Raw genomic sequence first — 240,439 nt, forward strand, 5'->3', positions numbered from 1 at the left:
AAAATCTTCCAGCAAACAAAAGTCCAGGACCAGATGGCTTCACAGGTGAATCCTATCAAACATTTAGAAAAGAGCTAACACCCATCCTTTCAAACTCTTCCAAAAAATTGCAGAGGAAGGAACACTCCCAAACTCATTCTATGAGGCCACCATCACCCTGATACCAAAACCAAAGATACTACAAAAAAAGAAAATTACAGACCAATATCACTGATGAATATAGATGCAAAACTCCTCAACAAAATACTAGCAAACAGAATCCAGCAACATATTAAAATGATCATACACCATGATCAAGTGGGATTTATCCCAGGGATGCAAGGATTCTTCAATAAACACAAATCAATCAATGTGATACACCATATTAACAAACTGAAGAAGAAAAACAATACGATCATCTCAATAGATGCAGAAAAAGCTTTTGACAAAATTCAACACCCATTTATGATAAAAACTCTCCAGAAAGTGAGCATAGAAGGAAACTACCTCAGCATAATAAAGGCCATATACGACAAACCCACAGCAAACATCATTCTCAATGGTGAAAAACTGAAAGCATTTCCTCTAAGATCAGGAACAAGATAAGGATATCGACTCTCGCCACTATTATTCAACATAGTTTTGGAAGTCCTAGCCATGGCAATCAGAGAAGCAAAAGAAATAAAAGGAATACAAATTGGAAAAGAAGTAAAACTGTCATTGGGCTTCCCTGGTGGCACAGTGGTTGAGATTCCGCCTGCCGATGCAGGGGACACGGGTTCGTGCCCCAGTCTGGGAAGATCCCACATGCAGCGGAGCGCCTGGGCCCGTGAGCCATGGCTGCTGAGCCTGTGCGTCTGGAGCCTGTGCTCCGCAGCAGGAGAGGCCACAACACTGAGAGGCCCGCGTACTGCAAAAAAAAAACACAAAAAACTGTCACTGTTTGCAGGTGACATGATACTATACATAGAGAATCCTAAAGATGTCACCAGAAAAATACTAGGCTAATCAATGAATTTGGTAAAGTTGCAGGATACAAAATTAATGCACAGAAATCTCTTGCATTCCTATACACTAACAATAAAAGATCAGAAAGAGAAATTAAGGAAACAATCCTATTCACCACTGCAACAAAAAGAATAAAATACCTAGGAATAAACCTACCTAAGGAGGTAAAAACCTGTACTCAGAAAACTATAAGACACTGATGAAAGAAATAAAAGATGACACAAACAGATGGGGAGATATACTATGTTCTCGGATTGGAAGAATCAATATTGTGAAAATGACTATACTACCCAAAGCAATCTACAGATTCAATGCAATCCCTATCAAATTACCAGTGGCATTCTTTACAGAACTAGAACAAAAAATCTTAAAATTTGTATGGAGACACAAAAGACCCCGAATAGCCAAAGCAGTCTTGAGGGAAAAAAACAGAGCTGGAGGAATCAGACTCCCTGACTTCAGACTATACTACAAAGCTACAGTAATCAAGACAATATGGTACTGGCACAAAAACAGAAGTATAGATCAATGGAACAGGATAGAAAGCCCAGAACTAAACCCACGCACCTATGGTCAACTAATCTATGACAAAGGAGGCAAGGATATACAATGGAGAAAAGACAGTCTCTTCAATAAGCGGTGCTGGGAAAACTGGACAGCTACATGTAAAAGAATGAAATTAGAACACTCCCTAACACCATACACAAAAATAAACTCAAAATGGATTAGAGACCTAAATGTAAGACCGGACACTATAAAACTCTTAGAGGAAAACATAGAAAGAACACTCTTTGACATAAATCACAGCAAGATCTTTTTTTGATCCACCTCCTAGAGTAATGGAAATAGGGCTTCCCTGGTGCCGCAGAGCGGCTGGGCCTGTGAGCCATGGCCACTGAGCCTGCGCGTCTGGAGCCTGTGCTTCGCAACGGGAGAGGCCACAACAGTGAGAGGCCCGCGTACAGCACAAAAAAAAAAAAAAAAAAAAACAATCAAAAAATGGGCAGAAGACCTCAATAGACATTTCTCCAAAGAAGACACACAGATGGCCAAGAAGCACATGAAAAGCTGCTCAACATCACTAATTATTAAAGAAATGCAAATCAAAACTACAACGAGGTATCACCTCACACCAGTGAGAATTGGTATCATCAAAAAATCTACAAACAACAAATGCTGGAGACGGTGTGGAGAAAAGGGAACCCTCTTGCACTGTTGGTGGGGATGTAAATTGATACAGCCACTATGGAGAACAGTATGGAGGTTCCTTAAAAAACTAAAAATAGAACTACCATATGATCCAGCAATCCGACTACTGGGCATATACCCAGAGAAAACCACAATTCAAAAAGACACATGCACTCCAATGTTCATTGCAGCACTATTTACAATACCCAGGTCATGGAAGCAACCTAAATGCCCATCAACAGACGAATGGATAAAGAAGATGTGGTACATATATACAATGGAATACTACTTAGCCATAATAATGAACGAAATTGGGTCATTTGTAGAGACGTGGGTGGATCTAGAGACTGTCATACAGAGTGAAGTAAGTCAGAAAGAGAAAAATATCGTATATTAACGCATATATGTGGAACCTAGAAAAATGGTACAGATGAACTGGTATGCAGGGCAGAAATAGAGACAAGATGTAGAGAACACACGTATGGACACCAAGGGGGAAAGTGGCGGGGGTGGTGGTGGTGGTGGTGGTGGGATGAATTGGGAGATTGGGATTGACATGTATACACTAATTAATAAGAACCTGCTGTATAAAAAAATAAATAAAATTAAATTTAAAAAATAAAAGCTTTTGCACAACAAAGGAAACCATAAACAAAACAAAAAGACAACCTACAGAACGGGAGAAGATATTTGCAAACGATGCGACCAGCAAGGGCTTAATTTCCAAAATATACAAACAGCTCATGCAGTTCAACAAAAAAAACACCAACAATCCAGTTGAAAAATGGGCAGAGGAACTAAATAGACATTTCTTCAGAGAAGACATACCGATGGCCAACAGGCAGATGAAAAGACACTTAACATCGCTAATTATTAAGAGAAATGAAACTCAAAACTACAGTGAGGTACCACCTCACACTGGTCAGAATGGCCATCGTTAAGAAGTCCTCAAATAAATGCTGGAGAGGGTGTGGAGAAAAGGGAACCCTCCTACACTGCTGGGGGGAATGTAAGTTGGTGCAGCCACTATGGAAAACAGTATGGAGGTTCCTCAAAAAACTAAAAATAGAGTTGCCATATGATCCAGCAATCCCATTCCTGGGCATATATCTCGACAAAACTATAATTCAAAAAGATACATGCACCCCTATGTTCATAGCAGCACTATTCACAATAGCCAAGACATGGAAACAACCTAAATGTCCATCAACAGATGAATGGATAAAGATGGGGTACAAGGGCTTCCCTGGTGGCGCAGTGGCTGAGAGTCTGCCTGCTGATGCAGGGGACATGGGTTCATGCCCTGGTCTGGGAAGATCCCACATGCCGCGGAGCGGCTGGGCCTGTGAGCCATGGCCGCTGAGCCTGCGCATCCGGAGCCTGTGCTCCGCAACGGGAGAGGCCACAACAGTGAGAGGCCCGCGTACTGCGAAAAAAAAAAAAAAAAAGATGGGGTACATATATACACTGGAATACTACTCAGCCATAAAAAGGAACAAATGATGCCATTTGCAGCAACATGGATGGAACTAGAGATAATAATACTAAGTAAGTCAGAAAGAGACTTATATTCCACTTATATGTGAAATCTAAAATATGACATAAATGAACTTTCATGAAACAGAAACAGACTCACAGACACAGAGAACAGACTTGTGGTTGCCAAGGGGGAGTGGAGCGGGAAAGGGATGGAGTGAGAGGTTGGGGTTAGCAGATGCAAACTATTATATACAGAATGGATAAACAAAAAGGTCCTACTGTATAGCACAGGGAAATATATTCAATATTCTGTGATAAACCATAATGGAAAAGAATATTTAAAAAAAAGAATGTATATATAACTGAATCACTTTGCTCTTCAGCAGAAATTAACATTGTAAATCAACTATACTTCAATAAAAAAATTCACACACACACACACACACAAACCCTGTCCCTAAACGTGTGGGAAGTGGATACTGGCTCTGTGAGCTGGTGGCTTCAACATGTACCCTCTTGGGTGAGGAGAGATCTGTCCAGGAGCAACACATCATTCGTGCGACCTTCAACCTTTAGGCCCCATTCGTCCTCTACCCCACCACCATGCTGTAAGTGGGCCCCGGGAGTCTCTGCAGCCCCTACACACTGCCCAGGGGGTTGGGGTGGTGCAGGAGCCCAGGTTTGTTAAACCAACAAGAACCTTTCTACATATTAGGTTTACTTAAAGTGGGACCATTCCACTGCCTCCCCATCGCCACCTGGCTCCCCTTGCCTGCTACATATGGCCCTAAGCCCTCCTGGATCCGTGCGCCTCCATAGCTATTGGCTTCTCCTGCCAGAGCTTGACTCGTTAAATTTGGCCTGGGGCCCCCAGCCCCACTTGCTCCTCTCCAGCAGCTCCCCACAAATCCTGGTCTTCCCCGCCTCTGGACATTTGCTTGTGCTGGACCCTCTGCTGAGATGTGGCTGGAAGGATACAGGAAGAATGGGAATTTTGTTGATTCCCAGGGCAGGGGCAGCTGAACTGTAAGGGCTGTGGATTTGTCTTGCCAATTCTGAGTCCTGAGTTCCTGGCAAGACACAAAGCCAGGTGAGAAAGCAATGTGAACGAATGATCAAACAATTGAGTGAGTGAATGGACGCTGGGCTTGCAAAAGAGACGGTGGGGGAACTGGTGGTCAAGCCACATTGGTGGGGGGGGGGCAGGAGGGACAGAATCTGGGTGTGGGCTGAACCCCCGTCCTCCCTCCTTTGCCAAGGAGAAAGCCAAAGTCCAGTCCCAGAGCCAGTGTTTATTAGCAAGATGGAACCCAAGGGCAGGTGTGGCCTGGACAGCAGAGAGCTGCCAGGAGCCCCCACCCACCTACCCAACTGCCCCCCAGAGCTATTTACACCCATCATCTGAAGTGGTGGGCAGAAGGGAGCCCTGGGGAGCCCCTGCAAGCCCCAGGCCTCCACCATGACCCCCTCTCCCCTCAGCGCTGCCTGAGCCTGGCCCCTCTGCTTTACTCCCAGCCCCTGCATCACAGCGGCACGGAGAAAGCAAAGAGGAGGTAGAGTGGCCAGGCAGGGAGGGAAGGAGGGGCTGGAGGGGCTGCCCCACCCAGGCAGGGCTCCTCTTCTCCTGTCCCCAATAAATAGAGAATAAATACCCAGGAAAGGGCTGGCCTTGACTGAGTGCCCCTCTCCCAGGCAGGGGCCGGCATCCTGTGCCAGCCCCTTCTTCCCTTCTCTGAGCGCATCTGAGCCCTCAACGCCCACCCCCGGTCTCCAAAGCAGTCCTCGCATCCACATGTATGCCACCAGCACACATGGGCGAGGGTGTACAGTCCGTGCCCCATCCAGGTAGAGCTCGCTCCCTCCCTGTGTCCTGTAGATCCTGGCGGTGGCTGTCGAGCAGGTAGACTCCCAGCTGAGCCTGGGGACTGTGTGGTCCTGGCCCGGCCCGGCCAACTGGCCGGGCCTGGTTAGGTGGGCTCCGTTTTCTGCCGTCTCTGACCAGCATGGGTCTAAGTTTTGGATGATGCTGCCGCTGAGGCAGGCTATTTTACAACCCACCAATAAATACTGTCTTTGCAGGGGCAGGGTGTATATAGAATATAGATATTTTATATATATATATATATTTATCTTTTATATTAAAAGGGACGAGGACTAGGCCGGCCCATCGCAGGGCTCAGACAGCAGGCCTCATGTGTCCGGCGGGTGGTGGCGGCGGTTCCGGGGTTTTTTCTGGTCCTGGGGTTCAGGAGGCCTGGGTGCCCCTGGGGCCTCCCTGGGACTGGGGGGCACATGGCGCCAGTAGCCCTGGCAGTACTGGTGGATGAGGCCCACTTCTGGCTGGGCCAGGAGCTGGGCCAGCTCCTGGTAAGGGGGTGTGGGGGGCCCAGCGCCTGGGGGTGGTGGGACGCTCACAGCTGGGGGTGGGAAGAGGGCAGCATGGACGGCATCCTGGCCCAGTACATGCAGCTGCACTCGTGTGATGACATGCTTGAAGTTGTTCTCGGTGGCTGTACAGGAGTAGAGGCCGCGATCACCAAGCTGCAGGGCACGAAGCAGCAAGCCCTGTTCTGTGCGCAGGAAGCGGTCGTCTGCACGCATCTGTGGGGGCAGGGGCTAGGGCTCAGGGGCTGCAGGACCACCCTGTTGCCCTGGCCAGCTCCCCGATCAGACCACCTCTGGGGCCACCCCATGCAGGGACACCCATGTGGAATTTCCATATACCAAGAAAAACAAGTTTCCATATAACATCTGAATAATAAACACTTCCATTTTAGGAGGAATGACCATAAGGGGATTCTGTACAATTAGAGAATTCTGGAGCATACACACAATTTCTATTTAATGAGAATAAATAGATGTTGGGGCACCCTCATAGAATTTCCATGTAGAAGGGATTCCCTAGAATCCCTTCCATGTAGAAGGGATGGCCTAGAATCCCTTCCATGTAGAAGGGATTTCCACAATAGGAAGGCTACCCCACAGAACTTCCATATGCTGGAACTCATCCACGTGACATTTCCATAGAATGAGGTATACTGCCAATAAAGTACACATATGGAATTCTCATATAAAAAGGCATGCCTACAAGTAGTTTCCATGTAATATGGACACCCCCCAGAGTTTCCATATAACTGGATTCACCCAAATGATCTCCACATAGGGAGGGGAGCTTGGAAGGACTTTCTTAGAATGAGGGCTGCCCCAGTTTGGTTCCTATACCACATTTCACCCACGTAGAATTTCGACTGTACAAGGGACTCTCCCAACCATGGTGAGGACTGTGGGGCACAGGAAATCACCTCTCGGCGCCGGTCACTCGGATCTCGCTGGAACAGCCACTTAACGGTAGCCTGGGGCGAGCGGGGCTGGCACTCAAGGAAGGCTGCGCTCCCTGCCACGCCATACTGCACAGACTCCACGGCATTCTTATTGGCTGTAGAACAAGAGGGTGCCACATGAAAGCAGCACTACCTCTTGGCAGACTGCAGGCTGGCGAGGGGCATATACAAGGATACCCACCCATACAGGCAGGGCTGTGCCATCAGGCATCCACTCCTTGAGAGGGTAGCCAAGGACATCCCTTCTCCAAAACCCCTCACCCCCTCACCCCCAAGGACCATGTGAGAATCCTTCCAGTGGGGGCCCCACGAGCAGCTCTGTGGGCTGCACAGCTCCACACCGAGGAGCACCCAGTGGTGAGACACAGCACTCACCGTTGGAATTGAACCCACGGCACTGCCTGATGGGGTTCCCGTGCCGGACGTCCTGACGGCGGCTCCGCCTGGATGAAGATAGCTCCTGAAGGAGTATTCCCAAGAAAACTTGCCCCCCAAGTCTCTATAGCCCCAAAACTCCAGGGTAGGATGTCTCACCCATAAAGTCCCCCAGGGTAATATCACATCCACCTCTAGACCTCCAGGACAGAGCCCTGGGTCTGGTGGCCAAAATTCCAAGGGTCTCGGGGTTCACACCTCTTAGAGGACGCTGTGTAGCGGGAACAGGCTTGGCCATCCCAGGCACAGTAGGGGTCCCGGGCAAGGCAGCAGTCGGCACAGGCGGCCCCATATGCCTGGCAGCGGTGCAGGCTCAGGTGTGTGACGCCCACGGCTGAGGCCACGTACAGTTGTTGCTGTGGGCAGGGGTAGGAGCTTGTCAGTTCCCTCCCCATAGCCAGCATTCCTTAGGAGCCAGTTGGGCCAGGCTCCTCCCCTTCTTGTTCTGTGCCTCAGTGTCCCCATCTCTTTGCCAAGGGCTTGACCCCAAGGTGAAGCAGCCTCCATCCCTACCCTCAGCCCACCTCGCCAAAACTCACCCTCTTGGAAGAGATGGTCATGGTCTTAATAGATGCTGGGTCCTAGAAGAAGATAGGGATTAGCTTATGACCCTGGGGACCCCCTTCCTGTCCTGACCTGGAGGTCTGAGGTCAGGAGGTGGTAGTGAGGAGGGCCATGGTGAGGAGGACAGGACTGGGTGGTGTCACACCCACCTTGAAGACCTCCACCTCCTCTAGCATGAGCTCCTCCATCTCCTGGTCATCCTTAGGCAGCACAATGACCTTCTGCACTGTCCCGCGGTCTGGAACGGGCCGGGCAGGGCCTCAGTGGGGCTGAGGACACTGGGAAAGGGGCACCAGCCTCAGCCCCTTCCCCCACCAGGGCCCAAACCCCCCAAGGGCAGTGGAGTGGGAGAGCTCTGTGCCAAGGTTGAAGAGTTGCCCCCAGATGAGGGGAAGAGGTCTAAGGGGACTGGCCCTGGACAAGGGGGGAGTCACAGTTAGAGTCTGCCCCTCTGACCCCAGACCCTCATTTTGGGAAGCTGCGAACAGGCTGCAGGAAGTGTTCCCTTATGTTGAGGGCTACTGGAACAGCGGTGGGTGCAGTTTGCATGTGCACACGATAGCATGTGTGTCAGTATTTGGACCCAGGTATCCTGGAGGTGTCTGGCTCTGTCCTCCCTCTTTCCGCCCAAACATGGGTCCCCAGGCACCCAGTGTCCCTGCTCTCCCGGCCACCAGGGATAGGGATGAAAATGGGGTTTTGCCATCCCCATTCTCAGTTATCCTGGTAATAGAAGCCTCCAAAGGATGAAGGTGGCAGAGCTGACATTGACAACCCTGTAATAACCCCCTAGCAGGGCAGGGCCCAGCCCTATGGATCAGTACCCTCCACCCAGTGGGCCCAGTGTGGGAGGGGCCGGGAGCAGCAGTGGGTACCTGTGCCCAGGAAAAGCACCTCATAGCGCCCGTCGGCTGCATCCACCTGGTCCACGGCAACGGTGGTGAGACGGTAAGGAGAGCCTGTGCGGACCACTAGGGGCCGCCGCTGCAGAGGGTAAACGGCCTGGTACATGAGTGGGTGGGTGCGCATGAAGTTGATCACTTCATCAGGATAGTCCTTGGTGGACTTCATGGATGGTGTGAAGGTTCCACCAGGGCACTGCAGGCAGATGATGAGCGTCAGGCCCAGGCTGCCCAGGGCACTCTGGACCCATTAGCTTCAGAAGAGGTCTCTGCTCTGTCTGTCCCCACCAGCTCCACCTGCTCCGCTTCTCAGAACACCCATCTGGGCTTTTGCCCAATACCCAACCTCTCTGCAGGTCCTGTACCAGCTGAGGTCCCAAGGTCTCACATGGTCAAATCCCATGGCCATCTCCCCAGCTTCATGTGCCATGACTTTGTGGCAGCATATGGCAGAGCTGACAATGGCCTTTCTAGGTCCTCATCCCCACCCGCTTGTCTCCTTCCTCTGACTGTTCTTCCAGTGCACCCCTTCCCCAGCTCCACCCCTACTCAGCAGGATGGCAGGCCCAGAGCTCCTTTAACACCCTAGGCATGTGATCAGATCACGAAGCTCTCCTGCTTAGACTCCCGCAGTGGTCCATGTCACACCAAGATCAGGTGAATCGCCTCCCACTACTGCAGGGGCTCCTGCTCACCCCCACCTCCAGCCTGCCTTGAAAACTTCCCTACAACTTTCAGCTTCCAAACAGCCTCCCAGAGGGAGCAGCCTGCCATACCCAGCCACCATCTTTGTTTCAGGATCCTACCTGGATTCTTTCACAGCCCGACACTGTGTGTAAATGGTGGAGTTTTCCTTACAGTGTGTTTTGTTATAACTTCAGCTTTATTGAGGGTGAATGGTGAGTTTATATGTGTGTATGGTCTACCTCCGCCCCCGCCCCCGCCAACTTGGCTGTGAGTGCCACGATGGTGCGGCCCATGTCTGCAAAGGGCCTAACCCAGCACAGTTCTCGTGGAAAGAGAGGAAAGGGAAAGGTGGAGTGAGTGGGGTCCTCACCGTGCCGGGCCGTGGGTAGGGCATCTTCCCTGAGAAGGGCATCCATTGGTAGTTGGGGCCCTCTTTGTGGGCAAAGGGCCCATTGAAGACCATGCGAATGTCAGCCATGGAGTAGACACACACGGCAGAGCCTCGGAACACAGAGCTGCGGGCAAGGCAGGCTGCTGCTGCGGGTGGGGCAGACCCTTGGCCCAGGGTCCCTCCCCAGCCTACCCTCACCCACAGCTCCCCACCAGGATGGGGTCCTCCACAAATCACAGCCTCCAACTCAGCCATACCCTGCCACTGCTGGCCCCAGCCCCAGTCTCACCCCGAGGAGGTAAAGACAGCGTAAATGACTGGGTTCCTCACATCCTGGGTCTGCTGGACAAACACATCCTCTGGGGACAGAAGGAGAGGGGGCTGGGAGGGGTACCTTGGCCACGAGCCCCAAGGCCCTGCCCAGTCCTGGGTGGGGGGCACCAGGCTTCCCCTGACCACCCATCCGGCTGCCATCCCCTGCAGTAGCTATAGGCCCCTGCCCGCCTGCCGGGTGCTCACGGAGCTCGTCAAAGTGGGTCTCGATGCCATCCTCGCCTGGCACAGAGCAGACCAGCCTTGCCTTCAGGAATGTGCTCCACTTGTTGACCAGGCAGCAGTGGCCACCGTCATCGTTCTGGGTGGGGAGGGGCAGGGGCTGGGTCAGATCAGCTCACTCACCTCAAAGACCCTGCCAGAGCAGGGCTGATGGAACCAGGACTGGGCCTGGGGAGGGGGCAGCAAGGGGCCTCATACCAGGCAGATCCGCCCGATGCGGGCATACACGGCGGGGCTCTGCGGTGCCTCCGCGGACCGCTCACGGAAGAAGAAGTAGAGCTTGTCGTCGTTGCGCTCAGCGCTGTCAGGGATGAGCTCAGCGTGGATGAATGAAGGGTCTGCAGGTGTGCAGGCATCAGTGAACCGCACCCTCCTTGGACAAAGCCTCTTTCCCAGGCCAGGTACAAGAAGACCCCCGAGTCTTCCCGGGATAAGAAACTACCCCTGCTCTAGCCAGTCAAGGGCCAAAAATTCTCCCACGAGTGTTTCTTTATGATCTCTGTGCCGCACCCCAGACATGCTGCCCACTGGAGGTGTTGTGGGCTCTGCTCACCGTTGAGCCACCGGGAGTTGTATTGATCCGTGCGCATGGCCGTCTGCTTTCCAAGCGTGCGGAAGATGGCTGCGTCGGTGCCCATGAAGTCGATGTACACACCCGCATAGAGCTCCTCGTCTGTGGGTGGGCCAGTGGGTCAGTCATGGGGACGCCCTTGGCTAAGGCCGGTGCACAGCACACATGACCTCCGGGGCAGGGTCCCATCTCCCCCTCAGGTTCTTCAAGGCGATTGTATCAGTGGGGCGTTGGTGAATGTTTTAACAACTGGCTCTGGGAGGACTGGGATTAGCAGCAGTTGGCTCGGATTAGCAGCCAGAGCCAATTTCTGTGGTGTAAATACTCCCACCATGGCTGATTTCAAGCTACTAACCTGAGGTCACTCACTGAAAGTAGAGTTGGGAAGACCTGCCAAAACCATTGTCTAGTATTTCCACCCCATAGATACGAGAAATGTAGATAATCTCAAGAATATAGATAATAAAATGTAGTAAAATAATTAGCAAGTAATGAGTTTTGAGTATTTTTACCTTTGTTTTTAAAGTAATTTATTTAACTATAAGTGTATATAATTTACTTTCTAATAATAGCTGTGTTTAACAGCTGGCTCACAAAATACCTGAAAATTTAAACAGAAAATTTGACAAACACACTGGCTCCAGCACACCACTCCAAGTCTTCCCTCTAGACTCCCCCAGGGCAGGCCCTGTCTTCCCCCTTCAGACTCCCTGGTCTGGACCCTGCCATCCGGCTAGGACCTTCTTACTCACCAAGAGGGAGAGGATAATGCCCACCCTCTGCCTTTCCCAGGCTTGGAGGTGGCACACTGCCCAGCAGCTGCTGAGAGGCAGATTCGGTTGGGCAGCCAGAAAGTAGGCAGAGTGCAGGGACCTGGGTCAGCAGTGGGCTCGCCCAACCTGGGGGTAGGGGAAGCAGCTGCTTCTGAGGCCCCAGGCAGGACTGCTCCCCAGAGAACATTCTCCCAACTCTCCCAGACACTTGGCCAGACCAGAAACAAACTCCCCTAGCTGGTCTCTGGGCCAGGACTCTCCATTGGTGCTGCCTGTGGGCCTCTCCCAGCCTCCCAGACAATCCGAGAACACGCTATGGGACCACCGCCTCATACCACCCTCAGTACAGACTCCGCTTGTCTTCTCTTCCAGGAAGCCTGCGGCCAGGAGGGTTCTGGCCTTTGCATGGACCACACTATGGATTTCAGGGTAGAATCTGCCCCCTGCGCCCACCGCACCCCCATTCGAGGGGCTGGATGGAGGCTCATATCACCTAGTCTCTGCCCCTCAGCGCACACTGGGGTCTGGTCTGTACCCTTCCCCTTGCCAAGTGGGGCCACATTGCGGGGGTGATGGGGGGGCAGGTTTCAGACACAGCAATTTCACGGTCTCTTCCCTGGGGTAAAGTGTTGGTGCCATGCTCCCTGCTCCAGAGGCAGAGGTCACACCTTTAGGCTTTAGAACCAGGGTGGGGTGGGAGCACTCACTGATGAGGGCTGAGGCTGTGTCCAGCTTGGGATCGTAGGGACACTTGCCCTTTCCTGACTCGAGTTTCTCAGGCTCCAGGTAGAAGATGTAATCCTGCAAGGCAGAGAGGGGCTCAGTATCATCCAAGCCATCCCGCACAGGAAAGGCAAGGGTCATCAGGCTCCCAGGGTGAGAGCGAGCCCCCAGGGAAACCCTGAAGCCACCCTGCTTCACTCCCCAGATCTCATTGGGTTTTAACTCTTGCCAGGTCTCCCAGGGCAGGGCGGTGCTGAGGGTTCCCAGGGAGGTGCTTCCTGGTCTAGATCTCAGATAAGACCTGGGAATCATGTCTCGGAGGACTCTGCTTTGGGGACCATGAGAGGGGCATCAGGTGGGCTTGTAGGGGCTGAAGCCCCTCCATGCCAACTAGTTCAGGAAGACTCTGGCCGGGGCCCCCTTGGGCCACAGAGGCACAACTCTTTGAGCTGTGGCTGCCTGTCTCGGGCCACGAAGGGCAGGGGTACTGGCCAAGGGCCTGGGATCCTGTCCTTTACCATCAGGTCCCACCAGGCCAGAGGGCTCTGAGGTTATTGTGTCGCCGGGTTTTGTGCCCTATCTGTGGTCCTCAGGATAGACTAATAGGCCAGGGCCTTTTCCCTGCCCCTCAGCAGAGCCCCCAGCTCCACATGTCTCCGCAGGGAGCCGGGAGTTGAGGGGTCCAGCCCAGACCACATGGAATTCACAAAGCCCCCCACATGCCTCCCAGCCCATCCCTGAAGATGCTAGGAGGAAGGCTGGTGAAGGCACTGGGACCAGGACGAGCTCATGAGGAGGTTAAGGGAGGAAGAGGAGAGAGGCACAGAGGCAGGAAGGAGGTGGCAGCAGGTGGCAGGGATGGTGATGGGAAGGTGTACACAGGCCTGCTTCCAGTTACACTCTGCACACATGACTTCCTGCACACATGGGGCTGCACACACAGCTCGGCACGCATCACTGCCAACACACGGAACCCACTGTTCACACCCTGGGCACACACAGGCAGAGTCTGAGCGGCCCCACTTCTCAGCACTCCCTGCCACAGACACGCGAGCTCAAGTGACCACTTGCTCTGTCACTCACCGGCAGCCCCTGCCCCCCTGCCCGCCCCTGCCCAGCCCCAGTGCCCCCCAGCCCCGGCCCAGCCCCTCAGCCCTGTCCTGGGTCAAGTCTAGTAGACACACAGCTCTGCCCTTCCCATCCCAGGGGTTAACCCATGCCCCAAGCGAGGCATGGGGCATGGACTCCTAAGAGCTATGTGTCAGGCTGCACACATGTGCCATTTTCCCACGCTGGGTGCTAAGTAAGGTGTGGGTTGGAGAGTGCCCAACGCGTGCCCACGCATGTCTACACACGTGTTCTGAGGGCGGAGGCATGGCTGTCCCCAGGGCTCCTGTCTTTCCCACCTGATGGCTTCATGATTTCTTGTCACACTGAGGCTGACATGAGTCCAACTGGGAATGCCTTCAGAGGCTGAGGGCACTGCAGGGGAAGGGGTAGGAGGGGGGCACAGAGGTGGACGGAAGACCCTGGAGAGGCTGGCCTGGGGTGCAGGCTCCTGGCTGGAAGGCCAGGCCCAGGATGAGTTCGGTTCAGAGGCAGTGCTGCCTGGCAAGAGCCTGAAGGGATGAAGCCCACCTGGCGTGGGGCTGTGGGCGTCGGGTGGAGGGCACCATCGGTGGCTCTGCTGCCTCGGCCTCTGACCACCTGCATCTGGGTCCAGGGAGTGGCCTGAGAAGACGAGGAATACAGGTTAGAGCCAGGGGTGGCAGGGGCTGGGGGAGCGGGCTCGGGCTGCCAGCTTCTCACACCACACATGCCAGGAACACATGGGAGCACCTGAGCCCCCAGAGCACATATATGCACCCCTGTGTGAACACATGCACACAGCTGGGGCACACCTGCACACACCTTAGGTCCAATCGTTCTCACACACTCCCTACAAGGTCACACCAGCTCACACACATGCCCACATGGAAATGGAGGAGGGCAAAAGCGGGCGGGGTGGGGCAGAGCTGAGGAAGGGGCAGCTCTCCCCCAGGCCGTATGGCAGAAGCTGACCCAGGAGTCCAGCCTCCTGATGCTGAGGCCCCCGCCAGGCCCTCTGGCTTGGCTGCAGGGGCACCGTCCACATATGGAGGAAGCGCTCACTACATGCCAGGCACAGTGCTAAGAGCTCTGAGAGCGTTAGCTCACTGCCTCCTCCTCACACCGACCTGTGAGAAAGGCAGCTATTAGCCCCATTTTCAGGAGAGGAAACTGAGGCTCTGAGAGGTGGAAGAAGTCACTCACCCAAGGTCACAGGGCCGGGAAGTGGCAGGGCTGGGGCTCAAGCCCATCCTCCCATCAGAACCCTGGAAGGTAGCTATCAGTGGGGGCAGCACAGGGCCAGGGTGGGCGAGGCTTACCTGGGCACGGCGGCCGCGGTTTACATAAGTGCACATGGGGTTGTAGGCGCCGGTCCCGCACACATACAGGTGTGTTCGGTTCCAGGGCTGGATGAGCCTGACGAAGTTCCCGCACTCACCCTGGGGCCAGAGGGAAAGCCAAGGAGGTGCCCAGATGCCTGCCTGGCCCCAGTGCCTTCCTGGAGTCCCCTGTCCCCCGCCACCACCTCCCCCCACCCCACCTGTGACCCCACGGCACTCACGTTGCCATCCTTGCCTGAGAGCACGCACTCCTCAATGCGCTGTGGGGAGGCTGCCCAGTGGATCTGCCAGAGATGGAGGTCAGAGGGCCCGCTGGAAGGGCCCCCAGCCCTGGGGCGCGCGTCCCTCATCCCCCCAACACATCTGGGCTGGCCCTTACAATGAGGGGCTCGCGGTTGATGTCATGCAGGTCCAGGGACAGCACGTAGTCCTTGCTGCCCACATACATGCGGTCGTGGTCCTCGTCCTTGAGCAGGATTCGGTAATCAGTTGTGTTGAGCAGGAAGTTGAAGAAGTGGGCCGTGCCTGTGGCCTTAAGCTCTGTGGGCAGAGGGCAGAGCAGCAGTGAGGGCTCTTGGAGACCATCCACCCATACCCCCTTTGACAGAGGGGTAGCCCCACCACACGGTCATCTTAAACCCCCAGCTTCCCCTCCAGGGCCTGCTTGGTTCCCTCTCTAGTCCCTGACATTCTGGGAGGAGAAAGTGGGACAGGTGGGCAGGCCAGGTAAGGGGCCACACCCAAAGCCGGGGCCCTGATTCATCGGCAGCCCAGCCAGTCTCTGGGTCCCAGTGAAAGGGCAGCGGGCGTGGGCCAGGGTGCGTGATGGCATCAGAGACTCTCTGCTCAGGTGAGGGGTTAATGTTCCCATGCTCAGGGTGGGGCCAGCTTCCCACAGGGGCCTAAAAGAGTTAATGAGCAGGGGTGTAGGGGGCAGGTGCAACCAGGACAGCTCACAAATGCTGGCACAGAGCCAGGGTGCCCTGTCCTCACCCCAGCTGCCAACAAGACAGAGGGCAAAGCTGGCACACAGCAAGGTCCCCACCTTGTCTGAAGCAGGTTAGCCAGGACACCAGAAAGCGCTGCTGGAGCCAAACTGCCCAACAGACCTTGGGCTTCCCCCAGACCCCACAGGGTTGCTGATGGTGGAATCCTCAGGCCACTCTGAACCATCCAGGAAGTCCTTCCCAGGAAAGAGGCCCTCCCCCTAGCGCTGCAGCATCCCCGGGGCTGGGGACAGGGTCCAGCTGAGTCCTCAGTTTCCCTTCTGCGTGAGTCTGGCAGCCCTGGCCCTCTCACCCTCAGGTTGCTGGGGGAAAGTCCTCCTTTCTGGAGATGAAAGACAGGAGGAAACTAGGCTAGTGATAGGCCAATGACAGAGGACTCCAGGAAACTTGGGAACCTTCCTCTGGGAGAGGGAGTTCCGAGCGGTCCCCTTGGCAAGTCCCTCCTCCACCTACCCCCAGCTAGTTTTAGCTCCGCAGGAGAGAAGAGATTGCAATAAGGGTGATGAATATTCACCAGCACAGGAGGCTTGAGATGGCAGCACACAGAAGAGTATGTACACATGCACATGGCCCAGGTATACACACACGCACATATGTGTCCTACATCAGATGATGCATCCACCAAGGGGAACATACACCTAGCATCTCCCTGCCCCACATCTGGTAACCCATTTCACAGGTGGGGCAATCAAGGGGGAGGTCTGGAGAGGGAGAATCTGAGCCTGGGATCTGAGGTCACTGAGAGCCATAGATGCTGCCTGAAGGTGGAACCAGCAGGTGGCCCCATCCCATTTAGTCAAGGCCGCTGTCTCTGACTGGCCTGGCTGACCTTGACCCCTGCTGTGTGCTGGAGACCCGGGAATGGAGCTGGAGGGGCTGTGCCTGAGAGCAGCTCTGAATGGGAGCTTCAGGATGTGCTGAGATGGGTGTGTGAGGTGGACTGGGAGCCAGGGGAGTCCCACAGCAGACCCAGAGCCCACATCTGAGGGCTGGGCAGGGCAAAGGCCTTGCCCTGCCCAGCCCTGACTATGGCAGCAAGAGAATACAGGTGATGACCTTGGCCCACCACTGGGACGCAGGGACGCCAAGGGATCAAAGGGCCGATCCCTGCCTGGCTACAGCCTCATCGGCGGTGCCTCTGAAGTCCCGGGCAGGGCAGCCCGGGCACCTGTCCTGCACCTGTTGTTGGGCCACTCGGAGTCCCCCGCCTGGCCACCCAGCCATAGTGACAACAGGAAAGTAAACACTCCCCCCCCTCGCCGACCCAGGGCCAGGAAGTGGCCAGAGAGGAAGTGGGGCTGCCAGCGGAGCCCCCCCAGGCTGGGACAGCCCGCCAGGGGTTATTTATACCCTGGCTGGGGGCATGGCCTTGACTGTGCCCTCACCCATCCTGCTAGGCTAGGGGGCATTTGGGGGGCAATGAGGGGAAGGGAGGCGAGGCTGAAGTGGGCACCTTCAGACACAGACACTCAAGGTGGGGGGAGCTCCAAATATCTAGCCCCCGGGATGCAACCAGCCATAATGCCTACCCTCCCATCCCTGCCTAGCCTTGGGTCCCTATAATCCAGACCCTCCCCCTCTACAGTGCTAGGACCCCCAAGTCCAAGTCCCCCTCCCAAGTACAGACAGAGGAGACTCCATTCAGCAGATGAGGAAACTGAGACCTACGTGAGGAGCAGAACAGCCTTGATCTGACGTCCTTCCTCTCAACTCTCCGTGCCTGAGCCCTTTGGTAGAAGTGGGAATGGAGGGAGCCTCTCACTTAGTCATCCAGTACCTATTATGTGCAAAGCCCTGTGCTCATTAACATCCAAATTACAGATGAGAGGCACAGAGCAGGGAAGTGACATGTCAGTGTGCATGGAGCGTGATATTCCCACCCAGGTCCATGGCCTTTTGGGCTAAAGGAGGGGCAGGTGCCGGCAGAGCCAGTCCTGGTGGTGGGGACTGCCTGTTGGGAGGGCCAGGGCCGGAAGGTGACTCGTCCTCCACTGACAGGGCACATGACTCAGGACCCTCGGGACCCTTCCCGGTGGCCACGGGATATGGCGTCAATGGCTCTGTTGTCACAGGATGTGATGTTTTGGTCTCTGTGGAAACTAAGGTGGGTGTAGGGAGCCCCCATAAGGCTGTGTGGGGTAGGAAATGGGTGGGAGCAAGGGTGAGGAATCTTTGGCTCTGGCATGGGCTTCATGACCCCAGTTGCGGTCTTGGAGCGCTCATTTCCCTCATGCCAGATTGTAGTAAAGAATTCAAATAAGGGTCCCCATGACAGCCCTGCACCCCCAGCTCCAGACACGAAGACTGAGGCCCAGGGGAGAGTGGTGCTCACCTTAGGTCACAGGGTGAGGAGTGAAACTGGTGTGCTGTCCCCACCTCCTCACTCTGCCGCAGGGTAGAGGAACAGGGGGCCTTCACTCCTCCAAGAAGCCCAGGTCAGGGCAGATGGTGGTTGAGTAGCCCTGGGCATCCTGCTCTGACACCTGCAGTGTCAGCAGGGCTAGAGCCTACTGGCCCCCAGCCCCACTGAGGAGCAGAGACTTGGGCCAAGGGGACCTGGGGGCCTGAGGGGGCATGGATGTATGTGGGGGAGCTGACATGGACTGAGGTTGCTCCTTACCTCAGGCCAGTCCCCACCTCTGCTCCACTTGCCCCAGGCCCAGCTCTGATAGCAGGAGTGTCGCCCCTCCCCCAGCCCCAGGACAATACAGAGGGAGGGGCTGGGGCACAACCAAAGGCTCTGTGGGTGTCAGGGATTCAAGTCTGTATAAGCTTTGACCTTGGGGAGGGAGGGTGGTGTGCCTGAGTGATGCTCCAGGGAAGAGCTCCCCACCCCCATGCCCTCATCCAGGCTGGGCACAGGTTGGGTGGGGTGACATCCGGGAAGGCTTTTCCCGTCATGGGGAAGGAAGAGCCTTTTCTGGCATCAGACACCTCATTTCCGCAGTCGTTTCCCGCCTCTAGCACTCTCCCATGGCCATTAGACACTTGGGGTCCTGGCCCAGAACGGCCTGGCAAAGGTCCAGAGGCAGGAATTTTCTCAGTGTAAAGGAGGCTTAATCCTGGGGGTCTCTGTTTCCTCCTCTCTGGGAAGCAGCTGATGATGCCTTACTTTAAAGGAGGTGGTGGGCGAGGACAGCACTGAGGAGGCGTGTCTGCAGCCCTCACCCGCAGACCCCGAGTGGGCGGCCCCCGACCCCTGCTGCCCGTCTCTAGGACACCAGGTCTGCTGCCAGTGAGGCAGGGGCTGCTGCAAAAGGGGGGTCTTGGATCAGAGATGGGTATCCCGCCCCCTTGGTTACAGCCCTACAAAGCAGCAGGCCCTGACGGACAGTGTCACCTCTCTGGGCCGTGCTTGGGTACTGGGAGGTGATAGACAGGTCCCGGCAACTCAGCCCTGACCTCTGACTTCATGTGGGCTGGTCCAGCCTTAATCCCTAAGATGAAGAGAAATGAGGCTGGGGGTGAGGGGTGGGGGTGCTGGCCGGGGTCTCTGGTTAGCACTTTATCCCCCTGCCCTTCTGAGGAGGGAAACTGAGGTGGATAAGGAGATGGTAGCAGTGGCAGCAGCAGGAATGGCAGGGTCCCTCCTGGACACCCCCATGGGCTCTAGGGAGGGTTGGCCCCCAGCCCCTTTACCACTCCCTCAAGCTGTGAGGGGCCCCAGAGGAAGGCCCAGGGGCTGGGCTGACCCACTGGCTCTCGGCCTAATCCTCTTTTAATGAGCGGCCAGCCGGAAGGCCTCAGCCCCTGGCCACAGCCTTGTAACCCTGGAGCCCCAGCCAGGCGAGCCGGGGGCAGGGCCTCCCTAAAGCCTTTGCATGCACCTTTCTCCCTGCTCAGCACATCCACCTCACTCATACCTCAATGCCAAGACTCCAACCCTGGCCAGGCCAATCCAGGGCCCCAGCATCTGCCTTGACATACCAGGGTGACATCTGCCTTGTGCTCCCATGGACCCTCTCTTAGGCATTTACCATTTGTTCAGGTCCAGGTCCCACATGGGGCTGGGCAGAAGAGGCTGTCACCTTTGATTCAGGGGCTGGCTCTCCCAGTCCCACCTCCCACCCCACCCCTAGAGATGTTCTAGATGGGAACCCCTAGAAGCCAGACCCAGGGTTTTGCCTGGGGCTTAAGCGGCCTCCTCCCTGGGGGGTAGGCTCCAGGTTCCTTTGGCCCCAAGTCCCTCAAAATCTGTCCTCTTCAATCCCATCTCTGGATCAGGCTGTCCAGATCGGAGACCCAGAAGCCTCCCTAGGAGCCATCCATACTCGCCCCTCTTCCGCCTAGGCAGGTGAGCCAGGTCCGTGCCAACAAAACCAATTACAGCCACTCTCACCCAATTAGCAACTAATTATGGCCTCATAGTCCATTCAACATAATTAACATGTAAATGACTCCACGTGTTTATATTCAATAACGGCTCTGATTGAATTTAATTTAAAAGTCTGAACTGGGGACCCAGTTACCGTATTTCATCACTTAGAGCTGCCACTTCCTGGGAGAGGGACCCAAGGCCAGAGTGAATGGTGGAGGGGCAGGTGCCAAGACACTGGCCCAGCGCTGGAGAGGGTGGAGATGGTTGTAGTCCCTGCCACCCTGACATGCCTATCCCAGGGGTGCGGGGAGGTGGTGAGGTCAGAAGAGCCCCCAGTGGGACCCGCAAGATGGGAAATCCTCTGGAACAAGGGGCCCCTTCTTAAGGGCTACTGTAAACATCGCAGCTGTTCAGTAAACACCAAGCTGGAGCTGAGCTGGAGCAGCCCAGCTGGGCTAAGCTCTGCTGCAGGCTTCCCTCCCATTTTGGGGGCTAAGGGCTGGGGGTTGGGGGTTGGGGGTTGGAGGTTGGGGGTTGGGGCCTGGGGCCTGGGACCGGCAGGCCCAGGCATGCTGTTCCCACGCCCGTTCCGCCCCAGCGCCCACCTGCTCCGCCCAGGAGAAGACAGGCTGGGGGCACAGCTCATCCTGACCTGGGAAAAAGCCAGGTGGGAAGGGGCAGCAGAGTCACTCCCTGGCACACACACCTGGTGGACAGCAAAGGTTCTACATCTCTCCCCACTAAGGATGTCCAGTGACTTTAGACCATTGTGTCCCAGCAGGTAGGGAGCCCTCCAGCCTCGGTGCTTCCATTGATCCCTGACCACCCCCAGGACCACATGGTGCCTGACTGTTCTAGGTCTGGGCTGGTGGCTCAGGGGGCCAGGGTGTCCTACCTGGACCCGAATGGCGTGCATGGCTGCCTAGGAGGACACCTTTGGGCATTCGCAGGCCAGGCAAAGTTCAGAGCTCTTGCCCAGCTTGGAAAAGACACAGTGTGGTCAAGGAGGCTGGCTTGAAGGGGCAAGGCGGTCCCTGAGCCTGGGGTGGGAGGAGGGGGCCTGGGCCAGGCAAGCAGCTCACACTGGAATGTGCCCCAAGAAGTGGGAAGGGGGTGGGAAGAGGGGCTGGTCCTGAGGGGAGGGTGGCACCAATCCATTTCTCAGGTGGGCAGAGTGTATCAGAGCCTCCAGTTCCACAGACCTCGGGGGCCCACCCCTCCTCCCACATTCCAGACCTGGCCCGGAAACCCCTCACTCCTTCCTCCACCACCTCCTCCTCCCTGTGACTGCAAAAGACAACAAACTCTCCATGGCTCATTTACTCTGATAAATCAACCAGACGGACAGGCCAGGATGGGACCAACACGCTGGTGGGTGTCAAGACCCTCCCCCTGCCCTGGGCCCAGCCCCCATCTCTGCCCTCCTCAGACTCCTGGGGTCCCTGTAGCCCCTCCACATCACCCACCCAGAGATTCCCAGGATGCCCCAGACAGTCTTAGCGGCCCCCCCAACATTCAGATGGGGAAACTGAGGCACCGCACAGACAGATGTGTGCTCAGGGTCAGCCTTGAGGGATGTGGTGAGGCTGTGTCAGGACTCCAGGCATGATTTAGCTGGTTGTCAGTCCAGAAAGGCAGCGGGTACTCCACACAGGCCTGGTGCTAGGACTGGAGGATGCTAAGCAAAATGACAGTGTGAGCAGCCTTGAGCAGAGGAGCCTGGAGTGCCACCCTTTCCACCTCAGGTGCTGCAGGAGCCCAGGAGGCCCGCACATTCTAGCTGTTGCTCTACAGTTGTAGTGTAGGACCGACAGGAGCCACCCAGGCTGGTGGACCAGCAGGTCCACACAGTGGACTCTGCCCCTGGAAGGAAATGAGGGCATCAGCACTGAGCCCTAAATGGGAAGAACAAAGCTCTTGGCTGGGTGCAGAGACCTTAGAGGAAAGAGCATGTCCGGGTAGGAAGCCACGGAGGGGTCATGGTAGTGGTGGGAGGAGATGCAGACAAGGGGGGATCAGGGGAAGGAAGGAAGGAAGAAGACTGGGGGAAGGGGGGTGGAGCCAAGGCCTCACGCCCCAAAGGCCTCCTGGTCCCTGGAGGGGCCTGTTGCTTTGGGGCTGTCCCTACCCTGTAGAGATATAGCAGATAGGCAATACTTGCCAGCAGCCCCATTGAGAATGCCACAGGTCAGCCTAGCTGAGCCACCCTCCGCCATGGGCTGGCCTCCTGGAACCTAGGCCAGCAGCCACCGTCCAGACCCCATTCTTTGCCGGGTCAGGATCAGTAAGCAACCCCAGGAGGCCTCCACCCTCTCCCAGGGGCTGCTCAGCAGCCTGGGGGGCGGGGGCCTGCAGGCCTGCCAAGCTCAGGCACCCACGTGAGCTGGGCTTTGGATTCAGATCGGAGCCTTCTGGCATCCAGGCCTCTGGCAAAGGCCCTCTTGCTATTTCTAAGAAAAATGCAGCAGGAATCTTCTCTGCTTCTACAAAGCACCACGGGCTCCCTTGAGGCAGGGCTCAGATTCCCAGGACAGCGCCAGGTCAGGCCAAGAAAACATACTCTCGGGCCAGTCATGTAGATGCCCAAGTGAGCAACCCAGGTCTGGTCACCCCTAGCACAAGCTGTAGGAGCTAGAACAGTGCAGGGTGTGGGGGCGGGGGGGTTGCGGGCTGTGTCACTGCAGCAGATCGTGGGCCCCAACCAGACTGGGACACTCATCTCCAGGAGAGCCCCCTCCATGGCATCCCTTCCCCAAATGCATTATCTTTTTCCCAGTATGTATTTGGTAGCTCTGCCATGAAAAAAAGAGCTCAAGGGCTTCCCTGGTGGCGCAGTGGTTGAGAGTCTGCCTGCCGATGCAGGGGACACGGGTTCGTGCCCCGGTCCGGGAAGATCCCACATGCCATGGAGCGGCTGGGCCCGTGAGCCATGGCCGCTGAGCCCGCGCGTCCGGAGCCTGTGCTCCGCAACGGGAGAGGCCACAACGGTGAGAGGCCCGGGTACCGCAAAAAGAGAAAAGAGCTCAAAAACCACAAGGAGAAAGTGGAAACTCTATATCCTAGCACCAAGAGCAAGACTCCATCTAGCATCTCGCCCTTCCCCAACTGCTGCACCGCACACACCCCGCCTCTGCTCCTGCTCTTCCCGCTCCCGAAATCTCCCTTCCCATTTGTGATATAGCTTCCTCCACAAATCCTGTCCAGACGCCCATGGTAGGCATCCTCCTCCTCCTGACCCCACTCCACCCACAGGGCTCAGGGTCCCTCTTGCAGTCCTTTCCAAACACCAACTGCTTTACCAAAGGTTAGAAATCTAGAGGGAGAGGTGAGGCAGTGAGGACTTCTTGGGCACCCCCAGGATCAGCCCTCAGCCACCCTCACAGTAGCTCTTAGTTTCTGAGACTTCCTTCGCCAGAGCCGTAACTGTATTCACAAAAAGTTAATGCACAAAACATCATGAAGTCAGCACCATTTTTGCCCCCATTTTACAGATGAGGCAGCAGGGACACAGAGGGGCTTCACTACGCAAGGTCTACTCATGGCCAGGATGCAAGCTAGGCAGCTTGAGACCTCAGGATGCTGTTTCCATGGGGCCACTGCTATCCCTACCTTACATGGAGAAACTGGGGGTGGGAGAGCCTAAGCTACTTGTCTAAGATCACACAGCTGACAAGGTAGGATAGAGGTTTGCCTGCCTTCAGGGCCAGCTCTCTCAACCACCACAGCACCACCTCTTCATTCTACCAAATTAAGTGTCCCACTGCCTGCCCTGGGGGAGGAGCTAGAGGTCTCCCAGGAGTCAGAAGCCAAGTACCCACGGCTCTGAAGACACCCTCTGGGCTCCCCACCACCTCTGGAGAGGTCACAGGGTTGGAGGTACACACACACAGGTGCAGACAGCCAGGAGCCCACTCTGAGGCCGCCACCTCCCAAGCCACAGGGTGAAAGATGCCTTTATGGGCCAGGATGAGATTTTTATCTTGGTGGTTTCTCTTTAAATTCTTTACGATTACGAAGCAGTGGGGGCTGCCAAGGAACATGATTTACTCCTTGAGCATGCACCAGCTCCTCACTCCGTGCCAAGGGAAGCTGGAGCCAGGGAGGGAGGGGTGGGCATCGTGCCAGGGAACCAGAGACAAGGCCTGTGCTGCGGAGGCCCAGCCAGTGGCGGTCCCATCTGAAGCTTGGCTGGACCTGGAAGGACCACAGCTGAGAGCCTCAGGCCCTGGCCTGGCTGACCCAGGCTGGGCCTCAGGCAGGCTCTCGGCAAGCACAAGGACCTGCCCCGCTCTCTCCGAGGGCTGATCCTTGGCCAGCTGAGGGGCAGCCAACCAGCACCCAGGATCTCCCAACTCCCAAAGCGGCCATTTCCAAGTCCCCTCTCAGGAGTGAGGCGGCTCCCATTTCCAGGAAAACTGAGATCCGAAACGCAGGGATCTCGGCTCAAGTTCATGCTTTGGGTTTTCCTTCCTCCCTCATCAGGCTCATCCTGGAATACCCACGCCTCCCCAGTTTGCTAGCTCCAAGTCCCCCTGTAGCTGTCAAAGCCACCTACCCAGCTCCCTGGTGCCACCCCTGGCCTCCAAGCTCCTGGGCCTTCTCACCTGTCCCTAGCAATCTGAAGCTCCAAGCCTGTTTGGCTGGCCAGGGAGCCCCCCTGGTGGGCAAGGGAGGGTCCTTAAGCTCCCCAGCCCCACTCCTCACACCATGCAGTCAGGCCAGCTAAGTCGAGGCTTGCTAAAGGCACTTCCAATTCAATCCGTATTCACCCCATACTCACTCCCCCTTGGGTGAAGTAAACAGACTGTGACCTTTCCTAACCTCCAATCTCCTCATTTCCTAATAAGGAGACCTGGCGACTTTGGTTCTCGAATGCTACACGCAAACGATGTAAGTGGTGGCAGTGTTATGGGCCTAATAGCCCCAGAGGCTCAGGAGCTGGGCTGAGGAGGGCTGGTGGGCAGTCACCAGCACCAACCCATTCACCCTCCACCTGCGAAGCATCCTTCCCAAAGAGCAAGCCAGATACGCCCAGACTCTTGAGAAGGTTGAACCCCAGGGCTGCTCTGGTCATAGAAGCCCTTTCCACTCCTGGACCCTGGTTTTCCTTCTCCGAAGGGAGAGAGCTTCCTAGAGGACTCTCATCAGTGGAGGGGCTGGGGAGATGGACAACTGAATTCATAAGAAATAAGCAAACCCAAGTGCTGTTTCTCCAGTGGTAGAGAGCACAAGAAGCCTGACCAGTGCGAACCCAGCCCTTTCCTTGGGAAGTGAGGCTGGGCAGGCTAACGCTGGCACTGCAGGGTCCTGGAGCTCGAGCCCGAGCCCGAGCCCGAGCCCTAGCCCATGGGAGAGGGCTGTGCCTGCATCCCCAACCTGCCCTCCACCCCCAGTCCTGGGACAGGTTCAGACATCAGGCAGAGCCAGGCTCCATCTTAGTCCTGCTCCTGAGTGACCCGGGAAAGCCTCTGGGTCTGATTCCTCACAGGATACCCAGGCAGTCCCCCTCCCCAGGCCTTGGAGGGACTACCACTTGGTTATCATCATGGGTACCTACTGTTACTTCTATTATTTTCATCTTTCCTGACCTCCCCTGGCAAGGTGACCTTCCATTCCATCTCCTTACTCCGGCCTCAGTTTCCCCAGTAGCCCAGCCACCTTATGTCATCACAAGACCGCTTTCCCCCTCCAAACACCTCTTGGCCTCAAGTCCTGGCCAAAGCCAGCCCAGGCAGCAGCAGTGTATTGTGGGGGTGGCTTCCTGGGAAAAAGTAAACATTCCCCAAGCTAAACAAAGGAGCTGGCAGGGCCCTCACACCTCCCTCTGCAGTGGGAGGTGGTACCCCAGGGCTTGGACCATCTCAGGGTGGGGGAAGGGAGAGTTTTTTTTCTCCCAGACTTGGCCAGTGACTCTGGGGTTAAGGGGACCCCAGGCCCAGGCAAGGATAGGTGGTGAAAAGAGGGCCCTGCTGCCCAGGCTCTCTAGTTCTAAGCATCCATGAGCTCTCAAAAAATACCTCTCCTGCTCCTGAAAATCCTCCTCACTTGACCCCTCATTTCTGCATGACCTTGGCTGTGCTGCTGATGGAAGCTCAGGAGATGGGCCATAGGAGTCTCCCCAGTCTGACTGAACACTGGGTCCCTTCTCCCTTAAACCCTCTCTCAGCTTTAGGCCTGGCTGCGGTGCCCAGGCGGATGGGCAGGCAGCAAGCCCAAGCCTGGCCCAGTTCCTGCCTTTGTTCCTTTATCTGCCCTGGGCAGTGTGGCCCCTCATACCAGAACCTCCGGCTTAGAGGGTCTGGCCCGACTAGGCCGGAACTAGCACCTCCCAACTGCAGCGGGACCCAGGCAAGGGAGGGGATGTGCCTAGGGTAAGGGAGGCCCTGAGGCCTGGTATGGCAGCTGCTATATCCATCCAAGGCACAGATGGAGAAACTGAGGCATGAAGCCACAGTGATCACCAGTGTTCCCAAGAGCAGCCCTCTCTATGCCCCTCTTGTATATCCAGGAGGAGAAGCTCCCCCCAGCCCTGGCCACAGCCAGGCCAGGGCCCAGGTTCTGTAGGTCTTTGTCTCTATTCTCACTCCACAAATGATCAGTGAGGGCCTTCTCCTCACTGAGGGCCACATCGTAGGCATGAGTTGCCTGAGACCATCCAGCACGAGGGCGGGAGAGGGGAGCACAGGGCCTGTTGCACAGTAAGTGCTGAGCTCCCAGGAGGCACCGGCCAGCTGGGTGTCCATTGTCTTTTCAGCCACTTTGTCTGTGAGCATCCTATCTTGTTCACTGCACAGTCCTCAGTGCTCAGCACAGGGCCTGGCACGTGGCAGGTACTCAAGAATCTGCTAAACGAAGTGACATCTAAGCATAAATGTAGGACAGGAGATCAAGTAGGAAACAGAAAGGTCATTCAGGACAGGGAAACCTGCCCGTGCAAAAGCACAGAGGCCTGGGGATGGGGTGGCCCCAGGCAGCCTACAGCCCCACCCCAGGCTGCCAGAAGAGTCGCGCCACAGGCTGGCTGCCAGTGAGTTGGGCTTTTAGTCACTGTGGGTGTCAGCTTCAGAGCTAATTGAGGGGGAATCGACCTGACCAATGTGGGCTTCAGGCGTCATCAAGGCCAGAGCACCAGCACTATTTCTGGCCTCTCCTCTGCCTCCTGCCTGACCATGGCCCTGCCCTTGCCTGAGCCTCGGTTTCTCTCTCTGGAAAAAAGGAACAAAAGCCTTTGCCCCTTTGCCCCTGCAGGTCCAAGAAGGTTTAAAAGGAGTGTACAGAGACCCTCCCGATATCTTGTTTCTTCTGCTTCCTCTCATGGGTCTCCAGGGTGATGACAAAAGTAATACCCAGAGTGGATGTCTTGGTTCCAGGATCCCAGGGGTGTGGAAACCAAGTCACCCGCCCTGCCCCTGTCGGGGGAGGGGATGCTCTATTCTCCCTGCTGGCACCATGGGCTTGGAATGGGGTGAGGGGGGACCAGGCCCCTTCAGTATTTATTAATCAGCTCCGAGGACTTCCACCAGGAAAGGGTAGAGATATCAGCAGAATAAGCATCTCACCTTCTTAGGCCTAGGAGAGGAGTTGTCTTTTACAACCCAAACCAATCAACCCTTCTGCCCATTTCTCAGGCCCTGTGCAGGACTCCTTCCAGGCACATCCTCAGAAATTCACTCCCCGCTCCCCCATCAAGTTGCACGGGTAATATGGGGCCAGGAGAGGGGCTCTGCTGGGGGACATGGGAACATGGTGAGGTGGGGGCTGGGCCTCAGCCAAGCCTGAGGAAGGAAAGGTTGGCCCAGCCTTTCACCCTTATAAGTGCACCCAGAAATCTGGTCAGCCAGGGCTGAGTTGGCCCCACCCAGGGCAGGCAGCTGGACCAAGTGACCCTGGGCCAAGGAGGGCCAAGGGTGAGAACTCAGCGGTGACCCCAGGTCCCCCAAGCATGGCTGCTGTCCCTTATCCCAGGCCGAGGGTAGACTCTTGGATCATGCACACCTTTGAGGAAGTGGCTAGTGAGTGAGCCATCGGTATGCCTGGATAGTATGTGTGGCACGCGTGTTTACCTGCCTAGTGGGTTAGCTGCAAAGGTGATGGAGCCAGGGGACTAGCATCTCATTCTGCAGACCCCAACTCATCATTAAAACGTTCCAGTGACTTCAAGCAAAGTGCTCACTGGGGATCTCAGGCCTGTCACAACAGCACGTGCTCTCCCTAAACTCACTGGGTGGTCTAGCCTCTAGTCACAGCCAAGAGCCCCCTCCCCAATTCCTGGGAACCCCTCCCACATGGAGACCCACAGGAAGGTTCCTCAAGCACCCACAGCCCAGCAGAGCAGGTCCTGCTCCTCTAGCTTTCGGAGGCCTCAGTGTCTGCCCGATTGTCTCACCAGGCAGGGCAGGACTAGTGGCAGGGAAGGGCTTCTGCAAACACAAGTTTGAAAGGCAAGACACCTCTGTCACCCCAGTTATCACACAGAGGGAGATGCTCTGCAGACTCAAACCCAGAGGCCACACATTCTGGCTCTAGAAGCGGCCCGGGGACCTCCCTGGCGGTCTAGTGGTTGAGACTCCATGCTTCCACTGCAGGTTCGATCCCTGGTCGGGAACTGAGATCCCTCATGCCATGCAGCCAAAAAAACAAAAAACAAAAAAAAGCAGCAGCCCAGACTCAGGACACTTCTCCAAATATCTAAGTAGTTCAGTCTCCAGCCTTTCCCAGCAAGTCACCACCTCCTTTGTCACCCCCAACACACCCAGTGTGACCCATGTGGCTGCACAATTTGTCCTTTTTTGCTCTGACCTCTCTTCTCTCTCCTGTGCAACAGGGCCAAGTGCTCTGGACAGAGGAGGATGCTGGGGAACAGCAAGGAAGCCTCTTACCTTTAAATGAGAGCCGGACCCGGGGTGTGGCCGGGAGGTAGTCCTGGGTTGGGGTGGCTGGCCAGGCCCCAGTCAGCAGGGAAGCCCAGAGGAGGAGGCCAGCGACAGGCATTGTGGGAGGGGCCTAGGGCCCAGGAATCAGGCAGCTGGCTAGACACCTGGGAGGGGGAGCAAGATTGCAATGTGTGAGGCAGAGTGGGGTATCCTGCCCTACCAACATTTCCCTGTGTAATTCTGCCCAAGGTGCCTCAGTTTCCCTATCTGAATAAATAGGGTGATGGGTGTCTCCTTGCTCACACCCTCAGACTGGGGCCATGAATGCCTCAGTGTGAAAACCTCATATTCTTTCTTGTCCCTAACAATGGGTCTGAAGACCAGCCACTGAGTGCAGCCTAGGGTCACCAGGACTAATAGGGACCACGGGAGACTCAAACCCTCCCCGCATCACAGCTTCCTGACTTCCATTCACAGTGCTCAGCTCAAGGAGGTGATCTTACAGCCCTCTCTAGTTCCCTTGCATCCACCCCCAGCCAAATGGGCTGTTCCTTCCCTCTCCCACTTCAAGGAATGAGGGAAGAGATGGGCCCAGTCCTGCTGGCTCCAGCCAAATCTCTCCTTCTAGTATAGGGAAATCTGAACCTGATTATTGGGGTTGGGAGCATGAGTGGAGGGTGAGTGAGACTCAAAAAGATGGCCTAGAGTGAGAGAGAGACAGCAGCCAGAAAAGGAGAGTCAAAGAACAGTAGGGTCTACTTTTACTGAAATCACAGCAGGAGGGATCCAGGTCAGACATACAGAAGGACTTCCTGCCAGGAAAATTTCCAGCTCTGCCTACAGAGGGCAAAGAAGGGGAGCGAGGACGGCCAGCAGGCCTGGGGCAGGGTCTGAGCCAGCCTCAGTGTCCCCTGCAGAACTCCCATACCCCCAACAGGCCCAAGTTTCCATACAATGTTGTTCAAATATTGTCTCCCCAGGCAGACTGGCTGTTGGGTAAACGCAGCCCAGCACCAGTTGTCTGAACATATTGCTCCCTCCAGGCGAAAACCAGTGCCAACTTCCCAACCGCGCCCCCCCCCACCCAGATGCACTGGGGGTGGGGGCACCAAGAATGACAATGTGAGCCCCATCCCCCAGATCTGTCTGGCCTACTTCCTTCTCCCATGGGAGACAGGACCCCAGGCCCACTTCTAGGACCCTGAGGTGGGGGTGGGGTGTGAGAGGTATCGTGGCCTGTTAATCCCCTGCACTGGCTAACACATACTGAAGCAAGGCCCAGGCTCCACATCTGACTGTCCAACCCCACTCGACAGACCCTGATGCCCTCCCTAGCCCACCTCCCCCGAGACCTTGCCTCTCCTGCCAAGCAAACCATTGGTGGTTCCTCAGACAGGAAGTGCAGCTTCAGGCTGACTGACCCATTCCCCATGTGATGCCCTCTGTGGGAACACCCTCTCCTGAGTGCCTGACACACCTCTCATGTTCCTTCAAAATCCCCATCACAGGTGCTCCCTCCTAGGGAGGATGGCTGAAGGAGGGAGGGGAGAATCAGAACCAGCCCTTCCCCCAGTCTGCTGGGGCACAAAGCTGGTGCTGAGTGAATGGCAGGCCCCCATGAGGCGGGCAGGTGGGAGAAAGGGCTGTGCAGCTACCAGCACCCTGGGGTGCACCTGGGAGGCCCCCACTAACAGTTGTGGATATACACACGTCCACACTTACATGCCCACACTCGTCCTTACAAGCATATGTTTGTTCAAGAACTTGACCTGCTAGTGGGGTGGGGCTCAAGGAAGCTGGGAGACACTGTCCTCGCTTGGGGAGGACAAGATGCAGGCTCTCTCCCTTAGAGAGCTTTGATCCTCTGTATCAGGGGGTTCAGGGTGACTTGCCTCCCGTCCTCCCTGTGACCTCATTTCTCCTACAGCCATTTTCATGGTGACAAGGTCAGGGTCACCAAGGACAGTGTTGGAGTCCCCCAAGGTGTCCAGAAACATGGAGGGCTTTGCTCCACTGGGTCCCTACAGGGACCTCACACAATGCTTTGGCCCTTTAAAAGGGTGAATGCGGGATGTTCAAATCTGTTGGGGCCTCAGGCCCAAGTCTAGGCCCCCTCCTTGGCAGCCTGGGGGATGGAGGAGAGAAGGAGAAGGAAGGAAAAAGAGGAAGAGAAGGACAGAGAGAGGAAAGGGGAGGGCATTTCCACAGTTGCTTCCCCTCTGCCAGCCCCTAGATGCATTCCACTCAGCCCCAGCCCTGGAGAAGCCCCCAGTCTGGCCCAGCCCAGGTGGGTGGACAGAGAAGGAACAGCCACCGCCACCTGGGAGCCCACCAGGAGGAGAGCAAAGAAGGAAGGAAAGAAGGCTGGCGGGAGGGAGCAAGGGAGGGAGGCAGGCGGGAGGGAGGAGGAGAGAGGGAGGAGAGAGGGAGGGACGGAGGAGAGACGTTCGAACAAAGAACCGAGGAGCTGGGGCTGGCAAGGGGTGCAGGGAAGGGGCGGCCAGACGAGGGGGTCTGGAGGCACCTGGGGGTGGGGCAGGGGGCTAGGAGGTCGAATTGTCCAGACTGATCCAGACTGCTCAGGCTTGGGGGGGTTGTGGGGGACAGCCTGCCTCAGGGAAGGAAGGTTGGCTCCTTCGAGCTGAGAACTGCCTGGATGGAAGGGAGGCAGGAGCAGGGGCTGCGGGGGAACATGGTGAAGAAATTATTAACAGCACCCCACCCCCCACCTAGCTGCTCTCATACTCCCCCCCAGCAGGCCAGAGCTCCTTCCTGACTCCTTGGCTTCCCCCTCCCCCAACACCCTATGGACCAGGAAGCAGAGACACACCAGCATAGCTAGGATTGAAACCCCCCCTTTCATGGCCAGGGTTTCCCAGTCAAGGTCACCTGGGCTTGGCTCCATCTTCCCCCTCAAGGTATTCCTGGAGCGGCAGGGGGCTGAGGCTGGGTTCCTGGCCTTCTCTCCCCAACTCCCTGCACTTCTGGGCCTGGCTCCTTCAGAACTGAGGGGCAGCAGCAGGGGTAGGCGTGCCCAGTGTCCTCACCTTCCAGGACACCTTACCCCAAGGGTCCAGGCACACTCCCTATGCAGCCTGGGAAAAGGCCCAGCTCCATCCAACCCCCTGGACTGGAATGAGCCTACCAATCTCTGGGTGCAGTTTCCCTATCTCTCCAACTAGGACAGGGGCTTCTGGGAGACATCTGGATGAATTCAGGAGGACAGGAACCCCCAACCTCCAGAGCGGACACATCGGTGCCTTCAGTTCCCCGCCCCCCCCCCGCAGGTGTTCATGGGCTGGTGTTCACAACTCAGTTACCTCAAGAATTAGAAGTTATTTGTCCAGCCAGGCCTCCAGCCCTAGCTCCAGCTGACCCCTCCTGCCAGTCCTGCCTCATTCCTGGGCCACCTTGACACTCTCTGGTCCCACCTGCTCTAAGCAAGTCCACCTAGCTCCTAGTGTCCCCTGCCCACTTAACCACTGGGGCCCCAGCCTGCCCAGATGGGGGGGCTTGACTGCAGGCTCTCCCAGCTCACTTACTCCCCACATACAGCAGGGCCCCTAATCCAAGCAAGACTCCCTGCTGGAAAGCAAACCCAAACTAGCAGCAGGGGGTCAGGGGACTGGCACAGAGCTGGGAGAAAAGCCTTGGGGCTGGCAGTCCTGCCCTGCTGATCTTGGAGACCCTCCACGTGGGGGCTGCCAGTATAGCGCTTCCCTTCCAGCAGACGATCCCCAGATCCGGACACTGAGGCAGGGCAGGCGTACTTACTGGGGAAGAACGCTGCCTGAGGTGTTTGTGGGAGAGCTCAGCCAGGAGAAGGGGCATGAGGGCTCCCGCTCCAGGAACAAGGTGGTGGAGGTGTATGGGAGTACCCACCCAGGAGCAGCCACCCACCCACCCAGAACCTTTCACAGAAAAAGTTGCTTTGCACACTGGTGACCCCGCAGGCCACATCCTCCACATATCTCTACATCGCTTCGATGCTGAGGGTCGGGGCAGCCCGGCCAGGTATAGGCACCCACTCCAGTCTGGTCACCCCTGCGTCCGCGGGAAGCCCCCTGGTTCTCTGAGCCCCAAGCCCCGGACACTTCCACAGAGTTGCAGTGCCGCGGGTCCCAGAGGGATCGCGGGGTGGCCCGGCTGCCTGACCGCTCCCTCCCGGTTCCCGCCGCACTCACCTCTTCCACGGCGGAGGGGCCTGGGCTCCCGAGCAGCGGCGGCGGCGGCAGCAGAGCGGCTCCCGGTTGAGCCGGTCCGCGCTAGCGGCCCCCCGGGGCCATGGTCCTGCCCGCGCCCTCTCGCCGCTGTGCCTGAGCCCGGGTCGGGGCCGCGGCCCCGGCTTAACGGGTTCTGCGGGCTTCGGGCGCGTCAGCAGTCGAGGCCCCGGGCCCCATCCCGGGCCATGGGAAGGCTCAGGGGCGCTCGGGGCCGCCTCCCCCCGGGTGGGCTGCGGGCGCCCCCTGGCCGGCGCGCCGAGGGCGCATTCCCCGGAGCGGGGCGCGGGCGACGGCGCGCGCTGGGCTTCGGGGAGCTGCGCTCGGCTTGGCTCGGTGGCGCTGTGCTCGCCTGGTCTCTGGACTGGGGCCGGCCGGCCGCGCTGGGCTGCGCTCGGGATTCACCGGACCGCGGCCGTTCGCTCGCTCGCTCGCTTGCTCTGGTCTCGCGGCCGCCGGCGGGACGGGGCGCTCGGAGCCGCGCGGGGAGAGCCGGCAATTGGCCGCCCGTGGGCGACATTTGCATAGCGCGGCCCCGCCCCGCCCGCCCCGCCCGGCCCCACCCCCAGGGCGGGACCCGCCCGGCCGCCGTCCCGCCCCCTCTCCACCTGTCCGCGGGCTGGGCTCGGTGCTCCCAGGCGGTGGGGCAGCCTGCGGCCAGGGAGGCTAATCTGCACCCCGCGCCCCAGCCCTGGCTTCGCAGGCGGCGCCCCCGCCCCGCCCTGGCTTTGTCTATCCGTGGATACACCGCGCACACCGCGCCTGGTGTTTACCCGGGCACTCAACTCCCTGGCGGAAAGGGCAGGCGCGCCCGGGAGCAACGAGCCTGCGCTCACCTGCGCACCCCCTGCCGTGTCCCTCCTTCCCACTCGCTGCCCGCCATGCCTGGCCCGGCGTGAGACCCGCAGCTCAGGGCCCGGGACTGCCCGGGCCGCTCAGCAGGTGGCAGTGCAGCCCCTGGGACGGCTGGCACGGCGGGACCTGCCCGCCGCCTCCAGTCCAAGCCAGGTCAGCCTTACAGCTCCGTTCAACCGCTGTAGAGCTCCCTGAGACGCCCTCAGCAGCCAGTCCTATTTCAAGCCAGTAGCCCCACGGACCCACCCCCTTACAATTCCATACCCCAGTGAAGCCGGATAGGGGTTCCTAAAAGGGACATTTGCTTTCAAATGGCCTCCTGATGAACTGAGGGCCCTGCAACTGATCCGAGGAAGGGACCCTCCACCCAACCTAACCCAACTCCCAAGGCCGTAGCCTCACCAGCCAGGACCACAGCCTCAGCCCGGCCCCGTGCACTTTGCCAAGGTCCCAGTGGGCATAGGCCCTCTTTGTCCTCCTTCTCCTCCCTCTTCTCCTATTCCCTCCCCTTCCTCCTCCTCTCTCCTTTCTATTCTTTCCTCTCTCCTCCTCTGCCCTCCCCTCCTCTTCCCCCTCTTTCCTCTACCCCTATTTTTCCTTGTCTGCTTCCTCCTTCTCTCCTTTCTCCTCCTCTTCCTCTACACTCCTCCTTTTTCTCTTCCTCCTCTTGTTCCCCCTCTCCTCTCTCTTCCTCTCCCTCTTCTCTTCCTGGCTAACAAGACACCCCCCCAAGACATCTCTCACTCTGACCTATTGGCTGGTTGACTGCAAATGTAGGTTGGGGTGGGATGTTAGGGATCCTTCTGAGGGTCTCCTGACCCGGACTTGGACTTGGAGTGCTGGCGCACATGCTCCAAGCAGAGGCTGGCCACTGGATCTAAGGAAACACCAGCCTGCAGGGTTTTTTTGTTTTTTGGCCGCACCGTGTGGCATGCGGGATCTTAGTTCCCTGACCAGGGATTGAACCCGTGCCCCCTGCATTGGGAGTGCAGAGTCTTAACCACTGGACCACCAGGGAAGTCCCTTTGCTCTTTTTTTTTTGGTCGCAGCCTGCAGTAATGGTGGCTGCAGTGACAGTGTCTGCATGTCTCTCGCTGTCATGTCTCATTTAAAAGCACTGTGTTGGGACTTCCCTGGTGGTGCAGTGGCTAAGAGTCCGCCTGCCAACGCAGGAGACACGGGTTCGATCCCTGGTCTGGGAAGATCCCATATGCCGCGGAGCAACTAAGCCCGTGCGCCACAACCACTGAGCCTGCGCTCTAGAGCCCACGAGCCACAACTACTGAAGCCCGCGCATCTGGAGCCTGTGCTCCACAACAAGAGAAGCCACCACAGTGAGAAGCCCGCGCACCACAACGAAGAGTAGCCCCAGCTTGCTACACCTAGAGAAAGCCCACATGCAACAACGAAGACCCAACGCTGCCAAAAAATTGAAAAAATAAAAAAATGAAAATAAAATCACTCTGTCAGTCATTCCTCCTCATCCCTACTTCTCTGTACCAGGGTCACCCCTGAGGTCACCACCGCTGCACCACCATTACCAGTGCAGCATATGACACCATTACTGTGGTTTCCAAAGCCATCAATTCCAATGCCACCCCACAGCCTCCCTGGCCTTCTCAGAGCCTGGCCTCCTCTGTCACCACCACCAGCATGATCATTATCCTGCTCTCTAAAGCAGAACTGTGAGGACTTGCCAAAGACAACTCCAGGGTTCTGGGTTAGGAAGGAAAGAGACTCAATTGATTTGTCCATGGAGCACCTCTCAGACACACAGATTAGGCCCAGCACACAGAGGTCTTTGGTGGCAGGGGGGTGGGAGGAAGGGGACAAGGAGAGGGAGGAGAGCTAGAGCTGGGCTTGGCTACACACAGTGGAGTGATGCCACTTCTCTTCTAATCGGTGTGAGAAGGCTGAGTAATCAATAGAAATCAAAACAATTTTATTATTGCCACAGTGAAGCCACACTGCACCCTTGCCCTGTGTGTGTCATGCTGGGATGAGCATTTTGTAACACTATATGTCATTTTATATATAATATGTATCATTGGGAGGAATACTGTAGAGCCTCCTGTGATTTTGCCTTCAATTGCAGGGGCCCAGAGACCCCTTGAAACCAGCCCCTGATGCGGGGTTGGGAGGCCCTGCATGCCAACAGGGTTTATGGTCTTTTGCCCCCTCCCCAGCACTGCACAATCCCACTGAGAAGCAAGTCCTGCTGTCCCCATTGTACAGATGAGGAAGAGGAGACTGGGAGAAGTGGGTGAGGCCTATAAGCACCAGGCTGTGGTGTGGGAAAGGTGGCATTTTCAGGAGCTATGGGAAGGCTCCAGGAGGGAAGAGCCAGGCCGCAGGGCCCACATGAAGCCAAGGGCCTGCAACTCAGACCGGTGCTGGGGGACTGGCAATGAGTGCTAGAGCCACACGCGGCACTTAGGGAGTTCAATAAATCTTTACTGAATGAATAAGAGGGCAAATCCCTGCAATACCACATCCAAGAGGGTGTGTGAGCCAAGAGCCAAGAGCCCAGGAGCCCAGGAGCCAACTCCGTGCCTACGACCTAGCTCCTCTGGACTGGCTGCCCCCACCTGACACTCTCCCTGCCACCCAGAGTCCTTCAGTCTTTCCCTCTAAAAGCCACTCTGTTGTGCTAGCTCCACCTGAGAACCACCCAGGATGCCCTGTAGGGTTGCCTGAACGGAGGCCAGGCCAGGCTAACAGCTGCCTGGCCTCCATCCCTCCCTCCTCTGCAGACACTTGGACCCCGTGCATACTTCTTTTCCAGCTCCCCCATGGCCCACCCTGGTACCAGTCTGGACACGCAAGGTGGTAGGGAGTTCAGAGATGGTTACGCCAGGTCAGGTTCCCCCACTGACCCAGCCTCTGGAGCAGCCCCCTCTCCCTTCCCAGATGGGGATAGGCCCTTGAGGTGATATCCTGGCTGTGTAGCCTTGGGCTCATGGCTCAGCTTCCCAGAGCTTCTGAGGTGCCACAAAGCCCAACAATGGGGGTTACACCTGGGAAGGAATTGGCCCCCTTTGTCCCAGCCCCCGCCCTGGGTGATGGTGCTGCGGTGGGCAGGAAAGCTTTGAAGGTCTTCTCCCCCAAACACCTCCAGCCCTTCCACCTGGCCCAGACTTTGTTTCTGGCAGTGCTCATGCCTGTTTCGTTTCCTTCTGGCTCTTCCAGCCTGTGCTGCTGGGGACTGAAGTGCAGCCCTGGGCCTCCTGCTGCCTGTCGATCCTCTGTCTACACTATTTGTCTTTATCTGGCCTCCCCTGTGGGGACAAGGCAGCCTGCTGTACTGGGTAACCTTGAGAGAAAACCTGCCCTCCTGGCCTCTGCATCTGGAAGGATGGACGAGGAAGGTCTGGGCCTCAGGGACCGGCCATGCCCCCTTGATAAAGGTGGCGACTAAACCAGCGCTCTCTCCTCTGGCCCGGTCTCTGGGGAACCTGTTTCCCGGGCCTAGCAGGCTGAGCAAGCCTCGGCCCGCCCAGCCCCAGCGCTGCTGGCTCAGATTTCCCCGCTTTCTGGTTTTCTCATCTCCTCTGCCCCAGGCGCTGCCTGCTTTCTGGCCCAGCCCCCACCCATCCGGAACTGGATCCCACAGAGGGGGTGTTGGAAAGGGGGCCCGGGAGGGGGCGCAGGGAGGTGCTCAGCCATACCAGGAAGGGGCGGGCCGTGAGGAGTCACCCACGGCCAGGGTGCAGGATGGGGTTCAGCTCAACCTTCCCCTGCCCAGCCTGCCCCAGGAACTGGCTCTGAGCCCATCAAAAGCTGGAATGACCCGCCTCCCTGGCTGCTCCCCAAAGCTGCCTCTAGGCCTTTTCTGCTGTTGTCCCCTCTACGGGGAATGCTCTTCCCGAATTCAGTGCCAGTGTAAACCCTGTGTTTCCTCTAGCCCAGAGCCCTCGGCCACCTCCTCCAACCCCAAACACTGTCCCTTTCTGCACAAAGGACCAGCATCCCTTCTTGAGGCTGCTTCATCCTCCCTTTCCACACCAGAGCCCTGCAGGCATCCCAAGCCTCTCTGAGGAGCTCTGCCCTCTCTTTCATCTCTGGGTCTTTGCACATGCTGTTCCCCTGTTCCTGGAATGCCTTTCCTATTTCCTTCTAGATTCAGCAGGCTTCTAGGAAGATATTACCTCCCAGAAAGCCAATCCTAGTGGCTGGGTCAGGAGTGTCCTTGGGCCCCTGCGGGTCCTGCATCCCCATGCAGACATTAACAGACCCAGGCCTCTCTGCGTTCTCCTGGCTGGGTCCCACGTAGACCCATCAGCAACTGCTTCTCGTGTGCATTCAGACTGAATAAGAGAGGGAGCCACGGGCTCTGAGTTGCCACATACTCCCTCATCCCATATTTGTATTACTGTGTGTGTGTGTGTGTGTTTGTATATGTTGAGGGAGGTGGGGGTCGGGTGGGCCCAAGCTTGGCTGGCTGCCAAGTGACCCATGACCGTCAGCCAGCCTGAGCATATCCTGTTTAGACAGAGGCCAGACAGCCATCCCTCACTCACTTGGGCCTGTCCTGCCCCTGCTGGGGAGCCCAGGTCTCAGGCCTAGAGCTCAAACCTTACCTGCTCCAGAGAGGCCTCCTTACTAATAATTGGGATGGGGATTTTGCATTTCCTCTGCCCCCATGGTACAGACCTTTTTTCTGGGTGCCTGGGCCCTGGGTCATTTATGGTTGGGCAGCCCCAGCCACTGGCTAGGGGTGGGGGATGTGGAGCTTGGCTGAAAAGACCTTGGATCTGGAGCCCACCTGGGAGGAACCACCACCCACTCTTCGGCTTTGCTCAACTCAGTTGGGACAGCCCCATCCTTCCAGCTGCTCTGGCCAAAAAGTCTTTGAATAAGCCTGGACTCTCGTGGACTCTCTCTCACATCTACATCTAAACCATCAGTAAATACTTTCAACTTCACCTTCAAAATATGCAAAATATCAGGTGACAATTTCCTACCTTCTCCCTGGCCACCAGCTCTGCAGCCGCTGTCTCTGCAGCTTCCACCTCCACAGCCAACCTTGTCTCTCACTTGACAAGTATGGGAGACTCCTTACTGGGCTCCCAGCTTCTGCTAGCCAGCCAGGATCCAGAGGGACCCTGTTAAGATGGAAGCCAGGGCATATCTCTTTCTTATATAAGATTTTTAAAAATATTTATTTTTATTTATTATCATTTATTTTTGGCTGCTTTGGGTCTTATTGCTGCGTGCGGGCTTTCTCTAGTTGTGGCGAGCGGGGGCTACTGTTCGTTGTGGTGCGCGGACTTTTCATTGCAGTGGCTTCTCTTGCTGCAGAGCACAGGCTCTAGGCACGCGGGCTTCAGTAGTTGCAGCACCCAGGCTCAGTAGTTGTGGCTTGTGGGCTCTAGAGCGCAGGCTCAGTAGTTGCGGTGCACGGGCTTAGTTACTCCGCGGTGTGTGAGATCTTCCCGGACCAGGGATCGAACCCATGAACCCTGCATTGGCAGGCGGATTCTTAACCACTGCCCCACCAGGGAAGCCCCATGTCTCTTTCTTGTCCAAAGTTCTCAGTGGCTCCGACTTCGTTGAGAGTCAAAGCCAAGTCCTTGCAGTGGCTGTCTCCCCAGCCTGCTCCCATCTCTGACTCATGTTCTCCTGTTCTTGGCCACAGCCTCCTCCCTCTTCCTCCCACATGAGGCACTTCAGCCTCAGGGCCCCTGCAATGACTGTTCCCTTTGCCTGGATGCCCTTCCCGTAGGCACCTCTATGACTTCTCCTTCACCTCCTTCAGGTTTTTGCTCAGATAGTACCTTCTTAGTAATATCTACCACCACTACCCCAGCACTCTTGACTTTCCCTTCCTTTCCTCTCTTTTTCTATACGACATCTTTTGCTCCTTTTTCTGCTTGTTATTTATGGTCCATTTCCTTACCCCGGCTAGACTATCAGCATCAAGAGGGCAGGAACTGTTTTGTCTGTTTGCTGCTTCTCCAGCACCCAGAATAGAGACTGGTATATACCAGTCTCACTGAATGAGAGAGGGGCTCAACCCAGGGCATCTCTGTACTCTGATCAGGGACTGGGAGCTGCTTTCTACCCTGGTCTTTGGGTCTCTGCTCACACTCCCTGGAGCTGAGGACAGGGCAGGGATGGGTACCCATATGCTGTTTCCTCCTCTATGGAAGAGCTGGCCTGAGTAGACAGTGTCTCAAGCTACAGCCCCAGAGGCTCAAGGTAGACTCTGCCTTGACTTGAAAGGCAGGGAAGCTCCATCTGTGAGCCCCCCAGGGGCAGGCATAGTCCCTTAGGCAGAGGTGTGTCTCAGAGCTAGGGGAGACCCAGGCAGCCCCCCAACAAAGCTGACTGCACCGGGCTCTGATCCTGTGGGGTTTCTGGCTGCCTCCCAGGCCCACATCTGCTGCACACACCCCTTCCATGTGTCTGTGTGGCCACAGTCCTGGGAGAGGGGGGCCCAAGGAGGGTCCTGCAGCCAGGCCTGCAAGCTGGGATCTGGACTTACTTAGTTCCAAATGACTGGGGAATGTCTCTTCCGTGACAGCCACAGCATGGCCTCCCCTGGTCCCTCATTCCCAGCAGGGAAGTGGGGCCCAGATGAAGGCAGCCCCCCGGAAGGGGGAGGGGCAGGTGGGCAGACCATGGGTACCCTGCCATCCTGGCCCTCTTCCCTAAGCCTGGCTTCAGGTCTTCCCTGAGGTAGGGCTACAATATGAGGTCACTGTCCATACCCTCAGACCAGAGATCTAAGGCCAGAGCATCCCATCTCGGTCTCCATCCCCCGTGAGCCAGGAAATGGAGGATCTTGGCCAGCACCATTGCCTATTTCGGGCTGTAAGGCATCTGTGGCACAGCAGCACTGGGACTGGCCAAGGAGGAATGCTCCTTGCAGAGAATCTCTCCTTTACAGCTCATAGCCTCGTGCCTTAGGGGAGTGTCAGGTAGCAGGGTTAACGCCAGGCAGTGGAGAGCTGGGCCTGCCCTGGCCAACCTGGTGTCCTAAGCACTCCATCCAGAATGATGAGCCTCTTTGCTCCGTGTATGTGGTTGGCAGGGCAATGACGCCGAGCCCACACTCCCTATCCTGGGATAGGGTGCCATCCTGTCCTGTGAGGGCTTGATTTCCAAACATAATTGGGTAGAGTGGACACCTTGGCCTTACCTGGTCTCTGGACCTGCATCCAGGAATTGGGGGCTCCACTTGTGCTATCTGTGGAGTCTTAGGGAGGATGAGGGCCTCTGGCTCACCTTGGCCAAAACACTACTGTGTACCCATTTCATAGAAAGGAATACTGAGACCTCAAAGGAGCAGGGGCCTGGGCAACCTTTTCTGGGGATTCCAGACTAGGGCTGCCTTGAATATTGGGGTGTAGCCTCTGATTGAGGAAGGACTAGGACTGGCCTGAGGGTAATGAGGCCAGTATAGTCTGATTTAAGATTTTAAAGGATTCCTCTGGCTCCTAGGGGGCCAGAAAGGAAGCTATGAGCCTCCAAGAGAGAGGGGACAGAGACCTGGCTACATTACTAGGGGTGCTGCTGGGTATCCTCAACTCAGCCAGGGTCCCCTCACCTTTCCCTTGAGCCTATGTATCAGATCTGACCCGGGATTTGGGAATGGGGAAAGAGACTTCCTTCCTGGCCTCATACACCCTCCACATGTGGTCTGGCTGGCCAGCCTCCCTGCCCCCGCTCCCCTGAAACAGTGGTTTAAGCTTTAATCCGAGGACAAGTTTCTGCAAAGCTCATGTTTGCTGCCGGAAGGAGCAGGGACCAGCTGAGATGGAGGGATAAGGTGGGAGGGGGATTTGGAGGAAGGGAGGGGGCAGGGAGAGATCAGAAATCCACACTCCACCCTCTGCCCTGCCTGTCTCCTGCTCCTCCAGACTAACTTGGAGGGGCCTTGTTCTTGCCACCCAGAGGGATGCATTCATGTGTCCACAGCCTGCCTGAGTACCTACTGTGTGCCACCTCTATCAGTCACATCCACTCAGCTCACAGGGAAGGGTCTCTGGGACCCCAAGCTGCACCCCTTGGCCAGCCCAGCCCTGGACAGGTCCTGACTCCCCAGGACACTGGTCAGGGGCACAGAGGGGCACTACCTCCTCAAAAGGAGGCTGTTGCCGTCCCCCTCCCTAGTTTCTGGTCTCCTCACAATCCCTGAGGGAAAACTGCGGCCTGCAGCATGCCCCCGCCCCTTGTCCTCTCGTGGAGTACCCCTTTTCCTGTCCTCTAGCCCAAGTTGCCCCAACTTCTTTCCACCCCACTCCTCACTGCAGCCCTCCCACACCACCCTCCACCGCGAGGCCGCCTTCTCCTCACTCTTCTCTCTGTGCACCCAGCCCCTGCCTGGGGCGCCCACCACTCTGGACTCACTGCAGCTTCCCCACCAGCTGAGTAGCCCCAACAATCAGCACCTCCCAGCCAAGAATATCTGTACCCTAGCCTGAGAAGAATCTTACCCTTGGGGTGGCCCAAATATGGCATCGTGGGCAGCAACTCAAAGTCCTGAGTCAATACCAAGCCTCGGGAAGCCCACATTTCCCAGCCAGGGTCTGGCTGGGCCCAGGCTAGGCTATGGGGCCCCATTCCCCAGGAAGGGGCCAGGCAGGGCTGCTGGGGCCCAGCCTCTGGTTAACATGGTGTCCCTTGCTGCAGGTTTAGTCACCCAGAGGGGGGACCCAGTCCTGGGTGTTGGCTTGCTCCTGTCTCAGGCTCTGCGGTCTTGGGGACACAAGGTGGTCCAGTCCAGGCCTCCATCATCCTGGGGCCTTCAGTTGGGGAAGGCTTCCTGGAGGAGGAGGTAAGGGCTGAGTTCGGGGTGGGGACACAAAGCATGAGAGCCCCCCCCCGACCCCAGCCAGAGTTTGGGGTTAATTCTGTATTGAATTCCCCCAAGCAATGTCCCTCCTCATCTGCTGCCCTGGACCGGGTGTTTCCTCACAATGGGACTTGTTGTGGAGGATACCTTGGGGCTTCCAGCTGTCCAGGAAGGGTCAGTTCCCACTCCCTCTGTCACTTGTTGATCAAAGGCACAACTCCTACCCCCACTTCCTCATCAGATAAGACTGTACACCCTGTGAGTCCTGGGCTCTGGAAAACTCACTCCTACCCATCTGCTCTTCCAACGGGGCCACCGGACGAGATCTCCACAGTGTCCCATGCCAGTGACCCCTCGCCCCCTACCAGGCCAGACCTCAGACAAATATGCCACTTGGCAAATGGGGAGAATGAGGGCCCTGAGAGGGTCCCATGGAAAGTCTGAGTCAGAAGCAGCAGAGCCCAGTTTGCCTGCACTGCTCAATCAGTCAGAGGGGTCTCTACAGGGAGGGGTCTCCCAGGCAAACCTCAGTGCCTGGAAGCCAGGTCCCTAAGCCCTAGCCAGGTGGCTCCTTGGGTCACTCCAAGGTTCCTGGAGGGCCACTGCCCCATCACACCTAGTACCACGTTGCTCTCAAGCCCTTGCCCAGGCTGTTCTCCCACCAGGAATGTCTTTCCCATCTCCCCAGGGAGGTTCTCCTGGTCCTTCTGGCCTGATTTCAATGTTGTCTCTCCCCAAAAGCCTCCCCTGATTGCCCAGCTAGTCTCTGTCCTCTGAGCTTCTAGGAAAGAACCTCTCTACCTGTGTCTTGGTCAAATGTCATTTATTCATTCATTCTGCAGACATCATGTGTGGCCAGCCCTGTGCCAATCGTTAGGTCACAGAGGCTGACATCTCCACACATCTCACACTCAATCTGGACCGTGAACTTCAGAGGGCCTGGTGGAGTCTCCTCTGAGCTAAGGGTGCAGAGCTGGTTCTGGAAGGATGGGCAAAACGGGTGAGACTGCCACTGAGCCCCTGCTTACTGGGTGAGTAAGCCCTCAATCCCACCCCCCATGCTGATTCGATACCCTGGTGTGGCCTGAAATTTTAACAAAATTGTCTCTAAGGAGTGGTAGGCTAAGCTTATAGGCCTGGGGCTGAGGGAAAGGGGTCACCTCAGAAGACCTTAATGGCATAGAGTTTGGGGGATCAAGTCCCTGCAGGGCTCAGGCCCACCCTTGACCCTACATCTTGGAGAGGCCCCATGAGGGCTGGCAGATGGACTAGAGAAGCATGAGTCCCACAGAAGTGTGGAGACCAGTGTGCAGCCTGGGCAGTGACAGAAGCCCTGCAGCTCCGGCCTTGCTCTCTAAGCAGCCACTAGAGCTCCTGTGGACATGGGAACATGGGCAGATGCAGGCAGGGCCACTGAACTCTTTGATCTCACTATGCCTCACTCTACCTACCCAAACATCAGGACCAGCAAGGCTGGGGCTGCAGTATGAGTGCACACATGTGTGGGAAGGTCCCCACTGGCCCCATCAAGGACCCTCTGACTCCAAGCCTAGCGTCCTGAGGGTCTTACCCACCCTTGGCCCATGTGCATTCATTTGCTTATTCTCTGGAGACCAGTTTCCTCATCTGTAAAATGAGAGCAAGTCCCTCATCTCAGGGTGCTGGGAGGATGAAATAAGCCACTAAGAGCAGGTAGCTGGGAGCAGCATCTTGTATATAGGGCACACTCTGCCCATGTCATCTGCGTTATAACTCATTGTTTCTCCCCAGTGGATGACAGAGAAACCCAGGGGCATGAGGGCTTACCTGAATTGCTGTGCCACAGGCTGGGGCCCCAGGAGAAAGTAGGCACCCTTCTCATCTAGCAGAAGGGTCCACTCAGGATGGGGCAGCCTTGAACCCCATATCCAGCCACTGCCTCAGCTCCTCAGGCATCCAGGACCTGTAGGGCAGCACACAGGATTGCCCCCACTGGAGCCTCCACCAGTAAAGACAACCTTACTGTCCTCCCTGGGAGAGGCCAGCATGCAAGTTGTCATGGGAATGTGGTGCTAGCAAAGCAGGCCACCTGGACTCCCAGGCCACACACCTGCTTCCCTCCTTATATCAGCCAGCCCGACTCTGGGCCTGACCCCAATGTCCAACCCACAGTTCCTCCCAACATTTATGAGCCAGGAGCTATTGGAGTTGGCAAGGTGATGAGGCCCCAGATCAGCAGCCAGGGGGTACCCTAGCAAGTGTGTGTACTCAGAGGGCTAGGAGGGTGACTCAGGGAAGCCTGCATAGAGGAGGTGACACTGTCACTGGGTCTTAAATAACCAGTCAGAGATCTCCCAGCTTGATGGTTGAAGGAACAACTTGGGCAAGAGCCTGGAGGCATAACCTGTCAAGGTGTGTCCTAGAGGCCAGATCATGGGGCTGTCTTGAACGGGACTCAGTGTCAGAGTCTACTAGAGGTATGCATGGGCCACGGGCAGGGGCCAGGGCCAGGGGTAGGGGGTAGGAGAAGTGGCACAGGAGTTCCATTTTGACTGACACAAGAGCCAAGAGGGCCCGAGCTGAGCTCAGCAGAGGCAGAGCGAGGGCAGATGTGGAACCCGAAACAGTCCTTGGGGAGGTGTCAGTCAGAGGAAAAGGCCCAGTGAGGGGACAGCAGGTGGCCCAGACAGCTGGTGAGCTAGTCAGAAGGGGAAGCAGAGGTGCAAGGAACCAGGCCAACCCTTCACAAGGAGCTGGGCTTGGGGGCTCCTATTTTTTAAAATTAATTAATTAATTAGTTAATTATTTTTTGGCTGTGTTGGGTCTTCGTTGTTGCGCGTGGGCTTTCTCGAGTTGCGGCGAGCAGGGGCTACTCTTTGTTGCAGTGCATGGGCTTCTCGCTGTGGTGGCTTCTCTTGTTGTGGAACACGGGCTCTAGGCACGTGGGCTTCAGTAGCTGTGGCATGCGGGCTCAGTAGTTGTGGCTCGCAGGCTCTAGAGCACAGGCTCAGTAGTTGTGGTGCACAGGCTTAGTGACTCCGTGGCATGTGGGATCTTCCTGGACCAGGGCTCGAACCCATGTCCCCTGCATTGGCAGGCAGATTCTCAACCACTCTGCCACCAGGGAAGCCCTGGGGGCTCCTGTTGACTCCCGGCCTGCAGACCTTTCTGCCCCTGAGCATAGTCTATTGGTAGATTGTGAGTTATCCTCCCCAGAGAGCTAGGATGCCTCCTCTGGAGAAGATGCTGCTTTCATTAGGGATGGGCAGCTGGGAGGTTTTGAGATTTCCAGGAGGGCACAAGGCCATAGGTTGTGTCCCTATCATACCTTCCACACTCCTCAGCTTCCTAGTGTCCATCTCTATACACCTGACTGCCACTCAAGCACACCCCCAGATGTCGCTTGGGCTGGGGCAGGGTCCACCTGTTTCCAAGGAGGTCTCGGCTACTCCTGTCCTGGTACTCTTGTTCACAAATTGTGAAACTGAAGCCCAGAGGAAGAGTGCCTTGCCCAGCATGCCAAGGGGCTGAGGGCTTCAGCCCTCCATGGTGTCCATTGGCCTTCCTCCCAGGTCCCCATAAATGAGAATTCCCAGCAGAGAGTGGGCTCAGACTGCCTTCCAGAGCCCTCAAACCCTCTCCACCCTCCTTGCTTTGTCCCCTCCTCGGGGGCCCCAAGCTTAGCTGAGCTTCCCTATACAGGGCGCTGCTCCTGGAGGGTTCCAGGCTGCCTGCTTTTCCCTGTAAAGACCCTCCACCCTGCCCCCTTGCCTGATTCCTGTGGGCTCAAGTCCCTGACCACTGCTCTGCCAGCCCTGCCTGGGGACTCCAGGGATGGGGCCCGATGGGTTGTGGCTCCTCCAAGGGCTGTTCCAGGAAGTAAATGTGCTGAACCAGGTCCAATGAGAGACGGGGAAGTGTGGGGAGAGGGGGCCCAGTGGGGTTGCAGGGCAGGAATCGCAGGAAGACAGACGCCCAGCCTCCATCTCCACCAGGGGTTGCCTGTGTTCTTGGTGTCAGACAAGGCTCTCGGCTGCCCAGCCCCCACCAGGTGTGGGGCTTCCGGCAGCTCAGAGGTCCCTTTGTCCCTTATCTTTTCTGCCTCCTAGGTGGCAGTATCCAGATAAGCATCCCATTTGGGGCTGAAATTCCAGCCCGGCTGCCCACTTCCCCACCTGGGGGTCTGAGACCTGCCAGCTGCACACTTTCCCCAGGACCCACCCAGAGTGTACAGTCTACCCAGGATGCCCCAGCTGCACATTTTCCCCAGGACCCCCTCCCCCATCTGCACGCTTGGACCTGCACCCACACCACTTGGCCGGGTGGATCCGTGCCCCCCTCCCACACTCACTGTGGGCCATTTTGAGGCTCCTCCCCTTCCCCCATTTCCACCCTTCATAGCTGGGGGTGTAGAGGTTTGCGGAGGAGCCCCTGACCTACGAGGGGGAGCCTGAAGCTGAAGAGCTGACCCCTGTGTGATCCCAAAGACCCCCAGGCAACCCCCAGACACATATACATCCCAGAGCTTCCTGGACCACCCTCTCAGGGACTCTTGTCTCCATCTCCCAGCCCCACTCAGCTTCTCTTCTTCCCCGTCTCCCCCCTCCCCCTTCATTAAGCCTCCTAAACCCGCCAGCTCCCTGAAGCAGGAAATTGCATTCTGCCAAGATTAAATGGACTTGAACGCCCTGCCTCTGCCCGAGCGGGAGGGGAGCTGAAAGGAGCCAAGTTTGCTGGGGCGGGGGTGGCGGGGGGGTGCCCCAGGACACCGAATCCCAGGTTGGGGAGGGGGATCCAAAAGGGTGGGGGTATTTCAGGATGGGGTGGGGGCTTCCTGAAGGGCAGAGGGGAGAGGACAGGGACTGCAGGGAGGCAGGGGGCCGGGGTGCTGGCCTCTCGCCGCGGCGGTGGGAATGAGACCACGCGGAGAGAGGCAGCCACTCTAGGGGGGTGGGGCCGCGTCCCGATTAGGTAGGGGGAAGGGGTGGGTAATAGAACAGGGGCAGGGGGAGGGGTGGGAGGCATGGTGATTGCGAGGTGAGAGGGGATGCCTGTCAGGTTGAGATCCGACCTACAGGAAATGGAAAATGAACGTTGGGGGATGCTCTTACTGCTTTACGCAGAGTGAGGGTCACCCTCCCCCTGGCTCAAGGTCATAGCAAGGATACAGTCAGGCTGGTTAGGGACCCCTGCGTACCCTCGGTCCGCCGGGGAGTGACAGTCCTACAGGCACGCAGGACCCCACAGCCCCTGCCCCTGCACTGTCTGGAAGTCCCCTATCAGGAGACAGAGAGCACTGATAGTCCATCACGGGAAAGATTCATGAAGGTTGATGTGCCCTCTGCCCCGTGGCCCTAGGTAGCAGGGGAAGTGGAGGGTCTGAAGCCTTCTGAGGGGTGCCAGGCACAGAGTGCCCAGATCCTATGTCTGCAGCAGCCCCACACCCCGTAGATGGGGCACTATCATCCCCATTTCTCAGGTGAGAGCTCCGAGGCCCAGAGAGCCTGCTCCTCCCAGGTCACAGGGCTCTGCCCACCAAGGCCAATGCCAGATAAGAGGGGCAGGGGGGAGGAGTCATGCCAGTCCCCTCTTTCCCCAGGTAGGCAGGGACAGGGACAGCTGGACTGAGTGTGGACCTCACATGGGCAGTTCCCACCCAGGGGCCGGGCCCAGCCCAGCCCAGCCCAGCCCAGCCCAGCTCTGCATCTGGGTCACACCTTCAGCGCCTGATCAAGCCACGTGAGCTGGAGGACCAGGAAGAACAGCTGGTCCAAACTGGTCAGGCATTAACCCTGGGACCACTCACCCCACAGTCATGACCACGGGCAGCAATACTTACTGAGCACCCACTGTGTGCCAGCCTGTCCTTGGCATCGGGACAGTGGTGGACACTGGGAAGGCCAGCCTAGCTCGACTGGCGTGGTGGCAGGGAATGGAGGGCCATGGGCAGAGGCCCTTCGTGTACCAGGAAGAGACGAGAGGTTGTCTGGGGAGGGCCCGGGAGAGCTTCAGCCTGGCTGAACATGGGCAGGCAGTGGTTAGCCATGGGGCTGAGGGGTGGGAGGTCCCTGTGGTCATCAAGCAGGACTGGGACAAAGGCAGCTGTGGGACTCTTGTGAGCTCCAGAGCAGGGCTGGGGGCACTGCCTCCCCACCACCACCACTACCCCCAGCCCCACCCCACTCAGGGCTGTTTGTTCAGATGTTGGTGCCTGTTTCAGGCAACCTGAGCTGGGCAGATGGTTTCCCAGGAAGGAGGCTGGCTCCTGGCTCCATTCTGGCGGCTGGTGAAAAATGGGCTTCACCTGTCCAGATGTGGGGGAACTGATCCCTGTGTCGCTGGGAGGTGGGGCAGGTGTATGCCTAGCTAATGCCTCAGGGGTCACCCTGGCAGGCCCCGGGGGAGGCAAACCAGTCCCTGGGAATGGGGTGCCTGCTGGGAAGGAAGACAGCTGAGTCCAGATAAGGCCAAGGGGACAAGTAACCCCCCCCACACCAGTCTGCTCCCCAGTGTTCCTGGCTAGAATGTCCCTGGTCACTTCCTGGTTGGGTTTTCAGTCTCCAGTCAGATCAGTGGAGCCAGCTGCCCAGGAGATCTGAGTTGGCCTGTCCTTCAAGTCAGTGACAGGCAGTGACCAGAGGCCCTGCCACTGCCTCATCCTGTCTTCACGTCCCCAGGTTATCCATTATGAACAAGAGGTGCCCCCTGCACTCCTCTCTGATCTCCCCTCTCAACACCCTCCCCTGAGACCTCTCTCAGGGAAAGCCAGTCAAGACAGCTCCAGCTCTGAGGGGTTCTTCCCGGGTCCTGATGTGCCTCCTCCTCTGGCCTGCAGTTTGGAGGCCCTGGGACCCAGCCAGCTCAGCCCAGGGACCTCTCCTCAAAGAAGATAGCCTAGTCCCTCCTCCTTGGGATCCCATGTGTCCTGCATCCCTTATCACAGGTCCAACCACTGGATCGGCTCTGTCCTCCTTACCCATGGGACTGTGAGCTCTGGGAGGATGAAGACCACATCTGTCTCAGTCACACTTGGTCCCCAGGTCCTGGAAGCACTGGGTAACAGCTCAGTCAACCGACTGACCACAAAGCACAGGTACATTTCCAATGCTTTAAGGCAAAATCATTCATTGCCTCACACACACAACAACTCCATGTGCCCCTCTCTTTCCCAGGCCCCAATGTGGCAGGGTGGATGAGCATTAGCATTAGTATGGTTTCTGCCTGCCCAGAGCTCAGACTCTTCTTGGAGGACAGGGCTGGGACTGAGAAAATAGGAGCCATGCCCCTGGGCCCCACAGAATCCTAAGATGAATGGCTTGTCAGAGCAACAGGAGACCAGGTGGGCTGGGAAGTTGGGTTTCAGGGGTGCTTCCTGTAGGGGCTCCATGGAGCCCCTACAGGAAAGTGGGTGGGTTGGGAGGGCTTCCTAAGCTTCTAGTCTCCAGCTTGCTCAGCCAGCAGTGGGGACCAGCCTCCATGACACCCAGTGCCCCCCATACTTCCAGCTCTGATCTGCTCCCTGCCCCTGTGGCTGGGTCGCCTAAGCAGCTGACAGGACAATTCATATCCTCCACTTCTTAGCAACCAACCCTATAGATAGCCAGACAGCCTTAGCTCCACGCAGAGGGAACTGGACTCCACTACCCTCACAGGAGGTCTATTCAACCACCCTTTGCTGTTGACCAGGCCTGCCCAGCCTGGCCTGGGCTGAGAGCCCCGCCCTGGCCTTCCAAGTATATGTTCCCATCCCAGTGCCCCTCCCCAGCTATGCTGTGCCCTGAGTTAGGCATTGCCCCCGTCCTCACCGTCCAGCTCCCAGGGCTGTGCAGATCGTGAGCTGTGGGATTTCAGATAGGTCTGCTCTCTGAAGCTTTGGGGTCTCCTGCTCTAGTTCAGGGATGCTTACCCCGTGGCTGGCAGGTGGCTGGCAGGAGAACGAGGGCATGCAGCCTGGGTTGGGGCTGGCATATCCCACAGGCTATAAATAGTTGCTGGCACTTCCTCAGCTTCTCTTTTAAATGCCCCCTGGGGAGTCAGGCTTCTAGGCCCCGATTCCTGGTTCTAAAGCCCCAGGGACCCCTTTCCACTGAGGCAGGGCAATTTGGCGTCTCTTCATATTCAGGCATCGGGATGGTCCAGGGATACCACCCATGGAGTGTGAGGCCTGTTCCCTGCCTGATGTGAGTACACAGGATGTGGGGGAGAGGGTGCTGCCTCTGACCCTAGAGAAGGTGCCCAGAAACTAGGCCATCAGGTGTCCCAGGATGGGGTGGTCTCTATTCCCATGCCACGGACACCCATCCTGCCTTGCCCTGCTGTTCCCCCGTCACCTGCACCCCTCCTCTGACTCCGGATGGGGGCTCCAGTGCTGCACAAGCCTGCCAGGACCAGCAGGCCTTCTTGGAGGGTCTGCCCAGCTGGACAGTCCTCTAGCTGATGCCAAGCCCCCATGAGCAGCTCGCACTGAGTGTGGCTCGCTGGACGCATGCTGCTCACAAGAGAAACCTCGGGCAGTGCTGCTCCTCAGTACTTCAGCTGCAGGCTCTCAAGTGTGCAGGCCCTGACGGAGCTGTAGTGTGGTTCAGTATCAGTTCCCTAATACTAGGAAGCTCTTCAGGAGCCTAGGAGCCACAGATGGCTGGGAGAGAGAGGGGTCTAGCCTCCTCTGGGTCCCATAACCCTGGGAGGGGGTCACAGGCTGTAGAGAGAAGGTGCCTTGGTGATAAGCAGAGAGACTGCAGGTGTCCACCAGCTGAGCGTGGAGCAGGGTGCCCCACCTGTGACATCCCTACTCTCACCTAGGGCTTGGGCTGGGTTCCCTCCTCCCCAGCCTAGCCTGGGGCTTCCCTGGTCTGGGAGCCTGGAAGGAGCAGAGACTGAAAGAAAAGTGGGCAGGTGGGGGTAGGGTGGCCACAACACTCCTCTATCCTCTTCCTCCCCAACCCCTGCCCCATCACCTCCTTCCCAGAAGTCTCTGGTTTAACCCCTCCTCCCCACCGCTCTCCCATCAGCTGACAGGAGAACAGAAAAGAGTTAACCATACTTGCTATGGAGAACCCTGTGGCTTTGTCTAGGCCAATGGAGCCTACAGGGCTGGTGGGAATAGTAAGTCATGAAAAGTGTCAAATATAGACTTTATTATCCTGCACGTGGGGGGCCACAGACCCAGGTGTTCAGGCGCTTGTGGACTCTGTAGGGTCTTGTGGGTCCTTGGTGGGAAGGGCATGAGTGACCCCCACCCACAGGTGGCATGGACCCTGGGGCTGGGGCTACTATTTAATAGAGGAGATTGGGAAGGGCAATGCTAACCCAGACAAACCTTCCCTGCCTGGGGTGAGGGAGGAGCAGGAGGGAGCAGGCCCTCAGGCAGCGTGAGCCTCAACCTGGGGGTGTTCTCTGTAGTCTCCCAAGGTTGGACTGCCCATCTATGGCCTCAGAAGGGCTGTTGCTATAGGGTCTCGGCCCTTGAGCTCAAGGGACAGGTAAGCTGGAAGTGACTTCCCTTTGACTTTGGCACCCACCTGCTGGCCCTGCAGTGCTTGGCTTTGGCACTCCACACCCATCCTGGGGGAGAAGGGCCCCTCTACCCAACTGACTGATGGAGTAGGAGAACAGGCATAGAGAGAGAACAGGGAAGGTGGGGAGGGCGCCCTTGCTGCAGGACTCTCCCCAGCTTCTCCTTCCTCAAAACCTCTTCTTTGGGGGAAGCTCTGCCTGTGGGGCACAAACCTGCTACAGAGACAAGTCAAAGAATGAAGGAATTACATGCACACGAGTCATGATGGGGCAGTGCGTGGGGCTTGGGGTCCCATCCTCCCCTATACCCAGTCTACTCTGATCAGGGGGGCATCCACCTGTCTGTCCTGGGCTGTTGACTCCTCTTCTCCCAGCCAGGAGGCAGGCCAGGGCAGGGAGGGGATGCTGGGCCTCGTGAATTTACAATGACCAGACTAATGAAGCGGGTTCCTGGAGAAAGAGGACACTAGTGGGGAGGGGGAGGGAGAGGTACTGGACAGTGTCTGCATCCCTCTCCCTCCATCCTTCTCAGATGCCCTCTCCCCAAATCTGCCCAGCACGGGGTTCCACTAAGCTAAGCTCCTTAGCACCAGGACACAGCATAAACAACATCTGTCCCCTATTGTCCTGGGGTCTGGGCCCTGGTGTGTTGAAATCCTCACATGAGCCCTGGAGACACAGCAGGGAGGTCTGGGAGGGTCCCTGCTGACTCTCTCTGCTCCAGCATAGCCATAGAGGCTGTACCCTCAATCAGCCCTCCCAGGTGTGCTGGCCTCTGCCTGCCCAGCCATGCAAAGCCCTCATATTCCCACCGTGGACCTGGATCTGGACAGGGAATGGGGAAGAGGCTGCCCTATTCTCTGGGGTCTAGTCTGCATGGAGGAATCAGGGAGGAGTGGGGCCCAAGTCTTCCCACCAGCCTCTGACCCTCCACCTCTGACTGGTGGCTGTGGGCCCCCCTCCCTTCTAAGACTCAGAGAAGAAAAGAGAAGAATGAGGTGTCTGAGGATGAGGATTCAGGGGTGGAAATTACCTCAACTGAATTTTAAAAACCCCTGGCTAGTTGCCATGGTAACAAAAAAGGTGCATCCCATTGCCATGGCAACAGGCAAACACCGAGGTTTGCTGCTGGGATTGGGGATTTGGGAGGTGGCCGGAGGGGGTAGGTGGAGGAGGCTGAGCCTGGGCTGGAGCAATTTGGGGGGGGGGTTTGCTATCCAGCCTGGGATCACCTACCCCCACACTTCCAGAAGGCCAGGCTGGGTGCCTTCTCCTGGCAGTGGGGTCAGAGGAGAAAATATTGTCAGGAATAATCCCCTAACCCCTACCACCCACTCCTTTCTCAAATGTCTCCGGCCTATAGGAGCCCTGAGTGGGATCTTGAGCCTGCTTAACCAAGCTCTTAACTGAGCACAGCCTTGGGCTTGGAGACCATCCAAGTCTGCACCTGACCTCAGGGAGTGGCAGTCTGGGAATCACCATCACAGTCACTGGTCCCCAAGAAAGAAAAGTGTATGGCCCGGAATTAGTTCCATGGGGTCTGGAGGACAACTATGTAGTATACCCTGAGGACAGCTATACACACCTGGAGGGTTGCTCTGTACACCTGGAAGATGACAAAACATACGTGGAGGATGGCTTCTCAAGGTGACAGTCCTCTCCTCCAAGAGCCTATAGCCTCCAGGACTCCAGACCTATCACCAGAAACTTGGTTTAATGTAAGGGTTCAGGGAGGGACAGAAAGGCTCCTGTTCTGTCACCACTGAGGACACTCTCATTAACCCCAGGACAGCCTGGCAACCAGAAGCACAAATCCCATTCAGTAGTTCCTGGTGTGGGCTCAGGACTGACCTCTGCAGCCATTGGGTCCCAACTGACCCTCTCACACCACAGGCTCCATGCAAGGGGCTGGGCATTCAGGTTTACTGGCCCCATGGCCTGACATCCTACCATCAGAGTCGGTCTCTGGGGTTCCCAGTGACACCAGAAGATGCTTGTTAGATACACCTGGGAGCATCTTGGCTCCTGGAGTCTCAGGCTTTTCCATTAATGCATTAGTGTAGCCAAGTTCAGAGATTATATGGGCTGCCAGTGGCCTTGGAGACCTGGCTCTGTGTGTGTGTGTGTGTGCACGTGCAGGTCAGCAGGGGAGGCGGGGTTGTCTACCATCCCAGTCTGTCAGCCTCAAGCAGGCTTGTTACATTCTAGATTCCCAGACCCACGCCCAGAATTCCCTTCTGCTGAGAGCATGGCACAAGAGTTCTGAGGAGACACGGGAGCATCAGGGAGGCTATGTAGCCCCATGTGACTACCTGGGGTGGGTGGAGAGACGAGTGAGTCTGTCTAGGGGAAAAGCACCTCTCAGGCAGGTAAGAAATGCCTCCCGCCGCTGGAGAAGCAAGAACCCAAGGCACTCTGATGACTCTTGCCTCTCCTCACAGCTGCCTTGGCCTGGTCTTCCAGGAGGCTGGGTACTACTGGGTGAAAGAGAGGCATGCCTTCCCTCGCTCCCCGAGCCCAACTGCCCCTCTCGCAGGTAGGAAAGCTGAGCCCAGAAAGGGTCTACATCTGCAGAAGCTGCTCCACTCAGCCCTGGGAGGGGAGATCCAGCTCAGGACTGCCCCCTCAAGATCCTGCCTCCCCACTAGCCCAGCTGGCCCAGGTTAAGGAATTCCGAGGTCTGGACGGTCGAAGCTAAACACAAAACCACCCTGGCAAAGGCTCCAGGCACCCCGCCACCCACATCCACCCTGCTCAGCCAGTCTGCCGGAAGGAAGCGCCTGACTGGGGTCAGATGGGGCGATTATCACTCAGCACTGAGAAGGCGGCTAGAACTGCCATGGCAGGAGTTATGACTGGTGGGGAGAGGGCACCGACCCAGACTCCTGTGGGGGGCGGCAGCCTGGGTGCACCCAGGCCACACCTCTCACTTACACACATGTTGGGCACACACACAGGGACCACAGGAACAATGGAGCTGGCTGGTGGGGACTTTGGGACCTCTTGCCGCCATACACTTTCCCCGAGGTGGCTGTACTCTCTTCAGAGTAGGGACTCTCAGGCTGCCCCCAGGTGCGTGGGGCGGCCCTGCCTGCTTCAGGCTCCATCCCTCTCCTCGCCCCGCACCCCCCAGCCAAGTGGGGTGCAGTCGCTGCAGCCCCAGGCCAGTATCTGACGTTCCAGGAGCTCCTGGAGCCACATGCAAGAGGTCAAACCCTGCTGGTTCACCTGGGACTCTGCCCCACACCAAAAGGAGCCTGGCCTTTCTTTCAGAGGGCTCAGCCAGGCGGCACCCAGCTCCCAGGAGGGACAGAGATCTGGGGCCCACTAGGCAGGAGCCATAGAGTGAGGGAAATAGGGACTCCTCCCCCAGGCTTCCTTAGGCGGCCCCCGCCCCCTCATTGCCAGCCCTGAGCCCCGCTTGGCAGCCTTGTGAGGGTTACACACTGTAGGCAGGTTTGGAATTCATGGGTGACCCCTTGGATCACCTGGGCCCCACCCCTTTAGCCAGGAATGCCCAGAGTCTACTGGACTTACCATTAATGGTGTTCATTCATTCCCTCTTCAACTTCAGGGCTTCTTTGAATACCTGAACTCAGACTGCCCCTAAGTATGGCTCTAACCCTACCCTGGCTACAGCAGTTGTCCACACTGAAGAAGGAATTAAATGGGTTCCAAGTATGGCGTGTACCCTCCCCCACCTCCCCCCATACAAGACCCGCCAGGGTTGGGGAGAGCGACCTTGTTTAGTGTGACACCTTGGAGGAAACTCCCCTCCGCACCCCCTGCTCCAGCCACAGCGCAGCCCAGCCCCCTCATTAGTATGGAGCTCAGGAGGCCTACCCAGTCAGGCCTGCCCCCGCCCAGAACCGGACTCCTAGCTCTGCCCCCAGACACTCAAGTCCTGAGATTTTGACCCTACCTCTCCCTCTAGCTCCCGCGACAAAGGTTTGGGCTGGGAGCTGGCAGATCCTACTTATCTTGTCATAAATATTTATCAGGCTCTAGGGGCCAGAGCCTGCAGCTGACTTGGAGGTGGGGGGCTCGGGGCAGATGCTTCAGGAGGATCTCAAAGCCCTTTCCTAATGAGGGTGCTGGGAGGGGAGAGTGCCACCTGGGCCTTGGGCTCCTGGGGGAGGGGGTGGACAGATGGACAGCGGGACAGAGTCAGAGGGAGCCTGGGGGGACTTGGGCATGCTCCAGCAACCAGACCTCCCCTTGCACCCCAGGAATGTGGGGGAGGAGGAGTCAGAAGAAGCCAAGGCTACCAGAATCATGGCAGCCTTCTTCCTGGACTGTCCTCTGGCAGAATATCCTTGAGAGCTGCGCTCCCCACACACATCAGCCCCCCAGACTATGCTCCCCACACAGTCCTCCCAGAACTGTGCCCCTTCCCAGTCCGTGCTCCCAGCTACATGGTCCTTCCAGAGCTGTGCTCCCTCCCACACACTGTCCACAAGGAGCTGTGCCCCCATGTAAACCTCTCCCCACCATCCCTCCTGACCCCACACCTTCCTCCTAGAGCTGTGCCCCAAATGCTACTCCATACTCTCCGGCCTCCAGAGCTGTGCTCTCCACACATTCAGGAGCCCCCCGTCACCCACCACGAGCCCCCACTCCTGGTCAAGAGGGACTCCTGACCACAGCTGCTGGGAAGCCCTCTGGCAAGCAGAGCAGACCCCATCCCGGGGGTCCCGGCAGCACCTAAATTCCAGCTCTCCCCTGAGCCACGGGCGCAACCCCCATCCCACCCCACCTCCCTCATTGGCATGCTGGTGGGGCCCACAGGTGGAATCAAAGCATCTGCTCAGAGCCGAGCTGCACAGCGGGGAGCAGGAGCCTTTGTCTCCCCAGCCCTGGGGGAGGAGGGGAGCTGGGGCCGAGAGGACACATTTTGGGGTCCAGAGCCTCCTCCTCACTGCCACAGGCAGGCACAGCTGCAGATAAGGGGGGCAGCCTGAGCCAGTGAGCACCCCCAGTAGATAATGAGCGGCTGGGGGGAAGGGACAGCCTCAGGCACAGCCTGTGGGGGGAAGGCTGCCTCCCAAAGCTCAGTGCGCTCATTAGTGGAAGCCTGGGAGGGGAGGCAGTTAAGTGGGTCAGTCTCCCTCCCCCAGCCTGCCTGACAGGTGTGGGTGGGAGGGAGAACCGTCAGCCCATTGTACCCCATTGAAGTCGGTCCTACTCTGAGTCCCCTGCCCCTCCAACCCACCTCCCAGAGCCCACTTTCCCTCTCTGAGACCCCCAGGTGGCCTCCTCCCCTTCCGGAGCCCCTCCCCTTTCCTGCACTGCCCTCCCCCGCACCAGGTGCTGGCCCCTCAGTCAGCCTCCCCAAGGCATCCTCCAGACTGAGCCACACCTGGGAGAAATTGAAATCTTAGACTCTTCCCCTACCCCCACCGATGAAGCAGACATCCCTGTCCTGGACACGAAAGGCAGTAAAACACGGCTCTACTGGGGCCGGCGGGCGGAGGGCTGTGCCAGAACAAGCATCCAGATTTTGGGGCGGGAGCCAGGCAGGGCGAGGTTTGGGCTCCAGGCCAGGGCTTCGCTGCCCTCCTACCCCCTCAGCCAGTTGTCCTTAGGCACTTCCCCTTGGGTCTCCAGCTTCCCTCTTTGCCCCCGCTTCAGTTATGAAGATAATTGTCCTGGCAGATCTATCACAGGAGTAAGGTGGGCGGAGGAGGGATGGATGGGGGTGCACCACAGAGGCAGGGTCTTCTCCCTGCAGGGTGGGGAGGTTCAAAGAGACAGGGTCTGTTGCCTGGCTCCCCCCTCCCAACACAGGATAGAGCCAGATGAGCACAGGATGGGCAGCCTGGCTGCCGGTTGCCCCCCACCCAGCCCCCCTGCCTCTCCAGCCTTTGGCTGGGCCCCTCCCTGATCAAGGACCTTCTAGGGCTTCCTATTTCCTGTCAAGGCCACCTTCTTCAGGCTCTGAGAAACCTCTGGACCGCCCAGCTGGTCTCAGGGCAGAGGGTATGTATGGTACTCTGTCAGCCACCTTTGATGTTGCCGGGACACAGTTCTGGGAGGGGCTGAGTGACTGTCCTGGTTCCGCCAAGCCCCACCCCAGCCTGAGGCCCGAGGGGTCGTTATACAGTCATGAATCTCCATCTGACTTCACAAGGGTTAATCTCAGGGTGCCACCCCCTCCCACCACGTGTGCACAAATTCCAGGAACGCTTTCCATTAAGAACGCTGAGCAGATTTCATTTACATTAATAAGAACCAGAAAAATCTGAGAAGGGGGAGGACAGCGGTGTGTGGTTGCCGCTCACGTTCTGTATCTGAGTCTGGTAGAGCCTGAGGGGCTCAGGCTGGGGCTCCTAGTCTTAGAGGAGAGGCCCAGCCCAGTCAGTGCTGGGGCACCCAGTCCTAAGGGAGAAGCCATCCAGTTCTAGGAGATCCCAGTCTGAGGGAGGAGGCAGAGCCCAGCCGATTCTGGGCACTCCTAGCCTGAGGGGGTGATCCTAGGGTCTGCCGGCCTGAGGGGATGGCAGAGCCCAGGCTTGGGTGGGAGAGGACACCAACCCACAGAGATGCCTAGGGCAGGGACAGACAGAGCCCTGGGCTTCCGCGAGCTGTGGATGAACCCTGTCAGTCAGGGTTTGCGGTAGCCCTTCTCTGAGCCTCAGTTTGCCAGTCTGTTGGAGAAGGCCGCTCAGTCCCCTCCCCACTAAGTGTGGCTGTAAGTAATAGAAGGGAAGGTTTAGAGCTTTTAGCTATTTCAGGAGCACTGTGTCCCCTTCCTCAGCCTCCTCTCCCCCTTCAGCTCTGCATTTCGACACTAGAGCTGAGCGGAGGACTCTGTTCAGTAAGCTCAGGAACCTGTTTAGGGTGGAAACCCCCAAGATCCACCTACCTGTGAAGGGGAAGCCGCAGAATGACTGTGCGTGTGTGCGTGCGTGTGCACGCGCACGGGGGGTACCTCTGTTCTGCCAGTCTGAGCCCTGCCCCACTGCGGCCTGTGAGCTCCCACCTCCTTCCCAGCTGCCAGACCAAGTTTCCTTCCTTCAAGGGTAGCAAGAGTCTGATTCCCGCCCCCTTGGGCCAGAGCAGGCTATAAGTGTGTGCAGGGGTGAGCTTTCATGACTGGACCTGGCCTGCCCATGTACAGGTGGTTGGGAAGAGGTGTGTGTGAGCTTGCATGCTTCACGCATGGGAGGGGTGGGTGCGGGAGGTTGGGGTCTGCAGGCATCTGTGTGTCCTACCCACACACATGTCAAGGGTGCCGGAGAAGCACTCCTGACTCTGCTGGATGACTATCCAGGCCTGTGCATGCATGTGCATGTGTACTCTCTCATGCTTGTGCATGCAGTGGGCCACCCCTCAGCCCAGCCTAGGATTTGGGGAGAAAGGAGAAGCCCCTGCCCAGGTGCCCCCCAGGATTTGGGCCCAGCCTTGCTTTGCTCCAGGCTGGAGTTCTGGAGCGGGTGACCTGAGACACTCGGCTGTGCTTAACCCCACCCCTGCACAGCAGGCTGGGGCTCCCATATCTTCCTCCTCTTCCAACCCCCTTTCCCCCAATCCTGCCTGAGCAAGGGGATGGTATGGGGACACTTAATTGCATCCAAGAATCATTCTCAAAGAGCTCCTGTCCAGCAGCCGAACTCGGGGTGCTGGTGCCTGCCTGGAGCGGGAGCCAGGCCTGGTGGGCCAGGCTCTGTGGGGTTGCTCAGTCTGGCAGGAAAGCCGGCAGGGGTTCCAGGCCAGGCCTCCGGGCCCCTCCTCTCTCCCTGGCCTGCTGCGCCTGGCCTCCCAGCTCAGCATGCAGAATTCACCGGCTGCTCCTTGGCTGTCTTATCTCCTCGGCGGCCAGGGGGGTGGAGTGGAACCGACTCCCCCAGACCTGGTGGGCCGCCCCCACTCTATGTTATCTTGCCCCACAGCCTCCTCCCACCCCTTGCAGCCGCTGCAGACCTTTCCTGCTCCTCTTCCTGGCATCCTCTAGGCCTTGCTTTGTCTGCAGTTGTCTTTTTTCCTGCCTCTCCCTGTCTGTCTTCTCTCTCCAGGGTAGTGGTGGGCGGGTGAGGGTGGTGGTCATCCCCAAGACAGAGCTCCTCCATCTCTACCGGGTCCCTTTGGCTGGTCCAGATGTCAGCTGGGCAGAGGTACCTGAGTCAGAACCTAGGCTCAGCACTTGCCAGCCTGGTAATTTCCAGCAACTGCTCTGCTTTGAGCCTGTTTCCTCTTTAAAATGGATGAAAATGATTCAGGGACTAAAAGTGGTTCAGAGACTGCAAGGGCCCTGCCCCTGGCTATGCCTCCTGCTGGAAAGTTCCCCCCTCCTTCCACCTTTTGGGAGGCTGGTTGAGGGCATGTAGGCATCCCCTGCCTCCACCTGAGAGCCCTGGGCAAGCTCAGCCCAAACTTCCTATGGCTGTAGAGACAGAGGCTCTGGATCCAGTGTGGGCTCTGCCAAGGGAGTATTTCTGTGGGTCAATAATCAGGCAAATGGGTAAAGAGAGTGTGAGAGGCAGAAATGCATTTTATCGACCACAGAAATTATTTACCTGGGTTGAAAAGAATTGCTAAGAGACTGAAGCACTTACTGTGCACAGGGCTAGCCTGACCCTTTGTCCCACAGCTGGGCAACAACTTCCCCTTCTAGCCAGTGGTGATCCCTGGGGGTAAGGGACCTGTCAAGAACCTGCTGGGGAACTTCCCTGGTGGCCCAGTGGTAAAGAATCTGCGTTACAGTGCAGGGGACACGGGTTCGAGCCCTGGTCAGGGAGCTAAGATCCCACATGCCACGGGGCAACTAAGCCCGCGCACCATAACTACTGAGCTTGCGCGCCTCAACGAGACAGCCCGCATGCCGCAACTACAGAGCCCATACGCTTTGGAGCCTGCGCGCGCCACAACTAGAGAAGAGAAAACCCGCACAGCGCAACTAGAGAGAAGCCCGCGTGCCTCAACGAAGATCCTGCGTGCTGCAACTAAGACCCGTCGCAGCCAAAAATAAATAAAAAATAAATCTTAAAAAAAAAAAAAAAAAAAAAGAACCTGCAGGGCCCCAAACTTGTTGCCTACCCCGCTTCACACAGAGCTTCGAGGCCCGAGTTCTAGCCAGGTCCCCTTGAATCTCAGAGACCTGGAAGAGGTCCTAGGATCCTCCAGCACCCCAGGACTTGGTGAGATACGCTCCCAACAAGAGCACCTAAACAAGTCCAGCCCATAAATGATGAAGTGCTGCCACCTGGTGGCCACCAGTAGCACAGCCCTTCTTCAGGGTCCAGTCTCCAGGGCAATCTACCCCCCATCTCCCCCATCCCACCTGTCCCTGAGGGCATTCATCCTTCGGGAATCAGGATGGCCGATGGCTGGACTCCAGGCGCCCTTGAGACCTCCAGCCAAACTGTGCATGCCTGGGGAGCTTAGCTCAGGCCTGGCTGCTCATCTGGGCTTTGAAACTCTTCTGATGCATGGCCACGACATCTGCTCCTGGACGGCCCTCAAAGCCCTGCACATTGCAGCAGCTGTCCCAGCAAAGGGCAGGCTGGACTTGGGATCCCTGGAGGCTCCCTCTAGGTCAGCAAGAGACCCTTCCAAATTCAGAATTTCGGTTTCCCTGATTGGGAACTTTGCACTGCTCTCACAGCACCCGTCGGCCATGGCTGGAACAGCAGTCCTATGGTCAGGGTAGAGCAGGGCACGACATGGCACAATCCCTGGGCTTGGGGTTGGAGTAGCACCTGACAGGCCAGTGGGGGATGCCTGGGCCCTTGGGCTTCAGCCTCAGGTCCTCAGGGAGTAATAGTCATTTAGCACTGCTGGCAGGATCTCCCAAATACGGTCCTCCATGAGAGATCTGAGCCAAAGGTACAGCCTGTCAAACTTTAAGAAATTGGTCCATGGGTTCAGATGCAAGATGAAGGCTGCAGTCACCTGGCTAGGTATGCTGGTGACAGGTATAGCTGTGGAAGAGGCTTAAAGTGGGAGAGGGAGCCGCCAGCTTCTCTGAGGATCTGATCAGAGGATGGACACTAAATTCATGTTTATAGGAAAGCCCATGCCAGTGCAGACAGCAGATGCTGTGGTCCAGAGCTGTCTTCATGGGAGCCTTGAGCAGCTGAATATGACAACTATCAGCACCAAGTAGGGCTGGGACCGATTCAAGTGCCCTTCCTGGTGTGGGGAAGTCAGAGGTTCAAGATGGCTGATGGAGGCCTGGCTCTCCTGCCAGGGCTCAGCTGTGGCTTCCCCAAGGAAGAGGCTTACACTCACCTGCCCTTTGATGAGCTGGCTATACGTGATTAAGAGCTTCCCAGATATCATGATGTGTGGCCTCACCTGTGTGAGGTGACCATTCACAAAATATGACCATTCACAAAAGCCATGGAGGTCTAGCTTTAAGAACAAGTTCCCCCTCCCTGACTAAACGCCAAACAGGGAGCCCAAGCACTCAGTTCAGCTAGATGGGCAGCATGGGTACCCCATCACCACATCTGGTCCCGGGAACAGCCTCAGACTCAGGCACACTTCCTGCTCTTGTCAAGCATGGTGTTGCTGGCCAAATGATGACAAGGACTGGATGACACCACTCAGAATGGAAAACCCTGCAACGTCCCTGACCACCTCCTCAGCAGCTGAGATGACAGTGGAGAAGTAGAGTTCTTCAGGGGAGAGAGATGGCCTCTCAGCTCCTCCACCTCAGCAAAGAGGTCGCCTGTATTGTGGCCAAAAGCAGGAAGGCTCTTCCTCACAGAGCAGTAACATGCCTACCTCCCGCAGGTCTAGGATATAGTCTGTGAAAAGTGAAGAAGCCCAAGTGCTTGCACTCACTTAGGCCTATACAAAGTAAGGAAGTGGAAAAGCCAACTCAGTTATGATCGAGTTTTCATGAAGAATTTTCACACACTTCCTTCATCACCCCAAGAATAAAGAGACACAGACGCACATTTTTCAAGGTATTTCTTTTGTAAAGGAGCCAGATTTGGCAACTAGACTGAAAATCTTCCAAAATTCTGTACAAATGTGTAATATACAAATATACACAAGGCTTTTGCCGAGAAAAGACAGCACAACAAATGACAGAGGTGGCTTTGGTGTTACATACCACCCTAGGGCATCTCAACACCCCCTAGGAATGCAAGGGGCTGATGGATCACAACATAGGCTACACGTGTAAAACACACTACAATTACACTATGTACACTGAAGTATAAAAGACCCACTGTCCCCTTGGCCAGCTCACAAGCCCTCTGGCAGGAAGGCAGGTCATTCACCAGATAACCCATACTAGGGGAACTCCTTTAAGTGGGAGAACCTTGCAGAATGAAGTGGTTTGCCCTAAAAACTATTAACAGCACAAGGCATGCCCTTAAACAGAAAGGTGGTCAGAGTGAATTCATGAGATGGAGCACCCCTTGTGCTCTCTGGAGCTCCTTGTCATCTCCCTCTCCCTCTCTCTTTCTCTCTCTCTCTCTCTCTCTCTCTCACTCTCTCGCTCTCTCTCTCACTCTCTCGCTCTCTCTCTCTCATCCTCTCTGAGTCTCACTCCATCTCAGTGAACCGGGCAAACATGGCCTTCCGGACAGCATCTTTGTAGGAATCTGCACCAGACAGTCCGTATGCGCTGCCTTTGGCTCCTAGGCCAGCTCCTTTTAGCCGGACTTGAGCCTGGGGGGGATAAAACTGCTGTCAGCAGCTGGCAGGTAGGGTGTGGACGGCTCCCTCTCTTCCTTATCTAACCCACTCCCTACTGAGCTGGACCACCCTCTGGAAGACAGGAGAGGAAGTTTTAAATGAAGACATGGATTTCTATATTGGAGACCTGGAGTAGGTTTAAGGACTGAAGGGATCAAATAGGTAAGAGAGACAGGCAGATAGAACCCTACCCTCCCCTACTCCTATGCCTGTTCAGCAAGCATTGTAAGGGCCCCAAAGCACAGAGCATTGCACTGAAGCCCAGAGAAGGTCTGGTAATTTTGGGCACAGATCACAGCAGGACAGCTTGAAGTCAGCAGAACTCGCTTGCACAAATCAACAGTAAGAGTCTGACCTAAGCTATGTTGCTGGGTCAGAGAGGGAGCAATCACTGGCGGTGCTTTTGTCTAGAAGGCCAGTGGTTGAGGGCCTCTGCTCCTGAGCTCTGAGTAAAGGATTTCTTATCATGGATGGAAATCCTACTAAATTATAATTTGTTTTATACATAAGCAAAATCACTTAGAAATTAAAGCACAGTACCTTTCTAAAAATCCAATCTAACCTACACGGGTCTGAATTGGCATTAAGTTAGGGTTTGTTTATAACAAAGGACATAGAAAGACACAGCCCTTAGGAGAAGGTAGGTTTTACCCAAAGATGCCAAAAGACCAGAAAAATCAAGTAGGGTGCCACATCCATTCCTTCCAACTGACATCTTAAAAGGAGCGTGAAATATGGGAGGGCTGCAGAGAAGACAACTCCCACTGGGTCCTAGGTCCTCTGGGTGCTTCAATCTCATTTCTGGGATAAGCCTGCAAGCCACTGCTTACCTCAATGGGGGCTGTGATGCCTTGACACTTTCTTCCCAAACCCGAGCCTTCCCGCCAACCCATGGCCTGCAGCATCTTGTTGCCAATGTTACTGTGGTCAATGCCATCTTTGGTGGGCTGCTCGTAATTCCTGCCAGTGGCAAACACACAGTTACTTAAAAAGCCAGAGCCCCGGCTCACAAAGTGGAAAATGTGCACAACACATACACAGTGCCAGCATCAAACTGCTTCTTGCGCTTAGGTTCTGGAGGTTCTGGAATGCCGTACTTCTCCCGTCTTTCTGCAGCTCGATCCCGGTATTTCATCTATGTGGGAAAACAAACATGGTTAGAGATATTCAGACTTCAATCTGTAGCAGTCTCATGCACCCACACTTCAAGATTATCACCTCAAGTGCTTTCTTCATCTGGAGCTTGGCCTTTTAGAGTGCTCTCAAATACCACATGCCCTGTCTCCCTCGCTGCACTCAGTCATATCCAAAATGGCAGGTTTGTAGAGATGAACTGTGTATGGAACCTGGGGTAGAACTATGTTTCCAACAACCAGTTTTATTTAACGAGTCACCTCTTGTCAAGCTCTTCAACCAGCCTGCTGGGCGTGGGCACAGCTTGCCAAGGTCCTCGAGGGAGAGGAGGGCAGAGCTGCTGTACCCCCTCAGCATTTGGACAGGCCCACCTCCAGGGAGACAGAGCCAAGGAGACTTCCAGAGACCTGTTCTACAGTCCCTGGGGAGACGGCACCATAAACAGTGGAAAAAAACAGGAAAGCAAACGCCCTAACTACAGATACTATCTTGGGGTGAGAAATTTCAAGTAACTTGCTCACTGGTTCATCTCTAACCCATAGGCCTCTATTTGTATTTAAAACCCTGCCCAGCTGGCTCTCAACCTGCCTCATCAACTACCAAATGACTGCCCATTAGTGGCCCCACAAGCTTCTCCTGCCCACTGCTTCCTTCCACATCACCTGCAATCATCTTGTGTCCTGCTGTTCCCTGGGCCTCATTTTAAGCTCCTCTCATTGTTCACAAAGGCTTCCCTGGCCAGGCCAAATGAGCTCACTCTCCCCTTGCTAAAATCCAGCATATTCACCAACTTGTGAGCAGCCTTGAGCACCCTCATTAAGGGTCAGTACAGGGCTCACAAAGCACAGAGTTGGGTCCAGTCTACATGAGCCACAATGGCCAGGTGACAGGTATGTGGCAAATCCTACCCTGCCCCTGGGACCTGAAACAAGTGCTACAAATAAAAGCCAAAGGCAGTTACCCCAAGACACTCTAGCAGCACAATGACCCCCATTCACCTCTCTCTCCCTCAGCTCCAAGGCTTCCAGCTCCTGCTCGCTCAGCCTGGATCGTCGGTAGATGTCCATGTTTTGCTATACGAGAGATTTTACAGACAGTAAGAATTCACACCTAGCTAATTTGAGATATCACGACATTATCAGTTATCTATTATATTCTTTTTTTTTTTTTTTTTTTGCGGTACGCGGGCCTCTCCCGTTGTGGAGCACAGGCTCCAGACGCGCAGGCTCAGTAGCCATGGCTCACAGGCCCAGCCGCTCCACGGCATGTGGGATCTTCCCGGACCAGGGCACGAACCTGTGTCCCCTGCATCGGCAGGTGGACTCTCAACCACCGCGCCACCAGGGAAGCCCCAGTATCTATTATATTCTAAGAGTCAAAGCCCAACTCACTACACTACAGCATGAAAGCCAGAGCCCGGTGCATATGGAGCTGCCACAGTCCTTTCCACTCTATAATCTAGAACATACTATAATCAGGAGCAGCCTTCTAAAAGGCAATCATTTAATACAGGTATTTACTGAAACTTCACTACCGTCAGGGCACTCACAGCATCTTGCTGCCTCCCCTCCCTGCCTCAGATCAGCTCAGAGAAGCATGGCCACCTTGTGTAGGTCTGAGAGCTGCTGGTGCCTGACCAGGGCGTCTCTGTTTGGGAACTGGCGCCGGCAGAGCAGGCAGGCCATCTTCTTCCAGTCGGCCAGCTTTTCTTCTTCACTCTCAAGTCTCTCCACCAGCTCCTCTTCATTGTCACTGTCACCACTGTAAGCAGCAACCAGACCCCTCTAAGGACAAAAGGAGGGTGGGTCATTGGAAATGTACAACAGGAAGATAGCAATGGCTAAAAGTAATGCCTAATCCAAGCTGTGAGAGTACGCCCATTACCCGTACTGAGTGGAGCAGCCAGGTCCTCCAGTGCTGGGCTCGAGAGCCTCCTGGCACCAACCCTCTTGGGGCCCCAAGAAGAGTTCCTGGATGGCTGTTCTCAAACTACTGACCATGTTTGAAAACCCCAAATACAACAGATCAGAGTAACGGCCCACCCACATTAGTATCTACCAATAAAATGTTTTTTTCTTGCCTTAATTTCCTCTTTCCAGTCTGTTAAAACTCTCTATTTACAAATGCAATAAAACTCAATTAACTGAGCTCAGGAATTTGGGCTTCATTCCCTGCTCCATCTCTCCAGCTCTCACACAGGGAAAGCAAAGCCCTGAACATGGATTCTATATGCAGAAGCTGCTCCAAATACCCACTGACAGGGACCAATTAAGTAGAAATCACATTAGCCAAGATGGAGCCGAGTTTCAAAGTGAGACACAAAGCACAGATATGGTCTTTAAACTCTGGTGGTACTTCCTTACTTTGAGGGGATTCTCCTCGTCTCCATTTCGCACCAATTCGGGGATGAGCTGCTGCCTTTCTGCTAAGGCTCCCTGGGAAACAGAGAACAAGTCATAAGCCTCAAATTTTACCTAAGTTCCCCTCATGAAGTAAGGCCATTCCTGCTACTGTTACCTTCTTCTCAAAGAGAGCAAAGCCAGCATCTGCTGCAGCAGATTCTCTCCTTTCTTCTTCCCTCAAAGAATTGACAGGTTGAAAGCTGTTTTTAAAATTTTCTTTCTGCTTGTTTAAACTCTTAGCCCAGCGTTCCATGTCTTTGGCAATCTAAAGTCAAACAACAATCACAAAAAATACACTTAGGTAGAGGAACTTAGAAAACAGTCTCCTATGCCATGAAAACAAGCCATTATTGTAACAAACTGTAACAAAACCCCTTTTGCCCTTACCTTTATGAGATACTATATACAACCAAAGTCATTAAAGGTCTCAAAAGTCAATGTATTTTAAATTCCCTAAATAGTTTTTATGGATGGCCTCTATCAGCTTCCCGTTGAAGTTACCTGTATAAACGACTTTTCCTCCCTGGACTGAAGCTGGGACTCATGCAGGCTCCTGCACTATGCAGGCTGATTAATGACTCTTTTCTTCTTGTTGCTCCATCAGAGGGAACTCTTCAGTGAATTCTTCTAACCGCAGAAAGGCACAGGAAACCCCATACAGCCTTATACAACCTAAATCTCAGGGACCTCCCTGGTGGTCCAGTGGCTAAGACTCTGTGCTCCCAATGCAGGGGGCTCGGGTTCTATCCCTGGTCAGGGAACTAGATCCCTCATATGCCGCAACTAATGACCCTGCATGCGGCAATGAAGATCCCGCGTACCGCAACTAAGACACGAGACAGCCAAATAAATAAATATTAAAAAAAAAAAAAAGTCTTTGAGTCTTTCAGGATTTTTTTCCCCTAAGTACATAGGCAACTGACAGACAACATATGGTAACACTAAAAAATTGCAAAATGCTCTACAAACTTGATATAAATAAGATGTGTGGCCCCATTTTAAAGAATCCAAATAAAGCAGATATAAATGCCTCGCCCCCCTGCCCCCCCCCAAAAAAAACATAAAAATTAAGCCCAATATCCCAGAGAGAAAGATGGGTCTGCTGGCTGGGTCATGATCTTACCTGCTGTGCTGTTTTGCTCTTGGGTTTCTCCTTCTTTTCCTTCCCCTCTTTTGCAGGAGGTAGGCCCGTCTGCTGGTGGGAGTTAGACTCTGCAGCCAGCACGTAAGTCTCCTTCTCTCCATCCCAGTACAGGTACTGCTGGGTTAAGGAATTGTAGTAGTACTGGGGAAAAAAATACCATTAATGCAGATTTCTGCTGTGTTGAACCATTAACTTAAAGGAGTATTTTGTCAAAAACCTGCATCAAAGTTGTTTTGTCAAAAAACCTAAATATAAAAACAAAGCATGTTGCAGACTAGTAATATTTTCCGCGTAGAGAAGAGGTGCTGTACACCTTGGTGTAGGTGAGGATGATGAACCAGCCAAGAGGTGTGAAACCTCTTGGGCAAAAGTAGAGTGTAGTTTCTTTTTAAGAGTCTAGTTCCCATTAATTTAATCCCTGGGCCTGGAGGGCACCCAAAGAGAAACGCATCTGACTCCTTTCCATAGACAGACCATTTACACAAACCAAGTGGCCAGAACAGGTGGTTCAGGAGGAGCTTTTTCTCATACGTCCTCCATGACAACCACCTAACATCTCATTGTTGGGTTCAACCATACAGAACCCTGCCTGTGGACACCCAGGCAACCAAACAGGTTTGTAAGAGGCTAGCTCAGGAGCCTGGAAGGAGGTGACACGTGAAGGACCTTGATCTGAAATTTGTGGGGAGAACCACAACAGAGAATAGGTAGCAGTTATCTCTCCTCTTCTCTATTCTTCAATCACTCACTCTACCTGCTCAACAGGGACCCAGGAGAGACTGCTTGTTTTATCTCTTCCAGGGAAGGTGGTGCGGGTCAGACACAGGAGCCACAACTTCTATGGCCACCAAGAAGAATGGCCTGGGAAAGGTTAGACTTCACAAGCAAGAGCAGTGGAAGAACCATGCACAGGCTCAGCCTGCTTGGCACGTCCCACACAGCTTCACACCTGACTCTCAGAAACCACAAGCTCTCAATGCCAAGTTCCTGTTAAAAGCACTTATTTTTACTGTTCTATATATACATACAGCTCCTGGTCATAAATAGCTGTTTATTTTTGGAGTGTTAATGTTGCTTTTCCTCTTTAAAAGTTATACACACCACCAAAAATAAAATATCACTCCACACACCTGCTAATTTCTACTCTCAAAAATACAAAGGGTTGCTAAGTAAAAGAAGCCAGACACAAAAGGTCACATATCTGATTCCATTTACACAAAATGTCTAAAATAGGCAAATCCATAGAGACAGAAAGCAGACAGCAGTTGCTGGGGTGGGACGGGATTAGGAAGTGACTGCTTAATATATAGGGCATAGGGTCTCTTTTCAGGTTGATGAAAAGGTTCTATAATTAGATAGTGATGATGGTTGCACAACACTGTGAATATACCACTGAACTGAACACTCTAAATGGTTAAAATGGTGAATTTTATGTTACGTGAATTTTATCTCAATTAAAAAAAAGAATATATAGTAAGAAAAAAATCACAATTAAAAGTTCTATCTAGGTCTTTACATGAAGGTTAACAGTCACCTATAATTTTTTTTTTTTTTTTTTTTTTTCTTTTTGCGGTATGCGGGCCTCTCACTGTTGTGGCCTCTCCCGTTGCGGAGCACAGGCTCCGGATGCGCAGGCCCAGCGGCCATGGCTCACGGGCCCAGCCGCTCCGCGGCATATGGGATCCTCCCAGACCGGGGCATGAACCCGTATCCCCTGCATCGGCAGGCAGACTCTCAACCACTGCGCCACCAGGGAGGCCCACCTATAAATTTTAACTTGACAAAATAATCCATGGTTTAGGAGTAAGAATAGTGGCTACGGGTGGGGTTACTGACCAAACAGCAACAAGCACCAGAGAATGTCCAGCGTGTTAGGAATGCTCTCGTTCTTATCTCAGTGCTGGTATATGTATGAACGCATATACATGTAAACATTCAAAGAACTGCAAGAACTGCACGTCAGTTTCATGCATTTTTCCATATGTACATTATACCTCAAAACATGTATTTTAACCCTTAAATTACCTGCGAGTTGGGGTCATAGTACAGCCCTGTTGTCGGATCATAGTAATATCCTGAAGATTCATCATACTGGTAAGTGGACGTGTCAGGCACTGCTGCAAAAAACAAAATCCAGCATACAGTCATTCCAGGTAAGAAACTGGCTTTACTTCAAATTCTAAGCCACTGAGATGCAGCAGGCCTTAATGGTCTTCTCTCACATCCCCAAGTGTCCCTCTGACACCCACAAAGGGAGAGGAACTCTTATTAAACAAAGACGACAACTAGGACCTTCCAACTATCAACAGCCCCATGAGGTTTGGCTTACCATATTTGGTACCAGGAACTACACCAGTGGGGGAAGCGGCTGGGGCCTGTGTACTTGTGCTAGTGCTAGGCTGTGCTTCCTCAGTCTGGAAAGAACAGCAGCTTCAATATAGTTTCAACTGTAAAGTCTCTCAGAACTAAATCACTGCAATCATCCAGCAGGAAGGGCCCCCTGACAGACCCACTGTAGCAATGATCTAAGGCAATCCTTGAGCAAAACACATGTTGACAACTTTCTTCCTAGAGGTCAAGTTGAAGCATGCATAGTATAAATACACCCTGTTTGGAATCTTGCACTTAAAATACATACACAAAATTATTTTATTATCTAATAATATTTGACAGAGAAGTGAGACTGGAATGTGTATGATTCAATCCTAGCTCATACAGCAGGAAAAGACAATACTAGTATGGCAACACAAAGCTTCCCCAACAGTCACCAGTTCTGTATCTAAAATGACAGGATTACCGGAGAGCCGGGTGGATTGGAGGTCTGATTATATAGCTGGGGACTCTGAGATACTACAGCCGCTGAGGTGGTGGTCACCGCTGTGCCTGATAATAAACACAGGAGTTAGAAGAGCCAACGCACTGAACTCTAAGCCAAACATCCTTATCTGTAATGCCCAACCTAACATCTTTGTATATGTCAGTTCTTAACAACCTAATTCCCAGTAAGTACTCTTGAACCTACGATATTTTCATTTTTATAATCCTACTAGAATGTGACACACAAAGTCAAACATTCTGTATGATGGCTAAGAAGAAGGAAGAGAAGAAAGTCTCCATATCTGCTCTGGGGTTGAGAATAGATTTAACTGCCACACCTTTATAATTCTAGAACAAAAACTGAAGCATAAGCTTTTAGAGTGACCCTTCTGATTAATGTCTGGACACCAGACTGTAGGGCCACACCGTATCTGCTTACCTGACCCTACATGGTCACCCATGATTCCTAACAACACAGACAGGGAAAATATTGAATTCCAAGAATGAACACACTTCACATGGTCTCTAAGAGCTTCTTATCAGCTCCTGATGTACACAAGCAATCCCAATATTCCCCTAAGACCTTAGGCACATGGTGACAACCCTGAATGTGTCCTATCCCCTAGTTTTGCAGGAAAATGGCCCTCACAGATTTATTTGGGTCTAGTGAGAACATCTAGTTCTATCTCAATTGTATTTGCTTAAACAAAAATAAAGGGAATATGAAGTTTATTACCTGATGCAGATGATACATCAGATTCCAATCCTCCAGCCTGTTGCTGATAAAACTGTTGGTAATCCTGTGAGTACTGTAGAAGAGTCCACCATTAAAGCTGCTATTCTCAGACACACTCTGGAGACCAGAAGTTGGATGCTGGTCAAATCTACCTACCTGAGCATACTGGGCGTAGCCATCTTGGCCTGGCTGCAGGTAACTGTAGTCAACATTGCCTCCTTCGCCACTCTGAGACTACAAAATATCAAAAGAAGAGGAAACACAGACATCAAGTTTTTAAAATGTCCTTGGAGAGCTTCTAAGGCAAGCACTGCTGGAGAGGTTACTTCTGTGAATCTGGGCAACACCACCACACTACTTTGAGCAAAAAGATCCTCCATCTTACCTGGGTGGAAGACCACTGAGCGGCAGCAATGGCTGTACTAGCCACGGAGAAAGCACTGACCCGGTTACCATCTGGGAGGACCAAGTCTCTGAAACCACAATGATCCAATCATGTGATTCTATCTCAGTATGCCTCCAATCACTAACGCCACACTACCCAGAAAACAGCAATTCACTCCAGCCTTTGTTGGAAGGTCTCTAATGACAGCAAGGCCACATTTCAGATGAGGAAGGGTTCCCATGGGCAAAGCCCTAAGTGGGCAAGTGTCCCTGTAGTATTTCTATTCTCCTTTGTACCCTTCCATCTAATAAGGTGTCTGCTGGATGAGCAATGATACCAGAAAGGGGAAATTTATGTCGCTAGAATGAAGCTCTATATACATGAAGCTGCATGTTGTTCTGGAAGTAAAGAATTATATCCAGATGGGTTTGCACCATCCTGAAGCAGTTTGCATAGCACTTATTCTCAACCCATCTGCCATGTCTCTCTTTGTCCTGCTCTGAAGTTTTCTGGCAACTGGTTATTGAGACAGGAGGGAATAAGCTCTAAGAAGACAACTGTATCCTTCCCAGCCAACCAGGAAGGATAGTGTCTCAATGTAGAGAACATGGGCTTTGAGTGCAGTTAGCAAAGCATCCCTGGACAAGCACGCAGATGCAGCGGTTTGAAGTAAGGACAATGAAGCCACTCACTTTCTGGCACTTTTTGCAAAATCAACCCCAATAGTTTTGCCATCAATTTTCAAAGGAGGATGGAGACTCTGTAGTATCTGAAGCAGCTGAGAAGCATCCTGAAGGAGAATGTGAAGAAAAACAATTCTGTCACGTAATTGAAAATCTCTACTACCTAGCCCAGTCAAAGAAATATTAAAAAAAGAATAGCAATTCATTCTTATTTGTGGATATGAAATCATGAGAAAAAAATTAGCCCTCTTTCCTCCAGGACATGAAGGTATCCAGTATTATTAAAAGAGTAAATGCTAAAACAGTCTAAAGCAAAGCATGATGGAAGGACGAAACTATGGCTCAACCTTCAGTTATCTACAGGTATATATGGTATTTTTACCACTTACTGAAGTCATCAGCCTGTAATTTAGCACTGTAATAACTGTCATTTCTTAAGTCTTGAACTTTGGGCTCCAGGAGCCTTACACACAGTATCACAATTAGATGAACCACATCTGCCTCTTAAATTTCAGTTTCTTTTAAAAGGAAAGATTCAATGAACATCTCACCATTGCAGAAGACAGCTGCACAAACGCGAAGCCTCTGTTCTGCTGGGTCTGTTTGTCTTTTATGAGGCGAATGTTATTGACAGCTAAGGATGCGTAGGGAGACAGCGCTGTCATGATGGAATCCACCACAGTGTGTGGAGCTATGTTTCGAAGTATGATTGCTGCAGGTGAATGAGACAAATGACAGATACATGCATTCCCACCATCAGTGCTTTTCAAGGCAGGTTCAAGTACAAACAAACAAATCCATTTTGGGAGGTTTCTAGCATATTTGACCTTGAATGCAGGGGGATTGGGGGTGCTGACCCCACCCCCATTCCAGCCACGCAGTCAAAAATCTGTAGATAACTTTATAGTCAGCCCTATGTACTGGTAGTTCCACATCCCCAGATTCAACCAGAGGACAGTGTACTACAATAGCATTCATTGAAAAAGCCCACATTGTTCAAACCCATGTTGTTCAAGGGTCAACTGCATATCTTTCACACTTTGACATGGAGAAGATTCTAAAAACCAATCTTCTATGAGGCAACCTGAAGCTACTGCTCCTCATTAAAAAATGGCAGGATGGGACTTCCCTGGTGGCGCAGTGGTTAAGAATCCGCCTGCCAAGGCAGGGGGCACGGGTCGAGCCCTGGTCCGGGAAGATTCCACATGCCGCGGAGCAACTAAGCCCATGCACCACAACTACTGAGCCTCCGCTCTAGAGCCCGCGAGCCACAAATGCTGAGCCTGCGTGCCAAAACTACTGAAGCCTGCATGCCTAGAGCCCGTGTTCTGCAGCAGGAGAGGCCACCGCAATAAGAAGCCTGCTCACCGCAACTAGAGAAAGCCCGTGCGCAGCAACGAAGACCCAGCGCCAGCCAAAAACAAATAAATAAAATAAATGCAAAATAAATAAATAAATAAAATAAAATAAAATAAAAAAGGGTAGGAGAACAAAAACATCAAATGGAGGTCAATTTCCAACATAAAGGCCAAAAGATTACACTTGAACTTACTATCACAGTAGTAATCCACAGACTGAACTGATTCTGTGGTTCCAGGGGGCACTTCCTGTTCAGAGTCTACAAGAAAGGAAAGAAAGAGGAAGAATCAGTAACTGAAGACAAACAAACAACAAACCAATATAAAATATACATTGAAATACCAAAGTTTTAATTTTAAGTAAATGTAGCAGTTATTTTTTCTTTTTTAACTATTTGTGGCTATAGTAAAACCTCATTAATTTTGACATGAATTTTAAATGGGGAATGCAAAAATTGGGCCAGTGGAGGACTGACATTACCTCTATACTAAAGAAAAGCAGATGCAGAATGTAAACAAGGCGAGCAGACTTAATTTTGGAACATAAAAGAACTATTTGTACTCTCACAATCATCAGCAGGATCTACCTAACCTAAGGTAAGAAGGTTTAAGGAAAATATATAGGTTACTTGTTTAAATGCCCTACAACCTGTACTTCTCCTTAGGTTCACAGACAATCCAATTAGTCAGGGTTTAATACATATTCCCAAACAGCTGAATCTGGGCTTACCAAACTTGTCTGCTCCACATCGGAAGCATTTTAGTCTTTTCCTGAAATTGTTAAGGCAGCACTGGAAAAAAAAAGTTTTATCTTGGTTATTTCTCACAGTAGGCCGGGCTTACTAGTAACAATGTGGGTTAGAGCAAGAGGGCCATGGGCAAGTCCCAGTGAGGAACAACAACAAAAAAAAGCAGAAAGTGATACCATGTATCCAAGATAAAGGGATATTAACCTAAAAATTTAGAATGCTTTTACTATGTGAATTCTCCCAAGAAAAACAAATTTTGATGTATTCTGAAGTAGAATTCCATTTTTATCAAGCTGGGGAAAAGTTTTAGTTCACCCCAAAATCTTACAGCAAGCCACTGGCAAAGTTCTCCCTTATAACAGAAGAGCACCATAAGGACTTCCCTGGTGGCGCAATGGTTAAGAATCCGCCTGCCAATGCAGGGGACATGGGTTTGAGCCTTGGTCCGGGAAGATCCCACATGTCACGGAGCAACTAAGCCCGTGTGCCACAACTACTGAGCCTGTGCTGTAGAGCTCGCGAGCTACAACTAACTACTGAAGCCCATGTGTCTAGAGCCCATGCTCTGCAACAAGAGAAGGCACCATGATGAGAAGCCCGCGCACTGCAATGAAGAGCAGCCCCCATGCACAGCAACAAAGACCCAATGCAGTCAAATAATAATAGAAAAAAAAAAAAAGAGAGAAATTGCCAAAAGTTGAGAGCTCTAGAATTCAAGAAACCATAAAGTGAAATAAACTTAAAATCTTAATTGAAACACTGGGCTTAGAACCAGGATCTTAAACAAAATCTCTCATGTTTGAGGGATTCTGTCCTCTAATACCTACTCAGGAGGACCCAAGAAAGAAAGTACGAAAATCACCTTATGATAAAAGCTGGTGATTGTGTACTTATTCGTTTCCTTGTTTGGACAGTCAAACAAACAAATAGAAAACAACAAAACCCCAAAAGAGTTTTGTCTATTTGGGAAGAACGCATGCTTACCTTGTTACAAAGCCAATCTTCAAACTTAGGTCTGGGATTGCTATAATGCATTGCAATATGCTTTCCTTGAATCACCAGCTTTTTCTGTAAAAAAAGAAGTAATTAGTTATTCCCATTGTGAGGAACATGTGTCCATTTTCCCAGGGCAGAGCACACTTCGGAAAAATCAGTGCTCTGGAATTAAATGGACAACATACGGGGAGGACCAACCACCGCCACCTATACTCTGCCCATCCAATCCTTCAGATAGGCAGTAAGAGAATGGGATGCGGAGTAAAGGTAAACGGAGTCAGGGAGTGCTGAGAAAGCTGCCACACACTAAACGCTGACATGCACCAGGCCGTGTCTCCAGCAGAGACAGAAGTCCTAACATTCATCATTGACAGGCTGCCTGAGAGTGACAGTCTATTTCAAAAAGCAGAAGACACAACTCTCCCAGTTCTGAGGTTGTCTCCTACTTTAGCCCTTAGCATGGTGTCCTTGGGCTTCGCTTCACTTTTTCCCCAGTCCCCCATCCTTACGCAAAGTGAAAGCCTTTACATTTCCCCTTCCCTCAAATTCCTGCTTCAGGATGTGTCCTCTGGGGGACGATGGGAGGGGAACTCATTTTTAAAGGGAATCTGGTTACAATTTTCTCAGGAGGAACTAGTCTGAATGCCATCGACTCTAAAACAGCTAAATGAGATTTCTTCCTGCCAAGTGCAACCACGTGATGTCCTGACATGTGTTTTTCACTGAAATAGATGGTACTCTCCTTCAAGATGAGTAACCAGGAGGCCAATGAAGTTTCTTCAGGGGGTTAGGAAAAGATTGTAAATGTTCATATACCACCTCATCCTTCAAGTCAACCATGTGACTAAAAAGGACTTAATTTTCAAAGGTCAAAACTCCAAGCTGAATCAGTCTACCAAGAGTATACCCAGCACCTGCCCCCAAAGAGCCTTCATTTAACAGGCACATATTTTCTTTTTCTTTTTTGGGGGGGGAGGGGAAGGGGGCAGGATGTTCTGACACTGTCAAAACAGATTTAAGTAGGAGGTTAGATATCCAAATTTTTTTTAAAGGAGTCTAACCCCTCTAAACATACATACTGTTGAGTAATTTGGTTCTTGCAAATCCTGGAAGAGTTAAGACATGCTGTGAATGTTGTCTCTGCAATATCTAAAGACAAGACTGCATGTCTGGCCAAGAGGGAAAGAGCTGAAGGCCATCCACTCACTGTGTTGTAAAGAAGCAAAAATAAAGAAGCTGGGAGATATGTCAACAGATCATCCCACTAGGAGGGATGTGTGCTGGGGGAGACTCCAAACTATCACTGAGTCCCTAATCCTACTGGCCTTTTATTTCTGGAGTGAATTTGAACTGTAATGAAATATTACACATTAACATAGCTTTGTATACATTAAAATTGTGGAGATTTTTAAGTGTCTTACAGGTTTTAATTTCCTAGGAGTTTTAAACTCCCAAGCAAGTCATTCTGATACATCTACCATATTAAAAGATGCTGTCATGTAAAGAAAGCAGATTCACATGAAGCTTGTGTATGTCCTGAATTTTATTAGGATGGTGTCCATGGTATGAAATGAATGAAGATCTACCATTATAAGATCAGGCTGTCACCTCTGGGTTAAGGAAATGAGAGGCTTAAAAATCTAACAAGTCAATCAAAATGATACCCTCATTAGTGAGTCTTATTATAAATGATAATAAATCATCAAAGAATATAACTCGTATTTATGAGTGACAAATCATAAAATGCTGCAGAGAAACAACATAATGAGTTAAGCAGACTTCCCAGAATGCACTTGGTTAAGGCATTCAATACTGTGCTTTGGAGTTCTGGCAAAAAAACGTTATTTAAGTGCCAAGCACTGAACATTATCTTGACAAACTGTAGAACACTTCAGTTAATGCTTCTTAAAGAATCATCAATGATTTGCTTCGAACAGACTATAAAAGGCATTCTCAGGGAGATTAGAATGTTAATGCCACTCTTAACTAGATCAGACAGCAGCAGGACACCAGCTCCCAGGCTAATCTCATCAGACTTATTGTTCAGAAATTCCACTAGGTCCTTATATAGTCCTTGAAGACCCATGTGAGCAGTTACGCCTCCAGGAGGCTTGCAGTCTCCAAGCGAAATAAAAAATTACTTACAAAATGCCTGTAGCAGACTTCAATTATATTCTTTTCACTGTCAAATCGAGAGTTGGATAATCTAAGATTACTCTCAATGGACATAATAGGAATATAATCAGGTAAGGAAAAGGGGAATATTAAAGATGTCTTGATAACTACCAGACAAATATTCAGTGGTTAACAAGGCCCTGCCAGGTAGCCATGTTTAAAGGCAGAGCAAATTCTGCAATGTAGTGCTTGGTACTGTATTTATTCTAGTAACAGCAATTTTAATATATACAAAGCTTTTCTTTTTTTAAAGTCACTCCTTTGGAACAAACCACTCCTTCAACCTTTTTTTTTTTAAATTGTACAGACTTGTTCCATTTTCATGAATATCTAGACTTGGTGAGTGAAGCAACCTGATTGGCTTCCATCCAGCTGGTAGCATCTTGCAAGTGATAAAACTCCACGAAGGCGAAACCACGGCTTACACCTAGAGACAGCATTCAGATATAGACGGGATACTCGTGTTAGTCAGTTCCTTTATAACAGGTGAATCTCTCTCCCACTGCTTCAACACTGCGTGACAAAGCCAATTGGGAAGCAGCTTTACAAATGTGACTTGACTTGGGGATCTTCTTGATACTTTGCCATGGCAAGGAACCAAGCCGCCTGAACTAAATGCCACTCGATTTGATTCCACGCTTAAAAAGTAACCATGCAACCGACTACAAACAGTCAAACAAGGAGTTTATAAATCACTACTTACCGAAGGGAAAAAAAAGCCCCTAAAAACAAAGTTTTTAAAAAGGTCCTCAGATGCTTTCTAACATCGTTTTCAAACAGTCACATTCCTTAGCCATGGCAAACCTTTCATTCTGAATTCATGTGCTTGAAGACTGGGGATATCAGGATGTTCTTTAGGGACTGAGGTGGGAATGGGGAAGAGAACCAGAACAGCAGGAACTAAGCAAGCTCTCACCTGTTTTCCTCTTCATCAGCCTCACGTCCGCAGGCTGAGGGCCTTCAAAGGATTCCATCATTTCTCGAATCTGCACAGACAGGGTTTTACACATTTATAGTTAAAGCTTTAGCCACAAACTATTCCACACTAAAGAGAGGTCAAAGGCTAGGGATTACATTAACTGCCTAATTTAGCCAAGCTTTTAACTTCTATCATCAAAATGTAATTATTCTAAAAATGGAATAAAAGAAGGAACACTTCTCATAGAAACTGATGTACTGTAACAGCTTTGAAGGCATTCTTTATATGCTGACTGGGAATTTCCTCAGGCACAATTATTTATGTTGTGATACACAGTCTTGCTCATGGTATGCTGTCCCTCAAGCCTCCCTCCTTTAGTCTAATCTTGTTGTTCTTTGTACTAAAGGACCAGAGAGAAAGATGAGATTTAATAAATGCAGAAGATATGTCACTGTCTTCTGAAGTACGCAACCAAGTATCAATGCCAAAAAATGAGGAACTCCCTTAAGATAAATATTTTTTGCACAATATCTTAAAGAAATACCTTCCTTACATTTACATTAATGGTGAAAATTAACAAAGCTCATAACGTTCTTCAGCTCCTAGTAAATCAAAGTAAACATTAATTTGGCCTGAAGAAAGACTTCTGGCTGGTAGGTTTGTTATTGATGTCAGATCAAACCCTTACAGCAAAAGGCAAAATACATTAATAAATACATTAGTCTCTTTATCAATCATACCAGGCAGCGATACTCCCAGGGAGAAAACCAGGGCCAAATTTGTGAAAAAGAGATTCTTAGTGGCCTCCACTTTCCATAATTACGTGTAAAGGCTGCCGGATTATATACAGTCAGTCCTCATTATTTGGGGATTCAGCACTTGTGGATTTGCCTACGCATTAAAATTCGTTACCTCCAAATCAATACTTGTAGTGCTTTCATGGCCATTTGCAGACGTGTGCAGAGTAGTAAAAAATTTGAGTCACCTGATGTATGTGTTCCCGGCAGAGGTGATGCTCTGCCTTGTTTCAGTTTTCATACTGTAAACAAGTGTCCTACTCATAATCTGTTTAATGCCAAGTTTTTCACATTTTTGTACTTTTTGTTGGTGATTTCACTGTTTAAAATGGCTCTCCAAGTGCAGTGCTGAAGTGCTGTCTAGTGTTCCTAATGCAAGAAGGAAGGCTGTGATGTCCCTTACAGGGAAAATATATTAGAAAACTTCATTCAGACATAAGTTACAGTGCTATTGGCTGTGAGTTCAATGCTAATGAATCAACAGTATATATTAAATAAGGCACCTCTAAACAGAAATACACGGTCATATATTGATCTGTTAATGAAAATCTTGTGACCAGAGGCTCACATGAACCTAACTTTGTATTTCCCCTAAAAGCATGGTTCCGTACCCCAAGTGCCTTTATAGACTGCGACTACCACAAATATAAGGAAAATCGACTATTTTTTCACAAAGAGTATGTATGAGAAGTGCTACACTGAGCCAGAGCCAACCACCTGACTCAAGTTCATGCTTGGTAACACAGTAAGTAAAAAATCAGTCACCAGAGTAACTAAAAACAGTTTCTATAAAAGTAGCAATACAGTAACATACATAGTAACATAATTAACTAAAGACAGTTACTCTAAGAGTTCATATGTCAGTGGGGGACTAAAATAAAATGACAATACTGAAAGTGATAAACTGAAATTCAGGAGAAGATTAAATACTATAATTTTAAACTGTTTTAAAGATCCCAATAAGCAAATTTTCTACAAATACTGCACAAAATTTGGCAACCTCAGAAAGTCTACTTTGAAAACCTGCCTTCTTAAGGTAAGCACTTCTAGTTCTCTGAGAAGCCTGAAATAAATAAGCATTTCAATCTTGTTTCATTACCAGAAGGGAGTGCCCCCAGAGTCAGCTAAGGCATTGCTCTCCCCATGCCACCCACTTCTTCTGCACGCTCCCAGGGCCACAGGCCTAAAAGACTCAAGGGGACAGTATGATCAACAAGTAAACTTTCCTCGACTTGACTCCTGCAAGATTTCTTGTTATCCCCTCCTCCCCTACTCCACATGCTCATGGCTGCTGCTACCTGAGCTCAGCTCTGCTGTCTTTCAACCCCCTACCATTCTAACCTACATAGCTTTTGTTACCAGGTAAAAACCTCAGTAGCTTTCTTTTATACTTAGCTGGGCTTTCAAAGACTCCATCACTGGCCCCCAAAGCACCTTCCCATCCACCTCTCTCCTGCCAGAAGCCTTTGATTTCAGTCAAATCAAGCTGATTTGGGCCAGTCCACATCTTATCCTCAGTTCTCCACCAGACCAAAACATTTCTATCCCCCAAGAATCAGCTCCACTAAAATCTCCCTGGAGCTCTTCCTTGCCCTCGACCAGTTAACTCAGCTCCCTTAAAGAATCCTCCAGAGTTACTCCACAGAACCACTTTCAACAGGACCTCTTCCAACGCCTATCCCTTTCTACTCTGCATTGTCTTCATTATCTGCTGACCTCAGCTATTCATCCTTAAGCTTTTATGAGGCAGGATCCATGGTTCTGCATCACTATAGCATAGCAGTACAGAGTGTAGCAAGTGTGCTGTGGATCACAAATACCCACTATTAATTCTAACATCCCATCTCACATTTGTCACTTCCAATGTTTAGAAGACCAAGGCTGTGTGAACTCAGTACTTATCTTTAGCTCTAAAATTCACTAAACATTAGTCAGAATATTACTCTGAATACTCCAAGACAATAGATACTGGCATAATGCATGTTTTATAAATGTATTTCAAAACATCACATTCATTTCACAAACAACATTGGCTGAGCAGCCTCCTGCATTCAAGGGTTGGGGATACACTTAAGAAATTCCAGCTGGTAGGTCAAGAAAGGCTTCAGGGACTTCCCTGGTGGTTCAGTGGTTAAGACTCCATAGCTATTAGAAAGAAAGAAAGGAAGGAAGGAAGGAAGGAAGGAAGGGAGAAAGAAAGAAAGGAAGGAAGGAAGGAAGGAAGGAAGGAAGGAAGAAAGAAGGAAAGGCTTCAAGGAGAAAAAAAGGGCACACTGGTAGAACAATGGACATGTCCAAAATGGCCTGCAGCAGAAGCAAGTGGTGGATGTGGCTGGAAGGAATGCGTGTGGGTCAGAGATACCACTGGAAATCAGGCAGTGCCCAGTACACCAAGGCCGTAGTTGACCAGTCTGAGAAGTGGGGAGCCAGGCTTTTCTACAGGCTTTTCAAAAGTTTCAAATGGATAATATAATTTCCATTGAATCAAAGGATGGCCAAATCATAAAATGTTCTTACAGATACATCCTCACTAAGTAAGTAACCAATTCAATAAAAACGTACTGGCTACCTTCTAATAGCTATTACTGAAGGAATAAGAACTGCTCCCTGTAGTTCTTCTGAAAACTCTACATTGAGCTTCAAAGCCTAAATACAAATGATAATCTATCTGTGAACCAAGTTGAGAGAACTCCACCCTAATTACAGAAATGTATTTCACTAGATATTAGCTTGAGATATAGTAACACAAGAAAATAATGGTAGAAGCTCAAAGTTCACTGTGCCTATTGGATTGCTCATTAGAACTGTTGGTTCTCCTTACATCGCTCTCCGTGATGGTGATGGGAAGGCCGCGAAGCATGATGGTCTTGCTCTCCCTCTCATCACTGATGTCATGCCTATAGTCATGCTCGCCATAGTCACCATCTGAATGGTAGCCATCTTCGGATCGGTCACTGTTCCTTCTTTCACGTTCTCTCTGATTTACAATAAAGAAAATTGTAATTCAAACCACACTGGGCTTATTTATACCCTTTGATCCAGTCTCTCCGCTTGTAGTAATTTATCTTTAGGAATAGAGATAATACAAGAACTCCATGATGATGTTCACTGCAGTGTCTTCTAAAACAGCATAAAACAAAAACAAAAACAAGAACAGAAACCCCCAAACCTGGCAACAATCATTTAGTTCAGGAAGAATGGTTTAACAACTCACCAAACAGTGTAACAACACACAATGAAACACTATTACCTGTTAAAATAAGATGATTATATGCATAAGAAAAAAAAACAGTGCAAAATTATGTGGGCTGCACAATTACTGCTAAACAAAGCTAATGCATATGGAAAGAAATGTGAAAAAAGCTATGCTACAATGTTAAACTACAACTTTTAGAAACACCATCTGAGGCAAAGGGATGGTATATAATTATGCCCCAATTGTCTCATCTTTAAAATGAGAATAACACCTACCTTATAAGGTTGTAGTGAGACCTGAATGAGTTCATGTAAGTCAAGTGCTCAAAAGAGTGCCTGGTGCATAGTGAGCCCTAAGTAAACCCTGGCCAGTATTTCTATGACTACAGGGCTCAGTCTGTCTTTGAGGGTTATAGTCGACTCAAATTTCAGAATAATAAAGAGTTTGAATATAATACTCCTCTTGAGAGATTTCCACACTTGGTATACTTATTTCAAGAATCTTGGAGGTTCTGTGCATATAATTCATAATTCTAACAACTCTATAAACAGTTGTTGGCCACTCACCTCTGGACTGTCATAGTCTCGGTAGTCATCATATCTATCACCCCTCCGATCATCACTAGATCTTTTGTAATCTGAGTCCCTCCTCCTGCTTCTGGATTCACGCTCATCACGATCATCCCTGTCTATGATGGACCCGTATCTTCCACTGCGTTCTGTTCTACTCACTCTGCCACGGAAAATAATTTTCATTTACTCTTCAGTAAATCACATTTTGTCCCTTTAGAAAACATGGTTGAAAAAACACACAACCCACATCTCAGTTCATAAGATATCCAACTAGTTCAGTGTATCCCTTAAAATTTATCACCAAATTCCAATTTACAAAGACAATAACTGGGAAAACAGCTATATCCTTAAGTACAAAGGTAGTTTTCAGGAATTCATACTAAATGTAAAAATATAGCTATCAAATGTATGGGTTTAATATTTTTGAGAGAGTCAGGCTGCCCAAGTTCATCCTGCATTTTCCCAAGCCTGTGGCCTACACATCACTCCTTTCATCCCTGATTTCAGATCTTAGTGATCAATCTAGACTGGAAGAATGTAATTATAGTTGTTCCCGCCAGGGACTGGTTCCAGGACCTGCTGCAGATACCAAAGCCCATGGATGCTCAAGTCCCACAGTTAGCCCTCTGGTATACACAGTTCTGCATCTGCAGATTCAACCAGCCACGGATCATGTAGTACTGTATTTATTGAAGAAAATCTGCCTATAAGTGGACCTGCAAAATTCAAATCCATGTTGTTCAGGGGTCAACTGTATTAGCATTTCACTCAATTACAAAGGGGGACATGTCCTGATTCATCCACTCTGAAGGGTATCTCATTACTGAGAAATGGACCAACAAACTGGATAACCTGTCTTTTTTCCCCATTAGGCAGTTAACCAAGTTCATTTGTTAGATATAACAAGCACCATCAGAGAACATTATTTCCTATAACATCTGATCGATTTTGACTGATTGGCTGTGTTGGGTCTTCATTGCTGTGCGCGGGTTTTCTCTAGTTGCGGTGAGCGGAGGCCACTTCTTGCTGCGGTGCGAGGGCCTTTCACTGCAGTGGCTTCTCTTGTTGCAGAGCACGGGCTCCAGGTGCATGGGCTTCAGTAGTTGTGGCTCACGGGCTCTAGAGCACAGGCTCAGCAGCTGTACACGGGCCTAGTTGCTCCACAGCATGTGGGATCTTCCCGAACCAGGGCTCGAACCCGTGTCCCCTGCATTGGTGGGCAGACTCCTAACCGCTGCAGCACCAGGGAAACCCGATTTATTTTTGATTACTGAGCAGCACTGGGCTTCACAGGAAAACCTAATGACAAAAGGCTTAAACCCATTTGACCACAGATATAAACAGTTCTTTCATAAATTGTTTACCAGGTTCATAAAACTACTATGTAAGGACAAGACAAAGAGAAAGCTTATAAGCGCCTCATTTAGAGTATACAAATTTCATAAAAAGAAACAAATGAAACAAGTAGTCTAGGACTATTTCAAAATGTTAAGTATGTAGATGAGAGACCCTAAAACGGTAAATGTTAATTTATTTGGAACCAGACTACTGACAAAGCATTAAAACAATGATATCATGTGACATGAACACTTCATGAGTCCCAGTGCGCCATCAATTTGATCTATCACTGCGACTGGACTCAATATTAAGGAGGCAGCTGGATGAATAAATAAAGGTTGTATGTTTAAATCAAATGGTTTGAGTCGGAGAATCCACAGATGACACAGGAGTCAAATGCTCTCATCTTAATTCTTTATTAATTTTTTAGCGGTTTTTCTTTCTTCTTCTTTTTTTTTAAAAATGTAACCCATGGTCCAAAGCTTCTCAGCTCTCTAAATCTGGATCATCTTGTCATGGAGGTGACAATAACGAGAACTGGCATTCACTGATTGCTTTCTATAGCCCAGGTACTGTGCAAAGTGACAGACAGTATGATCTCCTAGCTTCTTCCAGAGGCTGTTTGTTATCCACACCAGGAACCCTCATGACTTACTATTCCACCCAGCCCTCCTTTGCCTAATTCTTTCTTACCCTTCAGGCTTCACCTTAGAGAATACTTTCTCCAGGAAGCTTTCCTGGCCGTTTCCAAGAAAACACATGTTCCTAAGTGTTCTAACAGCACCCTCAACTTCTTTTACCATAGCACAGTTCACACAGTATTTTAATTATCTCATTAAACTGTGTGCTTGTGAGAGCAGGTATCATGAAAGTGCTCACAGCAATGCCGGATACAAAACAGACACTCAAATATTTGTCTGATAAACAATTTTTAACGAATAGCTCAGTCCCCATTGAAATGCTGAGATCAAAGGCATGTAACAGTAATAACTTACCGTTTGTCTGAACCCATTGTCCTGCTGAAGATCTAGCACACTGCTCCAAAAGGTTCAAATTTTGTTTTTCCTAGGAGACAAAAGAGATAGGTTGCTGCAAATCTGAGAGATCACGTAAGTCAACTGTTCCATAGCTGTTATACTACTGAGACTGGAATTTCATTAAACCATTAACAGTGATTATCTAAAGTTGGGGGGGTGGGGAGGGAAGTGGGGACCAACTGTCAACATTAAAATCAAGCTAACATTTTGCTAACAGTGAACATAGCAGGAAGGCGAAGCACAGTGAAAAATATTAGATTCCACATTCAATAATAAACCCATAAAAGGATACGAGCAGAAGGTTCCTTCCCTGCTCCTGCTGTAGGATTACAAAGCAAAAAGGGCACAGCTGCAATCAGCTCCCTGTGTTCTGAATCAAAGCAACTCCATTGGGATAGCTGACCATTAAAACATTAATCAAAGTGTCTGTATTAATACAAGGAGCGAAACGAAATTCAAAAATTACTTATGAAAAGCTTAAAACCTTTCAGAAGCCCGATGCTGAGTTGATTGAAAATCTACTCCATTTAAAACGCAACGGCTGATCCAAAGCTATGTCAAACAAGGGTAAACCTCCACACAACTTAATTCCTAGGTAACAATAATCGTCACAGGTTCTTGAGGTGGCCAGCCTGGCTCAGCTGCGCACCGGCGGTGATAAAACGTCACAGAGCTAGACTGCGTTCGATGCGTGCGCGGTCCGAGAAACTACTTACAGCTGTCCCTGGCGCCTGTTCTAGGCAGGCGCTCAACGAACATTTACTGAATTAACAAATGGAAGAGAACCATCCGGGAGAAACCAGGCCCTAGGCAGAATCTCTGATGCCTCCCCTCATCGCCTGGGCAGTTGCCCGGACCCACCTCCGCGGGGTGTCGCGGCCGAGATGGCGGCGCCACGGCCTGCGCGACCAACTCAGGCGTCCGGCTTTCTCTTCCTGCCTGCACACCCGCCTCCCGACCCCCAAGAGGTTCCCAGCCCGCAGATCAGCCTTCACCGAACAGCTTTCCGGAGAGGGCTGATTCAGGTCAAGCTGAGGGGCGATGGCGGCTAGAGACTGTCAGGGCGCCCCTGAGAAGTACCCGAGGGACAAACGACGGCTTCATGCTCAGCCGGGCTGGGCAGTCGGAAACACGTCCCGACAGGGGCACACTCAGAGCCCGAAAGAAGAGGGCCTCGAGCTGGGCGGGAGAACGCTCTCTGAAAGCTGACAGCGCTAGCGGCGAGGAGGGGCGCGGCTCTCCAATGCCTCCGGTAGCCCTTCGAGAGATCCGGCTGGAGCTGATCGATCGCCGCCCGCGGCTGACAGGGAGGCTCTACAGGGCCTGCTCCAACAGAAAGAACCGCGGGTCATTACGGGCGGCCGCCGCACTTACCCCCAGGAAGGACGGAAGTAGCAGCAGTAGCGGTTTTGTGCCAGGGGATTCCAACGGGGTACGGCCGCCTCACAAAATGGCGCCTCCGTCAACGGCCGTCTCCTACCCACAGTACCTCGCGCCTGTCCCCTCCCCCCACCACACGCTTCCTATGGAGGTGTCCAATCCGCGAAGGTGTCTGACTGCGCGAGGGCTGCTGGGGAGTGTGGTCGCTAGGGCAACCTGTCACTTAACTACGCCCTGTGTCAATTTCCTGCGTATTTCCCTTTCTTCAAAACCCAGGCCTAATCTCCAGTCTGCCTTTTGCAGATACGGATCAGAGCTTTTAACTTTATTAGGCATAGTAATTATTTGCTTTGCTACAAGGGCCTTAGAGAGTACAGTTTTCTTTCACCGACGTGGTGTAAACCATCACGTTTATAATCTAGCTTTAAGAGAAGGAATGTAGGTCGATCGCCTATTGCATATTGAATGCTAGATTAGATTATTGGGCTACATGCTTTACAAATTTCTATTTTCATTTTCATAACCTATGAGGTGGTTATTACATCCATTTTGCAAGTAAGGAAATTGAGGTTTATGGAAATTAAGAGGATTTAAAAAAAATATTTGGTTGCATTGGTTCTTAGTTGTGGCAGGCAGACTCCATAGTTGTGGCACGCAGGCCCCTTAGTTGTGGCATGTGGGCTCCTTAGTTGTGGCATGAGAACTCTTAGTTGCGGCACGCATGTGAGATCTAGTTCCCTGACCAGGGATTGAACCTGGGCCCCCTGCATTGGGCCCATGGAGTGGAGTCTTAACGCCACCAGGAAGTCCTTCCAGGGTTAATTTAACAGTTACTACTTGGCCGTCTAATAGAATCTCAAAATTAACACAGCCAAAAACCAACCTTGTCTCCTTCACAGCCTTCCCCACCCCATAGTTAGCAATCCCCTGCTTCCAGTTACTCAGGACAAAAACCTTGGAGTCATCCATGACTCCTTTTTCCTTGCACTCAATCTATCAGCAAATCCTGTTGACTCTACCTCTAAACTATATCTTGGATCACTTCTAGCTGGCTCAACTGCCATTCACTTAGTTAAAGCTATTATCACTGTCCTTGTTTTAGAGAGACAGTAGGTCACACTAAAATGTCACACTATAGATTCCAAACTATAGTGGTGGAACTGGGATTTGAACTAGTAAGTTTGAGTCCACGCCCTCATTCACTGGAATGTACACTCCAGAAGGGGAGGGACTTTTGTCTGTTTAGTTCACTACTATATCCCCAGTGCCTCTACTTCTGCCAGGCACTTGGTATGCACTCAGTAAATATTTGTTGAATGAACAAATGAATCCACTACCAAAGCTAAAAGTGCAACATTTGTGGCAGAAAGAACCAGGGATCCTTCAGCAATTCAGAGAGATATTTTGGACCCTCACTCATCCGTCAAATGGTGGTATTTCTATGTATCCAGTTAGCATAGCTTGCCCACTGGCATTATTTATAGATATAGATTTAGTGGAACTTATTTTTCAGGTCATATATAAAGATTGAATAATTAGACCATGACAAGGCAGAGGAAGATATTAGATGTGGAAAACCACACTTATACTCTTTTCTTTCTGGATAAAAAGAAATCTTTTAAGAGTAAGTAGAGGGCTTCCCTGGTGGCGCAGTGGTTGAGAGTCCGCCTGCCGATGCAGGGGACACGGGTTCGTGCCCCGATCCCGGAAGATCCCACATGCCGCGGAGCGGCTGGGCCCGCGAGCCATGGCCGCGGAGCCTGTGTGTCCGGAGCCTGTGCTCCGCAACGGGAGAGGCCACAGCAGTGAGAGGCCCGCGTACAGTAAAAAAAAAAAAAAAAAAAAAGAGTAAGTAGAAGGGGGACTTCCCTGGTGGTCCAGTGGTAAAGAATCCACCTTCCAATGCAGGGGATGTGGGTTCGTTCCCTGGTCAGGGAACTAAGATCCCACATGCCACAGGGTAACTAAGCCCACACGCTGCAACTACTGAGCTCGAGCGCCTCAACTAGAGCCCGCGTGCCGCGAACTACGTAGAGCCCACGTGCCCTGGAGCCCACACGCCAGAACTAGAGACAGAAAACCACGCGCCACAACGAAAGATCCCACGTGCCGAAACTAAGACCCAACGGCAGCCAAAACATAAATTAATAAAATAAAAATAAAGAAAAAAAAAGAATAAGTAGAAGGGCGTCAAAGAGATTTCAAACCAGAAGCTTCAAATATACTGGAAAATCTTTTCCTTGGAAAAGCATCTTTAAACATTTTCTAACTATGGCTTATCCTTCTACGTCGAGGGCATTAAGTGACTGACACTGGAAACTCTTTGGATAATTAAAAACATGACAATAGATGGAAAGGTAGGAATCTCTGGATTTTAGAATAATGGGTAACTTTTCTCTCTCTCCTCTCCTCATCTCTATTTCTATCTTCCTACCTATCTACCTACCTACCTATGTCTGTTCGGGCTGCTATAACAAAATACCACAGACTGGGTAGCTTGTAAACAACAGAAAATTTTTTCTTACAGTTCCGGAGGCTGCAAAGTCCAAGATCAAGGTGCCAGCATGGCTGGGTGAGAGCCCTCTTCCAGGCTGCAAACTTCTTGTTGTATATTCACATGGTGAAAGGGTCTAGGGAGTTCTGTGGGATCTCTCTTATAAGAGCACTAATCCCAGTTATGACAGCTCTGTCTTCATGACCTTATTACTTCCCAAAGGCTTCACCTACTAATACCATCACCTTTGGGGTTTAGGTGTTGGTGGTGGTTGGGGGGGAAGACAAGCATTCAGACCATAGACTACCTACACACACATATTTGTCTACATTTTCATATGTATGTATGTATCTGTATATAATATCCAACTTATGGGGGAGTGTATATATATGTATATATATACACACATATGTATGTAAAACTTTTATCATCAGAATAAAGTAAATGTATGTGACCCTCGGAACTCCAATATTAGTTTAATGATATTTAAAACTTAAATATAGATGGGTCATTGCAAACCCTGCAATGGATAATGCAGATGCCGAGAACCCAGAACTTGCTAGACTTAATGGTCACTAGAAGTCTGCTCATTTCCAAAGCAGTTAAACAAGCACTTCTGAGCATCCCTGAGGTGCCTGCTGGGCTGGCTTGTCACCAGCCATAAAAGCTATATAGCTGTTCATAAATGGTACAAAATCATTCTTAAATACTTGAAGGAGGTGTCTAGAAAAAAAGATGGATTCCACCAGAGCGAAATGCCATCCTCAAAATTCTCTGGTAGCTGACCTTCTTTGTGAACACTGCCCTGTTGAGTTCCAGAGCTGTGCCCCCAAAGGCCTGTCTGGCAGTTGATGTGAGTCTGGAAAAGTTTAACAGTCCTGGCTAATTAAGGAAAACAAAGACAACAGAATGAGTTGGTTTTTTGTTTTAAAGAAAGCCACAGATGTTCAATATAGAATAGAAGACAGTCCTTTAAGTTTGCCTTTACTACTTTTTTTTTTTTTTTTTTTTTTTGCGTATGCAGGTCTCTCACTGTTGCGGCCTCTCCCGTTGGCTCCGGACGCGCAGGCTCAGCGGCCATGGCTCACGGGCCCAGCTGCTCCGCGGCATGTGGGATCTTCCTGGAACGGGGCATGAACTTGTGTCCTCTGCATCGGCAGGCGGACTCTCAACCACTGCGCCACCAGGGAAGCCCTGCCTTTACTACTTTTTTGATGGAAAAAAAAAAAAAGTTCTCTTAATGAAACGATCTTAGGTCTTTTTCTTAATTTCTCACTACTTGACAAAAGAAAAAAAACTAGTTCACATGTTTTGGCCCCAGGCTGGGAACTACTGCTTTAGAATTAGTAAAAAGGCTCATGTGGGTGGGGGGGGAAGACTTAACGTGAGAACTCTTGCCTATACCAAGAAACCAAAATAATTAATTTTGTCAGAGATGGGCTTAAACTGAGAGAGATATGCAATCAAAATTTAATTCAACAAGTATTTACCATAGACCTATGAGTTCAGCACTATTCACTCATTTATTGGGTGCCAACTGTGTTAGGCCCTGGGCCAGGCCCTAGGGATATAGTAATGAAGAAAATTACCCAAGATCTCTGCCCTTATGTAGCTGGCATTCTGATCAGAGGCCTCAGGGAACCTCCTAGGGACATCTTAGGGTGACACACGTTTCACACCCATTCCGAGTTTCATACAATATCCAAAGTACTGCTTTAAAAATGTATGAAATACTTTAGACCTTATTTCCAACCATAAAATCTCCACTAAAGTGGCAAAATAAAACCAGGAGACAAACCAAACCAAAACTAGACAGTGGCCTAGTCTGGAGGCCTGAGTTTAAACACATCAGAGAAGATGCTGCTGCCACCAAATGAGAATTAAGTCCATGTCATACCATCCCAGTAGCATGCTATACTTATCCCTTGCATCTCTCATCATATCAGAAATTGTGCAACCTCCATCTTCCCCAGAGGACTGAGTCCCATGGTCACAGAGACCCACACTGATCTTGCTATAAGCCCCAGTAACAAGTAAAGTAGGCTTTCAAAACATTCAATGACCACTTAATAACTTGATGATGCTACTGCTGGGCAGCCAGTAACCTGGGTCAACCAAGTAGCCTCTACAGGATCTTCAATACTGAAGCACTGGATGTGTTTCACAGCTCTGGTTAGGCCGAACAGGGTGACACAAAGTTAGGAGGAAAACCTAGTCTGACCAGTTCAGGACAAACTTGGAAACTTCGAAAAAATGTTTTGACCTATTCAGTGAAGGTCAGACAGAGAGTAATTGGACATACCATAGATGCACCTGCAGACCATCAGTCAGACCAGAAGGGCTCTTGGAGTACATCTGTCTGGGGCTGAAAGATCCAAATAGCCCATCTTCCAAAATGCTGCACTAGTGATAGCAAGGCCCAGAACTGGGGACTTTTGATCCCTAAGCCAATGTACTCCTGTTTGTTTTCCTTTTTCGGAAGGGTAAAAAGATCTATTAAAGATTGAGAAAGGGATTATATTTGGACACAGCATGGCAAACAATTTAAATTCACATTTACCATTCCCGTTGCTAGAAATGTTTTCTCCTTGGTATACTCGCACCTCTCCTTACCTCTCCCACCCCTCACTGCTCATCCTCTCCAAAATGCCAATACCCCCACTCAATTTTTACAAAACCCTCCTTCGTCCTGCCTTATGCATCCAGACTATGTCGTTAGACCAAGGGTTGGGAAAAACCACAACCCCTGGGCCAATTCTGGCCTGTGGCCTGTTTTTGTAAATAAAGTTTTATTGGACCACAGCCAAAACCACTTGTTTGTGTATTGCCTGTGGCTGCTTTCTTACTACAAAAGAGCTGAGTAGTTGCAACAGAGATCATATGACCTATAATATGAAGTCTAAAATATTGACTCTCTGGCTCTTTACAGAAAAGTTTACAAACCCCTACCTTATACAATCAAGATGTTCTTTGAAACATGCAGTTCTAAGAAACATTTTTCCCCTGAGATACCTGAAAAGTGCAATTCTTAGTACCATATGTTCCCTTGAGAAATTATTTTTTAGTTTTAATAGGTGCATAGGATATAGTAGGATGTAGTAGTCCTTTTAACTACAACGAAAACAAACTCACTTTTGAAGCAAATTCTGTGAAATGGTATGAGTGATATGGTGGGCAATAAAGATTTGAAAGAGGGCAGACATCTCTTTGGAGAGTTCTAGCCATGGAGGAAAGGAAAAGCTGGGGCAGTGGCTGCAGAGAAGTGGTAATTCTTATTAAGCCAACTTGCTGTGGTGACCACAATGTGTGAAGCAGTGAACACCCAGCAGACACTCAGAAAAAGAGCTGTCACAACACTGCCTCCCCCCGTCCCCCAACAAAGTCAGAAGAGGACTTCTGAAGGTCTAATGACTAGTAAACCAACATATGGAAATATGTTCAGCCTTAGCAGTTACAATAATGTGTGATGCTATTTTCACTAATTAGATTAGGAAAATAATTTTTAAAAATCTGACAGTATTCATACAAGCCAGAGTTCAATGGTCACTGCAACCAGTCCACTCACACTGATAGCAGGCACTGTTCCAGGGCTCACTACAGCTCTTGTTGCCATTTCAGCGTCACCTCAAATGGACCCACACCAAGGGACTCTCTTCCTCCTACCATTAGCCCCACCCCCCCACCCATGGGAGAAAAATTTAACCACCAAAAGAAGTCACATTGAAAAAAAGTTTATTTAAAAAAGTTCTAGCAGCAAGAACAGTAACAAAACAAAAGGAGAGACGGACAAACAAAACAAGAAGGAGGCTGTGTCCTGTGGGACTTGTCTCCACTCTTTAATCGAGTTCTTTATACCGAGCAAACATGACTCTTCGCACAGCGTCTCGGTAAGTCTCATTGGACTGTCTCTTGCTGGTTCTTCCTGGAGCTCCCACATTGGGACCCCTCATCCGGCTTTCAGTCTGTAAAACAAAGACAAACAATGAAGTGGGCTCTGTGAATTAATTAGCCTCAGGGCTGGTCTTTGACTATAAGCATTTCTGGACTAGTAAGGAGCAGGATATAGGAGAATTTTTAAAGAATGCTTAATTAATAAACAAATACTCAAGATGAATAAGGAGGGTGGCGATGCCATGATTTCAGGATACAGGATTCAACACCAGAAATGTGAGAAGCCCATCTCCTGTATGTGGCATTTTCAGACAGGGACTAAGACAACACAAAATGGAGAGGGTTCCCTCTTATCACCTTTTCTATCTTCTCTTCTTTACCTTAAACATGAGGGGTGAGGCCCTTCATGGGACCCAGGACTAACTTCATGCTCCTCAAATTTTAGCCATCAAAGACCTCTAACAACAATTCCTCTCTGAGATGCCTTTGTACCTTTTATTGCTGGTTTCCTGGTTCTTTTCACCAAATGATTCTTCAATCTCAAACTGCCTGATTCCCACACTGCCCCATGTCTTACTCTGTGTAAGAGTGAAATCAGCCCCATTCCAAATTCTCTCTCCCCTTCCCATCGCCAATCAAACAGCAAAGAGCCTAGCATGCCTAGCTACAATCCAGTATCAAGACTGACAGGGTTCGGGGCTTCCCTGGTGGCACAGTGGTTGAGAATCTGCCTGCTAATGCAGGGGACACGGGTTCGAGCCCTGGTCTGGGAGGATCCCACATGCCGCGGAGCAACTAGGCCTGTGAGCCACACTACTGAGCCTGTGTGTCTGGAGCCTGTGCTCCGCAACAAGAGAGGCCGCGATAGTGAGAGGCCCGCGCACCGCGATGAAGAGTGGCCCCCGCTTGCCACAACTAGAGAAAGCCCTCGCACAGAAATGAAGACCCAACACAGCAAAAATAAATTAATAAACTCCTACCCCCAACATCTTCTTTAAAAAAAAAAAAAAGACTGACAGGCTTCTCACCTCTCACGTTCTTTGCCAGCAGTGGTGAAAGCCCAGCTAATAGGCAAGGACATAGCTCTGGGCCACAGAATGAGAGGAAACTAAGTATATGCCAGGTTCATGCCACCCCTAACAAGATGCAAACCATTTCACCTCCTCTGTTGAAGCCAATCCAGGATGGCCATATCCAAGGCCTGCCCCCTTCCTCCAGCCAGTGGCCTGTTGGACACAGCCTCCTTTGCTGCTATTGTCGATGCCTTCTTTACCAACAGGCTTACGATCACTGCAAAAGAAGCATACATACTTAGACACCAGCACTTTCAAAGTGACATGCTTGTGAGCCCAATAAAAACCTCTGTCCTCTTGATTCAGATTTGCCTCCTCTTAAGAATATTAAACAGTATCTTTGAGTGCCTGCTATCTAAGAAACCGGCTTTGTCCTGGGGGTACAGAGATGACCAAGACCTGACTCTGTTCATGGGGAAGGATGTGAGAAGGATAATATGTCAACAGATGCTTACAGCACACTGAAGAGCTCAGCCATGGATGTAGCAACAGTATATACCTACTATGGAAATACAAACAGGGAACACAAACCTGAAGGGGCATCACCAAAAATGAGGAATTCTAACAGGAGGGTATACCTGAACTGGGTCTTAAAAATGAGGAGCCTGTGAGCTAGAAAAAGCATGGGAGGAAAGGAGGACACAAGCAAGGAGAAGTGAAAGAATACAATTTGCCCAGAAGAAGAGTAGCAGGAATCGACAAAAGGCTGCTTGAGCCAGATTGTGAAAAGCCTTGAACATCATGCTAAATCATGACTCTGTACTTCATACTTCAGGCAAAGAATCTCTAGAACCCAGGCCTCCCTTTAGGCAAGGTATATGTTCACAAAAAGGCTAGTTTTAGGAGATTTCTGTTTATAAAGGTCATTTTGGTGGTAGGGTAGAAAGACTGAAGAGCAAAGATGGAGACTAAGCAGTCCAGTTTGGAGGTGAGCTAGGAATTGGGGCAAGGCTTAATTATGGATGTGGCCACTAACGATACAGAGGATAAAGGAGGAAGATTGGGACAGACCAGGTAGACCATGATGCGATGATATTACTACTCTGAAATAGGAATACAGCAGGTTTAGCAGGACTGGACTAGAGAATAATGTGGAATATAATATTGAGTAATTGTTTAGTGTGAGGAGGCTGAGAAGTGGCCAAGAGGATATGCCCAGAAGGGAAACAGAAATAATGATTTTGAGCTCAGAAAACAGAAATGACTTGAGATGGAGCCATAGGACTTGTTAGCCTGTGAGTGGTGGCTAAAGCCTTGGGTACCGTAGGCAGTCCAAGTCAAGAGGATGGAGGAGCAAGAATAAAGGAAAACTGAGGGCAGAGTCCTGGAGAATATCTGGAATAACCCAGAAAAGGAAGAGGAGCAGGAGAGAAGACTTAGAAGGAGGAGAACCAGTAGAATGTGATGTGATGGGTGCTGAGAATAGAGAGGCATCTCTTTCTACACCCAGCTACACCCAACTGACTCAGGGCTAAGGTGCTCTTCCTCCTCCTGGCTGACTCCTTCAGTTTTGTCATCGTTCAGTGTATTTCAAATTGCAGAGAATGACCCAATGGGATGCTACATTGATTAAGTGGTCCCAACTTAGCACTTCTTACAAATGAGAACAGAATAGACTAAAATAAAAATGTCAGTGTTTATTGCACAGTAAGGAAGTATTTTTCATGAAGATTTCTTCTTCAGTTATTTACACACATACACATATTCTGGGCCATGATTCAAAATAATCTCTTATTGAGGGCTGTGAACAAATAAGTTGGAATGCCAGAGCCCCAGACCCCATCTAGACTTCTTAGGGGCCTTTCTCCATCAATCATCTCCCCTTTCCCCACAGGCATACTCTACCTTGGCTACTAGTTCTTTTGCTTACTAATGTAGAGACTTGTTCAAGTTTCACTAGATCAATATCCTGCTTAAAATCATTTCATAACCTCCCACTGCCCTAAGACAAAGTCTTAGCAAGGCGTTCAAGGAGCATGAACTTCACAAACTGGACTGTGTCTGCTGAGCCAGCCTCATCTCCTTGTCACTCAACCACTTATCTTCAGTGTTCAGCCCATCAAGCTACTTACAACTTCTCAAATGCATCATGACCTCTCTCTCTTTCATCCAAGAAGCACGCAGTTCCCTCCAATTGAAATGCCCTCCCCTTTTCCACCGGATTTCTGTGTCTGCCCTACAAGACAAAGTATCACCTAAGCCTTCCTATTCTCTGTTCAGACAGTCAAGGATAATATGTGTCTTGTCCACATGAATATTCCTTGCCCTTGGTGCAGTATCTGTACACAGTGGGCTATCAGCAAATTCTGTATAACTCTGGACTCACAACTTGGGAGCTCTCTGACCAGAAACAAGCACAGGAAGCTAGAGATCATATATTTCTATCAGCAGCCAACCACTTATTCAGCACCTAATGTGTGAGAATGGAGGTTCCCTAGAGAAAAAAGTCCAAGAGTGTGACATTCTTATCAGGCTAATACAGAGGTACAGCATTACTGATGAGGAGAGAAAGGGTTCTCAACTATAGCCATTCCAGCCCTGGTTTTGAGCAGTTAAGCAGCCAGTGAGTCTTACACGCAAACATACATATTCCCTGTGTTAAGACAGGTGGTAAAAAGGCTGGGGTGAACTTCATGCTCAAGAGTTCAGACAGAACCTGCTCCCGATAACCTCACTCCCCGAGAGAGAAAAAGGCAGCATGTTGGAGAAAGTGATGGTTTCATCATTAGGCTTGAGACCTAGGCTGAGTGAAGAGTTTCTAGCTTACCTGTCAGTTTCCCTGGAGTATTTAATTCGCTTCCTTTCTGGAGAATCAAAAGATTGGAGCTTTTCCCTGCGATCATTTCCTCTTTCTTTAAACCTTCCCTGTTGGTAAGCAGAAGAACAGATCTGAGACTCCCATCTGAGTGGGTGGGAGAGTGCGAAAGCTTCACTTTATTCCCGATATTTCTTCTAATGTGAAGGGATTCAACTGGTAACTCCTGGAATCTCTCATTCCTTTAAACATTCTTCTTGAGAAAGTAGTAGCTTCTCTAACTGGTAAATTTGGGAAGAAGAGGCTATCTTTTCCTCTTCTGAGGAGGAGGTGCTCTCCAATACGCCTCCACAGGTGGATTCTTAACTGTCACATAAAACCTGTCATGGGCTGGTGAAGCCTGTAGCTGGGTAAGTGAGTCTGCCTAATTGGTCTAGATAGCAAGTCCATTTGGCTCTCACTCTAAGCTACTTCCTCCAACTTGGCCTTTAACAGTAAAAGATGCTATTTTAGCAGCCCTATCCAACACTCCTTCATTGATTTTAAAAGCTGGGCAAGAAAGAGGAATGTTATTTCACCTACCCAAAGACCCTAACACCACCTTTTAAAAAACCAACTTTATTAAGGTATAATTTATAAACTATAAAATGCATCCACTTTAATGTAGTTTGATGAGTTTCAAGAAATGTATACACCATCTTTTGGGGCTTCTTCGTTCTTTATCTTCAGCACAGCCTACAAATGCTACACCAGAAAGCAAAAAGAGCTGGGGGTCAAGGGAGTAACAAGTCACCGAATCTTACCTCCCGTTCTCTCCTCTCCAGATAGGCTAGCTCCTGCTCAGACTGTTTTATCTTCCGATGGATTTCCAGGTTTTGCTGAGAAAAGAGGGAGTTCTATGAGTGTAGGTCTAAAAAAAGTGGTCCTAGAAATGCTCTAGGCCTTTCCTGATAGCTGCTTTAGGACTGTAGCTCCTTTCACTGACCAACTCTCCTAAGTGATCACTGCACCACGCAAGCAACAATCCCTAACTGGTCTTGCGTTAGCCTCACCAATGGGAACCCAGGTTCTAACACTGGCTTGTCACACAGATTAGTTACATGTTGTGGCACAAGACAGAATTTTATCCTACTTCTCTCCAAAGTGTAGAAGACACAAATCTGGTTTATATCTCTTTACCTAAGGTAAAAATGGGAGAGGGGAATCTGACTACACCAGTGAAGAAAACCAAATGCCCACATGCTCGGCCTACCACCACTACCATCTGCCATCCTCAGACACTATTCTCTGTGGGCACTATTCAAGCCCACAGAGAAACAGGAAAAGGAACTCCAAGGTCACAAAAGAACAGATTGCTCTGAGAGTCCTGTACTCCTTGAGGGTCCTACACTCCTGAAGCATGGCTCCCTCTGGCATACATAAGAAACTTAAGGTGTCCAGAGAAGCTCTTGTACAGAGAGGGGATTCTTTGCATTGGATTACTGCAAGGAAAGGAAAAGTGCTATAGTCCACGTTCCACTGTCCCAGGGCTAGTTCAGTTTGTGGATTCATCAGACCTCTGGCTCCTCTTTCCTGACAACTTTTTAATCTCTTTAGAAATTTACTAGCACTTTCATAAGAGAGCTGAATTTTAAATGTTTTGTCTGATGACTCAGAATTCCAGAAGGTCAAAGGAACCTGGGAGGTAGTCTGTTGCAGGGGTTGTCAGAAGGAGCCTCTCAGAATCCTAGAAACTTTGCAGAGCCTCAACAGAGGCAGCTGGAAGAAGAGGTGTACCTATCATCAAAGCAGAGCTTCTCAGCTTTTAGCTACATAAGACTTTGGGTTTTATATTAAGAGAAAGTCTAAATCTAATCCCTTCATGTGCTCTAGCAACATCTGCTAGAAAAGGAGTGTGAAAGAAATTACTTTATACTGAGAACACGAGTCCATCTAGGGGCTTTACCTGTCCAGAATTTGGCTCCTTGGCCAGTACATATAAATGAGAAGACTGCAAGGGAGGACCAATGTATGTCAGTTTAACACCCCAAGAATAGTTGTTGTGCCATGGCTTATAGCAGTAACTCACTACATGAAGAGATGGCAGAATGTGACTCACCCTTGGGGAAAACCGCACACTGTCAGAGCTAGATGGAACCAGGCGAAGCCACCAAGTATCAAAGAAGAAAAGGGCCTTATATGAAGTCCAACTGTTAGGTTAATGGTAGAGCTAAGATGAGAAACTCAGCACATGAGTTTCCTTTTCCACGACCCCTTCTCCTCCTGTCTTCAGCACAGCTTCCATGTTTGGTGCCCCAGCCATAGCCATGATGCTTGCCTTGGGTCTACACCCTGAAGTTTTTTGAAGGTGGGCACCGTCTTAATGCAGAGCAACTCATGAACAAAAGGTGGAGGAACAACTCATTTTTGTCTTTTTTTTTTTTTTTTTGGCCACACTTTATGGCATGTGGCATCTTAGTTGCCCAACCAGGGATCGAACCTGCGGCCCCTGCAGTGGAAGGCGAAGTCTTAACCACTGGACCACAGGGAAGTCCCAGCAACTCATTTTTGAATTAAACTGATTTAATTAGAGGAGTTGGGGAAGATACAGGCTGAGGAGGACAGCATAAGCTTCTTTAGTCACAGTGATAAAGAGTCAAAAGTTTGAAAGGTCAGGGCCCTTCCCCTAATACCTTGTGCAGGTCTGAAAGCTGCTGGTGTTTGCTCAGAACTTCTTTATTGGGAAACTGCCTTCTGCAGAGCAGACAAGCCAGTTTATTCCAGTCAGTGAGTTTGTCTTCTTCATTCTCCTTCTTGGTCAGCTCCTCCCGCTGCTGGGGCTGTGCTGTGCGGGGCTGTGGAGGAGGGGTCTGCTCCTCCTCCTCTTCCTCCTCATAGTCACTGTCTCCTCCATATTCACCCAGGAGGCCGATCAGTGGGTTTACCACTTTAGGCTGGTAGGAGAAGGCCAGGGATTAACACAAACTCAACCTATATTTTGGGCCTGTTTTCTGGATATTCTGATACGGGCATCTCATTTCTTTTAGCTTGAATAATGAACTGGGTTCAAAGTAGGCCCACTGACCATGTTGCTCATTTCCCAGATGGAAGCAACATGGCTCGAGCTTGACTTTTCTCCTTGTCCACTGAGATAAGCCAGAAAGTTTCCCTTAGAAGTGACTCTAGCAACAGAACAGTGATGAGAAGGAAGAGAAAGGGAAACTGACAGAGACCACATGGAGAGTTTAAAAGTTGTAAGTTACTTTTGAAGAGGCAGAGATAGCAACCACCTCCAAGTCACTGTAACCCACAGAGAAAAGGAAAGATAACTTTCATCAAGGCTACATCCTAGAGCAAAAGAGATTTAGGAGATGGACTAAAAGCAACTGAAGGATAAACACCCAGGTAGACAGATCCAGTTCCTGAGTAAGGTAAAGACAAAGGCATGGTTAGGACAGATGTTATAGTGAACTGAATCAATAATGTAGAGCAGGCAAAAAGTATTCATCAGTAGCTTATAGGACATGTTAAATAATGATGCATGATCATTGGCATATGATCAATCAAAATAAAAACAGAGGGTCTCTACTGTTATACATTTATATTTAATAGAAATAACTTGTGATTAGATTGACACTATCACTTAAAGGCATCTAAAAAATGGGTACCAATGTTAGCATTGTTCACTCTGGCAGGCAAACTATAAAAATGACCATGCATGCACTCGACATCTAAGAGATTCTCATGCAGCACCAAAAGGTAGGAAACATCGGGGCCAGGAAAATGGGTTTCCTTGGTCACTTAGAAGAGAAGAATTAACAAGACCAAGATTCTAACTTAAAAAGGGCCAGTCTGGTGGGAATGTCACAAGGCAGAGGGAAAGAGGACAGATAACTGCCTCTGATTCTCCATCAATACCCCTATTAGCAGACAGGAAAATTTACCTCATGCTTATACTCAAGAAGAGTCCTTGTCTGTGAGACACAGAGAGCTAAAGGACCAACACCAAAGTGAGGCATCAACCTTTGAACTTCCTTTCCCATTCGGAACCAGCCCCAGCCCTAGCCCAGTGCATCAGCTTAGCCTTACTGGTGGAGGACTCTCTTCCTTCTTCACAGTGGGAGGCAGAGGCTTCTTAAAGACATCTTCTGGGGGAGCTGTCCCCTCACTGGCATTTTCCTGAAACTGATAAAAATCCGAGATAATTTTTATATGATACTTATAAAAGCTGGGTTTAGAGTTAACCCTGTTGAAATGAGTCTGATTTTCCAAACCTCTTAATTTGTGAAATATCTGTAATGTTACTATAATGATTCCAAAATTAAAAAACATCACATTTAGTATATATTGAGTGATTACTATATGTCAGGCACCAGATGATACATTTATATACATTATCTCCTTCAGCCTTTACTATAATCCTTCTAAATAGGCATTAATATGCTCATTTTACAAATGACTGAGAATATGGTTAGAAAGAATAAGTGGCAAAAGCAGAATCCAAGTATTAAGCCAGGGGCTTCCCTGGTGGCGCAGTGGTGGAGCAATGCAGGGGACATGGGTTTGATCCGTGGTCCGGGAAGATCCCACATGCCGTGGAGCAACTAAGCCCGTGCACCACAACTACTGAGCCCATGCTCTAGAGCCCGTGAGCCACAACTACTGAGCCTGCGTGCTGCAACTACTGAAGCCTGCGTGCCCGTGCTCCACAAGAGAAGCCACCGCAATGAGAAGCCTGCGCACTGCAACGAAGAGTAGCCCCCACTCGCCACAACTAGAGAAAGCCCGCACGCAGCAATGAAGACCCAACACAGATTGAAATAAATAAATATATAAAGAAAACAAAAAAAACCCACATACTAAGCCAGTATAACTTTAAAGTCTAAGCTTTCAGTGGTCATCATTTTGTAATGTATAGAAATTTTGAATCACTATGTTGTGCACTAAAACTAACATAGTGTTGTAGGGAAACAAAAGAAAAACAAAACACCCAAACAAACAAACAAACAAACTCAAAGAAAAAGAGATCAGATTTGTAGTTACCAGAGGCAGGGTGGGAGTAGGGGTGGGGAAATTGGATGAAGGTGGTCAAAAGGTAAGAACTTCCAATTATAAGATACATAAATACTAGAGATAGAGTATACAACATGATTAATGTAATGAACAGTGCTGTATGTTATATATGAAAGCTGTTAAGAGGATAAATCTGAAGAGTTCTCATCACAAGGAAAAAAAATTTTTTTCCTTTTATTTTGTTTCTTTATGAGACAATGGATGTTCACTAAACTTACTGTGGTAATCATTTCATTATGGATGTAAGTCAAATCATTATGCTGTATACCTTAAACTTATACAGTGCTGTATGTTAATTATATCTCAATAAAATTAGAAGAAAAAAAGTTCTCAGACAGATTCTTTCTCTATATATATGTATCTGCATAAACACTAGTAGTATTAGAAGGGGGGGAAAAAGACAATTTATGAACTAAGCCACAGGCCAATTCATCCATTTGCATTAATGCATAACTGGTGTCAGGGTGAATCAATATAATTCTTTGGAAAATAATTTGATTTTATGTCAGGAAATGTAAAAATGTTCATCATCTTTGTTCTGAAAATTTATCCTAAGGAAGTAATTTAAAAAAGAAAAAATAAAATGCTAAATGCTGTATATTATAACAGAATAAGATTAGAAAGAGGAGACAAACAATGTAGGAATGATGAAGAAAACAAGGTCACAGTTTTACTATGAATTTTTACCATACAGGCATGGAAGTAATAAAGAGTATTATACAAAACTGAAAAAATACTTATGATCAAATATAAAGTGAATAAAGAATAGAAAATGGTATCCCCTGCTACAATAACACCTATAGAAATGTGTATACGGAGTCAAGCACTGAAAAGGGATGTAGGAAAGTGAAACTGTGTGGAGCTGAGGTATTGGGGTTTGAGCTGAGCCGCTTTGTTCCACCATCCACAGTTTCTGTATTTAGAAAAGAGAGTGACCACAGGCTGTAAGAGGCTAGTGGACTGCCTGCTTTTTTAGTAACTCTACACCTCAAACCCAGACCTCGTCTGTCTATGACTCTTTTCTTTTAATCTGTAATTATGTGGTGAAAAGGGAGCAGATTCACAAGTCCTCTTACCCTTGTCACTCCTCGGTCTTTTTTCTCCTTGCTTTCTCTTTTAGACGTTTCCTTCCTGCTGCTTGACTTTCCTTGACTGGTGGGTTTCTTTTCCTTGATGTCTTCTTCCTCAGGTGACCCAGGGTCCTGGGGCACATAGACTTCTTGCTGCAATACAGTTGGAAACAGTTAAAGTCTACAGAACGTTTCACTTTCCCAGTAATTCCAGATCTAAGGAGCACAGTTCCCTTCTGAGGGAAAGAACAGCTCTCTCTCTCAAGCCTAAGAAGAGACCATATCAAACAATCGAAAACTCCACTTCAGGGGCCAGGATGTAGCCAGACCACTCACTGTCCATTTTTCCAAAAACAGCACTGTTCTTGCCTGTAATGCCACAAGGCATTGATTTTCTATATGTACAACAGTTAACGTGAAGATTATCATCTTTAAAATCCACCTAAATAAATATAACTCAATATAAAACCTGGACTTTTTAAAACAAGAAGTAGACATGAGGTACACACAGGACAACAGTAGAGCAGCTGCCTTGAATGGAGAAATATTCAGCTTATATAGATTTAAACTTTTACACTTTTCATGTAATGAGCAACCAGAGAATACAGGGAATAAAACCTTCAAAGTAACAAATCACATGTACTTTTCTCAAAAGAATCACTGACAAAATAACAAAGCCAAAAACTCACCTGGGTATTGGGGTCATAATAAGTTCCTGCCAAGGGGTCATAATAGTAGCCAGTAGCAGAATCATATATGTAGCAGTCAGATGAAGCTAGAGGGAATAAAACCAGAGCCAGTGTTAGTCCCTGTCCAATGAAGTCCTTGCTGGGGACTCATCAAGAACAATCTAAGAACGAGGCTGGCCAACCCAAAACGGTACAGAACCTGTAGATGGTGCTCTCTGAGACAGAACGCCTAGTCAATTGCATCTCTTGCCAACTTTGTGACCATAAAGATTTCAATTAATGAGTAGTCAAGCCAAAAAGAACAATAGAAATAAGACAAAGGTCACTCACACTGTTGTCCTTGTCGATTTGTATCTGAAGACCAGTCTGAATTTCTGCCACCTCCCCGCCTATCTCGGAAATATTTTTTACCCTATCACAGAAAGACAAGTTAAAATTATGGAACTTCTGATAGCCATTTACCTTAACAATCACCCACTAGAGAACATTTAAGATCACTCTTTCAGTCACTTGAGGATTTTAATAGAGCACCCCCCAACTGCTGAAGCCTACCTGATAGTAGTGCATGTGGTCAGAATGGTCCCCAGAATCATTTCTGCAACAAACAATACAACATGTCTTGAGCCTGCTACCAAAAGCCACTTGAGGAGTGCCCAACCCTAAAGATTTGCTGAGAAACTCTTTTCCCCCTTTTGTATGGAAAGGAACCAACCCAGACAGTAAGCAAGTCTGGGGACAGAGACTCCCAAGGGGAGGGGCAGTGGGACTCCTACAAAGCTATTGGCTGGAGCAAAACAGCAATTGAGTTGAGGGTGCCAGAGCAAGATCTGCCTGATCCCTGTAAGCCTGCCTCTCTGATGCAGCCATTTCCCAGTTACCACTCCTGGGTCAAGATGAATGAAGGAGTAAAGAAGAATAGGATTTCCCAGCACTATGGGGGTATGAACAAAGTCAAGACAGCATTTTCTTAGGTTTCCAAGGGGCAAGGATATATTGCGATTTTTTTCCTGCACATCCAAGACTGTACCATCACCTGGGACCCAAAGATACCAGAGAATCAAGAGGGAAAAAAACCAAAGTACCTAGTACTGCTATTTAAAGGGAAAAACAAAAACCTAGAGTCACAACAAGGCAAGCTTCAGAAAAAGAAAACATACGCACGTACCTGAAGCAACTCATACTGGGAAAGCACCACGTTTTACTATCTGTCTCTCCAGCCAGGAATAAGAGTTTCCTCCCAAAAACCTGAGTGGGGGTAGCACCCCTCTGCTTTACCTTCGTTTTCCAGTGGCCAGGTTTACAGCTACCATCTTCCCATCAATGCTAAATGGTGGATCAAGGTTCTGCAAGATCTTCACTACGCGAAGAGCTTCCTGGGGAACCAAAGACTCATTTGAACCCAAAGAGAGAAAAGGACATGTCCCTTGAAAGAAAACTGAACATGGATTTTCCTTCTCAAAAGAAAAATTTCTAAACATTATGTTCTGGTCATAACCTTAATACTAAGAGCACACTGGCAAAAACAGGCAACTCTTAATGAAGGGTTGATCAGAATAATGGTCAGAGTAGACATCAGTTCTTGGTATAAATTTCAGAAATTCAAATCCTCTTCTTCTAGTCTGCAACTGTCACTGCATCAGATACAGTTTACAAAGTCTCTTGTGATTTCTGAGCGTGAAATCTAAGAAATATCAATGATTTTCATTGCTATCCTCACATTACTTCCATAGAAAAGGGCCCCACAACTAAAAATTCAAGCCATAAGAAATCTATTAAAGCAACACTTTGAGGAAAAAGAGGAAATGTTCTGTTTCCATCAAACATAAAACTGCCTGTGGCCAGGCAAAATGATTTTAAGAAATCAGAAAATTCACTAAAATCTTGAAAAGGTTTAGTCCTCAGATTTTCCACAAGTGACTAAGCTGTCACTTTAACTGGAAACTGTAAATGCCACAAGACAAAAGTGGATCTAGAAAACCACTCAGAGTTCCAACTTTCAAGGGCAGTCATTTCACCTGAATGAACCCCAAGAAAAGAGTAAGAGGGGTTATGGTACCAAGTAGCAAACGAGAATTCCAAGGTTAAAGTCCTTCAAACCTTCTGGAGGTTTCTATAGCCAGCCATCCCTAGGCTGTTCTGAGGTGGTAGGAGGTGAGGGATCCAGGGGGTGGTGGTGGTGGTGACGGATAACGACGACTCACCGCATGGGAGTCAAGGTCAATAAAGCCATAGGTGTGGCCCATGGGGCCTGTTCTGTTCTTGATGATACGGACGTTAGCAGTAGTAAGGCGGACGTAGGGCTCCAGCACTTCCACTATCACCTCAGGTGGAGTGGAACGATAGATGCGTTTTAGCATGATTGCTGAACAAACCAAGCACAAACGGGAGAGGAGAAAGGAAAGAGAGAGAAAGATTTACATTTTTGAAGTCCTCAGAGCCTGAGTGTGTGTGTGTGCGTGTGTGTGTGTGTATATATGTATATATATATATATTTTTTACTGCAGATGACTGCAGATGTTACCCTGCTCTACAAAGGCTGGTTCTATAACAAAATGCTAGTCAAATACTTCATATTTTTCTTCACCAATACTTAGAAATCTAAAGTTATACTTTGCTGCATCTGAATAGCAACTTGCTATTTGGAGGATACAGATTACTTCAGTGAGGCCGGGAAAAGCAAGAGCCTCTTCAATCAGGCTGAGCAGTTTTACTAGGGTGTAAGAAGCTGCTGGTCCAGAGCCACAACGCAAGCAATCTATGTTTCAACCACGGTGGTCACGGTCTGGTACATGCCCCAACAAACCACTTACTTTTGCTTTCCCCATCCTGGCGTGTCTCCCCAGACCATGGCTCCTTCTCTCGGTCTCTTCGGAAGGTGAGCCCTTCCCTCCGTGAAGGAGGGAGATACCTTTCTGCTTCTCTCTTTTGATGTCCCAAGCGTGGTTCTTGTCCTTCTTCCCGCTTCTTGGGTTCAGATTCCTTATCAGCTGACCTTGGTTGGCTGGGTTGTTTTTCTGACGGTACTGGTATGGATGTTTTCTGAGGCTGAGGGTAGGTTATTAATTCTTGCTTGGCCTCTGTCACTAGAGGAACAGAACAGAAAGAGAATCTCCAACAGGTTTTATCCCCTCAAACACTGTGATTCCTCCTTACCTGCTCCCAAATACTCATACTGGAATGCTTTTATTTTGTTTTGTTTGGCTGTACCACGTGGCATGTGAGATCTTAGTTCCCCGACGAGGGACTGAACCTTGGCCACAGCAGTGAAAGCACCAAGTCCTAACCACTGGACCACCAGGGAATTCCCTGGAATAGTTTTAAAAGTCAAAGAAATACCTACAAAAAGTCCTCTGCCAGACTTTAAGCATGGCTAATAAGACAGCATATAAAACAGTTAACAGAAGAAACTACCCAGTATTTAAAAAATTTAATCTTACAAGTTTTCTATCACTTCCCCAACATTTAAATCCTTCATGAGACCCTGAACTTTACTATTATAACCAGTGATAGAACAGATCTGGGGACAAAATTACCAAAGATATGGCCCTTGCTAGAAGTTTGCTAGAAACGCTTATCTCAGACGTGTATGGCTAGGGGCCTTGCTTCTTCCAGTGTTACGGTACTAAGATAGCTGCTCAAATTCTGTAAGACCAGACACCCTATTCTCCGGCAAAGCTAAGAAGAGACCTACCTGCACACAGCTCATTTATATGCAAATCATGACAATGGGCAAATGTCCTTCAAAATATAAATGATTCATTTCAAATCTCTACAGCAGGATAATTTGTCCAGTTAATTGGAGGTATTTCTGCAATTCATTCATTCTTAGAGGAAGTCATGAGGCTCAAAGAGACATTCTATGGGAGCAGTGTAGAGATTACCTAACAGCAGTGACAGGCGACCAGTGAATACTTGCTATGTATGTTTCCATGTTAAAGGTGTTTCAGCCATCTTAGTGGTATGGTGCTCAAGGGTTTTTATAAACCATCTGTTCATTTGTTAGAGTAGACTGAGAAAGAAGTCTTTCTTGAGGGAAAAAGTACAATTTTGCCTAACTGAAGTAATTCAACAAGCTAAAAATCTCCAACCTGTCCATGGGGAAGTTATTTACTCACCTTCCCACATGCTGGTTTGGTCTCTAGAGCATGTAGAGTCTTCCCCAAAGATTTTCAGAACACCTGCTTCACAGCCCTCACTAGAGAGTAGAATCTCCACTATAGGCCAAAAGCCCAGCTAAGGAATTCTTTGTAGGCATGCTAAGTTCTAACCTTGGAACAAACAGATCTTTCAGAAGACTAACATGATCCCAGCACTGAAGTGTATTTTATGGTCATGCACTAGCTTTCCTTACAGAATAATATCAGAAAGAGGCACATAACAGTCATTGTTATAGGACTATTGTTACGGATGCCTTTGACAGACTCTTCAAGGTTGTTTACCTACAGGTTCTCAGGAGAAATTAACTTTAAAACCAAGTTACTGAGAAGCTGTTAGGTTTATTACTCTATAAAAATAACATAAACCCTCAATCCTGATTATTGTCTCTTGTTTATATTTTTACTGTTACTTTAACAAATGTTTTTGTGTTGAAGAGCCTCAAATGTTTAGAACGTAAATGAGAAAATAATAACAATAGCAAATTATTCCCAATAACTTCAAGCTTTACAGATCATCTTGTATTTAGGGATGATCACTCTTTGAAGCCAAGGAAAGCATGAAATTTGTTTTGCTCAGTGCACAAAATAAAAACTACCACCTCCATCTCTACGACCACTCACCTTCCCTTGGGCACTTGCAGAATGAACATGAAGATCGGTGTCCACCAGTGCTGGCCTTACACTACAAGGGAAAGGAAAAGAATTCAAATTGACCCCCCAAATTTTTTTTTAAAATCTTACTTATATCCAACACAGCAACAACTGCCGAAAAATGAAAGAAATAAGCCATATCCCAGATCACCTTAAAACCTAATCAGTCTGATGTCTTCCACTCATCAGAGCTGACATAGACTCTGATGAGCTGCTGTTTGAGAGCTGCCTCTAACAGGGTATATGGACCTCGGAGCAGCCCCAAATGCTTTTGCTCTGGACAAGGATTTCTACAGGCAGTAAAGTTGACTAAGAAAACTGGACTACTAAGTGGTTTATAGGATATACTGCCCTAGATCTGTTACCACTCAGTCTGCATCCAAAATTTGATCCTGAACTGGTTATGACAACCCTATTCAGGCTTGGCTGGAACTGAGAAGAATCCAGTGATCAATTCCTTTCTCAAACACTGATTTTAAAAAGGGCACGGAAGGAGGAGGAAGATCCATAAGTAGTGTCTCTGGCAGCTATTCTGAGGATGTTAAAAGGAAAAGTTACATTCACTACCCTAGAACAAGGGAAGAGACACTTTGCATTGTGAATGTAGTTCTTCTTATCTGAACCTATGAACAAAAAGGCAAGTCTATCATTGCCCAGCCCCAAACACAGCCCCAAACCTGAACTTTTGCCACTGAGCTCAGAGTGTTAGAAGGGCAGAGTTGACTGGTAAGAAACCAAAAGAGCAGGAACCATGAAAAGGATTCTGTATGAGTAGGGCCTTGTAGGTTGAGTAAAAGATTACCAAATGGAGGAGGAGAGAATAATAATAAAAGCAGCAGCAGCTAATGATTAAACAGCACACAGCATGTACTGGGCTTACTTTACTTTACATGTGGTCATTTACTGATCCAGACAACTATTATCTCCCCAATTTGTAGATAATGAAACTGAGGCCTGGAGAGGTTAAGTCACTTGAGCAAGGTGATTAAAGTCAATTACTTTATTGTTCCCTTCTCTGTAAGCAGAACATACACACAGCCCTGCCCACTGTCAAGTGACTGTGGTGCCTCCCTGTAGGGTGAGTGACTTCACTGTCAGCCTTGCCACATGTCTTGTTTTGGTCAATGGAGCATGAGTGAACGTGATCTACACAGGTCTGGCAGAAGCTTTAAGAGCCAATGCTTGTGTAGATGAGCATCCTGTTCTTTCCCTTGGCCAGGAGTCCCGATGCGGGACTAACTCCTTCCACCTGGGTCCCAGACTGAGCGGCCCTGAAGCCGAACTGCAGCAACTGCCCACAGCCCCTGGACATGTAATGTGAGTGAAGAATATGTTTGTCAATGTAAGTCACGAGGATTTGAGGGCTATTTGTTATTACAGTTGGCCCTCCATATCCACAGGTTCCACATCTGCAGATTAACCAACTACAGATCAAATATATTTGGGAAAAAAAAATTCCAGAAAGTCCCAAAAAACAAAACTTGAATTTGCCACATGCAGGCAGCTATTTACATAGCATTTACATTGTATTATCTACTATAAGTAATCTAGAGATGATTTAAAGTACATGAGAGGATGTGCCTAGGTTATGTGCAAATACTGCATCATTTTATACAAGAGACTTGAGCATCTGTGGATTTTGATATCAGCAGGGGGTCTTGGAATTAATCCCCCACAGATACCACTGGATGACTGTACAGCAGAGCTGTAAGTGGGGGAATCAGGATCCTAACCTGAGTAGGTATAATTTAAATACCATAAAATTCATCAGTTTTAAGTGTCCAATTCAATGATTTCTAGCATATCTATAATACAATCATCACCATAATCTAACTTTAGAACATATTCTTCATCCCAAAAAGAAACCTGGTGGAGTCATCTCCCATTCTCACCCCCAGTCCTATAGAATTAATCTTTTGTGTCTGGCATAGTTTTTTCCCAGTTCATTCATGTTGTAGCACCTATCAATACTTCATTCCTTTTTACTGCTAAATAGCATTCCATTTTATGGCTATACCACATTTTGTTTATCCATTCATCAGTTGGTGGGCATTTGGGTTGTTTCTACTTTTTGGTTATTATGAGTAATACTGCTATGAATTTTTTAAAAAGTCAGTGCATTTCACATCAGGCCAAAGATCACATATGCAGGGTTGGCACCTCAAGTCTTCCAGAAAAGCACAGAAATTATAAAGTACCTCTGAAACAGCTGAACAAGTGGCCTGCCACTTTAGGGAACAATTTAACCAAGCTATTTTGTTCTTTCAAGCAATAGCCTTGGCAACAGCTATATAATTCTGATGTCAGATATTAACATTTTTTTCTGCTGGTTAACAGAAAATAGAGTTCAAAACTTTCCCTTTAATGCTAGCTCCCTCCGTCTCTGATTATAAAATAAACAATACGTGTGCATTATAGCTAATAATGGAAAGTTTAAGAGACAGGGGAAAATCACTCATAATTCTAAGACGTAGAGACAATCACTATTAAAATGCAAAATGTTCTCAAAATTCTAATGGCCTTTTTTGCAGAAATGGAAAAGCAGATCCTCAAATGTATATGAAATTGCAAGGGACCCTGAGCAGCCAAAACAATTTTGAAAAAGAAGAACAAAATCAAAGGACTCACACTTCCCAACTGCAAAACTTACTAAAGAGTTACAGTAACCAAAACAGTGTGGTGGGCTTCCCTGGTGGCACAGTGGTTAAGAAGCTGCCTGCCGGGCTTCCCTGGTGGTGCAGTGGTTGAGAGTCCGCCTGCCGATGTAGGGGACACGGGTTCATGCCCCGGTCCGGGAAGATCCCACATGCCACGGAGCGGCTAGGCCCATGAGCCATGGCCGCTAAGCCTGCGCGTCCGGAGCCTGTGCTCCGCAACGGGAGAGGCCACAACAGTGAGAGACCTGCGTACCGCAAAAAAAAACAAAAACAAAAACAAAAAAGAATCTGCCTGCCAATGCGGGGGATGCAGGTTCGAGCCCTGGTCTGGGAAGATCCCACATGCCGTGGAGCAGCTGAGCCCGTGTGCCACAACTACTGAGCTCTCACGATCCACAACTACTGAGCCCTCATGAGCCACAACTACTGAGCCCACATGCTGCAACTGTTGAGGCCTGCGTGCCTAGAGCCTGTGTGCCGCAACAGGTGAAGCCACCGCACCACAGCGAAGAGTGCCCCTGCTCGCCGCAACTGGAGAGGGCCCATGCACAGCAACGAAGACCCAACGCAGCCAAAAAAACAAAAACAAAAATGAAAACCAGTGTGGTACTGGCATAAGGATAAAAATATAGATCAACAGAATAAAACTGAGAGTCTACAGAAATAAACCTATACATCTATGGTCAAATGATTTCCAACAAGAGTACCAAAACCATTCAACGGGGAAATAATAGTTAATAGTTAATTCAACAAATGGTGCTGGGAAAACTGAATATCCACATTCCAAAGAATGAAACTGGACCCTTACTTCATACCCGGAACAAAAATTAACTCAAAATAGACTAAAGATTTAAATATAAAAGCCAAAACTATAAATTTCTTAGAAGAAAACATATGGGTAAGTCTTCAAGACCTTGGCTTTGGCAATGGTTTCATGACACCAAAGGACAAGCAATAAAAGAAAAAAAATAGGGGCTTCCCTGGTGGCGCAATGGTTAAGAATCCACCTGCCAATGCAGGAGACACACGTTTGAGCCCTGGTCCAGGAAGATCCCACATGCCGTGGAGCACCTAAGCCCGTGCACCACAACTACTGAGCCTGCGCTCTAGAGCCCGCAAGACACAACTACTGAAGCCCGCGCTCTGTAACAAGAGAAGCCACCGCAATGAGAAGTCCGCGCACCCCAATGAAGAGCAGCCCCCGCTCACTGCAACTAGAGAAAGCCCGTGCACAGCAACGAAGACCCAACACAGCCCCAAATAAATAAATATATAAATAAATTTTTTAAAAAAAGAAAAAAAATAGATGAATTGGGCTTTATCAAAATTAAAACCCTGTGTATCAAAGGACACTATCAAGCAAGTTAAAGACAACACACAGAATGGGAGAAAATATTTGCAAATCACATATCTGATAAGGGATAAACATCTAGAATATATAAAGAACTCTTACAACTTTTTCTTTCTTTTTTTTTTTTTGGCCACACCGCACAGCTTGTGGGATCTTAGTTCCCCAACCAAGGATTGCCACTGCAGTCAAAGCACCAAGTCCTAACCACTGGACCACCAGGGAATTCCCAAGAACTCTTACAACTTAACAAGAAGACAGAGGGGAGGGATATATTGGAAGATTGGGATTGATATACACACACTACTATATGTAAAAGAGATTAACTAATAAGGACCTATACTGTATATAGCACAGGGAACTCTACTCAATACTCTGTAATGGCCTCTATGGGAAAAGAATCTAAAAAAAGAGTGGATATAAATATAACTGATTCACTTTCCTGTACACCTGAAACTAACACAACACTGTAAATCAACTGTACTCCAAAAAAAAAAAAAAAAGACAACCTAATCAAAAATGGACTTGAATGAACGTTTTTCCAAAGAAGATATACTAGTGGCTACAAACACAAGAAAAGATGCTCAACATTATTAGGGGAATGCAAATCATCCTCATACTATTTCACACCCGCTGGTGGTTGTGAAACAGTTTGATGGCTACTATCAAAAAAAAAAAAAAAAAAAAAGGAATATAACAAATGTTGGCAAGGATGTGGAGAAATTGGAACCCTCAGACAATGTTGGAGGGAATGCAAAATGGTGCAGCTGCTGTCTGTGGAAAACAGTTTATTGGTTCCTCAAAGAGTTAAAAAATGAAAAGTACCATATGACCCAACAATTCTACTCCTGGGCAGTTCCAAAAGAACTGAAAACAGGTTTTCAAACAAAAACTTGCACGTGAATATTCATAGCAGTCTTATTCTCAATAACCAAGAAGTAGAAACAACTCAAATGTCCATCAACTGATAAACAGATAAACAAGATGTGGTATATCCATATAATATTATTCAGCCATAAAAATAAATGAAGTACTGATACACACTATAACATGAATGAACCTTGAAAACATGCTAAGTGAAAGAAGGCAGACACAAAAGGTCACATAATATATGGTTCTACTTACATGAAATGTTCAGAATAGGCACATTCATAGAGGTAAAAAACAGAATATTAATAGTGGTTTCCAGAAACTGAGGGAAAGGGAAATGGGGAGAGGCTGTTTCATACATATGGGGCTTCCTTTTAGGGTGATGAAAAAGTTCTAGAATTAGATAGTGTTGATGATTGCACTTCACTGTGAATGTATTTAAGGCTACTGAATTATATGCTTTAAAATGGTTAAAATGGTAAATTTAATGTTATGTGTATTTCATCACCTTTTAAAAAATAGTTAAATGTTTTCCTAAATTGACAGCTTAAGGTACTACATCCATGAACTATGAATACTTTGGTCAATGACAATCACAGCTATCCAAACTGTATTCCAAAATGTAAAGCTAAAGCTTTTACTTAATTTTATCAAGTTCTACAACACTTTTAATGAATCTTGGTTCAGAAACTTTATATAGATTTTTCAAACTTATTTTTGAAACTAAATAGTAGCAATGAAAAATGACAAAATATATTTTCATGCTCATTTGCAATCAAACTGCACTTCTAAAAAGAGTATAAAAATTAAAAAATAAAAAAATTTTAAAAATAAAAAGAGTATAGCCCAAAATCTTTATATATGCCATTCAAGAACAATATGAGGGAGATGCATGAGGGAAGGGATGTGGGAACAGATGTATATGTATGACTGATTCACTTTGTTATAAAGCAGAAACTAATAAAAAAATTAAAAAAAGAACAATATGAAGTTGAACAGAGGAAAAATACCATGGTACCTAAAGTTCTATATCCTTGGAAACCCCTGAATATCCAAAAAAAATGTGTACCTCTCACAGAACCAGCCTCTTTATATACATCATTCCAAACACTAATAAATCCTCTTTACCCCAGGAAGGGTAACTTGGGAGAGGTTATAAGTCAAAGGACTGTTTTTCTTTCAGTTCGTAACCAACAGAAAGCATGGCATATGTCCTTGGGAAAAGGTCTCCAACGACAGGCCCAGAACCCTCTATGGCCACAGGCAGTAGCTGGGAAGCAGAAATTATAGATGATCTTGCCCTGACCTCCAGTTCATCTGAAGTGAACCAAGGAAGAAGAGCTTTGCCCTTGGCAATGCATACTACACCAGGCAGCATTCCTGTAGACATGGAGGAGCTGTGATGCTGGATCATTACTTCTAAGGAGAGGAATTCTTGGCACTTACCCGTTTGCAGTACCAAAAATCCAGGCTTGGTACATACTCAAGGGTGACCTCTTTGTCATGGATCGTTAGAGTTCCCTGTAAAGACAAAGACAGAAGCCATCAACATTAACCTTTGGAGAAACAAAGAGACAGGAAAGCACAGAGAGCCTTTCCAGTCCCTAAGTTGAAACATTTTACAAAGAGTGGGCTTATTCATTGGCAAAAAGAAATGGCTGTTATAAGCCACAGACTTGGGACAGTGTGGCAGAGTAAGCTTAAGCTTAGGGAAAGGGAATGGGAGAAGGTGAAATCAGTCTTCAGCCTTGGCTCCTGTGGGTTGGGGTGCTGTCTTTGGGCAGGTTAGGTCCAGTCTACTCCTCCAGAGGTCATGTAGTCCCAGCACGTCCCCCACCTGGCTAGGGAGCTAGCACACTGTCAAGAAGCAAACTTTTTCCTTCTGAAGCACAGAGGCACAGGAGCCCTCTCAATTATCTTCTTTTCCATGGCTAACTCAAACCCCCTTGGTGAGGTAGTAAGGGCTCTTAACTTTGGTGCCTGAAAACTTTTTTTTGCAATACTGCTGCATGGCAAAAGCACCAAAAGAAAGAGGTACAACACCGAAGACAGGAAGAAAAGAGGAATGTGAAAGCTTCACGGCAGGTCACATCCTGAGAGCAGGAAACTGAATGGCTGGTGGCGGCAGCAGTGGTGGTGGTGGCGGTGGTGGCAGCAGCATCACTGTGGCTTGGAGCCTTCAGAGTGAGCTGGCCATGAGAACTGAGGAGCAACCATTGGCAAATAAGCACTTTGGGAAAGCCTGGCACCAGAACAGGTGGGAAAAGGGGTTCAACAAGCCTGCAGTTACAGAGCTCCTTTGCCTCTGCATTTTGGACAAGACACGAATTCTTTCACATCAAGAAAAAAATAAATTTTGTTTAATAAACACTGGACAGCAGATATGTGTTAGAGCAGAGGAAAAAAAAATCTCTGCCTACTGACAAGGGACCCTCACCCACACTTGCAAGTGAACTAACCGAGGATGCGACTCTGGAACTAGCCCCTGCGCTGTGTTCATTCTCCGCCCTCTAGGGTCCTCTGTGTCTCCTCAGACAGGGCTCTGAGTTATACAAGGCATTTCTTTGCAATTGGACCTCAGTTTCTTGCTTGAATCCATACATCTGTCAAATAATGCTTTACCTCTCTGCTTTTCACACCAAAAGAGTCAAGAGAAATACATAGAATAAAATTATTGTCTTGTGAAAACAAAACAAAACAAAAAAAAAACCTGCCCACCTACCTAAGTCCTAGAATTTGGTCTCTGAGAAACTGTTTCATGGTTTGTTCTCAAGGCTAGAGGACAATGATAATAAAAATTTGCTAACATTTTTTAAGTGCTTACTCAGAGCCAGAAACTGTTAAGCATGTTATCTCATTTAACCCCTAAATGATCCCATGATCATTATATCCATTTTACAGATGACGAAACATGCTCAGAGAGGCAAGGTTACCCAGCTGGTGAAAGGGAGAGGCAGATTCACTTCTGGGGCTGTAGATAAGGGACTGCCTGCTGCATTTGGCAACTCCTGCTCACTCTTAGGGATAGGTAATCTGCTCTAGGAGCCAATCCAGGAAAGAGAAAAAGCTCTGCAGACAGGGAGGGTCAGGGGATTATCACTCTGCCAAGCTCTACCTATACAGGAGGTTGGTCAAGATGATACCCTTTCACCCAGAGGCAGTATATCATGTCATTTAAGAATATGGACTCTGGGTCAGGTTCCCTAAACTTGCATCCTGCCTCCACTCCATGACCTTCAGCAAGGTCCTTAACTTCTCTGAGCTTCAGTTTCCTCATTTGTAAAGTAGGAATAACAGTACCTACTTCATAAGGTGGTTATGAAGATTAAGTAAATTAATACATGTCAAGTGCTTAGCATGGGATATAGTTAGGGCTCAATACCTGTATTTCGAGTCCTAAGTGCTAGAAAAGGACTAGTCACTCATTCATCAGATTAGTTACTCACTTCATCTTACTTGCTTGTCAGGTGATAATACTTCACACCCCATTTCAATCTACTGAAAGACTAAGCTTTCATAAGGGAATGGTCACTGCATGTCAGAACCTGTATCTTTTTTTTTTTTTTTCTTTTTTTTTTTTTTTTTTTCTTTTTGCGGTATGCGGGCCTCTCACTGTTGTGGCCTCTCCCATTGCGGAGCACAGGCTCCGGATGCGCAGGCCCAGCGGCCATGGCTCACGGGCCCAGCCGCTCCGCGGCATATGGGATCCTCCCAGACCGGGGCACGAACCCGTATCCCCTGCATCGGCAGGCGGACTCTCAACCACTGCGCCACCAGGGAGGCCCTGGAACCTGTATCTTTATGACAGCACTTAGCATAAGTTTTCAAATGCTGGGCCAAATCTGATCAACCAGGCTAAATCTTGCTGGTCTTTTATTATCAGTACCAAACTCAGTACTTGGTACAGAAAAGGAGCTTAATAAGCAGTTATGGAATGAAAAAAAGACTGAATGGATCCAACTATCCCTGGAAGACTGGAGTGCTTTAGCACACAGTGGCCCTAGAGGAAGGTACTGCTGTCATGTACACCTGTACACCCAGTCCATAAAACATGTGGGTTACCATTTGAACAGTGAACAGTGCCATCAGAAAACAAGGCACTACTGTGAATTGCAGTCAATTGCAAATTCTGATTGCACCACTTGGAGGCATCAGTAGACTCAGGAATTCCTAAGGCAAGGAGCACGTTATACTTATCAGATAACAAATATGATGTTCCAGAAGCCGTTGATGACTTTCTGTAGAGGCTAGGGAACTCGCCCTGCTAGGAGTACTCACAGCATACCAATTTGAGAAGATTACCTTCAATTCATGTGTTACAAAGGCATGCATGGTTTTTTTTTTTGGCAGCACCACGAGGCTTTCAGGATCCTAGTTCCCGGACCAGGGATTGAACCCGTACCCCCTGCAACAGAAGTGCAGAGTCCTAACCACTGATTTCTTATTCCTCAGAGCCCCCTACAACTAAGGCTGCCCTTTCTTTTCAATCTGCACATGGTTAGACATGAGGCTACCAGACACCACTGCTAAAGAATACAAAATAGTTGTTAAACCCATCACTATTGAAGAACAGAGCCAACTGATTTTTTATAAATTTATTTATTTATTTATTTATGGCCGCATGGGGTGTTCTCATTGAGGTGGCCTCTCTTGTTGTGGAGCACGGGCTCTAGGCATGCGGGTTTCAGTAGCTGTGGCTCAAAGGCTCTAGAGAGCAGGCTCAGTAGTTGTGGCGCACGGGCTTAGCTGCTCTGAGGCATGTGGGATCCTCCCAGACCAGGGCTCAAACCCATGTCTCCTGCATTGGCAGGAGGATTCTTAACCACTGTGCCACCAGGGAAGCCCAGGAGCCAACTGTTTTAATAAAAATAAACAGACACGGGACTTCCCTGGTGGTCCAATGGTTAAGAATCTGCCTTCCAATGCAGGGGACACAGGTTTGATCCCTGGTGGGGGAACTAAAATCCGACTGCCTCGGGGCAACTAAGCCCACACCCTGCAACTACTGAGCCCATGCACCACAACTAGAAAGAAGCCCACGCTCCGCAATGAGGAGCCTGTGTGCTGCAGTGGAGAATCCCATGTACTGCAACTAAGACCCGATGCAGCTCAAGACAAATCAATACATAAATGTTTTTTAAAAAAATTCTAAGAAAAAAAGAATAAACAGACACAAAAAACTCAAATGAGAACAATCAGGTTGATTTATGATTTGATTCCCCAGGTGTTATCATACAGAGGCTGCCCAGATGTACCAAGCACAGGCATGACTTATATTGTACTCCTCCCCATTCCTGCCAGGTTTTTTGTTCAGATTTCATAGAGTAAAGATATGCCAGTGTCTCCTAGGGAAACAACCTGTGGGGAGTTGGATTAATAAGTGGGTAGGATGATTTTGTAACTTTCTGGTTGACCACTTTTAATTGTCTATTACCTACTACCTTCACACACTAGAATTTTTATTCATCATTTGAATTATTGGGTTATTTATTAAGCCACTTGAAGCAAAGGTACCATGAAGACAAGTCTGATTAACCACATCTGGCTTCTAAAGATGTATCACCATATATCTGAAGGTAAAACCAAAGACACCCCCTTTCTCAGTCGTGTTAGATTAGGCGTAAATTAGATTAAAACCTGCTAGAATCCTCCCAAGCCCAAAGCTCTCACTTGACAAAGTCACATATATGCGTCCCTAAGTATATTTCAAAGGGTCTTAACGTGAAGAAGCTGCAAGCAGCAAGAGATAATCACACTCCTGAACAGCAAAGCAAGTCCTTACTCTCCACCTCAGGGACACTAGAGAGTAGCATATTCTGGGTCTGAGGGGTGCTAAATTCAACATTCACATTTCCATTTCCCTTTTCATCTGCTGCTCTTGGAGACTTCGTAACTCCATTTTGTGACTGTTAACCTGTGAAAAAGACTTGGGTCAGAGAATTGAGACTCTATCGTAACTTCCAGCTGGTTTATAACCAAGCCCAAGGATTCTTAAGGTACTGGGGAGGTACAAGAGAAAATGGAAAGGAAAGAATGTTTCTGGCCAGCAGCTTTGCATCTTTTCTGAAGATCTCCCACAAGCAGAGTCACAGTTATACTCTGTATTGAGAATATGATTGCTGTGTGACATAAAAGATCACCCCAGGGCTTCCCTGGTGGCACAGTAGTTGAGAGTCCGCCTGCCGATGCAGGGGACACGGGTTCATGCCCTGGTCCGGGAAGATCCCCCACATGCCGCAGAGCGGCTGGGCCCGTGAGCCATGGCCGCTGAGCCTGCGTGTCCGGAGCCTGTGCTCCACAATGGGAGAGGCCACAACAGTGAAAGGCCCGTGTACAGCAAAAAAAAAAAAAAAAAAAAATCACCCCATTCAAGTATGGAGACAGACAGGATCAAAGGCAGGGGGAAAGTATGTGAGCCTTGTGAATACAACTCACACTGAAAAATGAGCAAGCCCTCTTTGCAGATTTGTGCTTCTTCCAAATACAGGATGGGAGAATCAAGTTACTGGTGGTTGAGAACTAGTACTGTCTATCAGAGATAGTAATCTTTATTCACAAAGCAATTACAGTTTATAAAGGCATTCTTCACAAATGTCATCTTGATAAATCCTCACAATAGGACATATATAATACCTATTTCCACATGGGAAAGTATGGCTGAGATACATGAGCACCCTGCCCAAGATTATAGAGCTAGTTAGCAACTTATATGGGACTGAATGTCAGGTTTTCTTTTCACCATGTTGCTTTTCTTTGTTTTTAAACTTCCAGGGTGTCAGCCAACTCATAATACTTGCCACACCAAAGAGGTGGCTTCTCTACTGAAGCCCGCGTGCCGCAACTAGTGAGCCCACATGCTGCAACTACACGTGCGCCTAGAATCCATGCTACACAAGAGAAGCCACCGCAATGAGAAGCCTGCGCACCACAATGAAGAGTAGGTCCTGCTCGCCACAACCCAGAGAAAGTCTGCATGCAGCAACAAAGACCCAATGCAGCCCCCCCGCCCAAAAAAAGAGGTGGTTTCTGATGAAAAGGTGCACAAGGTAAGTCTAAAGAAATTTACAGGCAATGGCCCCACAGGGAGTTTTTAGAGAGACTGCCATACAGACTCTTTCTTGATAGCATTGCCAGTCTTCCAAATGGCCTGCTCAAGGTGCTCTTTATGTTCTTAAAGCACCTACAATTACTTTAGGTGCTGTGTCTAAGACAAAGAGGGCTGCTAGTAAGTACACTACTAGGAATTTCAACACCAACAACAATCAAATAGACCTGCTGAAAGAGTAAAGCAAGAGGAACACAATAACAGGTTTAAAACAGACGTATCTCTTGGTAACTGTGGGAGACTGGTTCCAGGACCCCCACGGATACCAAAATCCAAGGATGCTGAAGTCTCATCTAAAATGGTGTAGTAGGGCTTCCCTGGTGGCGCAGTGGTTAAGAATCCGCCTGACAATGCAGGAGACAGGGGTTCAAGACCTAGTCCAGGAAGATCCCACATGCCGCAGAGCAACTAAGCCCGTGAGCCACAACTACTGAGCTTGCGCTCTAGAGCCCGCGAACCACAACTACTGAAGCCCCTGCGCCTAGAGCCCATTCTCCACAACGAGAAGCCACAGCAATAAGCCCGTGCACCACAAGAAGAGTAGCCCCCGCTCACTGCAACTAGAGAAAAACCCGTGTGCAGCAATGAAGACCCAATGTAGCCAAAAATAAATAAATAAAATAAATTTATATAAAAAATAAAATAAAACAAAATAAAATGGTGTAGTATAGCTGGCCTTCTGTATCTGCAGATGCAGAACCTGTGCATATGGAGGGCTGACCATAGTCATTCCCCTCAGTATAAAAGGGTAGTTTTGGGCTTCCCTGGTGGCGCAGTGGTTGAGAGTCCGCCTGCCAATGCAGGGGACATGGGTTCGTGCCCCGGTCTGGGAAGATCCCACATGCCGTGGAGTGGCTGGGCCCGTGAGCCATGGCTGCTGAGCCTGCGCGTCCGGAGCCTGTGCTCCGCAACAGGAGAGGCCACAACAGTGAGAGGCCCGCTTACCGGGGAAAAAAAAAAAAAGGGTAGTTTTTATAGAACTCTTTTGCAAAGCAGCTAGGCTCATTCCTTCTGGTACGAGGATATGTTACAGTTCGAACATCTTGTAAAACTCAGTATCCCCAAAGGCCAAAACCAGAAAGAGACAGAAAGAGAAAAGGAAAGGAAGGAAGGAGGGAAGTAGAGGCCAAAAATCCTGAAGGAAGTACACAGAATGCTCTGTGACACCTCTAGCTTGGTCCACTGACTGCCATGTACCCTCTGCTTAGAATGGCCTTTCACCCAACAGAAGCTGAGTTGCCCTCTGAGCAACCAGGAGGTGAGGCCCTGATGGAAACTCCACCAGAAACAGAATAGCACTTGAGGGTCCAATTAATACTGAGGAGCAAAAATAGAACTACCATATGACTCAGCAATCCCACTACTGGGCATATACCCTTAGAAAACCACAATTCAACAAGAGTCATGTACCACAATGTTCACTGCAGCTCTATTTACAAGAGCCAGGACATGGAAGCAACTTAAGTGTCCACTGACAGATGAATGGATAAAGAAGATGTGACACATATATACAATGGAATATTACTTACCCATAAAAAGAAATGAAATTGAGTTATTTGTAGGGAGGTGGATGGACCTAGAGTCTGTCATACAGAGTGAAGTAAGTCAGAAAGAGAAAAACAAATACTGTATGCTAACATGTATATATGGAACCAAAAAGAAAAAAATTGGTTATGAAGAACCTAGGGGCAGGACAGGAATAAAGACACAGATGTAGAGAATGGACGTGAGGACATGGGGAGGGGGGAAGGGTAAGCTGGGACGAAATGAAAGAGTGGCATGGACATATATACACTACCAAATGTAAAATAGCTAGTGGGAAGCTGCCACATAGCACAGGGAGATCAGCACAGGGAGATCAGCTCGCTGCCCTGTGACCACCTAGAGGGGTGGGGTAGGGAGGGTGGGAGGGAGATGCAAGAGGGAGGAGATATAAGGATATATGTATATGTATAGCTGATTCACATGTAAAGCAATTATACTCCAATAAAGATGTTTAAAAAAAAAAAAGATTAAGGAGCAAGGAGACACTGCCCTCTGGGTGGCTACTTATCTTGATATCTTTTCTCCTCCAGACAAAAGCACAACAAACATGTTTTCTAAAATACTCCTTGATAACACTGTTTACTGCCTGACCAGCTTATCTGTCATTTCCCAAGAGGACACAACCCACCTCTTGCTAAAACTAAAACCTTATTTGTACGCTTTGAAGCAGTATGACTGACCTGTGTTTCACTGGGCTCTACTCACCAGGCTCAGAGTTGGTGGAAGTAAGGTCTCTGTTCCAGAAACACAACACAGGCGCTGACGACACAGGCATCTGGTGCTGAGAATATATTCCACCCACTCCACCAGCATTCCCTGCCATTCTTTTGTGTATTTTAAAGTAAGATCCCAGAAAATGCCTCTATCATTGTGAAAGAAAATCAGTGATCTGCAGTCTTGGAGATGATTTCATTAACTTAGGTCCTGGAAGACTTAGTATGGATAGACTCATCTACCAAGGGATCTATGAGAGACTTCTATTCTAAGAGTCATTTGAGTCAAAAACAAAGAGGCAAAATATAAACAAACAAATAAAGAAATAATCAAAACAGCCAAAAGTCTTTTCGTTCCTTGTGAGAAGATGAGGTCCTGTTACAGAGACTGAGACTGCCAGGCAGATGGGGCACTCAGCAAATTCCTTCACCACAAATATCTTACCATAAAGAAACAATTTACAAGCTCCAGTTAACAGTGCTTAGAATAATCAAACAACTGTGAACCACTAAAATGCAAATATTTTTGAAACTTTCAGTTTGTTATAATTTTGTATGTTTTAGAACAATGTTTCAGCCAATGTTTATAAAGACCTCAGTTTAGTTATGATTTCCCTGATTATTCAATTATTTATTTCCAAATAAGGATATCATCTAGTTCTTAGTGGAAGTAGAAAATTAGGTTTGAACATATCTTACTGATATCCTCAGAATTCCTTTCAGAATTCAGGTTTCTATAACCTCCATTCTATTCTTTCATATTCTAAGATGACTATTGTTCTAGATCCCCTGGCTCTTTTCTTCTGGGAAAAGTGGACCCTAAATTCAACATATACTCATGCTTCATTGTCTAGGTCTCTAAACTGAGTCACTGTAGGGGAAGAAAAAGGAAGTTGCTAAAATCAATGTGGAAAATATACAGCTTCTTATTTTGCTTTGTTTGCTGAATAATGTTCAAACCATTTCTCTCTCATTTCTTTTTCTTACAGAGCTGACGACTGGAGGTAGCAGGAGCAGCCAAGAGAGCAGATGAGGCCCACAAGTCCTAAGACACTGCACAGGCCACACGGCTGAGCCTACCACAAAGGCTGCACAATATTCCCCAGGCATCCCCCAAAGAACCAGCAGCTCTTCTTCTGGCCTCACCATTGAAAAGAGATTATTCCTCCTGGCTCTTTATCTACTACCTCCCACCCAAGAATCTTAGCTCTCTTGAAGGTGGTCTCTATTAGCCTCTCTGGCTTCAGTGTCCTGGGCTCAGACACTTCAGAGAACCCTGCTAACATACTTTCTGCAGAAACAGGGCCTTGAAAAGATGAATAAAATACAAAGCTGCCAGACTTCTGAACACTCACTGTTCAACTGCCATTTTAGCTGAAGTAACCACCCACCATTCTTTATTTCTTAGTCAAAAAGCTATAGACCCGATGCCACTCTGACAGAAGCTACAAGACTAACAATGGAAGTTTCAAGTCAGAAAAGGTCCACTGGAACAAGTTGGATCCCTAACTCTTTTAATTAATTAATCAATTAATTTTTGGCTGTGTTGGGTCTTCATTGCTGCTCCCAGGCTTTCTCTAGTTGCGGTGAGCAGGGGCTACTCTTCGTTGCGGTGTGTGGGCTTCTCATTGCGGTGGCTTCTCCTGTTGCAGAGCATGGGCTCTAGGTGTACGGGCTTCAGTAGTTGTGGCACATGGGCTTAGCTGCTCCGCGGCATGTGGGATATTCCCAGACCAGGGTTTGAAGCCGTGTCCCCTGCATTGGCAGGTGGATTCTTAACCACTGCACCACCAGGGAAGTCCTCCTAACTCTTAGATCTACTCATTCTCACATGCAAATAACAGAATTATCAAACTTCAGCCCCTAATAAAAGCAAGGGATGGCTTTTCACATGGAAGATGTGCCCACATTAAATTAGTCCATACTGAGGAAGCAACATCTGCTGAGCTGTAATATCATGGCTGCCATTGCAACAGATACATATAGAGAATGAGGGAATGATCTCTGCACAGGGCAGAAATCTCTGGTAATCCAGGAGTTTGGGAGAAGACAAAGCCAGCAGGTCTCTAACACTATCCCAGCTAGAGGTACTATCAAGTGCTACAAAGGCACAGCCTCTGGCCATGAAGAAACCTTCCTGGTCAGACCTTTATGCCTTGGAGATATAACAGAGACTTAACCCTTGGATGCCTTGAAACACTCTCAAGACCTAAGATACACCATCCAGTGTATTAAAAGGCATCCCTTATATTTGTTTGAAGACCACCAAAATAACAAAGATAAGTGATCATATAATTGAACATTTCTCCTCTTTATAAGAAAAACTGGGGAAAAAAACACATTAAAAAGGGGAGAGTTGGGCTTCCCTGGTGGCGCAGTGGTTGAGAGTCCACCTGCCGATGCAGGGGACACAAGTTCGTGCCCCGGTCTGGGAAGATCCCACATGCCACGGAGCAGCTGGGCCCGTGAGCCACGGCCGCTGAGCCTGCGCGTCCGGAGCCTGTGCTCCGCAACGGGAGAGGCCACAACAGTGAGAGGCCCGCGTACCGCAAAAAAACCAAAACAAACAAACAAACAAAAAACAAAAAAAAGGGGGGAGCCTTGAGCATTGTCAGGAAGCATCCTGAGGTTTCTAGCACACAGAATAGCAGGCACGTCTAGATTTTTTAGGAAAGTTCCAACTTCATGTTTTGTCCTATCAAAAGGCTATGTGGGGCTTCCCTGGTGGCGCAGTGGCTGAGAGTCCGCCTGCCAATGCAGGGGACACAGGTTCGTGCCCCGGTCCGGGAAGATCCCCCACATGTCGTGGAGCGGCTGGGCCCGTGAGCCACAGCCGCTGAGCCTGCGTGTCTGGAGCCTGTGCTCCGCAATGGGAGAGGCCACAACAGTGAGAGGCCCACATACAGCAAAAAAAAAAAAAAAAAAAAAAAGGCTATGTGTCAGGCAATGCAAACCAATTTGACGTTAAGATGGTTAACGTTACAACACAGCTGGCTCCTCTCCAAAAGATTTCAGTTCAATACACTAAGATTATTTCTTCTTGTGGAAAGACTTCTAGAGTTTTATCGATTAAAAAATGCCTTTACCCTTTCCCTACCGCCTCCTCATCCCCCAAAATCAGTAGCCAGAACAGGCTATGTATTCATTATTCAAGAACAACTATTTTCTCACAGCAGACTAGGCATGGGGGGGGGTTCAGTGGTGAACAAAACCTAGCAATGCTCTCATGAAGATTATTTTTTAAAGCACTAGGACAACAAACAAGTACAGTTTTAAATAAATAAACAGCACATATCTCTATCTGAAATTCTTATCAGGAGAAATACAGAATGGAAAGTATTCTTTAATATTGTCAGAAGTGAAGAGGGACAAAAGGAGAGTGAGAAAGTTTATGCTAAGAGGTCAACTGTGTGACACAGTTCACCAGGTATAAAGTGCACTGTGAGCAGCACATACAATGGACAAAGCTGGATGTGACCCAGAGAAGAGAAAATGATAAACCACACTTAAGAAAAGTGAGAGAGGCTGGCTTCCCTGGTGGTGCAGTGGTCAGGAGTCTGCCTGCCAATGCAGGAGAAACGGGTTCAAGCCCTGGTCTGGGAAGATCCCACATGCCCCAGAGCAACTAAGCCTGTGTGCCACAACTACTGAGCCTGAACTCTAGAGTCTGTGAGCCACAACTACTGAAGCCCACGCACCTAGAGCCCGTGCTCCGCAACAAGAGAAGCCACCACAATGAGAAGTCCGTGCACTGCAACGAAGAGTAGCCCCCGCTCGCTGCAACTAGAGAAAGCCCGCAAGCAGCAATGAAGACCCAACACAGCCAAAAATAAAATTTTTAAATTTATATTTTAAAAAAAGTGAGAGAGGGACTTCCCTGGTGGTCCAGTGGTAAAGAATCCGCCTTCCAACACAGGGGATGTGGGTTAGATCCCTGGTCAGGGAACTAAGATCCCACATGCTGCGGGGCAACTAGGCCCGCACGCCACAACTACTGAGCTCGTGCGCGTCAACAAGAGAGCCTGCGTGCCACAAACTACAGAGCCCACATTGCTCTGGAGTCCACGCACCCTGGAGCTTCTGCGCCACAACTAGAGAAGAGAAAACCCGCATGCCACAGCTAGAAAGAAGCCCGCGCGCTGCAACAAAAGATCCCACATGCCTCAACTAAGACCCGACACAGCCAAAAATAAGTAATACATAAATCTTAAAAAAAAAAAGAAAGAAAGGAGAGTAAGAGAGCCAGAAATAAATAAGATCAAGATATATTCTTTTTCTTGCTAAGATGGGCCTGGCAGAAATGCTAGTGCCTTCAGGAATGGGGCATTCTACTTCTGCCCTCTGTAAATCTTACAGTTTACATATAATAAGTTGTAGAATAACTCATACAGAAAAACTACATCCAAAGCTGCCTAGGTAAAATATGGTCTTTATCATACTATAACTTCTCTAGCTTCTGAATCTATTGATCTTTTACTCAAATTTTAGACACTGACATCAACACTGGTCTATTCCACATCATAAGCTTTAGCTACTAGTCGTAAGTCTATGTGACATTTTAAAAAATACAAAAACAGAAGCATACATTTTAATTATATTTTATTTATATAGTTTATTATTGTTTAGTATATTTATTATTATTATCAGGATAACTAAAGTTTGAAGAAATAAGTTCCATAACCTAAAAGAATTTGGAATCTGGTTCTTAGCCTGGAAAATTAAGAGACTACAAGTAGTCTCCCAATGCCTATTTGCTTCCTTTTTCTTGGAAGCAAACCCTTGATTTTTAACTGGGTACATGGCTGCCTGAAATAAAGAAGTCTTCCAGCCCTCCCTGCAGTTAAGTGAAGCCATAAATTCTAATATACTGGACATAAGCAGAAATAGTACTTGCAAAGTTCAGGAACTATTCTTAAAGGGAGAACCATGTCCATTTTCATCCCTTCTTTTCCACTGGTCGGCAAGTCAAAGTGATGGCTGACACCACACCATCACCTTGGACAAGCAGGTAGAAGTCACAAGCTGAGGATGATAGGGTTACACAACTAAAAGAGCCTGGGTCCCTGATGATCATACCACCATAAGAAAACCTGGATGGCTTAGACTTCATTTAAGGTAAAGAGAAATAAATCACCTCATTTTAAGCCACTGTTATTTCTAGCGTTTTGTCACTCACCAAATCTAATCCTAACTGATATAGATGCTTTTGGAAATTATTGGTGATAGGCAGAGGTAGGTATTTTGCCATAAAGACTATGAAATAAAAAGAAAGCTGTAAATTAGTTAAATAGTGAAACGAAAGATACAAAAAATGACAGTGAAAAAACTGCATGTTTATTCTGCCAGGCACCAATCCTGTATCTCTATCAGTTACCTAAAGGTCCTGCTGTCACTTCACACTCAACAACCATTTTGTCCCTCCCTTCCAAACGCCTTCCTTTTCCAAATGTTTTATTTCTGTTCAAGGTACTACCGTTCTTCTGACCTCTGAGTGGCCTCTGAGTCTGCCCTCCCTCTTGCCCCTCTGTCCAATATCCAGTGCTACCAAACCTCAGAGAGTCTTCTTTCAAACCTGACTTCTTCATTACATACCTGCTCCCAGCCCCTAGTGGAAGCCACTGTCTCCTCACATCTCAATTTCTGCTCCAGATTCTAAAAGACCTTTTCCTCTTCAGTTTCACCCCTCTAGTCAAGTCTATATACTACCGCAAGAAGAGTTTCCCTATAGTGTCATTTTGACTTTGTTACATTCTTGTGGTTCCCTCATGTTTAAAGACTAAATGTAAGGCCCTTGACAACCTATTTTGCACTTTCCAAGCTATTCCTTTCACTACTTCCTGGAGTATGAGGACAAGAATCAAACAGAAACTTGGAAATTAGAACAAACAAGATGTGGCAACCTCTGTTAGAACAGAAATAGTATATTACTATCTGCTATCAAAGATAATAAGGTAGAAGCCTAATAGAAGTACCAGAATCTGGCAAGTCAAGAGGCTACTCAGGTTGGGAGGACAAGAGACTTCTACATTATGCAGAAACTAAAAAGATCACTAAAGGCTTATGAAGAAGGAATAGAGTCAGAAACTACTCTTAAGTTGTATTAATATCCAGAAACAAATATTTCTTTAGCACACCATGTGTTGCCAGTTACAGGTCTAAACCATTTAGGCAGGGAAGGAAATAAAAGTGAAAAAAAGAAACAGTCCCTGCCCTCTTGGATCTTTAAATCCAGAGACGTCTATTTCTGGTAACAACTGCTTTACTGTACACAGATCTTTGTTAGTCATGACCTGGGCACTTTGTCTGGTTTAGCTATTTACTCCTTTATTCCATATTTCTCAGGGTTCCAGTGCTATCTTGAAACTACCTAAGCAAACACCTGACAACACAGAGTCCTGTTCCTCCCAAGCACTCAAAAGAGCCTCAAGGGCTTCCCTGGTGGCGCAGTGGTTGAGAGTCTGCCTGCCAATGCAGGGGACACGGATGATCCCACATGCCGCAGAGTGGCTGGGCCCATGAGCCATGGCTGCTGAGCCTGCGCGTTCGAAGCCTGTGCTCCGCAACGGGAGAGGCCACAACAGTGAGTGGCCCACGTACAGCAAAAAAAAAGAGCCACAAGAAGCATTTTCCTAGGCAAGGTGCTCAAACTAATGTTCTCTGATCTTAAAGAGGTCCAGCTGAGCTTAGAAACCAGATAGGAACAAACACAAACATTTTTCTGAGCTGGCACTCCTCCAGTTTATAGGGAACCAAACATATCCTGCACTGCTCTGGATTCACAGTGCACAAGAATTACATCGAAGAAGAAGAAAGAAAAAGACCTTTATATCTTTAAAATACCTCAGGAGGGGCTTCCCTGGTGGTGCAGTGGTTGGGAATCCGTTTGCCAGTGCAGGGGACAAGGGTTTGGGCCCTGGTCCGGGAAGATCCCACATGCCGTGGAGCAACTAAGCCCGTGAGCCACAACAACTGAGCCTGCACTCTGGAGCCCGGGAGCCACAACTACTGAGCCCACGTGCCACAACTACTGAAGCTCGTGTGCCTAGAGCACATGCTCTGCAACAAGAGAAGCCACTGCAATGAGAAGACTGTGCACTGCAATGAAGAGTAGCCCAGACCGTGCAGCTATGAAGACCCAGCACAGCCAAAAATAAATAAATAAAATAAATAGATTTATTTAAAAAAAAAACACCTCAGGAATTAGACAACCTGAGCATTATCAGATGCATAGGCAGAAATAATAAATGTGCCATTTAACAGTTGACTATGAGAAGGAGAACCTATAAGGAATGGAAAGAAGAAAACTAGCTGTTCAACCATCAACTGCAAATCCTGGATATGCTCAAAACGCAAATAACAAAGGCTGATCTATGTCCAGGGCAACAAGTGCACTGAGGCATCTGGCTGAAAATAACAGAACAAAACAACATGAAACAAGACAAAAAACCCAACAACAACAACAAAACAATCCACAGTCCAAGGGAGAATACAAGATGGCAGCATGAATGCCCAAAGGCATCCAAAACAGAACTGAAACCTGGCCATTGGAACTGTGAGTATTCCACGTTTTCAATAACACACCACTCCAATATGGGGCCTAATCCGTTTGGAGAAAGCTCTTGAAAAAAATACCTGAAAACTTTAGCATTTCCACTCCTAGACATACATCCAAGAGAACTGAAAATGTATGTTTACACAAAAATTTGTACATGAATATTCATAGTAGCATTATTCATAATAGCCCAAAGTGGAAACAACGCAAATGTCTATCAACTTACTAACGGATAAAGAAAATGTGTTACAACCATACAATGGAATATTCAATTATAAAAAGAAATGAAGTACTAATTCTTACTATAACATGAATGAACTTTGAAAGCTTTATGCTAACTGAAAGAAGTCAGTCACAAAAAACTGTATGATCCCATTTATATGAAACATCTCAAACAGGCAAATCTATAGAGACAGAAGGTAGATTAGGGGACTTCCCTGGCAGTCCAGTGTTTAAGACTCCATGATTCCACTTCAGGGGGCGTGGGTACGATCCCTGGTCTGGGAACTAAGATCCCGCATGCCATGCACAGCACGGCCGAAAAAAGAAAAAAAGAAAGTAGATTAGTGGACGTTAGAAGCACGAAACGGGGGAAGGTGAAAGGAAATGGGAGCAACTGCTAATGGGTGCAGGTTTCTTTTGGGGTGATGAAAATGTTCAAGAATTAGATAGTGGTGATGGCTGCATAACTCTGTGAATATATTATACTAAATGCCACTTAAACTGTACACTTTAAAACGGTGAATTTTAAGATATGTGGACTATATGTTTTTTTTTTTTTTTTTTTTTTTTTTTTGCTTTACGCGGGCCTCTCACTGTTGTGGCCTCTCCCGTTGCGGAGCACAGGCTCCGGACGCGCAGGCTCAGCGGCCATGGCTCACAGGCCCAGCCGCTCCGCGGCATGTGGGATCCTCCCAGACCGGGGCACGAACCCGCGTCCCCTGCATCGGCAGGCGGACTCTCAACCACTGCGCCACCAGGGAGGCCCTATATCTTAATTAAAACAAACAAAACAAAACAAAGCTTTCAGGGCTGTAAGACTATTGCCAGAACAAAGACATTCAGTTATTTCATTCCTCTCTCTTTGCCATACCCTGGCCCACTTAACCTGTCCCCACCCCACAGCCTCTCACTGAGTACTCTGCCCCCAGCTTTTTCTCCTCTAACTGTGCATACCACTGCCACACTCATCCTCCTTAGCACACCTCAATTCTTGCCCAAAGCTCTGGTTCCCAATGACCATATATAACTGAAAATTAGAGAGCTCTAACTAGAAGGGAACATCCGTTTTCCCAACAAAAAGATGGCCAAAAGGCAATTTGACCAACCTTTTTTTTTTTTTTAATTTATTTATTTTTGGCTGCATTGGGTCTTTATTTTTGGCTGTAAAAGGCAATTTGACCAACTTTTTTTTTTTTTTAAATAAATTTACTTATTTTTGGCTGCATTGGGTCTTCATTGCTGTGTGCGGGCTTTCTCTAGTTGCGGCAAGCGGGGGCTACTCTTGGTTGCGGTGTGCGGGCTTTTTGTCGTGGTGGCTTCTCTTGTTGTGGAGCACGGGCCCCAGGTGCACGGGCTTCAGTAGTTGTGGCACGTGGGCTCAGGAGTTGTGGCTCGCGGGTTCTAGAGTGCAGGCTCAGTAGTTGTGGCGCATGGGATTAGTTGCTCCGTGGCATGTGGGATCTTCCCAGACCAGGGCTTGAACCCATGTCCCCTGTGTTAGCAGGCAGGTTCCCAACCACTGCGCCACCAGGGAAGCCCAATTTGACCAACCTTGAATGAATAAACTTTAGGGATATGAAACAACCAAATGTCTACTTAATTTATTAATTAGTTTTATATATTTAAATTATAAAACAACATGGTCTGAATTACAACTGTACCCCCAATACCTATACACTGGCAGGCATATAAACACACCAAGGAGCTCAGCAGCTACTGAATGACTGTATCTAGGCAGCAATCAATGAAGTTTAAACTACTAGGTGACAGATTGAGGATACACTCAAAATCCAAGTCCACCAATGGGTATATGTTAACAGGAATGAGTGTACCTATTCACCAAGAGAAGTAACAACTATGAAATAGCCCCAAATGGAAAAAAAAAACTCCAAAACCCAACCCTCCATGTTCTTTGACACTGGAACCAATAATAAATTGTGGTATGTTCTTTTTTTTTCTTTAAATATTTGTTTGTTTATTTATTTATTTAATTTTTGGCTACACTGGGTCTTAGTTGCAGCAGGCAGGATCTTTGTTGTGGCATGCAGGATTCTCCGCTGTGGCATGCGGGCTCAGTAGGTGCAGTGCAAGGGCTCTCTAGTTGTGACACGCAGGCTCCAGAGCACATGGGCTCTGTAGTTGTGGTGCACAGGCTCTCTAGTTGTGGCCCGAGTGCTCAGTAGTTATGGCACACGAGCTTAGTTGCCCTGTGGCATGTGGGATCTTAGTTCCCCGACCAGAGATTGAAACCGTGTCCCCTGCATTCGAAAGGGGATTCTTAACCACTGGACTGCCAGGGAAATCCCTATGGTATGTTCTTATACTGAAAGACCGTACAACAATGAAAATGAATACATCCCACTTAAACACAAAATGAATTTTAAAAACAATACTCAGTATAAAAGTCAGGTAGAAGAATACATCATGTGTGATTCCATATACATAAGGATCAAAAGCAAGTCAAAGGGCTCTACAGAATGACAACTTAGGACAGTGACCACCTCTGGGAAGGGGAGAAAGATTAATGACCAGGAGAGGCTTCTTCATATGGAGCAGCTTCCTGTTTTTTAACCTGGGCTGCAGTTACATAGGTTCTTGGACAGAACGTTTGTGTCCACCCCCCTACCCTAATTCATATGTTGAAGCTGTAATCCCCATTGTGATGGTATTTGGAGGTAGGATGTAAATTAGGTCATGAGGTTAGAGCCTTCATGAATGAGATTAGTACTCTAAGAGACAAATAAGAGAGAATCTCTCTCTACCATGTGAGGATACACAACAAGGCAGCAATCTGCAAACCAGGAAGAGGGCTCAGGGAAACATACTGGCTGGCAACTTGATCTTGGACTTTCCAGCCTCCAAAACTGTGGCAAATTTCTACTTTTTTTTTTTTTTTTTTGGTGGTACGCGGGGCTCTCACTGTTGTGGTCTCTCCCGTTGCGGAGCACAGGCTCTGGACGTGCAGGCTCAGCGGCCACGGCTCACAGGCCCAGCCGCTCCGCGGCATGTGGGATCTTCCCGGACCGGGGCATGAATCCGTGTCCCCTGCATCGGCAGGCGGACTTTCAACCACTGCGCCGCCAGGGAAGCCCGAAATTTCTACTATTTAAGTACCGTAACCAGTCTATGATATTTTGTTATAGTACCCAAACTAAGACAATAGGTGTATTCAACTTGTGACAATTCACTGAATAGTATGCTTATGATCTCTGCTCTTTACTGTAAGTATGTGATACTTCAAAAAGAAAAGAAGAGAGAGGGAGAAGAAATAATGATTTAGCGACAGTACCCCTTCCATTTGTACACTTCTATTTTATTCAAGCTTTTTACATGCTGCAGTTTTAATCACCAACAGAGCCATTTCAGGTCATCTAGCAGTTCTCTAGAGCACATCACTCATTCATTCATTCATTTATTTATGGCTGCGTTGGGTCTTTGTTGTTGCGCGCTGGCATTCTCTAGTCGTGGCAAGCGGGGGCTACTCTTCGATGCGGTGCATGGGTTTCTCATCGTGGTGGCTTCTTTTTGTTGTGGAGCAGCGCTCTAGGCACACGGGCTTCAGTAGTTGTGGCTTGCGGGCTCTAGAGCACAGGCTCAGTAGTTGTGGTGCACAGGCTTAGCTGCTCCGTGGCATGTGGGATCTTCCCGGACCAGGGCTTGAACCCGTGTCCCCTGCATTGGCAGGCGGATTTGTAACCACTGCGCCACCAGGGAAGTCCGAGCACATCATTTTTAAAAAATTTATTTTATTGAAGTTTAGTTGATTTACAATGTTGTGTTAATTTCTGCTGTACAGCAAAGTGATTCCATTATACATATATATACATTCTTTTTCATATTCTTTGCCATTATGACTTATCAAGGATATTGAATGCTGAGTTCCCTGTGCTATACAGTAGGACCTTGTTGTTTATCCATTCTGTACATAACAGTTTGCATTTGCTAAGCCCAAACTCCCAGTCCATCCCTCCCTCTCCCACTCCCCTTCCCCCTTGGAAACCACAAGTCTGTCCTCTATGTCTGTGAGTCGGTTTCTGTTTCAAAAATAAGTTCATTTGGGCTTCCCTGGTGGCGCAGTGGTTGAGAGTCCACCTGCCGATAAGGGGACACGGGTTCGTGCCCCAGTCCGGGAAGATCCCACATGCCGTGGAGTGGCTAGGCCCGTGAGCCATGGCTGCTGAGCCTGCACGTCCAGAGCCTGTGCTCCGCAACGGGAGAGGCCACAACAGTGAGAGCCCCGCGTACCGCAAAAAAAAAAAAAAAAGTTCATTTGTGTCATATTTTAGATTCCACGTAGAAGTGATATCATATGGTATTTGTCTTTGTCTTTCTGACTTAGTATGATAATCTCTAGGTCCATCCATGTAGCTGCAAATGGCATTATTTCATTCTTTTTTTTATGGCTGAGTAGTATTTCATTATATATATGTACCACATCTTCTTTATCCATTCTTCTGTCAATGGACACTTATTTAGGTTGTTTCCATGTCTTGACTATTGTGAATAGTGCTGCTACGAACATAGCGGTGCATGTATCTTTTTGAATTATAGTTTTATCCAGATATATGCCCGGGTGTAGGATTACTGGATCATATAGCAACTCTAGTTTTTGAGGAACCTGTATACTGTTTTCCATTGTGGCTACACCAATTTACATTCCCACCAACTGTGTAGGAGGGTTCCCTTTTCTCCACACCCTCTCCAGCATTTGTTATTTGTAGATTTTTTAATGATGGCCATTCTGACCAGTGTGAGGTAGTACCTCATTGTAGTTTTGATTTTCATTTCTCTAATAATTAGTGATGTTGAGCATCTTTTCATGTGCCTGTTAGCCATCTGTATGTCTTTTTTGGAGAAATGTCTATTTAGGTCTTCTGCCCACAAAATGTGGTATATCTTAAGCAAATCTGATGGCAATTAAAATGATGTGCTCTAAAAAGGGAACCATTTGTACAACCTAAGCCCAAGACACACAGATCATGCTGTTTGGAGTTGCTGATAATGCTAATAAATGCTTTATGTAGCAAGTCTTCACTTCAATCAAAACGTGTTGGGAGACTCCCCTGGTGGTCCAGTGGGTAAGACTCTGCACTCCCAGTGCAGGGGTCCCAGGTTTGATCCCTAGTTGGGGAACTAGATCCTGCATGTGTGCTGCAACTAAGAGTTCACATGCCACAACTAAGGAGCCCGCCTGCCGCAACTAAGACCCAGCACAACCAAATTAAAAAGAGAGAGAGAGAGAGAGAGAAACAGAAACCGACTCACAGACACAGAGAACAGACTTGTGGTTGCCAAGGGGGAAGAGGGGTGGTGGAGTGACAGATTGGGAGTTTGGGATTAGCAGGTGCAAACTATTATATATAGAATGGATAAATGACAAGGTCGTACTGTACAGCACAGGGAACTCTATTCAATATCCTGTGATAAACCATAATGGCAAAGAATATGAAAAAGAATGTATATATATGTATAATGGAACAGCAGAAATTAACACAACATTGTAAATCAACTAAACTTCAATAAAATAAATTTTAAGAAGATATACCACATTTTGAATCTGTGAATAATGTTATTGTGGGGAAGTTTATTATCTGTGAATAATGTTATTGTGGGGAAGGAGTACTTTTTGGCATGAAACTACAATAGTCAATTGTTTGAATGGTTCTGTAAGTGAATTTGAATACTTGTTTTATTAAATATGTTATCCAACTTTTTATTTTTGAGATTATAACCCTGGAATAATCACCAAAACTGTGTTAAATTTCTTTGCCTGCTTAAAAAAAAAAAAGAATTCTCTTTTGTGAGGGATAAAGTTTCGGGAAACCCCATGTCATATTCAGGTAATATACCTATTTTCAACCTTTCAAAAAGTCTAATACATATCCCTTAAGACTAGACAGGGTAACTAAGATGTCCTATTTTTTTCACTTTTAGCTGAATATTCATCAGGAACCAACAATTTACAAAAGAAATACAAATAACTAGTAATCAAATGTAAAAACATTCTATTTCACTAATAACCTAAGACAGAAAATTAAATCACTCCCTTCTTTGCTATACGGGCAACATTTTTTTTTAAATTATGAAATATTACAAACACACAGAAAGTTAGAGAACACAATAACACACATCCACGTACCACCACTCAATAAAAATATTTTGTTATTAACACTTGGCACCCGTTGGGATGCAGGGAAGACAGGTACTCTCAAACACTGTTGGTAAAAAATAAATCGGGAAATTTCTGGATGGCAATTTGACTATATTTATTAAGTCATAAAATATGCTTACCTCTTAATCTGGCAAGTCTACCTGGAGGAATTAACTTAAAGAAGTAATTAAGGATGTATGACTATTTAGCTACAAGGAGATTGATCATAGCATTCTTTAATAAAATAAAGAAATAATCTCAAAATATCAAGTGAAGAACTCATTAAATCATGGTAATCTATACTATGGAGCATTACAGAGCCATTAAAAGTGATATGATAAAAATGTATTTAATGACAAGGAAATATGCCCACAATACTTGAAGAGAAAAGGTTATAAAATCATGTGTACAAGATTATTCTACTTTGTAAATACAAAGGTTATGGATGATATGTACATAGGAAAATTTGGAAGGGCACATATCAAAATAACAGCAATAATCTATTCAATGTTTATAGACTATTTCATCCAAAAATAGAAGAATACACATTCTTCTCAAGCTCAGATGGAACATTCACTAACACAGACAACATTCTGGGCCAAAAAACACACCTTATCACATTTAAAATAGAAATTATAGGGCTTCCCTGGTGGCACAGTGGTTGAGAGCCCGCCTGCCGATGCAGGGGACACAGGTTCGTGCCCCAGTCCAGGAAGATCCCACATGCCGCAGAGCGTCTGGGCCCGTGAACCATGGCCACTGAGCTTGCACGTCTGGAGCCTGTGCTCCGCAACGGGAGAGGCCACAACAGTGAGAGGCCCACGTACTGCAAAAAAAAAATAATAATAAAATAAAATAAAATAAAATAGAAATTATAAAATGTATGTTCTCAGACCACAACATAATAAAACTAGAAATCAATAACAGAAAGACAGCTGTAAAATCGCCAAATACTTGGAGATTAAACAACACATTTCTAAATAACACATGGATCAAAGAAGAAATTTCTCAAGAGAACTTTTTTTTAAAATCTGAAACTAAATGAAGCTGAAAACACAACTTGTTGAAATTTGTGGGATGCAGGGAAAGCAGTGCTCAGAAAGGAAATTTATAGCACTGAATGCACATAATAGAAAAAATGAAGATCTAAACTCAATAATCTAAACCTCTACCTTAGAAAACTATAAAAAGAAGAGTAAGTTAAATCCAAAAAAAAGCAAAAGAAATGATAAAAATAAGCACAGAAATCAATGATACCGAAAACAGAGAATTCATAGAGAAATATCAATGAAACTAAAAGTTAGGTTTTTTGTTTTTTTTTTTTGCGGTATGCGGGCCTCTCACTGTTGTGGCCTCTCCCGTTGCGGAGCACAGGCTCCGGATGCGCAGGCTCAGCGGCCATGGCTCACGGGCCCAGCCGCTCCGCGGCATATGGGATCCTCCCGGACCGGGGCACGAACCTGTATCCCCTGCATTGGCAGGCGGACTCTCAACCACTGCGCCACCAGGGAGGCCTAAAAGTTAGGTTTTTAAAAATATCAATAAAATGGATAAACATCTAACCAGGCTAACTATAAAAAAGAAAGATACAAATTACTAATAGCAAAAATGAAATAGGGGCCATCGGTACTGATTTCATGGACAATAAAAGGATAACAAGGGAATATTATGAACAATTCCATGCCCACAAATTTGATAACCCTGATGAATAGGAGCAATTCTTAGAAAAACACAACCTGTTAAAACTCACACAAGAAGAAAAAGACAATCTGTATAGGCCTCTATCTATTAATGAAATTGGATCAATAATAATCTTCCAAAACTGAAAGCACCAGGCCCCGATGAGTCCACTGATGAAGCCTACCAAACACTTAAGGAATTAATACTAATTTTCTACAGTCTCTTCCAGAAGACAGAAGTAGAGGACACATTTCCTAACTCATTCTATGAGGCAGACATCACCCTAATACTAAAACCAGACAAAGATATTACATGAAAAGAACCAATATCTCCCATGAAGGTAGATGTAAAAATCCTCAACAAAGTATTAGCAAAGCAAATCCAACAATGTATGAAAAGAATTATATGCCATAACCAACTGGAATTTATTCCAGGTATGCAATGCAAGGTTGATTCAACTTCGAAAAATCAACTAATATAATCCATCACATCAACAGGCTAAAAAAAAAAAAGAATTACAAGGTCATATCAATAGAAGCAGAAAAAGCATTTACAAAATCCAACAGCCATTCATGATAAAAACTCTCAGCAAACTAGAATAGATGGGAACCTCTTCTACTTGCTAAAGAACAATGGGGGTGGAGGGGGGTGGGGCAGAACCCTAGAGCTGGCAAATAAGCTTATGAAAAGATGCTCACGTTCTATGTCATTAGAGAAGTACAAATTAAAATGAGATACCATTACATAGCTATTAGAATGTCCAAAATACTGAATACTGACATCAAATGCTGGTGAGGATGTGGAGCAATAGTAATTCTCATTCACTGCTGGTGGGAATGCAAAATGCTACAGCCACTTTGGAAGACAGTTTTGCAGTTTCTTACAAAACTAAACATACTCTTACCATGAAATCCAGGAATTGCACTCCTCAGTATTACCCAAATAAATGGAAAACTTATGCCCATACAAAAACCTACACATGGATGTATCCTATAGCAGCTTTATTCATAACTGCCAAAACTCAGAAGCAACTAAGTTGCCCTTTAGGTGAATGAATAAACAAACTGTGGTACATTCAGACAATAAAGTATTATTCAGAGCTTTAAAAAAAAAAAAGAGCTATCAAAACACAAAAAGACATGGAGGAAACTTAAATCCATATTACTAAGTGAAAGAAGACAATTACTAGCAAGTGCATACTACTATGTGAAAGAAACCAATCTGCAAAAAGCTACATACTGTATGATTCCAACTACATGAGATTCTGGAACAAACTATGGAGACAGTAAAAAGAAAATGGTTGCTAGGGGTTTGCAACCCAGCAACCATTGAGGAAAGGATGAACAGATAAAGCACAGAGGGTTTTTAGGGCAATGAAACAACTCTGCATGTACTATAATGGTTGATATATGTCATTATCAATTTGTCCAAACTCACAAATCTACAACACCAAGAGTGAACCCTCATGTAAACTATGGACTTTGAGTTGATAATGATGTATCAATGTTGTTTCACTGATTGTAATAAGTGTACCACAGTGGATGGTGAAGGAGGCTGTGGGTGTGCTGTTGGAGGTGGGATGCTCAATTTTTTTGTGAGCCTAAAACTGCTCTAAAAAACAAAGTCTATTTAAAAGGAGAAAAGAAAAAGTCCATTAATTTATTTTTTTTTAAAAAGCAATATAGGGCTCCCCTAGTGGCACTGTGGTTAAGAATCCGCCTGCCAATGCAGGGGACACAGGTTCGAGCCCTGGTCCAGGAAGATCCCACATGCCGCAGAGCAACTAAGCCCGTACGCCACAACTACTGAGCCTGCGTGCCTAGAGCCCGTACTCCCCAACAAGAGAAGCCACCACAATAAGAAGCCTGCACACCGCAACGAAAAGTGGCCCCTACTCGCCGCAACTAAAGAAAGCCCACGTGCAGCGACGAAGACCCAATGCAGCCAAAAATAAATAAATAAAAAGCAATATAGAGATCACTGGAGATACTAACCCTTTTCTTTTAACCTGTGTTTTCTACTTTTTCTACAGTAAAATGAGTAACAACCACACAGAAGTGTGGGTGAGGTGGTGAAGAACCACCCTAACTAACTTCGGGAAACAGTATTTTGACTATATACTCTCAGGCTAAAGACAAAAAGAACTGTACCCAAATACTGGATTCTAGTTTTTCACAGGGGGATGAATTAACAATCTGAAACTACTTTATGTATACTCTGGGATTGAGCAAATAAGTAAACATATTGTGGATAATGAAAGCCAGGATTTTTACTATTAGCAGAAAGAATTACAAATAAGGAATGAGGTAAAGCTAGAATGAACTCTGTGATATTGGATTGGAATTGGAATTTATAACATCATGAAATCATGGTTTTTAATATATATACACAGATAGATATAAAAATGCGTATGTGTGTATACACCATATTTTTTAGTTCTATTCACTACATAAAATAAGGGAGATGGGATGGTTCATCCTTATAGTAGAATTCTAACAAATGTGTAAGAAATGATGGAAATAGAAAATTGCCCTTAGACAAAAACCCACAGTAGTAACTTTACATGCAAAAGCTATCAACAGATGCTAAAATTATTAAGTGAGAAAGGCATGCTGAGAAATAGGATATTTATAATCTCAAAGTATGCCCCCACAAAATACTTATTAATTATAATTAATTAGTAAGTTAATTATACCTAAAATAGTAACTTTACAGTGGTGAAACCTGACAAACACCACCTTAACCAAGTGGTCTAAGTTAATATCACTAGTAACAGGACAAAACCATGTGCTACCTGATGATATATAAGGAAAGACACACATCACTCCTGGGGTATTCTTGCCAAAAAATGCATAACCTGAATTTAATCACAAGGAAACAGACAAATTCAAACAGAGAAATGTCCTACAAAATAACTGCCAGTACTTTTCTAAAGTGTCGAGGCCATGAAAGACAAAGAAAGACTGAGGAGTGTCACAGAGAATAAAAGGAGATATCACAACTCAATACAACATATGATCCTGGCTTGCATACTAAACCAGAGAAACGACATTTGCAGACAACTGGCAAAATCTGAAAAGTTATGTATATTAGATAATATTATATCTATGTTAACTTAATGATTATGAAATGTTGAAGAGTATTGGTATTCTTTCCACTACTTTGTACCCCCTTGAAAGACTGAGATTATTTCAAAATGTAAAGTTTTAAAAATTAAAAAATTTTAAACAGTCTCACCCCACTAGACCATAAGAAGACATGTCCATTTTTCATTAATAAATGTATACCACTTAGTCCGAGGTCTTACACATAGAAGTGCTCAGTATTCACCATGTTAACAAAAGTTAAAATGAGTTGTTTCTGATATATCCAACATGATTCCAGACAGACCAACCAGTTTTGCACAGGAGGGTATGTCCCATTTACAGTAAAATGCTATTATATTAAGATAAAATATACGCATTTTTACTTTGAGTTGAAACTCTATAACTAGTTCAACATGCTGGCTCCAGTTATAAGGCTCTGTGAAAGCTTCTTCCAAAATAAAGCCAAATGAAAAGATATTCATTTGGTTTCCAATATTTGATACACTATAACCAAGGGCTATGAAAATCAGCACCCATATTTTAAATACTCCCTGGAAAACTGATATGTGAAATACAATCTGTTTAGGGAATTCTCAACTTGTTTCCCTAGCAACTGCTATCAAATGTGCATGATCTGCTGACCCTCAAGCCCCATATCCAGCTGGTATGTCTGCTGGATAACAGAATATCTTAGTCATTTCTCAGACTGATTTTAAAAATCACCTTTGGGGGGGAGTTCTCTGGTGGCCTAGTGGTTAGGAGTTGGAGCTTTCACTGCCAAGCCCAGGTTCAATCCCTGGTAAGGGAACTAAGATCCTGCAAGGTGCGTGGCATGGCCAAAACAAAAAACCAAAAAAAAACCCCACCAAAACCCAAAACCCTTTGGTTCTTTAAAGAACTTATTCTGGGCAATATATCAAGTTGGTCTCATTCTGAAGCTCCTACCCCAAGGGCACAGGTTAGACTTGTGACTGGCAGTCTGGAGGGTGGGCAGGAGCCATGTCTGCACTCTATCACTACACTCTTAACCCCACCCACCATTCCCCATTCTGTTAGGACCAGGAGGAAGGTAAAGAGAAAGGTGATTCATTAAAAGTCAACCCATGGCAAGTTGGGTCATCCTCTCTATGGCTAACCATAACTCCCGTCCCCTTATACCAGGGTTTCTCAAACTTGGCACTGTTTAAATTTTGGGCCAGATAATTCACTACAGGGGCTGTCCTGTGTGTTGTAGGATGTTTAGCAGCATCCCTGGCCTCTACTCACTAGTGCCAGTAGTGACAACCGAAAATGTCTCCGGATATTGCCAAATGTCCAGTGGTTGGGGAGGGGAGAAAAGGATATCCAAACTGCCTTCCCCCCGCCCTCTCCCCACTGTTAAGAACCACTGTATTACAAAAAACCATCAGGCCAGTGGATGTAAACTTGCTTCGCCTTTCCCCTGGCCGCTGTTGCTTCTTGGTCTAATGCTAGCTAGCACACAAGTCCTTCTTTGTGTATCAGGCATCCAAATGCCAGCTCTCTCATGGGGGAAAACATTTGTTGGGTTTTTTTTAAGCCCCACAAAAACCTTACAGTGTGCAGGAGTGGGAGATTTGAATCTGGTCCTATTTCCCATCCTCCAACCCCAACCCCCAACCTCAGCTCTGCCCAGCAGGGGACCGACCCTCTTGGGAGCGCTGACAAGATAGCTTAAGCCCTCATCACTTTACAAAGCATCCACTCAACCCACCAGAAATTTACTTACTTTCCCCAACCAAAGAGTATCTCCAACCACCAAGGGAGGGGGTATGATGGGAAGACAAGTTAAATGATGCCTCTTCAAGAGAAGGAATCATTCAAAAATCTCTGCATTTGTTAAGACTCCCCCTCCCGGGTTTCTCTCCTGGCCCTTGCATCCCTCCACAAGGTGATTTAGCATCCTGAGCGAGGAACTGAGGCCTGAATCGCTTGGCATCCCCCAGCTTCCGTAGGGCCATGGCTGTATGTGCTGTCGCTGTGTTTCTGTTTTTGTTTTTTTGTTTTTTTTAACTGGGTTTGGGGTTTGATTTTTATTTCTCTGGGGGCTTTATTTTTCTTGGCAAATACTAAAGATCTCGTCAGTGTAATTTCTGTGGTTTCTATTCAGCTTGGGTTTCATGTTTTAAAATAAACAAATTAAAAAAAAAAAAACACTAATGTGGTAAAATGTTAACATTTGGGGAATGTGGGTGCAAAGCGCATAGGAAGTCTTTGTACTGTTTTTACAACTTTTAAGTCTGAAATCACTTTATGGTTGCACGACTTGGTAAATTTACTAAAAATCACTGAATTATATACTTAAAATGGGTGAATCTTATGATACTTAAATTATCGTAATAATTTTTTTTCTTTAAAAAAAAAACCTCTGTGTCCCTCTGGTACTAGAGGTCAAAGATGACAGCTACAGTGTCAATACTGCTGAAAAGGGACTTCCCTGGTGTCACAGTGGTTGAGAATCTGCCTGTCAATTCAGGGGACATGGGTTCGATCCCTGGTCTGGGAAGATCCCACATACCGTGGAGCAACTAAGCCCATGCGCCAGAACTACTGAGCCTGCACTCTAGAGCCCACGTGCCACAACTACTGAAGCCCTCACTCTTAAGAGTCTGTGCTCTGTAACAAGAGAAGCCACCGCAATGAGAAGCCAGCGCACCACAACAAAGAGTAGCCCCACTCGCGCAGCAACGAAGACCCAATGCAGCCTCCCCCCAAAAAAAGAATTAAAAAAAAATACTGCCGAAAAGAAGCCTCTGAGAAAGATACAGGGAGGGAACCTCCCTCAGCAGTGATTTGGTCTCCTCTACCCACATTCCAGTTTTGAGCTTTGGTTAACAATTCCAGGAAACCAGGAAAGATCCATGTTGGTACCTACAAAGCATTCGGTTACAGGAATGTTGTCTCTGTTAAAAAAAAAAAAAAAAAAAAAAAAGCCCAAGGATTTCCCAGCGGCACTTTCATTTTAAATCTATCAATACTTCAAAATAGTCCTTTCCTTTATTTCTTTTTTTCCTTCTTTTTTTTCTTTTTTTTTGGCTGCGCCACGAGGCTTGTGGGATCTTAGCTCCCCAACCAGGGATCAAACCCAGGTCCTCAGCAATGAAATCGCTGAGTCCTAACCAACTAGATGGCCAGGGAATTCCCCTTTCCTTTCTTTCTTTCTTTCCTTTTTTTTTTTTTTTTTCCTGCGGTACGCGCACCTCTCACTGTTGTGGCCTCTCCCGTTGCGGAGCACAGGCTCCAGACGCGCAGGCTCAGCGGCCATGGCTCACGGGCCCAGCCGCTCCGCGGCATGTGGGATCTTCCTGGACCGGGGCACAGACCCGTGTCCCCTGCATTGGCAGGCGGACTCTCAACCACTGTGCCACCAGGGAAGCCCCCCTTTCCTTTATTTCTAACTGTGTGGATACTAAAACAGAAAGCCCACTCTGTACTGAGCTACTACTGTGCAACTACTGAGCAACTACTGTGCACAAGCTACGTGGCCACTTCAAATGTGGCTTGTTACCAATATCATCCATCACCTTTCAGACATTTAGTTTAAATGTTCTTCTGTGGCATGTAGATACCATTAACAAAGAAATTCTTCAGACATTTTACGATCAAAGCTTTAAATCTCTAGCTTCCAGACAAACTGACATACCACCTTCTTTTCTGTAAGTGAATCTGTACTTTATTTTAGACCCGAATTCATTCCCGTCAGGCTGGGATCCTGAACTAAATTCCATGCTAAGTTTAAACACTTTTTTTAAAACTCGAGATACAGTTCACATGCCATAAAATTCACTCTTTTATAGTACTCTGTACAATTCAGTGGGTTTTAGTATATTCACAAGGTTGGTCAACCATCATCACCAACTAATACTAGAACATTTTTACCACCTCAGAAAGAGGCCCTATTACCTATTAGCAGTCACTCACTATTCCCTCTTGCTTTCCCCCTCTCTATAAGAACCTGGTAACCAATTATCTACTTTCTGTGATAGACCTCTTTTTCTCTTTATATTTTCCTTTGGAAACAGCGTTCATACAGATTAAATAGATTAAATACAAATTTCACTTGGTCACAGATTTTGGTAAAATATGTATCATTAGTATACAACATCAGCATTACTAATCTCACCATGAGAGATTAAAGATAGTTATTTTTTAATATATTTATTTATTTATTTTTGGCCGCGTCGGGTGTTCATTGCTGCGCACGGGCTTTCTGTAGCTGTGGCAAGCAGGGGCTATTCTTCGTTGTGGTGCCGGCTTCTCATTGTGGTTGCTTCTCTTGTTGCGGAGCACAGACTCTAGGCACATGGGCTTCAGTAGCTGTGGCACGCGGGCTTGGTAGTTGTGGCTCGCGGACTCTAGGGTGCAGGCTCAGTAGCTGTGGCGCACGGGCTTAGTTGCTCCACGGCATGTGGGATCTTCCTGGATCAGGGCTTGAACCCATTTTCCCCTGCATTGGCAGGTGGATTCTTTTTTTTTTTTTTTTTTTGCGGTACGCGGGCCTCTCACTGCTGTGGCTTCTCCCGTTGCGGAGCACAGGCTCAGCGGCCATGGCTCACGGGCCCAGCCACTCCACGGCACGTGGGATCTTCCCGGACTGGGGCACGAACCCGTGTCCCCTGCATCGGCAGGCGGACTCTCAACCACTGAGCCACCAGGGAAGCCCGCAGGCGGATTCTTAACCACTGTGCCACTAGGGAAGTCCCAAAGATAATTATTAATCTAGATAAGCTTATCCATGATTATCAAAGTCATACCATCAATACTCTTAACAAGAAATATGTACATATTATATATAATACATATTACATAGACACGTATTTATGTATCTAGCTCACATACAAATGAGCTAGAGGGTGGAATGACAACATCTGAACAATTAGCCCTGTGGAGAACAGGACACAAAGACACATGATAACCTCCAAGTTCAACTTGAATGGAGAAGACACCCAATAAACATTCAATGCCACCTGTGGCCTAAGTGAATTCTGTGACAGAACTACCAGCAATGCTAGATTCAGAAACAAGGCTCTCCATCGTATGAGTGCTGGAATGGCCATGATCGTCTGCCCTCACATGCCTGGATGCCTGTGCACTCATCCCTCAGACACTGTCAAGACAGGTGCTACCCAGCCTCTTTCACTTTCAGTCCAGACACCCCAAGTTTCATGGGAGAGACGCTGTGCAACAGCACCACATGAAATGGCTGTCAAAGATCTAGCTGCCACCCAAAGCACTGCCTCCACTTTTCAGGCATCTCTGAGTCCCAAGAGGTAGATAAGCAGCCAAGAAAAAGGAAGGCAACCAAATAGAGTCCAGTGTTATAGAATCACCCTGTACTACTGAGTATATACCATATGCTAGCTGCCATACCAAGCACTTCACATACATTACATACTTTAATCTCACAATTGCTCTGAGGTAGGTACTGTGATTATCCCTCCATTTTATAGATGAGGAAACTGAGCTTCAGAAGTTACAAGAGCTAGGAACTGATGAAGCTGGAATCTTAAACCTGTCTGTGCTCCTAACACTATACTGTCTGGAGGTATACAAAGTCATAAACTAAAGTTATAACCAAGACCACAAAGGGAACTGTGCCTTTGTATAACCCCTGAACTAGTTAATTAGAATTATACAAATTCTGCTTGTTTTTTTTCAATAACTGTCTGTAATCAAGTTCCAAAATTAGCACTTTGCACAATCTCATTTTTATAAAAAGTCAAACATTAACTAAAAATACAAGCTGGGGGCCTCCCTGGTGGCACACTGGTTAAGAATCCACCTGCCAATGCAGGGGACACGGGTTCGAGACCTGGTCTGGGAAGACTGCACATGTTGCAGAGCAACTAAGTCCGTGCACCACAACTACTGAGCCTGTGCTCTAGAGCTCGCAAGCCACAACTACTGAGCCTGAGTGCTGCAACTGCTGAAGCATGCATGCCTAGAGCCCGTGCTCCGCAACAAGAGAAGCCACTGCAATGAGAAGCCCACGCACCGCAACGAAGAGTAGCCCCGGCTCGCTGCAACTAAAGAAAGCCCACGTGCAGCAACAAAGACCCAACGCAGCCAAAAATAAATAAATAAATAAATAAATTTAAAAAAATACAAGCCGAAAGAAATATGGCAACAACAAAGCACAAGGTTAAAATATACAGGCACATGCCCAATTTAGAACAAATTAGGAACTAAATTTCTTCCATCCACAGAAATGAACCATGTGTAACAAAAATAATCATAAACCTCATCATAGGAGACACATTGGAAATTTCCCCTAAAACTGCCAAATGATAAATGTTTACTTTTCAAATTCAAGAAAACTAAACTGACTCCAGTTTAGAGTACCTTCTACAATTATTGGAAAAATACTGAGATAGGCAACGCCAGTGGCTAGTTACCAGAGTTTAGGGTTTTAAGGTCACAGGCTAGGTTCCCAGCGTGGTCTAACCATACTCCATGCCCCACATGTGGTATGTCTCTTGCACTTCCCCTTGAGAAAATTTAAGATTTGATCACTGAGGCAGGGGAAACACCTAGAGAGACCTGATAATCAGTCCCAACCAACAGGCTAAATAAGAAGTATTGTTGATGTAAAAATAATCCCCTGGACACTGCCACCAAATCCTTTTTTAACCATATACTCCATGAAGCCAAAACTGGAGCTGCTATAATTTAGGACTTTCTTGTCCAGTCAGATTAGAAGTTGTGTGTTAATAACAAATAAACACTCAATGTTCACTGCGTGCCAGGCCCAGTTCTAATCACCTTACATGCATTAACTCTTTAATCCCTAGAAGTATGAGAAGACATTGAGACACAGAGATGTTATGTTATGCCACTTGCCCAAGTTACATAGTAGAAGGTTACAGAGCTGAGAAGCAACCCCGAGTAGTCTGCCTCCAGAGTCCATGTATTTACCTACTGAGCTAGTTGGATGGAGATCAGAGTCCATATATTTAACTACTATGATATATTGCCTGGTGCCCAGCCAAGACTCAATCACCAGACAGATAACCAAACTGCATAATCAGATCATCAATCCTTAAAAGCATTTGTTAAAAATATTTTATTTATTTATTTATTTGGTTGGTTGTGCCGGGTCTTAGTTGCAGCAGGCGGGCTCCTTAGTTGTGGCATGCAAACTCTTAGTTGCAGCATGCATGTGGGATCTAGTTCCCTGACCCAGCATTGAATCTGGGCCCCCAGCACTGGGAGCTCAGAGTCTCAACCACTGCGACACCACGGAAGTCCCCCTTAAAATCATTTTTAATTCTCCAGAATACCCCAACTCTCCGGAGAGTGAGAATCTTCAATAATTGTTGATTTACACACATTTTAGAATTCATTTTCCTTTCTGTTTCCCACCAATACCTCTACTGAGGGCACTCAGGAGAGGGTACTGAAATTGAAATTTCCAAAAAGAATGGCATGACTCAAGCCACAAGTTATACAGCTGAGCTCTGGCCAGGATGCCACATTCTCTTCAGTGAAGTAGTTTTAGGGTGAGGGTTTAGGCAATGCCACAGCCTTGCAGGAATTTATAAAGATTATTATTTTTTGTTACTTGGAAAGCACACAATTCAAGTACTGAAATGTTTCATACAATATTGCTAACAACTTAAATAAAATTCCAAGAAACTGAGTCTCAGCTCATTTTTTCCATCATGGCCTCAACAAAGTCTTCCCATCCCCCAAAACATAAGCGTTCCCTATTCATCTCATTTTAATCACAAGGACAGATCCCATTTAAGATTTGGCTTCCTTCACATACCTTCAGAAATACCCTGGCCATCCTGTTATCTTCAAAAACTCAAACTCTCTTAAGTTTGTTGACACAAAAAAACATTATTTCATTAAACTTCATGTATTCTACAGTCTTCATCCCACATACTAGAAAAAGCCAGTGTCTGAAGGAATTTTCATGTTAGGTGATAACAGCATCCTTTTCCCTTGCACTTTATAAAGTCAGGCTGATTCTGTCATGTAGCCAAGTCATCTTTAGATAAAGAAGGTCACTGATGCTAATAAAGTTAAGTAAAAACTACAGAGAAATGAATTATTCTCCCAGAGCCCTTTTATAAGGGCACTTTAGTGACTATTTGGTCAAACAGAAATAGGCAACAAACATCATACCTGCAAATTTGAGAAAATAAAATCCTGCAGACCAAATGACAACAGTTTGAGAGAACTAGCACAACTGGGCAACCACTGAGAGATATTCTAACACAATGCTTCTTACTCCCTCCCCAAGTCCCAGTGCAATGGCACACAAAGAGAAAGGAGATAATAGTCATTCTCAATCCTCAGGGACTTGGACAAGAAAGAAAGCCAAGGGTATATGACACTGCTAGAAATACCTTTCCCAGGAAGGGATAGAATAAAAGGTTCTGCATCTCACAGTGTTTGCTGGCTTTCTACTTCTCCTAGACAGAGATGGTGAAGGTATGAGCTGACAGACCTCTGTAGGAAATTACTTTCCCAGACAGACAGCTGCTGGCTAAGTGATGCCCTGATGAGTCCCCTTGGCCACCATGCTCAGTACTGCTGCAGAGCATCCTACTAGTTTGATGTCTCCATTAAGGCACTGGGAAAGGGCTAGAGGGGCCTTAGTTATCATCCTGAACAACCTCATTATGCACACATGCCCCACAATATCTGACAAAGCAAGCTGGCAGAAGCCTCCTTTATTCCCTTCCCCAGACTTATAAGTATCAGTCAATGATAAATAAAAGACACTTCACATCAAGAGTCAGGATAGTGAAGAGTTAGAAAAATCTCAACCCAAAGCATTTCATAGAACCCTCCTCAGAAGCATATACACAGACTACTCAAAGGTGCCCTGTAGATGGTGACTCAGAATTCATACTAATTTGGTCTATAAGTAAAACTTGGAAGGAAGGAGAATGGGTGAACAGACATCTTCCACAAACACTTGCACCTTACTCCAAGGAGTAAGGACTTCTTCCCTCACATTCTTATGTCTCTCATAAGATTTTAAACTGCTGTGTTATTGGGAGCTTGATCCACATCCATTTCCTTAAGGAAAATCCAGATATAAAAATTTTTTTCCCGGAATTATGATTGGAAATTACTTGACATGAAGAAGAGGAAGAGGAGGAGGAGGAGACGACTGTCTAATTTCAAATGCTTACTAGGTATCAGATGCTATGCTAAGTGTTCTGTATACATTATGCACCAAGAGTCACTACTCAAATTCTATGTTATTCTTCACGAAGTTTCCCTAACCACCTCATCTAAAACTGCCCTCATATGCATTCTCTCAATACCCTGCTTCATTATCTTTATAGCACTTAGCATTATCATATATATATATATATATATATATATATTTTTTTTTTTTTTTTTTTTTTTTGCGGTACGCGGGCCTCTCACTGTTGTGGCCTCTCTTGTTGCGGAGCACAGCCTCCGGACGCGCAGGTTCAGTGGCCATGGCTCACGGGCCCAGCCGTTCCGCGGCATGTGGGATCTTCCCGGACCAGGGCACGAACCCGTGTCCCCTGCATCGGCAGGCGGACTCTCAGCCACTGCGCCACCAGGGAAGCCCTATCATATATTATTTTAAATTTGTCTAATTGCTTATGCTCTGACTTCTATCACTAAAACGGAAGTTATATAATCTGTCTCATTTACTGCAGCATCTCCAGCATCCAGAAAGGTGCCTAGTACACAGCAGGCACTCGTGAACGCACGATCTCGTTTAATCCACTCCAGGGTCCCATGAGGTACTGGTAACAGAGGGAACTGAGGCCAAGGGAGGTTAAGAAATTTGCCAGAGACAACCCAGCTAGGAAGTAACATCTGACTATAGAACCTACACTCCTCTTTTCTATGCTATACTACCTAATTACAAAAATCCCCCTGAATATTCCATTCTCAAAATTTTTCTCATCAGAATGATTTGTACACATCTGAGCTGTGGTAAAGGTTATTAGAAGAATACTGACTGGGTCATGAAGTCTATGCAGTTCAGCGAGAGGATTCTATTGCATGGCAGTGTTAGCAGTGTGACCTCTGTCCCATGGCTAGGGGAAGAATAAAAATCTAGGAAATGGGTTTGACTGAATAAGGATATGGTGATGTCTTATTAACAAATAACTCCAGTGAATACTGAAAATGTTATTGGACAGAATTTGGAGTTTATCTGAGAGAACACTCTATGGAATCCATGAGTACCACATAATCTCTGTCACCTTTCTTAGTATGAGATTATAAGGTCCTAGAAGACAGAGGCTATCTCGTACTTGCTCTCCTGCACAGAGTGACATATGCAAGAGCATGGTTACCCATCAAAACATTCTATTTCACATCTAGAAAAATTCTGGCCTTGCTCCTGCTTTATTCTGGTGTCCCATTCACTGGGCAAAGGTCATTCATGAGGGATCTGGGAGTCCTAAGAGTGTTCAAAGAATGGGTGGGAAGGGTAAGGGGAGATATGTCTATAGGCCACACCCCCTTGACACTGCTTGTGTAAATGAACATTTTTCTAGATGTACCTCTAACAGAAATCCAGCATAAGGATAATCTTTATTTTTAAAGAAGGCTGCCCTAGTTCTATTTGACATTACTCTTTAGGAGGCTGGATACTTTAGATAGGATTTTTGGGGGGATAGAAGGAAGAGGCAGTTAAGACACAATATGGTTATTTTTAAGATTAAATAGCTCTGATAAAAAGCAATATCCCTCTAGGAAAAACATACAGTTGGGAGAATGGCACTAAAGAAATGGCATCTCCCATGACTCCCCATTTATGTTTCTACCACTCACAATATTCTTTAGTACAGTGGCAAAGGATTTAAAGATTACTCACTGATAAAAACAAGATGCTTATGAATTAAATGAATGTTCTCAAATTAGGACAGATTGTTAGAATGGAATCAACCATAAGCATACAGACTAGGACTTTTATTCCTCTCTCCAAATATTGGCAGATAGCATTTTCTGACACATAATTAGTATCTGTTAAATGACAGACTCAATGATGGACACTGAACAAATCAGGCAACAAGAACTCTGTCAAGGGGATATGGTCCTAATGCAGTCATTTTCTCAGGATCTAACAGTATTTATACTACTAACAATAGGAAAGGATACATCAAGTTTCCTCTGATTACTTCTTGACCCCAGAGGATTTAGAGCATGTCATCTCCATTGCCATAAAGGGGGAACATGGTCAAAGAGGGAAAAAGTTAAGTGTGATGAGCCATGCTGAATGGAACAAAGCTGATGAAAGGGCATTAGGCTATGAAAGAGGAACAGTTCTCATGCAATACTACTCTTCTCTGGCAGAGCCTTCTTTTAAGATTCTGGGTGCATCGCAATCACAATGTTAAGCACAGGCAGTGGGCACATAAAAATCAAACTGTATCACTAAGCTTCTTTCTCCCACTTTACAGATGGAGGAACTAACACACCACAAAGAAAGCAACTTTTCCCAAGGAAACACGATGACAAGGATTCTATCCATTTCATAATTCCTCCCAAAACTACCAGGCAGCGTTCAATTAAAGACCCAGATGACAGTTCTAGGTGGCAAGCTAAATACATCTAGGTGTTTCAAACATAAGGTAAGTACAGATTCAGATTCACCAGCTCTGACTATATGCAGCTAAGAACTTGAGTACGAAACCCCAATTTTCAAAGAACAATGATGAATGCAAAAGACCCCAACAATCAACAACTAACTCTCTTCTCCCCATTGGACCTCCTCCAAAAGTAGCACATGCAGGCAGGACCTGAGTGCCATAGGAGTTGCCATCAGTGGTCTTCACCCTAGGTCTGGGTGTAAGTACTGACCTAGAATTCCTGTGCCAGGAAGTTCCTTCAGATCACAGACAGGCAAGGATCATTCTTTGCATCTGGATCCCAAGCTCAGTCACATCCCAAAGGGAAGCACTCCAGACCTGTCATTTTTTTCCATCTACTGTCCTTGGAATATGGTGGAACTACAACTGAATGCTATTTTTTAAAATACACTCTGTGCCCATTAACTCTTCTAGAGAAACCTTCCCAGCTTCTTTTAAAGTTTCTCCTGGTTGGAATGTGGTATGCTCCAAATACAGATTTCTGGTACCTTTCCAAAGTTAAATCACTTGAAGCCCTCCCTCCCCATACATAAAAAATATATCCTTCCAGCATCATTTGACCGAAGTATAAAGCAACCTGGTTGGCCTCCATGCATCCGATGGCATCTTCCAAGAGTGAAAACTCCACGCAGACATAGCCATAGTCGTAACCTGGGGACAGCATTTAAATACAGACGGGAGTGGTGTTAGTGCCTTGAAAACACAAAAGACACACTTAAATCCCCTGTTTCTGAACCCCTTAAACACAAGCCCTCCCCATAGCCCCCCCCTCCCCTGTACTAGGCAAAGCTGCTACCCCAAACAGAAAAAAGTACTGAAGGAAAGTCTGGATGTTTCTGGACTTAGAAAGTCATTCCAAAATGGTCTTTTCTATTAACCAAGAAGATTCTTTGCCCTCTTTAGTACTGATGATCTGGTGAGGGTGCCCCAGAATTGGGTAATCCCACAGAAAGTTCAAAGGGGGACCCGAAACATTTTAACCACAGGCTGAGTCTTCTGGAAAAACAAGGTCAACAAGAACAGGAAATTATCTGGAAAAAAAAAATGTATCCCAAGAGAGGAAGGAGAAGCAATTATCTCAGAGCTATGCTAATAGTCACCACTTATCAAGCAGAAACCACCTTCAAAGACAGAAGTGCTGACAGACTGAGGCAACTATATACCACAGGAAGCTTCTGGTTGGCAGGGGACAGACCATATCAGGTCTCCTCTTTTTTTTTCCTTGTTTCAACTCAAGTCATAAGCCAGCTAAAATCTTTATGAAAGGAAGAAGGTGTAAAAGCATAAGTAAGTACAAATGGCTGGGTCCAAAACTGTGCTTATGCACAAAGTTGGGGTAGGCTGGGGGAGAGACAGGAATTGTTAGCAATCAGTACATGTTCAAGAATTGTATGTACCATCAGAGCACAAAACACCCTTCACCATTTTCCTGAGCAAGTGTCATCTGTGACTCTCGTGACCCATGAGATGGGAAGTCATGGGATTTACAAGCTGATAAACTCTAACACTAACCCCATCCTATAATTTCCTTGATACTGCCACCATTTGACTACAAAAATATACTTATTAAAGCAATGCTCCACAAGTGGCTTCCATGTTTCCTCCACTCCACTGTCTCACGGGATAAAGAAGTTCATCTTTAGGAGTGACACTGTGCAGATGGAACACCAAGAAAAAGATGTGATTTGTTCAAATAAGAAATAAAACTCAGGGGCTTCCCTGGTGGTGCAGTGGTTAAGAATCCACCTGCCAATGCAGGGAACACGGGTTCGATCCCTGGCCCGGGAAGATCCCACATGCCGCGGAGCAGCTAAGCCCGTGTGCCAAAACTACTGAGCCTGAGCTCTAGAGCCCGTGCTCTGCAACAAGAGAAGCCACGACAATGAGAAGCCTGCGCACCGCAATGAAGAGTAGCCCCCGCTTGCCACAACTAGAGAAAGCCCCGTGTGCAGCAATGAAGACCCAACACAGCCAAAAAATTTTTTAAAAACACAAATAAATAAATTTATTTTTTTTAAAAAAGAAATAAAACTCAGGGAAAGAGAAACCACACAAAACCTAGGTCAATTTTGAGCACAAAGTATATATAATAATAGAAAACTGGTATCATTGAATCAAGGTAATAAAGGCCAAAAAAAGAAAAAAAAAAAAAAAAAGGAACAGGAAAACAACAACAAAAAAGCTAGGGCAAGAGAAAATGTAACTTAAAAACAGACCAAACTTGGTGAAATGGGTTGGATCCCTTGTCACATGGAATGAATGGCCTGAAGTGTTTTATTATGATATACGTAAGGCTTTAGATCTGTTACATACTCCAAGTTCATTATGAAATGTTACAATGGTATAATTTGATTCTTCCTTTGAATTTTAGGAAATGACCAGGAAGAAAAGAAAGCTACTAGAAATCTCAGCACCCCCTTACGTGGACAGAGACTTTCTACCTGATTTCACAACTTTGACCAACACAGATTAGAACTAACCCCTGGAATCTCTATTTAAACTTACCACAACAAAATCAGTCTTCTCTGATTAGTAACTATTTGGAGAAATGAAACTACTTTAGAGAAACAGTATATGCATTCGTATATACCCTATTAACAGTAGAAATTGTTTTGTTACATATTTCCTTTCAAGTGGATTTCTTGATTCAACTCAGTGAACATCTCATACATAAAACATTCTGCATTTTGTAAAGGGCTCTGAGTGTTCTTGGGAAACACTGCAGAAGAGCAGAAGCAACTAAGGTGCCTTTTATCACCAAGTATCTACTGTAAACATTCAAATGTATGTCCACAATCAGAAAGGGGCAGCCACGTAACAAGCAGATATACTCTCAAGTGTGTTGATTACCTCTACAGAACATCGTCAAAGGAGCGTCCAGGTGTATGGAAAGCAAACCCTCTCCGTAGCTGCCAAAATGAAAAACACAGGGAACCAACACCAAATTGGCAAAGCCCTGAGTTTCCTTTCTGTTCTTAAAGAAGTAACTATTGCGGCCCAGAGGAGCACACAGAATCTATGTGCAGAAAAAGAAAGGATTCATGGCAACATTCATACTTTGCGAACAGACTTTGATACTAATGTCACTGCAAAGGAAAAGATACTAGAGGAGACATAACGAGCATCTAGAGGAGAAATAATGAGCATCTAATAGCATCTCTATACAGTCCTGAGATACTATATGTTGACAATGTACTTCAGATATAATATTTAAATTTATAAGCCCAACATTCAACTTCTTCTGCCTGAAACTTTATCAAACAAAAACAGAAATTCAAAGTTTAGGGAATTCCCTGGTGGTCCAGTGGTTATGACTCGGTGCTCTCACTGCTGGTGTCCAGGTTTGATCCCTGGTCAGGGAACTAAGATGCCGCAAACCATGCAGTGTGGCCAGAAAAAGCAAAAAATTTTAACTATAATACCTAAAACTTTAAAAATAAATAAATAAAAATTAAAAAGGACCCAATCTTGATCCAAAGCATTTCGTGTGTCCAAGACTCAGAGTTGTACTATAAGGATTTTCATAAACTGCCAAAATGGGTGATGATACCAAGTAATATTTACAAAGCACCTGTAGGTGCAAGACTGTATTCTAAATATTTTACATATAGTTAATCCTCACATGACTATCCTATAAGGTAAATATTATTAACTTCATTTTACCCATCATGGGGAAGCAGTCAAAGAACGAACAAGTAATTTGTTCAAAATCACCTCAATGGTAAGTAGCAATACCTGGCTTCAAACCCAGTCAGTCCAGATTCAAATTGATGCTATTAACCACAACACTGTATAAATTAATCTGATTTCCAACCTCCACAGAGCCCAATTACAGAAAGGATCCCACATGCCTAAGCACAGATAAGACTATGTCTATAGTTAAGAAATACTGAAATTGGAGCACAACAGTTATTTTTATTCTAAAATATCTATAGCAGAACCATTGTGAGTGGGCCTGACTGTGCAAGTTAGAAAGCATTCACTTTCATGGATTGAATATACTGGCTATCAAAATTCTTCTGAAAAGACAGAAACCCAAAAGTCTTGTTGTAAATGATGGCTATAAAAATTACAATATGATAAGATACTTGATATAGTATATTGAATATAGTATATTTTTAAAACTTTAAAATTGAGAACAATTATATAAAATGTGTATAGGAAAAAGGACTAGAATTAAATACAATGAAGTTGCATCTAATTCAGAGGTCAGAGACAAAAGTCAGCATATGAGATGAAAACCATGCATTTTCAATATCATACTTGAACACCCCAAGGTGAAGAACAACATACCATCTCTCAACATAGGTTAAGTCCAACACTGCCAGTTTTTCCTCCAGCGTCGCAACAGATCACTTTTCTTTTGGCTGACACCAGATGAAGAGGTTGGCTTGCATTTAAGGGCCATAATGTATGAAAAATATATCACTTTAAATAACAGAATCACAGCCAGCATAGTGAATGCTCATACTCAGAGAAAACTGGAGAGACCACCTGAAGTCACAGCCGAGTCACACCCCCACCTCTCATGCTCACTCCATGAGAGGGAAAATGGGGTGTGGGGTAGGGGAGAGGAGTTGAGCAAGCACAGGTGAATATACAGAAATCTGAAAATGATGTAATGTGACACAACTGTAAACAAAAATGATTACAGTGGTTGTATTGAGATAATTGGAATTTTTTTCCTTTAGTTCTCAAATGTAATTTTATAATTCACAGAAAAAGTTCTAGTAGACACAGAAGATGTTCCACTCAGAGACCTAAATGTTCTGAAGACTGCCAACCAACCTTGCATTCAGAATTGCTAGGAACCATCTGGAATCATCAAGATGGTAAACTCAGTGTTAACAGTCCCACAGACAGATTCTCACCTAAAAAGAGTAATAAAAAAGTCTCTTTTATTACCTTTTTCTTCCATCATCACATGCTGGGAAGAAACCTGGTGGGCTGATGGGTCTTTGTGGCTTATTTGTATGACTATTAAAAAGCATATCTTACTCCATTTTCTAACCTAAATGTATAGATTTCTCATAGAAATGTGAATGCTCCTTATACTTTTTTTTGCAGTTGAGAAGGATGAGAACAAGGCAAAGGAAGGAAATCTATAAAGGTAATATTAAATTTTCAATTCTTCTCCATCTTCATTAACCATGTGGTTGCCTGTTCCCCCAAAAAGTATCTGTGATAATAGCTAACCAGGTGCTTAGAGGGAAACAAGGTACAGAAAACAAAGCCCTGATAAATAATATCCAATCCCAGAACTAATTCTTTATCTCTGTCCCTAGAAAAGCTGACTCAGTGATGCTGACAAACATGGCCCTTGATCATTCAAGCCAACTGTTAGTCTACACCAAGCCCAGTTTTCATAACAGTTATACACCAAGATTTTTATTTAAGCAAATGAGATGAGCAGCCCTATATTCAAACTGACCAAGAAAAACCCAACTGAACATAAACAAGTCCAGTTGAATTTCCCATTAGGAGAGTACTGGTTGACTTTGAAAAAGGCCAGAATATACATACCAACTATGAAATGTAAAAAAGAATCAGGATTTTAAAGGACATAGGCAGAGGGAAAAATTAATTTTTTAAATTTTATTGGGTATCTTTGAGGAAAAAGAAAACACAGGGATTTTTTCCCTTTAAACAAGGAGTAATATTTCTGTGGAAACAAAGCATTATGAATATAAAAAGCACCATGAAAAATATTAATAGAGATTCAAGAGGGCTTAGTTCTATTGGTCTTGTTTTCCTAATTCCATTTCACTGGGAATATAGGTGTTTGGAAGAAAAGTAAAATATTATCAGGTTAGAGATTTTAACAAAAGTCAAACAGAACTGATCCAGGTATCTGAATTCCCATCAATGGAAATAACATGACAAAGGAGGCCTGTGTGAAAGATTTCCAACAGGTACTTTGCTATGTTAAAACCTCAAATGAGTATGTACCTGCAGCTTTCATTAGGAAAACTAGGAAAATATCTGACTTACATGTCAAAATACCATCTGGAAAGAATGAAATTGGCCTGTATGAAATCATCACTTTGACATATTATAAGCACTTTCAATTCTCTCTCCTTCAACTATGCATATAAGGATTGCTGGTTTATAATAAAACAGATGAAACTATGAAGATATGCACTGATGATTACTTGCTAAATTTTTGAAAACTGCGTATGGTTCTATTTTATCTAGCTTTCCATCTGCACCAGCTGGTTATTTTTTTTGGTTTGTATTTTCAAGTAGTTTTCAAAATCCAAAATTAATCATAGGGTCACTTCACCCTGATGATGGTTCTCGGGCCCAGATTAACATTTGTTAGGAAATTCTCACCCTTATTCAACTCATTTCAATTCCACTGACATTTACAATGCTATGTGAGCACAAAGGAGGGGAGTGTCCTAGCCCTCAGAGAGCTGAGTCTAATGGAAGAGTTATGACAAGTAGATAAGCATAGACCATCTCAAAATGCTATGTAAGTCAAAAAAGGGAACATTTATTTTTTTTCTGAACTATAATTAACAAATAATATTGTATTACTTTTAGGACACAACATGATGATTTGATATATGTATATACGGCAAAATGATTACCACAATAAGTTTAGTTAACATCCATCACCATACATAGTTACGATTTGTTTTCCTTGTGATGGGAACTTTAAAGATCAACTCTTACTGAACCTTCAAATATCCAATACAGTACTGTTAACTACAGTCACAACCCTGTATATTAAATCCCCAGGACTTTTTAAAAATCTGTGAACAACTACTCTTTTTAGAGCCAATGATCTAGTTCAATTTTTGTTCACTTGAAAACAAACAAAAAAACCTACAGATCAACCATCAGGAATAAGATCTGAGTTTTTCTCCCCAGCTAAGAACACTCCAACCTGACAGGAAAGATGGTACAGTAGTGGCAAACGGATCACCCAAGAGAGGAGTAGCATCAATGCTGAAGAAAACTGCCCATGCAGAGAGATGATCCCAGAACAACAGAGGTCCCAGACTAAGTGGGGGAGGGGGATATTTTCATTTCTGTACACCCAACACTAGCATAATACCCGGCACGCAGTGGCGCTCAGTCAATGCCACATCATTTGTAATGAGTATCTTCACTGGAGCCACACACAAGAAAGTAACTTCTACAGTTATGTACATAGGCAAGAAGCTACAGCTAATTCACCATGTGCCCTCAGGCAAGCCACTTCTCTCTGGGCTTGGGTTATCTCATATGCCAAGTAGCAATGATGGTAACTCCTTTGCAGGGTGGTTTCAGGGGTACATGAGACAATACATTTCAGTACCCCTGTGCTTCTATTACAAAGCGCTCTCAGGGACTAAAGATGAGACAGCTGCCCCTGTGCTGCTGCTAACTTACTGACAGCACTTGTCCTCCATACAGCCATTTTAAAATATGGGACTATTCTTTTTTTTTTAATTTATTTTATTGAAATATAGTTGATTTACAATGTTCAGTTAATTTCTGCTGTACAGCAAAGTGATTCAGTTATACATACATATACATTCTTTTTCATATTCTTTTCCATATGGTTTATTACAGGATATTGAATATAGTTCCCTGTGCTATACAGTAGGACCATGTTATTTATCCATTCTATATACAATAGTTTGCACATGCTAATCCCAACTCCCAGTCCATCCCTCCCCACCCGCCTTGGCAACCACAAGTCTGTTCTCTACATCTGTGTGTCTGTTTCTGTTTCATAGATAGGTTCGTTTGTGTCATATTTTAGATTCCACATATAAGTGATATCATATGGTATTTGTCTTTTTTTTTTTTTACAACTTTATTGGAGTATAATTGCTTCACAATGGTGTGTTAGTTTCTGCTTTATAACAAAGTGAATCAGTTATACATATACATCTGTTCCCATATCCCTTCCCGCTTGCGTCTCCCTCCCTTCCACTCTCCCTATCCCACCCCTCCAGGCGGTCACAAAGCACCGAGCTGATCTCCCTGTGCTATGCGGCTGCTTCCCACTAGCTATCTACCTTACGTTTGGTAGTGTATATATGTCCATGCCTCTCTCTCGCTTTGTCACAGCTTACCCTTCCCCCTCCCCATATCCTCAAGTCCATTCTCAAGTAGGTCTGTGTCTTTATTCCTGTTTTACCCCTAGGTTCTTCATGACATTTTTTTTTCTTAAATTCCATATATATGTGTTAGCATACAGTATTTGTCTTTCTCTTTCTGACTTACTTCACTCTGTATGACAGACTCTAGGTCTATCCACCTCATTACAAATAGCTCAATTTCGTTTCTTTTTTTTTTTTTTTTTTTCTTTGCGGTACGCGGGCCTCTCACTGTTGTGGCCTCTCCTGTCGCGGAGCACAGGCTCCGGATGCACAGGCTCAGCGGCCATGGCTCATGGGCCCAGCCGCTCCGCGGCATATGGGATCCTCCCAGACCAGGGCACAAACCCGTATCCCCTGCATCGGCAGGTGGACTCTCAACCACTGCGCCACCAGGGAGGCCCTCAATTTCGTTTCTTTTTATGGCTGAGTAATATTCCATTGTATATATGTGCACAACTTCTTTATCCATTCATCTGATGATGGACACTTAGGTTGTTTCCATCTCCGGGCTATTGTAAATAGAGCTTCAATGAACATTTTGTTTGGTACATGACTCTTTTTGAATTATGGTTTTCTCAGGGTATATGCCCAGTAGTGGGATTGCTGGGTCATATGGTAGTTCTATTTGTAGTTTTTTAAGGAACCTCCATACTGTTCTCCATAGCGGCTGTACCAATTCACATTCCCACCAGTAGTGCAAGAGGGTTCCCTTTTCTCCACACCCTCTCCAGCATTTATTGTTTCTACATTTCTTGATGATGGCCATTCTGACTGGTGTGAGATGATATCTCATTGTAGTTTTGATTTGCATTTCTCTAATGATTAATGATGTTGAGCATTCTTTCACGTGTTTGTTGGCAGTCTGTATATCTTCTTTGGAGAAATGTCTATTTAGGTCTTCTGCCCATTTTTGGATTGGGTTTGTTTTTTTGCTATTGAGCTGCATGAGCTGCTTATAAATTTTGGAGATTAATCCATTGTCAGTTGCTTCATTTGCAAATATTTTCTCCCATTCTGAGCATTGTCTTTTGGTCTTGTTTATGGTTTCCTTTGCTGTGCAAAAGCTTTGAAGTTTCATTAGGTCCCATTTGTTTAGATTTCCATTTCTCTAGGAGGCGGGTCAAAAAGGATCTTGCTGTGATTTATGTCATAGAGTGTTCTGCCTATGTTTTCCTCTAAGAGTTTGATAGTTTCTGACCTTACATTTAGGTCTTTAATCCATTTTGAACTTATTTTTGTGTATGGTGTTAGGGAGTGATCTAATCTCATACTTTTACATGCCCCTGTCCAGTTTTCCCAGCACCACTTATTGAAGAGGCTGTACAGGACTATTCTTGATTAAGATTTACCAAAACCTTTCATCAGATATGCTTGTACATTGTCAAACATATTCACTGTCTGATAAACAAGGTGAGCACTTTCTAGGACTTGATATTAATCTGAAAGCTAAAATGAAAAATTTTCTAAAAAATACAGAATTTTAAATTACTTACAATTATACAAACAGAACACTCTACTCCCTCAACATAACACCACTGCATAGTTTTAGAAATTAAAATTAAGTATGTCAGAATTTTTGACAAAAATTTCTTGAGAGGGGGCTTCCCTGGTGGCGCAGTGGTTGAGAGTCCACCTGCCGATGCAGGAGACACGGGTTCATGCCCCGGTCCGGGAAGATCCCACATGCCGCGGAGTGGCTGGGCCCGTGAGTCATGGCTGCTAAGCCTGCACGTCCGGAGCCTGTGCTCCGCAACGGGAGAGGCCACAACAGTGAGAGGCCCGCGTACCACAAAAAAAAAAAAAAAAATTTTCTTGACAGGATCTACTCATCCAATATTTTATTTCCAAAGTTAGCACATACATGTTAACTAATGTTAGCTAATACTTTCAGGTTGAAGAAACATATCCCAATACTTACACAAATATTATTTAACCACCAATTCACACATAACCTCACACATTGCAACCAGGAATTTTTGTAGCTTGGCTAATATTTTCTTCTTTGATTTAAAGACAAGCAAAGGCAGGAAATCATTTAATTTGTGACAAAAATTCAATTGCTCGGTTATTAGGAAAAAACTAATGAAGCTTAAGCTTCATTTATTAAGCAATGATTTTCCTACCCTGTCAGGGACATTTGATTCATTTTTTTAAATGATGTTGTCTAAACAAGGTCCTACTGTATAGCACAGGGGACTATATTCAATACCTTTGATAAACCATCATGGAAAAGAATATAAAGAAAGAATGTCTAAATGTATATAACTGAGTCACTGTGCTGTACAGCAGAGACTGGCACAACACTGTAAATCAACTATACTTCAATTTAAAAATAAATAAATAAAATGAAAATCAAAATGATCTTATCTAGTCACTTTCCCTCACCAGAGAGCTATGAAGTACTATTCCACAGCTCCCACCCCAACTCCTGTACCATGGGATTTTCTAACATGTATCTGACAATTGTGACAACCAACATTCATTCCTGATAAATGCAAAAGCACTGGTGGGCATTCAAATAAACACGAAAGGAATTTTTTGTTTTGTTTTACTTTGTTTTTCCTGTTCTCCCTGCCCCTAAAACAACTGAATGAACCATGAAAGATATAAACCAAGCCAATGAATATCTTTTTTTTCTCTTTCCAGTCCAAATCTAGTTTTTAAAATCGTGGTCAAAACAAAAACAAGGGCTTCCCTGGTGGCACAGTGGTTGAGAGTCCGCCTGCCGATGCAGGTGACACGGGTTTATGCCCCAGTCTGGGAAGATCCCGCATGCCACGGAGCGGCTGGGCCCGTGAGCCATGGCTGCTCAGCCTGCACGTCCAGAGCCTGTGCTCCGCAACAGGAGAGGCCACAACGGTGAGAGGCCCACGAACCGCCAAAAAAAAAAAAAAAAAAAAAACAGTAGGCCCCACAAAACCAAAAGAGGCAATACCACAACAAAACTAACATTCTTTCAACAGAGCCAGGACTAAGCTCTACCATTTCCCCTATCCTGGTTCCTAAGGTACATTTTGAGGTGGTTTAGAAGTCACGTTTCAGACCACTCTAAACATCTCAAAGTGCTCCAGATCATTTAAAAACTCCCCTGAAGGCAAAGCAGCCCTCTTTTAGTAAGGAGAAATAGTAGAGAAACTTCCCCAATACTGAGACTGAAATAACCAAGACCTTCGAGGTCTCCAAAGGTCTCCTATGTAGAAAACAGCTTCTCTCTGAGAATTTACAAATTCTTACAACCCAACTACATTTTTAGAGGTTGAAAATATTCTTTTTAAAAAATATACATTGGGGGCTTCCCTGGTGGCACAGTGGTTAAGAATCTGCCTTCCAATGCAGGGGACACGGGTTCGAGCCCTGGCCCAGGAAGATCCCACATGCCACGGTGTAATTAAGCCTGTGCGCCACAACTACTGAGCCCGCATGCCACAGCTACTGAGGCCTGCACGCCTAGAGCCCATGCTCCCAACGGGAGAAGCCACTGCAATGGGAAGCTCTTGCACCGCAACGAAGAGTGGTCCCCACTCGCCGTAACCAGAGAAATCCCGTGGACAGCAACGAAGACCCAACGCAACCAAAAATACAAATAAAAATAAAAATAAAATAAAAATAAAAGAAAGAGAGTCTTTCATAGACAGCATATAGTTGGATCATGTTTATATAAAAAAAATGCATTGGAACAGAGGTACAATGAGCCTTCCAGAAAGCACACAAAAAAGGTCCATCTGTATGCATTTTTCTCTACTTCTTGTCTGATCATTTTCTATAATACCCATGAAAAGTCTTGATTTATTTTACTTCTCTGAAACTCAGGGGACATCACTTTATTTGCTGATCTCTCTGACCAGTGATTACCTTCAAGCATTCACCTAGGTGTTATTCTCTTTTAATCCTGTTGCCTCTAAAAGTTGTCAACCAGTTTTCAAGAAGGCTTATTTTTTAAAATTGAGATGTAATTCACGTACCATAAAATGCAGTGGTACATTCACAAAGTAGTATAATTCAGTAGTGTACAATTCAGTAGTATATTCACAAAGTAGTGTAACCAGTACCACCAAATAGTTCCTAAGAGTCTTGTATTTAAATTAGATAGAAGACCTAAGTGATAACCTAAGTAAGAAACATGGAAGTAGGGAAAAATTGCTTTAATTTACATTCTGAGGGTAGAGAATGTAAGCTAGAAAGGGTGAGTACAAATCAGATGTTCTGCAAGGGGAAAGTTAAAGGAAGAAGCCAATGTACTTTAAATCCCATAAATAGTTTTTATGGATGGCCTCTATCTGCTTCCCATTGAAGGTAACTGTATAAATGACTTTTCCTCCCTGGATTGAAGCTGGGACTCAAGCAGGCTCCTGCACTATTCAGGCTGATTAATGACTTTTTTCTTCTTGCTACTCCATCAGAGGGAACTCTTCAGTGAATTCTTCTAACTACCAAAAGGCACAGGAAGCCCCATACAGCTTTATACAAACTAAGATCCAGCCAAAGCCACCTAAGCATTTGACCAAAAAGACAAGTGAGGACTATAGAAGCCAGAAGCAATTCTACCTAAAGAACAGTGAGGAACTCAGAAAGGCAGTGAACTGACACAGGGCTATAAACAGAGTTCAAACACCTTATGCATTTCAGAGAGGCAAATTCCATCTCAGCCAAATAGTTCTAGGGAAGAGAATATAACCTGCCAATTAAGGCATCTGCTCATCACTGTCATGCTATACTGTCACCTGTCTGTTCTACCTACAGATGTCCTGTGTGGTTTAGATAGAGACCTCCAATGCTACATAGTCTACCAACCAAAAACTGCCAAGCTGGTGGTCCTTGCTTCTGAATAAAGTGATGCCTTGGGTTGCAAAGGATGTCCCATTCTCAGATCCAGATTAAGACTCTACACCCAGGACTTCCCTCGTGGCGCAGTGGTTAAGAATCTGCCTGCCAAAGCAGGAGACACAGGTTTGAGTCCTGGTACAGGAAGATTCCACATGCTGCAGAGCAACTAAGCTCGTGCACCACAACTACTGAGCCTGCGCTCTAGAGCCCGTGAGCCACAACTACTGACCTGCGTGCCTAGAGCCCGTGCTCCGCAACAAGAGAAGCCACTGCAATGAGAAGCTCTAGAGCCCGTGAGCCACAACTACTGACCTGCGTGCCTAGAGCCTGTGCTCCGCAACAAGAGAAGCCACTGCAATGAGAAGCCCATGCACCACAACAAAGAGTAGCCCCTGATCGCCGCAACTACAGAAAGCCAGCGCACAGCAATGAAGACCCAACACAGCCATAAATAAATAATCAATCAATCAATCAACTAATTAATACCATATTAAAAAAAAAAGACTCGACACCCAAAAGCCCCAAGGAAAGGTAGCATGCAGGGAACCCAATAAAAAAGTCAATAAAAATATTGAAACTTCCCTACCAGGGCTGCAAACTACCACTAACCATCCTTGCTAAATTAAGGGGTTTTAATAAGGAAGCTTAAATTGAAGAATAAACCAGCTCTCAGAATAGAAAATGAGTTTCATCTTAAGTGTTAGGAAAGTTAACTACCCCAAAGAAAAAGATTAAGTAAAACCAGAAATTCTAAAGTCTTGCTTTCCAAAACAGTACTGGGATTCTACTTTAAAGTCAGCAACAAACCCTCAAAAGTACCCAGCCCTGACCAAGCCCTGAAAACATACTTATATCCTCTTAGGCTACCCCTCCCCTTACTAGCTGACAGACCTAAACTCAAACTTCCCTTAGTCACTAAACCTTAGTGCCTTACTGCTCCTATGAAGTCTACAGGGACCTCAAGCTATCATTCCCAATAGTCCAGTGAGTCCCTATTCTGCAGTACCACACCACCTAATGAGGTTCAGAATACATCATCATCAGAGACAACTCGCTCATGTCTCTGCTCATGGTACTTAGCCAAGTTGTCCATTTCCAGAGTCTACACCAAGGTAATCTCTCAGGAGAGGTAATCCCTTAAAGTGAGGGTAAGAGTCACAAAACATCCATATTCTCTAACAAAACCTTCTACTCAAAGTCTTTGGGGTGGGAAACGTTAAAAATGAAATAAACAAGACCAATCCCCAGGTAATGCCAAGGATGACTAAAATTAACCCTAGTTCCAGCACCTCTCCCCAGTTCACCTGATCCCTCTAGGACCGCATCACAGGATTCTTCTCCAGGTGTACTGTTCTCCACTCAGCCATAGAGTCCATCCACTGCCTCCATAAGACCCACCCAGCCCTAAAAAGTGCCTCCTGGCTTCCCAGACATTCTTATTTTTAAAACTCAGCCACCTTTCCTTAAGGGTCATCTGTAAACACCCTCCCCAAATGTGGTACCAAACCCAGTAAGTCTCCTGGCTGAAAACATCTTCTGTAGTTTTAGAGATGTGACAAGTAAGTGTGATATTTTCTGATTTGTCAGTTTTCCCCTAAGAACTAAAAGTTTTACTTGTCTATTCTGTAAGTGCCAGAAAAAAAAAGCAAAAATGTGTATCTGCATTTTCCAACTATAATTTATTTTTTCTAAATGATGTTGAGCTACTCCATCTGGAATACCATAAACTATGCATGTTTTGTATCATCCGTGTCAACCCATTTCACAGTGGATTTCTGCCCCTAAACTGAAAGATCCTCTCAGAGTTTTTTCTTTTCTTAAGGAAGGCACTTCTGTTTTATCAACACAGAGGTAAAAACTCAAACCATTTCAATTGTGAAAAATGAAAGGATATGAGCCTGTTCCCTTAATAAATGCAGAGAGCCTCTGACACTTTCAATATACCCAAAATGCTAGGGTACGAGACCAAGTGACTCAGTTGCTGCAAATGCTTACTTCCTAAGAAGAAATTTCCTTCACAGGGTCACAAAAACCGTGTCCACTCACTATATGAACACTGACAGAATCAAAGCAAGATATTGCTTCTTCCTACTAACACCACCCTATTAACCTTCTAACTTTCTGACACTACTTAATGAAGCAATACTAAAACAATTCTGTAGCACTTCAGTTTACTGTAGGAGAGTTACTTTCTATGTCTGAGACTTATTAGGAAACATAATCCGTAAGCTATATTGTTTTTACTTAAATGATACAAATTCCTTTGGGAAAAAAATCACAGCAAGCTTTATACTGTCAGTATTCAAGTCCATCTAAAAATCAACAGCAGTTCTGTCTGCATTCAAATATCAGAGAAACACTGTGAGAATGAGAACACCTACAACCATTCCAAGAACTCTGGAGGAAGTATGCTACATAAACAGAAAGAAGAACTAAGAACATTAAATAACATCAACACTACTCCAGTTCCTGCCCCAGCTCTGTACAGCAGAACTGATATCAGGTAGGCAAGGCCTTGCCATGGGCTCCTAAGGCACATATGCATTAGGCTTTTCTACTTACAGAAGGTCCACTTGCTTACTGTCTATTTTAAATGGTGCAAAAAAGTTCCAGAATAAAGACTACAAACAAATAATCTAATGCAATCATTCTCACAATTCAGGGTGCATCAAAAATCGCATGGAGGGACTTCCCTGGTGGCACAGTGGTTAAGACTCCACACTCCCAATGCAGGAGGCCCTGGTCTGATCCCTGATCGGGGAACCAGATCCCACGTGCATGCTGCAACTAAGAGTGCACATGCCACAACTAAGGAGCCTGCCTGCCGCATCTAAGACCCGGCACAACCAAATAAATAAATAAATACATAAAATAAACATTAAAAAAAATCGCATGGAGGGCTTGTTAAAGCAGAGATTGGTAGGCCCCACCCCCAGAGTTCCTGATTCAGAAGGTCTAGAAAGGAATCTGAAAATATGTATTTCTAACAAGTTAGAGGTAGTACTGACACTGCTGGTCCAGGATCCACTCTGAGAACCACTGCTCTATAGTTTGTTGACAGAAATAGTTCATTGTAGTCTTTATCTTGCAAGATTTCTGCTGATTGTTTAAAAATAGGATACATCAGGTTTATGTCAGTTTTTCACATTTTTATTGGAAATAATTTCCAAGTTACAAAAAAAAGTTGCAAGAACAGTACAAAGAACACACTCATATGCCCATTACCAGTTTCATCTATTGATACATGTTGTCATATCTACTCCCTTCCTTCTCCATATTCATCAAATTTTTTTTCTAAACCCCATGAAAAAACTGCATACATCATGGTCCTTTACTTCTAAAAATTTCACTGTGTATTTCCTAAGAATAAGGATGTTCTCTTACATAACCACAGTAGTTACCAACTTCAGTGAATTTAACATTGATACACCACTGCCACAATCAATATATAAAACAGTTCCATTATGCCCCCCATTCCCTTATGCTTCCATTTTACAGTCAACTCCTCCCCCAATACCTTGGCAACCACTATCTTCTATTACTATAATCTTGCTTTTTCCAGAATGTCAAATAAATAGGATCATACAGTATGCAGTATTTTTTAAAATTATAATCAAATACAGAAAACATAAAATGCACCATTTTAAAGTGTACAATTCAGTGACATTAAGTACATTCACCGTGTTATGCAACCATCACCACTATCTAGTTCCAGAAGAACATTTTTATCACCCCAAAAGGAAACCCCATACCCATTAAGCAGTCACTCCCCTTTTCCCTCTTCTCCAGCCCCTAACAACCACCTAACTACCCAATCCATTTTCTGTCTCTACAGATATGCCTATTCTGGATATTTCATATAAATGCAATCAGACAATATGTGGTCTTTTGTGCCTGGTTCTTTCACTGAGCATAATGTTTTCAAGGTTCATTCAAGTTGTAGCATGTATCAGTACTTTATTTCTTTTCAGGGCCATATGTAGCCTTTTGAGTCTGGTTTCTTTCACTTAGCATAATGCCTTTGAGATTCATCCATGTTGTTACATGCACACACATAGTTTCATCATTTTTGCTGCTGACTAGTATTCCACTGTATGTTATACCAGAGTTTGTTTGCTCAGTCACCAAAAGACATTTCATTCCTGATACTTTCCCCAGGAATATAATCATGTAAGTCAAGGTACTTTTACAACTAATAGGGTTATTATATATTTGCACACGGCAATAGAAAAACTCAAACGTACAAAATACGTGTAGGTTCACAGTCCCTTATCTGCAATTCCAAAATCCAAATATCCCCTAAATACCAAGTTTTTGGTAAATTTTCAGTGAAGTCATTTGGAGACAAATCTTGATCTATATACTACACTTAGTCTCTTTACAGTCATCTTCTTAGTGAGAATATTCATTTTGCTGCAGAAGTATTACATCTGATACACATCCCACTGGGAGAAATAATTCATGTATGAGCTATGTACCACATTACCTTTCTATATTCAAAAAAATTCATAAATTCATCTGACCCCACAGATTTTGGATAGAAGTTGTGGCCGTGTACTTACACAGCTCTAAATGAGACAAAAATTAAACTGATATTACTTGAGTCAGTGAAGAGGCATTAATGTTTTCTCTGTTACAGACTAGCTCCCCAATACATCAACTAAAAGGATGAACTCTACCCCACAATCCCCCTCTTATGATCAACATCCATCCTACATGGTCTCTGCAGGTTATCCTAGCCTAAAAAATTGACTGCCATTTATAAAAGACACCATTTCTACTAAAATTCACGCAAAACCTTTGAACAAGTAAATGTTAAAGTTCTCATAACATCTGATTGTTTCAAGGTATGTTCTTCAGCAGATACATAAGAGTGCCCGGCTGTGAAACCTAAACTACCCTTTAATACACCTCACCTGAAAGGAGACCACAGCTGCTCTCCATATACATTACTCCACATACACGACATTATTCATTCCAGGCATGCTGGGAACCCATCAGGGCCTGGCAGAGTGTCAAGAACTGGGTAAACAGGAGGGAACAAGACAGACGAGGCTCCTGCTATCATGGAGCTAACTCTCTAGTGAGAGGAATAAGACACACAAATCCACTGAGAAAAATATCAAAGTGATAAATCCTATGATGACAAACCAAGATACAATAAAAAATGACTGAGGAGTGATTTTAGATTGGATGGTGAGGCAAGGCCTCTGAGAGTTGAAACTGAAGCCAAGAACTAAACCCCAAAAGACAAGTGAGGATCAGTGGGAAGAGCAGTGCAAAGGCCCTGAGAGAGAAAGAAGTCTTTATTCGCCAAGGACTAGAGAAAGGCTCAGTGTGGCTAGAGTATAATAAGAAAGGTGGAGAGCAGTATGGGATGAGGTCAGACAAACAGCCAAGGGCAAACTCATGCAGGACTGTGTAAGTCAAAACAAGAAGTTGGGAATTTCTTCCAACTGAGATGGAAAGGTGTTAAAGGGTGTTAGGCAGGGGAATAACATGATCTGACTGATAATTTAAAAAGTTCATTCTACTTGCCACACAGTGATGTAATATGGATAACATGGGACTGGTAATCCAATCCATTCATTTTAAAAGGTATATATATACATACATACATATATATATATATATATATACATACACATATGTATGTGCATATATTTTTATTACACTATCACTCATATATTAAAATGCCAAGAAAAGTGCATTTCCTGAAAGCTGATTTTTTTTTTTTAAACCACTGTCCTGTCTTGAACAATTTCACATGTGTATCAATATCTCTGGTGTGCCAGCTACAATTTTAATAGCTACCACAGCCAGGAAATTTAAGAACTCCCTCTGTGAACCATGTAAGTTAATGTAGGTTTTACTCTGCTAATAAATCTGACAATACACAAAGAAAGTCAATGACTACTAAAGAAATGGAAGAATTGCAATTGCTGCTATTTAAACATCAAGACATGCTTTTTCCTAAAAATACCAATACTTAACGAAAGCACAGTTCATGAAACAACATAAAAGCTGAAATTATTGCCCTATGAGTCAAAAAGCAACGGCAGCCTATAAATTCTATTTTTAATTCCCAAAGTTAATAGTAAATCAAGAAAGTCTGTATGAGACACATGCCCCTCCCTGCCAAAAAAGTGGTGTGCAAGAACAACATAACTACTCTTAGTCATGTTTCCACAAATTTAGAGTTGACATATTTAAAACAAAGAAACAATAGCTTTCTGAGAAATAATGCTTCTGAGTTTGTTGTCAAATTACAGAAAAAAAATTTCTGTACTTAAACACCAGATTATTTCAAGCACAAAAATTTATTTTTGTGGATAGTTTTCCTCTGTAGAACCAATCGAAAGAAGCTATCTAGTTAATGCAAAAATTTTATTCCATGGTAAACTGTTTAAAAGTAAACTATCTACTCAAAAATATGGCTTACTCTTACTTGAAGAGTTCTTTAACATGAATTACTGAAATTCTAAGTTTTGTGAAAAGACTAATGCTCTACTTCTTCAATTTAAAATTCTGCAAAATAGATCACTTAAATATTACCTTTATTTTTAAACCATTTCATATGTGTAGTCCTAAAAATATTGGTCCAATACCCTGAGTGCATGGCATTTCACTTTTGATTACTTTTTCTGTAATAAGATTTGAAGAAACTGACCAAACCTGGTACTCTAAAATACTAGGAGGATATTCTGAAAATCTAATCTGCAGTTCAGACCACAGAACAGAGGTCAAAAAGAAAGCTCTTCTGGATCTATTCATGGGTTTCAACAAAATAGCTGTTGCAGGAGACTGTTCGCAGAATAAGACTAAAATTTCAAGAAATCACTAATTTGTACAATTTCTCTGGAAAGTTGAAAATTCCACGCTGAAGAAATGAAATGTAAAATTTTACATATAGTAAGATAATTAAAATCTTACCAGGCTCAAATGTAAACATTCCACCACCATGAAGAACATAAGCAGTAAGTTTAATGATTTAATTATATAAAATATATTTGGGGACAAATGCTACAACACTCACTTTATATCTCACAGGCACTCAGAAGAACTGGAACATGCATCCTTATTGCCCATGTGTGGACAAACATCCACAAAGAACCACAGCTAACACTAAAGCTGGCTGTTCTTTGAAGGCATCAACAGGAGACTTCTGAAAATCTTAACTAGGGTTTCTTAAAAAAATTTTGAGTAGCACAAGATGCAGAGATCTGACAAAGACTCTTCCTAACCCAAGGCTGCATGCAAGTCATGAAACTCACCTGTGTTATACTCCTTCAACTGCAAGTCCTTTACAGGCATGCCATCAGGAGTCCGAAAGGCATTAAGAATCTGCAAGAATATGGTATGTACAGTAATGATACACATCATAATCAAATATTGAATATTATATTTCCCCTAGTGGCTTTTATTCTACATAATTTAAGGCTATGATTACTTTACAAAGGCAAAATTGAGCCATACACACTCCAGGCATTCAAAAACTGCTGAATAAGTAGAACATAATTATTTAAAAATTCTCAAGTACAGGGCTTCCCTGGTGGCACAGTGGTTGAGAGTCCGCCTGCCGATGCAGGGGACACGGGTCCGTGCCCCGGTCTGGGAGGATCCCACATGCCGTGGAGCGGCTGGGCCCGTGAGCCATGGCCGCTGAGCGGGCGCGTCCGGAGCCTGTGCTCCACAGCGGGAGAGGCCACAACAGTGAGAGGCCCGCATACCACCAAAAAAAAAAAAAAAAAAAATTCTCAAGTACATAAAAAAAGCAGAAGAGCATAACCTCAAGAACTCAAGCTCTGAAATCAGACTGCCTGTATTCCAAGCCTCTCCTGCTCATGTGCTGTGTAACCTTTCAGCATCCGGATTCTCATCTTTCAAACATAAGATGATGCACTGAGCTCTTTCCAGTCCAGGGCCATGGTACCTGAACTCCCTCAGCCTGGTCAGTTCTTCTCCCCATTTTCAAATGGACTGTTCTCTCACTTGCATTCAGGCCTGGGCTCAAATGTCACTTCCTCAGTGATGTCTTCCCTAACTACCCAATCTAAAATAGCCTATACCCCAATGATGCTCTAAACCCTTACTTTAGTTTCCTTCAGGGCATTCATCACTGCTTGATTTTTTTTTTTTTTTTGCTTATTTTTTTATTATCCATGGAAGCAGTGACTTCATAATGTGCACTGCTATATCATTCAGTGCCTAGAACACTGCCTGGAATACAACAGTGCTTAATATTTGGAATGAATGAACAAAGAGTACGTGTTTCATAGGATGTTGTGATAATTAAATGAACTAATGCTTGTAAACATCACACAATGCCTAATACAGAGTAAAGCACTGTCTGCTCTGGTTGTTGTATATTCTGACCAAACTCTTCCTTAAGGTCATCCATAGTTTAGTCACCAAGTCCTTTACCACTGAGGAGTTAGGCAGCTCCCAGTTTTTACTACTGTCAATAAACTGCATCTTTATGTATCTTTATGTAACTGCATCTTGGATCATCCCCTAAAGGATGATTATCAGGTCTAAGGACAGCAATCATTTGTCATAATTTTCTTTTTTTTTTAACAAACCTCACCTCAGTTGAGTACATGTGTAACTGGTGAAAAATGAATCAGCTCTATGGATTATACCAAAGCCAATTTCCTGGTTTGGCTACTGTACTACAGTAATACAAGATGTTGACACTGGGGGACGGGCGGGAGAAAGCTGGGTGAAGGATAACCAAGATTTCCCTGAATATTTCTTTACACTTTCCTGGGAATCTACAATTTTTCAAAATAAAAAGTTAAAAAAAAAATTTTAATTGATGAAAAGAAAGGAAAAGGAAAAAAGAAAAAAAGGCTTACCTCTTCTTTTGCTGCATTTTCAGGCACCCCATTTAATCGAATAAGCTTGCTTGGTTTCTCCTCACTTGGGCCAGTCCTATAATCTTGATCCTTGAATCCAGAATAAAAAATTATTTTAGAAACAAATACATGTTAATGCGCAAAATGAAACAACATGAAATACAGGTACTCAGGATCAAAAATCAAAATGACTTACATCATATGAAGATGTAAAAAATTATAATTGTCTCTATTTTTCTGAGTTCCAAAATTTGATTTCTTTCTTTCTTTCTTTTTTTTTTTTTGTGGGATCTTAGTTCCCCGACCAGGGATTGAGCCCGGGCCCCAGCAGTGAAAGCACTGAGTCCTAACCACTGGACTGCTAGGGAATTCCCCCAAAATTTGATTTCAAATCATTAGAATACAAGTGTGCTAAGATCCATGGTCATTGAGGGAACTTTAAAATAGTAAAGCAGAAAATTAAGAGAAACAACACTGAATACGACTTTTATAAACAGGAAAAAAATCACCTAGATTCTCAAAACTAAAATTTTCTTTTCCTGAATGAGAAAACAGCAAATAAATAAATAAAACCAGATGTCACTTATCAAAGATGTCATCTATAAACAAATTCCAGAACAGTCAAAAGGTGTCATCTGACAATATAACTTGACAGTACAATTCAGAGAAATCTGCATTTTCCATATTCACAAAAGTCTCAGCTCTAACTGATTCTCTTTCATTTCAACAGTTATAAAAAGGGTTTAACTTTTGGGAAAAAAAGTCTCCTATAACTACGTGACCACACCTCCCAGTTATGCCTACTCTCCTGGCATAATTACAAATAGTGTCCTCTTTTACTCTTGAAAATGTCCTGACTTGGACAATAAATTATATGGCTATCCGCCTCTAACATTCTCAAAATCCATTATCTGGTTAGCATGTCTTAGAATTACTGTCCAAAACAACAGAAACTTCAATAGAGATGGGTAATACCTATTTTAAAAGATAATATTTTCAATGTCCAACTGCAAACATAATTCTCCTCGCTTAGATTATATATATATTAGATTATACATACAGAAATTCAACATTTAAGTCAATTAAGTTAGCTTCAATAGAATACATGTAACATTAACATCACCTCCTCATAACTAGGTATTCTCTATCTCTATATCCTAGGTATTCTCTAAATGAGTTTAAATAAGAAAATGAACCCTAAACAGCCACAGGCCTGACTATGTAAGAGTTGAGAGAACCAACTCCCAAAGACAAATACTTTCAAACTAAATTATCCCAAAGCATTTCGATCAGTACCATCAAGCAAAATAATGAAGAGACACACATCAAAAATATGATCTGAACTGAGGGCCCTTTCTCTAGAGATGTACATTGAATACAAATCTTGCTTTTTAATGGATGTACAAAGTTAAGACCTAGGACTAATGGTCCTGGACTCTACACTTCACCCTTCAGAAAAGTCTTATGAAAAAGCAAAATTCAAAAAAGCAATCCACTCCATTAACATACCTGAAGGTCCCGTTGGGCATCTTGGGAAGTTTTGCCCTCTGGAAAAGACTTGCTCTGGCCATAGCCAAATATCTGGCTTCCTGGAAGCCTGTGATCCACATCACGGTACTCCATGCTTCTGTAATCAGTGTCTTGCCGGCCAAGGAAGTCCAGACCACCTTCTTCTTTAAACATACCAGCATCCGAACTCTGTTGTTCACCTCCAGAAAGCTGTGACTTGTTCTGGTCTTGAAGTGGACTTTGGCTGGTCTGAAAGTCTGGTGGAGACTCATGTTCAAAAGCTACACCTTGTGTTTCTCCTTCTCTTGTTTCTGAATGCTCAAATTCTCCCTTCTGAATGGCAAAAGCAGGCCTTTCTGTTGTATGGTCATGTGCAGATTCTTCTCTCTTGTTCACATTCATACCAGAATGTTCTCTATCTTGTGTAGAGGGCTGAATGTAATCCAAAATAATTGGATCCACAGAGGGCATCTCTCTATCTTTAAATTCCATACAAGGTCCCACCTCTCTGCTCCTAAAATCCTGATCAGTCCTGGACCGGTGTCTACCTCTGAAATCTGAATGTGGTGTATCCCTGTCCCTAAAGTCTAGATCACTAGTACCTGAACCTCGGCCTCTGAAGTCCATCTGTGTTCCGTCTTTGTCCCTGAAGTCCAAATCAGATACATCTCTATTCCTAAAATCAGAACGGGACTGATCTCTGGCCCTGAAATCCAAATCTGATAAATCCCTTCCCCTAAAATCTGCATGGGATCCATCCCGGCCTCTAAAATCTAAATCATAAGTGCCCCGGCCCCTGAAGTCAGGTGGAGGAGCATCCCTACCTCTAAAGTCAACAGTATGAGCATCCCTGTCTCTGTAGTTCATGTGAGGTGTCTCCCTACCTCTATAATCCATAGAAGTACCATCCCCAGCCCTATAGTCCATAGGTGGTCCTTCTCTATCGCGAAAATCCCCAGAATGTATGTCCCTACTTCTGAAGTCCAACTGTGATGAATCTCTGCTCTGGAAATCAGAAGATGAAAAATCTCCCCCCCTGAAATCATGTCCAGGTCCCTCCCCTCCTCGATAGTCACCATGCTGTCCGTCTCTAGCTCCATAGCTGAAAGAATGCTCCTCTACATTTGCAAAGGGAGGCCCCGAATGCCCCTGGAAATCAAAGGGAAGTGAATCTCTGCCAGGAAAGTTGCCAGAGTGTCTCTCTTGAGCATGACTCTTAAGGGGAGGAGGAGGATAATCCCTGTTCCACCCGGGAGCAAACCTTTCTTCTTGGCTCCCACTGTAGAAACAAAGACAGTGTTATTCATATTGTCCAGAGAGTTTGAAATCTACACACCAGCATATTCTTCTCTAATCTCAGCACATTCTTCTGTAAACATTTTTTTTTGGCAGAGTTCTGTAACAAGGTCCTAGATCTGCAGAAAACAGCAATGTTTTGCTATTTTAAGACGAAGTGGCGTAGTAAACTTTTATATTCCCATTTCAGAACACGAGGAAAGTCAACACAAGGTTTTCAACATGACTGCTGCAGAAAAAGCTTTCACCCAGTCCTGCAACAGGGAAAATCCGCAACACCAGATAAGCTAGCAATGGTGACACTCTACAAAAATTTCCATTTCCTATAGCCAGGGAACTTAGAATTCCAAGATCAGCATGATGATTCCTATACATCAGAAAAATCAATGCACTGTAAATTTTATACAGTAGGTTTCAGGAGGTGTCTTTCTCATTGGTGCATACAGGAGTAACATTCCAAAATATTTGATTACAGCCACAGTATGGACACCACCCAGTCAGAATGGATGCAGGCCCAAAATGAAGAAACACTGGCTGTAAATCACTAGGAGTACACCAGTGTTCACCAGCTGAGCATCAGTCCTGGCTGCATCTAAATCCTAGTTCTACAGTGGTTTTGCCTAGAATTGCTCTCACCTGAGTCCTATTATTGTAACTACTCAAGGGTATCTCAGAAGGCAGCATGAATCATGCCACAAAGCATGTGTTAAGTCGACTAAACCAAGCAACAGCATCCAGGAGCTTAATACTGAAAGGGACCTAGAGAGAGCATTAGGTCTTCAAGCATTATCACCAGGTCCCAAAAAAAGAAGCTGATTTTCTAGATTCTAATGCCTCATCTAATTTTTTATGGTAATACAATATATTTTAAAATAAACATAGTATTAAATTCACATTCTCAGTTTACAGAACTCAAGAGATAAATGAGACTTGGCCCAATCTTTCATACTACCTAACTTCCTCACTTTGTCTTAAGCTCCAGACCATTTTATATGTTTTGACTTTGGTAAAAGATTAGGGAATTTAAATAGGCAGTTAGGTACCTAGGATACTGAGCTTGAAGGGGAGGGGAGAGAAGGGCATGAAAAAGGAAAACATGAAATGATCTGAATGGTTACCTGCTTTTTAGCAGTAAAACAAAAGTATTAAGAGATCAAGTCCAACTCAATTCTCTCCTTCCAGAATATACAGGTTCTATTACATGACCCTTCTGAACTCAGACTACACTGCTATAGAAAGATTCAACAGACAACTGCTTCTGGGTTACTCAGTGCAAGAGAAACAGTTACGATGCCAAACCCTTTCCAAAAAGTAATAGGAATTTAACAATAGTAACCTAAACAGTTGAATGATGCATATTTAATGGATTTTCAGAACATGGTAACTTCCATTAGCTCCTATTAACATTAGTTATATCTATGGGGTTCATCATAAGAAAAGCAACTTTAAATGTTCTTCATAAAAAATACAATATAACACTAAAATTAAGACATTACCACTAATTCTGGTGTCACCCATATTTAAAATCATTCAAATCCCAATAGTTAGGGACTTCACTGGTGGCGCAGTGATTAAGAATCTGCCTGCCAATGCAGGGGACACGGGTTCGAGCCCTCTTCCAGGAAGGTCCCACATGCCGTGGAGCAACTAAGCCCGTGCACCATAACTATTGAGCCTGCGCTCTAGAGCCTGCGAGCCACAAAAACTAAGCCCACGCGCCGCAACTACTAAAGCCCACGCGCCTAAAGCCCGTGCTCCGCAACAAGAGACGCCACTGCAATGAGAAGCCCGTGCACCGCGACAAAGAGCAGCCCCCACTCGCCGCAACTAGAGAAAGCCTGTGTGCAGCAACAAAGACCCAACACACTCAAAAAATTAATAAATTAATTTTAAAAAATCCCAATAGTTAGCTTGCAGGAAGACTTAAGCCTCAGCAGACACTCACAGGCTGAGTGCTGAGGTATCTAAATCTACATGTTCTCTGACCAAAACACATCCAACAGTGTCTTTGAATACTACCCTAAGGATTACCTTACCCTCTTAAGTGGAGAAGATCAAAGAGATCTAGAGTAACCACTGTACTAGGGTTCTTAGAACTGTATTTTATGTAGACTATTCAAGAAACACTTCTATTAGTATAAAATAGCAGTGGCTATGAATATCATTTTCAACCAAATTTTAAAAAATTTTAAGAAGATGAGTTGTTAAAATAAATACAAAATTATTTTCCTGCAAGATACCTTTTTCACCCAAATTAGTCCCCCCAAAAGTTATGCTATATAAACTATGTCTCTTTCTGGTCAAAGATCTTAAAAAATAGCATGTAATGACTTATATGTAAACTAAAATTAAGGTGGGGAAATACAATTTTAAATAATAAATTCAAAGAGAAAATGTTCTGAAAAAAATTTTTAAGTGATGCAATAGAGCTAAAGTTACCTAACATTCCTGAAGGCTTACAGGAAACAGCCTTACTTACAAATAATTATCCATAAATATAAGTAAAGAGGAGAGATTTTTAAATGCTAAAGTACAAACTCACTAATCTAGACTAGGGATCTGCAAACTTTTTCCATAAAGAGTCAGACAGTAATTACATTAGGCTTTGCAGTTTCTGTCAGAACTATTCAACTCTGCCATTGCAGCACGAAAGCAACCACAGACAATTTGTAAATGAATGAGCAGGGCTATGTTCCAATAAAACAAAAACAAGCTGCAGGCTGTACAGCTTGTTGTTGTTGACCACTGATCCAGACCTTAATATCTTGAAAGGAAAAACATAAGCAGCATCACCACCACTGCTTTAATTTAAAGACTGCTAAGCAGAAAGTAAAGACCCCTTTATTCATGAAACTAGTTTTACTAAATATTATATGGATTTTAAAAAAACTTAGTTCTCTCCCTAAATTTTTCATTGGAACCCCAAGCTTCAAAATAATAAAACATCTGTTGAATTTGCATAAGAAGATCCTGCAGACTGCCAATCAAAAAGAAAATTTACTAGTAACAGAAGTTTCAATTAGAACATAAATTTTTTTTTTGCCACACCACGTGGCTTGTGGGATTTTAGTTCCCTGACCAGGGACTGAACCCAGCCCCTTGGCAGTAAGAGCATGAAGTCCTAACCACTGGACCACCAGGGAACTCCCTGGAGCATAAATATTTTTTAATGTATAGCTTAAAGGTCAGATTTCTTTGCCATATACCAACTAAAGCCATAACAATCATATTCCAATTGTAAACATAATGCAAAAGTTTTTAAATACCATCATCAGTGTTTATTATACTGGCTATAAAAAATTAACTCCCCACAAAACTAAAATATAATACATTTACAACTGAACGGTACCACCGTCTCCACTTATCTTTGTACCTAGTAACCCTTAAAATTGAAATGCAGCTTAGAAAATTGCATCGAGTAATTTTTCTTTCTCAGAACTATTTTTGGTAGCTGAAACACAATGTGTCACAGGAAAGACAGAGCTCTGGATTCTAGACATAAATTACTGAATTTAATGAAACATTTACATACATTTATAAATATTTATGTACATTTTTTACTAGCTTTCCTTATTAATCAAATATGTATTACTTTGCTAAAAGAGACAAAAAATATTTTTAGAAATTGGGGGATTTTGTTAATGCTTTTAAAAATGCTAAAACACAAAACACTTGGCACGGTGGGTATTTAGTCTCACAATCACTTTAGAAATGAGTAGAAAATTTTTAAATAGTTTCTATTTTTAAAAAATCGAGCTATTTCTAGAAAATATCCCTCTTTATGGTAGGCCAAAAATATTATACTGTATCATTAAAATACTGACATTTCAATATTCAAATTTAAAGACTTACCGAAAAGGTCCTGTTCTGTTAGCAGATCGAGAATCCCCCCACATCTCTATGTCACGAGGGTCCAATAAGTAGATCCTTGCTACCAAACTCTGGTTATCACGGTACCTGTACAAAACAAACCACAAAAAATGAGTACATTGGAACATGAAGTAAAGACTAAACCAATCTCCTCCTGTTTGGCTTATCAGGGACCACATCAGCAGGTATACTTTTGGAAGTCACTTTTAAACATTTACATATTAATTTATAGCAAGAAAAATACATTTTAAATTTAAAATGTGCACTCTAGGGCACCATCAACTTCTCAATGTACTAAGAATGCTTCATAATATATTTACTAATTTTTCTGGCACCCATTCTATCTTCCTTTTTGGAAACAGCACCTTAGCATAAACACCACTCTCAGTCTGTGTGGCTGATTCTACTCTATTCAGCCTGGCCGACCATAATAGTCTATTACTGGGACTTCCCTGGCTGCCCAGTGGTTAAGACTCCAAGCTTCCAACGCAGGGGGCACAAGTTCAATCCCTGGTCGGGGAACTAAGATCCCACATGCCAAGCAGAGCAGCCAAAAAATAAATTAAAATTAAAAAAAAAAAAGAATAGTCTATTACCTCACCACAGTGATTGCTTTGAAGATGGGCATGTAACCTAAGGCTGAGAAGTCATCACAGGACCTGTGCTCCGGCTACTAAAAAAGAGGCAAACTTTTTTTTTTTTTTTTTGGCCATACCACGAGGCCTGTGGGAGCCTAGTTCCCTGACTGAACCTGGGCCCAGGCAGTGAAAGAGCCAAGTCCTAACCACTGGACCACCAGGGAATTCCCCAAGAGGCCAACTTTTATGACCTTGGATTTGGCAATGGTTTCTTACTCTGACAACAAAAGAAAAAATAGACTTCATCAAAATTGAAAACTTTTGTGAATCCAAGTACACTATCAAGAGAGTGAAAACACAACCCATGTCAGCAAAACAGCGGACTATAAAATTCCAAAGCCTCATTCCTCCACAGAAACATCAAAAAACAAGCAGTCTGAACCAACTCTGTTGTAGCTTTAGAAAACAGTCAAAGCTTTACAACAACCAAGTGAACACTCAATCAAGAAAAAGTCATCCTCGGGACTTCCCTGGTGGTCCAGTGGTTAAGATCCCGCGCTCCCAACGCAGGGGGCCTGGGTTCGATCAGCGGGACTAGATGCCGAATGCCGCAACAAAGATCCCACGTGCCACAATAAAGATCCCACAGGCCGCAACTAAGACCAGGCGCAGCCAAATAAATAAATAAATAAATAAATAAATAAATATTTTTTTAAAAGAATAAAAAATGAAAAAGTCATCCTCAAAATAATAGGAAAGTTTTGTGGTGTTTTTACTGATCCTTGCCCCACCCCCACCCCAGCATGGCAGTGGTTCTTGTCTTGAAGGCAGCCCAGTTTTCAGCTCCCTCCCTAAACCCAAGGGAAACCTGATTTGTAAACTATTGTGTAGATCTGTTCTAATCTGTATGGGGGCTATCTGAAGGACTGATTCAAGGTACTGGCCTCTGTTTTACCTAACTCAGAACTCCGGGGGGAAAAGCGGCAGGCACTGCTAATAAAAGCTACAAAGCAGACTACAGACTCACAGATATGGAGAGGATGGGGTGAAAACACTTTGGGAAGTTAGGACATTCCAAGGCACCATGTATATGAGAAAATTTAGAACACCACAAGCATACCCAGACACATGATCAGACAAAACCTGAGAAGACTCTAAGCTTTCACCTCAGGCTGATCTCTAGGTTCAGAGCAAGCCTAGCTAAGTGTTGAAGGAATGGCCCCAGCACAGAACCAATCTGCAAAAACAAAGAGAGGTGGGTTTTTCTTTCTCTTATTTTTGTTGGTGTGTTCATTTTTGTTGTATTTGTTTGAGCTCCTAGCATTCAAGGAAATCTTGGTTAACCCATTAGATGAACAAAGGCTAAAAGAACAGGTGTCAGTGATCACACTTAAGGAATACAGCCTTTGCAAAAATGGTATAGGAAAAGAATTCTATATCTAGCAAAACTCTCCTTCAAAAATGAGAAACAGGGACTTCCCTGGCAGTCCAGTGGTTAAGACTCTGCGCTTCCACTGCAGGGGGCACGGATTCAATCCCTGGTCAGAGAACTAAGATCCCACATGCCACTCGGCGTGGAAAAAAAAAAAAATTAGTAAGAAATTAAGACATTTCCTGATAAGCAAAAGCTGAGGGAATTTGTTACCAGTAGATGGGCCCTGCAAGAAATGCTAAAAGTTCTTCAGGTTGAAATGAAAGAAAGTTAAACAGTAACTTGAAGCCATATGAAGAAATAAAGATCTTCAGTAAAGATTAAAAAAGCAAGAGCAATTATAAAAGCTAGTATTATTGTAACTTCAATTTTTAACTCCAGTTTTTACTTTCTACATGATTTAAAAGACAAATGCATAAAACACAATTATTAATCTAGGTTAATGGGACACAGTTTATAAAGATGTTATCTGTGACTTCAGTAACAGAGGGAAGGGGGACTTCCCTGGTGGCGCAGTGGTTAAGAATCTGCCTGCCAATGCAGGGGACATGGGCTCAAGACTGGTCCGGGAAGATCCCACATGCCGCAGAGCAACTAAGCCAGTGTGCCACAACTACTGAGCCCACGCACCTAGAGCCCGTACTGCACAACAAGAGAAGCCACCACAATGAGAAGCCTGCTCACCGCAACCAAGAGTAGTCCCCACTTGCTGCAACTACAGAAAGCCCGCGTGCAGCAACAAAGACCCAACGCAGCCAAAAATAAATAAATAAATGAATAAATTTATTAAAAAATTATTAATCTAGGTTAATAGGACACAATTTATAAAGATGTTATCTGTGACATCAATAACAGAAGGAAGGGGGACTTCCCTGGTGGTGCAGTGGTTAAGAATCCACCTGCCAGTGCAGGGGACACGGGTTCGAGCCCTGGTCCGGGAAGATCCCACATGCCGCGGAGCAACTGACTCCGTGCACCACAGCTACTGAGCCTGTGCGCCACCAACTACTGAAGCCCATGCACCTGGAGCCTGTGCTCCGCAGCAAGAGAGGCCACCGCAGTGAGAGGCCTGCACACCGCAACGAGGAGTAGCTCCCGCTCACTGCAACTAGAGAAAGCCTGCGTGCAGCAACAGACCCAATGCAGCCAAACATACATACATACATAAATAAATAAATAGAAGCAATGGGATAATATATTAAAAAAAAAAAGACAGAGGGAAGGAAAGGAACAGTATAGAAGCACAGTTTTTGTATGCTATTGAACTTAAGTTGGTATAAATTCAAATTAAATTGTTATAACTATATGATGTTAAATGTAATTCCCATGGTAACCACAAAGATAATATCTTTAGAATATACACATATGAAAATGAGAAGGCAATCAAAACATTTCACTATAAAAAAATCAACTAAACACTAAATAAGGCAATAATGGAAGAAATGAAGGGAAAAAAAGCTATAAGGAATATAGATTACAAATAGCAAAATGGCAGAAGTTCCTCCTTATTAGTAATCACTTTAAATATAAAGTTTTAAAATCTTCTTTTCAAAAGACAAGATTGGCATAATAGATTAAGAAACATAATCCAACTATACGCTGTCTACAACAGACTTGCTGTAGATCCAAAGACACAAATAGGTTGAAAGTGAAAAGACAGAAAAAAATATTCCATGCAAATAGTAACCAAATGAGATCTGTGGTGGCTATACTAGTATCAGACAAAACAGACTTTAAATCAAAAAAGGTACAAAAGACAAAGGACATTATATATTAATTTAAAGGTTAAAAAATCACAAGAAGATAAATCATAAACATTATACACCTAATAACAGACCCTCAAAATATATGAAGCCAAAACTGAAAAAAACTGAAGGGAGAAGTAGACAGTTCTATAACAGTTGGAAAGTTCAAACCTCACTTTGAATAATGAATTGATCAACCAGACAGTATATAAGTAAGGAAATAGAGAACTGAGCACAATAAACCAAATACATCTAATTGACACATACAGAACACTCCACCCAACAACAGCAGAATCACATCTTGTCAAGTGCACATGGGGTATTCTTCAGGATGGACCATTTGTTGGGCCACAAACAAGCCTCAATAGATTTTACAAGATAAATAACCATACAAAGTATCCTCTCTAACCAAAACAGGATAAAGTTAGACATCAATAACATAAGGAAAAATTCTACAGTTTTCCATAGTTTTCCTTCTACATAAACTAGAATTCACAAAATTTTAAATGCATATTACTTCTGACTTTCTAGTTCCTCTTCTAGGAATTCATTCTCTAGAAACTTACAATGTGAGGTGACATGTTTACAAAGGTACATAGTGCAGCACTGTTTGTAATAGCAAAAGATTATAAAATTTAAATTACATCAACAGAATATATTTGTACTACTGAAATACTATGCAACTCTCAAAAAATGAAACAGCTATGTTAATTTATATAGGATAAACTACTATATATTAAGTTTAAAACTATGTGCAAAATAGAAAAGAACACATACCACAAAGTTAGGGAACTCACATTTCCTGATTCTAAAACTTAACTACAAGCAACCTATATGTCCATTGACACATGAATGGATAAAGAAGATGTAGTATATACATATACAATGGAATACTACTCAGCCATAAAAAAGAACAAGATAATGCCATTTGCAGCAACATTTAGATTATCATTCTAAGTGAGGTAAGCCAGAAAGAGAAAGACAAACATCATATGATATCGCTACTATGTGGAATCTTAAAAAAATGATATAAATGATATAAATGAACTTATTTACAAAACAGAAAGTGACTCACAGACATAGAAAACAAACTTATTGTTACCAGTGGGGAAGTGGGGTGCAGGGAGGGATAAATTAGGAGGTTGGGATTAACATATACACAATACTATATATAAAATAGATGACCAACAAGGACCTACTGTATAGCACAGGGAACTATACTCAGTATTTTTTAATAACCTATAAGGGAAAAGAATCTGAAAAGGAATATGTGTGTGTGTGTGCATATACGAAAAACTGAATCACTGTGCTGTATACCTGAAATGAACACGATATCGTAAATCAACTATACTTCAATTAAAAAAAAAGAAAACAAAGCTACAGTTATCAAGACAGTGTGGCACTGACATAAGGATAAACAAAGATCAATATAACAGAATTGAGAGTCCAGAAATAAACCCTCACATTTAGGATCAAGTGTATTAGACAAGAGTTCTAAGACAATTCAATGAAGAAAGAACAGTCTTTTCAACAAATGGTACTGGGACAAGTGGATGTCACATGCATAAGAATAAAGTTGAACCCCTACTTCATGTCATGTATAAAAATTAACACAAGGGCTTCCCTGGTGGCGCAGTGGTTGAGAGTCCGCCTGCCGATGCAGGGGACACAGGTTCGTGCCCTGTCCGGGAAGATCCCACATGCCGTGGAGCGGCTGGGCCCGTGAGCCATGGCCATTGAGCCTGTGCATCCGGAGCCTGTGCTCCGCAACGGGAGAGGCCACAACAGTGAGAGGCCAGCGTATCGCCAAAAAAAAAAAAAAAAAAAATTAACACAAATGGATCAAAGACCTAAATGTTTTAAGAGGTAAAACTATAAAATTCTTAGAACAGGCATAAATCTTCATGACCTTAGATTAAGAAATGGCTTCGTGGATAAGATGAATACCAAAAGCACAAGCAACAAAAGGAAAAATAAAATAGATCAATTGGGGCTTCCCTGGTGGCGCGGTGGTTGAGAGTCCACCTGCCGATGCAGGTGACAAGGGTTTGTGCCCCGGTCCAGGAAGATCCCACATGCCGTGGAGTGGCTAGGCCCGTGAGCCATGGCTGCTGAGCCTGCGCGTCCAGAGCCTGTGCTCCGCAACGGGAGAGGCCACAACAGTGAGAGCCCCACGTACCGCAAAAAAAAAAAAATAAAATAAAATAAAATAAAATAAAAAGATCAATTGGATACCATCAAAATTTAAAATTTTGTGCTTTAAAGGACACCATCAAGAAAGTGAAGACAGCCCACAGAATGGGAGAAAACTTGTGTAAATCATATTTGATAAGGGATCTGTATCTAGAATACATAAAGAACTATTTTATAACTCAATAGCAAAATGACAACCCAATTTTTAAAATGGGCAAAGGCTATGAAAAGACATTTCTCCAAAGATGATACTTTTAAAAGCCCAATAAGCACAGGAAAAATGCTCAACATTACCCATAAGGGAAATGTACACCAAAACCATAGTAAGGGGAGTTCCCTGGTGGTCCAGTGGTTAGGACTCGGCACTTTCAATAAGCCAAAAAACCAAAACCAAAACAAAACAAACAAAAAAACCACAGTAAGATACCACTTCATATCCACTAGGGTGTCTCTAATAAAAAGTTGACAAGAATCTGGAGAAATTAGAACCCTCATATACTGCTGGTGGAAATGGGGCCAAAGATATGTATAAACATCTAGTGGTTCCCTCCAAAATTTTCCTCAGAATAGCTGGAATTCTTCAGACAGTTTAATCCAGCAAAGCAAATGATTAAAGGTCTTGGGGCTGAAATGATGTTAAACTATCCTTAAACTTTAAATGGTGGCGCAGTGGTTGAGAATCCGCCTGCCAATGCAGGGGATTCGAGCCCTGATCCGGGAAGATCCCACATGCCGCGGAGCAACTAAGCCCATGTGCCACAACTACTGAGCCTGCGCTCTAGAGCCCGTGAGCCACAACTACTGAGCCCACGTGCCACAACTACTGAGTCTGTGCTCTAGAACCTGCGAGCCACAACTACTGAAGTCTGTGCACCTAGAGTCTGTGCTCCAAAACAAGAGAAGCCGCCCGGGCACGGCAAGGAAGAGTAGCCCCCTCTCACTGCTACTAGAGAGAGCCCCGCGTGCAGCAATGAAGACCCAATGCAGCCAAAAATAAAATAAGATAAATAAAAAAATAAAAAGTTCACACACACACACACACAAAAAAAAAGAATGCAAAATTGTACAACCACTTTAGAAACTGGCCTGAGAAACATTACCCTATGACCCAGCAATTCCACTTCTAAAGTATTTGCCTAAGATAAATGAAAATAAAAGACCTCTACAAAAATGTTCACAACAGCTTTATTCATAATAGCTTTTAAAAAAAAATGGAGGGGCTTCCCTGGTGGCGCAGTGGTTGAGAGTCCGCCTGCCGATGCAGGGGACACGGGTTCGCACCCCGGTCCGGGAAGATCCCACATGCCGCGGAGCAGCTGAGCCCGTGAGCCATGGCCGCTGAGCCTGCGCGTCCAGAGCCTGCGCTCCGCAATGGAAGAGGCCACAACAGTGAGAGGCCCGCGTACCGCAAAAAAAAAAAAAAAAAAAAGGAAACAACCCAAATATCCTTCAGTGGGGGATGAGATAAACACTGGTGTCCTAAAGGGTATCCTCCTTGGGGCAGTGTACTTCAGTTAGACTGCAAATGCAAAGGTGACTTTTTGGTAAAGTGGGAGAAGGGTTAGTAAGAAAGAGGAAGTGGAAAAGGAGAATCAACAAGACCCATTTAAAAAAAATAATTTAAGTTTACCACTTTAACCATCTTTAAGTATACAGTTACGAGGGATTAAGTACATTCACAGTGTTTTGCAAATATCATCCCCATCCATCCACAAAACTTTTTTCATCTTGCAAAACAGAAATTCTGTACCCATTAAACAGTACTCCCCACTCTCCTCTTAACCTAGTCCTTGGCAACCACCGTTCCACTTTGTCTTTATGATTTTGACTACTCTAAGTACCTCTTAATACTAGTGGAATCATACAATATTTGTTCTTTCTGGCTTATTTCATTTACCATAATGTCTTCAAGGTTCATACATATTCCAGCATCTATCAGAATTTCATGCCTTTTTAAGGCTGAATAATATTCTATTGTGTGTACATTTTACCTGTTCATCCACTTATGGACACTTGTGTTACTCCCATCATTTGAATAATGTGAATAATGAACAAGTGTGTACAAATATCTCTTTGAGATCAGTTCTTTTGGATATATATACCCAGAAGTAGAATTGCTGGATCATATGGTAATTCTATTTTTAATTTTTTGAGGAACCACCATACTGTTTTCCACAGCAGCTACACCATTTTACATTTCCACAAATAGTGCATAATGGTTTTGTTATGGACTGAACTGTGCCCCCTCCAATTCATATGCTGAAGCCCTAACTCCCAATGTGACTGTATTTGGAAATAGGGCCTTTGAGGAAGTAATTAAGGTTGAAAGAGGCCATAAGGGAGGGGCCCCAATCCAACAGGACTGGCATCAGTGGAAGAGACACCAGGAATGCATGCACAGGGAAAAGGCCATGTGAGGACATGGACAGAAGATGGCCTTCTGCAAGCCAAGGAGAGAGGCCTCATCAAAACCCCAAACTGCTGACACCTTGAACTTAGACTTCAGCCTCCAAACTGTGAGAAAATAATTTTCTGTTGTTTAAGCCACCTAGTCTGCGGTATTTTGCTATGGCAGCCCTAGCAGAATAATACAAATTCCAACTTATCCACATCCTCACCAACACTTGTTATACTGTTTTTCTGTTTTGTTTTTTAATAACAGCCTTCCTAATGGGTATGAAGTGGTATCTCACTGTGGTTTTGATTTGCATTTCCCTAATCAATAATGATGTTGAAAATCTTTTCATGTGCTTATTGGCCATTAAGTATATCCTTTTTGGGAGAAATGTCTATTCAAGTCCTTTGCCCATTTTTTGATTCAGGTTTTTTGTTGTTGTTGTTGAGTTTAGGAGTTTTCTATATATTCTGGATATTAATCCCTTGTCAGACATGTGATTTGAAAATATTTTCTCCCATTTTGTGAGTTGCCTTTTTACTCTGTTCATAGTGTTCACTGACCACAAAAGTTCTTAATTTTGATGAAGTCCAATTTGTCTATTTTTTTCTTTTGTTGACTGTGCCCTTGGTGTCATATCCTCTAAACGATCATTGCCAAATCTAACGCATAAAGCTTTCTCCCTATGTTTTCTTCTAAGAGTTTTAAGAGTTTTCGTTCTTACACCCAGGAGCAAGATTCATTCTTTTTTTGTTTGTTTTAATATTTATTTACTTATTTAAGCTGCACCAGGTCTTAGTTGCAGCATGTGGGATCTTCATTATGGCATGCAGGATCTTTAGTTGCAGCATGTGGGATCTTTCAGTTGTGGCACACAGACTCCTTAGTTGCGGCAGGCATGCAAGGATCGAATCTGGGCCCCCCACATTGGGAGCACGGAGTCTTACCCACTGGACCACGAGAGAAGTCCCAGGATCATTCTTTTTTTTTTTTTTTTTTTTTTTTTCTTTTTGCGGTATGCGGGCCTCTCACTATTGTGGCCTCTCCCGTTGTGGAGCACAGGCTCCGGATGCGCAGGCTCAGCGGCCATGGCTCACGGGCCCAGCCGCTCCGCGGCATATGGGATCCTCCCAGACCGGGGCACGAACCCGTATCCCCTGCATCGGCAGGCGGACTCTCAACCACTGCGCCACCAGGGAGGCCCCCCAGATCATTCTTAAGAAGAGTATTTATGGAAGGCAAGTTCTGCATATTGATTCCTTTAAAAATATACATGCCCATAGTCTCTCTGGGATGTTTTTGTGTACCCATAGATTAAAGATTGTAGTCTGAAGAATCTACCCTTACCTTGCTCTATCACTTAACTCATTTTTTGACCTATATTACCACTCTGCTGACTACTTCCTTTTTGTTTGTAAACATACTCAAGTCTCTCTCATGCAAAACACACACCCACACACTCAATACAAAACCTTTAAATATTAGTTCAATATATAAATGAATGTCCACCAAATGCTGCTAATCCCCTAGCCTCTATTCTGTTCCCCAGCATGGTTCTTGATGCTGTCTCTTGGTGCTACGGACTAAACTGAATGTTTGTGTTACCCCAAAATTCATGTGTTGAAGTCCTAATCCCCAATGTGACTGTATTTGAAGATGGGGCCTTTAGGAGGTAATTAGGTCATGAGGGTAGAGCCCTTAGGAATGGGGTTGATGCTCTTATAAGAAGGGACAAAAGAGGACTTCTCTGGTGGTGCAGTGGTTAAGAATCCACCTGCCAACGCAGGGGACACGGGTTCGAGCCCTGGTCCAGAAAGATTCCACATGCTGCGGAGCAACTAAGCCCGTGCGCCACAACTCCTGAACCTGCGCTCTAGAGCCCGCAAGCCACAACTACTGAAGCCCGCGCGCCTAGGGCCCGTGCTCCGCAACAAGAGAAGCCACCGCAACAAGAAGCCCATGCACCGCAACAAAGAGTAGCTCCCACTTGCTGCAACTAGAGAAAAGCCCGCATGCAGCAATGAAGACCCAATGCAGCCACAAATAAATAAATAAATAAATAATTTTATTTTTTTTAAAAAGGGACAAAAGAGAGATGCTCTCTCTCTCTCCCTACCATGTGAGCATACAGCGAGAAGGCAGCTGTCTGCAAATCAGGAGGATCTCACCAGGAACCATATTGTCTGGCACCTTAATCTTAAAACTTCCCCACCGGCACTTCCCTGGTGGCGCAGTGGTTAAGAATCCACCTGCCAATGCAGGGGACACGGGTTCAAGCCCTGGTCCAGAAAGATCCCACATGCCGCAGAGCAACTAAGCCCGTGTGCCACAACTACTGAGTCTGCGATCTAGAGTCCACAAGCCACGACTACTGAAGCCCTCGCGCCTAGAGCCCATGCTCTGCAACAAGAGAAGCCACCACAAATAAGAAGCCCATGCACCTCAACAAAGAGTAGCCCCCACTCGCCACAACTAGAGAAAGCCCGCGCACAGCAACGAAGACCCAATGCAGCCAAAAAAAACCCCCAAAAACAAAAAACTTCCCTGGCTCCAGAACTATGAGAAATTTGTATTGTTTAAGTCACCCAGTCTAGAGTATTTTGTTAGAGCAGCCCAAACTAAGACACTGGGCAATCTTACCCATTCCCAATTTAACCACTATCCCTACCATCTCTATGATGATAATTTCCACATCTCCATCCCCAGCTTAGACTTCCCTATAAAGTCCAAATGCCTGCCAGAAATGGCCACTTAGCTATCCCATAGGAATCTCAAGCTCATGTACAAATGAGACTTTACTACTATAGGGAGACATTTAAATACTTCATTAGAGCTGCTTTTTCTTGTGAATAGAAATTTCCCAGATTTTAAATATTATATCTTGGTCCCTTACACCAGCAAATTACAGTCAGGTTCCTAGTTTAAAAGTGAGTTTTATAAGAAAGCACAGTGTGGTGGTGAAGGGACAAGAGTGTAGTCTCTGGACATACTCTGCTGGGGTTCACAGTTAGATTGCTTGAAGGCAAATCTTGGCTCTGCACAATGTAGCTCCTTAAGCAAGTTATTTAACTTAATGCCTCAGTTTACTTCTCTCTAAAAATCAGGATAAAAATAATGTCTACTTCATAGTTATCAGGATAAAATGACAATGTAAATTCACTAGAACAGTGCCTCATAAATAAACGCTCAGTAAATGTTATTACTCTTTTTAAGAGTTTATTTCAAAAATCATTGGGATTTGGAATGTTCCCATTGATGCAGTCTGGTTTGGCTAAATGACTGACATTAAAGTTTGATTTGCCAATTAAATTATATGGCAGACATTTTCCATAAATTAAATCTGCAGTTCTAAGGTTTTGTCAACTATATATTTAAAGCACATATGCAGTATATATATTATGCCAGAAAATACATCCTTTGCAGCCATTTATGACAGAAGTGTTAAGATGCCAACATAGAAATGTACAAGGTGGTAAACAATTTTTTTGAAATTTTAGGGGTTAAAATTACTTTAATCCTTTTAGGTGGTTCAAGAGTAAAAGGGTTTCAAGACCATTGGCCTAATGAATATGTTTTAGAGTCAGACTGCCTGCGTTTGAATCAAAACTCCAGCTTCTGGGAATTCCCTGGTGGTCCAGTGGTTAGGACCCCATGCTTCCACTGCAGGGGGCATGGGTTCCATCCCTGGTTGGGGAACTAAGATCCCGCATGCCACGCAGCGTGGCCAAGAGAAAAAGAAAAAAAAAAAAAGGAAGACAAAACTTTAGCTTTCTTTTTTTTTTTTTAATTTATTTTTGGCTGCTTTGGGTCTTCATTGCTGCGCATGGGCTTTCTCTAGTTGTGGTGCGTGGAGGCTACTCTTTGTTGCAGTGCGCAGGTTTCTTATCGTGGTGGCTTCTCTTGTTGCAGAGCACAGGCTCTAGGCACGCGAGCTTCAGTGGCTTGAGGGCTCTAGAGCGCAGGCTCAGTAGTTGTGGTGCATGGGCTTAGGTGCTCCACAGCATGTGGGATCCTCCCGGACCAGGGCTCGAACCCGTGTCCCTTGCATTGGCAGGAGGATTCTTAACCACTGCACCACCAGGGAAGCCCAAAACTTCAGCTTTCTATGTACCCTTGGTAAGTTATATTTAACTTCTATATGCCTCAAAGCTCTCCTCCTACACAAGGGGGAATAATAATGGTACCTACCTCATATGATTACTGTAAGGAGTAAATGAGATCATGCATCAGAAGCAATTGCATTGATAGCAACATTATTCATAATAGCCAAAAACTGAAAAGAATCCAAATGTCAATCCACAGGTAGATGGATAAACAAATGTGATATGCTCGTAAAAAGGAATGCAACATGGATAAATCTCAAAAAATATTACAAGTGAAAGAAGCCAGACATTCCAATTATATGAAATTTCTAGAAAACATAAAACTACAGAGGCAGAAGGCAGATCAGTGGATGCTAGGACTTGCAGTTAAGAGTGGGAAGTGGAGATTAACAACAAACAGGAACTAGGGAATGTTTTGAGGTGTTGGAAATATTCTAAATCTGAATAGTGGTGATGACTGCATCAAACTGAACTGTTACAATAAGTGAATTTTATGATATGTAAATTACGCCTCCAAAAAAAGTTTTGAAAAATTTTAAAGCAACAATGTATTAAATATTATTACTACTGCTACTATGGTCAGGTGTTTAAAATGACAATAACATTAAGCTGGAAAGGACCTTTCTGAGTATGTCTATTCCTACTCTCTGAAACAAGAGTAATAAAGGCAGGCATAGCTGAGTACTGACTCTGCCACAGTTGCGCATTTTACGTGGGTTCTCTCACTTAATCATCACAGGTCCTCCATGGGGTAAGTTCTGTTACAATCCCCACTTTACAGACTATGAAACTGAGGCTCAAATAGGTTGAGAGACTTGCCCCAAAACAATATAAATATGAGGAAAAGCCAAAATGCAAACTCAAGACCATCTGATTCCAAAGCCCATCCTAAAATTCGTATAGAATTTCATAGGTCTCTGAATAGCCTTGAAAAAGAACATAGTTGGAGGACCCTCACTTCCCAATTTAAAAACTTACTATAGGGCTTCCCTGGTGGGGCAGTGGTTGAGAGTCCGCCTGCCGATGCAGGGGACGCGGGTTCGTGACCCGGTCTGGGAAGATCCCACATGCCGCGGAGCGGCTGGGCCCGTGAGCCACGGCCGCTGAGCCTGCGCGTCCGGAGCCTGTGCTCCACAACGGGAGAGGCCACAACAGTGAGAGGGCCGCGTACCGCAAAAAAAAAAAAACAAAAACAAAAAAACAAAAAAACAAAGAACACTATCAACAGAGTAAAAAGGCAATTCACAAATGGGAGAAAATATCTGCAATACACATATCTGATAAGGGATTAACATCCAGAATATACAGAAAACTAAAACTCAACAACAAAAGACAACCTGACTCAAAAATGAGCAAAGGACTTGAATACACATTTCTTCAAAGAAGACATACAAATGGTCAATAAACACATAAAAAGACTCTCAACATCATTAGCAATTAGGGAAATGCAACTCAAAACCACCAGATACCCCTTCACACCCATTAAGATGGTTATTAAACAAAACAAAAATAAACGAACAAACAAACCAACCTAACAGAGGCTGGTGAGGATGTGGAGAAATCAGAAAGAACCCTCTGCGTTGCTGGTGGGCATGTAAAATGGTGTAGCCACTGTGTAAAACATATGGCAGGTCCTCAAAATAAAAACAAAATTATCATGTGATCCAACAATTCCAATTCTGGGTATAAACCCAAAAGAAATGAAAACAGGGACTCGAGTAGATACGTGTACCCGCCCCCATGTTCATTCCTGCATTACTCACAACAGTCAAAAGGTGGAAACAACCCAATGCCCACCAAAGGATGAAAAGATAAACATAATATAGTGTATATATATGTGTATATATATATATATAATGGAATACTATTCAGCCTCAAAAAGGAATGAAATTCTGATAGATGCTATAACATGGATGAACCTTGGAGACATTCTGCTACGTAAAATAAGCCAGTCATGAAAGGACAAATATTGTATAATTTCTGATTCTATTTATATAAGTACCTAGGACAAGCAAATTCATAGAGATGGAAAGTAGAATGGTGGGTACCAGGGGTTGAGGGAGGGGAGAATAGGAAGTTATTGTTTAATGGGTACAGAGGTTCAGTTTGAGAAGACAAAAAAGTTCTGAAGCTGGATGGTAATGATGGTTGCACAACAGTGTGAAGGTACCTAATACCACTGAAGTGTACACATTAAAATGGTTAAAGAGAGAGAGAGAGAGAGAGAGAGAGAGAGAGAGAGAGAGAGAGAGAGACTACTTCACACCCATTTGGGTGGTTACTGAAAAAAAAACAAAAACAAAAAAACAGAAAATAAGTGTTGGGATGTGGAGAAATTGGAACCCTTGTGCATTACTGGTGGGAACAATGCAGCTGCTGTGGAAGACAGTATGGTGGTTCTTCAAAAAGCTAAACACAGAATTACCATATGATCCACTTCTGGGTATATACCCAAAGATACTGAAAGCAGGGACATGAAGAGAGACTTGTATACCCATGTTCACATCAGCATTATTCACAACAGCCAAAAGGTGAAAACCCAACTGTCTAGCAAGAGAATAATTAAACAAAATGTGGTCTATACACACCAACTGAGTATTGTTCAGCCTTAAAAGGGAATGAAGATGTCAATTACATCTCAGTTTTTTTAAAAATCTTTAATTAAAAAGGAAAGAATGGGGACCTCCCTGGTGGCGCAGTGGTTGAGAATCCGCCTGCCAAAGCAGGGGACACGGGTTCGAGCCCTGGTCCGGGAAGATCCCACATGCCGCGGAGCAAGCCCATGCGCCACAACTACTGAGCCTGTGCTCTAGAGCCCGTGAGCCACAACTACTGAGCCTCCGTGCCACAGCTGCTGAGCCTGCGCGCCTAGAGCCCGTGCTCTGCGGCAGGAGAGGCACCGCGATGAGAAGCCCGTGCAGCGCAACGAAAAGTAGCCCCCACTCGCCTCAGCTAGAGAGACCGCACGCAGCAACGAAGACCCAATGCAGCCAAAAATAAATAAATAAATTTTTTTAAAAAAAGGAAAGAATGAAGTTTGGACACATGCTATGATGTGAAAACATTTTTACCTGAAATAAGTCAGACAAGAAAGCATAAATATTGTATGATTCCACTTATATGGGTTACCCAGAACAGGTAAATAAACAGAGACAGAATACAGATTAGATGTTACCAGGGGCTAGAGGGAGGGGGCAATAGGAGTTACTTGCTTAATGGTTAGGGTTTCTGTTTGAGGTGATGAAAAAGTTTTAGAAATAGATAATGGTTATGGTTTCATTACATTGTGAATGTAATTCATGCACTGAATTTTATGTAAATTTTACATATAAAAATGGCTTAAATGGCAAATTTTGTTACAATGTATGTAACAAAATATATTCATCACAACTTTGTAAAAAAAAAAAAAAGTAACGTAATATACGAAAAAACACTGAATTAAGCACCTTAAATGGGTGAACTGTATGGTGTGTGAATTATATCTCAACAAAGCTATTTCTTAAAAAGGTAACCATGGCTAAGATTTAGTGAACACTTTCCACACACCAGGCACTGTTCTAAAAGGATTACATAAACCTCAAAACAACCTACCGAGGTGGCTACATTTCTTAACCTCATTTCACATATGAGGAAATTGAAGTTAAGTAATTTGTCCAATGTCACTCAGGTAGTGGAAGAGTCAGGGGTTCAAACCCTACCAGATTTTAGAGCTCCTACAGTTACCCACTCTGCTCTACTGAGTCCTACAGTGTGATAGGAAGGTTATTAAAGGCACCCAATAGATGCCCCGTTAACTAAGTGAATGAGATGAACAACTACTGTGGAATTCTAGCAGGAAAATAAATTCTAAGCACTTGGAATGTAGCCAGAAGAGTTCATGATTTATCATCTTTAAAATTTCAGAATTTTCCAATAGCGGGAATTTCCCGGTGGTGCAGTGGTTAAGAATCCGCCTGCCAATGCAGGGAACACGGGTTCAAGCCCAGGTTTGGGAAGATCCTACATGCCACGGAGCAACTAAGCCCGTGCGCCACAACTACTGAGCCCGCGCCCAGAGCCTGTGCTCTGCAACAAGAGAAGGGACAACAATGAGAAGCCCGCATACCACAACAGAGTAGCCCCCACTCGCCGCAACTAAAGAAAGCCTGCATGCAGCAACGAAGACCCAACGCAGTCTAAAATAAATAAATTAAATAATTAAAAATTTTTTTTCAAAAAAAAGAATTTTCCAATAGCTTTAATGTTAATACAACTCTGAGTTAGATTATTAACACACCATTTCATACATTTAAACACTGGCAGAAGAGTATAACCTTGCCCATGTATCTTCAATAAGACTGGAGAGTTCACTTAGTAACCTCTCCATTGACAATTCTCCTCTGAAAGGCTACAAAAAACTAGGCTCCTAAAGGCAACAAAAGTAAACCCAATTCTAGTAACAGAATTCTATAAAGAAGGGTGCTACAAATGTCCAGAAACAGAGACCTAGTACCTATTCTATAGGTTAGGTACCTAGTTAGACGCCTGTTAACCAGGCAAGGTTCAGGTCCAACTTTTGTATGTTTCACCAGAATGCTAACATACCACTGTCAGTCCTACCCTCACGTATCAGTTCTTGATACCTCTCCTATAGTCCTCACAAGTTTGCTGATGTTGACATTATTAAACCATTCACATTGGCGGCACTACTCAACAGGAAGTTGAAAACTAACAAACCTAGGGCACAATCCAGAGTTCAGAAATGAATCAGGTGACCAGGCGCATCTAAGTCTACTGAACTCCACCTAGATCCCCGCAACTCTGACCTTCAGAAGCAAACCTGGAATATGCAAAAAATACAAGTACTCTTACAGTTTATGTACCCTACAAAACAAGGCCCTTTGTTTTATTAAAAAATGCACGCCCAGAGTTGAGCCCATAAGCACAACATCAATTCTAAAATTAAGAGAAAAACACAGATTTACAACGCCGAAAGGAATCAAAAGAGCGAATACGAGGAAACTTCCCTCTCCTCCTACATGCTCCCAACGGGTGCAGGACCCACCAGACCACTCCCCCGGCTCCAGGTTCTACAGCCTCGAGTGCCGGGCTTCGAACTCTTGCGCCCTGTGGCCCGGCTGAGCCCACTCGGGTCTGTCCAGGTCTGAGAGTGAGGCTACGTGCTAAGCACAAAAAAAGCTCTCTCTTGAACGATGCCTCAGAACTGTATCAGAATCTTTAAAAAGCCGGAAAAAAGGAGGAAGAAAGGACCGACGGCCTGGAGCTCCTCAGACCAGGAGCACCGAACCGCAACCACGCGCCAGCTACAAACACCGCAGCCGGCCGCCCCGAGACTGGACCGGTAATTCCACCGCCGCGCCGGGCCCCGCCTCGGGCCCGCGACCATTCTGGGTCGTTCCTCCCGTGGGCGGCGCCTCCCTCACCACACCGCCACTTGGCTCTCTTCCTGAGCGAGGCCGCGGCCGCCCCGCGACACCGAAGCCGCAGCTTCTACCCCGCGCGGGCCCGAAACGTCCAGAGCGGCCTGGCAGGCCGGCTCTTTTTCCCCCAGGCTCCGGCACGCCTCTCTACGGCCCCAAGCCCTTACCGAGGCAGCGCGGCCTCCGCGGCCCGCTCCTCCTAATCCTCAGCCGCTGCCACCGACCCAGCGCCGCGGAAACCGGAACTTCCTCCGCGCCGAGCCGCTGCCTTCACAAAGGCGCCGCCGCCTTTAGCGCTCTGCCCGCCGGGAGATGGAGTACCGCGGCCGGTCGCACCGAATCCACTCCCGGCGTACCCCGCGCGGGGGGCGGAGGGCGGGGCGGGGGTGGGGGCTTGCCTGCGCGGGCGGGACGTAAGGGCACGGTCTCGTCGGCGTCCAATGGGAGGGCGCCCTTCCCTCCCCCCTCCCCTCCGTCCGCCTGGGCTGCTGGGGGTTGTGGTTTGGCCTCTGGCCCACGGGTTCTAGTTCTTTTTCGATCTTTGGAGTTGAGCGAGGCGTGCATTTTCTTGGTGGCTTGGCCTTCTCGAGTTTTGCTCCCCGCCAGAGCGCACATATGGCCCCGGCCTGCGTAGCTTGAAAACGACTTATTTTCCGTTAATGTGAAGGAAATGGAAGGGAGGCGTCTCCGGCCTAAGACTTCCGAGGCAGGGGCTTCTGGCCCACACAAGAGCCTGTTTTCCGACCCTCCCATAGGATAGGGAAGCAGTAGTCACAGAGGCTCGTCTCCTTTTCCTTCTGATGGGTTTCCAAGTTAGGTATTACCGACTCAGGAATACCAGGTGGGTGTCATCTGTGTTAAAGGTTTAATAGCCCTACCTACGAAGGAAAATCTACTCAGTTTACACAGAGCCTTGCTAGCTCGGGCAATACATCTGGCCAAGAGTGACTTGTGCGAGGTCACAGAGGAACTGGAAAGTATCTGCAAATCAGCAATCTAGTGGAAAATGGGGCAGCACAACTTTCAGTTTGCAGCTCACGTCCAGAATCTCTTTACAGCTAATGTTCTTCAAATGGCCAGTTCCAAGCTTCCAGGTGGATTGTCTACATTGTTGAAATGCTTGCTGGTTCCAGCTACTTGGTATCGCCCCTCAGGGAACCTGATTTTATAGCCTGAATTCAACATCATGGAATCGAAGAAGTCTGCCGCAAGAAAAGCCTATAAATCATTCTAAAATAAAGCAAGACTTATCTGTAGAGAAAAGAGATTGTTGAGTTAAGTAGTCTTTCAAGTTACCTTCCCACTTTTCAGACATCTTGTCTGGAAGTCATTCAAGAACTGCATGAAGCTCTTGCTGTGTGCCAGGCACTGTATCAGGTGCTGGGGCCACAGGAACCTGAACAAAGCTGATAAAACTTTGCTGCTCTGGGGACTTACCTGGTGGTCCAATGGCTAAGACTCTGCCCTAGCAATGCAGGGGACCCAGGTTTGATCCCTGGTCAGGGAACTAGACCCCACATGCATGCCGCAACTAAGAGTTTGCGTGTCGCAACTAAAAAGATCCCGCATGCCGCAACAAAGATCCCGCGTGCCACAACTAAGACCCGACACAGCAAAATAAATAAATAAATATTTTTAAAAAACAAAAGCAAAACTTTGCTGCTTTGGTGGAGATGGGAGTGGGGGTGGTTACTGAAGACAGACAACAAACTAAACAAGATATACAATCTCTGCTGAAATGAGTTTGGTTTCTGTAAGGAGGGAGATGGAAAGCTGTCGGAGGGCTCTAAACAGAATAATATCATGGCTTCCATGTAACCGAGATCCCTCTGGCTGCTGTGTAGAGAATAGACTGAAGGTAGGAAGGGCAGAAGCAGGCCAGCTGATTAAGAGACTGTTGCAGTAATAAAACCACAGAAGGATAATACTTGTACCTATGTGGCCACAGTGGAAACAGGAAACATGGACTGGGATGAGGGGAAAGAGGGAAAAATGTCAGAGGAGCAATTCTGGTAGAAAGAGCAGGAGCTCAGTTTTGGGTAGGTTGTTTTTGATGCCTAGTAGACAAGATGTGGAGTTGGCAGTTGGCTACATGAATCTGGAGTTCAAGGTAAAGGTCAGGGTTAGAGATGCAAATCAGGGAGGTATCAACATATCGCTGGTGCTGCTATTTAATGACATGGGCCTGGATGAGATGACCTAGGGAATGAAGGAGTGAGAATAGACCAGAGAGCAGAGTTCCAGCCCTGAGGCCTGGGGCACACCAGCACTGAGGTTTCAGGGAAGAGGAGGAACACCTACACAGAGCTCTGGGTACTTTGACTTTGCTTCCCAAACTGGGCCATTGTTGGTGGTTCTTTCCCTTATCGGATAGTACTTTGTCCTCTAAGGAGGTAAACATATGAAAGAACTAATTATTTTTGCCTTATGCCCAAGCTCCTTGGGCAATAATAATTGCTACCCTTTATCACAACTCTTTGCCTGGCCTTGTGCTGACACTCATTATCTCATTTAATCTTCACAATAACTGTATGATATCCCCTTTTGTAGTTATGGAACCAAAGCCCAGAAAGATGAACTTGCTGAAGCTGGAGAGTAGAGGGTGGGGGGATTCCAACCCAGGTCAGTCCTACTCCAAGGCTCATGCTCCTGCCTACTTTCCCCTTTTCCTTATGGTGATTATTGAGTTTTCAGAGGAAGCATCTAGAATTTTTTTTAACTTACATTGGCCCATAGTACTTGTAAGTTTGTTTATATTGCCTAAGACCAGGAATATGAGTATTTAGAATAGCTGACCCAGAACAGCACCCTCACCCGGAATGGGGAGCACAACGTTCAGTTGCAGAGGTAGCTTGACTCACTTTCAGCCCCTAAATTCTCACACGGGAGAACCCAGCAAAGAGGAAGACTGTTGTGCTGCCTGTTGTTCTTTGTGGCCTTGGTCACACTTGGGGCCATGACTCTTCAGCATCGAAAGTAGGGACTTGATCAAATGTTAAAATGAGAGACAGGAACCAGGAGAGAGACAGATACTACAAGGGCCACAGAGGAAATTTTCCAGCAGAGCAGGAAAAGCATCTGCCTTACCAGGAACTGCAAAGTAATAAAGACAGGAAGGAAAACCTCTTCAAAATTTCCAGGGAAGAACTGACTATTCTTTTTTTTAAATTAATTAATTTATTTTATTTATTTATTTTTGGCTGCGCTGGGTCTTCGTTGCTGTGCGCGGGCTTTCTCTAGTTGCGGTGAGCAGGGGCTACTCTTCATTGGGGCACGTGGGCTTCTCATTGTCGTGGCTTCTTGTTGTGGAGCACGGGCTCTAGGCGCGCAGGCTTCAGTAGTTGTGGCACGTGGGCTCAGTAGTTGTGGCTTGCAGGCTCTAGAGCTCAGGCTCAGTAGTTGTGGTGCACGGGCTTAGTTGCTCCGCGGCATGTGGGATCTTCCCGGACCGGGCTCGAACCCGTGTCCCCTGCATTGGCAGGCGGATTCTTAACCCCTGCGCCACCAGGGAAGCCTGACTATTCTTATTATTAGCTCAGAATACTTCATATTATATAATCTTGTATTTGTAGGAGGGAGAAACTGCTGAAGATCCTGAAAGAGTCATTAAAGAATTTGCCCTGAGTCACACCAGCAAGATAGCAACAGGGCTGTCAACAGATCCCAGCCTCAGGATACAATCAGGTCTTTTCACTTCAGCTACATTTTCACAGCACCTCAGGTTCTGAAATGTCCACTCAAGCTATGAAAGAAAAGACATCTGGGGAAGAACAGAGGTCTTACTACCTTTGCTCCAGTTCCAGCTAGTCCTCACCACTGCTATTGTGGAGATGACATGCTGGGTCCATGAAAATCATGGGCCTAGACAAAACAGAAAGCTGAGGTTTTGAGGAGCCCCTGACCTGGAGGTGCACAGTAGCCTGTTGTTTGTGGCAAAGCCCAAGGCTTGAAGCAGCGTCATACAGGGCAGCAGAGCCATCACAGAATTGACATGTATTATTATTCCAAAAGACCTAGATTTATTTCCTGGTAATTCTATCAGTAAAAAGTGACCTTTAGGAAGGGTTGTCCCAGTATTCAAATATAGGTCAAGAGGTTGATTTAAGCAGAGTTTTAAATCACAACCTTAAAATGTTTCGTAAGTAGCCACAACGGTTTGCTCTGAGAGAGTGTCCTAGGCTCAAGAGTTAGCCAGAAGCCCATGGGGTAAATGGCCACTTGCTTGGCTAAGGAGATGCAATACTTCCAAATGACAGTGGTGCTATCTGGTAGAGGTGATGTGCTTGAAAGCAAGAGTGGGACTCAGATAAGCCCTGAGGTCACGTGGAGACTGTTGAGGAGATTGGTTAGGTATGTTAAAAAACTTTAAATTTGTCTTCTATGGGGATCAATTCTATGGGCTGCAGCTTCTGGTTAATGGAATGTAGCCAGGATATTTCTGTATCAACCAGAGAATATGAGACCTTCTTGGCTTGAACTCTCATAATGTAATATGGCAGGATTAATGAGAGGAAAACTATATAAATGATATTTACTCTAAGGGTGGGAGCCTGTCCTCCTGAGCTAGTAAGGAGAGAAAATACTGTGTGACCTGTGGAGACTAGGAGAGACTCCTCCTCTCTCCTTCCCAGGGGAAAAGATAGTTAAGGAATTGGGCATTTTCTCACATGTTCTTAACTATCAATAAAAGGGAGGAGAAAGCTCCCCTTAAACTATGTGCAAAGGTCTAAGCCCTGTGCAAAGCCATCTCTGGTAAAAGGCCACAGCTTTGTCACAATGTCAGTCACAGTCCAGTGTTGTGGAGGTAGGCTCCAAGTGGCAGCTGTCTGAGACTATGAGAAAAGCCCAGGGGCAGAGCTCTCCCTCAGTTCCAGTGTAGGACTGAGATGGAGACAGAACACAGCATTGGGGTGTTTGGAGCAGCAGAGAGAATCAAAGGAGTGACTTCATACTTTTTCCTTCATCCCTGAACTGTTGGGTGAATTAACCATGAGGCTATTAAGTGATTTAATTGCTTCAGAGAAATATGAGCAGTATTGCTGTTAATCCTTAATTTTATTTCATTAAACTACTCTCCAAAAGTAAAATTGTTGATTTTATGTTTTCCTGTTTTTTTCTATGGGTGGTATCCAGGCATTCATCTTTTTTTTTTAAAGTTCCCCAGGTCATTCTATGTGCAGAGTTGAGAACTACCATTCTAGAGATTCATACTGATATATTAAAACGTGGCTAAAAGGATGTTCTGGGACTTCCCTGGTGGTACAGTGGTTAAGAATCCACCTGCCAATGCAGGGGACACAGGTTTGAGCCCTGGTCCAGGAAGATCCCACATGCCGTGGAGCAATTAAGCTTGTGCGCCACAACTCCTGAAATCCGTGTGCCTAGAGCCTGTGCTCCGCAACAAGAGAAGCCACTGCAATGAGAAGCCCACTCACCGCAACTAGAGAAAGCCCGCACACAGCAACGAAGACCCAATGCAGCCAAAACTAAATAAATTTATTTAAAATATATATATATATAAAAAATAAAAGGGTGTTCCTTTAGCAGCAGCTGGTGTGCCTACATCCTTTACAGTCAGTGTGGCCGGGTCCACTAATGACATTTATCCAGACCCCAAACTTGCACTGTCCTTCCACAATTAGTGGAGGAAACAATGCCATAGTCTCTTTCTTTCGCTTTAAATAAACCTCTTGTTGGCTCGGGCGGAGGAGCTGGGGAGTCTGGGCCTGCGGTCCACCCTAGGCTTTGGGTTTGGGGAGGTGCCTGAGTTTGGCCGGGACCCTGGAAAAGGCGGTCCGGGATGATGCCACCGCTGACCCGGGTCAGGCCCCGCCCAGGTCTCTGCCGGGACCTGGCGCCCCGCCCCACCTCGCGGCGGCCGTGCACTGCGAACTACATTTCCCATAATGCACACCGAGGGCGGGCAGGGCCAGGCCCAGCAACTGGAGCCGGGCCTCCGCCACCAGAGGCTGGCGAGTGCTGTCTTCGTGAGACGGCAGCCGGGCAAGGGGCTGTGGGAGGGAGCGGTGGCCTGCGCTGTGGCCATGTCTGTGTCTGCAGGGGGCCATGGTCCCTCGAACCTGAACCATCAGTCCGGGCCCGGCCGGACACCCGTGACCTCCCGGGGGTCCGGCAGAGGGCAGTGACCGGCAATCTCTGTGCTTCCTGACCCCTTCCCCTCCCCGAGAAACAGGTGAGTCCGACTGCCAACCCACGTGGCTTGGGGGCGCCGAGAGACTGGAGAGCTGTCATCTTTGAAGGGAGGGGCTTGAAGACTGGGGGCCCCTGCAGTCTACGCTGCCATTTGCGGTAGAAGGACTGGGTCTCTCTGGGACCGCTTCGCCGGTTCCCAGCTGGGAAATACAAAAGGCGAGGCCTGGAACTCTTCCTTCGGCTGGAAGGGCAAAGTCCTGTAGCCCCAACGCACACACATTCGGCCCAGCAGAGTGCTCTCAAAGACTGTCAGAGGTTGACTGTGGGGTGAGCAGGAAGCTCCTGAAAGTGTCTTGAGGCTTGGGACTTTGCCTTCAAGGGTGCCCTGGCTCAGATAACCAAACTGCCTCTTGCACCTGTTGAGCCACACTTTCTGGGCTCGAGTTTGCTGGGGAGGGTGAGCAGCCTTTGTTAGAGAGGGGAGTGACCACTAGCAGTGACAAGTACCAAGCTATACTCTCAGCATGGAGTAGGCATCCTGCTGAAGCAGTTACAGCACAGCCTCACTTGGACCCACTGCCACACATCCATGCATCCTGGCACCATCCTCCCAGATAGCCCACTCCCCAAAGGGTCAAGGCAGGATAGGGCACTATCTAAGCAGGAAGAGGGAGCAAGAGTGGTAGGGACCCAGTAGGGAGGGGTTCTTGCAAGGCCCTTCCTGCCTCCAGGCCAGGCACCTAGAGGAGGGAGGCATACCAGAAAGGCTGATTGAGCTAACTTGTTTGGTGACATTGCTCAAAGGCACAGCAGAGCACTTCTAGGGAAAATAGCAAGCCCTGGAGGCTTCTAGAGAGGCTGCCTGAGAAGGGGCCCCAAGGGAGTATCTGGGACCGGTTCCAAGAGACCTCTCTTGCTTAACTGCTTCAGGCCCAGCCACCCAAGAGCTTCAGCCACACAGGTTATGGCTTCAGTGGGGTTTGGGGTGGGTTTTGCTATGAGTCATTCACCCTCCCTGCCTAGTTTCCAGTGTAAATGTCCAGAGAACTGTTTGCTTCACCAGGGCTTTTGGCTGGACCCCGATACTGGCCTTGGAGATATTGAGGTACTACATGATTTCAGGTGGTTGGAGAACTGTTTGGAAGGAGATGTCCACTAGCCCCAGCCAGCTGGCCCTGCCCTCACAGCATGCAGATACCATGTTGGGTAGTACTCAGCCATGCTGGGCGCAGTTACCTAAATCCCACTGGGATCAGTGGGTAGTGGGCCCTCAGAGGTAAGCTGCTGTAGACCTTGTTTTGGTCTTTGAGCCAGAGGCGCAAGGCCACAGAGCAGGGGCATGTGGTAGAAAGGAGTTCAGCTTGGGAGAGACTGCTGGGAGCAGCAGGGAACCAATGGTCTGTCCTGCAACTTCAGGATGAATAGCCAGTTAGCCTGGAGGAACTCCCAGCCCTAGGCCCAAAGGAATCTCTTTTTCCCAGCATCACAAATGGGTCATTTCAGGCCAGAGGCCACCTGGCTTCATGAGGTCAGAAGCACGTCCTGTTCACTAAGGGCCTGGCTCAGGATGAGCAAACTCGCAAAGGACTGATTTACATGGCAGAGATTACTGGATCTGTGTATAAGTGCAGGTACACATGGTCTGAATAAGAATAATCATGATACGCTAAAGACAACTGAGTGTATATGTACCTACTCTGTGCCAGGGTAACCAAATTACATGGATTATCTCATTTAATCCTTCCACAACCTAATGAATCAGTGCTGTCATCATCCTCATTTCATAGGTGAGAAAGCTGAGATTTATAAAACCAAGCCAGGTTAATACAGGTCCCTCTGACTCCAGAGCCATTGTTACTGAACACTGAACTGCTACCAAGGACAAGTCTTCCCTAGAGGCAGGAGTCTCCCAAGGCTACATTGGAGCTGGGTGTTCTCTGAGGATCTTTCATCTTCTCCCTTCCAAAGTTATTTATCTGACAAATGTTAATTAAAGTCCTCCTGCTTATGGAGCTGACATTCTGAAATTTGCGACAGCTCACAGGGTTACCTTCAATGTAGAAAAATAAAGCAGGGCAAGGGAGATAAGAATCCAGGATATTCCAGGAAGGCCTCTCTGATAAGGTAACACTTGAGCAGCAACCTGAAGGAAGTGACAGAGTGAGTCATGTAGATATTTGGCCAAGTAGTGGAATAGGTGAGGTGGGGGGCAGGGGGAAAAGTAGGGAGATGTGGTCCAGGCAGAAAGTTCAGCAAGAGCAAAGTTCTGAAGTGAAGGAATACTCAGGATTTACATTTACAGTATACTCAAGGAAAGCCATAATGTCAGTGTGGCTGGGTTGAAGCAAAGCAAGTAGGGGAAAGAACAGGAGATGAGGCTGAAGAAGTAATTTGGGGGGTGGGGTGCAGCGCGTGTAGACAGAGAGGTTCTTGTGCACCACTGTGAGGAAATTGGCTTTCTCACTGGGTGAGGTGTGACCGTTACAGACTAGTGAGCAAAGGGACTACATGACTTGACTTCTGTCTCAAGCAGATCACTTTGAGTGCCGTGAGAAGGATAGACTACAGGGACAAGGACAGAAGTGGGGAGACTGGTTAAAAGACTGTTGCAATGCTGGAGAGGGTGTGGAGAAAAGGGAACCCTCTTGTACTGTTGGTGGGAATGTAAATTGATACAGCCACTATGGAGAACAGTATGGAGGTTCCTTAAAAACCTAAAAATAGAACTACCATATGACCCAGCAATCCCACTACTGGGCATATACCCTGAGAAAACCATAATTCAAAAAGAGTCATGTACCACAGTGTTCATTGCAGCACTGTTTACAATAGCCAGGACCTAAGTGTCCATCGACAGATGAATGGATAAAGATGTGGCACATATATACAATGGAATATTACTCAGTCATAAAAAGAAACAAAATTGAGTTATTTGTAGTGAGGTGGATGGACCTAGAGTCTGTCAAACAGAGTGAAGTAAGTCAGAAAGAGAAAAACAGATACCATATGCTAACACATATATGTGGAATCTAAAAAAAAAATGGTCCTGATGAACCTAGGGGCAGGACAGGAATAAAGACACAGACGTAGAGAATGGACTTGAGGACACGGGGAGGGGGAAGGGTAAGCTAGGATGAAGTGAGAGAGTGGCATTGACATATATACACTACCAAATGTAAAATAGATAGCTAGTGGGAAGCAGCCACGTGGCACAGGGAGATCAGCTCGCTGCTTTGTGACCACCTAGAGGGGTGGGATAGGGAGGGTGGGAGGGAGATGCAAGAGGGAGGGGATGTGGGGATATTTGTATACGTATAGCTGATTCACTTTGTTACGCAGCAGAAACTAACACAACATTGTAAAGCAATTATACTCCAATAAAGATGTTAAAAAAAAAAAAAAAGACTTGCAACAATCTGCTAGAGAGATAATGTTGACTGGGACCAATGTGGTAGTGGTGGAGGTGATGAGAAGTGGTCAGATTCTGAATATGGGTATTTCCCCATGGAACATCAGTAATCTGTTCCATGAAAGTTGGACATTCTGTCTGGAATCACTAACTTAGTATCTGTTTCCCACTTTTTTTTTGTCATTTAACTTTTTATTTTTTTTAACATTTTATTGAAGTATAGTTGATTTATGTGTTTCCCCATTATTTCAAATGGGAAAAAGTATAATGCTTCCTTCATCAACCCCAAATCCCCAATTTTCTAAAATGGCACTAAAACACAAGGAAAATACATACCTAATATATGCCAAATAAATTATAATGTTAGGATACAAAATGCTTAAAACATTTCCTCCTGATCAAACAGTGTTGCTTTGATACAGCATCATGGCCTCTTTCAGTACCTGCAGATAGCCATGATGCAAGTAAACCCCTTTTGTTGGCACTCAGTGATCTTCTATCAGTTCTATTTGAAATGTAATTTGAGGCTTTAAATGTACATTCCTTTATTAAAAAATATAGATCGTGTTGATAATAGTTTTTTTCTATGTAAACATAAGCTCAATCAGTACAAGTTTGTTGTATTAGTTATCTATTGCTGTGTAACAAGTTATCCCAAAACTTAACAGCTCAAAACAATAATAAATATTTATTATCTCATACAGTTCCTGAGGGTCAGGAATTTGGGAGCATCTTAGCTGGATGGTTCAGGCCCAGTGTCTCTCATGAGGTTGCAGTCATTCAAAGGCATGACTGGGGCTAGATGATTTGCTTCCAGGACTGCTCGCTCACATGACTAGCACATTGGTACTGGCTGTTCTCAGGTTTCAGTTTCTTACCATGAGCTCCTCTCTTTAGGGCTGCTTGAGTGTCCTCACAACTGATGGCTGATGGTTGCACCTAGAGAGAGTGATCCAAGAGAACAAAGCAGAAGCCACAATGTCTTTTATGACCTAGCCTCAGAAGTCACACATTGTCATTTTCACATTATCCTGTTGGTGACATAGATTAGTTCTGCTCAGTGTGGGATGGGAGTATATAGACTTGAATGCTGGGAGTTGAGGATTACTGAGGACTATTTTGAAGGCTGGCTACCACAGCTGTGTATTAAAAACCAAGAGGCATTCTATGTGGCAAAGGTTAATGAGAGACATTTTGCTGGGTGTACCTGTATTCTGAAGTAAAGCTGACAAGATTTGCTGGTGGTTTGGTATATGAGGTACGGGAAGAAGAGAGGCATAAGGGATGCCTCCAAGATTTTTTGCTAAATAACTGGAAGTATCAAATTGTCTTTCACTGAGATGGAGAAAACTCTCGGAGGAACAACTTTTTAAGGGGATGATCAGGAACTCAGTTTTGATATAACTTTGAGATACTATAAGATATCCAAGGGCAAACATCAAGTAAACAGTTAAATGTGTGTGCCTCTGGAAGTCAGAAGAGAGATTAGGGCTGTGAATAAAATTTGGAATCATTAATTTATCAGTGAAATTTAAAACCATGAGACTGAATAAGGTCACCAAGGGATCGAATGAAGACAGAAAAGAGATCCAAGACCTGAAATCTTGGTCCCTCAACAGTAAGAAGAACTGTAAAGAGGACCTAGAAGGTGTTGTCCATGAGGTAGGAGAACCATGAAAGGAGAGTGATGTGCCAGAAGCCAAGAGAAGAAAGTGTTTTGAGAGAGAGGATATAATCATTGTGGCTGCTGAGTGAAGTTAGATGATCCTGGAGGTCATCTGGAGACCTTGAGGGAGCAGTGTTACTGGAGTAATAGTTGGAATGGATTCAAATGTGAATGGGAAAAGTGGAGAGACACCTGAGCGCTCCACATTTCCCAGTCCCTCTGGCCACATGACTAGTTCTGGCCAATCTGGACTTTGAAGTATTTAAGAGTTGGTACATGACCCTCCAGCCCTGTCTTCCATTGCCAGGTGATGACAGAGCTATAAGATGCTAGTAGCCTGGATTCTTGAATCACTGCCCGGAAGGGAGCTGCTCTGAATTGCTACTAAACCCACAGTACGTGAGCAAAAAATAAGCCTTTAGTGCTTGCTTCGGCAGCACATATACTAAAATTGGAACGATACAGAGAAGATTAGTGTGGCCCCTGTGCAAGGATGACACGCAAATTCCTGAAGCTTTCCATATTTTTTGGTTCAGGCGGTAGTGCGAGTGACGGGGCGCAATGCGGGGCAGCAGATGAAGCTTCGCTCTCCCGCTGCTCACCTCCTGCTGTGCGGTCCACTTCCTAACAGCCCACGTCCCAGATAGAGGTCCGCAGCCTGGGAGTTGGGGACCCCTGCTGTATATAATGGAGTCAGCCTGTCAGATTAGGAACTTGTAAATATATTAATACATATTATCCTTTAGAGATTATTTAAAATGCTTGCAGAATCTGTGAAGGTGGTCAAAAGGTACAAACTTCCAGTTATAAAATAAATAAATCCTGAGGATGTAATGTACAGCATGGTGACTATAATTAATAATGCTTGTATATTTGAAAGTTGCTAAGAGAGTAGGTATTAAAAGTTCTCATCACAAGAAAAAAATTTTGTAACTACGTGTGGTGATGGATGTTAACAAGACATGGTGGTGACCATTTTGCAATATATACAAATACTGAATCATTATGTTGTAGACCTGAAACTAATATAATGTTATACATAGATTATTTCTCAATAAAAAAATGCTTGCAATAAAAAAAAAAAAGCCTTTAGGGAATTCCCTGGCAGTCCAGTGGTTAGGACTCTGCACTTCCATTGCCTGCGGCCCAAGTTCAATCCCACAAGCCATGTGATATGGCCAAAACAAACAAAAAAAGCCTTTATGTGTAAAGCCTCTACCATTTTGGCACTCATTTGTTACACAGCATAGCCTAGCTTACGTGACTAATTAAACTCCAAGTACTGTTTACTGTTTTGAGGTTTGTTTGTTTGTTTTATAAAGGACAGCAAAAAAAAAAAAAAAAAAAAAAAGGTTGGTACCTAGAGGGGAATGTAGAGTTAAGGGGAGGTTTGTTTTAAGGTTTTAATTGAAATAAAACAAACATAAAGTTCACAAATCATAAGTACAGCTCAATGAATTATAACAGAATAAACACATCTAAGGGAAGGTGTTTTGAAAATGGAAGAAACATCAGTATATTGGTGATGGATAGGGGAGAAGGGGACACTGATGATCCGAGAGAGAGAGGGACAGCTGCTGAAGCCATATGCTTGGATGGGTGAGAGGGGCTGGAGTGGAGGCATTAGTGGAGCCCAGACAGCTCATCTTTAGTAAGAAGGAGGAAGGCAGAGTCTGACAGGTGAGGTGAGGTGGTAGTGGGAATCTTGGAAGTTCTCTTTTGCTGACTTCCGTGTCCTCAGTGAAATAGAAGGTAAGGTTATCACTGATAGTGCTGAGGGTGAGCACTGGAGAAAATGATGGAAGCTTGAGAAGAGAGAAGATGTGAAGCTATCCACTAGGGGAGTGGGAAAGTGAGTACACATAGAAATGTAGGGCATTCCCATTTAAAGTAATTGTTCTGGACCCTCTCCTCAGAAAAAAGCACATACCAATCCAGGCCTCCATCCAAGGAGCCAGGTCCAGAAGCCCTGGCCACAACCCCGGGACTGGCAGTAGCAGCTTGCCCTCCGCCTGTATATGGACAGACTCATCTCTCTGGGGTCACTCTCTCTTTACATAGCAATGCAGACCCCACCTGGGCTTTTAGGTTAGCTTGTAAAATAATGGTCTCCAAGGTTCTCGTGTGGCCTGTGTCTTCTTGCTCAAGATCTGGACATGCCCTAGTTTCCTTAGCACCCACTGCCCTGGGCTCCGTGGTGTTGTGGTGGCTGTTTTGGCCTGTTTTGGATTGCCCCTCTTGGTCTCAGTCTCAGAGGAGACCTTTCTGGATGCCTCCCCAGGTTCCTGTTGAGGGCATGCAGCTTCTTAATTACTCTTCATCAGAAAAGGTGGACCACACCTTGGTCTTCTGGGCTCTGACCCTCGCTGGGAACCATCACTCTTGATTGTCCTGATGGACAGGATTGGTGGCCTAGAAAATCCCAAAAGGTAGATGTTCTCCCAAATAATCTTCCTTTGAAGATTATTCAAAGTGCACTCTGTGTGGGGTGATGCTGTTGACCAGTGGTACCCAACCCCCACTTAACCCTGTGGTGCTCCGGGCCCAGTGGGGGCGTGGCCATCAGGCCAGTCTCTGGCCCTGCCTCCCTGTCTGTCTGTTTTGCACATTGAACTGCTTTACAAGATTAATTTGAAGAAAGAATTCCACAGCTTACAACAAAGATGACAGAAGAGCTTGAAAATCAGTTCTTTGGGTACACTTGCAGGAGCTGCCTCCTAGGAACTTGTGGTCAGAGAGAGTTCTTAGACACAGGTAAGCGGGGCCCACACAAATGCTAGTGCTGGTGACACTGTTTGAAATCACTCTTCTCATGAACGTTTTTGAGCACCTACTTCATGCCAGGCTCAGGGTGGAGTCATTTGCCCAAGGCTACAGAGCTAGTAAGGGACAAGCCTCAGTTATTCCCTGTGGACTCTGCTCCAGGAGGGCAGGGACAGAGTCTGCTTTGCTCACACTAACACCAGTCCCCACGAGGCCCCTGGCCTGCCTGCAGTGCCTTCCTCATGAGTCTCTGACTAGTCTTCACTGCCCTTCTAGCCCATCCAGCCAAATTTCTCTTCCCTAAAGGGTTAGTGCCTCAGATGGAACCCCTCTCCTATGGATTGTTTGTTGCCTGCCAAATGAAGACCTTCATTCATCCTGTCGTTAAGGGACCTTAGAGGCTGATCCCAAGAGAGCCACCCAACTTCGTTATCCCTGACATCCACTCTTGGCCACCTCCACCTGGCCCTGAGGCTGCGGAAGGACTGGGAGATCAGGCTGAGTTTGTCCTTAGTGTCCATCAAATGGGCACTGAGAACTGACATGTCCATAGTTGTTTTTAACTGGAAAGGCGAGCCCTGGTGCCAAATTCAAAAGGTACAGAATGCAAGGAGAAAAACAAGGCTTAGGCCTGTTTACTCTGACTCACTTCGTTCATAGTAAATGTCTAAATATCAAAAAGAACTTATTTGTCAACTCAGTTTTGAATGGAGAAATGTTCATGGGAGGACGTACAGTGGAAGATATCAGGATACAGAATGGTTTCAATTCCCAGCTCCAGTGCTTCTTTCCTGTTGTGACATTGGGCAATGTACTTACACTCTCTCAGCTTCAGTTTCTTCATATATAAAGCTTGTCTGACAAGAGTGCCTGCCTCAGAGAAGAGTGATCAGGATTACATAAAAATCCACATAGGGACTGGGACTTCCCTGGAACTTCCAGGGGTAAAGAATATGCCTTCCAATGCAGGGGATGCGGGTTCGATCCCTGGTCAGGGAACTAAGATCCCACATGCTGCGGGGCAACTAAGCCCACGTGCCACAACTAGAGAGAGAAAAAAACCCTGCACACCACAACTAGAGAGAAGCTTGAGTGCCGCAGCTAGGACCCGACACAGGGACTTCCCTGGTGGCGCAGTGGTTAAGAATCCACCTGCCAATGCAGGGGACACGGGTTTGATCCCTGGTCCAGGAAGATCCTGAAGATCGCAGAGCAACTAAGCCCGTGTGCCACAACTACTGAGCCTGCGCTCTGGAGCCCGTGCTCTGCAATGAGAAGCCACCGCAATGAGAAGCCCACGCACCACAACGAAGCTTAGCCCCCACTCACCGCAACTAGAGAAAGCCCGCAAGCAGCAACGAAGACCCAACACAGCCAAAAAAAAAAAAAAAAGTATATTTATTTATTTATTTTGGTTGCACCGGGTCTTAGTTGCATCAGGCAGGATCTTCATTGCAGCATGCAGGATCTTTAGTTGTGGCATGAGGGATCTTTAGTTGCAGCATGCTGCTCTTAGTTTTGGCATGCGGATCTAGTTTCCTGACCAGGGATAGAACCGGGCCCCCTGTATTGGGAGCACAGAGTCTTAACCACTGGACCACCAGGCAAGTCCCCCATGCATTCTTTTATAATCAGAAAGAGAACAGCACGCTTCTTTAGAGGGGAATATTCAGAACCCATTCCCCAGAGGTTTGAGTTAGCTGGGTCCTGGTGAGGGATACTTTCCTGTACTTAACCACTCTTAATTATGCCAGTGACTCCTGCCACTAGCACCTTCCCCCTTACCCTCAATTATGCCTTTGTTTGCCCCACAGGAGAGCCCAAGGGATGGCTGCTGACATGCAGAGGAAGAGAAGCAACGAAGGCCCTGATGGCACGTTGGCTCCTTCTGATGGGCAGAGTGTGGAGAGAGCTGAGAGCCCCACACCAGGACTGGCCCAGGGAATGGAGCCAGGTACGGGCAGGGTGCGCAGCCCCAGCTAGCTTACAGCTAGAGCAGCCTCCAGGGCAATCGGGATTCCCAACCACTCTTTCACTGTCACTCATTCATGCATGTGTTCACTCACTTGTTAGCTATTTGTCATGTGCTGGGGATACTGCAGGGATCCAGGCTCAGCGTGCATCTGGCCTTCCTCTCCACTTCATGTTGTGCCACTTGTCCTGTGCTGTCTTGCCACCAGTGTGGGCTCTCCTCCTATTTCCTGTGTCCACAGGTACCTCCCTGGCTCCTTCTCTCTCCCTCAGCTCTCAACTTAAATGTCACCTCCTCACAAGAGAGGCCTGCTCTGACCATGCTCTGCACAGAGCACTAGTTATTTTATAGTCTTATTTGTGTCTGTATGTATTGCCCATCTCTCTTGTCCACAAGATTTTGAGCTCTTTGAGCACAGAGCTGTTGTATCCCCAACGCCTGGTACAGTGCTGAACTCATAATAGAGACCCAAAACATATCTCTTGAACTCTTCTGTCCAAAAAAAAATCAGTAAAGGAAAACTGACATGGTCCCTGCCTTGGGGGAGCCACAGGCTAGTGAGAGCATTCCAGTGGAGGGGGTTAGGAACCATGGGTCCCCGCGCAGGGTCAGGGAGCCTTCTCCCAGGGAGAGAGATTTGCTGAGCACAGGAGGTATTCCAGGCACAGGGCGAGGTGCTGGGCACACAGCAGTGAAAAACCAGGTTCCTGCCCATGAGGGGGAACCCCACTGCAGTAGGGGAGAAGGGCAATAACTGATAAGTGCCCCAAGAGAAGTTAAGGAGGGGATATGATAGAGTGCCTGGGTTTGGGGGTCAGATGACAGGGACAACTAACATCTTTGCTGTGAGCTGAAGTGTGACAGGGAGCTGGCATGCAAGGAGGTGGGAGTGCCTTCCAGGCAGAGGGAACAGGAGATGCAGAGGCCCTGAGGTAGGCGGGGGATATCCAAAGAGCAGATGCACGAAGCGCTGTGAGATGAAAGTGAGAGGGGCAGGCAGATACTGGCTACCACCGCAGCCTTGAGGGGTTGGGGTCTTATTCCCAGGGTGAGGGGAGGAGGCTGGTGGGCTGTAAGTCACAGCAAAGCATGACTTGTAGCCAGAAGGAGCAGTGGCTTGCCTCATGAGGACAAGCAGAGTACTGTATTGGGCCCCTTGCTGGTGAGGTGGTCTGCCAGAAGCTACCGCTCTAAACACCAGTGCTTTTGGCTGGCAGGTGCCGGACAGGAGGGTGCCATGTTCGTCCATGCCCGTTCCTACGAGGACCTGACTGAATCAGAGAATGGGGTGGCTTCTGGGGAGAGCTCCAAGGAGGGTGCTGGCGGTCCCCCACCTCTGCCTACAGACATGCGCCAGATCAGCCAGGACTTCAGTGAGCTGAGTACCCAGCTGACGGGTGTCGCCCGAGACCTGCAGGAGGAGATGCTTCCAGGAAGCTCTGAGGACTGGCCGGAGTCCCCAGGGGCAGCAGGGCGACCAGCCACAGAGCCCTCAAGGGAGGGCACTGGTGAAGGGGATGAGGAGGAGACTGCTGAGGCATGGCGCCTGCACCAGAAGCATGTCTTCGTGCTGAGCGAGGCGGGGAAGCCTGTGTACTCCCGCTATGGGTCAGAGGAGGCACTTTCCAGCACCATGGGTGTCATGGTGGCCCTGGTGTCCTTTCTGGAGGCTGACAAGAATGCCATCCGTTCCATCCACGCAGGTGAGCCACCAGGAGGTGGGTGCCGGGAGGTCTCCCTGGCCAGGAGAGACCATACCAGGTTTCGGACTCCCAGGGACTAGAGGGCTGGGATGTGCTGTGTGACCAAGGGTAGTCCCTCCGCCTCACCGAGCCCCAGGTCCTCATTTGAACACGGGAAAACAGCATTGACTCCTTCATAGGGCTGTTGTGAGGGCCAAAGGTGGCTCGCGTGTGGGCTTTGCCCTTGGAGAAGGTGAGAAGCTGGGGGAGGTGGCCCAAAAAATCCCAGATCTTGAGCCCCACCCAGCTTTTGCCACTTAGCCCAAGAATGTGTGTCTTTCTGAAGTGCTTCCTGCGTTTTAGCTGGTCCCAGTCTGTGAAACAAGCGGCAGGAAAGGGGAAAGGGGTGGGGGGGAAGGGGGCCCATGGGCATCTGTTTTTCTTTCATCCTGAAGCCCCCTCTGTGTGCACAGTTCTGAGGGGAGGTGGAGAGATTGTGGAAGGCTGCGTGGGAAAAGCGGGGCTCTGAGGGTGCTAGGGCAGGCCAATCAGGGAGGGCTTTCCGGAGAAGGGCTGAAGCTGACACCACCCCTATCCATCCGCCCCATCAGATGGCTACAAGGTAGTATTCGTGCGCCGGAGCCCACTGGTGCTGGTGGCGGTGGCCCGCACGCGGCAGTCGGCACAGGAACTGGCGCAAGAGTTGCTCTACATCTACTACCAGATCCTGAGCCTTCTTACGGGCGCGCAGCTGAGCCACATCTTCCAGCAGAAGCAGAACTATGACCTGCGGCGCCTGCTCTCGGGCTCTGAGCGCATCACGGACAACCTGCTGCAGCTCATGGCGCGAGACCCCAGTTTCCTGATGGGGGCGGCGCGCTGCCTGCCCCTGGCGGCGGCCGTGCGCGACGTCGTGAGTGCCAGCCTGCAGCAGGCGCGCTCCCGCAGCCTCGTCTTCTCCATTCTGCTGGCGCGCAACCAGCTCGTGGCGCTTGTGCGCCGCAAGGACCAATTCCTGCACCCCATCGACCTGCACCTGCTCTTCAACCTCATAAGTTCCTCCTCGTCCTTCCGCGAGGGCGAGGCCTGGACGCCCGTGTGCCTGCCCAAATTCAACGCAGCCGGCTTCTTCCACGCACACATCTCTTACCTGGAGCCTGACACGGATCTCTGCCTGCTGCTCGTCTCCACCGACCGTGAGGACTTCTTTGCAGTGTCTGACTGCCGCCGCCGCTTTCAGGAGCGCCTGCGGAAGCGCGGAGCACACCTGGCGCTGCGGGAGGCACTGCGCACACCTTACTACAGTGTTGCCCAAGTGGGCATCCCTGACCTGCGCCACTTCCTCTATAAGTCAAAGAGCTCGGGACTCTTCACCAGGTGAGGGAGGGCCTTGGGGACACTGCTTGAGGGAGACAAGGGCGTGGGAGCGGGGCGGCCGGTTGGGCCTGAGCTCTGATGCAGTCTTGAAGCTGACGACCCCTCTGGGAATGGACCGACCTGCTGTGTCTGTTTGACTCTGACACCAGGGACCCAAACCCCCTATCACCCTACTCCCCATCAGCATACACCTCTCTACTTCAGTCATTTCCCATAAAGCCTTGAAATACCCAATACACCCAGGGAAGGAAGCTGGAACAGAGGTCTCCTCTGTTTGGTCAGTTTGGTCCAGCCCAGGATGCAAAACTCCTCCACTTCCTCCTCCAGCAGAGGGGCTGGGGCCAGATGAGGCATCTTCTATCCTCCTTTTACCCCTTTTTGGTCCAGAGGTTTCCTGGCTCACTTTTCCTCCATCTCAGACCTGTCACTCTGTCTAGGACACCTAAACCCAGATTGGCTTCTCCAAGGGAGGGTCACCAAAGATGCCATGAACTTGGGGGAGAGGGGAGAACAGGGCTTCAGTCTGGGTGGGCCCAGCTTTGTCCTGGGGAGTCTTCAGTGGTGAGGAGACAATGCCTTGTCCTGGGGTGGGGGGGGCATTTGGAGGGTAGGACACATGGTGGAGTCTCCCTGGCTAGGAATAGGTGTTTCTGGATCTCCAGAGAAGCCAGTGGAAGTCATTCCTTTGCGAACCTACTCCCCCATCTCCAGCCCTGAGATCGAGGCCCCGTACACCAGTGAAGAGGAGCAGGAGCGGCTGCTGGGCCTCTACCAGTACCTGCACAGCCGCGCCCACAATGCCTCCCGCCCACTCAAGACTATCTACTACACGGGCCCTAACGAGAACCTCCTGGCTTGGGTAAGGCAGCCCTGGGATGCGCTGGGCTTCATCGGGGTCCTGGGCAAGGGCCACGAGGGTTGTCTAATCTGGATGACCACCCTGTGCCCCCTTCCTCCAGGTGACAGGCGCCTTTGAGCTCTACATGTGCTACAGCCCCCTGGGGACCAAGGCGTCGGCCGTCAGTGCCATCCATAAACTGATGCGCTGGATCCGCAAAGAAGAAGACCGCCTCTTCATCCTCACGCCCCTCACGTACTGATGAGAATGTGTGTGGGCTCAGCCCTCCTAGGCACACCAGGCTGTGGAAGCCATGGGAGCTTCCAGGTGGGGCTGGCCTCTGGCCCAGGCAGCAGGCAGGGACTGTGGGTTGGTGTGTGCATTAAAGTGCTTTGGGGAAGACACCTGTGGGCCTTGTCCTTGGTTCCTTCACTCTCACTCACATACAGACGCTGGATCCTCCTCCCTAGGCCCTGCCCATGCTTCCCCATGCACAGCATCACATGTGCTCAGAGTCGGCCCCTGGGCTAGGGCTGTTTTCATTCAGCTGAAGTCCTGCCACATGTAAAGTGTTCTCTAGCACCCCACTGGCCTTCCCCACCACAACCAACCTCCCGTGACGCCCCACCCCACACTCAGTCTGAGCCCCTGGTGCCTCCCCTGTCACTCCTAGGAGGGATTCCCAGCTGCATGGCCTGAAGGACCACCCAACCGCCCGGGAGCCCTGACTGTGGCTCTGCTTAGTGGACTGCTGTAGTTCAGCAGGGGCTGAGCTGAGTAAGACAGGGACAGTCAAGTGGAGAGAGTCTGAGCCCAGGCATGGGTGGGAGCCCTTGGTGAGGTGGCCCAGTGTTCAGCACAAATTCAGAGTCCAGCCTCGCTATAGCTGTAGGCCTCTGGGGAAACTATTCCAGCTTAGGGTTCCTCATGAAGGCTGTCCACCTCAGCTCCCCTACCTCCAGCCAGCACATTCCTCAGGATGGCCCCCAGGAGTGAGCCAGAAGACCTGAAAGAAGACCCAGCTGACCTCTGGGGCAAGAGTGGACCCTGCCCTAAGAAGGGCTGATGCCCTTTTCAGTCACCCTGTTCCCTGGCATGGCCCAGCCTACATGGGTCACCATGAACATCCCAGGAGGCTCAGCAGTGAAGGCCCAGCCCCATTCACTCTACCATGAGACCTTCTTAGGACAGAGCCCAAGGCACAGTGCAGAAAGCCTCTACCTTCCTGCTGTGGGCTCTCCCAGTTATGCCACAACTGAACCATCTCATTGGCCAGGGAAACAGAAGACCTAGGAAGTGTTTGGGAGAATAGTCTCCATGGAATATGGTCTTCAGACTATAGAGTGAATCACCTTCATGCAGTCTCTGAGTGCTGGACCAAGATACTCTGCCACTAAAACCAACCCATGCTGGAGAATGTGTCTTGGTAGGTGGCATAGGCCAAGGATGCACTGGAATGAGTCACTTGCTGTCCCAGGAAATGGCAGCACAGCCCCTGCCCTTGGCCCCACCCCAGATCACATTAGAATGGGTATGGCCAGCAGGCCACCTGCCCAGACCCCAAAGCCCCTATGGAGCAGCCACAGGCTTGGTGGGTGCTGCTCACACTGCCCACATGCCCTGGGTCTCTTTTCTGTCTGCTTGCTGTTTCTGTTCCTTCCCTGAATCCTGGAAAGGGCACCAAACCACCGACTCTGGGGCAAGGGTGATGCCAGGCTAGCTGTCTCTGACTGCTACCAGTGTTCTTCTGGTCAGCGGTCAGCCTCCAGGTGTCCCTGCTGGCTACCCTGATCCCTGTAGGGCTTCCAGCTTCTTGCCGTTCAGCACCTATTCTGGGTGGGGGTGGGAAGAGATAGTCACAATTAGATAAGTGTGTATACCTAGGACAGTAGGCACCTAGGAGTGCGGGGTTTACCTGTTTGGGGAGCAAGGAAGGGACAACAGGCAAACAGGAAAGGTGTTCCTAGTGGGGCAACGAGCATGTGTAAAGGGATGAACCTGGTATGAAACCTGTTATGGTAAAGAACCTTGTCCGACTGGGTAACAGTGAAGCTGGAGGAGTCTTTAAAGCCTAGGGTTCTCAAACTCCAGGTAGAAGTCTGGCAGTGGGGAGCCACAGAATGTTTTTTGTTTTTTGGGGTTTTTTTGCGGTACGCAGGCCTCTCACTGTTGTGGCCTCTCCTGTTGCGGAGCACAGGCTCCGGATGCACAGGCTCAGCAGCCATGGCTCACGGGCCCAGCCGCTCCGCGGCATGTGGGATCTTCCCGGACCGGGGCACAAACCCGCGTCCCCTGCATCGGCAGGCGGACTCCCAACCACCGTGCCACCAGGGAAGCCCCACAAAATGTTTTAAAGCTGCAGAGTGACATGGTCATATTGTGGTTACAGAGGTCCCCCTGCTGTCACTAGGATGATCTCTTTGCGTTGGAGAAAGAGGCTGGCACTAGTTCTCTGGAGTAGTGTTCAGAGGGGAGTGAGAGCCCAAAGAGGGCAAAGTGGCTAGCACTCCTTCAAGGTGACAAATGCAAGGGCAGTGGGGTAGGTCCTTAGCTGAACGTGGGCCAGGCCTTGTGAATTCACCTTGAGAAAGCGCTTGTATTCGGCACTGCAAGGCTCCATTAGCTGACTTCCCCCACATGGCTTGCCTGCCCCCCTCCCACAGACCAAGTGGATGAGGAGGGAGGAAAGGGCACTCTGTGGATGCCTGCTGTCAAAGACCAAGGCTACCTCAGAGGAGATGCCAGCCTGGGGGCAGCCAACAGCTTGGCCACATGATGGCAGCAGAGAACCAACTGTTGACTGCTGCACACCCACCCCCAAAACAGGTGAATGGGGAGGACCCCTCAAGTTTCCTCCCAGCCCCTAGAAGTCTCTCCCAATGTCCTGAGGCAGAATAGGGGTCACAAGAACCCATGTCTCAGCTCCGGGCAGGGAATGTTTCATATCAGTTTTGCCCTGCATGACTATCTTCCTGGAACACAGGAATGGTGCCATAATTTCTGATGTGTGTTTATTCATTTCCGGGTCAATTCTGGTTAGCAAAGGGAGTGCCTTTTATGTTGCCTCAGGCACGGTATACTCCCAGCACTGGGTGTGGCCGCCCCCCCCCCCCCCCCCCGCCCCGTGCTGTTTCCACCCTGTCACCAGATGCTCATTAAGCTCCAGCCTGGAGGGATAGGGGAGTCCAGCATTAGGAATGGGGGATGGGGGGAGTCAGGTATCCAGAGTAAACTGTGCTGGGGTAGGAGTAGCACAGGGTCTGTGGGACCCACAGAATGGACTTGTCACCGCCTGGATCAGGTAGGCTTCCTGGAGGAGATGCCACCTAAGTTGCAAGAGAAGGAAGGGAAAAGCGTGCTCCTGGAAGGAAGAACAAGGAGTATGGGCTGGATGGTGAGTAGAAGAGATAACTCGTAGAATCAGGCTGAATCCTGTTGGGCTGAGGGCTCCTCTCCCCACCCCCACCCATTACCCTCCAAAGCTCTGGGACTCACAGTTCACAGGTCCCTCAGACCTCAGCCATGGGCCACCCTGTGATGCTTTCCCTCCCTCCAGGGTCCAGGCCCACCTGGCTGAAGGGGATGTCAGGCTAAGGATATCCCCCAGGGCCCCCCTCTAGTGTTGCGGGGAGCCAGTTACCAAGGAGCAGATGCTGAGAGATGGCAAGAGCAGACCTGAGTTGACTCCCCTACCCCTGCCCCGCACATATCACAGCCTGGAGAGAGAACTCTGGGTAACCACCTAGTGAGAACTACACCCTCATTTCAGAGACTGAGAGGCTGAGGCCCAGCATGGCTTACAGAGCAGGTTAGAGGTGCCCTGAGAGCCAAAGCCCGTGTTTCCCTCATATCAGGGAGGCCCTGGAGCAGAGCCAGGAATGAAGGCCAACCTTTTGTGTTTTATTGTCCCCATCCTACAGCTGCCACCTACTGCGGCAGCAGTGGACAGACCAGAGCTAGGGATGGGCCTCCACATAAGTTGCTTCTCCTCTGACTCTAAAGTCCAGCCAACAGGGCTGGCCCCATCTTATAAATCCCACCTGCCCTGGGCAGGCGGGATGCAATGCACCATCCTGACACCATCCTGTCACTGTCAGCCCAGGGCAGGCCCACAGAGGGATAGTCCCTGCCCACAGAGGCTAGTGCCACTCCTGGGGTCTCTCCACACCTCCCCTCTGGTTCTCCACACATTCCTGGCCTCTGTTCCCCACACGGTGGGTCCCCCAGGCCCTGCCCAGAACGAGTGTCTGAGGATGTTGCTGTATCCTGGCGCTAAGAGAAGAAATAGGCCAGGTGGTCCTCAAATGCGCTGGGGCAACACGCCCTCTCACTTCGCCCAGTCGGTCGTGGGGGGCGGGACGGGACAGCTCAGATCTACTTAACCTCTCTCCAGGCCACTCCACGCACACCCACCCGCAGGCCACTGAGAAAAAGGGGACCAAGTATAGTTGTAGGACCCAGGCTTCCGAGGGCCAGGAAAGTCGAACAGGCAGAAGGGCTGGGCTAGGCCAGGCATAGAGCAGGCCCCGCCCACAGGCCCCGCCCCCACACCCTGGCCCCGCCCGCCCCGCCCCTGGCACTCAGACAGACTTTGCTCCAAGCACCGGCTGGGAACGGCAGCTGGGGCAACAGGTGGGGCGGCCTCTCTGCGTGTGTCCGCGCCCGCGCCAGGTGCTCAGACCCGAGGGCAGGAGAAGGCGGTGGGCATCTCAGGAGTCCCGGTGGGGTCGGTGCCCCAGGGCTCCCAGGACCTGCGCTCGACGCTTGTCCGAACCCAGACTTCTCATCGGCTCCCAGCCAGGCTTAGGCCTGCAGGAACCTCCGCGGGGCCCCATTTGGGCCTCGATGGAGCTCCACCCACCGCCATTGCAGCCCTTCCTGTTACTACTGCTGCTGCTGCTGCTGCTGCCGCCGCTGCTACCGGCGGTGCCCGAGACGGGAGGGTCCTGGCAGTGCCCGCGCATCCCCTATGCTGCCTCCCGCGACTTTGACGTGGAGTACTTGGTGCCCAGCTTCTCGGCCGGCCGGCCGGTACAGGCTGTGGCAACCTACGAGGGCGGCAGGGAAGGGAGTGCCGTCTTCGTGGCCACACGCAATCGCCTGCATGTGCTTGGGCCTGATCTGCAGCCAGTTGAGAGCCTGGCCACCGGCCCTGCTGGGGCCCCTGACTGCCAGACGTGTGCGGCCTGTGGCCCAGGCTCCCACGGCCCGCCGGGAGACACGGATGCGCAGGTTCTGGTGCTGGAACCGGTGCTGCCCGCACTGATCAGTTGTGGCTCCAGCCTTCAGGGACGCTGTTTCCTGCATGAGCTAGAGCCCCGCGGGACAGCCCTGCACCTGGCTCCACCAGTCTGCCTTTTCTCGGCGCACCACAATCATCCGGAGGACTGTCCCGACTGTGTGGCCAGCCCGCTGGGCACCCTCGTAACCGTGGTTGATCAGGGCCATGCCTCCTACTTCTACGTGGCATCCTCACTGGACTCGGCGGTGGCCGCCAGCTTCAGCCCACGCTCAGTGTCCATCCGGCGCCTCAAGGCCGACGCCTCAGGATTTGCACCAGGCTTTGCAGCACTGTCAGTGGTGCCTGAGCACCTGGCTTCCTACCGCATCGAATACGTGTACAGTTTTCGTGCAGGAGCCTTCGTCTATTTCCTGACTGTGCAGCCAGCCAACGTGGTAGACGCTCCTGGCGCCTTACACACGCGCCTGGCACGGCTCAGCGCTGTCGAGACTGACCTGGGAGACTACCGCGAGCTGGTCCTCGACTGCCGTTTTGCACCTAAACGCCGGCGGCGCGCGGCCCGTGAGGGCGCGCAGCCCTACCCAGTGCTGCGGGCGGCCCACACTGCTCCAGTGGGCGGGCGACTGGCCACTGAGCTGAGCATCGCTGAGGGCCAGGAAGTGCTATTCGGGGTCTTCTCGGCTAGCAGAGACAGCAGCCCAGGTGTGGATCCCAACTCTGTCGTCTGTGCGTTCCCTGTAGACTTGCTGGACACTCTCATCGAGCAGGGTGTGGAGCGCTGTTGTGAGCCTCCTGTCCACCCTGGCCTCCAGCGAGGCCTCGACTTCTTCCAGTTGCCCAGTTTTTGCCCTGACCCGGTGAGCAGAAAGAAAGGGCCCTCACTTGTGAGCAGTGTGCACATGCTTCTCTTCCAGCACTGAGAGGGTCTGGGATGGGGAGGGCAGGCAGGGAGAAGTTTTCTCTTCCACCCGATTTCTTAGGGGGTGGTGTGAGGGAATCAGCCAAACAAAGGCCACACTGGAAGCTCATCTCCCAGCCAGGCTAGACCCCGTTGCTACACCATTTTGCTCCTTAAACCCTCTCACTTACCGTGGCCCCTTGCTTTTTTAGGTAATTTCCCTTGTTATGTGAAAATTGGATTACATCATAACTGTCTCTCTACCAGGCACACTTCCAAACTCTGGGTACAATAATGCTTGTCCCTTCCTACCTGCCCACCACATACCTGTCCCCCTTAGGGACACACAAAAAAACAGCGCCCTCCCCGCCACAGGCAGATACTCACAAATTCACCCAGACTCACATCTACTCACCAACATGTTTTCGCTTTCCCCGTGGGAATACTTGTTTTGCTCTGCTTTCTCAAGAGGGTGGGGCAGGAGTTGTCAGAGAATGCTCCCCTCCACCCCTGTTCCAGAGAGCCTTCCAGGCCTTGGAAGTTGGTGGCTTGTCAGGGAGCCTGCATGCCTTGGGCTTTCCTGACCCACTCATCCCTGATTGTTCTTCGTGGGGTGATTGGGGGAGGATTCAGGACGTAGTGAGAAGGTGGCTTGGCTCTAGTAAATTCCAGGAGGCTCACCCCGGTCTTGTGCAAGCAACTAAACATCTGGGGATGAGTAAAGGCCTAGGAGGGGCTGGTTGGATTTGGTTCACCATGTAGCAGTCCCAGGCTTTTACCATAGTTGGGGCCCTTCTCACCCCAGGCAGGAGGTCTCCCACCCTATGCTGAACTAGGTGCTCCTTCCTGCAGACCCTACCCAGGTTCTCTTCAGCCATGGTGTCAGGGAGCTAGAGCAGAGACTAAGAGGACGTTCCTTAAAATGCTTCCCTGATGACAAACCCAAAACTTATCCCTTGAAGCTATTGAAACAGTCCCACCCTACATCCTACATTACAAGAGATTAAGCCAAGGAAATGGGGTGAACGAACAAACAAATGGCATTGGACAAGTGGCCTTTCAGGGAGCTAACCCACAGTCACTGCTCTCTGAGTCTTTGGCTGCCCTGTGGCTCTGGCCCTGCTGTGACATTCTTCACTGACTCCTTTTGCTCTGATTGATGCCCCAGTGGTGGGAGAGAATTTACACACAATGAGGGATGGGGGGATCTTCTGCCTCCCTCCTTCAACTCACTCCCTCTGGGTTGAGGTCCCTAGTCTGGGTCTGGGCAGCCCTGACTGCCCTCCTCTCCTTCTCTCTGGGGAGTCAGAACCTCTCCCTGACTTGGCTAGTGGTCAGGGGATCAGAAGACACCCAGCACAACTTGGCAGTGCAAGGCTCCAAAAGGACTAATCTCAAGCCCTGCCCACAGGCTGGCCAGGACCCCAGGCAGTGTGTGAACCAGCCTGTACAGTGTTTGTCCAGTGACTGGGCATGCAGCCTCCAGGAAGAAAGCCACTGTGTGCTCATCTTGGCTGCCTTCACGAAGCCTGAGGGGCTCAGAGCTGGTACCTGCCCTCCATGGGTTCAGATAGGGTTTGAGTCTGGTGGAGTCACCCTCCTCTATGGGGCATTGGATACTTGAGTCTTTTCAGGAGGCTGGAGCCTGGAAATCCAGACAAGCCTGGAAATCCAGAGCTAAAGCCCTGGAGCCCAGGGGCAAACAGACAGCGGTGCAGCTCTGACCAGGGTAGGGCCTCTTTTCCACCCCACAGCCCCACCTGTCCCTGAGTCATACTGAAAACACCTGGCTGGCTTCCTGCTAGGGCCAGGACTTTTACTCACCTCCAGTGAGGACAGAGTCCCAGTCCCCACCCACTCACCCTATAGATCCAGTGTGTGGAGTTTCAGGGCTCAGCTCTATGCTGAGGTCTTGTTCCCAAGACTTATAATCAGCACTGAGGTCTCAGGACTGGGTTAAGCATACTTAGTCTGATAGGGGCCTTCCATCAGCCTTGAGGAGTACCCTTAGGACTGGCAATGGAGGGTCCCAAGCTACTGGGCCACAGAGCCCTGCCTGCACCTTGCACCCAGCTCCAATACCCTGCATCCATACCCTCACCTCCTGGTTTCCCAGAAGCTTCCACAGCTCGGCACTGGGGCACTGAGTGTCCCCTGAACACCCTCCTGCTAAGAGCAGGGGAGAAATTAGTGTCTCCTGTTACCTGGACCTTCAGGCCTTGGTTTATCCCTCCTGTACCCTGAAGGAGGTACAGGTAGCAGCTGGAGGTACAGGAAGACCTTTGGCATCTCAGGGAGAAGGACGACGTTACCAACCCTGTGCTGGCCAGTTAACCTCAGAGTTCAGCCCCTTAAGCAGGTGGAGAGACTGAAGCCTGAAGAGGGGACAGGGTTTATTGAAGTGCAGGGCAGGACCAGCAGGGGGCAGGAGAGGACTCTGGTCAGGAACTCAGACTTGCGACCTGGCTCGTCTCCTGAGAGGCGATAAGGCCTTTGACAGGTGAGCAAACCTCTCTGAGCCAGTTTCCTTATCTGTAAAATGGGGGTGATGAGAGAACCCACTCTACAGCGTGGCTGTGAGGACAGAATGGGGTTGGCTCTGTAAAACTCAGTAACTCATTATCAGAATGGCCATGGCAGGGTAGGGCTAGGTGTAGGAGGAGCCAGCGTTCCAGCCTTGGCCTTCTTCCCTGGCCTTGCTACATCTGAGAGCCCCATGGAGGCGGTGGGGTAACTGGCAGGACTGGGGCCTTCTCCAGCCAAGCCAGGTGAGGGGTGGGAGTTTAGGCTGCTGTGGTCACTGACAGAAGCCCCAAGGGGTCAGTTCATGGAGATGAGCCCTGACTCCTTCCCTGACCCTCCCCAGCCTGGCCTGGTGGCTCCCAGCCCCAAAACCAGCTGCCGCCACTTCCCTCTGCTGGTCAGCAGCAGCCTCTTACGGGTGGACCTATTCAACGGGCTGTTAGGACCAGCGCAGGTCACTGCATTGCACGTGACACGTCTCGACAATGTCACAGTGGCCCACATGGGCACAGCCGACGGGCGCATCCTGCAGGTAGGTCCCTCATCTCCAGAGCCCCTTGTCCCGGGATCCCTGTCCCCATTTTGCTCACAGCCGACCTGTCCCAGGTGGAGCTGGCCAGGTCTCTCAACTACTTGCTGTACGTGTCCAACTTCTCACTGGGCAGCAATGGGCAGCCTGTGCATCGGGATGTCAGTCGCCTTGGGGACCACCTGCTCTTTGCCTCTGGGGACCAGGTAAGGTGGGCAGGGTAGGGCCCGGGGCTGGGCTGTTGGGAGCACAGCTTCTCCATCAGATCCAAGGAGGCATTGACACACAGGTCCCCCCACCCTGATCTACAGTAGGACCAGGGGGTCTAAGGGGCTTAGTCTCCCCCTTCAGCCACCCCTGAGCCACCTGTTTGTCCAAGGTCTTCCAGGTACCTATCCAGGGCCCTGGCTGCCGCCACTTCCTCACCTGTGGGCGTTGCCTGCGGGCACAGCGTTTCATGGGCTGTGGATGGTGTGGGGGCATGTGTGGCCGACAGAAGGAGTGTCCTGGCTCCTGGCAACAGGACCATTGCCCACCCGAGCTTACTAAGGTATGGCTTGCCTGGCAGGGCACAGGTAAGTGTGGGACAAACTGGGCCTGGGGTGGAGGTCAGCAGGTCTTAACCATGATCTTCCTCAGGCCTGGGATGTCTTCAGTATTTACAAGGAGGACATTCTTTTTTTTAATTTTTAATAAATTGATTTATTTATTTTGGCTGCGTTGGGTTTTCATTGCTGCGCACGGGCTTTCTCTAGTTGTGGTGAGCGGGGGCTACTCTTCATTTCGGTGCATGTGCTTCTCATTGCGGTGTTTTCTCTTGTCGCAGAGCATGGGTTCTAGGCGCGCGGGCTTCAGTAGTTGTGGCTCGTGGGCTCTAGAGCGTAGGCTCAGGAGTTGTGGCACACGGGCTTAGTTGCTCCGCGGCGTGTGGGATCTTCCCGGACCAGGGATTGAACCCGTGTCTCCTGAATTGGCAGACGGATTCTTAACCACTGCGCCACCAGGGAAGTCCCAAGGAGGGTATTCTTGGCAGAGGGGATGGCACATGCAAAGACTTAGAGGCAGAAAAGTATTGAGTGAGGACAAGCAAGTGATCTAGAGTGACTGGAGTGTGAGGCAGGCAAGGAGTGTGGCAGAAAACTTAGGGGAAAGCAGACAGGGCTGAGAGTCCCGACCCATGAAAGGACTCAGGCTATCTTCTCCTCCCCTATCAGTTCAGCCCCCACAGTGGACCCCTAAGGGGCAGCACGAGACTGGCCCTGTGTGGCTCCAACTTCTACCTGCATCCTCCTGGTCTGGTGCCTGAGGGCACCCATCAGGTCACTGTGGGTCAAAGTCCCTGCCGACTGCTGCTCAAAGGCAACTCAGTCAGGTATGACTTGGTCCCTGCCCTTTCTATTCCTGATGGGGATAACCAAGCAGCCCCTTCCCTGTGAGACCCTGTCCTCTGCTTGTATGGGGCAAGGAGGTATGAGGCAAGCTGTAGTAGCTCTGGTTGCTTTCTGTCTGGGAAGACATCTCTGTCCCTTCTTGAGCCTACATATGCCCTACCTGTCTGTTGAGTCATGGCAAAGCTAGTCCCTGCCCCGTCAGATCCTGCCGATCCTGGATGAAGCCATGGGTAGAGAGATGCTATCTTCAAGCTCAGATGAGACCTGTGATTTTTGGTGGGCATGCAACCAGGCCTGTGTGACCCCTGGCTGACCTTGAGTTCCCCTGATGTCCCAGCCAAGTACCCCGGAAGGACTTTGTAGAGGAGCTTGAGTGTGAACTGGAGCCCTTGGGCACACAGGAAGCCGGGCCTGCCAACGTCAGCCTCACTGTGACCAACATGCCACTGGGAAAGCACTTCCGGGTAGATGGCACCTCCATGCTGCGAGGCTTCTCTTTCATGGTGAGGCCACCTTTCCTTGTTTGTGCCCCTGGCCAGCTGGGCAATTCGGGCAGGGAAGAGTTTGGAGTGGAGTGCCTCCTGCTCCAAGCTAAGCCACCTCCATGCCCTCTTAGGAACCCATGCTGACAGCAGTACAACCCCTCTTTGGTCCACGGGCAGGGGGTACCTGCCTCACCCTTGAAGGCCAAGGCCTATCTGTTGGCACCAGCCGGGCTGTGCTGGTCAATGGGACTGAGTGCCTGCTGAAACGGTAAGTGCCGATGGGAAAGGGGATGGGAGGCCACAGGGTCCCACATAGGGGAGCCCTCATCAGGTGGTGCTTGGATCCCCGACAGGGCAGGGGAAGGAGGGCTCAGTCACTCAATGTAGGGAACAGGTCCAGGAAGAAGTGTCTGCTGCTCCCTCCAGCCCAGAGGTGGTTTGGGATGGCAAGAGAGCCCATTACAGAGTCCACTGGCTTCAGCCAAGGCTGTGGAGGGAACCTGTTCCCTCCCTGACTTCTTGGAGGCCTTTCTAGGACCACCCTCTCTTCAGACAGACCCATGGAGTACGGGCAAGTTGAGGAGATGACCAACAGAGGAACTGGCAGGGGTCAGCAGGCCCCTGGAGGAGTCGGGCCTAGCCATCACATGGAGGGTGCCCCTGAGCCTAATCCCCCTGTTTTGCAGGGTCAGCGAGGGGCAACTTTTATGTACCACACCCCCCGGGGCTGCTACCGCCCGCGTTCCCATTCGCCTGCAGGTGGGGGGCGCCGAAGTGCCTGGCTCCTGGAACTTCCACTACCAGGAAGACCCCATCATGCTGGGTATCAGCCCCAACTGTGGCTACACGTAAGTGCCACCTTCTTGCCCACTCTGGTCTCCTGAGAATGAGGAATCCAGCCTCGGAGAGCACCCCAAGTCCACCACCCTGCTCTCCTCCACAGTGGTTCCCATGTCACCATCCACGGCCAGCATCTGACTTCAGTGTGGCACCTCGTGCTGTCATTCCATGATGGGCGCAGGGCAGTGGAGAACAGGGTGAGTGGGCACTGGTAGCTGCTGAGTGGGCACTGGCCAGGAGGGAGGAAGGCCACACCAGTCCCCTGAGTTCCAGCCCCAGCCCATGCTGGGCTGAGGGGTCTGGGGTGGCTGTAGGTAGGATACCGGGCTAACCACTCTTGCATGGACCCAGCAGTGTGAGGGGCAGCTCCCGGAGCAGCAGTGGTGCCGCCTGCCCGAATACGTGGTCCGAGGACCGCAGGGGTGGGTGACGGGGAACCTGAGTGCCCAGGGGGATGGAGCTGCTGGCTTCACACTGCCTGGCTTTCGCTTCCTGCCCCCACCCCACCCACCCAGCATGGACCTGGTCGCACTGAAGCCTGAGGAGCATGCCATTAAGTTTGAGGTAAGTGGGGGGGGATAGGGGGTGGAGACAGTGGAGGGTTAAGGCTGCAGCCTGCCCGAAAGAGATGGGGGCAATGGCCAGCCCTCATGACTGTCTCTGCAGTACATTGGGCTGGGCGCTGTGGCTGATTGTGTGGATGTGAACGTGACCGTGGGTGGTGAGAGCTGCCAGCATGAGCTGCGGGGGGATGTGATTGTCTGCCCCCTTCCCCCCTCCCTGCAACTTGGCAAGGACGGTGCTCCACTGCAGGTAGGCAGCTCAGCTAGCCCTCTACGGGAAACATGGGTTGAGGACCTACAGGCTGGGCCTGAGCTGCCACGTGCCTCCAGGTCTGCGTGGATGGTGGGTGTCACATCCTGGGCAAGGTAGTGCGGCCAGGTCTGGAAGGGGTCCCACAGAGCACACTCCTCGGTGTCCTACTGGCCCTGCTCCTGCTTGTGGCTGTACTGGCCACCATACTGGTCTTCAGTTACCACCAGAGAAAAAAGCTAGGTGAGCTCTCCACTCCCATCCTGACCCAACCCCACCCCCAAACTCTGACATCTCCAAGTCCCTATATCCTCTCTCTGCCTAGGCCTTAGGGGTCTGCCCACACCTCCTGGGTAAGGGTCAGCCTCTAGGAGCTTGGAGTGGCTGGCTACCAGGAGCCACTTTTCCACAGTCCTTTCTCCGAACCTGGACGACTTGGCATCCCTGGACCGGACCACTGGAGCCATGCCTCTGCCTCTGCTCCGCTCAAGCTCTGACTATAGAAATGGCCTTGGTGAGATGGTGGAGGTGCTAGAAGCTGGGACCATACTTTCTGCTCCACCAGCCCCTCATTCCCTCTCTTCCTCAGCAGCCCCTGCCATTGATGGCCGGGATTCCACCACTCAGGTCCACAGAGTGTCCTTCTCAGGCAACGGGGATGGGTCCCACGTCCCACTGCTGCGGAAAGAGTCCATCCAGCTGGGGGACCTGAACTCTGAGCTCCTGGCCGAGGTCAAGGATGTACTGATTCCCCACGAGCGGGTAGTCACCCACACTGACCGAGTCATTGGCAAAGGTATGGGGGCCAGGCCAGGTGGGGTTGGGGCTCAAGGGATAGTTGGGCAGGACTCTGAGCCTCCATTTGCTCATCTGTGAAATAGGAATTCTGTCTTCCATGGGTTCTGGTGCAGATTAAGTGGGTGTGGGAGGGCTGCAGGCTCTGCCATCATGAGGCTGCTGCTTGTCTTTAATGTCAGGTTGGCCAGTTGGGGCTCTGAGGTCTGGTTGCCAGTGGGAGGCTGTGGTGTGAGCCCTGGGCACTGGGGCCCCTCTCACTGTCTCTCCCTCATCAGGTCATTTTGGAGTTGTTTACCATGGAGAATACACAGATGAGGCCCGGAATCAAATCCACTGTGCCATCAAGTCGCTGAGTCGTAAGTGGAGCAGAGGCTGGCAGGGTACTCGTCCCTGCTGTGCTACCACTTCGCTGAGTGACCTTGAGCAGGAGACCTTTCTTCTCTGTTTCCCCATCTGACCCTTGTAAAGGGCCTCCCTGCCCTGGGCCTGACTCCAGCCTCTCTGCAGGCATCACGGAGGTGCAGGAGGTGGAGGCCTTCCTGCGTGAGGGGCTGCTCATGCGCAGTCTGCACCACCCAAATGTGATGGCTCTCATTGGTATCGTGCTGCCGCCTGAAGGGCTGCCCCGCGTGCTGCTGCCCTATATGCGCCACGGAGACCTGCTCCAATTCATCCGCTCACCCCAGCGGGTCAGTGCTCAGCTGGCCCTGGACTGGGGGCTTGGGCAACAGCTGGGAATGGAGCTGCTCCGTCCTCACCTACTGACCCACCTGTGCCCCCAGAACCCCACAGTGAAGGACCTCATCAGCTTCGGCCTGCAGGTGGCCTGCGGCATGGCGTACCTGGCAGAGCAGAAGTTTGTGCACCGGGACCTGGCTGCTCGGAACTGCATGTGAGCAGCCAGAGTGAGGTTGGGGTGAAGCCAAGGGGCAGAGCACCAGGGCGTGCAGCTAAAGGTGCCTCAGGGAAGGCCCATGCTCCAGTCCTTGCTGTGCAGCCCTGGGCATGTCTTTCCCTCTCTGGGCTTCAGTTTTCCTGTCTGCCCAATGCAGGCTTGAGTCGGACACTGTGGCTCAGAAACCTTGTAAGGGCCTGAAACAGGTGGGTTCAGGGCCTGGTGGGGGCCCGTCCTGAGTGTGATTCTCCCCTCCCAGGCTGGATGAGTCATTCACAGTCAAGGTGGCTGACTTTGGTCTGGCCCGCGATGTCCTGGACAAGGAGTACTACAGTGTCCAACAGCGCCGCCATGCTCGCCTACCTGTCAAATGGATGGCGCTAGAGAGCCTGCAGACCTACAGATTCACCACCAAGTCCGACGTGGTTAGGCCCCACCTGCCCCAGAGTCCACAGGGCCTCTGAGAACACTTGGCCTTGCCCATTGATCTCCGGATCGTGATGAGCCCAGGGAATCCCCACGCTGGGCAGCCCCACAGCCCATTCACCCACCTCTGGGCAGGTGTCAGGGCAAGAGGAGGCTGTGAACTCATTGGCTTCTCACAGACAATCCAGGCCCTGCCCAGCCCCAGCTCTGGACGGCTCTGGTGGTGGGCGGGGACAGAGGGAAGATGCTTGTGAGGTATTGAGGAATGGGCTCTGACTTGGGGGTCAAGCCCCTCATTTCCAGCTAGAGGGCTCTGGGAGGTAGGGGACCTGGGTGGGGCCACCTGTCCCCCCCAGGGCGAGAGCTGAGTCCCTTCACCTGTCCCCTCCCACAGTGGTCGTTTGGTGTCCTCTTATGGGAACTGCTGACACGGGGTGCCCCACCGTACCCCCACATCCACCCTTTTGACCTCATGCACTTCCTGGCCCAGGGTCGGCGCCTGCCCCAGCCTGAGTATTGCCCTGATTCTCTGTGAGTATGTGGAAATGGCAATGGGAGGGAGCTGGGCCCCAGAGACAAGGAGGGGAGGAGGGGGCCAGAGACAGAGTTCTTGCCTGGCTCTCTGACTGATTCTCTGGTTGACCTAGAAAGGGACCCTCTCTGGACCTCAGTTTCCTCATCTGTGGTTCCACAACCATTCGAGGCTTGGTGCTGGAGGGATATCACGGTTGCCATGGTAACACCATTCCCAACTCAGAGTCTGGGTTGAGGCCAGTGATTTGATTTCCCAGCACTCCTCTCCCCTCACCCCGCCAAGAGGGGCTGTTTTCCATCTTTTCCTCTTACTTAACCTCAAGGAAAGGTTCCATTAGCTCTCATACTAGCCCCCTCCACGTCTCCAGATCAGAATGTTTTTTTCATTGGATATAGTTTCAGATTCCCTGTTCCCAGAGGCATGGCAGCAGCTGTGTTTCATCAGTGCCTGTCGCGTGGTTCAGCTTCATAAGCAGCATGCATGCCTTAGCTGTGCTGAGGTCTTTGAGGTTAGAACAGGAAGAGCCAGGTCGTAGGTGAAGGTGGTTGATGATTACTGTCTCACTCAGCTTGTGCTCCAGAAGGGTATGAGTAACCCTTCCTCACAGCCCTGCCTGCCTTGATTTTGCTTTTTATTATTTATTTCACTAATGAACCTGGTTCAAAGTAAGGGAAATTAACTTCACTGCCTATCTGCCTCCGGGTCAGGCTCCCTGAAACAGATTCTGAGATGGAGGTTTACATGCAGGGGGTTTATTGGTAGGTTGGGGGCGAGGGAAGCAGGACTAGGTGGGGGAGAAGTTGGGCTGTGATGCAGATGCAACAGAGGCTGCAGTCCATCCCCTGGGGACCTCTGGAATTGGGATGGCCCTTCAGAGTTTTCTGAAATTGAGACCAAGGGGCCCAGGTCTTTGTTCCAGACATCCATTAGTCACTGCTTACAGATGTCCCTGAGGAAGGAGTGTAAGCTTGGAGGAGGCATTTCTTTTCTGCCTAGGGCAGTTCCTAGAGGGGGCCTCAGCCAAGAGCCATCAGAAGTCACAGGGAGAATGAAGGGGGGAAACTGGGTGGCATACCATAGCAGCCTCCATACCAGGGGAAGTCCCTTCTCTCTGGGCTTCAGTTTCCTCATCTGCAAAGCTGGAATGATAATAGTACCACCCTCAGAGGTCTGAGAATTATACGAGATTATTGTGTGTAGGTCACTTTTAGTATCATTTAAGGCAGGGATGACATTTCCAAGATAAAGGGTCATGTATTAGGACCCAACAGACAAACCTAGAGAAACTCTGCTTGGAATCCATGGTGCCATGAGCTGCCCCACACATCTCAGGGCTTTTAATCCCCATTTCACTGGACCCGGGCTTCCTTCCTGGAAGACATGATGATAACCATGATAGCTTGTGAGCTGGGCCCTAAGCTAAGAACTTCACAGGCATCCTCTCACTTTATGCCCCAATAGCTCTGTGATCAGAGAAGACTCCAGAGGCACAGACAGGTTAAGGAACTTGCTCAAGATCACATAGCCCAGGTCACAGGACACAAGAGTCCAGCCTCTCAACCCCTGAGGCAATTCGACCTCTGCCAGGGTGGGAAGGCAGTCGAGAAGAGCTGCCCTTAATTGGCTGATGCAAGGCACCAGGCCCTGTCACCCACTCTCCATCCCATGTGGCCCGCCAGGGGGCCAACAGCAGGTGGATAGCGCAGAATCTCTGGGTAGGGGTGCACCGTGCTCCTCATGTTTTCCTCTACCCGGTAGGTATGCAGTAATGCAGCACTGCTGGGCTGCAGACCCTGCAGCACGACCCACCTTTGGAGCACTGGCAGGGGACATGGAACGCTTGGTGGCCGCGTTGCAAGGGGACCACTACGTGCAGCTGCCTGTGGCCTACGTGAACGTGGGCCCTGGTGCCCCGGACAAGGCAGACATGCCCTCGGAATAGTCGCCATTCCCACCAGTGCGCAGGAGTATAGGTGGCCCGGCCCCTCTCAGAGCCACAAAGGCCCACGTGACCTCAGCCCCAGGCAGGCATCGTGGGGTTGGACCTGCGTAGCGGTGGAAGTTAACCCCAAGCTGCCTCTGGACTGGCCTCTGCCCTGTCCCTGTCCCTGCCCCTTAACCTTCAGGGGCACAGGAGGGCTGCAAGGCACATTGGTCTCTCACTTCCCAGTGGGGGCCAGTGAGGGGATCCTTGATGCAGTGAGTATTTATGGAGTGTCTGCTGTGTGACGGGCTGCGGGGCACAGGGGACTCAGTGGTGACCACTGGCCCTTAAATCAGTAAGTGAACAAATAAATATTTAATTACAAATTGTGGTAAGTGCTATGAAAGAAAAAGACAGGCTGCTTTGAGGGAATGGAGGACAGCCTTAGATAGATGAATAGAGAGGTAAGGGAAACCACCCCAGGAAGTGACATTTTTGCTGAGACTTTGTCAGGTGGGAACTGTGCCAGAAGCGGTCGGGGTAAGAGAGTTTTTGGCAGAGTGAACAGCACATGCAAATACCCTGAGGCTGGAAAGGGGTTGAGTCAGCAAGAAGGCTCCAGAGAGCAGGAAGAGGAGGCCAGGCCCAAATCCAGGTTACAGGGTCCTGGGGGCTTTTGGATGGAACCGAGAGGGGTGGGTTGAATACCCAGATATGCAGCAGCCAGGTTGGCTTCTCCTATTGCCCAGTCTGCCTGTCCCATTCCCCAGGCCCTAACCCCACCCCAGGGCTCCCTGCTCTACCTGCAGCCTTCCCCCAACTCCCCCCGACACCCCCACCCCACTGATAAGTCATGGAGACTTGCTCCCCTTCCCCCCAATCCTGCCAGCATTGCTCTTGCAGTCTTGAAAGAGATGAGCCAGCAGCAAGGCCTCAGCTCCACACTTTCAAGGCACCAGCTTCAAGGTGCAGACTGCTTAGGCTATTTATACTCGTCAAGGCCACTGTACAATACCCACTAGAGGGGCAGGCTCCACCAGAGAAGGAGAACAGCTTCCTCCTTGTACTATCCCTCCCCCGTGCCCTCAATGCTGAGGGGGCCGCTGGGCTCTCCTGGTGTGGATAACTGGAGTATCAGAGTGACTGAGCCCGGGACATGCACTGTGGTGGTTCCTCTCTCTCTCTCTTTTTAAAAAAAAAATATTTATTTATTTATTTGTTTGGTTGTGCTGGGTCTTAGTTGCAGCAGGCAGGCTCCTTAGTTGCGGCACATGAGCTCTTTAGTTGTGGCATGCGAACTCTTAGTTGTGGCATGCATGTGGGATCTAGTTCCCTGACCAGGGATTGAACCCGGGCCTGCTGCATTGGGAGCATGGAGTCTTAACCACTGTGCTACCAGGGAAGTCCTGGTTCCTCTCTCTTGCTCAGGTCCCCCATGGCCTCTATCTCATCAGTTGGGAGACCCTGGCTCATCCTAAGGGGCGTAAGCTCCCTTCCCTTTGAGTCCCCAGCTCTTTGCCCTGTCATGCATGGAACGCTGGGATTAGGCAAGAGCCCCCTGGTAAGCAGAGTGGGGGTCTCCTTGGGACTGGAGCTGCCTAGCTGTTTTCTACCCATCTGTTGCCTACTCTGTCACCTCAGGCCAGAGGGAGGCCCAAATATGGGGACCCAAAGGACTCTGAGGACAGGAGTAAAGCTTAAAAGGAGACTCTCACGCTCAAGTGCAAGGATCTGAAGATCAGGGCCCTATGAGCTGGAGAGGGGAAAAGATGGACTCTGTCTGCCTGTTTACCCCTGCACCTCTGATGCCCATGAGTGCAGGCACAGAGGAGGTTGTAGCCTTGCATGCTCTGTCAGGGACCCTTGGGCTCTCTCTCCCCCATTGTGTCACCCCTGAGGCTGGGAGAGAGGTGAGTGGAATGTCCTGGAGCACTCCCACAGCTGTGGTCCCTGTACCAGTTGGAAAGGACTGTCTCCATCCCTCCAACTAGTAGTCCTTGTGCCCTAACCTCATCTTTGGGATCTAAGGGTCACCCAGGGCTTGGAGCTGGGTGGGGAGTGAGAAGAAGGCTCAGAGGCTTCACTGAAGCTGGACTGAGGCTCCTTCCCCACTGGGCCTCTGCAGCTTATGGACCATGGGCTTCTCTGTCCATAAGAGAGGGACTCAGAGAGAAGGGGGTCTCTGGCTGGGAGGGAAGCTTAGCGAGGAGAGGAGTCCCAGAGAAGGGAGACGGAAGAAGCTCAGGGGATGTCAGGTTTCCTGTGTAGCCAGAATGTGGGGCTTCGGGCCTGTTTCTGGGCCAAGGGCCTCCAGGGCCAGGATTCTCGAGGGAGGGGACACAGTTAAGCAGGTGCTTGCCACAGCTGCACCCTCTCTCCCTGATGCTGCAGCCCCCAAGCTCTGAACTCTTTTCTCAGAGCCACCTGATAGTCCTAAGTCCATCTGGAGTGTTGGGAGCTGGAACTACTTCAGGGTTCCAATTCCTGACTGGGCCACCAGGAAGGAGAGGAAGGGA

The 240,439-nt window shown here is 47.6% G+C and overlaps 5 protein-coding genes across 11 annotated transcripts; 2 read left to right on the top strand and 3 right to left on the bottom strand.

Moving 5' to 3' along the window:
• Positions 1 to 4,945: 4,945 nt before the first annotated feature.
• Positions 4,946 to 33,903, bottom strand: SEMA3F (semaphorin 3F). Of its 2 annotated transcripts, XM_082639718.1 has the most exons (19): positions 33,408 to 33,903; positions 29,230 to 29,387; positions 15,405 to 15,565; positions 15,247 to 15,309; positions 15,005 to 15,124; positions 14,235 to 14,327; positions 12,581 to 12,674; positions 11,083 to 11,202; positions 10,728 to 10,867; positions 10,494 to 10,608; positions 10,264 to 10,333; positions 9,954 to 10,098; positions 8,870 to 9,092; positions 8,144 to 8,232; positions 7,970 to 8,011; positions 7,629 to 7,786; positions 7,371 to 7,438; positions 6,957 to 7,090; positions 4,946 to 6,255 (listed from the first exon to the last, which is right to left on the bottom strand). In XM_082639718.1, exons 2-19 carry the CDS (start codon positions 29,339 to 29,341, stop codon positions 5,845 to 5,847), a joined length of 2,358 nt encoding a protein of 785 aa, XP_082495844.1. In that variant the 5' UTR covers positions 29,342 to 29,387; positions 33,408 to 33,903; the 3' UTR covers positions 4,946 to 5,844. The 2 variants fall into 2 exon arrangements, with proteins under 2 accessions (XP_082495844.1, XP_082495845.1); XM_082639719.1 differs by lacking the exon at positions 14,235 to 14,327.
• A 29,600-nt stretch (positions 33,904 to 63,503) lies between these two features.
• Positions 63,504 to 88,159, bottom strand: RBM5 (RNA binding motif protein 5). The gene is made up of 25 exons (XM_082637146.1): positions 88,058 to 88,159; positions 86,642 to 86,711; positions 84,303 to 84,468; positions 83,362 to 83,517; positions 79,741 to 79,810; positions 79,178 to 79,251; positions 76,638 to 76,721; positions 75,635 to 75,695; positions 75,099 to 75,164; positions 74,098 to 74,258; positions 73,556 to 73,653; positions 72,864 to 72,951; positions 72,635 to 72,712; positions 72,479 to 72,551; positions 71,723 to 71,808; positions 71,255 to 71,339; positions 70,951 to 71,042; positions 68,905 to 69,066; positions 67,897 to 68,046; positions 67,743 to 67,814; positions 66,984 to 67,163; positions 66,378 to 66,452; positions 65,283 to 65,380; positions 65,076 to 65,205; positions 63,504 to 64,218 (listed from the first exon to the last, which is right to left on the bottom strand). The coding sequence occupies exons 2-25, from the start codon at positions 86,656 to 86,658 to the stop codon at positions 64,093 to 64,095; spliced, it is 2,448 nt and encodes an 815-aa protein (XP_082493272.1). The 5' UTR covers positions 86,659 to 86,711; positions 88,058 to 88,159; the 3' UTR covers positions 63,504 to 64,092.
• Positions 88,160 to 94,278: 6,119 nt separating this feature from the next.
• On the bottom strand, positions 94,279 to 201,104 carry RBM6 (RNA binding motif protein 6). Its single transcript, XM_082637527.1, has 21 exons — positions 200,932 to 201,104; positions 182,881 to 182,985; positions 177,733 to 179,011; positions 176,224 to 176,313; positions 174,640 to 174,709; positions 155,020 to 155,093; positions 116,217 to 116,291; positions 109,866 to 109,926; positions 107,898 to 108,170; positions 107,289 to 107,449; positions 106,363 to 106,460; positions 105,640 to 105,682; positions 105,418 to 105,499; positions 105,088 to 105,173; positions 104,405 to 104,551; positions 102,345 to 102,440; positions 100,949 to 101,209; positions 99,080 to 99,154; positions 98,289 to 98,386; positions 95,609 to 95,738; positions 94,279 to 94,519 (listed from the first exon to the last, which is right to left on the bottom strand). Exons 2-21 carry the CDS (start codon positions 182,922 to 182,924, stop codon positions 94,394 to 94,396), a joined length of 3,369 nt encoding a protein of 1,122 aa, XP_082493653.1. The 5' UTR covers positions 182,925 to 182,985; positions 200,932 to 201,104; the 3' UTR covers positions 94,279 to 94,393.
• Positions 201,105 to 206,692: 5,588 nt separating this feature from the next.
• On the top strand, positions 206,693 to 221,028 carry MON1A (MON1 homolog A, secretory trafficking associated). 2 transcript variants are annotated; one of them, XM_082637147.1, is made up of 6 exons: positions 206,693 to 206,957; positions 216,570 to 216,709; positions 217,945 to 218,430; positions 219,021 to 219,786; positions 220,498 to 220,645; positions 220,746 to 221,028. In XM_082637147.1, exons 2-6 carry the CDS (start codon positions 216,583 to 216,585, stop codon positions 220,884 to 220,886), a joined length of 1,668 nt encoding a protein of 555 aa, XP_082493273.1. In that variant the 5' UTR covers positions 206,693 to 206,957; positions 216,570 to 216,582; the 3' UTR covers positions 220,887 to 221,028. The 2 variants fall into 2 exon arrangements, with proteins under 2 accessions (XP_082493273.1, XP_082493274.1); XM_082637148.1 differs by lacking the exon at positions 220,746 to 221,028 and having other exon boundaries at positions 220,425 to 220,624.
• Positions 221,029 to 225,454: 4,426 nt separating this feature from the next.
• On the top strand, positions 225,455 to 238,177 carry MST1R (macrophage stimulating 1 receptor). 5 transcript variants are annotated; one of them, XM_082639104.1, is made up of 20 exons: positions 225,455 to 226,723; positions 229,631 to 229,819; positions 229,894 to 230,022; positions 230,196 to 230,366; positions 231,031 to 231,188; positions 231,545 to 231,710; positions 231,824 to 231,960; positions 232,379 to 232,540; positions 232,636 to 232,729; positions 232,887 to 233,096; positions 233,199 to 233,345; positions 233,426 to 233,588; positions 233,758 to 233,859; positions 233,935 to 234,141; positions 234,419 to 234,499; positions 234,651 to 234,832; positions 234,926 to 235,035; positions 235,298 to 235,463; positions 235,859 to 235,995; positions 237,758 to 238,177. In XM_082639104.1, the coding sequence occupies exons 1-20, from the start codon at positions 225,470 to 225,472 to the stop codon at positions 237,939 to 237,941; spliced, it is 4,149 nt and encodes a 1,382-aa protein (XP_082495230.1). In that variant the 5' UTR covers positions 225,455 to 225,469; the 3' UTR covers positions 237,942 to 238,177. The 5 variants fall into 5 exon arrangements, with proteins under 5 accessions (XP_082495230.1, XP_082495232.1, XP_082495231.1 ...); XM_082639106.1 differs by lacking the exon at positions 233,758 to 233,859 and having other exon boundaries at positions 232,884 to 233,096; positions 233,911 to 234,141; XM_082639105.1 differs by lacking the exon at positions 233,758 to 233,859 and having other exon boundaries at positions 233,911 to 234,141.
• Positions 238,178 to 240,439: the final 2,262 nt, after the last annotated feature.

The sequence above is a fragment of the Mesoplodon mirus genome (assembly GCF_964341445.2).
Source record: "Mesoplodon mirus genome assembly, chromosome: 12".
In the NCBI taxonomy this organism is placed as follows: Eukaryota; Metazoa; Chordata; class Mammalia; order Artiodactyla; family Ziphiidae; genus Mesoplodon; species Mesoplodon mirus.

What these genes read in the sequence shown, in the direction of transcription:
- MST1R (XM_082639104.1), top strand. Translation starts at nt 225,470, where the DNA reads ATGGAGCTCCACCCACCGCCATTGCAGCCCTTCCTGTTACTACTGCTG. An exon ending in CCAGTTTTTGCCCTGACCCG is followed by an intron (nt 226,724 to 229,630) that starts GTGAGCAGAAAG and finishes GACCCTCCCCAG; the next exon opens with CCTGGCCTGGTGGCTCCCAG. An exon ending in CCGACGGGCGCATCCTGCAG is followed by an intron (nt 229,820 to 229,893) that starts GTAGGTCCCTCA and finishes GACCTGTCCCAG; the next exon opens with GTGGAGCTGGCCAGGTCTCT.
- MON1A (XM_082637147.1), top strand. Translation starts at nt 216,583, where the DNA reads ATGGCTGCTGACATGCAGAGGAAGAGAAGCAACGAAGGCCCTGATGGC. An exon ending in CATCCGTTCCATCCACGCAG is followed by an intron (nt 218,431 to 219,020) that starts GTGAGCCACCAG and finishes CCGCCCCATCAG; the next exon opens with ATGGCTACAAGGTAGTATTC. An exon ending in ACGAGAACCTCCTGGCTTGG is followed by an intron (nt 220,646 to 220,745) that starts GTAAGGCAGCCC and finishes CCCTTCCTCCAG; the next exon opens with GTGACAGGCGCCTTTGAGCT.
- RBM5 (XM_082637146.1), bottom strand. An exon ending in GAGACTATGACAGTCCAGAG is followed by an intron (nt 83,518 to 84,302) that starts GTGAGTGGCCAA and finishes ATTGTAAATCAG; the next exon opens with AGAGAACGTGAAAGAAGGAA. An exon ending in ATGTGGAGCAGACAAGTTTG is followed by an intron (nt 75,165 to 75,634) that starts GTAAGCCCAGAT and finishes CCTTTCTTGTAG; the next exon opens with ACTCTGAACAGGAAGTGCCC.
- SEMA3F (XM_082639718.1), bottom strand. Translation starts at nt 29,341, where the DNA reads ATGCCTGTCGCTGGCCTCCTCCTCTGGGCTTCCCTGCTGACTGGGGCC. An exon ending in CGCCCACAGCCCCACGCCAG is followed by an intron (nt 12,675 to 14,234) that starts GTGGGCTTCATC and finishes TCTGCCTTGCAG; the next exon opens with GATTACATCTTCTACCTGGA. An exon ending in GCTGTCTTTACCTCCTCGGG is followed by an intron (nt 10,099 to 10,263) that starts GTGAGACTGGGG and finishes CCTTGCCCGCAG; the next exon opens with CTCTGTGTTCCGAGGCTCTG.
- RBM6 (XM_082637527.1), bottom strand. Translation starts at nt 182,924, where the DNA reads ATGTGGGGGGATTCTCGATCTGCTAACAGAACAGGACCTTTTCG. An exon ending in ATGCCCAACGGGACCTTCAG is followed by an intron (nt 176,314 to 177,732) that starts GTATGTTAATGG and finishes TCTGGATTCAAG; the next exon opens with GATCAAGATTATAGGACTGG. An exon ending in TACTCCAGGGAAACTGACAG is followed by an intron (nt 95,739 to 98,288) that starts GTAAGCTAGAAA and finishes CTTCTTTTGCAG; the next exon opens with TGATCGTAAGCCTGTTGGTA.